Below are 238404 nucleotides of genomic sequence, written 5' to 3' on the forward strand. Positions count from 1 at the left end.
CCATATCTCATCCGAGTGATGTAATTTGTAACGATACGAGAAGTTTCAGCGTTCTGCCACGGATGCCGTCACTGGTCGCGAAATTTTTCGAGATCTAGAAATTATATCTTCTATTCTTTCTTATAAATATTCGATCCATCCAATATTGGTTACATAATCTTTTTCCAAGGATGTAGACACATATCTTAAAGCAAAGTTTTATATTACTCGAAAGTTCAATTTATTGTTAATTTTTAAATACAAGATCAGTTTCGACAGACTTTAGACTTTAGATTTAAAATACTGACATTAATTATTTCTTAGAACTTACAGTCTCTAAATAATCATAAACGAGAGAACCACTTATTTCCTTGCAAAGATACTCCCACGAATAATACTCTCACCAAATTATTCCTGTCTTTCTGCTTGTAAAATGAGGAAAGGGGTGATTTAAGGGTAACAACGATTAATATACTTTGTAAAAAAATTGATTCAATATACACTGTAAAATGAAGCACGGAGAATACATTTAACGATAGATAAATTACTGGCAATCCAAGGTTGCATCGTAGATTGCATCGAGATTGCATGGCGATCGCATCGTAGGTGGATGGCTCCACCGGTCCGAGGGGTGTTACGCAACAGTTCCACGTCACTTCGATCCTGTAAAATATTTGCAAAGTGTCAGTAACGCGACGGTATTCTCACGTGACATTTTTCAAGCAATTTCGGAGCTCGACAGGACCGCTCGCGCATCGAGCTCTCACCGACGAGACCAAAATTATCCCGGCTGGTTTCGGACGATCGCGAGAAATCGTTCGTTCGAAAATCTCCACGATAACTGCGTCATCGCGTCGGTCCGATCTGCTCGGATATTTCGAATGTGGCGCGTCGGCTTCGCGTTCGACCCCACTTTGTTGTTCCGCGCGTAGCTACGCAGCCGCGCGTTCGAACAGAGAGAACATATACGGGATCCCTTTCTTGAATCGCCAGTAATCGTGTCTAGCCTTGCCACGAACCAACGCGACCGGAGGTGTCTCCTATCCTCGTGTCGGTGTACTACACGACAACAAATTCTCGCGCTATTTCACCTGCTGTCCGCGGCTGAATTTTCCACGGAGGGCTCCCCCTCCCCCGAGAACGGCTTTTCCGGCAGTGTTCCAGAGGGGCGCGAGGCCGACCGAAAAAAAAGATAAATAACAATCGGAGGCGGCGACGATACCGCTCCGTTTCGTTAAATCAACGAAGAGAGACCGAGTCGGTGACCAGAGAAGGGTTCATGTGTTACGAGGACGCACGGCGAAATGAAGCTCACGCCGAAGTGTCTAGGGAACATCACCAAGATGCTGGACTTTTACTCGCAGTTCAACCCCTCGCCGCTTTCGATAAAACAGTTCATCGATTTCGGTGAGTGAGAGAGGGCTCGGCGACGAAAAGAGAGAGAGAGAGAGAGAGAGAAAGAGAGAGAGAGAGAGAGAGAGAGGGAGAGAGAGAAACGGAGAAGCGCAAGACGAGAGATAGACGGAGGCAGAGAGTCGGAGAGTGCGGCAGGTAGAGAACGCGAGTGCTGGCACATCGGCACGAGGCTCGTCTTCCGTTCCGACTCGTTTTTTTCGTTCGGTTTCCAGGAGAACTGTTCCGGCAGCTCGGTTTTCGAGGGCTAGACAGACAGAGACGGGGAATCGATCGAGCAAAGACCTCGAGGGACCAAGGTTCCGAGGGTAGCTCCGATAGCGATCGCAACGATTCTAAGGCCGTCGCACCGTCTCGGCTAGTTTTCAGATCGGAATCGATAACCTTGACAACTTCGCCGCAGCTCGCGTTCTCCGTTGACCGAATGATCCTCGAGCGGATCCTAAAATTTCGAGCCAACCGGTGGTCGCTCGCTCGCGAGATCGTCGCTCGACCGCGGCTTTTCAGCGGCGTTGTTGCGTCTTCTTCTCTCGCGCCGATCGGCGCTTATCTGGAAAAGTAATTAGCATACTCGTTCGGCGAACGCGACGCGACACGGCGAAAGCATTATCGGCGACTGTTGCACGCGCGAGTTGTCGCACGAGCGAACGCGGAGCGAACCGCCGCGCCGAGAAAGTTGACACGCATGGTTCGCAAACTTGCGCGGGCCTTGAGCGGTCCGGGACCGAACCGGGCGGAGTTTCACGCTCCGTTGAAACGCAAAAGGTCGACACGCTTGCCGATTCTATTCTATCGATCCCCGGACGTCGATGGAACTCTCCGAGGCCGACGCGACGCGTCGGCCGATAACAGATTTTCGACGCGTGTCACGATCTAGCGCGCAGGGATCTTCGCCGAGATTAAAGGGAATGGACCCCGCGGTGGTTCGATCGCGGTGGTCGAATTCGAACGATTCGTTCGTTTCGATGTCGATCGGGGCGCGATATCGCCGAATGAAATCGCGATTCGGTAATCGAGCGGGGCCGTAGTCTCTTTCCGACAAGAGAAATCCTGATCGATCGATCCGCTCGATTCGAAATCGAAGAATACGCCACCGGAAGAACTCTTCCAGCCGGAAGAAGTTCGAGCGTCCTCCGATTACCGCGAAGAAAATTTCACGTTTCGAGACGATCGCTCTTTTTAATAATTTAATAAATAATTCGGAAATACAGCTTCGCTAAATCCGTTATTACCGAACACACCCTGTACATGGACCTTGCCGTGGCATTTTCTTCACAGTTACGGTGATTAGAAGCGATTGTTAATAATTTCTAAGAAAAGAAAAGACAATTTATACAGTAAATTCTCTCGAATTTTCCTTCAGAAAAGAAAAACAACCGAAGCTTGCAAACAATTGAAAAGTTGAGACAATTTGGGAAGAGGAGAAGCGATTATTCGAGCCTCGCGCCTCGGTTTTATAATTGTTGACGATCGGCCGTTACAAAAGTGAGCCGAGAGGCTCGAGTAATCGCGCCTCGCCTTTTCGAATTATCCATTTTTGTTTACAAGCCGAAGGTAAATTGGGGAGAATTCACAGTACTAGGTCGAGCCATAAACATCGTCCGATGCGGCTGGGCGGAATGCATTGTTCCTATCTGCCCGCTATGAGTCACCGAGGCAAACGAGTTTTCGCTTTCGCTAAATAGACGACGGCTCGCGCGTCGAATAGAATAGAAAAAGAAAAAACACCGAAGAAGTAAATAAAGAAGCGAGCGAAATAAACGTCCGATAAAAAGAGCGGAAGTAATTTACGACCGGAGCTAATATCTCGTCGGATCGTGCGCGACGCAGCGATAATCCCGGTTAAAATTAGTATCGCCTCGTCGCGGCTCGATTTTTCGCGCTAGAAGTCTCGGCCGAAGAAGCGGTTCTCCTCGTGGATCGTTTTCGCGGCTTTATCGTCGTTCCGCGTACGTTCCGCGCGCGTTCCGTTTGTTTGTCCGGCGGATCGCGTCGAGAGAGCAAACTTGCTAATGAGTCTGAGCAAGCGGCGCGATAACATCCTGCTTCGCCTTTGATCGGTAGACTCGCCGCGGAATTAATTACCATGATTTGCCTATCGAGTTTCGTCGACCAGCCGAGTATTCCGTAACGATTACGAAACGAGTACAACGCCTCTCCGAACGAATCCCGGAGCGAATCCGCGATCTCTCGGTTCCGGCTGCGGTAAATTCCGCCGAATTCGTCCCTCGGCTTGGAAACGGAAATGGACAACTCGGGAAGAGACGCTCGTTTTCACAGTCGTCGACGATCGGCGGCCGTAAAAAGCGAGCCGCGATACATTCGATGATCGCGTCTCCTCTTCCCGAGTTCTCCGCTTTTGTTTTTTAGGAACAACGTGGAAGAATTTACCGCGTTCGGCCTCTCGCTTCGATCGAATTTGCAAGTCGCGTAAATTCGTCCGAAATTCCGGGAAACGTCGCGCTTCGACGTAACAGACTCGCGCGAGATTTCCGAGCAGCTTGTCCTCTTCCCGGGAGCCGGTGCAAGAGAGTGAGAGAGAGAGAGAGAGAGAGAGGAAGAGAAAGGGTAGGCGGAGAAGTCGGCGGAAGAGGAGGTCAAGGTCAGGCGAAGCAATTTGCCCCGGAACCGCGAAGCATCCCCTGATTTCGGCCACTGCCATCGGTCTCCGCCGATCGCCGCGCAAAATAGAACTGCGAACGCGATATTATTGCCACTGGAATGCTGCCATTTCCTCGCGAATCGCCGTCACCCGGCCGGCCCGAGTCGGCCCGCCCGAATCCTCGGAACTTGGACCCGAAACAAATTCGCAGTCGAAACCCGGCGACTGCGCGACTCTGCCGCGATTTCCGATCCGCGAGTTATGGTACTTCCGCGACGCTCGATCGACCTTCGTTCTCCGGCCGACACGGTCCCACGCGCGGCTAAAAGTAGCTCCGAGTAGAATCGAACGCGCGCGGACACGGTTCTCGCCGTCAGGTGACAGGCCGGATTTTTTTGCCGGCGGAACACGATCGCAGAAAAACGATCTACGACCCGCGAGTTCATGTTTACCGTTTTACGAACGAGCAGACCGCGACCTTCGCGTCGTCGGACCGTGCGCTCGTAACCGCGCGCTCGTCGAGGACTTTTCAAGAGCGTCGGCGTCTCGGTAGCAGCGTGGAAGAAGCCGTCTATCGTCGCACCTCCGTCCGCGTCTTTTCAGCGACACGTGGATCTATCCGTCCTCGAGGATTTAAAAACAGTCGGAGATAACTCTGTTTCGCTCGGTTGTTGGTCGAACTCGTCGAGATCCGACGCGCCGACGCTTTTTACAGGTTACAGTAATGTCTCTCTTACCGACGCTCGGATTGTGGAGAAAAGCGGACAATTTGGGAAGAGGAGATACGACTAATTTGAGTCTTGCGCCTTGTTTTTATAATTACCGATTCTCAACAATTATAAAAACGAGACGCAAGACTCGAATTGTCCATTTCTTCGCACAATCTGAGCGTCAGTTAGGGAGACGTTACTGTACTTCGAATCGTTGATAACAGCGATAAAAAATAGACGCGTTTGCAGACAACGTCGGAAAATTGAAAACCGGTTCGCACGAACTGTTCACCTAAATACCGCCGATTCGCCGAGTCTGTACTATATTAACGCTAAACCTACCGAGCATTAAAACCGACGAATATGTGTCGCTTTGTAAAGAATGATAAGACTGAATTTATTTAGGCTTTACACGATCTTTATTGCAACGAATACTTGAATCAAGAGATTTATTCGTTCGTTTCCTACGGAAGAGTCTTTATGATTTCAACGATTTTGAAACATAAAATGCGAGACTGGTCATATTGACCGTCCTAGCAGATTTAACACGTTAATATTAACTTTTAGCTCTACGTAGTAAAAAATGAGTTCTTGCCCGTATATATAAATCAAATTAAAATTAACATTAGAATGAAATTTAAAATTTAGAGCTATTAAACGAACTCTGTTCCATCGGATCGAGCCTCTCTCGTTCTCGGCCGATATACAGTAATGTCTCCCTTACTGACGCTCCGATTGTCCACTAAAATGCATAATTTGGGAAGAGGAGACTCGATTGTTCGAGCCTCGCGGCTCGTTTTTATAATTGTGAACAATTTATAACTATAAAAATAAACCGCAAGGCTCGAACAATCGTGTCTCCTCTTCCCAAATTGTCCATTTTTGTGCGCAATCTGGGCGCCAATTAGAGAGACATTTCTGTAGAGAGCGATTTTCTGGAAGTTTCCTCGCGGCAGATTCGGCGACAAAGGTCGACGGTGTTGGTGTTCCGACGAATTCGGCCCGTTTCACCGGTATCGAACGGGCTGGCCTCGCTGACGCGATGCCAAACAGCAAAGAGAGACTGCTTTTACCGCGTTTAACCCGATTGCGCGAGATGCGTTAAGCAGCGAGCGCACGCCCGCTTCGGGTCATCAGCCTCTGCCGACGGCGAACCGAGGTACGCGCTGCGTGGCAGATTCGGCGAGAACGCGGCTTTAGGCTTCGATGCGAATAGAACGATGAATCTAACAAGTTCTCGGCGACAAAGCGGCTCGGCTCTCTATCGAGCACGTTTCGCTCGAACGAGATTCTCCGAAGCTCTTTTGAAGCATCGCCAGCTCCGATAGGATTCCGATCTTCCGGCATTCTCTCGGCAGCGGATCGACGTCGAACCGCATCCGATTGATATGCACCGAGACGCGCAGGGACGCGCAGGGACGCGCAGGGAAGCGCAGTAACGAGGAAGGGGATCGGCATTGGCTCGGACACTGTGCGCGCCTGCACGTTCCGATTAGGGCTTTAAATCTATACAGCTGCTTCATCACGCTCCTAGCCACTCGTCGACGTCGACGTCGACGGTTCTAGAATGACGAGGCATCGCTCCGTGGCCGATGATCTTTGCCACGGTGAACTGGGTTGTCGCCTAACCGCCTCGGCCGCGCGCGCTCTTTTATGCCCGCGAGCGGCTCTCGGACCGACCGATAATTTAACCTCGCCAATTTCGCCATCCCGTTCGATCACCGGAAAGCGATCTCGTATTATCTCGAAATATCTCGAATCGTCCGGTTCGCTGGTCGCGGGGCCATCGACGAGAATTCGTCACTGGCTCGTCCGCGATAAGATTAACGCGTCCCCGCACCGGATCGAGTCGGTTTCGCCCGAAACTCTTCGACAAATACGCTGTTTACGACTCTTTTTTGGGACACGTGTGTCACGTGCGACGTGTTCACGGCCCACTTCACCGTGAAAATATTATGTACTTTCGCCGCCGATAATATTAAGCCCGGTCGTGAATAACATCCGTTCTTTTATCGGACGTTTGTTTCGTTTTTCTTTTCGCTTGTTTTCTCGCTTTCCTTTTTTTATTTCGTTCATTTCGAACCCTTGTAACTGTTTAGCGAATGCAAAAATTTTTATCGGATATTTATTTCGTTTTTGTTTTCACTTATTTTCTCGCTTTCATTTTGGGTTCATTTCGAACCCTTGCAAATCGGCGAATGCAAAAACTCGTTTGTCCCGGCGAGTCGGAAACAATGGATTCTTAGTTGGCTGCATCGGAAGTTATTTAGGACTCGTCCTAATAGATTCGGATGCGAAATAATTCTGCTAATTATTTCTCTAATTGTCGGACCGCGAACAGCCTCTAACGCGCCGCACCCACGCGCGAGCGGCACTGCGAGCACCGTAGGATTGTTCGATCGAGTTCTAGACTGTGCGAGAAACTGGTCCTGGAAGGCGGGTCGACTTTTTTGCGACGCCAACGAACCGAGTTCGAGCAGAGGGAAGATCCCTTCGTTCGGGGAACCGTCCTTCGTGGACTTCGTTTCGCGTCTACTTCGGATAGCACGCGCCCGTTAAAACGCGTTCAGTAAATTCTCCCAAATTTGTATTCAGACTGCGCATAAAAATGGACGATTTGGAAAGGGGAGATTTTTGGAGCCTAGCGGCTCGTTTTTATAGCGGTTGACAATCAAAATGCGAATTCCCAAATTTCTCTTCTCATTTTTCTTTTTTACAAGCCGAAGGAAAATTAGGGAGAATTTACTGTATTTATGTAACCGAAGATACGAAATACAGTAATGTCTCCCTTACTGACGCTCAGATTGCGCGCAAAAATGGACTATTTGGAAAGGGAAGAGACGATTATTTGAGCCAAGCAGCTTTTTATAGTTCTCAATAATTCGTAAATATAAATATGAACCGCAAGGCTCGAATAATCGTCTCTCTTCTCCCTAAATTGTCCATTTTTGTGCACAATCTGAGCGTCAGTAAGGGGGACATTACTGTATTTCGTATCTTCGGTTATATAAATACAGTAAATTCTCGCTAATTTTCCTTCGGCTTGTGAAAAAAAGTGAGAAAACGATTACTGTATTCAGAATATACACCGAGGTCTCGCGATTAGCAGCATAATCGTCGCGACTATTCGCGCGTTCGAGGTGGCGACGAATTATACGAGGAAACCGCGTAACGAAGTTTTTCATATCGACGCTGACGGTGTCGAAGGTGGAAGCACGGTTCTCCAAAACGAACTTAAAACACGCAACGAGCGCGTGAAAAGTATACAGCTTCGAAGAAATCTAATTCCGTTTGTTTGTCGTCGTCGTCGTCGTCGTCGTCGTCGTCGTCGTGACGAGACCCCTTCCCTCCCGCTGGAGACACGCCGTCGTTAATCAACGATAATTACGGCCTCGGACACGTTTCATGCGGCACGTTGCCGCTGACCATCCTTACGTAAACGCTGTACGCAAATTTCGTCCCGCGACGATCAATGAAAATTGTCCGGACGCGTTAAAAAACCAGTTTGCAACTGTTCGCGGAAACGATGTTCCGCGCGACGATGAGTCACTCGTCAAACTCTGGATCCGGGAGGACGGCGCGCGTCCACCATTGTTTACGACTTGTCTGGAAAACAGCTCTTGCTTAATTTATCGTACGGTCTGCAATTGCTTTGTTTTATCGGGCGCGACGCGTGCACAACCAGAACGCGAATCGTAACCGCAGGCTCGTAAACAACGAGCGGATATTTTAGCGGCTTCGAATCGTAGCGGCGTAAGGGATATTTTCGAAAATTTTAGCTTGCGTCGAATTGATTTCGATTTGGTAATGTTTTTATTCTAGAAATATTGCTACGATAATCTCGGAATTTATTCGAGTATTTTCCACGAGAGAGTCTCCAAAGTTTGCACAATTGCAGAATAAGAAAACGATCGTTTCGACCGCGGTTGGTTTTGATTTCGTTGAAATGTAATCTATGCGCGTCGAAATGTTAAAAAAGTGAAATAGACGATAAAGTTATTGATTTGTTCGGTAAACAATGCGCGTAAACGATAACACTTCTAACTTCTCGCAACGAGGAAAATGTGACTAACGGTTCTAATCAATTCATTTGTCGCGCGATACAATTCACACGGACGAACAATGCACGGATGAACCATCGAAGCCGGTCGTTTAACCGTAACCAAGCGACGAGACGAGACGATCCGTTGCTTAACGGATTAAAGAGCAGTGAAATGGCGTTTTATTCGGCAGGCTTCTCGAACGATCGCGAGCCTTCCACCGCCTCCCTGATCGCGATCATTGGGCGAAGCTAAGCAAAGCTGAAGCCGCGAATCGATCCCCGCGACTTGTCACCGTCGAAGGACGTAACTTTCTGACGTCCCGAATCGAAATGCGGCAACCTATGCGTCATCGTTTGTCCGTGATTCCGTTTCCTTCGAAGAAAATCCCATTACGGCCGCTCCGTTCGCGCGAAATCAATTCGGAGCCGCGAATTGCCGCCTCGCGAACGGGGCTGGAGAAAAGTAGATTTTCGAAATAGTAAATAGACCTTAGATATTTTTATCTTCTCATGTAATTTGGCATAAATGAGCCGTTTATTTTGAAAGTGGCGTAAGTCACTTTGTTTTTAAGTCGATATATGTATTTAAGGGTTTGCGTTTTAACACGTTTAAAAATATGGATGCAAACTTTCGAGAAGATTTACTTGTATTTGTTATCTCAGGATACTGATATTTTTCTCAGTATAAATAATTTCGTATAAACATTAAAAAATCACCACTTTTTATTACGGTAAAGTGACTTATGCCACTTTCAAAATAAACGGCTCAAATAAAAATGGGCAATTTAGGGAGAAGAGAGACGATTATTCGAGCCTCGCGGTTCATATTTATATTTACGAATTATTGAGAACTATAAAAACGAGTTGCAAGGCTCGAATAATCGTATCTCCTCTTCCCAAATTGTCCAGTTTTGGGGACAATCCGAGCGTCAATTAGAGAGACAACTGTAGCATGTCTGACGCAATAATACAGTAATAATTTTCCTAATGTTCCTTCAGTTTCTAAACAAAAATGGACAATTTGGGAAGAGGAAATATGCGCAATAACCTTGACAAAACCTCGCGGCTAATTTTAATAGACGCCGATCTACAGGCTGAAGGAAAAATCGGGCAGAATTTACGGCAGCGTTCCAAAAAAAAAAACTTTTATTTGTCAAATTCCGTGTTACTCGAGAAGATAAAAATATTGATGGTCCACTTGCTATTCCGAACATCCTATTTTTCCACAGCCCCACTCGCGAGTGTTCGTACGTCACAAGTTTACGATCCCGAAAGCCTCGCGTGTCTCCTGGTTCTCCGAACGCGTCCCATTTTCTTTGAACGCGCTGCGAGACGATCACTCCCCCGCGACCACGGGGCAATCAAAGCCGCTAATTGCGGCCATTCTTGCGCGACCGGGTCGCTCTTTATCCGCAATTTCCCGCGCCCTATAGCCGCGCAAACGACTCTCCGCGGCCCTCGGCGAAAGGGTGCTACCGTCGGGCGAACGCCTACGGAAGCCGATCGAATTCTTCTGGAATCGCGCGAAACGCGCTGGAGTTGATTGCGTCGAGGCAACGGGGCGCCGAATTGACTCGATTGCGAGACCGTTGATTGCGTTTCACGCGAATCATCCCGGCGACGGATCCTTGGAGCTCGGCCTACAGATAAGAAAACAGGATCAAGGTCTCCGCGATGCTCGCCGAGGAGCGTCGACGGTTCCGCCGCGCCGCAGCTAGAAACTTGGCATGCACAGCGTGCCGGAGCGAAACAATTATTTTAGCGGAGCCGGTGGGAAGACATTTGAGTCGATTACGCGGGAAAAACAGGGTCGGCCGAAGTCCAATGGCCGAGAGCTTCCTGTCGGCCGCGTTCGCGCGAGCCGCGTACACTCGCGTTTTCGCTCGTTATCGGGCACGGATCTTCGCTCGCTTTATCCTACAACCGTTTCAAAATATGCATAATCTCCGTTTCGCAACGCGCTCCTCTTCGCGCCGCGAAATATCCCGGCCCCGCGGTGCCGCCTGCCGAATGCCTTCTCCCGTTGTTTACGTTCGTTACGCCGCGCTGTTTTGCGCGTCGGACGCCAAATTCTCAATATCAGTCGAGCGCTCGAGAAACGTTGATAACGCGTACAGCGCGGCGGACAATCGTCGCTAAAATTCCCTCAAGGTCTAAGCGATTTAATCAATCAAACCGGAACTAGATACAGTGGCCCACAAAAGTGTTTTCGCACACCTTTTAATATAAGCGATAAGTATATTCAAAGCGAGCTAAATGTCTCGAATTTTTTTTAGGTGATAGACGGACTACCAGACGACGACCGAAATGATTTGTTCTTTAATTTTGCCATTACTTGCAATGAAAAGGGGAAATAAAAATCTCGAAAGGCATTTTTTACATTTTCGTTGTCAGATAAAAAAGTTACAAAACGAGGGACTTTAATTTTCCCTTTTCGTTGCAGGTAGCAGCAAAATTAAGGAAAAGCTTTCTAGTCATCGTCTAGTAGTAGACTAGTCCCTCTATCATCTAAAAAACAAAATCGAGTCATTCGGTTCAGTTTTGAAAAAATATTTGCATTTTAAAAGGTACACGAACGCTTTTGTGGGCCACTGTAGTTGAAACTTCTCAAAGCGGATGACGTTGGAACTCTTTCGCGTCCGAAACGTCCCGGTCGAGAGTTCGGTTTTCGCTCGAATATATTACAACGGTAATGAATTCTCAAAATTGGTCAAAGAGTTGGCGTCACCCGTGCGCGAGCGATACGCTCGAAGCGATAACGAAGCGGGTAACTGGGTTTGGGGACCGCCGAGGACCGATTCGAATGCAAATCTTTCGGCCGATACGGCAGGCGTGAGAACAATCGATAGCAGTTTCCGTGAATTCCACGGCTCGCCCACGAGTCTGTGCTAGCTGGGTTGTTTAAAGAGGATCTCGCGAAGCAGAAAGTGCCTGTGCTCTTCGATCGAGGTGAATCGTTCCCCGAGAGGAGACCTTGCACTCCGCTCGGCCTGTTTCCCGCGGATAAAGCCGGCCTGCAATTTCACGGCCATTTCTCATCGGCGACCGATCGCGCACTTGGCAATGAATCAGCTGCTCCCTGGATTACCCCCCGTCGGAGAAAACGCGGCCATCCCCGGCGGAATGGGGCGCGGAGATCGTTCGCGTGAAAATACCATTTTCCACATTATTCGCCGAGTCGACGAGTTCCAATTTACGACCCTATCAAATCCTCTCGTCCGTCGCGACTCGGTTCGATCGGAGCTTCCTACCAAGAAAATCATTTCCATTAGGCGAACGCGGGGGACGATGATTTTACAGCGATTGAAACAGGATGGCGGACGGTCGTTCGATTAACGGACCGTCGAATGGCCCTCCTACGTTTGCCCCCGAGATTGAAAATATAGCAAATGCTTCCTACTTTTCCCTTCAGCTTGCAAATCAAAATTAATAATTTGGGAACAGCAGATACGATTATTCGAGCCAAGCGGCTCATTTTTATAGTCGCCGATCGTCGACAATTATAAAAACAAGATACAGCAATGCCTCTCTAATTGACCCTCGGATTTTCCACAAAAATGGACAATTTGGGAAGAGGAGGTACGATTAATTTGAATCTTGCGCCTCGTTTTTATAATTACCGATTCTCAACAACCATAAAAACGAGGCGCAAGACTCGAGTAATCGTATCTCCTCTTCCAAAACTGTCCATTTTTGCGCGCAATCCGAGCGTCGATTAGGGAGACATTACTGTACAAAGTTCGAACAATCGTATCTCGTCTACCCAAATTGTCCATTTGTGCGCGAATCGGAGAGAATTTCCAATACTTTCATCGATCCTGGGAAACGTTTCCGAGATCATGGAAAATTACGGTTGCCATTTGTTCGCGGATCCCACGGCAGTGATAACTACCGGCGGTGACTTCGATCCAATTAAGCGATGGGATCAGCCTATTGTCCGACGGAAGTACGTTATCGTCGGTGACGCAACCATGGTCGAAACCCGTGGAAACTGTAGCTTAGGATAAACGGTGGAAACACGAGCTGCGAAGCTCGCCGGCACATTGGTCAAGGTGGCGTAAAGCTTGGTCGTTAAATATTAACGGCTCGATAACGGACGACTTAACGAGACATGGTAAAAGCAAACAGTAGTGTGTATGTAATTCGTTAATTAGACGAGACGAAGTCGTTCAATTATTTGCACCCGTGCGACAAACTTTATGCAAAATAAAAATTATTTATATATCGTTTCGAATCACTCCGTTTCTCTCGCGTCGCGGCATTTTATTCACAATAAAGAATGTAACTAGATAAATAATAAACTATAATACAACTCGATACAATTATATCTCAGATCTTTCAATTTGAAATGTTGCTCGTTCGACGGTCCGATCTCGACTCCTCGATTGTCCTTGGCAACCCCTATCTTCCATTATTTTTTAAGGGCAGTTTCACATTACAGCCACTTGATTTGGACAAGCCGCCGTAACAATATAAATCGTAGAACATACGAAATAGATAAAAATGTCATTCCTCTTCCAAGAATCGTAAATAAATACCGTCGAGTCCGCAGTAGATTAATGACGATCGCGTTCTCCGGCCGGAAGCTAACGACGACGGTCGCCATTATAAGTAGCGATTATAATCACGGACACGCGACGCGATGCATTTATTCCCGTTCTACGCGCTCGTTTCTCAACGACGGCGATCTCTCCCATGTGTCGCATCGTCGCTGCTCGTCCGCGATCGCGAGCTCGGCGCGCTTCCAACCAGCGATCGGTTTATGTTGACCGTTCGCGTTTACGCGGCGTCCAATGTCGATCGCGAGTGGATTGATAAAGTGGTATCTATCAATCTCTATTCAGGGCCGCGGCTGGCGGGGCAACGGGAAGCAAAGGTTGGAGGCTCCGTGACCCACTTTCGCGATCTCTCGGCGATCGAAGCGACCGACGATCCGGATTCCGTTGTTCGACAGGTCGTCGCGTGTGCGCGTGGGCGTACAGCGAAGCAACGTGCACGCGGCGCGTATCGAAACCACGAGGATGTTGACAAAAGCTGCTGGCTCCGGCAGGGATGTTGACCACCGCCTGACTCCGCGAGATAACGAAATCGCGCGTTCACGGAACTCGAGCTCGTTTTCCGACAACGTGTAATCGAATTGCGCAACGACCAGCCAGCCAGTTGTTTGTCCCGTTCGCTCGGCGCCTCCTCCCCGATACGCGTCCAAACAACGCCGACGCAATCCGGTTCTTAGGGCATTTAAATCGGCGCGCGATAAGATCGCGACGCGTTATCACGGCTTCTGTTAGCCGCGCCCCCGCGAGTCCCTTTGGCAAACAAACGCAGGCCGGACGGAGAGGGAACGGAGAAAGAAAACAACCGCGATACGCGTCCGTTGGACGCTGAAGAAAAATGCAATCCTACCGAAGCGATAGACCTCGATCCGCGCGGCTAATCCGAGATAGACGCGTCGCTGGAAGATAAACGGAGCGACGGAACGCGTCGGAGACGGAGGCGACGATGCAATTCGTCGCGCGGATTACAGTAATGTCTCCCTAATTGACGCTCGGATTGCGCACGAAGATGGACGATTCGGGAAGAGGAGACACGATTATTCGCGCCTCGTTTTTATAGTCGTTGAGATTCGGTGATTATAGAAGCGCGAGACTCGAATGAATCGTGTCTCCTCTTTCCAAATTGTCCATTTCTGTGGACAATCCGAGCGTCAATTAGAGAGACATTACTGTGCGTTTGTTTTATATAACCGTTCGCGCGGGGAAAAATACGGGCATTGATCAGAGGCGACGTTGACTGTTTCAGGTCTGAGTGCGTGCGAAAGGAAGTCTTTTATATTCTTAAGGAAGGAGCTGCCGGTTCGTCTGGCGAACATTATGAAGGAGATCCACTTGCTGCCGGAGAACTTACTGAAGATGCCTAGTGTGCGTATAGTTAATAATTTGTACGCCACTTCGTTCGAGGATATAATACACTTCGAGAAGGTTGAAGTCAACGAGACCACTTTAGACAAGTGAGTCTTCAACGTTAAAACAGTCTATCGAGCGATTCGCGTTAGATTCACTTGTTACGCAGCTCGCGCGAACCTATTTGCTTGAACTTTCCTCCGATCTCGCGAGTTCCGTACCGCGAAAAACGATAACGAAGAAAGCCCGTTTCTCCCGTAGATTCTGCCAATCCCTGGTGAAGATACGCAACAGGCACAAGGACATCGTCGAGACGATGGCGCAGGGCGTGCTGGAGCTGAAAGAGTCGCACGACGTCGACGCCCAGACCGGGAACAGTATACAGTATTTCTTGGACAGGTTCCTCATGTCGAGGATATCGATTCGAATGCTGATCAACCAGCACAGTGAGTCCAGCACCGGGTTGACCGATCGACGCGGCGACCCAATGAAACCGCGTGTCGAGGGGCCCACAGACTAAACGATCGTTCTCTGTCGTAGCTCTGCTGTTCGGCAGCGAGTTAAACGGGCACAGTAGGCACGTGGGATCCATAGACCCCTCGTGCGACGTTATGGACGTCGTGAAAGACGCCTACGAGAAAGCAAGACTATTGTGCGATCAATATTATCTGGCTAGCCCGGAACTGATAGTCAAACAACATAACGGCAAGTTTGAAAAATGTTGATTGTACTATAGTAATGTTGCTAGTAAGTAGCACGACATCAAACCATATTCTGTAGTAGGCGTAACGAAACGCGATTGCCACGGTGAACTATAGTAATTTGTCTCTCTAATTCGCGCTCGGACTGCGCTGAAAAATGGACAATTTAGAAAGAGAAGACTATTATTATTATTATTTGAGTGTTTTTACAGTTGTTGCCAATCGGTATCTATAAAAACGAGCCGCGAGGCTCGAACAATCGTGTCTCCTCTCCCCAAATTGTCCATTTTTGTGCGCAATCCGAGCGCGAATTAGGGAGAAATTAGCGTATATCTAGATTAAGTAGCGTACAGATTAAAAATCTTGACAAAACCGATCGAGCACGATCGCGATCGTCTTCGCTGAAAAAATCGTCTAATCTGTTCGTCGTTTCTCCCTTTCAGACTACGAACGGTGCAGCGAAATTAGGATAGTCTACGTGCCGAGCCATTTGTTCCACATGTTGTTCGAGCTGTTCAAGAACAGCATGCGCGCGGTGATGGAACACCGTGACACGGAATCAGAGTACCCGCCGATCGAAGTGATCGTCTCGCGAGGAAAGGAAGACATTTGCGTGAAGGTAAAAAGTTTCGTCGCGTTGAAAAAAAAGTCGCGAGTTGAGTGGTCGCCGGTGGACACCGTTCGCGCGATTCGACGACAGCTGGAACAGAGGTGTTATCGGTTATCGCCGTGAAATTCGAAGCCGGCGTTGTTTCGTCAGCGTCGTTATCGAACGAGCGCGCGAATGCAGAAGCGAGCACCGAGTCGAGCGTCGTCTACGGTTAGACGGTCGGCTGGCGCTCGTTGTCGGGATCGGCGCGATCGGGTTAAATTGAGAAGAAAAAAAAAAGAAAAAGAATCGAGAGAATTTACTGGAAACGTTGTTTCCGCAGATGTCCGATCGAGGTGGCGGCATTCCCAGGTCGCAAATGGACCACTTGTTCAAATACATGTACAGCACAGCCCCGAGGCCGAGCATCACCGACGTCCACACCGTTCCCCTGGCCGGCTACGGTTATGGTCTTCCAGTTTCGCGATTGTACGCCAGGTACTTCCACGGAGACCTGGTCCTCCAGAGCTGCGACGGCTACGGCACCGACGCTATCGTATACCTCAAGGTAAGCTCGAGTTCCCCGGTTGCGCAACAACGCGCGGCATTCCTCGACCGAGACCCTAATCTCTTCGACGCCGAGTCAGCGTCTTCACGGAGTATCCTTTTCCGCGCAGGCATTGTCCAACGAGGCGAACGAATTGCTGCCGATCTTCAACAAGACTTCGTCGAAATTCTATCGAACCCCGGTGTCCACCACCGATTGGAGCAGTCAGTGCGGGGGTGGAATGGCAACCAGGCAGCTGCGCATGAGCGACGTGCAGGGTCACAAGCTTCCGCGAGGGTTGGAGGCTAGGTACTGCTAACAGAAGCCTATTTACATGGACCAAAGTATAGGTGAGTGTATCTTTAAACGAGATCCGAGCCGGAGGGTCTTTTAAACTTTGCCGTGATTGTTGCAGACTTCTCACCGCCGAATCTAAAATGGTGGAAGGGGATTTGAGACTTCCGTAACGGGTTCGCATCCATCGCTGCATATCACGCCGAACGAAAATCAGGATTCGACTACGTTACGTTTTTTCCTCCTTCCGAACGGTGGTCGCGAACGCCGCGGAGCCTCCCTGCGACCGGTTGTTTAATTAATTAATTAATTAATTGACTCGCTCGGGAACCGATCGACTCGTTTCGCTCGACGTCCCGAGGAGGGTGTTCTCAGCGTTCGCGGCTCGACCGAGCCTTTTATTTTTTTATACGCGTTTCTGTGCACACGTTCGTTCGTTAGGTGAACGTTTCAATTGTATATTTGTGCGACCGCGAGGCATTTGGTTGCGTCCGACGGGACCCGTTGTTTGCCTGGGAAATGAGCGTCGCGCCGCATGCGATCTGTGATTTCGAGAACCGACGGAGACGGTTCTCGCCGTGTAACGAAAGAAAACCGAAAAACAAGATTCGCGATCTATCGAGATTTACCGGAACCAGGATCGAGTTAGGACCGTGGCCGAGAAGAAAATCCGATTAGAATCTCCGTTACCCGCCCAAAATGTATTTTGTATACCTGCCCCGAACGAACAGAGACCCATCGACGAACCTTTTTTAAGAAGATTTTTACTTTAGCGCGCATCGCGCCCCCACTTTTTTATTCCGTCACCGACAGACACACTTGCAAAGTTCTGCTAACGAATCGTTCGATAACGAAGCTGTACGCGTTCTCGAATTCTTTAGACTCTTAGCTGTCTACCATGATCGTCACGGAGACGAGAGCTGCACGTGTCATCTTCGCGACGGTTTGCGCGCACCTTGGACCCGAGATACGGAAATACAATATACGCAACGAGAGGAAGCGTTCGCGTGACCAACGTTCCGCTTCCGTATCCGCGATCGGTTGCGCCGAGAAAAACTCCCAGAGGTCTCGGCGATTGTTCCTAGATTCTATTTTTGCGTGGATTCTGGTATGAGACTCGCACGAGACAGGCCTTCGCGATGCAGTCGCGAATGCGCTCCGCGCGTTCCCGTGTATATAATAGCGCGATTTTAGAGCGGTAAGAGAGCTATGTGTATAGAGAATCGTTTTATAGCCGTAATTAAAAACGTTGTAGAAACGCTGACGCGAGTGGCACGAGTGAACGATTGTAACACATTGTTAATAAATATTATACTCGTACGACGTACAACACGTGTGTGTTTGTATCATCCCGAAATCTGAAACGAAACCAACAGACCGTGATTAAGAAGGCTGAATGAATCGCACACAATGGGGTTTGTAATGCATTGCTGTACTTTTATTACGTTTGGCCATACGTACCATAAGTGAATCTCTGGACACAAATGTTCTTTCTCTCTCTCTCTCCCTCTCTTTCTTTCGATTATCTCTTTCTCTCCCTCTCACTCTCTCCCGCTCTCGCTCTCTCTCTCTCTCTCTCTCTTATCGGTCACGCTTCGCTCGCTGAATAATAAAAAGTACGTCTTAGCAGTAACAATGAATTTTCGTTTATAAAATAATGCTACCCTATGTACAATGCCTGGCGTTCATCAGTGTGCTCAGGTGACTCAACGCAACGTTCTACCAACTAGCAGTGACAAGTAGAATTCAAATTGCCCGTCGATGTTCGGACGGTGATCGAGCCAGTACCGATCGATCGACGGACAATCCGCAAATCAGGTCGTGGCCGATTAGATAAATTAAAATCGTCGAAGTGGTAGCGGTGCACCGAATAATAAAAACAAAATTATATTCTCTCTCTCTCTCTTTCTCTCTCTCTCTCTCTCTCTCTCTTTCTTTCTCGTATTTTTTGGCTTTGGAAACACCGTCGAACGAGCCACGGATTAAAAACGAAAATTAAAACTTTTTCTTTTAAATCACAGAGATAAAATTGCTTTAAATGATAAAATAAAATAAAATAAGACGGATTAAGATAAAAAATAAAATAAAGAAAAATAGATCACCGTACGGAGCCGCGATTGTTGAAACGGATTCGTAACGTTCGCTGGTTGAGCCGTTCCCTCAGCCCATTTTTTTCTTCCGTCCCCCGAGTTTGGCACCCTTCGTTTTCATTTTCGACAACAAGGAAACACAATTTTTTTCCGGACCCCTACGTTCCGATAAAAGTCTTTATCACAATGAATAATAATTACAGTAATGTACTTAGTGCGCGTTTCTACGGTTTCGTGGTACGAGACGTCCCCCGACAGTAGGATTCCAAAAATACAATATCGTTCTCCTCTCGCAGTATCCGCGACTTCCCAAAAAGGTACGCCAGAATCGGTTGCACGAAAGCGTTGCTCCGTCCTCCCCCGTCGTGCGAATTATTAATCTGTTAACCGGCGGCGAACGATTACATGTGTGGCGTGTCTGAATTGCCGCCTGCCTCGCTGCCCGGAAATTCGTTCAATCAGATTCCATCATGAAACCGTTTTCATCGACGCCGTCCATGGGTTTTCCTGATTGAAGAGCCGGCTCGGTTAACAGGTTAAAATGTCGCGCTACGCGCGGAGAATTTAAAGCCATCGAAGCGGTCGTCGTTCGACGTTGAGACTGGAAAAATATCAGCTACGAAGAGTTTTTCACAGTACCTATTTAGTGTCTACGTGTGTACACGCGGTTTCTAATTGTTCGCGCGAGCCGAGGCTCGACAGGAAAGGTTTTTTTTTCGTTGACGGATTATATCCAGCGCCGAACGCGCGTCCGCGTGTTTTCTCGTTTATAAATAGGAAAAAGACGAAACTACGTTTGCGATCCGATCGAAAGCAACACGACTGATTCGCAAAATTTCTCTCGGCGCGGACACGCCGAGCGCTGCTCTAGGCTTCCCGTCTCTGGTCAATGGGATCTCGATCAGGCGAAAGACTATTGCTAAAATCCCTTCGAATCGTTAGCGAACGGTCCGCCTACGCTACAACGTATGTATATACAGCATGGCAGTGATTACACACTCTACGAATTCCCTGCCGTACAATACACGCGTCAGAAACGAAAATTGCTTCCTATTTGATTCGCTGGTTCCTCTTCGACCCCTTCGAAACGATCTTGAACTCCGTGGATCTGGCAGAATTGACCTCGATCGTCCGGCAAGCTGCACCCTTAGTCGGCCCAAACCGTGCGACTTGTCGTGCTCCGTCCAATGTTTCTCGTCGAAAGACAAATCCTCCTTGCAGATCACAAATCGCGCCATCGACGTGTTCGTTTTTGGTTCGAAGAGCGGTTCTCGGTCTCGTCGAGTCATCACCCGAACCCTGCCTGTTCGCTCGCTGGTTCCGAATTTAAGGGTCTGATAATATGGATTGTTTCGTTTCGGATTCGATTCGAGCTCCATCGAACCGAGATAGAGGTAACGGCGGAAAGTTGTTCGGTGAATTGCGTCGCGTTTACCGCGGGAATACACACGGTTCGGGTGATCCTCGATCGGTTCTTCCAGGTGGCTGCGCGCCACGGTTAAACTTCGTCTTGAACGCGCGTAGAAAAATAAAGGGAAACGAATTGTCGTTCGGTTTACGGTGACAATAATGAGCGATCCTCGTGAATCTGCGAAAGGTGTGTGTAATTCTTTACGGTTAGTAAATTACGCTCGGTTACATTCCTCGTACGACATTATTACAGTTATTAATTAATTACCATCTAGGAGATACTCGCTACTTCAAATAGATACTTTTTATAATAATTACTCTTTATAGTCTATCAAAATATTCATCACAGTGCTACGGACACAAAATTGTGTTCTGTTTATACGTGTAAATAATGATTTTTTTTTTCTCCGACTGCTTCTCTTCTTGTATCATCTGTGTTTTTTTTTCGTTTTTTTTTCTTTCTTTCTTTTTGTTAATCATCGAGGAGGAAAAGTCGCGCAATCCAGCCACTCGTTGATCGCAAACTACGTTTCACGCGAAAGAGTTCTTCGATCTTCCAGCTTTTCGTTTCTCTTTATCTTTTTTTTTTATTAATAAAATAAACGACGTCTTTGATCGTCTTTCGCTTTTTTTTCATCCGAAAATATCAACGAATCGATAAATGGCATCTTTTTTGTTTTAAATTACATTTTAAACGCTTGTTTTCTAGATCACATTTCTCTCTTCTTTCGTTTCTCTCTTCGTCATTTGTACAATAGCTTGAAAGGATGACATTCGATGTCAACGAGAGACCCGATTTTTGACGTTTTCTATGCTCGTGCCGCTTACTTAATCTTAACTCTTCTTCTCACCTCCGTCCCTTCCTTCCCTTCTTTCTTTCTTTCTTTTTTATTCTCCTTATCTTTCATCTCTGTCTTTAAACAAATGGGTGCTACACACACACACACGACGCGACGGTATCATTCCGTTAAAAAAGAATTCTTATTCGACTTTATACGTGACTTCTATTTACAACAATATATCGAGAAGATGGCCTTCCAAGGAGATCAAGCTTATGATCCAGGGTCCGTGGGCCCGGCAGCTGGCAACGTTTGAATTTTTGAAAGACAACAAAGATCCGACCGATTATTCGAATTCAAATTTAATTAACAAGTCGATGCGAAAACTACGCGCGGAAAATAGAAAAACAATCGAAAATAATTTTACATCGATCGTCGAACACCAAAACAGAATTAGAAGAAACGATCGCAAGCCGACGACGATATCTTTCGTGTTATAAATTAAATAATCGCTGAACGAACAAAAAGAAACAATGGAACCGCGAGTCTTACCTTCTCCGAAACGGTAAGCAGCGGCTCTTATACGAAACAATTACAAAATGTTCCCCTTAGCATGCCTCCCTCGCTGCTCAAACATTTCTCTTTCTCTCTCTCTCTCTCTCTTTCTCTCTCAAAAAAAACGTCGCCCATTTAGAAACATTTCTTTCCAAAAACACGTCCGACCCTCCAAATAATCACTATCCTTTCTTCGCATACAAAAAAAGTCTCTGTTCCCGCGAAGAAAGGTACGCAGTGTTTAAAAAAAAATCCATCTCCCAACTTTTACGAAACGCTCGCGTTTCGTACGATCCAATCCACAACCATCTCTGGACAAAGGCTCTGTCGTCCGACGCATTCTCTCCTCCCAGACGGCCTCTTATAGACCTCGGACTTATATGCAAGTACAAATCTAGAAAACCAAAGTCGAAGTAACATGTCGATTTCAAAGGATTGCACACTGTTGTATCTGCCGAGTGTATAAACACCGAGTGTTCTTGTAATAGAAACTGTGTTCTTTTTCGATTGATCGTGAAACTCAATGGGCTGTTGTAAATGCATAAAAGATTCCGAAGTCCTTTTATTATCAGAGATCGTTCGTGGCCCAGCCTTTCTCCAACCGATCGATGCACTTCTCTCACGATAAAACCCGTTCGAATTTAAACCTCTGCGTAAAGGGGGCTAGGCGAGCGGAGCGACTGGCAGCAACCCCATGGAAAGAGCCACATGGCTCAGCACCTTGGCGAAAATTTTGGATTGGTAGGGCCGTGGATATAGCTCCGGAGTTCCTTTGGTGGCTCTGACCCGAAGTCCGACGCCGTGTCGACGTCGGACTTTCGACAAATGATCATACGGATGTCCGTATGCAAGTAAATTCGGCCCGACTTGCCGGACATGAATCTGAAAAGGAAACGGTCCAATGTAGCGCCGCCGGTAACCAATTTTCTCGTCGTACAAACGTGTAAACGTACACAGAAAGCATGTCGGGAACGTTGGAGAAACTTAACGATACTAAGAGAAGGAGGGTTAGGTGTGAGTCGGCTACAGAAACGGACAGCGAACAAAGAGTATACACAGCGGTAGCACACAAAGAAGGAGGGAAACAAACGATCGCGGCTACCGAGAGCGAACATAGTTGTTAAGATTGTCGATCTTTGTTTCGAGCACAACGTGGTCTTTCCGGCTGCGAAGCTTCGCTCACAATAGCCGTGTCAGCTACTAGGAACACTGGTCGTGAAAGCTTCCAAACCTCTAATCGTCGAGCTAATGAAAATCTCGATGTTCGAAACGGTACGGTACAAAATTGAATGGTTCGTTGTGTACGCACCTAAGATGAACGAGGTAGCGTAGCGTTTTGTCCCGCAGTGTTCTCTGACGTAAAAAAGTATGAGATCGTGGCGGCATATCAGAAAGATCGTATAGTACTACGAACATCTTAACGACTGTACCCAAGGGATTCAGAAGCGTTACTTGAATAGTACCACTCCTTGGTACTTGGTAGCCCTTTTTCCCCAAATTAATATGTGCCTATGCAAAAATGTGTCTGTTCAGATCGTTGTTCGGGTCACATATTATCAAAAAAAAAAAAATATATATACACATAAAACTCGACGCAGCACACAATCGTCGTGAAGATCAATAGTAAATAGAAATAGAGGATAAAATACAATTTACAAAATCAAACAGGAGAAGAGAATAATGAGAATAGAGTGGCGATACGTACGAGATAGGGTGTAGAAACTTTATCATTGTCACCGAGTGTGTAAAAGAACACGGTGACCGGAAGCTTTCGATGTTTCGGGCAGAAGGAACCGCTCGCGCCCAGCTCCGCCGTGAAACCGTGAACCGTCGACACAGGTTCGAGTCTTCCGTTCAACGCCGACTCCTCGAAGCTGCCCAGAAGAGCATGACTCTGCGGCCTGCTGCGAGAAGTCGGCCGCCTCTTCGGTGTCTCCTCCCCTTCCCCAGCGTTCTCGGTCTCCCTGTCGGTCTCCTCCAAGGAGACCGCTCCCGGACTCGGCGGGGTGTTCAATTCGAAAAGTGCGCTGAAACGGGAAAACTTTGGCTCAGCCAACGTTGCTTCGCGACACGAGTTTCCAGTTGGCTGCGGGAAACCACGCGTACCTTCTTTTGGACGACACCGAGTTCAAACTACTGTCGTAATCGAAGCAACAGCTGCCTCTCCTGAGAGGTGCCGGGCTGGAAGTCAGCGGCAGGCCCGTCCTGCTGTGAAACACCATCGATGCCGCGTTCTCCAGAGACCTCCGGAATCTCTCTTGCTCGATGGCAGTGGGTACCACCCTGTCGAGGGTTTCGTCCTCCTCCAAGATCGCCGTATTGTCCTTCGCGCTGCTCCGTATCGATTTGGCGTCCTTGGCCAGCTTCGGGGCAGCCTTGTCGTCCTCCTCCCTCGGCTCGACAGCCGCCAAATCCTCCTGGTTTGTACTATACAGTCTGTTCTGCCACTTGAGCGTGTCCGGATCGTCGCGTCCGGCTCCGCTGTCCTCCTTGTAATTTGTACTATAGGTTCTTGAGTTTTGATGTGCGCCATTTGTACTAAGCTCTGAAGGATCGGTGCACGCCTCACTCTTCCTCTCCGACTGCTCGAGGTTCGCGAAGTCGATCCGCCTCTTCGCCTTGGTGTCCCTCGAGTTCTTTGGATCGTGCAAGCTCGGTTGCACGTTGTTGTACGAGAACGAGCGCTGAACCGTCGTCGGCTGCTCCGACTCCTGACAGCCGTTCTCCGTCATCGCCTTCTTCTCCTGTTCCTTCTTGAACAGCTGCCGGATCCTGTTGAACTTCTTGTTCAGCGCCACGTGCAACGACTTCTCGTCCTCCAGCGCGGCTATCCTCTCTGCGTCCAAGTTGCTTCGAACGACGTTCTCCGTCTCGGTTGCGGCCGCCGACGTCGCGGACCTCGGCTTGGTCCCGCTCGAAACCTCTGGCAGGCTTCTTCGTTCCTTACTCGTTCGTAAGATTGCTCCCAATAGTATGTCCGCCTTGTTCGAGACGTTCTGCAGACAGTCCGCCGGCTCGTTCGGCCGTTTCTCGGTGTTGGTGCACTTCAGGCTCTGCAGATCCTCGACGGAGCCGCCGTTCAGCTTCTCCCGCTTCTGCGAGGGGTTGTAAATATTCTTATTGCCATAGATCTCGCCGAAGTGGGTCTTCTCCAGAGCTTGCTGGTCGTTCTTTCGGCACAGCTTGTGGCTGCAGCCGTCGCAGCCCTTGCCGCGGTTCGCTATGTTGTTGGTCGAGCATTCGCCATTCTCCAAATTCGCGTACTTCCTGTCGGAGCTGTCCTCGCCCGACTTCTCCGATCTGTCCCTCCTCCTGAGCGTTTTCACGCTGGTCCTCTTGCGGCCCGAGGGTGTCCTGGCCCTCAGCACCGCCAGCACCTCGTCGAACTCCCGCTGACTCAGCTCGAGATTGCAGTTCTTGAACTTCACCTCGGTCCCCTGCTCCTGGCTCTTCAGGTTCGTCGACTTCACCTTGTTCTCCACGTAGCCGTTGCCCGGCGCGACGCCCAGCACCCTTCCCGGCACCTTGGCGAACCACTCCAAGAACCCTCCCTCCTCCTTGACCTTCTCCTTCTCCTCCGGGAACGTCAGCTTCGACATCAACTGACTCAGATCCTTCCCGGTCCTGGTCTTGTTGTTAGCGGCACCGTCCAAGCCGGACTCCGACACGTCCTGTCCGGCACAAACTGTCGCGGACAGCTTGTTCGAGGGCTTGGTGCAGCTCTGGTGCACCATGCAGACAGAGTTCAAGGACTCCTGTTTCAGCCGGTTATTCGTCGACGGGCCAGGATTTGACTCGTGAAAGGGACTCGGTTGCCTGAACGGATTGATCATGATACTCGTGTCCTTCGACACGGCCGGTTTGACGGTTCTCTCGGAGTCGTTGAAATAGCTGTCCTTGTTCCCACGCAGGCTCTGGAACGCGCATTTGCTGTTCGCGGTGCTGTTGTTCCAGGACTCGACGAACGACCACGGCAACGAGGAATTGAACGGAATCAGGTTCTCGAACAGCCCGTTCTTCTCCGCGGGCTTCGTCTCCACGTCCTTGGTCATCTTTTTGCCGCCAGCTTGCGCGTCCTTCTCCAAATTGCACTGCTTCTCCTTCAAGTTAGTCTGTTTCGCCGCCTCCGTTTCCTCGAGCGACCTCTTGTACCGCTTCTCCACGTTCCCGTCGCGTTCCTCGATGCTCAGCTGAGTCTTGAAGCAGCGCTCCAGGTTGTCGGCGTTCAGATTGTTCCGGTTCTTGAGCCCGTTCTCCTCCAGCTTGCAGCTCTGGCCTTGGACAGGCTTGCCGCGATTGTTCGAGATCTCGGCGGAACATTTCGGGTAGCTGGAGCTCTGACTGCACTTGGTCTCCTGCGTTATAGTCTCCTGCAGCGACGGCAACGGCATCGGCTGTACCGTCACCGTGTTCACGTCCGTCGGTCCGCAAGGCAGAGATCGACGTCGTTTCCTCTCGCCGTTTGGTCGCGGGATCGAAGGCGAGGGTGGCGAAGCGTCGTCCTCCTCGCAGCGGCAGTGGTGTTTCCCCAGCTTGTCGCAGGACGTCTGCATTCTGTCGTCCACTAGAACTGTCCAAACAAAATAAACGCATTTCGTGACAGTTCTTCGAGAAACTTCCTCGAACGAGCGTCCAGTTTCTCCGAAGAGCGTTAGCCGCGACGCTCGAGAAACCCCAAAGACGTTGCTTCGGAAAGGATACGCCCTGCGCCTGGACGCGCGAAGAACGGGACGGATTACGAAACGACGCAACGGATGAACACCGGATCTACGGATTTTCACGGACAAGTGTCGGGCATCATTGATTACCGGGTAGAACGAGGCCCTCGGAGTTCTGGGCAGCGTTGGGGACCGGGATCGCCTTGGTGGGCGTCAAAGCTCTCGCGACACCCTCTTCGTCTTTCTCTTTGATCGGATGCAACGGGCAGGTGAGAGTCGGTACCTCCTCCATCCTCGGCAGTGCCCACACGGTGACCTAAAATTCACACAAGAAATCCTCTTCAGCTTCATTAACTGCCGCGACGAGTACACTCGAACGGGACACCGTCGGGCGGCCGGTGTGACTCATCCGCTGGTTAAAAGTAGGCATTCGTTGGTGTCCTCGGCCACCAGAATAGAACCGTGGATGGTACTCCGAGTACGCGAACGGCAAAACCACCGTGCGGATTACACGGACGGTTCGAGGAACGTTGACCTCGGCTCTAAGCTCTCGGGCTCCGAACGTGCCGACGAGAAAGGCTCGCGCGTTCGTCGACGAAGATACCGACGACGCGCTCTGTTTTGCGGGAGCAGAGGCCCAAGATAAACCCGGCGACGGCGACGACGATCGCGGAGAGCGAGAAAGAGTCCCCGAGACTCGCGTTTCGACGAGCGAACGCGGGTCTGATATGGATGACGCATGGCGTCGACAGGGTCCACACCACCCTCCTTCGCCTACCTTTATCGAATTTCCATCGCCGCTGCCAGCCAGGGGGAAGGTATGCTCGACGGGAGTCTCGCGAAACTTTCTCAGATTATCCTCGTTGAATGGAACCACCCTCGTCGTGATGTAGCTCGGATCGGCGCCCTTGCTTCTGGACCACCAGGCCGCGACTTGACTGAAGTGAAGCCGGGAACGAACCGCTTGGTACAACCCGTAGAAGTTCATCGTCTCTGGACTCCTGTTGGTTTTTGTAGGAATGGGTTACAGACTTGCGCTATCGAGATGAGAACGGGAGAGAAAGAGAGAGAGAGAGAGAGAGAGAGAGAGAGAGAGAGACCGGTGGTCAGATTGCACTCACTTGCTGGGAACGACGCAGATACACCAGTACTCCAGCAGCATCTCCGACGCGTGTTGCCATGGTGAGATTGATAAGGACGGGACGGTACTGATCGGGTTCTTGTTCCTCGCTTTGGCCAGGCCGCACGGACAGTCGCTGCAAAGCATCACTTCGATGCACAAGTACGAGCCGATCGCTGTACGATCGGCGATCTCTCGCACCAGCACAAGGTATCGATCGCACTGTAGGAACGAAAGAAGACGAGGTTTAGGTCCTCGTTGTGGTCCGAAGCTGTCCGCTGCTCGAAGAACACCGTGGCCGGAATAGCTACCAAATAATTATCTTCCTCGCACACATGGTCGTTAGAAGCCGCCTGCATGGGCGCCGCACAGTGTGGGCCCTCTCTGTAACCACGTGGAGGGCCCTGAATCCTCCCTTCGGACACAAGGACTCCAAGGGCTCGGAACACGCTGAGAATGCCACCCCGACCGCCAACCCCATTCGGGCTGGGAATGCCTCCTATCACCGCGCCTAGGCAGTGCATGCCTGCAACACAGAGCAAATTAGGTCAGCACCGCGAACGATCGTGGAAGCGGATCGGAAGGATTTAGCGAAAAGATTTGTATCGGTCTCGGACACGATATGGGCCCATGGAGAGTGGTGCAAGGGTAAGGAGTTCTAGGCTCTGGGCAAAAGAAGCTGTCTGGTCGCGAAGCAGCGCGATCCACGAACCTGCGCCCGTTCTTCTTCTGTGGAAGCAGTGCCCGACGCACTGCAACAGGATCGCCGACATTTTCGAGACCCGGTCTCGAGGAAATGAGAACTGGAACGATTTGACCGGCGCTATCGTCGATCTCGAGCGCGCGACGAATCATGCTCGGCTACCGTTTCGCGAGCGATGTCTTTATCGGGAGAACGAACTTTGCTCTCCGGCTCGGCCCTTTTCAGGAGGAACGCGTCACCATTATCATCCTGCTCGAGCGTGCTCCACGATCGAAGATTCTTTCTTTCTTTCTTCTCGGCCGCCACGGCGAGCATCTCGAACCACGTAGCACAAAGAGGCGGCCCTCTCAAACTCCTCGAAACGGTCACGGATTTTCTTAGGTGTTACTCATTGCCGCACGGTTCCATGAGTCAGTCGCGGCGCGTCTATTAACTCACAGCCGTCGCGGGGCCGCACCGGTGCACTAACGTTCGAGAGGGCGACATGTCCCCTATACGCTGCTCGTAACGCGGCCCTCGGGATTCTAGAAGCACGAATATTTTCGAGGATCGTCGAGGAGACTCGTTCGAGCCGAAAATCGCGATCGTAGGGTATCGGATCGGGAGATTCGGCGGGACGGGTTACGCCGGGCACGGTGACCGCCGCCAGGTTTCAGGGGTTTTCCCGTGTCTTTTCATCTGACACCCGATCCGAGAATTCGTCGGCCGTCTTCCGCCGGTCATTATGTAAAGGTGAATACGCACAGGAGGGCGATGGGCATTATTTATAACTTTGCCCGCCGCCATACGCGGCGAAAGCGGCGAACCGGATTGGCTTCCTCGCCGCCTTTCCTCCGAGCGTTTCAGCGTTCGGTCCAACGAGCACAGAACTCTCCGGCGCGCTCCTCCGAACGGAAACTCCGAGAATTCCACGGGAAATGCGACGGCGCCTCTCGGTGTTTCGTGGAAAATTCGCCGGGTTTCGAGGACCGCGGCGTCGACTCTCGGCGCGACCGACCGACCGACCGGATCAAAGCAACCGGACGGAGTTCTAAAAGCGAACGCACGCTCACCCTGTCGGATCACACGATTTCTAGGACATCACTTCTATTCGCGGAGAATTCGCGAAAGCCGAAAACTGCTCGAGGTCGCGGGATCGCGAGCGCTTCGGGCGCGCGCGATCAGCGTCGCGTTTTCCAACGGAAAACGGAATTCGCGACGGTGCACGTGGGCTCTGTTAACGCGAGAGAGGGCGAAATTTAGGCGGCACTTGGACTCGAGTGGTTGGCGCGACGATTAGCCGAGATTTTTTGAAAAAGAGCGGGTCGCGAGCCGCACCGAGACCCGACTTGGAATTTGAATAAACCACGGAGAGCGCCGGTGGCGGCTACAGCCGGCACACGCACGTTGCTCTGTGTGCGTCGAGGGTCCGTATGCAGAAGGGAGAGCTTGTGGGGCTCCACGAGGGTGATCGTACTCGCGTGTCATGCGCAAAAACTTCAACCCTCCGCCAAGTCCTCCCAGAGAGACCGAGAGAGATAGAGAGAGGGAGAGTCGGATAAAGATGGATGGACGGAGAGGGACGGTGCAAGGATTAAGGGGAAATCTCTGGCTCGAACATCTCCGATTAAACAACCGTCAAGATGTTCGAGTTAATCCGCGGAGTTATTTCGAGATCGTCGGGTCTCGAGGCTCGGGATACTCCAGGGAACTTCCATCCTGATCCTGGGCTCGACGGAGGCAGTCGCGCCGGGTTGATTAGCAAGGATACTTTAAGACGATCCGCCGGCGACGGGACAAAAAGAGCATACCTTTATACCGCTTCTAATCGGGTCGTCCGATAGTCTGGAATACTCGATAATCCGCCGCGAGAATCTTGTTAGCGCCGGGGACTGTCTGAGTTTTCCTCGTATAATTAGTTGCTCTAAATCCAGTAAACAGCTGACCGGCTCGGACCGATTCCCGGCAGGCCGTGCCAGAAACGCGACGAAATTACCGCGCATCGCGTTCGTCGGTTCGGTCGCGACTCCGAACAGGTAGCAGGGCCGGTGAATTTTTCGGCGGCGGAATTTTCGGAAGGAACACGCTTTATTTCGGACGGGATCGTCGCCGGATTCGGAGGGCCGTCGGGAAGCCGACGAGGGAATCGACTCGGCGAGCTAAAGCCGGCGGCTGACGAAGGCTCGGGCATGTGGCGACGTCGCGGGAGGCTGAGGGAGGTCGAGGGAGGACGAGGAGAGAGGGCCGCCGATGCGCTTCCGATGCAGCTCGGTGCACGGTGTGAATGCGCCGGCTGGTCCAGCTGGGAAAACACCAGCCCGACGGCGCCTGTCTTATCCAGCCCGGAGTAAACAAGAATCATTCGGGTTCGTTGTCGCCGACCCGATGTTTCTGGCTGCGTGTAATTGCATCGGCCTTGAAGGCGGCCCCGATCGCTCCGCCGCCACGCCGTTCCGTCTCAACGGAAGAGACCGACTACATTCGGTCGCGAGGCTGAGAATTCCTCTAAGAACGATCCCTTTGTTTAACGATAAGACGGCAAAGTCGCGGAGACGAGGGTGGAGAGGAGGCTTTCGAAGAGACAATGGCCACGAGGAGAGCGCTCGTTGCGAGATCCGCGGCTCGCGCTGAATGTAAACTCGCGAGCCGCCGTCGTCGTCTCGGGCCGTGGAAGGCTCTGCGAGAGAGGCAGTCGGCCAACAAACAGATAGCCAGAATTAGTCACTAAACGACTATCAATTATCGCGATCCGCTTCTGCTCGGTCGTTTCATCGCTGCGCGAGCCGATGTCGCGGCGGCCGTGGCTCGATGCGATGTGGCAACTCGCGATCGGAAGACCGTCGAGTGGGAGATACGGTTCCAACGTTTCGACAAACTATCGCTGATATCGCTATCGATCGCTTCCGTCGACGAATCGGTACTGCCGACCGGTTGCGTTCTTTCAAAGGTTCCGTCGGAAATGTAGCGAGGCATGCTAAACGCGGTCTATATTTGTTGCATTAGCATAACGCCGACCACCGTTCGCGTCGTAAACGCGCATCGGCTCGGAGTCCGCTCGGCCAGTGGCGTAACATCGGTCGATTCCACCGCGACCAGAGAACTGATAAACGACGAGCACAACGATTGCCCCGCGGTTCGGAATATTATTTCCAGCGGATCGGATTCCGTCGCGGACGGAAGACGACGACGGTCCGAGCTGCTCGGACGTAACGCGAACGACGAGCATCCTGGCATATGCGACTTATCCGTACGCGGGGATGCAGCATGAATTTTACGGTCGGAACGCGCCTGTAAACGCATTAACAGAATTACACGGCTTCCGGGGGCTGCCGTTTCAGTCCCTCGGCTCGCGGCCGTATCAAGAAGTCGCGGCTTTTTTCTCGAATTATTTGCGCGTCTCCGCGGATTTTCAGTCACGGAGAGACGCGAAACTGCAGTCTTATCGGCATCGCGGCGACCTCTCGTCGCCGTTGAGATAACGCGGCAGATAGACCAAGATCCTGTCCTGGGTCAACTTTCAACGACTTGTAAATATTTCGGGAGCGATTACGCGATCGACCGGTCGAAAACAATAATCGTCGGCGCAGCTCGCGTCGCCGGCGAGCGCAAAGACCATCGAGCGAATTCACGATTACGCAAGGTAATTAATTCGCAACGATAAGGTGGAAACACGGCAACTGATTAGAGCGAACGTGTAACACGCGGTAACACGCGAAACAGCGCGGATTGAAAGCGACGCAACGGCGGACGAGCGAACGCGTCGCGTGCGATATTGGAAAAAGTAAGCGGTTCCTGTCGGGGCTGTCCCCGTTGTTCGTAAATCATTCGTTCGCGTCCGTCTCACGCCGGACCGTCGGATTTTAACCGGTCGCGGACTCGCGAGCACGGCCGAACGCTCTTTTCGCGGAAAAAATAATATTAACGTCGACGGTCCGGATTTATCGGCGCAAACGGAAACGGAAAGACGCCGCGCATGCCTGCCTTTTCTTCTCCTAATCGGTCGCGTTTACACGCTCGATGAAGGAAATCATTGATCAGGACGAGGCCGTCTTCTGTTGCCACCGGTCCGTTACCAATTAGCTCGTTAACGTGCCTATCTACGCTAGGCCGCGCCTCTGGATCCTCATCCATGCCAACAAACTAAATCATCTTTCCTCCGAGGCTGACGCGTGCACACGAATTGGAACGGTCCCACCGCTGAGGCCCCTTAGACCCGTTTCACACGAGGATACGCGCGTAAGAACAGAGTCACGCGAGCCTCGAATTTACGGACGCTGATCGTCTCTCTCTCTCCCTCTCTCTCCTTCTTTCACTAACGGAGAACGAGGAGCATTTGTCCTTGTTCGCAACTAGGAAAACGAGGAAAGACGATCAACGTCCGTTTTTTCGCGCGACTCTGGCTTTAGATGCAGTTAATCGGCTCTTGCTCCTCGGAAACCGGGTGCGTCGACTATTAAACCCTAGTCCGAACACGGCGGACCCTCTCCACTCTCCGGATAAGACGAGCGTTGAACTGATTCGAGACGAGTCGAGACACGAAACCTAGCAAAAGTAACTTCTCCCCGTAGTCCCAGCGGACTTGGGAGCAGGCCGTATCCTCGGCTCCCGTTCGCTGATCCAGCATCAACGGCGCACAGCCGGCTCAAGAGAGCAGCTCTATCGCGGCTAGAAAGTCGTTCTGTTTGCAACTTCTTCCGTGACCCGTGGTGCTCGCCGCAGTTCCGGCAAACAGACGACCGCGACGTTCGACCGCTGGTTGGTCAGTCCGCTCGAGGATAACAGAGATCCCCTTGACGACTCCTCCGCTTTTAGAGAGTTCCCTCCCGGGGCAGAATCGTTCGAGCACGCCGCGACGGAGGCACACGCGGGATATATTCCCATAACCTCCGCGAAGCGAGTTTTCTCGTCGGTGAAAGTGTTGCGACGTCCGTCGTCGATGATCCTGGGGCCCGGCGAAGCAATTTACGCTTTCGCGGCCGAGCTTTTTGCGCGATTTCGACCGGTCCCCCGCGGACACCGTGATCGGGGTCCGCCCGTTTTTATCTCGGCGCGATCGGAATAGCCGGCACGATTCCCGACGATCGGAGACGTTGGGACCTTCCCTTTGTCCCGTTATCGCGACACAGGCTCCAGAGACGAGAGACGTTTCTCCCCGTGGTTTGCGAATCAACATTTTACGACCGCGAGAGTTTCCCAGATCCCTATTCGGTATCGACCGGACCGAACCGAATACGCGGAGCGCGATCGGTCGCCGAGCTGAAAAGGGTAACGATCGCGGCCCGCTCGCGGAGCGATCCTATAAATCTTGCGCGTCACGCGTCCACGAAGCTCTCCTTCTCGGCGAGATCCGAACTCCCCCGAGACCGTGATTTTCTTATTTCCGTGCCGCGGAATCTACCGCATAGAAAATCAGAAGTGTCCGTTGACCGCGGCCGAGGAAAGACGGATAAGGACGGAGGAGAGCGGAGGGAGCCCGAGAACGAGGGAACGCAGAAGAAACGGAAGAGCTTATTCCGTCGGACTGGATTTTGAATACGCTCCGCCGCAGACGGCTTTATTTCTCTCTCTCTCTCTCTCTCTCTCTCTCTCTCTCTCTCTCTCTCATCGGGGGGAATCAAATGCGAGCGGAATTGTGCTAGACGGAAGTAGCCGGCCGCCGGCTCTAACTATTTAATAAGGGGCATGTCGGTCGCGGCCGCTTTCCTCCGAGTTCGCCGCCGCTTTCGTTATTCCTTCGCGAAAATTTTCCACCGAATATGTACGCTCGAATGCGTCCGATCGTTGAATTTTTCAGGCGGCCCGCGATGGCCCTCCGTCGCGACGCATCGTTATCATCCCGACGGAGCCCGTCGACGCGACGTAGTCGCCGTCCCTTCGTCCTTCGAGGAAAGGGTCGTTCCCACCGTCTGCGTCTAGAGTCTAGACACCGTCGAGCCGCCCACCCCTCCGATTTCGGGGGCAACGCGGAGTCGGGGTGACTCCTCTCCGAGCTTCGAGAACAACCGAACGGGAAACAAAGAGGCTGGAGATTACGCATGGAAGAGCGAGCGAGAGACTTAGTCGCCGATTAATCAGCCAGGCATTCGGAAAACAAAAGCTTCGCGGCACGAGTCACCCGCGAATACTTTTCCTTCTCGTTTTTATCGAGGCACCGATAAAATCCCGATCTTATCCGCGGATAAGATTGCGATTTTCCTCCGATCGAGCGATCAAACGAACGATACGAACGGTGAAAACTGTGAAAAAAAGAACGATGGAAGGATGCATCGTCTTTGTCGGTCGAGAAGCGAGGAGCTCTCGGTGCGTGCGGCAATCGCGTAACGAACAACAGAAACTATTGAATAATGGAGAGCTGTCGCAACCCCGGTTCCAGCATTTATCGTGCTCGGTCTTTAATTATTGCGTTACAGGAGGGAGCGATTAGGGGGAGCGAACTCTCGACAGCGACGTTAACCCGGAGGAGGAAGCGTAGCGCGGCGTTCCACCGATTCCCGGCGTCGTTTCTATTCGGAGGCGATTCGACAGCCCGAATCCCTAATTCGGCGATTGGCTTCGCCGTTTCGCAGCGATTACGCAAAACATCGAAAACGACCGCATCCTCTGTTCGACGCGCGATCACAGAAATAACGAGCCTCTTCTCGCGTTTCAACGTTTCGCGTTACCCCCTTTTGCCGACAAGACGATAAATCGCTCGCTCGGCTATTGTGCAACATCGGTTCTGCGACGTCGTCTTATCCGTTCGACGAATCGCGTGGCCGAAAAAACAATCGGCCGCGACCTTTGAGCGGTCGCGGCGCGAGTGAAAATCGCGTTTCTTTCTTATCGCGGCCGGGCCGCGCGGGGCTTCTCGTCGCGATCAAAAAGCCGTCCGAGTTAACGGCTGAAAAATCGCGAAAGGGAGCCGCGACGCCGTTGACAATGCGGTCTTTCTTCTGTCCACGCGTCCGCGAGCGAGATGTCGACGGGAATGCGACGGCGGCCTGCGAAAGAAAGGAAATTCCCGGGGACCGAAGAAATTACAGGCCGGGCTCGCGTGGTCCGCGAACAATTCCACGGCAGTCGAACGCGAAACGGATTGCTCGCCGCTTGTAATAGACGACGATTCGATTCGACGCGATTTCGTAATCGCGCCGACGCGCGGCATCGAAGCGCCGAGAGGTCTCCTTTCACGCATCCGCCGAAACAATGGACCGCGCGGCGCGGGGTCTTACCGTTGGCTCGTGACACGGCGGAAACTGTGTTTCGTTACGAAAACCGTGGCCCCCTTTTGCCGGGGAATAATGGACCGAGAAACGGACTCTTGTCAACGAGCAGCGAGCGTGTTCCCATTGATTGCGACCCGGGCCGAGCGCTGCGAACCCGGCCCCGAACGTCGTACTAACCGTTCAGGATACCTAGGACCCGCTGCACCGGCCGAGAACTGCACCTTGTTTCTTCTGCTCGCGTGCAACGGCTAAACGAGTCAACGAGTCAACGAGTGAACGGCTTCAGGAGTGCAGGAGTGCACGGGGGCCCGTGCTCCGGACGCGACACGAAAATAAATTCGCTCCGGTGGGAAGATCGAGTCGCCACGCCGATCCCGGAGCGTCTTCTGCCGCCGCTTCGTTTTATTCACGTGACCATTGCAATTATCGAAACTTTACTTCGTCCGACAGAACACGCACCTCCGTTTCCGTTCGCCGTTTTTGGTCGTTCTCGTTACCCGATCGCAAACCGAGCCGTCCGTTATCGCGGCGAATTTAATACCGCCCGATTTTCGGCCACGTTCGGCGCAACTTAATTGCACCAATCCGCTTCTTGTCGCTCGGCAAACAACGATCGCCCTTTCGTTCCGGCCCTCGCCGGGAGGCCGCCGAGAGGCGGATGCGGAGCCGGCCAATTAAAGGGCGGACAAAAATCGTTATTATCCTGTACGAAGAACGCCGGCCCGCTTCCTTTCGCCGGTCGATTATTCGAGCGTGGACGACGAGAGCCAGACGGTCGAGAGAATAATCGCCCGGAGAATTAATCCGGCTCGGTTTTCGCGATTTCGAAAAATCTGGCCGCCGGGCAGATAGCCGGACGAAACGATAATCGCTATCGATTAAGTAATAAGGGAATCGTTGCCACGCGATTACCGGATAAGACGCGCCCACGTCGAGATAATCGTTTGTTTTCGTTTCGCCAGAGCTGTGGGCTTTAAAAATCTATTATCATCGCGTCTTCTCGTTCCGAGTTCGTCTCCGGCCTTCGGGCTTCGTGCTCGGCGCGTGCGCGCGCGTCCATAATCACTGTTGACAAAAGCTTCTCCGGTAAATGTGTTCGCGGCGACGCCGCGCGGAAGGGAAAAAGTTTCACGTCGGACGATGTTTTCCCACCGACATCGAGAACGCGATCAAATAGTTAATGGCTCTCTTATTGTAAGTCTCATGGCCCACATCGCGCATACGGGCCCCGCTCCGCTCTTCGCCGCTCCGCTCCGCGCCGCGCCGCGCCGCGCCGTGTGGGCTTCGGGACCGAGACCGAGCCCCCGGTTATCAAGCGATCGAAAAACATCGAGCTCCGCCGACTGCGTGTCGTCCATTACGATATTATATTCCGCCTCCGCAGGGAAATTGCCGTTTGCGCAATTGCACGTGATTAAAGCGGACTCGAAGGAATCGGCGTCGAGGGTCGCATCGAGCGTGGCATCGGGAACGACTCGTCGAACGAATCGCTCGATCGCCGGAGGACAGGGGCGGGGGTTGCGAAATTCGTGCAATGGTTAGCCCCACCGAGGATTTTGTTCCAGGAACGGACGGATATACAGGCAAACCGTAACACCGTCGTCGAACATCGTCGGATCATTATACAATCTCCCCGTAGGATCGTTGCGCAACGCGACAATCTCATCCGCGAAATGTTCGCCGCTGAAAAATCGAGGGAGCCCGCGGTACACCGCGGCCAACAGCTAATGGCACAATAGTTTAGCATCCACCTTGCGAATGACTTTCTATTTCCAGAAGCGTTAGAGAGGCTCGCGTGTGCAGCTGTTGCACACACGAGTCATGTATATTAAACAGCCGCGAGTGAAATCTCGAGTGAACAAGCAAACCTCCTCCCGCTTTGATCGGAGTCGCTCGCGAACCCTGAACCGACCGACCGAGTCCGAGGCCCCGGTCGAAGTTGAGGTCCGAAGTCGAAGTTGAGGATCGATCGGCGGCGGCTGAAAACGGGATCACCGATGAAGAGAACCGAGCTTGCTGAAGAAATAATGAGTTCCCCGGGTCGGGCGACGGTCGAAGGGGAAAGCAGGTCCGCGTTACAGAATTTACGATGCTGGTATCGTGTTACGCTCGAGGCACCGTGATATCGGCGCTGCTCCGAGCGGAGCGGAGTCGAGCAGAGCGGTCAGGAAAGGAAAAACCGAGCGTCCGAACCAGAGGCGTCTAAACCAGCGATTCGAGTATCCACCGGCACGTATCTATTTCTATTTCCAGAAACACGGTGGACACCGGAGGCTCGCGCGGCTCGTGCCACTCGAATCGGAACATGCCTTCGACGAGCCTCGGAAAGGAGCACGAGGTTCTCCGCGTTGCTCGTCGAGGCGCGTCGCAATAAAACGACCACAGAGAATGAGAGAGAAGAAGAGAGGGGAAGAGAGAGAGGGACCGATGCGCAAAAATACAAGAGGCGATCGATCGCCGCGATTCCGGGTCGAACGCGATAAGATCAAGATAAAAAGCGTCGGCGAGATTCGTTGCTCGATCGCGATTGCGACGGATTTTCGATGCGTGTCGCAACGCTACCGGTGGTTTTCCACGCGACACCAGAGCACACCTTCTTCCTCCTGAAATCCAACGCGTGAAAAATCGGCTGACCAAACCGATGACGCAATCGAGCCAGTGAGAGTAGATACCGGGAGACCTCAAGCTTCCGCTCGTACCGGATTCCCGTTTACATAACGCGCGCGGCCAGTTGCAATCACCGTGGCGACCGTTTCGTTGCTTTTCCAGGTCCTGGGGCCCGCTGGCTTCCCTCTCCTTAGCAGGTCGAACGGCTACCGGTCGCTGATCGACGCGAGATCCCGGGGGCTTGCAGCAGAACTTTTGGAGAACCTCGACGGCACGGCTACTCCCCCCCCCCCCCCGATCTACTCGAAAGCGGGGGCACTGCGGGCTCGAGATTCGGCCCCCCTCGCGGTCCCAGATTTCCCAGGGCACGCGTGTACTCGAAGGTGCGCGACGGCGACTGGTAAAACCGAGCGGTGGCTTCGAATAAAAGAGTCGAGGTGAAAGAGCGGTCCTCCGGATATCGTGTCAAGGCTAATGTTCATCGATCGGGTAGTAGGTCCGCGTGGCCGCGTGTGCTTATCGACTGGCCAGAGGAGCCACATCGGGTCTCCGCATCCTTTTCCCTTGCCCGGGATAGGCCCGTGTTCCCGGCGCGACGACGAACCCGTCTTTAGGTGAAACAGCGTCGGGCCAGGGACAGCCGTTTCCACTGGTACCCGAGTGGAACGTGGGCCCGTCGTTTTGCAACCGTGCGTGCCTGCTGCCTGCCTGCCTGCCCGACTACCGTCCCTCGCTATCGCCCTCGCCGAAATCGAGCCGACGATCGCAAGAAAAATGCGTTCGGCTGGTACCCGGCAGCAGAACGGGTAGAGCCCGGACCGTGGAAATAAATTCGAACCGACCGACCGACCGACCGACCGACGGTGCTTCTCTTTTTCTGGCTGCCTGTCCAGGCGGGAAGAGTTATTGCGACGAACGGGCTGGTGCCCGATAAACTGACCGTCCACCGGGGATATTTATGTTCTTCGGGATCCTCGAGGATGGCCGCGCAGCCGTCCAGGCTGGCGTCGATCTCCGAGAAACGGTTGCCAGGATTCCGATCGGAATCGGGAGAGCCGAGAGTCGAAGCAGAGGAACCCGCCGGGGCCCGGCTAGGTACGCTCCTATCGGTGCTGGGGGCTCGTATCAGCGGCGAGGTCAGCTGAGCGTGGCGTCGAGCCCTCAGCTGGGAGCGAAAGATGGCGACGAACAGCTGATCGACTGTCGGCGCAAGGCGCAAGCGTGCAACCGTCGCGTCGCGTCGCGTCGCCTCGCGTCGGTTTAACAGCAGACGCCGAGCTGCAGCGAGGAGTGGAGCAGCGAGGCGAGCGCACGTGCGAAATATCGAAAGTCTATTTCCAGGTTGGAACGAAAATGGCTCGCGTATCTCGCGCCATATGGCTCCCTCGAATCGCGTTGCAACTCGCGAGGGAACAAAGCCAGCCGAATAACCCTTTGACCGGTCGATTATTTTCGGAAGAAGGTACAATACCCGGCGGCCTTTCTATTAAAAAACACTCGATCGGGAATGGGGGGAGAGAGCCGGGGCGGTCGAAGGAAAAAATTCGCGGCGCTCCGTTCCCGTTCTCGATAAATCGACTCGGCGAAAAATCGCGACGCGAGGCGAGGGTGCGACTTTTTTTTCTCGCGTCTTATCTACCCTCCTATCTGGCTTCGTTGGACAGCGTTATCGGTAATTAACGACCGCGGCGTTAAAAAAAATATGGTCGCGCGATCAGGGTCTTATCGATCGAGCGCGTCCTCCGGCCGGCTCGCGAAAACCTTGGCGAACGAGGTCACCGTTTCGAAGGGACTTTTATCTTATCGGCGACGGGTGAACTATCTCTAGGACTAGCTGCACTTTCACCTAGCAACCGGGGGCAGGCCGCGACGACGCAGAACATCGTCGGGTTTTTCGCCTCGTGCTCGCGCGTCCCGAACACCGCCGAGACCAGGGAGACCAAGGGAGACCAGGGAGACCGCGGAGACCGCGGAGCCCTTGAAACTGTCGCGCGAGGTTGCCCCGATCGAAGCTGCTGCTGCTGCTGCTGCTGCCTGCCACCTCCACCGACGCAGCTGCTGCGACGAACGCTTACCAAAAGCCGCTTTATAAGCTCGATATTCCAGCTGGTATCGTGCCAACGGCAATCGTCACGATATTGCGGCACGCTCGTGACGTTTCTGCCCTCGTGTCCTTTCACTCCGGCCAGATGCTCGAAGAAGAGAGCCGCGTCAACTTATCGGCGCCGAACGCGGCCGCTCGACGGAGACGACGCGGAAACACCGTCTAACACCCTCTCTAACACCTGCCAACACCGTCTCTCGGTTTCAGTCCTATTTCCGGGAGAGACGACTTGGACGAATTCGCGAGTCGAAGCAGGTACGACGACGAGAACGCGCGCGCACGGAGGACAGGCCTCTCTCGTCCGCCCACTCGGAATTTTCGTGGCAGGATTTGTTTCGACGTCGAGCCCGTGTTAGGACGGAGGTCCGTCCGAGGAAAAACTCCTCGACGATCGCTATTGTTTCGTTGACGCGGGACCTGCCAGGCCCCTTACCGCCCCCCGCGTCTTTCCTACCTGCGCCGCCGAGTTTCGAGGCTCGGGTCGTATTCGGGTCACTGCCAAACAGTTACTCCTACAATAACGAAACTTTTACGTATATTGAAAATAGCTGTCGCAGAGTGGCCCTACTGCGCGACCCGGCCTCCGCACCGCAGGTAGGCGAGGTGCGGATTAGGGCAAAGGGCCCGGCGAGTCCCGTGTCAACCAAATAGCAACCGGCGAAGAGAGCTCTTTACTCTCGGACGGACACCTCCAACCCTAACGCAAGCTTTTCGCAAAATCGAATCCCGTCGTGAAATTGCCCTTGCCGTCGGACACGGGGAGGATTAACCGCAGAGTTGCCGAGCGGTCATACGATCCCGACGAAACCCTACGCTGTTCACGAACGCGAAAAAAGGAACGGTGAAAATCGCGCGACCGTCAGCAACAATGTTGACCGAGCGGGGCGGAGCGGGCCCGACCGGACCCGACCGCGGCCGACAAGGCCAGCTATTGCACGTACGTATCCCGTTCGAAAATTTGTTGCACGGCCACGTGGTCGCCCCGGGGACCCGAATCACGGCGACGGTCGGTCGAGAAACGGGCCCGGCGAGAAATCCTTTCCCGAGACCGTGTCCTTTCACTCGACGCGCGGGCCAGGTGCAGCTGCCGCGTCGCGCCATGGGGCGCAACGATGCGAATTACGGGACCGCTTAAGTAGCCACTCGTCGGCCATTCGCGCGCGCGCGCGCACCGTCGATCTCGGAGTCAGAAACAAACGGCACCTTTCGTTGCCGAGACACCGGGTACAGTTCGAATGGGAGTCTAGGCGAAAACCAGTTCCGACTCTGCCCGGCTGAATGGGTGCCGCGGCGAATTTCGAACGCCACAAGTGGTCACCTATTTTCCTCGGCTCTTGAATTATTCAATGCGAACCCGGGAGAAAATGGCCGGCGGGAAGCTCGAACGTCGACGATTTAAAAGGTCCGAGCCGTCGAGACAAAGAGATCGAACGAGCCGCGATCGCGGCTCGTCGGCGACCGGGCTCGTTCGATGCTTCGTTCGCGGAGAGGATCGGCGCCTCCGGTTACGATACGACGAGAAAAAAGAATCGGTAATCGCAGTATGTAGCTCGCGAGACCCTGAGAGACTCTATGGACGTCGGCGACGATCGCCTTGAACTTGAGACTATTGCGTATGACGTTCCACGAGCGAGACACGTATCTCGTCGCGGCAGACGCGCGCGATTCGGTTGCAAATCGCGAGCCGCTCCGATCGAAAGTGGACTCGACGATTGGGGAGAGAATAGCGGACGACTCGGGTCGAGGTAACCTGCGAGGAGAGAACGGGCGGTCACGTGGCCGCCGATCTCCGCAGACCTATCGTCTGGCGGCACCGATCGGCAAGCTCTCGGCCAGCTCTCGACTTCCGCGCGGTGTCCTCGCGCGGAGCATGCGAATTGCGCGTAAAATCGGCCCGACCGATTGCATAATGTGCTCGGATGCAGCGGTGTGTACACGTGTCGGCGACGGTGCGGCCGATAGCGCGGCTCGAACGGCTGTGTCGCTAGCTCGCGAAACCGCGCCTTTCTTGCTCCACCGTTGCGGCACGCTCGAAAATCTGTCCGCGGTGTCGGAAGAGCGGAACGCGAGCCGTTTGTGCAACGGCCGGTTGTGTCGCGTGCAGGAAGATTGGCGATCGTCGCGGCGATAAATTAAGACACCGCCGTCAGGATCCGTGGAAAGTCCCCAAACGAGATCGAAGCCGCAAGGTCTCGGGGAGGAAAACGCGTCGAGGGCGAGGAATCTCCCGAAACGGCGCGGCGGCCACGCGGAAACGCGGAGTCGATTAAATCCGGATCGATCCGGCCCAAGGTCCGCCGTGTAATTAACGAGCAGCGTTAACTCGCTAGAAATACATCCGAGCCGCGCGTACCTTTGCGGTGCTATCCGCGATCGGACTGCCAAAAGAACGCTTCCAACGGCCCGGCCAGAAATAAACTCGCGCTTCCGGTAGGCTCGCGATGTTTCGCAGCGTCGGAACGGCGACGGGAGGCTGCGGGGAACGAGCCTGCGTCGAACAACAGAAACAGAAAGCCACCCCGGCGTCTTTCGCCTCTGGTTCTCGCCTAGCCTCGGCACTGGGCGGCACGACGGCCGTATCGACACGCGTGTCGCGACCCGGGGACCGGGACGACTCCCTCGCGAAAAATCGAGAGTCTGCTCTCGAGATTGACCCAACACGTTCCACTTTTCCGAAGCGCGGGCTCGAAACTGGGTCGGTCGGCTGGCCGAAGTAACAAGGGGTGCACGGTTTGCGGACGAACCTATCCCGGCTAGCCGTGCGACGCTCTCTCGACACGCGGACACGTTTCAGGTGCCACGACCCAAATCGACCTATCCGCTATCCGGTCGCGAAACTGCGACCCGCTTCTCTGCTTCCGACCCACGGAAAGCGGACGCTTCTTCTGGCTTTCTGCACAGCCGACGAACCTCCGAACCACGTTCGGAGCTTCCGACACGCAGAATTCGAGTAAAAACGGCCTTTGTTTCTTTTCCAGTTTTCCGGAGCGCGCGCGCGCGCGCGCGTGCAGCGGACAGGGAATTTCGGCGCGACGATCGAAATCGTTTCGGGCTATCGGAAGATCTCGCAAGGACGGAAACGGCTCTCGTACCTGTTCCGTGACTCTAACACACGCGGAGGCTGCGCGACTATCCAGTTTCACGATGATAATCAACGCTGTAAGAGTAGACTGCAATATCGAAACCCGAGACGGCCCCGAACGAGATACAGAGAGGCGTCCTTTTGGATTCTTCTCGCTACATCCGCTCCGCCGTTGGCACGGGCGCGCGCGCGCACCCATCCTCGTGCGTGCACTTTTCGGTTCGAATATCACCGGTGTCGGGCTGAATTTAAATGACTCGACAGGTATCATTAACCGATTTACGGCCGGCATTAAGCCCCGGTGTCGTCGACCAACCGCGGAGCAAGTTCCCCACGGAGTTCCATCGACCGAGGGGTCTCGTTAACAACTTTTTCGCTCGTCGATCGTGTAATCTTTCCTGGCTATCGGCGCTCGCGGGGGGAGGGACGCGACTTATCCGGCCGCGGACGCGCGTGCAAAGCGATTGATAATTCTGCGCGCCTCGCGGTCCAATTAAATTAAAGGGCTTTTAGCCGCCTCCTCCTCCTCCTCCTCGGCCGTTGGATTATCTAAGAGTCCCACCGAAGGCTGTCGCCGGAATCGTCGGACACGCGCGACAGCCGAGGAAGACCGAGGGGAACCGAGCGAGCCGCGCGTCTCGCGTGGCCTCGATCTTTCGAGGAGAAAATTTCTCATTTTCATTCGGCGATCCCACGTGGCGGCCAGCATCTGGACGATGAATAATTGCACCGTTCCGAGTCCGCTTACGCCACCTCGCGAATTAATGACAGGCCTGCGACGTCGCGCGACGCGGTGCAACGCGTTGCATCGCGCGACACACCTTCTCCACCGTCCACCTTCCACGTTGGCGAACGCGTCCCGACGAACCAAGGGAATGACGTCAATCCGCCGGAGGGTGAGAAAAAGGGCTCGCCGAGAGGATCTTATTGTTTCCGCACCGTGGCGACCACTTCACCTGCTTTCCTCGTGTACGAGTTATTACAGCGCGCGTTTACTGGCCGAGTCCTGCGCGAACCGACGACGCGAACACGTCGAATCGCGGGCCCCCGCCGCGGCGGTGTGTTCCGGAGCGCGAAACCGCGAAAATCCCCGATAATTAAAAAGCCGTCGTCCCTGTGCCGATCCAATTAGACCGGGACGAGCGAGAGGAGAGATCGATCGTCGACGACGTGCACCGGGTGACTGCGACGAGACCGCGGCTTCCTGGCACCGTTTCCGACGGAAAAGCATCTCTCTGTCCAGTGAACCCGATACGCCGCGGGTTTAGGCCACGCCGCGAAACGTCACGGAGAGCGTCTTGACGCGAGACAAAGCTTCTCTGGAGTGGCTGGCACGGGTACAGGTGGAGGGAATACAAGGAAAAAGGAAGAGAGAGAGAGAGAGAGAGAGAGAGCGAGAGAGAGATCCTCAAAGGGGTAATGAGGCCGGTGGGTGGCAAGCAGTGGGTGCAGATCTAGGTTACCTGCATATTATGCAACCAACACCACTGCGATCCCGCGGTTGCACGTGCAACTGCATACACAAGCGCGCGGATCATTAGCTGCGCCGCTGCGTTTCGACGGCTATTCGATTTCTAATTGATTTATCGGATATTTATTGCACGTCCAGACACCGGGACGCGCCAGAGACGCTGGATAAAGCTATGATTTTATAATGTGCCGCGAAAGTCCATGGGATACCGTTCGTTAATTACAGTCTGCCGACGAACGGAGACGCCTGTGGATGCGATTAACTTTCTCCTCGATTCGGCGGCTTCGGTGATATTCCACGGGACGTGGACGGGTCGTGGAATTTTTCCTTCGACGTCAACGACCCGACGCCGTCGATGCACGGGCGACGCCGACACGGCACACCGTTCTAACATTGTCCCGAGAAACATGCACGACTTTCAAGCAGCGTCGAATAACAAGCCGAGGTCGGCTTTTGTGTTCCGATCATTTATGGTACGACCGTGACGCGCGCGCGACCCCGCGCTATATCAAAACATCGGTGGGGGCGCCGTATCCGAAAACCGCGGACGTTGAACCCGGCTCTGTTTTGGATGCGCACCCGAGAAAATTCAAGGTGACGCACCCGGTTCTCGGCCGGTCGACCTACGAGCACATAATTCCTCGGTCGATTCTCGAAATAAATCGCGCGGCCGGTCAGTCGGGCCGAATCGAAACGATATTTCTCTAGCGGAAAACGATAAACGCGAAGAGGCCGTGCGCGCGCGGCTGCAAAGTTGCAACGATAAACGGTACATAAACGCCGAACGCCGAGCGTCGTCGAAATTCGTCGTACTCGTCGACGATCGAAGCATCGTCTGAACGAGTGCCATAATTCTTCTTGCACTTTCTAAGGTTGGCAAGCTCAAAACGATCCGCGACGGTGGGGCAACACCTTCGGGAAACGCGCGCCGCCAATTATACGCGTTCGCGTTTTATCAGAACTTTCTCGAACTATCGCGATTAAGCGATAATTAGCGAAACGAATCGCGGTGAAAGCCAACGAGTCCGATAGTTAACGGGACGCCGCGTTCTAATAATCGGTAGATAAGCGCGTTCGGCAAGGTCCGCGATCGCGCTTCCTCCGAACGTTTCTGCGAATTCCTTGGAACGGTCGAGCTACTCGGTTGGACGGAAAGCTGCAGTCTCGCGTCGCAATTTTTCGAGGAAGCGCATCGAAGGAGCGTGCATTAGCGCGGACGTCATTTGGCCGCCGGTCGCCGCACAGATGCGACCTAATAAACGCTCGCGGTGTTTCCCAATTGAATCGAACCACGAGCCAAGCCCGTTTCGCTCGAAATCGCGGCAGGAAGGAACACGGTTCTGCCTGCACGGCTGCATCTCTAGAGTCAACCTTGGCCAGCGCACTTCCTATAAATACCAAAGAGAGCCGCGATCAAACCGCGCCGCGTCCGTTTTCGTGCCGCGGCATGTGCGGTGTCGCCGTATGGCCGAGGTGCAATGCAGTTGTACGGGCTGCAATGTCCCCGAACAAGGCTGCGGTAAACGGTCTCGTCTCTCAGATAACACGTGCACCGCCTATCTTCTATCTCGCGTGTATCGAGCTTACATAAGGCGTCGCGGTATTATGCCTTGTCAACGACAGCGGTGCAGCGTGAAGCGATTAGTTGCGAAACTTTGCTCGGGCCACATTATTCCCTCCACGCGAGTTACATCGACGATTCCAGGCCCCTCTACGACCGCGAGGAGCTCCGTCGAGGCGACCGTTCTTCGTCCGAGGCCCGTCCGACGCGGACGTTCACCATTTTCACGGGACTTCTGAACGAAAAACCATGGGTGGTGTACCGTTGCAACGCTCGGGTACCCGTGGCCCGAGCGAACCCGAGGCGTCGCGCTCGAAACTCGTCACTGGTAACTCGTGCAGAAACGCGAAGGATGTGCTAGTTGCACTCGTGAAAGTGGAGCCATGCGAGGAAACCTCGCGATTAGGCCGGTGATTCATCGGCGTACCAGTTTTCAGATCGTAAGCGCGAGACGCGGGTCCGTGGGACACTGCCGTTAGTATATTGCTCGATTACCGCTCGCCGGAGCTAAACTGACCGCGCGAGCGTCGTCGCAAAGGTCCCCGGCTGAGGCGAGGTCGTCCTCCGATCGGCTAAAGTTCACGGGTTCAGCCTACGCCCGTCCCGGTCCCCGTCCCCGGCCACGTCCCGTCCCGACCCGTCCCGTTTCGTTCGAAAGAGCAAACTCTATGTATAATATGCAACGCCGTAGCTAATCAAGCCTAAATCCCCCGGAAGCCGGCGGAAGGTCGGCCGAGCCGCTTTTACAATTTATGTATACCGTATACTACACATTGTGTCGTGACTGTAACGCGACGGAACACACGGCAACACGGGCTTTCAGAGCGAGCAGAACAGCCGAGCAGCGCCGCGGTGCATGTACACTGTACACATCCTGCTCGTACGAACGGTTCTTCGGCGATGTGGGTCAGCTCGTTTACACGACCGGCTCCTCTCTTGGCTTATCTCGCGGCTAAGCTGCACGCGTTTCGACAACTTTTTTTTTCAGAGTCGCGAAGGGGCCCGGGGCTCCTTCGACGGACGCGCGCAGAGTTTCCCGATCGAGGAGTCGATCGGGGAAAAAGATCTTCCGCCGGTGGAAAAAGATCGACGAGGACTTTCTAATCGCGGCGCGACTAGTTCTCGCCGCTGAAATTCGTTTCGTAAAATCGGCGATACGGTTCTCAAAGACGTCCGGGACTCGGTTGCAAAAATTTCGAGCGGAACGCGCCGGTTGCTCGCGAGCCGCCGCCGCCGCCGCCGCTGCTCGCTTATGTAATTCGAAACGATCGTTTCCTGTGCAATCGGTTTCGAAACACGGAACACGGGACGCGATTGTCCTCGGTCTTGACGAACGCGCGCCGCGGACCTTGCAGCCGCGTCGACGCGTTGTCAGCCGACGTTTTATTATCCAGCGCCTTCTTTTCGGCCCCGCCGATTTTAGGTGCTCGCGGATTTCCTTGGAAATGGGAATCGAGCAGCGCGCGATCGGGTTCCGCGTTTTCACTGTTACCGCATTGCGTACCGCTAATAACGTCCGCGTTGTTTCGCGACGCGGCTCAAATGAGATTCAAAAAGATCGACGATAATTCCGCGACGTCTTTGCAGCGCGAGCTGCAATGCGCCTGATCTCGTTTACGTAACGCCGTTGAATCCTTGCCGAAGCGTTCGATCAACTTCGCCGAGCGTTATTCGCTTTATCATCGAGAAAGTTTCTCGCTCGGGTGTCACGCTTATCGGCGGACCGAAGCAACTTTCCGCGGCCTGTGCGATTCACCGAAATAAAAGCGGCGCAATCCGGGCCGACCGACAGCTTCCCGTAATCGCCGTGGATCGAGCGTTTGATTTCCCGTCGATCGCGATATTTCGTTGCATCGATACGATCGAACATCGAGGAATGACCGATCGCCTCGCTCGGACGATCGAGATATCTCGCACGATTTCGTCGCGTGTAGCGTTCACCTCGGTGACGTCGGAAACGTCGCGAGGAATCGTTTTTATCTACGGCCAGTGACGCAAGCGGTGACCTGCTGGAATCGCGAAAGCGATGCAGCTGATTGCCGTTAATTGCGGCAGAAGCCCGTTCGTCCGGACGAACGAAAAAACCGGGCAAGTTCTGCAGTTCTCGAAGCGCGTTCGTCGCGCGGGGACCGTGACAAAGAGAGAACCGCGAAAGGGATCGGTTCCGCGTAGGTGTGAATCGGTTGAGCGTTGCACAAGGTTGCGGCGCGACGCGTGCACTCGCGCGATGACGAGGCCGAAAACGATCGCGGCGCGGCCGAGGTACGCGGAACAACACCGGAAGAACGTGAAAACGCGAAGCCGTTTCCGCTTCTCGGTTCGAAATCGTTATCGGGCTGCGGACGCGTCGCTCGAACTAATGAGCTTGCACAGGCTCGCTGCTTCGTCCCCCAACGAATTGAAACAGATTAAAGAAACCGGGATTCGCGAGTGAATCGTCCGTCGATCGAGCTCGCAGGCTTCGCACGCGTTCGCGAGGGAGCTAAATTGATCGATTGGTTGTTTAGCGAGCGAGCGAGCACCGCCACGGTCTCGCGATATTTTCTTTCGTAATTGTCACGGTGCTCTCGACGCAGAAGCGTTGCGTGTGTCAGCACGTGTCTTTGGTCGTGCTCGTAGCACATATGACGCAACGAGCTCTCGCCGCCGCGCATAGCCGCTCGAAACCACCAAAACCCGAGAAGACGAGAGAGAAAGAGAGAGAGAGAGAGAGAGAGAGAGAGGGCAGCCTTCGTCTATCGATTCGTAAAAAAGTAACCCGTCGCGACGCGTGATAACCCTGGAGAGCACGTTCCACGTACAGGCCCTTGTCTTGCGCCGCACACTGGGCTGCTAACTCGCCCCCCGATGTTTCACGTGCGACACGGATGCGTCACGGAGGTTGACGCAACATTGCTCGAGAATTGGTAAGGAAACGCGAAGACGATCGTTGTGGCAGCAACACCGAGCCGGTTGTCCACGATAGCTGTGTGTGGGGAGAGTCCGTTGTTTACAGGCTGCCCTAAAACTTTTGGGACCACCGTAAACACCGGTTCGGACCTTGTGGGTACCTCTAATCCGCACGCAGCGCTAATCGCACGAGGAAGCGGTCGGACACGTCGGAGAACATTTTCCAACGAAAAGTAAGCTAAACTGGCCGCTCCGTAATCCGTAGACCGGGGTTATCTCTATGCGATCGTAGCATTTGCGAACGTTTACGCTAATGAAGATCAATGGCGTCTCTCTTTTCCCCACCGGAGCAGTCGTTCAATCGGCGAAACGAATTGCTCTCTTATCTCGGAGAAAATGGGAATTTGCGTACAGATCGGCAAAAGCGATAGCGTCGAAGCATTTGGACCGCGACCGAGGATGTAGGCTGCCGATTAATTAGTTTCTCTGAAATTCATTTGCTCGTTGGAAAATTCCGGGCAACGCCGAGCGTCGAACGAACCGGCATCGAGTAGAACGAAAAAAAAGTGTAGCAAAAGTGACAAAGCGACTCCGGTGTGCTAAGCAAAGAGGAGAAAGGGTGGGAAGAGGGTGATCGCAGCTGCAAAAAAAAAGTGATATCTATATGCGAGTCGTTCGCGTGCAGTCGAATGCGTCATAGGCTTGTCCCGGCGATTGTTTCTCTCGGCCCGTTACGACGAAACGAGGCGAGAATCGATTCGAGACCGGCGAAGGTAGATCGCTCGTTCGAATTTTCACGGAACCGCGGACTCGGGCGTGAAAAAAAAAGAACAGGCGACGCGGATAGCGTTGCTCGCTCGACGAGCCTTAGGCCTCGAGGAACACGATGATTTAACGGCGCAAAGTAATCGTTACGAAACTCGAAACATCTCGGACTAACGCGTTCGGTCTAACTCGTCCCCTTTCGCTGCAACGTGCAGGCTGCGCGGAAATCAACCCTTCGGTGGCGAACGCTTCTCCGAAATCGACTAGAAATTTCGCGTCGCGGAATATTTCGGCGCGCGACTCGGCGGGGAAATTCGAAATACGAGCAACGCCTGGGGTCGCTCGAAAATGGAATATTCGATGAAAACATTTTGGAACGCGGAGGCGCTGCGAGAGCGCGACGTTTAAATTCGCCGGGGCGAGAAGGGGCGATTATTTGGAATAACGCGACCCGTTGAATCGCAGAGTGGCCTTAAAGGGTTCTCTCGGTGAGATCCCCGAAAGAGAGAAACCGAGAGAGAGAGAGAGACACAGAAACTCTGGGATCGTGATATACGTACGTATACGCGTGGCGAGGGACAAGATATACGCATTAAACCGAGAGCGCCGTCTCTCTCGGTCGGTCCTTTTCTCGCGACAGAACACTGAATACACCTACGAGGCGATAGGCATATAGGTTTATACGGGCGCAGCGCTGGCCCACACACATGTCAGGCCAGGAAATCGCGCTCGATCATCTCTGCAGCGGTTAAGCGCTACCCTCCGAGGGTGGTGGAAGCGTTGAAAAAAAGCCCACGGTACGCAATATGGTACCGCGACGCAGGTGAATAACATGGTGTCCTACACCATTTGTGGGCACTCCGGGGCCCGGGGCCCCTGGCCCCTGGGCACACGCGAAACGGCGGTGTCGGTGAGACGAACACACGCCACAGGCGTTCGTCGGGCCCCTCTCTTTGGGTCCTGGCTTTAGGCTAGACCTTCGCCGTCGAAAAGACCCGGCGAAAGAACTTTCCGCTTCGGAAAAACGGTCCGCGGCTGGCAGGGCCGTAGCGATCGAGTGTCCGCGTAGCTAATTAACAATTTCTGAAGTGTACTTTCTACTCGCGATGCGAGATGGTTCCGAGTGCCCTCGCCCAAGGAAGGGCCAGCAGCCGAAAGAATATGGATCGCTGCGCTGCCGAATCTTTTTCTTCCGAATGTGCGCCTCGGATTGCCAGCTCGTCGTTTCGACGAGACCAACTGTGTATGTACATACGTACCGTCTTCCACGCACGGTACACTACGCCAGTCCATGGTACGAAACTACGAAACCATGGACGCTGCTTAACAGACGGAGAAAGGAAGAAAGGGAGACAGGGAGAAAGACGAAGAGGTGGAGAGGGCCGAGGAAGGGCCTCCTCGCTCTGGTCGCGATGCTCTTTTTATCGGACGCGCAGGAACAAGCTGTCAACCGATTAAACGGGACCGTGAAATCGTTGAAAGTACTCACCGATTTGTAGTATCAAGCGAGGTAGCACGATCCACCGAGCCTGGAGCCGTTCCCGTGGGTCAAATGATCCTGACCAGCCCCATGCTTTTCTCCAAACTATCGACGCACTCCTGTACTCGTTCCTGCCCTGTCACGATTCGTCTGGTAGCTCTTCCGCCGATCGTCCTTTCCGCGTCGAAAACCCGTCGAGAGAAGTTTGACGGGCACGAGACTGCGACAGCACAAGCACTCACGACCACCTCGAAGGTCTGTTGCCAACTGACCCAGCCAGTGACAGCTCTCTGCGGGCCAGCACTACTGCCAACCTTCGCCCGCGAAAGGAACCAACCGTTCTCCCCCACCACAATGTTGCACAAAGACCTTCGCGGAACCATCCGACACGCGTTCCGATCGAACCTCGGCCGATAAACGCAATTCTCTTGGTTCCGAACACCCGCGTCGTCGAGGTTATTCTTTCTCGATGGCGTGGCTTGGTTTTCCTTGGGAGATTCGTCGTTTGTTTAGCCGATAACGCGACCGTACCGTTTACTTTTGTCCGAATAGAACCGTGGAGGGGGGAAGAATCGCTTAAACGGATTGTCAACGGTTTTTAGTCGCGCATTGATGACATGTATGCTATTTAACGACCTCGGGGACTCGACGCGTTGGGAATTCGGTCGATTTAATCGTTCGGAATGCCTACGTTGGGCTGGAGAATCGACCGTCCACGATATCCACAAGATGGAAGGGAACGACGCGCAGGGACTTTTTTCCGGGAGGTTGGCCGCACTGTCGATCATATGGCAATCAGCTGTAATTCACGTTTCGTCAATGGACATATGTTTTGCGGCCGATTTCAGAAATCCGCACGCAGAGCGATCGATAAACGCATGTTATTTGCATATTGTTTATCGTATCTGCCGGGCCTATGTGTTACCACATTTCTTTTTATTATTATTGATAACGTTGCGCAATAACGTCGTCGATCGAATCGAAAGACCGCGGTCGGCGAGACGCGTTCGAAATCTTCGAGCGGAGTATTTTCGCGTCAAGGTTAATTGATGTAACGGATTTATTATTTGACGGTTAAATGAGAACAGGTCTTAAGCAATCGTAAAACGCGAATCTTGTAACGATTATATCGGTCGTCGCTTGGATGGATTGCGCCTCGCAAATTCGGATCTCCACAATATGCGTTTTGTTTCTCGTGTAGATTTTAAACATAATTTTATTGCTATCACATTGCTGGTCGCACGATCACGATACAAACGTAGGAAACGCGTCGACGAGGTCGTGTCCCCATGCGTTTCCTTTCGTCGATCCTCGCCGTCGAACGAAGAAATTCAAATGCCTATTAAATGCATGTTACTACTGTGATTTAATACATGATCGTTTTATTTACAAGTGGTTTTACCATTTCTCGTAGTAACGCCGTCGACAGATGTTGCAATTGACACGCTAATTAATATCAAAAATCATGTCTCGGTAAAAAAACACAGAGCGCACGAAAAATGCGATCTTCTCAGTCTTGGATAGATCATTTTTTGCCAGATTTCTTTATGCCACCCGTGACCAGGGGCCCTCTCTGACTAGCCTTTTTCGCGGCCTCCTGGAGGGCTTTCTGTTGTTCCTTTTGCTTTTGTTTGAAAGCAACGTCATCGTCGTCCAGCTGCTTCGGTTCCTTTTTGGGCGCCTTCAGAGGTTTTTTCTTGCCACCGTCCCGACCAGACATTCTAAAAGAATATCCTCCGATTTACGCGATATCTATGCACACAAGTATTGCACGTTCGCTGGAGAGGATCGGTGAAAAGGATATTCGAGGTTAATGGTTAAATGGTAAATTCCATCACCGTTCGACTGCGTGCCAACGATCCTTCGAAACATAACCTACAAATACTTTGTCAAAATTCAAAGTGACAATTTTCAAAATGTACAGTACTAATATGCACATAGCTTTGTTCGCACAAAGTTATCCATCGAATTGTCCGATGAAAACCACTACCAATCGATCTTCTAGTCGGGATATGTGAAATAAATGCGAGTTATACATGCGATACACATTTCACGTGGGTTATACTATTCCGGTCTTAATTAGTATGAGAAGAGTATCGATAGATTTTTATACCTTTCGGACGAATAATAAGTGTGGACGAAGTTGTCGGTCAGCTTTCGTGGTGCGGTACGTCAGAATCGAATGTTTTCGTACCAAATTAATGCCTCCACAGCGCAAGCGAACGATTCTGTGTTGTCCGACATGGGTTAGTCACGTGATTTTTCTGTCCCAGGATCTGAATTACCGATTCTGTAGAAAATTCCGTGCCGCGACAGCAGCCTCTGTCGGGAGCTGCTGTAACACTCGGGAAGATCGTGCTGCCAACTGCTGGAACTTTACAGGCCTAATAGTTCATACTGATGGCAGGTGCGACGGCGGCAAATTTCTAATGCGACGGTACATCGCATAATCTGAAATTACTGTGCAATTCGAATTCAATAAATATTTAATTCGAAATGAAATCCGATGGCGGACTGAATCCTCCAGTTTCCATTCGAGTCCTTAATTGTCCTAAAGTTTCTATGAAAATTCATCTTTGATACGGTTTAAAGTCGATTAATTTTACGCCGAGTTAAGAATTCAGGACTTATCGATATTTTCAGCTCTCACTGAAAAATATAACTTTGCGGTGTTCAACGAATCGTCGCCCATAAATAAATGATCGCACCGTAGTCTAGAAATACGGTAATGTCTCTCTAATTGACGCTCAGATTGTGTACAAAAATGGACAATTTGGGAAGAGGAGATACGATTATTCGTGCTTTGAAGCTTATTTTTATTGACAATCAATATACCATAAAAAACGAGCCACAAGGCTCGAACAATCGTATCTCCATTTCCAAAATCGTCGATTTTTGTGGACAATCCGAGCGTCAATTAGAGAGACATTACTGTATTGGAGCGTAATAGCCGATACAACTTCACTTCTCGCTGCTTTCGATCATGTATTGACACCGACAGTGACATGTTTGTCCCACGGTTTCCTTCGTTCTTTCGGAGATCGTCCGTATTTCGTAACGTTTTCAATATTTCAGTGACACATCACCCACGAGCATCCTTTTAACGCCCTCCGTCCACGCCACCCGCACTCGGGTATCCTCCGAATGAAGTCGTACAGTCGAATTCTATGATTTCCCACACCATACATCAAATCGTATCTAATGGTAAGTAATTAAGATAGGCCAGAGGTGTGTCTAGATCGGCGCACGTTAACGGGATCCGTTTTGGTCGGCGATCGTTGGCCGGTAGCAGCGACAAGTTCCAGCACGGTGGACAAGGCGTTCGGCTAGATAACGGCGACGTTGCTTTTATCACACGCGACTATCCGCTCGGGACCGATAAGGAAATACGCGCGAGGTGCGACCGAATTCCGAAATAGTACCGCGCCCCACATATCCACGTCGGCGGCGGATCCTTCGAGATTATCAGCGCCGAATCGAACTCGTATAATTAGCGATAGCGGGTCGAAGCGATTCGTCTGGTCTGCCTCTTCACGCGAACCAAGATGCGCTCGCATAAGTGGGTCATAGCTTGCGAAACGGGAGCGGTTAGGCCAACCCACGCGATCGCTTTTTCCTTCTTTGCCTGCATTCAGCGCTCGAGAAGTTCCGCAGGGGTGCCTGGTACGCTCCTCCAGCCCTCTCCAACCCTCTCCAGCCCCCCACCGCCCCATCCGGCCGTTTTTACCCTTCTTGGAAACCGGTTGCATAATGGCTAATATCGTGACATTTGAGATTTTCAATGGATAGGATGCGTTTAGACGCTGCACCGCCGCGCCTATCGATCGAAACTTCGAAACGATTTTTTTTCTCGATCTCGACGACACCTGACGCGCGAGAGCCAAGGGTGAACGATTCGGCGCGCGTTCCATAGTCGAAGGGTTTCTTTGTCCTCGTGCCGAGCGAACGATTCAAGGATCTTGTAATGCGACGTTAATTGCGCGCTCTTAGGGACGCGGTTATGCGATCTTATCCGAGCGGGCCGAATAGTTGGGGAGCTTTAAAACGCTTTCAAGGCGCACGCCTGCGGAATTCTAGATTCTGTGCACATACCCAGTGTCTGTCCTCGATGACGTTCAGTCGGTGTTCTGCTTCCGTCTCGTCGGTTCCTCGTAGTTCCCAGGGTGGCACGAGTTTTTCCGGGCTCGGGGATGTTGTCTCCGATCATGCGAGGTCGCGGGAACCCCCTCGTCGGTCCGTTCCCATTCGAGACACGGTAATTGTTCGCTAAAGACGGTGGCCGCGATAGGAGGATGGTGAAGAGGGACGTTCTAGAACTCAACAGGTACAGGAGGAAATTCTGCCGCCATGCGTTCGAATCGACGCGGTCGTAGGAACTGTAGATTAGCGTTTTCCCTTCGTCGAGCTCGTTTCACCGTGTCCCTTCAATTCGACAAGCTGATCCAGGGTAAACTGCCGTCGACCTCTTCGGGCCCATTCTTCCTCCGGCGAAGCGCGTTGCGATGAAGCTGGACTAGAGATCGACCGTGTGACTCAGCGCGGCGAGACTCGACTAAATACCTGCAAGTGCACTACATGAATGCGAACGATGAGGCTGCCTCGAATCTGGAGCCGGTCAGCCCGGAAAAAGCGGAGAAAAATGACACGGAGACCGTAGAGGAGAACGTCGCGCAGCCGGAAACGAACACGAACAATGCTTCCGGCGACGCGAAGGAACCCAAAGAAGAAGGTAGCAGTTGGTATCCCCCATCTTTTCTGCGCTCTCATTTTCACCCTTTGCTCGCAGAATCCGTTCAAGCCCTCGTGGAACTGCCACCGACGCTCCACGAGCGCTTCATGCGCATCAAGGAGATGGTAAAGGACGCCATAACAGCTCACCACACGTTCATGATCTACGGAAGGGCTCGCGTGGTCCGGGAATGTCTGCTGAAGAGGGGCTGGTGCGAGAAATTCTTCCGGAAGAATCCGACCGGTACGGATCGTTGTTGTCCGATCTCCCGTTAAATCTTGACTCCTCGCAGCGACTCCTGTTTTCAGCCGAACATTTCACCGTGAACTCGAGTCCCGTGGTGCTGCTGGCCGGCATCGGCGACTTGAAGGACCAGCAGAGCGAACGGCAGCTGATCTCGAGGATGCTCAGCAACCATACCGTCGACTTCCTGTGGAACACGGGGTCCGAGTGGCCCGGATGGCCGTCCCAGGACAACAAGACCACCATCTTCAACAGATACTGCCGGGCCGGATTCACCTCGAAGGTATCTGAACGGTGTTCTAGCTCGATTCCCGGCGGTCCTTTGATATTAGCTTGCCAAGCGAGAATAATACATGCTTCCTAAGAGACTCGATCGCCTTAGGTGGGCTTGTGCTCGAACGTCAGACAGATGCACTGGTATTACGAGGCCGGGGTGGCGAACACCCTCTTCCCTCGCTGCTACAACCTGTGCCAAGGTGATCAGATGCACGCGTTCGTCGAAGACTTTCGGTGAGCAAACTCCTGGCTTTTCCGTTTCGCGTACGGCCGGTCTTCTTCGCTCGATCGAACGAGATAAATCCGGAGCCCTGGTTTTTCCGACGAGACGAAAGAGACGACACTGGGTTTTTTTTATAGGTTCACGGCCTGCCTGAGCCTGCTGAAGTGGCTGGTAGACAAGATCAACGCGGAAGGCGAGAACGCGGTGCGATCGCCGACGGGCACGGTGCCATTAAAGGCCCTGGAGTTCGCGATCAAGCGGTGCAGCGATTACATCAGCGCCCAGTCCCACGAGGACATCGATCAGGAGACGGAGAGGGTGTGGGCGCATCAGTGGGACCAGTTTATCAGCTGGTACTATCTGATCGTCCACGGCCAGTCGTTGTTCATTCGGAACAGCGTGCCTTTCCAAGTAAGCGGTCTAGGCAGCCCCGGCAGCCCTAGCCGATCGCCGGGGATTCCATTAACTTGAAACGATCCGAACAGAAATTCTTCCTGGCGGCGAAGCACATCCTGAAGAAGATGAGGAAGTACTGTCCCCAGATGGACATGGACGGCATGATGAACGTGTGGATCATGAAGCCTGGGAACAAGAGTCGGGGCCGCGGCATCGTGCTGCTCAACAAACTGGAGGACGTGATGGCGAAGATGAATCCGTCGAACAAAACGGACACCCGTTACGTCGTGCAGAAGTACATCGGTAATTGGTGTTTTAACGCTAAACCTACCGCAGCGGTCCGAATGACCGATTGCGTATTTTCCGTTCGAAAATTGTTGAATTTATGGAGACTTCCTCGCTGGAATCGATCGAATAACGTTCCTCAATTAGAGCAGACATTGCGATAAAAATGGCGCAGAGTCTAGGTTAAATTCAGCGCTGTCGTTCTCACGAAGCAACGCGCGTCAGTCATTTTTAGTGCTCGGTGGGTTTAGTGTCGAACCTGCCGATCGATAGATTCCGATCGAATCGTGTTAATAGGTCTCCGTTCGACTCTGTTCTCGTAGAACGGCCGTTGCTCATTCACAGCACGAAGTTCGACATCAGGCAGTGGTTCATCGTCACCTGCGCCCAGCCCCTGACTCTCTGGATATACAAGTAAATCGCAAGTTCTCGGTTGCGGAGAGGCGAGCGAGGGCCGCCGGTTTCTGTTCCGCGTAACGATCCCGTGCCTCGTAAACTCCCGGTGCCGTTTAATTGCCGCTGAACTCGCATTCGTCATAATTATCGCGAATCTATATCGACGGTCGGGCGGCTCGCCGGGCGGGACATAGACGCCCGAGTTTTATCCTATATTTAGAGCAGCCCCTGCGAAATCCGGGGTGGCCAGGGCCACCCGCAGTCAATTACCGGTTAGAAGCTCGCCCCGCTACCAAATTGATCCTTTCTAACCCAGTTCGCGTAAATGCTCGGCCCGACAAAGACGGACTACGCGGTGCGTCCGACCGTGTCCCGATAGGACGCGTTCATGACCCGGGATCACGGCCGACCTAGGATCCGCGATGTCTCGTTGCAGGGAGAGCTATCTGCGGTTCTGCTCGCAGAAATTCTGCCTGACGAACTTCCACGAATCGATCCACCTGTGCAATCACGCGATCCAGTGCAAGTACACGAATTGCGGCGACAGGGATCCTGCGTTGCCCTCGGACAACATGTGGGACGCGACCACCTTCAAGGACTTCCTCAAGTACGATCCAATTCCGAATATTCCGTGTTCCCGATCCGCGTTACAGCGATCGAATGAAACTTCCGCAGGTCCCAGGGTCACGACAAGGCGTGGGACGAGACCATATACCCGGGGATGAAGCAGGGTCTGGTGGGATCTCTGCTGGCCAGCCAGGAAGCCATGGATCGCCGGAAGAACAGCTTCGAGCTTTACGGCGCGGACTTCATGGTCATGGAGGACTTTTCCGTCTGGCTGATCGAGATCAACAGCCACCCGGACATGAGCTACTCGAGCAAAGTGACCACTCGCCTCTGCAGACAGGTCTTGGAGGACACCGTGAAAGGTGCTCGAGTTATTCCGCCCTCTGCGCCCGGATTGCAAAATCCATAATGCAAGGTCTCTCAGGGTGAAACTTTGATTCCGCAGTGGTGATCGATTTCCGGGAGGATAAGAACGCGGACACGGGGGAGTTCGAGCTGGCTTACAGGCAGAGGATGCCCAGCTGTCAGCCGTATCTGGGCGCGGCGTTGTCCCTTCAAGGGACTCGAATCACGTCTTTCGAGAAGAAGTCGAATTGCTTCGGCCAGGACTCCAAAGTCAGCCTTTCGTCCAAGACGCCGATGGTAGGTATTCCAATCTGTAGACAATCTAGAGACAAATCTGACCGAACAACGCGCGCGATCGCAGACGTGTCTGACGAAGAAGAAGTCGACGGTGAACACGCAGATCGGACCAGTGATCGTCGATCTGATCGAGGAGCTGGAGATCCAGCTGGACCAGGAGTTCTACGCCTACTACAAGGTGGACTCGCCCAAATTCAGGCAAGCACTGCCAGCGACTGCGGCACCGAAATCCCCGAAGACCGCCATGCTGGTCGATAAGCAGGAGTCGACCGTGAAAAGCGCACCCACGGGTGGCAGACCCAACGTTAAATCCAAGTCGTTGGGGGCGGTTCAGGTAAACGTCGAAGAAGGCTGAAAATGCCCGAGCATTTTCACGGTCATCGTTCTCCACAGAACTTGAAGATACCCGAGAAGACCATCGGCAGTCAGAGGGCGCCATCTCGGACGCCGAGAAAGTCGAGGGCGTTTACCGGTGCGACGACCTACAAAATGGACGGGTCACCCGTCAGGCAGTCCTTGATCTCGAAGATCATGGCCTTTCAGAAACAGTCGACGAAGCTGGCCCCGAAGAGCGACAAGCCGAGCAAAACGACTCAGGAAAAGGTTGTACCTCTTCCGCGATTTTCGGTAGCTCCGTTTCAGCGACGCTTCTCTTGCGACTGTTTAGATCATCAAGTCGGCTGTGCGGGACGCTATCAAAAAGTACAAAAGAAGCGGCACCCTGGCTCCGAGCCCGTCGGATGTGCCGGCACTGCCTTCTCTACTGCCGTCGAGCAGAACGAGCGAAGTGACCACGGGGAAGAGCAAGAGCCGCAGCGTCGTCCCGAGGAAGAGCGTTCATCAGAGGAAGAACATGGTGCTGACCGACATCACCGACATGTACGCGGTCGGCATGAGGCTGACAAAATAATGTTAACAAGCTCGTTGTGATCTGCACTCGTTATCCGTTGCTCCCGACCACTGTTGATCCGTTCTAGAAGTCTATATTTCGATCGTACCGCTAAACATAGTCAATAAACAAACTTGTATCATCGATCCCTGTATTTTCCTGTCAATGCGAACACCCTGTACGGTCCGCCGAAACAACGTCCTGTCGACTTCCGCACATGGACCAGGCGGATTCGAGCCGTTCCAAAAATTCACCGTCAAATGGCAACCTCCCGCGAAAACGCAAAATCCTCCGAGTAACGGTCAGGCAAATGGAGGCCGCGGTGCTCCAGAAATCCCTCCCCCTTTCATGCTAGATTGCGAGAAGATTAAAAACTACACGTTCCTGCTGACCCTGCTGATCACGTGGAATGGAGTGCGTACGCCCTTCTTCAAACTATTCAGGCTCTGCGTACGCCGTCTCTTCGACAGACGCAGGTACGACACCTGATCGCGCTGCCATCGGCGGGGACAACTTCCAGTGCACCTTCTTTCGGCAGCCTGAGCGTCAGGTACGTAATCGCCTGTAGGTTATAAGTTTCAGCCGCAAATTTCATTCGAGAAATGGCACCTGGCAGCGCTCGATCGCGCCCTCGCTGTCGTCGGACACTTGCACGGACTCTGAGAACGAGTTGGATGTACCGGACACCTCTGGACAATGGTCGCACGGGTTTCCTAAGTGTTTCGAAGACCAGAACGAACCCGTGACGATCGTAGACAGTCGTAAATCGAACGATGCGCCCAGGGTGCGATTTTGTGCACCGGTTTGCATCGATCCTGCGCCGAGGAAACGATGGATCCAGGAAGAAACCGGAAGCGTGCCCGCGAAGCTGCCGAGGATAATGAAACGGGACAAGTGTTCGAGGAAGTATTGTCCGCGGAGCGAGAAACATTGCCGAGGAACGAACGCGGATCCTGTTGCTGCGCGTGCTTTGCAGTGTCCCGAGCTCGCGCATATTCTTCCAGGTAACACGCGGGAAGCAACAATCTTATTTGTAATAAGAAAAAAAATGTTCTCTTCCGTTTCAGAGAAATTCCCCCATCCCGCGGGCGACGCGACGAGGAACAGCGAAGGTACGATCGGGGATAGGATCGATAGGAACAGGCGTTTGTTGAAGTCCATCGAGGAAGTGATCAGCACGTTGACGGAGACGAGAATGAACACGGAGTCTAAGCCGTGCATCGAGCCGAGTAACAAACCGGCGAAGACGAATCTCGTGGACGAGATATTGGACAGAGGGCGAAGCAAACATCTCGCAGACATCTCGAACGAGACGGAGACGGTGCCGGTGCAGAGGCCGTTCTTTAAAAATCCTAGGCTGGAGAGAGAGCTGGACGAGTCGATGCGGAAAGCGGTGACGAAATACAGGACCTGCTGGAAATGGAGGGAACAAGGTTTCCTCGACGAGGACAGGCGCATGACCTAGCTTCGTTATCGTGAACGCTTTGTACCGTGAACATATAACAGTATCGAAGCACGATACATCGATTCCCGGAACATTTGCATCGACGGTGTTACTTTTCGAGGAGAACTACATACGGAAAATTTGCACGCGAAGACAGACCGAAATGAATAAAACATGATCAAACACGCGAATCCGTCGCCGACCGCTAATAAAATGCACTATGTTACACCGAGACGGCTCTATCAATTTTTTCGAAAATAGAGAACGCGCTGAAGCGATCGATCCTAACCATGGAATCCTGCTCGTCCACGAGAAAATTGCAGGACTCGAGAACGAAGACCGCGAAATACAGAGCCGGAACTGCACGAGAACAATTAGCACGCGAAAATGGCAGATCATGTTAACTTCCGATCATTGCACGATTAAAGAACACTGTCAAGGTTGGCAGGTACGAGAGAAACGATTTGTTCGTCCGAACGCGTGTCTCTATAGTTTGCGTTTTCCGTCAGATATATCCGAGTTCCATAAAAGAAACCGAAGAGAAGTCGCAGCTGCTTCTGCGTGTATCCGATTCGAACATGGACCCTCCAGCTATTTCGGCAACCGAACCGGTCAGAACCGCGAACGCCGAGATCCTCTGCAATCGCGAGGATCTGAGCGATCTCCTCGACGAAAGGGACAAAGAGGAAGAAAACGAGCACGGCAGGATCGTGTTGAAGGACTATTTGAAGCTGCTGACCACCGACCAAGCGAAGATCAGCTTCATTCTGACGATGCTGACGAAGGCGGTGAACGAGCACAAGATCTTCGTGATCTTCGGCTCGTTCCCAGCCCTGAGGAAGCCTCTGGGCAAACGCGGCTGGATCGAGAAGAGATACATCCGCAAAATGATCTCGATGACGCCGGAAATGTCTGCAGGTTCCCAGAAATGATCGAATCGTTACCGAAACCACTAAATCCTGTTCGTTTTCAGCCGGCTTGGAGACAATTGAGAAATTGCTACGCTGTCCCGCGGATCTGATGTGGTATACGAACAAAAAGGTTACCACGAAAATGGACGACAAAACCATAGTCAATAAATTCTCCGGCTGCTATTTTACGTCGAAGGTTGCTTATGCTGGTTACCTTTTTATTCTCGATGCGGCGCCGTCTCTGATCGTCCTCCTTTCAGGTGGACATGTGCAACAACTTGGAGAACGTTTGCTGGTACTACGAGGTTGGCGTGTCGACTATCCAGTTCCCACGATGCTACAACGTGTACCAAGTCCGTTTAAATCGCTCATCGGACTATCCTGGGCTAGAACGTCCACGAGATTATGATACCATCGCATTTGCACAGGCCGCACAGATCGAGGAGTTCGTGCGGGACTTTCGGATCACCGCTTGCATGGGGATCCTCAAGTGGTTTCTGTTTTTAGCCAGCGTGGCCGGATCGAACGCCACTTGGTCAGCGACCGGCACCGTGCCCATGTCCGCCATATTGTTCGCACTGGAGCGTTGCAGGGAATACATAAGGTTGTTGTTCTTCCTCCTCGTATCTTTATTCTTCTTTTATTGCTCGTTCAATGAATTACAGCGTGTGCGCGCACGAGGACATCGACGAGCACAAGGATGCGAGCGTGTCGCCGGCCGATTGGAGCCAGTTCCTGACTTGGTACGAACGCTTCTTGCACAAACGCGAGATCCTGGAGAAAAGCGACGGGCTCGACATCGAGGTATGCGAACGGCGATCGTGTTCGGCTCCCGGCCCGTTTATCGCGTCGCGCATGAAACGCGTTTTATGGCAGAACCTCGTGTCGTACACGGCGAACACTCTGAAGGACATGATACAGTGCCGGCCACAGAGTCGGATCGACGGGATGAGGAACGTGTGGATCTTGAAGCCGGGCGACAAGAGCTTGGGCAGGGGCATAGTGTTGAAGAATTCGCTGGCCGACATCCTGAACAAGGTGAACCACGCCGCGAAGGAGTACATGCAGTACGTCGTGCAGAAGTACATAGGTGAAACATAGGTTTTGCAAACATCGTCGTGGGCGCGCACGGTTTTCGACAATTTCGCTCGAGTGGCATTTTATTTTTAGAACGGCCTCTGCTCGTCCACAAAACGAAAGTCGACGTCAGACAATGGTTTCTGATCACGAGCACGCAACCGTTGGTCGTCTGGATGTACAAGTATCGATTCTCTTTTGGCTTGTTCCTTTTCCCGGCCCTTTGTCCGGATTTCGTCCTCGTCCTTCTCTTCATCGAAATCGTTCCCTCCGAAGGGACATCCTGCTGCGGTTCGCATCGAAGGACTTCACGCTCGAAAACTTCCACGAGTCGATTCACCTGTGCAACACCACGGTGCAGCTGAAGTACAGGAAAACGGTGAAGCCGAACGCGCGGATACCCGGCGAGCTCCACTGGAATCTTCAGAGGTTCAAGGAATACTTAAAGTGTGCCGTTTAATTCGATTCCGTCGGCGAGACGCTCTCTCGATCCGGTCTCGTTATTTGTATCGCGTGCTTCCCTTTTTCAGAGCGACGGATCGCGAGTTCGCCTGGGAGAAGCTGATCAAGCCGGGCATAAAGCAGAATTTAATAGGGGCACTTCTGGCATCTCAAGAAAACATGGTGAATCGCCGGAACAGCTTCCAATTATACGGCGCCGATTTCCTGATAATGGACGACCTGTCGGTCTGGTTAATCGAGATCAATACGAACCCGAGGCTGCATCCGCCGAGCAGCTCCGTTACCGGGAAACTTTACCCGGAAGTGATCGAGGACACGATGAAAGGTAACCGACGGGCCGGTGTTCCCTATTTCCATTGGGATTGGGCGAGGACCGGAATTAGCGGGGCGAGGAGATGACGCGTGTTTAAAGTGGTTGTAGACGGTCGCAAGAACAGGAAGGCTCCCTGCGGGAAATTCGAATGCATTTACAAGCAGCGCAGTCCATTTCACGGTAATGTTTTCGGGCAAGCGATGAGTCTGGGAATTCGTGGGAAAGCTCTGCTGCCCTCGCAGTCTTCGCCGCGGAAATCATGAATAATAATACCCTACGGGCTCGCGGCGAATCTCCGCCCCGTCTACGCGTGTCCGCAGTGCCAAATAACTTCTACACGATGGATTTAATAAAAACGTGTTTATTTTACAAGTAACAATGGTTGCGGGTAGTATACAATCCTATATGAACAGATGGTTTGTTTGTGTGTAGTATCAATACACATCTATGTATATAGGTACACGATTGCGTACAAGAGACATTCTTGCTCGTGGCTCCATTCATACGTTCGAGCACGTACAAAATGATCCATTCAAAGTGTCCGTTCTCATCTTACGATCACCAACGTAAAACTACGTACTCTTTAATTTTGATTAGAAAAAGAACACTCGCTTCTTCGTCCCGGAGGATCTCTGAAGACGCGCACTGTCCGTTCAACGTGTATCGTTTCTTTAAAGCACAACTTACTAAAAAACACACTTGTCATTTCTTTCTTTCTTTCTTTCTCTCTCTCTCTCTCTCTCTCGCTCTCACTCTCCTGCTATTTATATTGCTTCGAAATCAGGTCCGCGCGGCGGTTACGTGTGTTTTACAGACTCACGATAATCGTAGAAAATTCGTCCATGCGTTCGTAATTCGTTACAAAATCTATGTTGGTCGTGTGGATAATATCGACCGTCCCGAGGAGAAAGTAAACCGGCCGCCGCGTCTCGTCGAACACTCGACACGCGGGCGGGCTTAATACGATAGTCGTGTTTCGCGTATCGTAAGTGTCTAACTGTAAATAAAATCGTTATTCGTCTGGTTCGGTGTTGATGTAATTTACAGTGAACCCGGCGTATATATTGCATGTGTAGAAACTGCAACCTTGGTAGGCTGTTCGCCACGCTTCTATCGGACAGAACGAGCAGAACCGGCGGCTCGTGTTAGTGGCGTGCGTTAGGTCCGAATGGGGCTCTGGGGAGGTTTGGGGGGGGGGGGGGGGAAATAAAAGATAGAAGAAACGAAAATGTACAAGATGCGATTAGGGATAGTTACGCAAGTAACGCGCTACTCCTCTATACAATTCTGCGTTCTCTCCGCGCGAAACTCGTCTGTCGCGATATCGGCGTGGCGTCGAGAAAACTGTGAATGATCCCATCTGTATCGGGGTTCGAAATCCGGCGTGCATAAAAATCGATTACTCGGTCCCGACCCGGCGATCGGGAACGAATAAGCGAATTCACGAACACCGCCGGGTTTCGACGAGCATCGCAAATACATTCGGGTGAGCTTTGGATCTTGTCGCTGCAGAATTATCTGTACGTATCATTGTACGGAGGTTGAGGCAGCTTACGATGAACTGTTCATACGGAATCGAAACGATTCCAGAGAAACCGACAAGATGTATAAATATCACATGTAAAACTGCACGAAATGAGGACAGAGACTCACGTAACTGGCTTTAGCGTAAAGGATAATTTAGGCCTCGAGTTGTTCTTCCCGAGAATTTTCTTTTGCTCCTCTTTCACACGTTTCTCTTGCTCTTTCCTCATTCTTTGCCTCTCCTCTTCCATTAAACGTTGCTGTTCGACCATGGCCAATCTTTCCTCAGCCTGCGACAGAGACATGTTAACGATCGTCTGCCGTTTGGTCACCGTTTTAAGTGACAAGTTCACAATCTTCGACCTACCAATTTCTTCTGGGCTTCTTCGATTTTTCTGTTGTTCTCCTCCACGATCCTCTCTAGTTCCTCGCGCTTCTTCCGCTCTTCCTCCTACAACGACAATGGGCTCTATTTACACGAAGCAATGATGGTGTCGCTCACCAGCTGTTGTTACACCGTTCATATTCAAAATCATAGTGCCGCTACGTCAACAGCCTAGTGTTATAAATCCTAAGAACCTTTCTTTCTCTCTCGCTCTCTTTCTCTCGCTCTCGCTTTCTTTCTCTCTCTCTTTTTCTTTGCACTTGAATTACAAGGATAAAAAAGTATTTCAGGATAACGTGTGAAATTTTGAGGTCGGGTCTTTTGCAATATTATATATCATGAATCAAGGATGGCTTGTCGAGAGAACGTAAACGGAGGACGCGTGTGCGAGACCAGCTCCTCCGTTCGGATCGAACCGAGCCCCTCGCAGCTCTTCCCAGCGAATGCTGTTTATTCTCTGATTTCCCCCAGACGACTTAGGATGCCACTTAAAAAAGTGAAAAAACGTGAATTATGATTTCTGAATTCAATCTCCACAGTGCATGCAAACACGACGGTAATCGTAAAATTCTACAACGTCGCGACGCGTCGAGGAAACTTCTTCTTATCGCAAAGTGCACGAACAAATTCTAACTTTGTACACAAGAAACAAACAGAGAAAAGACAAAAAAAAGGAACATCTCTAAAGAGACTGGAACGAACCGAATCGTTTCGTAGCGAGAAACCGGATTTTCTAGTCTCCTTTCGATAAAGATCGACGCGCTGTCGACACTTCAAAACTAATAGAATGAAACGTATTTAGACCAAAAAAAAAAAAAAAGAAAGAAAATAGTTACGAACGAGTGGTGCCATCCGTTCCGACCTGTCGACGGAATGCGTTGTGTCCCAGGTACTAATACGTAATTAGCAAATCTAAAATAATCCCTAGTATGGTTCTCGCCAAATACATAGCGTTTATAAACAAAGAATGATAATAATAATATTGGTATAAAATGAATTATGAATATATAAATTGGATAATACCTGAATGAAGCTCACGCCAGCACGTAGGGGATGCCTTCTTCATCGATAATCACTCAGCAGTGAGTAAAATACCGGCATCTTCTGTTGGTAGTCAGTAAGGAAGGTGACCTATATATTTGCTAGGTCGTGCTTTGTTGCTATGGGATTTTCTAATTCGGCCCTTTAAGGTCTACGTCTCCCTTTCACTAATTTTTTTTATATATATATGTATACATTTATGTGCACGTGTACGCATAAGTCTCTTCCAAACTTGTTCACATTGGTTAGCTCAAACTGAACGCGCGAAGCAAGAAGGATCACGAAACAAAGCTATGTATATATACATATATATATATATAGATAGATAGAAAACGATCAACTTGTAATCAGGGTCGCTGTCCATTTGACCGGAACACGTGCTGATTTCCCGAGGGTGAGAATAAATATATGTAATTGTGCTCGTACACAAAAGACATGGCAGAAGAACACTCCTATAGTCGCATTTCAAGGAGAACGCTGTATATAATATGTATTAGAAAAAAAAACACAAAGATTGAATTCGAATAAACAACGCTTATCGGATATTTCGATTCGAGTAGGTGCCAATTAGATCAAATAACAGGACCCCTTCTTATTATGTAGTACGAATTTTCCGTCCCAGCTATCGAGGTAAAAAGCGAGTTACAAAACAGCAAAACAGAACAAAACGATCGTGTGTGTATGTATGCGTGTATATATATATATTAGAAACATAAAGTCTATTAAAAAGTTGATAGTGTCTACGTTATTGTTTGAGAGTGATCGCGTGACAAACAAAATCAAGATTACCGCGTGAAAAAGTTTTTATTCTGACCGGTAGCAAAAGCTATTCAGGGAAAAAGTAGCACTGTCCTATAGTTTCGTAGAAAAATAACTTTATTTCAAGCTTACGTTGGTTATTGGTATTCTTTAATGTGTATCTATACTATGGTATATCTTTCTCGATAAATTACAAAGTTCGGGATCGCTAACTTTAATTGGCTGGATGTGTTTTATCTTTTCTTCTCTACTCCTCGAAAGACTGTACGATGCGATTTATGTGGACATATTCACATCGCGCGGGTATAAACTAGACTGATAAGTAATTAGGTCTGCTGGATTGGCAGGGCACCGCGATTGCAAAAATCGGCGAGCAAAAACGCGCCGGAGGTATCACCGCGTTCGAACGCGATTTTTCCAATTCCAGGTGCGACTGGCAATTGAGAAAAATATTGTGTGATGAAAGGTATTAATGTTGTACAAATATATAAATATATACATGGTACAAATACAATATTCCGTTGATAAATAACCGATACATGCGCCTATAATAGCAAAATTCTTCTCATACGAGAAAGTGTTGTATAATCTTCCCAACAACGCGACCTCAGTGGATGCCGGGAAGTCGAAGCAATGTGGCTTTTCAAAAACGATACTTCTCTCTCAACAATTTACAACCACAATGCTTCAAGCCCAAACGCTGTGATCGCGAGATGGAGAATTAACGTTGCGCTACGCGAGTTAGTTAATAATTTATCACATTGCGATTCAACTAACAGCCTTTAGACAATCGTTTAGAATGCCTAATTTCAATTCCACGATCGTTAATCATTGGTAGATAGGATTGTAAAGTGTCCTAAATAGGATAGTCGTAGAAAATATTTGAACTAATGTGCACCTTACCGGAAAAGCTGCTAGATTTATCGTAAAATTCACGAAATTTTCAATTCTCTACGCGTTAGATTGCGCTCTAGCCATTCGAATGGATTCAAACGACGAAATAATGCGCGAATAAAGCACCAAACATGTTTTCTGCTGATCGTAACAGCGCTTGGGCTAACACTGGCCAATGTTTCTCTGGATTGGTCTTACCTCTCTCCGTTTCTCCTCCTCACGAAGTTTCGCTTGTCTCCATTCCATTTCCTCCATCATTTGACGCTCCATCGCCCTTTTAGCTTCTTCTACCCTCCTTTGTACTTCCGCTTCTATTTCCTCCTTTCGCTTTTCTAGCTCTTCCTCCACCCTCTTCTGTACTAACTCTTCGATTCGTTTGGCAGCCTCCTCCTCAACCATTTTTTGCTCCACTTCACGTTGCCTTCTGCAACCACAGAAGCATTTTGTTGTTCTAACGCTACAGAGGTAGCAAACGTTTGACAAACAAGTTACCCAGCATGCTTCTCTCGCAAAGTATATATTAACTCAACAAAATCTATCTTTAAGTCTGGAATCGCTTTGCCATAGTTCAATTATATTAAAAGATCTTGGAAGCATTATTTTTTAATGCTCGAGATATATTTATGTATATATGTATATATATACATAATCGAATTCAATTGAACCACCACCATGTAATAATTTTTACGTCTTACCCAACAGCACTCGTAGTGAAGATTTTGTTCGATAATTCTTTCTTTTTCCTGACAACATAATTAGAAATAAAAAACGTATACCAATGCAAAGAAATTATATAAATTAATATTTATAGAGTTACACGCTTAAAGAAAGAAACTTATAGCGGAAAGTGATATTGAGACAAATCAAACATAATGCAAGTTATACGCCGCTACAGTCATTGTACATGCCGAACACCTAATAAAAGAGACACCGAGTGGTATGTAAAGACTTGTATACTTCAATTAAGTATGATAACTTTGATTGATATGTAAATCAGAGAAACAGCAAGTTGTACCAATTACCTTTGTCGCTCCATTTCTGCTAGTCTCTCTACCTCGTCCATTTTTCTATCTCTGTCTCTGTATGAACGTTTTTTATGACTGACAATATGTACATCGTCCGAGGCATCGGAACCTGAACTGGAAGATGCAGAATGGGACCGTTTTCTGGACAAACAAACAAACAAACACGCTTGAATTGCATCCGCATGTATTATGGGAGATGCCGACAGTGACACGTCGCGTCGAGAAGTAGCGACGAGCGTGCAACATACAATAATAGGAAATGAGAAACTTGCGACGCACTAAGAGATATATAAGAAGGTAATCCACGTAACTTCCAACAACATATATGAAAGCGCAAAGGAGCTCTCCCACCGAGCGTGTGAGGCAAAATGGCGGAGTACTTGATAAATTGAAGTAATTTGTAATCGCATATGGGAATGACAGGAAAGTAGAAGTGTCATACCTTGATTTCGAACTGCGTTCCTTCGGTTTCTCGGAGTATTTGTTATTCGAGTGTTTTTCTCGAGATTTGGAGCGTTTCCTCGAGTGTTTGCTCTTGTGACGCCTCCTGCTCGGCGATTTCGTTCTGGATCTGGAACGGCCCATTTCTACTAGATCTATTGTTCTTTTCGAGGACTCGCACGTGAAACGGAGACTCTATACGAAACTTGACAGGTAACCGCACTTAAAAATAACCGAACACCACGCGAACACAAATATAAAGAACAATCCACGTCCTACGCGCACACTGCACCACTGACTTGTGCCGTAGTCGCGGCGGCCATCTTTAAATTTGCACTACTCAAGATGGCGGGCGGCAGCGAAGAGGACCAGACATCGCTCCCCGTTTGCATGAAAATTTTAAAGATAACACGGATTCATTTTGGTAAGAACCGCACTATTCTTATTCCCGAAGCTCCGCTGATTCCTTAGGTATAAGTCACTCCTATTACGAATCGATATTACGAAATATTTTTGTATCTCGTGTACGGCCGTTGAAATATCATCGAATCGTAGCTTCTACGGCTATCCAGCCAATCACAGTTGCGTGGAAATAACTTGGAAACTAAATCAATGCAGTATGCTATTTATTGCAGTATGTTATTTATTCGTAAGGAACGTACGTTGTAATATTAAGACATCGAGTATAACAATCGCTGCGTCGTCGAAACGAGACGCCGTCTAGGGAAGGCTCGATGGGAGCCGATCTCAAACGATTCTACCGTTACGAACGATATCGGCGTTTAGTTAGAGTTGAAACAAGCGTAACGAAATGAAATTCATTGTCGCCCGACGCATCTTTGTGGTTCTTCTCCGATGAAGATCGGAGCACCATGGATATCGAAAGCAGGTTAGCTGCTAACCGTTAGCTAGTAAAAGATTCAAACGCGGAGAAACAGCGGGAAGAATGTGCGTATATTGGTGGCGCGCATGTTCCCCGAGGCCGCGGCACCCGTTCACAGCTGTGTCGGTTGCGCGCGCAGCTGATTCGGCTCGGTCCGCGACATCAGAAATCAAGATGGCGCTCCTCTGTTTGCGGATGATTCTGCGACGTATATAAATACGTGAAAAAAACAGTGGGAGAGAATCGGTTCCGCGGTGGATCGTGTGGTTCGTGGGGATCGGTGGACGCGTGTCGGCCGGTGACAGTTGATTGGAAACGGGACGGGATTGCCGTGGTTCCCGATAACGCCGGTCACGGAGAGTCGGCCGCAGGTCTATTTCGAACGTCGGCGAAAAGGTGCTCTCTCGGTGCCCACCTGAGGAATGCCAGATTATCTTTGTCGCGTCGACGGCACGGTCGACAGGGGGACACGTTAATCGCGGTACGTCGAGTCAAGCTATCGTTCGAGCCATCGCCGTCGGACCCGAAGGTGTTTGCAACGGTGATCCCCCGCGAACGGTGCACGCGCTACGTTTCTCCCGTGACGTATGTGTGTCGCGGAGGGCTGCGAGACAGGTCGGTCGCGAGTGTCCTCGTCGTCGAGCTCGTGTTCGTGCCCGTGGCCGTGCTCGTGTCCGTGCCCGCGCTCGATCTCGATCGCGTTCGCGTTCGCGTTATCGTCGGGGTGTTCGTGGCTAGTGTACCGTGACGCGAGTGGCGTTTGCCGCGGTTTCGATGCGCCTTCGTTCTCTCTGGGATATCTGGACAGGCGAGATCAGCTGCTGTTGCTGCTGCTGCTGTCGTTACCGCTGCTGGAACAACTAGTCCGGCAGCGACGGGGGACGATACTCTTCGGCAGGAGCGGTGGGGCAAGGAGGTGCCGGAAGCAGCCGCGAGCCCGGGACCATAACCAAGAAGATGGCTTACAACGAGGTGACTATTCAGTTTTTCTTTTTTTCGCGAGCACGAGCTGCCCTGCCATTCCCCGCGTCTATGCCTCTTTACCGTTCCGTGTTCCTATCTCTCGCACGGTCGTTCGATCCCATGGGCTGACCTCGCGACCCCCAAACGCCAATTCTAACCTAACCTCTCGTTCCTGCGCACAGCTGGCATGTTATCAACTCTCCCTACCCCTCGCTCTCTGCCCCTTCCGCGGCCCGTTCACCTCCTTTCCGCATCTCTTCATTCTCATCCTTTCGTTTCCACGTTTACCATCGTGCAGCTCGTCCTGTTTTTTTTATCGCCGTTTTTATCGTTTATTGTATAATACTGGCGCAAGTGCTCTCCTTTAACCTCTGCTGTTTCTTCGACTCAATTTTTTGTTGTTGTTGCTAAAGTTTCGGATGCGTCGATGTTCCTTAGCTAGCAATTAAGCACTGGTATTACAGAATAAATTAGTGCGTTCGGTATGTCTTCCGCGAAAACACCTTCGCTCGCAACGATATAACCCCCAGAATTATAGTAATTTTGTTCCAGCGTTAATTGTTCGAGCGTTGCCTAAGGTCACGATTGGCGTAGAAATTATCGCAACACCTAATTGCACGTCTTTGTATCTATTTTGTCCACAGGTTCCTGTTCGTTACCAGCGCGACACATTTCTGACGCAATCATTTTGCGTTTCAGGCAAAGAAAACCAAATTAACTTCACCTGTTTAGTCGCCCAAGGTCGGCGCTCGTGTTTACGGCATTCAGACAGTTGAGATATCTCCTCGTGTTTCAATGTATTCTCGGAGTAATGCATTTTTTCGTGTACACACGCGCGCACAGGACTGGCGCGACGAAGGGAACGGCGGGTCAATATTTTCTCTGGATTGATTTCACAATGGAATTCCATTTATACGTGCCCAGGGACATGCGGCTCGCATAACTGGGTCGCTCGTACAATAGGAGTCCACCTCTAAATCTCTCCGGCACCGCCGATTTTTCGTTCAAATAACCGGAATTCACGTGCAGATAACAGTCGGCAAACATTTGCGGCCGAATTTCAGTTAATCGAGCGCTAACTTAAATGGAGTTCCGCTGTACCTATTTTCGTTTGATTTACTGTGACCTATCTTCGGAGACATCGTCGAAGATCACTGGTATCGTTACTCAACGGACCAGAGACGCAACGAAACCGGAACGAACGACGCGCGCGTATCTCTCGTTCGCATCGGGACACAGGAGATAATGTTACAAACGATCGTCTTCCAATCTTCCCTCTATTTTCACACGACGCAGGGTAGAGGGGCGGAGGGAAAGGATACGTACATTCTCGGCTTTACCTATCGCCGGCGATTCCGTAAAAACCTGTGCAATCTGTGCAAACACAGCGATCCATCCATCGCCGGTCAATCGTCTCTCTGTTCTGTTCGATCACCTGGCTCGACTCCGTGATTCCGTGGTAGAAATAGAAAACGGTGTCCGCGGCTATCGGGGTTAGTTCGTAGTCGACGGGGGTGGATAGAGAGATATCCCGCTGCTTGAAATATGAAATGGCATTCGAGTTTCGCAATAAAAACGGAGCACCTTGAGCGCAAGGTGCTTCCAGGGAACCTCGTTCGAATTCCAGCATCGCGAACGCAGACACGTGTCCGGGTTTATGCTTTCCTCATGGTTCCACGGACATTTATATCGCGTTAGCTCTCGGGATTCGTGACCGCGCGGGTGCAGCTTCGCTATCGGCGATTCCTCGTCGCTCCTGCAGCCGCTCCACGCGACGATATTGCGTAACCGTATCCCATAAAGAGCCGCGAGGTATCGTGTTACCGCAAAGCGAACCGAGCGAGACGGCAGAGGTAGCGAAAAATAGAGAGAGAGAGAGAGAGAGAGAGAGAGAGAGAGAGAGAGATGGAACAAAAAACTAACGAGACCGCTTCAATGGACCCGATTCCGGAGTAACACGATACACACCTTGGCCGCTCGTTCATTTAGTTCGTGATCGCAGAAAAAGCTCGTAGCTCGAAGAAAAGGAGCGTTAGCGTTTCAGGCGGAGAAGCGCATCGACGTGTCGGCACCGCCGGTATCGGTATCGGTATCGGTATCGGTATCGCACGCGTTCCGTCGCATTGTTCCGGCCCTCGAGATTATCCGACGAGCTTATCGCGACCGCGGTGACGCACGTTGCACACGTCCGCTACCTTTTATCTCGTTCGCGTCTATTTCTGCCCGTTGACTTCTCCCCGGAGCAAAAAGAGCACTGGCCGGTAATTAATACGCCGCGATCCGATCGGATTTCGTTCGATACGGCGCGGCGCGCGGTGGATATCGTGTGATGCGACACGGGAAAATGTATCCTGTAATCGTACGCGTGGCCCGCGATTTTTCTGATCGCGACGCACCGAGTCCATTGAGGTGTGCTTTTCAAGGAGTCGATAGAGAGACCGGTCGGCTTCCTCGTTCCTCCGTATTTAGTATTTATAGTGTTTGAACCAGGAAAAGATATACACGCCGCGTCGCTCGATGCAGTCGTGCGCGTCCCCCTCCACCCATCGCACTCCGAGAATCGAAATGTCGTCAGCCATTATGGCCGAGTCTCCTCCGTCGGGGAACACGGGGGGCATAGCGGCATAGTGGATCGTTAACGAGGCATTCATAAATTAAGCCTTTCTCGTGACTGGATCGTGGGAATCGGTTGTTTTGCGACACAAGGATTCTTCATTCTTCGTCGCGCACACGTGCGCTACGTGTCCGCCCCGCGGCGTCGTTTTCCTCGGAAAACCTAGAAACGAATCCGGGTTTCGTTTGCGACGCGTTCTCTCCGTCGTCGACGCTCTTCGAGGCGGCAGCGGTACCGTAAACCGTTAAAGCGTTCGCGGTCAGGTTCAAACGAAACGCGAAACGATGGATGCACGATGCACGATGCACGATGCACCTGCGCTCGGGAGGAGCTCGAAAAAGGAGTAAAAGCGGCAGCCTTTAGGAACAATGGCACCTGCTACACCCGGTCATATCGATCGAGAACGGAATGTATACGCGAGCGTCCCGGACGGGATTCCGGCGTCGTGCTCTCCCTTCGCCGGCACCCACTCGTGTGTCGGCGATCGTACGGCTTCTTTCGCCCGCGTCGGACCTTGTTCTCTTCTTTACGACTTCCCCGATTCGGCCCTCGTCCTCCGTTCGGCGTCCACGCCGGCCGGTTCGTTCGGTTTTCGCGGTCCTCGAAAACTTTTCGAGCTCTCCGCGCTTCGATGCGGCACGGGGGGCAGTCGTCTCGCGCCGCGCATTTTTCCGCGTCGGGTCGCCCGTTTTCCTCCTCCTTCCTCGAACTTTCCGCGCCGCGAAAGTGAAACTTTTCCGAGCTAAACGACAACGTCGTCCGTGCTCTCGCGGCTCCCGGATTATGAAATTTGGCAGCGATACGGCCGAAAAAGTTTCGCCGGATGGCTCGTTTCGTGCAACGACCCCGCGCGGTCTCGAAATTATGAAAACTGGAAAACCCGTTGCCCCGGGAACGATATAGAGTGCTCCTACGCGGCGCCGCGAGGCCCTCCGCGCGTTATCGGCGTCGTTATTCTTATCGGCGCTCGGAAAGCTTAGGCTCGCGCCTCGAGTAGCGGAGACGCGCATAAACAAACGTACGGAACAACCGCGTACGTATACGGTTATCGCCGCCGGTTGTTACCCGCGAGGTTTATCGACGCGAGAACTTCGGGAGGTGCTCGCGATACAAGCCTTCTCGTCGGTACCTGTGCACGGCTGGTTCTTCGAGCGCTATACACCACTCTCTATGCTCTACGTATATATGCTATACTCTCTACCGTTATTACGCGTAGGTGGCCGGAACGACGAAGTTTCGAGCGGTTTTTCGTTTCGTTGCCTTTCATAGGCGATCGGCTGCGTGGGTCGAAAGTGGGTGACATTTAACCCCTCGCTGATCTAGACTCTGGATCCGCGTGGATATCAGAGACGCGCATTTATTTATTTATTTTTTTATTTATTTATTTACTCTTCTGCGGAAGTAACTCATTAATATGCGAGGAATTTATAAATTCGACGCTTATAAAGATGCCGCTCGGTAGCTAGCTATATAATATATATTATAGCATATAATATTTATTTATTAGTTATTAATATAATAATAGTTTAATTAATTAGTACTAATATTAATATTAGTTATTAATATTGTATTAATATTTATTATTAGCAGCTATTAGCATATAATAGCCGCTAGCTAGGAAAGCCACCGTTGAAAGTATTTCATTACATCGTGCTCGAGTGAAATAGTCGAGGACCCACAGAAGAATCCAAAGTGGCAATTGATCTTCTGGATTCAAGAGGAAACAGTTTTATTCCAGTTAAGACGAGAGCGTGGTTGCGACGCTACAGATTCAGTCTTTGTCCTAGTTTGTAAAACGCGTATTGGGAGGAACCCGTGCCGCGCTGCTTCCATTAGACGTTTACATTTTATTCGGTCGGAAGACCGAATCGCGTACGTACATTCGAGACGCGAGCTTACAATTGTGCGGCAAAGAAGTCGGATCCGTTCGGATGTTGGTAAAATTTCGTCGCCGATGGGTCATAAATCGGACGAAACTTTTGGAAATCAGAATCGAAGCGGCTCGAAAGACAGCTCGGAGTAGATTTGCCGAGTTTATCGGCGAGGGATCTTTATTATATCGGAGCGGTTGCGAGACACAGCCATGGGAACCACTGTGTTTACCTTTGATCCGGTTTATATCGTTTAATTAACGCTGATTAGCGGGTGTCAAGGATAGGCAAAAGAGGGCTGTTCGTCACGCGAATACCCGCGGAAATTCATTTCTATAATGGAGATATCTGCGTCGACGAGATAGCCGTCGTCGGTATCGCTTACGTGGCACAATAGACATTGTTTGATCGTGGCCTCGATGCGGCTGCGCTTATCCGTTTCTCGCGACTCGCGCGAGCCATAGTGCAGCAAGCCGGCGCGTACAAAGTGGACGGGGACAAACGCGTATTAGATGCACCGGCATCGGCATCGGCATCGGCACACGAGCCCGAGAGTGCATTAGGATTTCGGTCGAAACCGTGGGCGACGAAGCGAGCGTCCGGGCGACCAAATAGGCAGAGGAGGGAATTGAACTATGGAAATTGACAATGCCGGGTGCATCCGTGATTAAAGCCGAGGCTCGTACGCGCGTACAATGCGCCATTGTGCCGACTTTCCAGGTGTAATCTCTCCGCTTCCTGGTAAATTAAAATCCCGGCGTCGCTCCTTTCCGCGGCGAACGGGTCGACGATCCGTCCCGCCTTCGAGGAAAATAACAACGCGTCGATCGCGATCCAACAACGATCGAGGGATTCGCGTGCACCGGCGATGTACCGATGCGTTTCTGTTCCGGGCTCGTGTCCACGCTGCCGACGGAAAACGCAACGGCACGTCATAAAACTGAAATTTATCGCGATCCGAGCGTGGCTCGGTCGGCCGGTCTCGCGAATCTAAATCGTTCTCGTGACCGTTGCCGTAAAGGGAGACCTACCCTCGGGTCGGCCACGGTTTACACGGGTTCGAGAGTCGCCTCTGTGCTCGTGCTCGTGCTCGAACTCGTGCTTGGCCGGCGTCCATTTTATTTTCGATAAAATATGCGCCGCGCGGAAGAAAAGACCGCCCTTTCGGCTACGCACTCGAGGACGCCGCGCCGTGAAAAATTGGCACCGACGCCAAACCGAAGCTGGCCGTAATCGCTGAATAATGGCAGTCCCATTATTCTACCTGCGCGATAAAGCCTGCTAGCCTTTGACCCGCGCGACACGGCTGTCTTCTCCCTCGTCGAAGCCCTAAAACCGTTCACGTGTGTGGAAACACGGCTCGTGTCACCCGTCGACGACGGTGAAACACCCGACTAATTAGGCCGAGTTACAATCGGATATCGAGTGGCACGCCGATCGTATCTAATCGACGACGCATGATTTTTATCGAGACGGATTCGATAATGTCCTCCCCGTCGCCGCGATTTTCTCCGGGTTTCGGGCGTTAACCGCGTTGCGTCCAGCGTTCGCCGATAACTTCGGGATCGCGGCGAAGGTATCGCGTTCTTTCCGCTGTCGTATATTTCCGCGAAACTTTCGGATTGGAACAGGCCGCGCGGGAATTAATCGTGGCACTGCGTTCGGCGGGTTTCGTTCGACCGTAAACCTCGGCAGCGTGTTGCCCTCTCGTAAAGCGAGTAATAGCCCCGTGCTCTGCCATCCTTCGTGTGCGCGCGTGTACACTGCTGCTCAAAAGTACGAGCCCGGGAGCCCGGATTAACGAGGGAGAGAGAGGAGAATCTCCGTTGTTGAAGATAAATTCGTGTCCGCGAGGCAAGCAGCGACGTAGATTCCTCCCGCTTTAATTCGCCGCGCGGGTTTCTTCTTGTCTTCGCAAAGCAATACGCATCGTTCGCCCTCGTCCAGCAATTTTGATCGGGACTGTACTCGCAGTCTGCAACCCTGTGCGCGTCCATTTACACGCGTGCACCCTCTCGACTTGCGCCGCTGCACCTATGCATGTACTCCGCTCCGGGTTCCCTGTGTTCTTGAACGGCGCGCAGGTGATAAGGTCGAGTCGCGTTCAACAGCGTTACACGGGCAGCTTCTGCGATTCCTGGTTAATTTCTTCGGGGGCGCGGACACCCCGAAGATGTTCGATCGAAGGCTTTCGAAGAATAAATCCGCAAGGGGAAAGTCGCGGCGCGCGAGGCACGATTAATTTCCCCGAAGCCCGGACCTCGATTAGACCGTACTTCGGGCACACCCGGTACGCGAACGCGCTCGAGCATTCTACGTAGCCGAGATTGGAGGGAACGGCAAGGGTGGCGGCATGTATTTCGGTACACAAACTATCGGCCGACGCGGCGCTAATCTCGAGCCGATGAAACTTCATTAGGAGGACGGATTAATTGGGTAAAGACGCCAGGAAGCGAACGTCTTCGCGGTTGAGCCACCGGTAAGAAGTTTTAGTCGATTAACGTGGCTCAGACTCGAACGGATAGAGATATTAGCGCCTCCCCGGGTCGTTCATCCGCGCGCAATCCCGGAATCCCCGGCATCCCGGCGCGCTCGGCTCAGGCTAAACGGCTAAACGATTGTCCGGCAAATTGTTTTAATGACGCGTGGTCGGGCACGAGACCGCGATTCTGCTAGTTCACGCCGCTTTCTCGGGAAGGGAGCCGTGACAGGTCAGGAGAACGTGTTTCTCGGTTTCAGAGGCAGGAAACGCTACTCCGCGTGTCACGGGGATCCAGTTTTCCTGTCTCCGTGGAACTGGTTCCTTTTTTACGGGCCAGAAACTCGAGTCGAACCCCCTACCACGTTCCCTTACCGCGGCTCGTGGAAAATTTACCGCTGCCACCGGTTTTTAATAATCGTAATCGCCCGTTGACCGGTCGCAGCCTTTCGGTTAATGAACATCGGCGAACTCGTTGACCGAGAACACGAGTTTGCCCGCGTTTCGATCGAGTTTCCAGCAACCTCCTCTCGTCGTTTCACCGAATTTTGGTCATTCGAAGGCAAACGGCGTCGGACCGAAGGCTAAGGAAATTTGATTTTTACAGGACGCTTGGCAACAATTAACGACAATAGCGACAAATTAAACGATCGTCCACACAAATGGACAATTTGGGAAGAGGAGACACGATTGTTCGAGCCTCGTGGCTCGTTTCCATAGTTGTTGACAATCGGTAACTATAAGGGTTAACTGTAAGCTCGAATATAATCGTACCCCCTTTTCTCGAATTGTCCAATATCGTTTCCAAGCTGGGCGTCAATTAGAGAGACATTACTGTGTTTGCAGGCGTAACATCGCAAATCTCAAAACGAGTTTACCTAAACCACTGTGGTTCGCATTATGTTAATATCGGCTTTTAGTTCTGCATTGTAAAAAATGGGTTTTTTCTCCGTGCATATAGATAAATTAAGTTAAATTTTCTGCACGGGTGACAAGTTTCGCGTCGCTCGCGTCAACAGCATCGACGCGGGGTCCGTTCACCTGTCCGAGCCTTATCAATTTCGCTCGCCAGCCGTTTCGGCACCGTCGCCGCAGATAACGGGCCAGTTACGTAAGAGAGAGCAAGGGGCGACAAGAATCGCCGTGCCCGGATTCCGGCGAAAAGAAAAGGAAAAAAGCGGCCGCTTGCACAACTGGTTTTCGTCTACGGTGAAAGGAAATTCCGATTCCGCGGTGATGCGTTGCGTGCGTCTCTCCGCGAAGAATCAGGATGGAGCTCTCCGTCTAATCCGGAAAAAAACTCGATTCTATTTGCGGCGACGCCTTCGGATTCCTTGCACATCTATCCGCGGCCATTCGAACCCAGGTGAACGCGACGAAATCAGAGGGCGCGTACGGTCGCGGCTCCGGGAAGTTGATTTTCAGAGACCTTCGCCCTCGTCTCGCGCGTCGAATGGTTATCATTAGGGGTGGCCGGGGGTGCTCGACATTTCGGGTTCCGCTCGGCTCGGGTATTTTTCTCGGGTTCGGGTCCCGAAAGTTTGCGATACCCGATATCGAAGTGGGGTCGGATGGTGCTAATGGTTTTACGGTTCCCAACTCGACGTTATCGCCAACCTGACTCACTACCCGACTCAGGTCAGGTACCCGGAATTTTCGGGAACCCGCGCTCACTCTTAATTATCATTCCGCAGGCTGAGATTCGCGCGGGGCGAACCGAATAAATCCGGTCGCGAGTACAATGTAGAGCCGCGCGGTGAGTCAACGTTTGTTCGAAATATGGCCGACTAAAATTACACCGGTGCTGTCTTGCTCGAGCTCGCTTCGTTAGAGGTCTCTCTCGTCTCTCTCTCTCTCTCACTCTCTCTTTCCGTTAATAGCCTGCTCGTGTGATTTGTTTCGGAGGCATCGAGCCGGTCGTCGCATAAGATGGAAGAATATGGAAAGCCACTCGAAAGTCATCCTCGATCAACAGATCAAAAATTCAGGGAGCACCGACGATCGACAGACCGCTCGAATCCTCGTCGTTTCGAAGATCCCGTTTGCTTTCTGGTCGTAACTCCTCGACGCCGGGATCCACCGTTGCCTCGACACTCGAAAGCGGTTGTAACGACCGGAGCGGATAGTCGAGAACCGTGTGCTCTCCTCGTGCTTGCCAGGAGGAAGAAGCGGTGGCCGCCGCGTCTTGACAAAAGTTTGCGACGAAAGATCGACGCGGAGCGTGGGAGTAGAAAACCGGCGAGGCATCGAAAGACCGACAAAGAGCCGATTGAAGTTCTCGAGATGTTTACGTTGACTTCGCCATTTGATATTCGTTCTTCTTCCTGCTCGTCGCGATAGGAAGAGAAGAAGAAGAAGAGAGGAGACTGCCGGTTGAAACGTCGGCCCTGTTTGCGTTCGGTTCGTCGCCGGCGGTGCAGACGGTCGTTGACTGCTGCCAGTCGGCGAGCAAATTTTTCTGCATCGTTCGGCCGCGCGCTGCACAATCGGTGCATTCAGCCTACCTCGGTCTACGTGGTCGAAGGTGTCGCGCTGACCCGTCGTTCCTGAATGCGACCGCGAGGAGAGGTGTTTGACCTGAATTGGCATTTTGGCGGTAACACGCCTTTCAGCGTCGCATCTTTTGTACGAAAGACACAGGCTATCGATCGGAAGGTGGGGGAGGGGAGGGCTCCGTGCACTTCCCGGGGAACAAAGGATAACGCGATCCGGAGTCGAGGACACTCGAGACCGGATGCAACTCTGGAAGAATTCGTTTAAAAGCAATTACTACTCGATGCCTAGCATGGCTATCATCGGAATCGTCTCGATCCCCGATCGACGCAGCGCCGGAGGGGAGATCAAAGGGAAAAACGGGAAGATTTATTAACGGTGGCGTTTTACTTTTCGCGAGGCGACACCCCTTTCGCGCGACGACGAGGATCGCGGGTCTCGTTGCCGGCTAACAGAGGAGTTAATGGAACCTGGTTTCGATGAATTTAGCGCTTGTGTCGCTGGTTAAGCCCGTAACTCTATCGACCCTTCCCTTCCCGAGGGAGAGGAAATCGACGAAACTGTGGGATCCCGGGGGGTTGGGTGCAGTTTATCGAGTTCGAGGGTCGCAAGGCCGGCCAGGGCCGGGCCCCGAGGCTACGAAGACGAAGACGCTAGGACCTGTGCGAGGAGAACAAGAATCGCCGGGATCGTGAGAAACACGCGGTCGAAAGGAAATGAGGTATTCCGAGCAGTGGGCTGCGTTCCTGCCGCCGAGTCGAGGGAAGAAGGGAAGAAGGGAAGAAGGGAAGAAGGCGGGCAGGAAGGAAACGAAGGAAGCGTGGAAGGAACCAGAGGCCGAGAGAACACGGAGGAGATGCGGCCTCCGGGATAATGGAATTCCTTGCTTGCTCCCCTCACCCACTTCTCAGTGTCGGGGTAGGTCCTGCTCCCTCGTCGAGGATCTCGGGAATAAAGCGGAGGTTGCGGCCATCTCCCGATCAGACCCCCTCCCCCCTCCCTCCGATCCTCTGGAAACCATCAGAATGCGTCCATAATTTATCGAGCCTTCGAGCCTTCGAGCTGCGTCTTCGGGAAAATTTATTCCGACTAATTCTGTTTCGCAAGCTCGCTCGAGTGCACTCCAGAACGTTTATTATACCGCTATCGATAATTGCGTCTCTACGAGTGCCGCCGCGCGGTTTCTCCGTCAATTTCGCTCCGGAGGTGCGTCGATCCTCGGGATCGATCCTCGCCTTTCACCCGCCACGACCCGGCGATTCCGCTAGCTAGCTTGTAATACATTCGAAACAGCCGATGCCCATAATTCGAACGCGGTTCTTCCGATTACGACGAATCGACGAGTCGCTGCGGCCGCCCTCGTCAAAGGGTCGAGCGACGCGTGCGGCTGACGGATATTCCATGACGGCTAACTATGACGATCGAACGACGCGGATGACGGCCGCGGGCACACCGGCCCGTCCGGAATCGCCAATTAAAACGCAGTCAGCTCCGGACATCGACCGGCACTGTCAGCAATTATACTCGGCAACAAAATTTCTGCCCGCGATCGATCCCGCCGTCGGTCGTCGAACGGAATTTAATTGTCGCGACCGAGGACATCCGTCGCTGGACATCCACGCGGCGTCGGCCTCGGCACCACGAACTCTTCCACCAATTTCGACCACTTCATTATTCCTCGGGAACCCCATCGAGACGGCGGCCCCTCGATTATCCTCTTTTCTTTCCGCGTGCGTTTTCTCGGTTCGTTGATCTCTATTCCCGATCGATCCGCGGAGAACTACTTTCCCGTGCGAGAACGAGCCCGGAAACGCGGCGATCCGATGACCGCGTCAAAGCCACAGTCATCGGGCCGTCATTATCGTTATCAATCCAGCCATCGAACGTTTATCTGCCGCGTTAGCCTGGTCTCGTAATTAACCCGGCCGGGACTACGATCTCGCTACCGGTTTCTTATCCTCCTTCCCTTTACGGTTTCGAAGCCAGCGACCGGATTATCATAATCGCGGCGACGCTTCTAGGCGAATTCCTCGGCTCTCCGTTCGACCGTTTCGTCCGTCGATGCTCGTAGATCGTTGCCCGATCGACGCGGTATATTTAACTTCGTCTCGTTTCGTTTATTTCGCGTGAACGGGTCAGATACCTCCTTCATTTTATTACAGAAATTCAATGTCATAATAGTAATAATAATAGTAATAATAATAATAGAATAATAATGAAAATGATACAAAACAAGCAGCAGGTAAACATCTTAGAGAGAGACTTACGATATCTCGTCTCTTAACACCGGTGGTTTCCGACAATATAATACAGTTGATTTATGTGTTAAGTGTTGGTATAATTATAAGTGGTTAGTAAAATTGTGTGTAAAATGTAATAGGAAAAACGAGAGACACAGCGACGAGGGATAAAAGCTCGTCAATTGGTTTTCCCCGGTTAACAGCATGAATATCGCGCACATAGTTGTTCGATGCCCATTTTCGGCCGTCCTTCTACACGGTCCCGAGGATCGTAATTCCATAAAGTTTGCGTCCAAGTTTTTGTTTCTCCGCAAGCCGCGGCAATTTCGCGCGCGAGAGCCGGTGGCAAAGCAGCCAGAACAAAACGACGGTCGCTCCAGTGATTTTTTTACGGGAAAATTCGCTCGCGCGGCTGAAACACGCTCCACTTTTGCCCCGGCAGAGAAAAAAAACAGGAGACAGAGAGAGAGAGAGAGAGAGAGAGAGAGAAAGAGAGAGATGAGAGACGGTTGGAAAGCAGGCTGCGGCAACGAGAGCTCGTCGTCGACGACTTGTTTCAAAGAATTCGTGAGCCCGTGTGTAGGCGCCTTAAAACATTTTGTTCCGCATTGCTTTCTAACGCGTTCCACTTTCCTGGAGATTCTTCGGTGGAATCTGAATGTTGTAACACCTCGTCGAGGCCGGTCGAAATATTTCGCTGCGAACCGCCGAACTGCACCGGTTCACTGCGGTGCGGTGCAGTGAAACGCGGAACAAACTCGGCCCATTTTCGAACCGTCTCGCACAGTTTCCGACGTCTGTCGCGACCCAAAAATGTCTTGCCATCCGGAAATTGTGGGTTTCTCAGGTCAATTGAAGTGACTTTTTCATTAGCGAAAATGCAATTCGCGGCTTTGTTTACGAGTTATTAAGGAAAAACGGCGATATTTTTAGCACAAGTAATCATAACATTTACGAAAAATCGATATACACTCGCACCCCAAACTATCCGGAAATCCATCCTACTAGTCTCAGTAACTGGTCCCCCTAAGTCGATAGCAAAATTTTGGACCAGTTACTGAGACTAGTGGAATTCATTTTCCGGATTTTTGGGATCTGTCCAGAAATCCATCCTACTAGTCTCAGTAACTGGTCCACCTAAGTCGATAGCAAAATTTTGGACCAGTTACTGAGACTAGTAGGATGGATTTCCGGATAGTTTGGGGTTGATTGTATATCGATTTTTTGTGAATGTTATGATTACTTGTGCTAAAATTTATTCCGACTAATTTTGTAACTCGTAAACAAAGCCGCGGATTGCATTTTCACTCAGGAAAAAGTTACTTCAAATCATCTCAGGAACCCTCTATTTCCGGATTACGAGACATTTTTGGAACACACTGTATACAAAGATCGGATTGATCCTGCTGTATTGGGAGGCGATTACGCGTAGCTTTCGAGGACGAGCGGTCGTAGGACGACCGTGACCGGCTTCGGCTTCGGCTTCGGCATCGCCTGAGTTAATAGCGAGGCACGCGAGCCGCGCGATGGACTCGCAGCCCTGAAATCATTCTTCGAATCGCGGGTTCCTTTTCCGCGTGCCGTCCGAGATACCCGTGATTTCTGGAGGAATCCGGAGGATCCGGCGCGAGGCCGTCCGCGTTAAACGCGCCAGTTATTCCGTGGTTAGGTGTCCGGGCCGGAATCCACGAGCGCGAGGAAACCTCGCGAACATCTCCGCGCGGAGGATGCCGCCGCTTCCACGTCTCGGGGACTTTGCGTTTTATTAGCGTTCTGACGTAGACGTTCCAGCGGTTCGAAGCTCGTTCGCGGGAGAGCGAGCGAGAGAGAGAAATCCATTACCCTGCGGGGAGAGAGCTTTCCGCGGGCGGCGCTTGTAAATCGAGCGGCGGCTTCCATCGACGGCCGCGCGCGTTGCTCTTTGCTGTGCCCGGTAATCCGGACGGGAACGTTGATCGACAAGGACGTCGGAATAAAACCGTCGAACCGTTTCGGCCGTCGGCGAAACGGGGAACGGGAAGGCTACGATTTATGCGAGGCATTTCTGGCCCGGGAAGATCGGCGAATCCACGGCAGCGACGCGCTAACGCGTTCGGAAAATAACGCGGCCGCGTCGAGGAACATGCATGGAAGTTCGCAGTCGGATCCGCGCCGCGTGTCGCGTGCCGCGATCGCCGAGAGCCCGCGGCCAACTCGGGGGATTAAAAGTTTCCGGGAAAATCGTGTTCGCATTGTCCGTTCCGTTCGCGTCGTCCGTGGAAAACGCGGCGCGGCGTGCCGTTAATTGTTCCGCTCCCGCGGAAAATTGTTGTTCGTTGCGTCGCCTGGATCGCCTGCTCGCGACAGAACGGGACGGAACAAAGTCGGGAAAGACAATCACGCGGGATGCGCGCGCGCAACGCTCGCTCTCTAAACGCGGCAGCAATAAGTCACGCTATTGCGTCTGAATTGGTTTTCCAGCTGTATCCACATATTCCGTCGGCCGGCTCGGCGGTCGTCCGCGACGCTAAGTCGCAGTGCATGCGTTTACGTAAGACTCTCCTTGTGCACGTGCGCCGCGACAAAGTGCATTTCATGAATTGGATTAGGCTACGAGGACGTCGGCGTACACCTGACCCTAAGCCGGATCGGCCGTGGGCCCGTTGATTGCCGGCTCTCGTCTCTCTATCCGACCCGCGGCCGATACCAACCCCCGACAGAGTTGACCGGATTAATTTGTCAAGACGTTCCGTCGAGGAACGGCGAGATGGGGAGGGGATGGGGGGCTTGGTTAGCTCGTATCGCCGGTGCTCGAATTATTTCTGCATCGGATATTCCACGCGCGTCTTCGCCGGGCCGCGTGTACACGCCGGCGGACGCATTATAATCGAAGTCGGCTAATTGAGGTGGCTGTCCTCTAAGTTCTAATTATCCTATCGTTATTCTTAACGACATAACAGAATCTCCGGCGTAACCCCGGGCTAATGAGCTAATTGATATAGCGTTATAGTCCCAACGACGGTACGTTAAACTCTCGGCACTCTCCGGTTCTCGCTGCGGCTGCGGCTGCGGCGTCGGCCGCCGCCGTTGCGTGAATTGCCGCGAGGAATCGATTTCCGCGTGGGAGGAGCGGCAGGACGCAGAAGCGAAATCTTGTCGGATGTCTGGAAACTATTTGATTTCTGGGTGGATAGGCTCCCGCGTCGGTAGACGGGAGAAAAAAAATAGAGACGAGGAGGCGAGGAGAGAGGGTGGTTTCGTCGTCGAGAGCGGATGGGAATTGAGAAGGGTTGAAACAGGTGGTTGAACAAACGTGGCAGCGTCGGCGGTTTTGCTCGCGTTTTTCTGATATCTTGTTTAATTAGATGCCGGCTCTGTCACCCTTTCTCTCTACCCCCTTCTCTTTTTTCCTCCTTCTCCGTCCGTTTCTCTGCTTTCTATTTCTCGGGGTTTCGGGCCCGCCTCGAAGTCACCCCTCACCTTTGTCCGAGGACTCGTTACGCCTCGTTTAACCCTCCGAGCGAGGACTCTTTTATTAATTTCACCTGGGAAAAGGAACGGCCGTGGCGTCCTTCGCGCGCTGCTTGCCTCGAGGAGAGCATCTCACCTGGGGGAGATAAAATATTCCGTCGCGGCGCTCGTATAAATTTCAAAACGATGCGAGACAGTTTTTCCGGCGTGTCCTGTGGCGTCGAGACACGACGGGACGAGACGAGACGAGACGCTTCGAACGGCTCACGGGATATACGAGGAGCGGAGGTCCTTGCCCCAGGACACGCGCCCCGCAGACGGTCGATGGCAAAGGGTAACAACCGAAGAAATACGAACGTATTCCGCCGCGAAGGGTGTCTCCCACCCGGGACACGGCCCCTGGCCGATCGAAACCCGGCTATTTTTCGGCTCGCGGCTGCAATTAGCGGGATTTCGTAGAGTCGCCGCGCTTCGACGGTTCGCCGGAAGGAAGAAGGGGCCTTACGCTCGCCGCGAGGCAGAAGCGTTCGCGTTCGATTAAGAGCTAAATTAATCCAACAGCTCTCTGGCATCGGGAATAGCTCGCAGCGGGCGGGCACGTCGCGGACGAATCGCGATCCGAAATCGATGCCGGAAGCTCCGAAAATACCCGGCTCGGCGTAAATATGTTATGATCGGCAGCGGAGGCCGTCACTCTCCGATGCTCGCGTTCCGCGGCGAGAGAAAATCCGTCTCGAAACGACGGCTTCCAGTTCCCGGACTGGAATTAAGGATTAACGAGTTCGGTCCCGTGCTCGATTTCGCTGAATCTCTCGAACGCGAGATACGTCCCTCGTCCCTCGTCCCCGCGAACGGAGAAGAATTCCGTTGGCCGCGTTTTCAACGTCGCGTTCGCGTTCGCGGCGGGTTGCGCGCGTCGAGAGCGATGCTAATTAACGATCGAATCGCCACGCGAAAATACGACGAGGCTCTTCTAATTAAGGGCGGCGAGATTCCGCCGATAGGCCTGAATACTCCGGTCCCCGGCCTCGTCTCGATGAAGCGGCGACTTTGAGCGATCAGATAAAGCGATAGCGCGGAGAATTAGAGGGTGGACGCCTTTAATTAAGACGATCCCTAGTCAAATAGTTTCGGAAGACGGATCGATCGGGGGAAGAGAATCAAGGGCAAGCTGGTCGGGGACCGTTCCGAGGGGTGGCGCGGCTCCACCTTCCCGGGGATTGTTATTTAAATTCGCTAGACGACGGCCGTGTTGGCCGGCTCCCTCGAAAAAACCCCGTGGAACGGTCGTCGGCCATGGGGAGATTCTAATTGGCAACAAGTGAAATTGCACACCGTAATATCGAATAAACCGACCCCGTGGGCCGGGCTTGTTCTCGCAATCAAAGGGAGCCTGTTCGATTCCTCGTTCAATTACGTTTCTCTGCGAGTTAACTTGTCCTTCAAAGGGGGTGGGATATTAAATTTGTTCCGGGCGACGGTTCCCTTCCGGCGGGGCGGGCTCATCGCACACCTTTCCTGCACACCTCGCTTGCTCGCTCGCTCGCTCGTTCGCCCCTCTCGTCTCGCTCGCCTCCTTTTTACGGCCTTGTTCGTTTACTGCAGCCGAGGCCCGCGAAGGTGTCTCCTTATCCGGGGGCGTAATTTATCTCGGCGATAAAAGTCCTCGGGGCTATTGATCCCGGAATGACGGGTAGACGCTTTTACAAGGCGTGGAAAAGAGAGAGCGAAAGAGAGAGAGAGAGAGAGAGAGAGAGAGAGGTGAAGATGCATCGTCTCGTAGGTGCCTGTGCGCTCGGCCGTCGGCAGCCGGCTGAGTGCACCGGCCAGTTATAGTTCCGCCGAGTCCCGCTAATGAAAGATTATGCATTTTCATCGTGACGCCGTAAACGCATTACGGAGCTGCCGCGCGTGCATCCGCGCCGCTCCCGGTCCTCGTCGCGGATAAACGCGACGCGAAAGAGATCCAACCGCTCGATAAATAATTTATCAATGGGATTACGACACCGCGTTCCGCGTTTCACACCGCGCGATGCAAAAAAAAAAAGAAAGGAAGAAAAACGACTTCCGTTCGTGCGCGATGAATGGACGCCGATTCCGATATGGAAATACGCGCGGCTGCTTATCGTCGCGTGCCCGATTCGATTTCTTTGCTTTCGCTGGGACACCAGAAAATGGCCACCGGTTCACGCGTATCGGCTCGATCGGACACCGGGCTAACCGGAAATTGGATTAGCAATCTCGATATCGTGACCGACGTTCCCGTGCCGGAATATTCGCCCAGAAAAGGAATCGGTCGGCCACCGAAATTGTCCGATAATCCAGTTTCTACGAATATCATCGAGTCATCCCGGCGTTCCCCCGTCTGGAATCTCGCCGAGGTTCCGCAAATTGATGAATATTTAGCAGCGGACGTCTTCGTCGTCGAGTCCTCGGCTCCTCGATTTACCAGGATCCTCGGATTACTCGGGGCAGCCGTGGAACGGGGCAATTTTTCCGGGCACGCCGTAGAATCTGCTCGTCGGAGACGGCCGTCTTTCTCGTCGTCGCGTCGCGGCCCGATAACGCGTCTCTTAATCGACGGTGCTGGCGAACGGCTATCGGTCGTCGTTTCTGTTTACCCGGATAATAAGCCTGGCGCGATTCGATGCTGCACCACCGACGAGGAATCGGCCTGACTGACTCGAAAGGCAGCTCTCGGAGCGCGGCCGAGTACCAGCTGGCAGCTGGTTTCGCAACGGTATCGCAGCCGAGTCGACAAAGGAAAGCGTCGACGTGTATCGTCTTGTGAAACACGGCCCGTGAACGCCGGCAAGAAAATACATTAAGCACCGTGACACGCGAGAGGAGGGTCCATATCACGGTCGTTTGGCTAGACGCGCGCGTGAATTATGCTATAGTTTCTGTGCGCCGGTCGCGTATTATTTATTCCCTTATTTATCCAACGGAGCGGCGCTCGGGAACGGAATAATCGGATGAAACGCAACAGCGTTTTTTTTTTCAAGTAAATCAAATGGGAGGACCGACGCGGATCGACAGAGCATTCGAAGCGATTCCAGTCTCGCGTCAATTCCTTCGTGAAACCTGTCGCTTTAGCATGCGCGGAGAAAAATTCGTTTGTTTATTCCTCGACGAGAGCGACCCACTGATATACGGGGAATTAATAAATTTGACCGTGACAAATGCAGCTCGCCAGTCGCGCTCGCTCGCGAAACAGCGGTGGACGCGAAAAGGTCCAAAGTGGCGTAAAAAGAATATTCGACATGCGCGAGTTATTGGGTCCGAATCCGCCGTTCTCGTTTCACCCGGTAGGAAGAGACACGGGTATCTAATACGTCGAGCAGCGGGGGAGCGTAGGAGTTTATTAAAACCGGGAGATCGGGCCAATTGATCGTTCCATTTATTATTTTACATGAGGACACCGTTATCGGCGATCGATCTCCCGGATTCGATAGGAAACAGTCGGCGAACGCGGAAGCTATTTCAATTCGCGACGCAGCTTGGACCGCGAACCCGGCAAATCCCGCGACGGATCCGGGAGCCGGAAGTCTTTTAATTGGACTAATCGATATTTCATCGCGGCCATTGAGCAAAGTCAAGCTCCAATTAGCGCTGTCACGCGGCTCGAACAATGCGAGGGCCGGCCGCCGGCGTGCGGCGTGCAACGCGACGTGTGCAAACGCCGCGCAAACGTGTCCGCCGGGCAAAGCAAATTGTATCGCTAAGTTATTCCGTGCAACAGGGTGGTCGAAGTTTCGCTCCGCGCGCGTTTCTTTCAGCATTTTTTTCCGGCGCCGGGTGCCCGCTCGTTAGCCCGGCCACGGGCCGCCGTAACGCGCTCGCTTTCCGCGTTTTCGGCCGCATCTGTCGCGCGATTAATATTTTAATCAAGCAGCGGGGAGAACCGCTCCGGGAAAAGTATGGCCGGTGTTTATGCGCGCTGCAAATTGCGCTCGTTCGGTCGCCCATTAAAATTCATGGACGCCTCGGGGACGTGTATCACGCCGAGAATTTGTTTTTCTTCGTCGGAACGGTCGTCGAAGCGCGCCGCGTGACCGGCGAACGCTCCGAAAGCGCGCCGCTGCGGCGACTTTTAATCAAAATTGCGGATCTCTCGCGGCCACCGTGGAAAAATCGGTGACTCCTCGACCTCCCCGACCGATCCGAAACCCTTTCTCCCGTTCCCGCTCGTTTCCCAGCGGTGTTCCGGTTCTAATTGTCCGGTGACCTTCCCCCGTAAGCGTCTCCGCGTAGTTCACAGCTAAACTGGAAAGGTTTCGCGGCACGGTTGCCTAAACCGGCCAGCGTAGCCGCCCCTGGAACGAGACAAGGCGATCGAACACGTACGATCTGACTCACGCGACGCGCATTGCCACCGATGATCTTATCGGGATCCAGCTCTCGCGTCCCCGGACAAATGCTTGCCGTTTTTATTAAAGCGTTCGATAAAGCGGAATCGCAATCAACATTCCGGAGCGGTGATGCGTCGGACGCTCGGACGCGCTCGAGCGAGGACACTCGTAAAATTGAGGGATGCGGGAGGATCCTCGAGCGCCCGCCACCCACGGCTCCGCGAAAATCCTCGCCCGGCGTCGTTACGACTCCGCGTTGTAAAGCGTTACTCCAACGAGCAACGCTCGCTCGCTCGCTCGCTCGCTCCTTCGCCGTGCTCTCTCGACTCTGTTCGGCCAACGGAGGAGTCGTTACACGGCGTTTCCACTGATTCACCGTGGTCCGAGCCGAAACGGGGAAACGCCTCGAGAGTCTAGTCTCGGCGGCGACTTGCCCAGACGCCGCAACTTGGCACGGAGCTACCCGCGGAGGCGATTTACTCGTCGGGATCAACCGTGGGCATCTTATTGGAGAGATGGTCGGAGATCGCGCGGCGCGGCGCGGCGATTCCGAGACGGTTCGACCAGCGGGCCCGCGGGGAACGAAGGGAGAGAGCAGAGCCAGCCCTTTATCTTTCGAGGCGTTTCCCCCGGTCCCTTTGCTCGCCGTCGAACGGGAGGGTCTCGAGTCTGTCCGCGAGAAAGCGGTGGGAATCCTCTCGGATTCGCGGCGGAAAAGGTGAAATCGAATGACGGGATCCTCTGAAGCCTTCGGCCCGCACGTGGTCGGTAAAACAAATAGCGGGCGCCGGCAGTTTTTAATGGGCTCCCGCCAGGGGTGGTAATCTCCGCGCTGTATTCGAGCCACGAGCCTCGTTTGCGGCGAACGTTAATTAACGTTAATTAATTTTACATACTTAAAAGCGTGGCGGATCCACGACCTCCACCCTCCGCCCTCCGCCACCGGGAGACATCCGGATGAAGACCTGTGTACACACCGGCCCACTATTTTTCAATTGGCTTCTCCTGTGGACGTTCGTCGGAACCGCTCCGCCGAACCCTCCGTCGTAATTAAACGAGCCTCGACGACGGTGCCGCGTCGCTTTGACGAGGGCTGTCTTAACCCGTTAACCGAGCGCTCGACGACCGACCCCTTCTCGCCATCGGAAAGCACTTTCGCGGCGCGGCCGAACCGAGTCGCAGGTTCCTCGAAAAGTTAATCCCGGAGACCCTCGACCGTGTCCGTCCGCGGAACGCGATCCGGTCCGGGAGCGTGAAGCGCGAATAATCGGCTCGCAGTTCCCCGGAGGGAAAGAACCGACCGGTTTCGGGCGTCGCATTAAAAGTCGCCCGTTAAATCGACTTATCGAGCTTCTTAGCCCCGCGCGATCTCCGGGTGGTGGAAGACGCCGAGGAGAGCCGAACTTTCCTTCCGGATCCCCGATGAAAATTCATCGCGTCGACGGGACGGCCGGCTCTCGCTTCCGATCCGGACGCGGGTTCCGATCTCTATTCCGATCGCCGAGACCCGTCGCTGAAAACCGATCGACTATTCCGCCCACGGGAACGGTGGCTCCTCGGTTACTCATCTTTCGTAGGAGCGGAATCCCTCGGATCGTGACACACGCGGGACGACGGGTCCGCGGGACAAACACGGCAACGCGATAATTTAGGATCACGAGGTTCTCGGAAGCGGCGACGGGGAACGAAGAAGAGACGGGACGAAAGACGAACGACGAGGATCGAGCAAAATGGACGGCGGAGTGACGTCACTCTCTGGCCGCGTGTTGCTCGTCGAGTGCATAAAGGCGTCGCTCCGGCTTCCTGTCCGGTCGAACTAGGTGCGCGGGATAAGACCGTTTATCAGTGGCACATGGAATTTTATCGCGCGTCGACGAATTGCGTCACGCGGACGGAAATCTGGACGCCTCGTTACCGCGAGAACGACGCGCCGTTCTGTGACACTGTTAACGCAATGGGTTGCGCTGCGTTGCGTTGCATCGCGTTTCGTTGCATTGCCCGTGACTCACACGCCGGCTGCCACGGTATCGCGTATAGAGTATGAAATATAGGTTCGCGGGAAGCGGAGACTGGAATTAGATTCGTTTACTGGCAGCGGCGTTCACCGAGACGATCGATGTCGCGACTCCGCGAGGCTCCCTATCCGTCTCGCGCGACGGAAACGCTCGAACTCGTCGGCCACGTTGTCCCTAGTTCGCGGGATTCGCTTCTGTTGCATTTGCGGTAATCTCTCTCGCATTGTCCCTCAGCTTGGAAACGAAAATGGACAACTTGGGAAGAGGAGACACGATTATTATTCGGGCCTCGCGTTTTTTCGAGTCGCCGATCGTCTACAACTGATTGTCCATTTTTTGCGTGGTCGAGGGACAATTTCAGAGAATTTAACAGACAATTTCAGAAAATCCGGGGACCGTCTAGTCGTTAGATGCAGGCCGATGCGCGTGACTCATCCATTATCCAGGCGGGACGGTTCGCGTTTCCGTTTCGGTATCGTTTCGTTTCTTTTCCGCGTATCCTCTCGCACACACCGCGAAATGGAAAACGGGTTACGAGAACGGTGCGCGCGCGGCGGGTAAAAATTAATGTTTCGTGCCGGTCGGTAAATCTTGGCGCGCGGCGAACCCCTCTCGTAAGCGCTTTGTTACACGTTCCGCCGAGTATCGCGAGACCCTGGGCGCATCCCGGTAATCGATATGTTTACCAGCTGGTCTTTCTTGGATTCCGCATATCCGAGTCGTCGGAACGCCGAACGCAGATACCGCCCTTCCTCTCCTCCCCCGAAGCCTTCCAATAATTGCTACCCTTTTCTGTTGCAGGTAAGAGGCCAGGATAATTAAGGAGGCCGGCCCATCGATCGATCGACGGCCGAGCAGGTCGCGTAAGTGATCTGAAATTGGTTCACGGTATCAATCTCGTCTCGCTGCGAGATTACATTCTCGTCCGCGTCATTAGGTTACGGCGCGGAATCGAGGATGACGCGACCTTTGCCACCTCCTGGCCGAAGACCGCGGCTAGCTGGAGAACCGAGGACGGTTCTCTACCCCGCAGGGCAGCACCGTGTCACCGGGAACGAACCGTTTTCACGTGGCGAGGTCGCGGACGATTTTCCAGGGGAGCGTTAACAAAGTCCGAGGGCGGGTGCTTAACTCGTCGCACCGGTCGGCGGGCGGACGCGAAACAATATCCCCTGTTTTAATCAAAGAAGCCTGGCGGAACTCCAACGAAATTTCGTCGCAGTCGCGGCACGTCCGCCTCGTAACTAGAGGGCCTTGATCGCGAGGAGCAGGGCGCAGCCAATAAAGGGCTGCCGGTATTTATACGAGGCCCGGGACAAATTATCGGTCATACGTGGAGACGGTCTTTGCTCGCGGGCCGGCGTGTTTCCGCCGGACCCGACCGTGTTCGCGGATTTATGGGTTTCCTCGGGGTCCGGCGAGCGGCCGAAATTACACGACACGCGAGATTCTATGTCGGCGTTGCACGGAGGCGATCGATCTTCCGCTCGTTCGTCGCGCCAACGTCGAGAAGTTGCTCGCCTCCTCCGGGCACACCGCGACCATCCTTCGGCTCGCCGGAGCTCTCGCGCTCCCGCTCCCGCTCCCGCTCCCGCACCCGCTCCCGCTCGGGAGAACCGGTTTCCCTGGTCCGGGCTCTCTCGTGCACCGAACTCGTCTCGTTCGCAGAATGAACCATCGCGTCGCCATCATCCCCGCCGCTCCGGCCCCGTCCTCGCCCTCGTCCTCGAAATCCGGCAGACTTTATTTCTCGTCTATGCTCGACTCCTCGACCGCGACCGCGACCGCGAGTCGCCGCCCCTGCATTCGCATTTCTCCCGAATCGAAGACCCGTCCCCCGGCCGAAGCTCGAAGGAGAGGTGAATATTCATGTTTTCGGGGCGGCCGCGAGCATTGTGTCCTCGGGATTTACGGCAGTCTCGATCGGCTCGTTAATCCCGAGGACTCGAACCTCGCCGAGTCTTCGACCGAGTCGGAGACGCTTCCCTTCGAATCGGAATTTTATCGAGCCCCTCCTGCCCGAAGGTTCGGCCTCTCGACCGTCGTCGTCGACGTCGTCGTCGTTGCAAGTTAACGAATCGCACCCCCGATACTATTGATCAACTTTTTATCGCATCAACGCGCGCCCCTCGACGGCCTCCATCGCGGGACTCTCGTTTTCTTAAGGAAATAGCGTCGGCAATCGAATTCGTCCGGACCTCCCCTCGTCCCTTCCGCACCGGGCAAACTCTAATTTATCTCGCTGGCGGCTCGCGACACAATGGCCAGCAAAAAAAAGTTTCGTCGTTGAATGATCGAAACCGGCGCTTGCTGTTTTCGCGCTGTCAACAGGAAAGTTTCGATCGCGGGAGGTAACGATCGCGACCGACCGCTGTCCCGGCGTTGTCTGCGAACAGGGTTGCTGTCAGGGTGTCGCCCTTAATTTTATTCGGAGCCCGGTAAGTCGAGGAATATTGCCGGGCGTTCGGATAGATTTTTCGGGCCGGCGGATTGCCGCGATATTTAAAATTCAAATCGTACGATTTTTCCGTCCGTTCGCTCGGACGGGGATCGAAAAGTACCCGGAGATTTGTCTGCCGAGTTCCGTTTCCTCCGTTTCGGTTAATAAGGCCAGAGTTAAAGTTTCCCCGCGGCGAACGCAATATTCCAGCTCCCTTTGTCCGTTCCCACGAATTTGATCCAATCCTCGGGGTCCTGATATCCGCGGAGCAACCCGGGCTCTCTTCTAGCCGCCGAGCCGTTCGATTTATCCGAGCCGAGGGTCCCCAAGATTACGCGGATGCTGAGCCCTAATTTTCCTTTTTTATTCGGTCGCGACGACCTTCGCGCGCGCCCCGCGTCGGTTCATCGGCCTCTCGCCTCGCCTCCTCGTCCCCTCGCAGCCCTCCTCGCCGATCCCCTTTGGCCCTTCTCGCACCTCCTCGAGGTTCGTTCTTCCGTACAAAAATATGGCGAAACTTTCCCTTCGAAAGTTTTAATATCCGTTATCATGCAATATTCATTTCCCCGGTTATTCTTATTTATATTCATGATCGCGACGAGTTGTCGCGGCTCGCCCGCGAAGCCCGCCGAGTAATTAAGCCCTCGTTTCTCCCCGAGTTTGAATATAATTTCATTTTCGATTACCTTCTTAGCGCCCGGTCCGCGCGTACCGCGGCGAAAACGGCCCGAAAATCCCATTATTCCGGGCGATCGCGATACATGATTCATCTGGTCGCTCTCCACCGTTCCGTAGATTAAATATTAATCCGTTCCGCGAATCCGTCCGGCCCGGCGATTCCCGCGTTTTCCGGTTCTCCCGCGTTTCCAATTATAGTTCGAAAGAGGAACGAACCGGAACGCCGGAGACAATGCTCCTGCCGTCTCGAAATCGGTGGCAATCTCGAAATCCCGATTTATCCGCGTCATCGCGACCTTCGTGACAGAGTGCATCGTCCTCTCCCGGCCCTCCCCCGAAACCATTCCCGAATCCATCCCGTTCTGTTTGTCCAGCGAGCAGGGCGCACCCGTGTGCCGGTTTTCCATTTTCTCGCTCCGGCGACGGACTAAATTTTTCAGCGGTTTAATCGTCGTCGAGAGTTCGCCAACGAAATTCGATTCTCGCCGGTAAAAACGACGGGATCGACGAAGACGTTCTCTCTCCGCGGGGGTCGGCAACAACCCCCGAAACTCCAATTTATCTTCTTTGTGCCGGCCGACCTTCGGATCGGGGTGCATCGGCCCCAAACACCCGACCATTCTTCGCGCTCGTCATATTCCTAAACTCTTCCACCCCTTCGAGCATCGACGGATAGAGAGAGGGAAGTAGGGAGTAAAAGAGACGGAGAGAGAGAGAGAGAGAGAGAGAGAAATAGAGGGAGTAAGAGAGTGAGAGAGAGGGAGTAAGAGACGAGGGGGTGAGTTTTTGCCAGGCAGGCGAAGTAATTCCACCAGCAGACACCCCCTCCAGTTTGTCGGGCGCGTGGCGATACACGCAACCCCTCTCCCCGTGGTTTCCCAGCCCGAATGGTGGGGCAGGGTTCGTCAGGGGGTTGCGACGTCGCTGCGGGGGAGAGAGAGAACCACTGGCCGACCGGCTAGCTGGATGGTTCGCCGGCTGGTTGGTTGGTTGGTTGGCTGGCTGGCTGGCAAGGGGTTGCGTCGTGGCGCCGCCGTTGTGCCGCCGTTGTCGGTCTCCAACGCGAATACCGTTTCCCGTAAGGGAGCTTTCAGTCGACGCGCGACTGTCCCCGAAGACGCGTACGCGTGCACGTGCACCCTCCGGTGAGAGAGAGAGACTACCCTCGTCCACCTGCTTAGGTGCTCGCTCACCTGTGCCTGTCGGGGGTCGACCAGCCGGCGCGTAGCCGGCGCTTGGCCAGCGACCGGATTCGTCCTCTCACAGGTAACCTTCTCTTCTCTACTCTACTCTTCTTCTTCTTGTCTTCTTCTTCTTCTCTTCTCTGCCTCATCTCTACCCGAAGGGTTGTCGAACCAACAACCGTGCAAGGACACAAGTGGATGGACAATTTAAGAAGCTAGCTCTCGCGAATATTCCGTCTCGCTCGCGTCAGGACGAAAGAACGCCGGCTCGTTTTATTGTTCCCGGCTCACCCTCGCCCTATCACGCGACGATTCTCGCCGGCGCTCCAGCCAAATCTGGAGGCCGGAGCGGCATAAAGATAGTGGCGGCGTTGAGTCATCGACGCGCGGTGCGCTCCAGGAATTTTCCGATTCCTTCGGTCGAGGACCTTCGAAAGCGGGAGTCCCTTCGACAGCGGACGCGTTTATATATAATATCGACCCGGGGTGCCTTTTCCGCGGGCGGCATCGCGCGTCTTAATTGCGGTCGATAGAACTCTTTCTTCGCTCGGTCTTTTATCGTCTGGCCGTCCAACGCCGGAAAGTTAGCGCTCGGTTTGTTGTCCCGGCTCGGCATGCGGAGAGAAAGAGCTCTCGCGATTGCCGTTAGCCGGCGGACACGCGACGGCCGCGAATCAAAATTCCCAGCCGATCGTTAGAGGATATCGAGTTTGTTCGTGGACGGGGAAGCAGCTCGCGGGGCACGAAACGCCGCGGAACCGTTCCGTGTCCCGTAAGAGACACGTCGGTCTACCTGCCGGCGATGCCAATTTCCAACTTGTTGACGAGCGTCGCGTGACGATCTCGCCGGTTTCTCTCTCTCTCTCTCTCTCTCTCTCTCTCTCTCTTTCTCGCGAGGCGATTCGCTTGGACGAGTCCTCCCGATCTGGCCGCGTCCCGTCGGGGCGCCATTGTGGAAGAACCGGTCACGAGACGGCTCTTTTTCTCTCTTGCTCCCTTTCTCCCTCGCGGGCCCCAAAGAATCGTCGATGACGTCTTGCTTCTCCTTCGTTCCACCTTTTACGGAGACCCTGCTCTCCGACACTCTCGGCCGCAGGGATCTCCCTGATAGAAAAATTTAAACGTCCGACGAAATAATAACGAGAGAGGAATCTGATAAACGACCCCGTCGGTCGCGCCCAGGCTTTCCCTTATCGCATCGGTTCGGGATACGTCTGAAATTTATTTCCTCGCGCGCCGCAGACGTTTCATCTGGCGGGGGACCGTTGCGGACCGGGTTTTCACTCGGCTCGGGGCGCGCGATAAAACGCGCGTTCGAATTCGTACGTGACGGCGAGTCCCGATAAAGTGGCTTACCATGATCCGTTCGGTGTCTGGCGGTCCCCGAGGGACGGCTACCCACCGGCGAAGATTTACGGTGTCCATGGGGAAGAAGTTCGGAGACGGCGGTGGCCGAGAGACGTTGCAGCGAAGCGCGCCACCCCCGCCCGCCTCCCCCGGGGCTTGCTTTTTCCTCTTTGGGGACGGAGGAGAACGCGCGGAAACAAAAGAACGATCGCCGGAGGCTAAGAAAACGGGGACTCGGCAGAGAAGACGGGCTGTTTGCCTTTCCTCGGAGCTTACGACGTCTAACTGCCGCTTCCGGGGTAACGAGCCGGCGGTGGCGGCCGAAAAAATCCGCGGCCGTCCGTGTTTTCCGAGGCGTCCTCGCCGGAGGAAGACATATCTCTTGCGTTCCCCCGCGGTTTTCGAATAGCAGCCGAGCCGAGGCGAACTCGGGCCCGTCCGCCCGGGATTTATCGGCCGAATCCGGAAGCCCGCGGCTAACGAAAGGGACACAATGTCTTCGAGCGGGCCGCAACCCGTGCTCGGAATACTCGCACGCGTTTAATACACCGCCGGTTATTTTACGGGATCGTAAAGTGGCCGGCAATAAAAGCGTCGCGCGTACGAGACTGCCATAACTCAGCCACCGTCTAGAAACTCGGCCCCCGGGTCCCCGCCCAATGTTAATAAGTTACGAAAGCCCGCAACAGGAAGCTGGTCGATCGCTCCGGCGCTCGGATCGAGCGCCCTATCGAGCCTCGAGCGGAATCGATTCGTCTGGTAAGGTACCCGGAGCGTTTCTTTTCCGCGATTGAGAAATTATTGCGATTGTGCAAGCCGAGGAGATTGTTCCTGTTTCAACCTGATGCAACACTTGTTGAGCACCGAGCCTCGCCGCGGCGTTCCGCAGCGTTTCCTCTCTCCGGCATGATGGGACTTTCGTGTTCGAGCTAACGCGAGATGTTAACCGATCGCGCGCGCGCTCGTCGCGCGGCGATCATCGATCGAGAGAGAGAGACCGATCGTTGGGAGGCTTTAAATCATCCGAAGACGCGGAGGATCGGTGCCGTAATTTCCTCCGATGATTCATAACGTCGTCCGCTGTGCCCGGTAATTCATGCGAGGGTGTTATCTGATTTTTCTTCGAGAGACGCGTGCGTGCGCGCCCGGACCACCCCCGGCTCGCCATTTTTCGTGCGTGGAAGGTCTCTCTCGGCCATTAGGAGCACGCGAGCTCTAATCGCGGTCGCTTGGAAACCGACCTGTCGTCTCGCCAAGACATTTCGCCTCGCAGAAAATTCAACGAGACCGGCGCTCGACTGATCGATACAATCGTCGCTCGAATCTCCGAGATTGCGGAGGCATTGACACTTTCTAGCTCGGCGTTCCGGCGTTCAGAGCTTTGCCAAAAGGAATACCACGGAATATTAACACTTTGCGCTCGAGCGTTGACTCTGAGGCGCTGCTAAAAAATTGCTACACTGTTTTTCAAAATAATTGTAATAGTATCAGACTCGTTTTTATCTAAAAGACTCTTGAAATTGCAAGCTTTGTACTTGCCAATAGGTTTTCGTATGCATAAATCGCAATAAATCGTATAAAATCGAAACACTATAGATCAGAAAAAATTGGTTTAAAATATAATTAAAATAGCTTCGAGTGCAAAGGGTTGAAGATTCGAAATGCGAAACGAAGGGTTGCAGTATTTCATTGAGAAAACGTGTACCGAATAACGAGGCGTATAGGCAGTTGTTTGGATCGAGTAACGAACAAGTGAATATTAACTTAACACTAGCGCTACCAAATCAATCAAATTGACTACAGTAATGTCTCCCTTACTGACGCTCAAATGATCCACAAAAATGGACAATTTGGGAAGAGGAGATACGATTATCCGAGCCTCGCAGCTCGTTTTTTATAGTTGTTGACAATTCGTGACTATAAAAGTGAACCGCAAGGCTCGAACAATCGTATCTCCTCTTCCTAAATTGTCCATATTTTTGTGGACAATCTGAGCGTCAATTAGAGAGACATTACTGTATTCCGTAAACGTTGAAATTAACCGCGACGTGATCGCGTCCGAATCTCCGCTTCCGAAGCAGACGCGACATTTGGAAATCGATTTCCAAAAAGCAAAAGCATTATTTTCTGATACACCGCTGTATAAACGCGTCGGACGCGTATAGAAAATCCCAGCTGGTTGGCACAGCTTGGCGAAAAAGTAGCCCGGCACCCCGTTGTTCGGGATTTTTCTGCATCGCAGGGAAATGCTTTCACGAAGTTACGCGGAGGGGAAAAAAATACGTTCGCAGCGAGCCGTTTCGCTCGTAAAAGTTGTTCTCACGGGCGGAACGGTGCGTCTGGTGCGTCTGGTGCGATGCACCGTGATCGATCGTCCGACGTGTTTGCGCGCTCGTATTTTTAGACGGCGCGGCGCGCGGCGCGGCGGACTGGCAGGTGAGATATCCCGGAGACTCTCTTTCTCTCTCCATCGGCAGATATCCGAATTTCACGTTGAACACCTGACAGAGCCGCGGGTCCGCCGAGACGTTCCCAGGAGCACGCCTATTAGCTATTCCCGGCAACTTCGCCGGTTTTCCATTCGAAATTATCGGGAAGCGAGTTAGCGTCGAACGCCGCACCGCGCCGTGCCGCGCCGCGGATATTTATTTCCGATTTGCTGTCGGAATCGCGCGGAGGATATTTTCTCTGTGAAATTATCCGTGACTCGGCCGGGGGCCGGTCCTCGTATTTCTGGAGCGTTTAAAAAGGAAGGCGGGGGACCCGCGTCGATTTTTCAGAGCCCCGGGAGGGCGGATGGGGCGCGCGGTGTTTGCGCACAGGGAAGATCAAAGCCTCTCTAAAAATATTGCTCGCATCTATTTGAACTAGCGACTCGCGCGACTCGAACGCGCGTCTTCAAAATAAACAGGTAGCACTCTCGCGGCGTTCCCGGGCCCGTCGAAACGTCGAAAAGTCCCGCGCCGACGCGACTCTTCGGCTCCCAACAAGCTTCCCCGCCGATCGAACGATCTCGATTCCGGCGAATTTTCCGCTTGACCGGGATTCGAACGTCCGCTCGGCTAAAGAGCGGCGTTTTCCGAAGCGGGAAAACGTGCACCGCGCGCCGCCGAGGAAAAAAGGTGGCGCCTCTCGTGCCGCAGATGCGACTGCATTGTGGAACGTGTCCGGCTCTGCGGATCGCAGATAGGATTCATGAAAACTGCACCATAGAAATCGTCCGCGGGCGAGCGGAGGCTCGCGCGGCCGCCGCCGGGAAACCCATTGTTTGCCAGAGACGGATTCATTTAGACTCGTCGTCGCTCGCCTCGATCGAGGCAGCCGACACGAGGGAATTCGACGGATCAGTCGCGTTCCCCGACGCGTCTCGCGACGCTCGAGGTTGTCCCGGAGCTTTTCAAGCGAGCTTTCCGAGAAGAAAAAACCTTTGCCCGTCGTGCCGCGACACAGCGGATACGTCGGAGCTTCCGCGCGGATCAGGGAAACTACACAGCACGTTAAGGCCGAATTAACTCGGATGAAGCCCGCAAGCGGTTAATATCGGGGCTTTCGAAATTCGTCACGCGCGACCAAGGGGCGCGTGGGTCTCCTAGGTCAACCACGAGCAACCCTCGGCTCGCCGCAATTGTAATTAGCACAATTAGCCGCCCCGTGCTCGATGTTTCGGGGTTTAAAAAATCTCGCCTGAGGAAGAAGTAGATTCTTGAAACGGTAAATGGACTATAAATGTTCGTGTCTTCTCTCGTGCAATATAGAGTGGCGAAGCAACTTATTCTCGAAATACGGTAATGTCTCTCCAATTGTCCACGAAAATGGACAATTTGGGAAGAGGGGCCTTGCGACTTGTTTTTATAGTTACCGATTGTCAACGATTATGAAAACATGGTGCAAAGCCGGAATAATCGTATCTCCTGTTCCCACATTGTCCATTTTTCTGCGCAATCTAAGCGCCAGTTAGGGAGACATTACTGTGGTAATTACGTATAAATATTACACACAGTTAAATATATTCGAACGTGCTATTTCCATGTTTGACCGGTATTTCGAGGAAAGTTTATTCTCCGAGTTCGGTATTACGCGAGAAAATACAAACTGTTACAAAAATCTGGCCCGTAAAAAATACGTTGCCTTTCCGGCCGTATGAATTCTTGCTCGTAAGCCGGTTAGTTCGGGCGTTTAGATGTCGTTTGTAAAAGAAACAGGATTTGTTTTGGACAGCACGTGACGGCGGTCGCACGTTCGCGCATCTCGGCCGAGCGATTATCGATTCGAGAAGCTCTTTGGACCGTGCCGCGTCGTTCGCACGCGTGTTTGTACCATCGTTAAGAGTCTCTGTGCCCGGAGATGAAACGCGGATTTCGCGGGAATCAATTGGGCGCGCTCGTTCCTGGTTTAGCCGACGAGGCGAGGCGAGGCGAGGCGAAGAGCGGCGCGGCGGCCGTGGGTGTCCGGCATTATCGCGGCCGATAAATCATTAAGAGAACGCCGATTCGGTCAAGGGATTAACGAAACCAACACGATTCGCTGGCCGCCGGTTAATCTCGGACGTTCCATTAGGCCGTGTTCACAGTGGCGCGTTTCGGAACACAATGCGCTTGCTGCCGGTCCTGTAATCCGACCGCATAAAGACTGCCACCGTGTAATGCAAGGGAATCCGGCCACGGCTCGCAACCCTGCCCGCCAAACGACAGCCTGGATTGTTTTTAGCACCGATCACGCTCGACGAGAACCAACCGTTGCTCCGTTAATTCGGTCCGATTAAAGCCGCGTTCTCCTATTCTCCCGCCTTGATTACGTTTCGCTCCGTGCTCCTCTCTGGCTTCCTCGGCAACCGTTCTGGAATTTCGACGGCCAGGATTACATTTGTCCGTGCAGGAAAATGGACGAACCAGACCATGTTCCGGTCGATCGAATCGGTCGTTCGCAAATACGAAACTTGTCCGAGCGTTGTTTCGTCGGTCGGAAACCGGCCAGACGGCGGCGGCGACGGTTGTTCGACTGCTGGAAAATCTTGCCGGTTTTTTTCGAAACGGCGCGTAGGCCGCGCCGGGATTTCCGGTCGAGATATTCATTATTAACACGAGGGGAATTAGCATTAACGCGCAGTTGCGCTCGGAACTGCATCGCGGCCGGAATAATTTGCGCGGACGCGGCGGCGGCAGTCGCTGTCGAAAATTATCGACGGGAACGCGGGAGCGTGGAAAGCGGACCGAGCAAACAGCCGTGCCGGCGAATAGAACGCTGCTGGAAAATCGGCCGGCGAAATAAAACGGGCCGATTGGCCATCGGGAACGGCCATCGGCGGCGTCATCGTTTCCGAGCCGCTTCGTCGGCCGTCGCCGTTAATCGAATTCGTCGGGAGAGCAGGTATCAAGTGTGCATAACACTCGTCGTGGCGCGCTCTCGTTCCCGTGGCCCCGTGGAAACTCGGAAATTGTCTATTTGTACGCGATTTTCCGGGCCACTTTGATGGGAAATTGCGCGAAATCGAGGGTGCTGCGGGAACGAACGCTCGGGAACCTCGATCAAACGATACACGCTCTCCCGATCCGATCCGTCAGACACTCGTCGGCTGTGTAATTCCTCTTCGACTTACAATTTATCTCGTCTCGCGCACACCGAGACCGGATTCGACGATTCCTCGCCTCCGACGACCGACAAATGACATAATGCTCGAACGTTTCCGGAGCGAACGCCGAGGTACGCCGTCACACCTAGGACATCCTGTTTATTACCTATCCTGTCTATAGATGGGAGGATTACTAGAATATTACATCTCGCGGCTACGAATCACCGAGACTCGTCTCCGAATTTCATCGAAATTTCATCGAATTTCTTGCGAGAAAATATAGTATCGCGCAGACGTTGACGCGGACGGACCTGTTATACAATTTCAGCCTAACCTACGCCGTCTTAAAATAGACACTTTCAGCTTTCATTTAAGCTAAGTTGCATCAAAATAGCTTTACGAGAACGTATTTTAAAATCCATCCGAATTTTTCCTTTTAAATCTCTTCAGCCCCATGATGTCGCAGGTCGATTCCATTGAATTTTTCAAAACGATCTCGCCATTTTATTGCAATATAATATACCCTGTCTTAAAGTAGACACTTCCAACTTTCGTTTAAGCCAAGCTCCATGGAAATAGTCCCACGAGAACGTGTCTCAAAATTTATCTGAACTAACGCTTCGAATTCGTGTAATTTCCCTTGTCTTTTACTAGGTGTCGAGAGGTCCACGAGCAGACTCATTGCACAACCTCGATTTAATATCATTTGTACCGAATTATTACACAAAAATTATAATAAATAATAAATTATAAAATCAGAGGGAGCCACATTTTTCCGCGAAAGCGCGTCGCGGGCGAAGAAAAGTTGACTCGGGAAAACAGTATCGGTAGCCGTGGTACGCGCGGTTGCCTAATTATATTTCACGCGTGCTCGTCGCAGTGCTGGCCTCGCAGAGAGCTCGTCCATCCCCATTTGGTCTCGTTCGTTACGCGGTCGGTCTTGTTACGGAGGTTTATTGGCGGGGCCATTCGGCGTGCACGGGGCTGCACAGGGATGCGCAGAGTGCGTTCGCCCGTGGACGTAATCGCGAGCTCGCGTGCTCGCGTGCTGTCTGTCGAATCACGGTCATCGTCTGTCACGTGCGCCAGCGCGTTGCACAGGAAATGCACCGGTGCGAGCCGATCTACATACACGCATAGAGGCGCGCAGGGTGTCCACGGTTATTGTGGACACCGATCACCGGTCACCGGCGACGAGCAGCGGACCCTCGATTACCGGGGCATTCGGCTTTCAATCGAGCAGATCGCTGAACGGTAGAGGACCGTTCTCGTTCGCGAACGCGAACGCGATCGCGATTGCAGCATCTCGCTCGTGAAAGTTTGCAGTCGCTCGACCGTAGAATAGATAGACCGTTCTGGCCAAGGCGACCGGGTCGCGTGCAACTCCCGCGGGAACGCCGCCTTTGTACAAATAAATTAGCCGGAGCTAATTCTATCGGCTCGAAACGAGTCGTGAGGGAGCATTTATCTAATAATAATAATAATAATATATTTATTCGTGTAAACGAGTAGAAAGGCCTTTGCCATAGAAAAGGTAATAGAACGAAAGAGATTTCACGTAGCAAATCAAAATGTATACTACAAATATGTATCTATCTATATGTATAATGTATACTATCAAAATATAATATCTATCTGTAAATCTAATATGTATACTATCAAGATGTATAATACAAAGCGAGTAAGAACGTCTTCTGAAAAAGTATAGCGAGCGTGTAGGCGCACAGTAGACACAATAGGCGAGAGATTTTGTCAGACATAAAAATAGCTACCACCGTAGGAACAGGAGTGTACTGATAACGAAAAAAAAATCACGCGAAGAAAAATGAATAGGAAAGCTGTGTGTGGAAGGCTGCCCGAAGGATGTATACGAGCCGTGAAAATAATTAAGAAAGCTTTTAACCGGCGACACCGCGCCACCAGAGTTTCCACCGATGAGACATCAGTCACCGCCGTAAAACGCTTTATAATTGACCTCGTTATGCAATCGATCGAGCATCGGCATCACCGATGGAACGCCGCGAGTCTGTGTATAGAGCGACAGCGACGGGATTACGATGGGCCGCGTAACACGCTTAATTAAATGCGGCTAACGAGCCACCGATAGGGATTATCAAAACTGCGACAGAGCCGGACGCATCGCGGTCCGGTGCACCTTATCTGGACGGACGGGGATCGATGCTCTCGGCCGACTGGCCACGGCTCTTCGAGCGGCCGTTTCACGAGAAAAAAGAAACGCGGCGTTCTGTCCGACGATGAATCGCGCGCACGCGAATCATCGACGAGCTCTCTTTCCCCTCCGGGCGCATTCGACGCGACGCGAAGCGATGCAGCGCGATGCATCGGCTGCTCGGACAAAGCTGGACACCGTGTATGCAGCGATGGCTGCGCAGATACACGCGGCTCGTCCCCGTCCGTATCGGAGCGTGCACATGTCGGCGCGTACACACGGACGAGGACCGGCTGGCTTATGTAAATGGACACGTAACACTGGATGCGCGTTCCGAGAGCAGGTGGAATATGACCCCCGGTGTGCATCAGGAGAATGCGACGTCGACGAGGACTTGGAGTTTTTGTTCCACGTTGTCGGCGGAACTTCTGCCGTCCCGAACGCGCCCCCCCCCCCGCCTCGCGCCTCGCCGTACCTCGCCGCCCTTTTCTTCTCGAGACGACCGCGTTTTTTCTCGCCCGCCCTCCCCGAGGCGAGCGAACAAATTTTTTAAATGGACCGTCCACGGCCTCGCGAAATTCCCTCGTCGAGGATCAACCATTGTTCTATCCTCTCGCGCACCCTTTCTCTCCTCTCGCTGTCCTCCGTTTACTCCAATTTTTCTGGACTCGCCGGCGCGATATCGGTCCGGCCGGATTAATTTATTCGCCGGCGCTCCTCTTTTTTTAGCAACTTGTTGGCCCGGACTTCCTCCGCAAGAATCGCCGGAATTCCTCGGCAGGGTGCGCGGATCGCGGCAAGATTAAATTCAATTGCCCGACAGAAGATTCTCTAACGACGGTTCGTCGCTGAGAGTTGATCGTTCGCTCGTTTGGGAACTACAGTAATGTCTCTCGAACCGACGCTCAGATTGTACACGAAAATGGACAATTTGGGAAGAGGAGATACGATTATTCGAACCTTGCGGTTCATATTTATAGTCACTTATTGACATATTATAGTCACGAATTGTCAACGATTATAAAAACGAGCTGTAAGGCTCGAATAATCGTATCTCCTCTTCCCAAATTCTCCATTTTTGTGCACAATCTGAGCGTCAGTTACGGAGACATTACTGTAATCCTAGCGTCAGTTAGGGAGACATTACTGTAATATTAGCGTCAGTTAGGGAGACATTACTGTATTAGGTTATTTCAACGCGCACTCGACTCGATATTTTGTCGACGAAGAGCTGCACTTCTTCGAGCAGCAGTTACCTAGAAAGATGACAAAATGATGCAGGGAAGCTCTGGTCGATACATACCGAGCCGTATTTATGGTTCGCAAGTGTTTTCGCTCGGCGGCGCGCTATTTTCCTAGGGCAAACGTACTCCCCAGACAATTGGAACAGGCACGAGTTTCGAAGCGAGGAAAGTTACGCGGCCACCGTCGAAGGAATAGCTTCAGGGATCCGGCGACGGGGACACCCCGAGTCCGACGAGTTTCGATTCCACGCACTGCACCCGTCGTCATTAGCATCGCAGGAGTTTTATCGATGTTCGGATTCAGCCGGGCATGCGAAATTCCTGCAGGGGATCGGACTCCCGGCGTCGTCGTCTCGTCGGCCGTCTCGCGTCTCTTTTAACGAGTCGATATTCGATTCACCGCGCTCGCTTCCGTTCCCTTTCCTCTGTTACGCTGCCAGAGAATAGTTCCGAGATAATCTGTGTACACGGTAGTGTGATTCTCCGAATCACACTGTGATTCTCGTCTCGAGGTGACGGACTCCAAGGCCGAGGCTCCTTTTTCGCCCCGAACGCAATCTCACCCGCATAATTCGAGCCGGCGGCGCTCGAGGAACCCTCGAGGAACCCTCGGGGAACCCCCCCGGACCCCCTGGGAACCGCCTCTAGTGTTTCGTCGGTGGCACCGCGCGCAGTGCAAAGAGAACGAGCGAAAGGGAACGCCGGGAGGCGAGCGCTCGAGGGAAAATCGTGGAAAAATCGGACGATCGCCTCCCGATCGTTCGGAGAACTGTTGAATATTGAGGACACTTTGGGACGGTGATTTGGCATGCACAAAAGCGCATGCAATCTCGCCCGTGAACGAAATGCATCGCGGAACGAACGCAATCTGCGACGTCCCGATCCAATAACACCTACGCCTCCTTCTTCCGCGGAGGTAGGAAACAAATCCCGGATACTCTTACGCAGTATTCCCATTCGTCTTCGGCTCGTATCATAAAAAGAAAAGAGCCAACGAAGGGAAAGGAGATCCCCGAACCAATATTTCCGTTCCCTTGATCTCGATAGAAACGAAAACGCGCGACGGTCCCAGCGCGCGCGGTTCCGCGCCGGGACTTCTCCGCTTCCAATATTCTCGCGCGCGGATCCGCGATTTTCGTCTATTCGTGCCTCCTGTTCCCCCGCGCGTGTCCTCTACACGTGTCTACAGTAATGTCTCCCTTACCGACGCTCAGATTGTCCACTAAAATGGATAATTTGGGAAGAGGAGATAAGATTAACTTTTTTATGCCACAATTCGATGGCAATTCGCAGGCCACGTGACACGATTCGAAGGCAATTGACGACGAAGGCCACATGACGACGAAATTGATCTCCGAGAATACGTGCTATCGAAAAGGGAATTTTGGAATGAAATGTCAGGTGAATCATGTGACCTATTCTTCCGAAATGGACAATTTAGGAAGAGGAGATAGGATTATTCGAGCCTTCGGCTCGTTTTTATAATTGTGGACAATTTATAACTACAAAACTAAACCGCATGGCTCGAATTATCGTATCTCCTCTTCCCAAATTGTTCATTTTTGTGCGAAATCTGGACGTCGATTAGAGAGACATTACTGTACTACGCGTGTCTGTGCACGAGGGACACGATAACTAGCGCGCGCACCGACGAAACAATGTCGGCGACGCTATTGGAGCTTCGTCCCTGTGAAATCCGCAGACCGTATACCGTCCTCGAAACAGCCAATAGATACGTCCGATGGATCGGCAGACGCGCGTACAAATAACCAACGCCGCCGCTATTGTTCCCGGAAAAACTTTGCGAATCCGCGATATCGGCTCGCCGCTCCGCTCCGCTCTTAGATCGGACGTTTAATGTATTGTAGAAATGCCTAACGCGCCAAGATACGGCTATTGACGCGCACCCGCGTTTCGCCAGCCAGCCGACATTCCCATTCATCGACGGCACAATGATCCCCGTAATCCGCCTGGCGAAGGCGAAAATCCATTCGCATTCGAGAACGGTTCCCCCTCGAATTCCGCGCCGCTCCGGACCGTTTTGCGTGCGATGGAAAGCACGCTCCGAAAACTGGGCGGAATACGCCGGGATGCGGCGCGAGAACCAACGAGAAGAGGAAAATCCGGTGTGTGTGTGCCTACCGGCGGAAAAACTTTTCGATCGATCCCGGCACTAGCCTCTCGATTATTCGCCGATTGCACGCGCGGGATATCGGTGACGAGTGGAAACGAACGTCTTCGTGGAACGAACGGGGGCACCGTAATTTCTCCCTAATTCGCGCTCGGATCGAGCACAAAAATGAGCAATTTGGGAAGAGGAGATACGATTTTTATAGTTGTCGACAATCGGTGATCGGGTTGAATTTGTTCAATTAGGTATTCGCATTTGACTAGGGCCAGATTGTGACACAATAATAGTAACTTTATTTATCAACGGGATAGACCCTTTGTTACAATGAGAGTGGAAGAGTAATGATATGATCGCGCAGGGACAGATGAGATGCAGGAACAAAAAGAAAGAAATAAAGAATGAAACAAGGAAAAGCCAAACTTAAATATAATCAATCGAGACTTTTGTTTCTGCGAGCCGATATCGTGGCATCGCGATCGCAGCATATTCCAAGATAGGACGAACAAGAGAATTGCAAAGATAATAAGATTGCATCGAATTCTCCGCTGTTTCCGAAGATGCTGAAAGTAATCACGAATTTTCGCAAGTTCAGGGGAACCACCGCACCGTAGTCGCGCTGTTTCGGCCGTTCTCCTCGATCTTCGAAAAGTTTCGGTTGTCCGCTTTACGAACCGGAAGTTCTATCCGAAATTTCGTTTCGGTAGAACGGAGAAAGGTTCGTTTATCAAGGAGAGGTAGACTGCGGCGATCGAACATTAGGAGGGAAGCACGGTCCGGACGATCGGTGGCCGAACGGATCGATCGACCGAGCGGGATTAGACGTTCCGCTGACGATAGAGAACTCGGAGGAACTCGAGGAAGGAAATCGGGGCGGCCGATTGTTCTTGGCGGTTATTTAGAGGATGCCGCGGAGCCCGGGCTTCACCGGGCAACTCGTTTCTGGCAGGAGGGCGACGCGAGCCGAACCCTCGGAACCTCGAACCTGTTCTCGGTCTCGTAAAGAGCTCGTAAAACGAGCGGCGGCTCCGCTCGAACACGCAGTTTTCGATGGTTTCTGGTTTCTCGCGTGGTTCGTTTGGGACGTCGACGGCGATCTCGTTAGAGCCGGCTCTCGCCGTTCTCGCATACGATAAAGCATTATCGCCGTCTGGTACGCGCGACACCGTTAGGCTTTTATGGCCTTATATTTCGGGAGTCGACGGTGCCGACGATAACGAGGCGGCGTCGCGTAGCCGCGGGATGATGGACTATCATCGCCGAGGCCGGGACGGTGTCCGCGCGGAACCGCCGACTTCCATTTCCGCGTGATAAACGGCGCACCGGGCGTACTCGTTCTCGCGCGTACTTTTTCCCCCGAGCTCGCCGGCTTCCGTTTCCCGGGATTTATTGGTAATTGGAAAAGTTAGTATCACTGATCGTGACGCACGCAGGATGCACGGACCATTCGTGATCGACTTCCACTCGGCCGCGTTTCCCATCGCGAGTTCCACCGAGGAGGCCGGCTCGCCCTCCGCAGAACCACCCTCTGTCTTATAGATCGCGCCGGTGTTTAAACGCGACCACCCTCCCCGGACGGTCGAGCTCCGAGAACTTTTCAATTATCGAGATTTCCGCTCCCGGATCAACGTATTTATTTCCTCGACGTAATCTATCGCGCGGATAGACGGCAGCCGCTCTTTCGGATCGAATTCGAGCCGCCGCGATAAATATTCCACGCCTCGGGCACAATTCTGCTCGCTTTTCCCACCCGTTTCGGAGGGTAAAAAGCCCGCGGACCCGGGCGCAGCTGGGTGTTCGGGGAATTCGTCAAAATGATCGCTCGTTTATGAAAAAGCTCCCGGGGAGCCCGGGAGACCTTCCCGGCCGGTCGAAGGTGAAGAAAGTGGAGGCGGAAACTCGCGGTGAACTTTACACGGTCGTGTCGACGAACTCTCCGCCCGGACAGAAATCGCTCCATCTCGGCGTCTCTCCCGCCGGCCGTTTACTGTTAATTGGAATAGTTATTGCAAGTCGGCGAGACGATTGCCGATTGGTCGGCGGACGTCCGCGTGGCAGCGGGTTGTTCCGCAGCGAAACGGTGGTCCGGCGATGCAGCAATCCGTGGTCAAAATTATTTCAGCGTTGTTGCAAGGTTTAAGAGATTTTTAAGGACTCATTTGGATACCGGCTAGAATTATTATCCGGTCAAAACTGTGTATTAATATTTGAAAAATCGAGGACGATCGCCATTTCTTGTGGAAAGAAAACTTTTTCCTGCAAAACTTTTGCCTTCTAATTTCCAGAAAGGCGAATGCCGACCAACTTTCGTTGGAACTGCTCGAATGTGCTAATGTTATAAATTTTAAAGCTTTGGAGGGTTATAAGTGCATTAAAAAACAGTCTTCCGAGCTATAAAATTCGCGAAATTGACTTCTGGCTTTGAATCGCTGTTCCGGCAGACCATGGCGCGACGATCGTCTGGCGGCGACCTAACGCGGTTAGCCCCGAGGTAATAATTGCGGCCAGAACATTGCCTTGTAATCGAATTGGGTCGCTTCCGATACCGGTCCCTGCGCGACGGTCCCTCTCTCGGGCTCCAATTATCGCGGGCCTGCGTCGCGTTACCTGTTAAGACGACTCCGGGCCGCGTCTCGCGCACGATCCACGTCGCTCGCGGATGATCCTCGTCGGAAACGGATCTTCGGACCGTTATCCCCCTGCTCCGCGTGAAATCCGAAGCATAGAGAGCCCGGTAATAAATGGGCGGCCGACGGCAGGTGTTTGCATCGGCGGTAATCGAGCGGAGCGCTTAACGATAATGTCCTGTCAGGGGTTTAATACGATCCCGAAGGTCCGCCGGCCCGTTTTTTTCACCGGAAGAACTTGCGAGCGTCCCTCCGCTGGATCCTCCGCCTCTATCGCCTGATCCATCTTCCAGGTGCCACGAGGCCGATAATAAGATCCTCTCTCGCGTCGTCCGCCAACTCGTTCGCGCGAGCGTTCGCTTCGTTCTTGCTGCTCGTACGTTCTTGGTTCGGCCGAGCTACCGACGAGTCCTGCGATCTAAACCGCGATCCGTTTCACGGTGGGCGTGTCCTTTGGACCGGCTCGAGCAGAGGCGTGGCTTCTTCGCTCCCGATTTCGGAGCAGTGGCCCGATATTTCGCGTCGGGCCTCGGGAACATCGACTCGCGAGGGGCCGGGCGCGAGCTGAAGTTTGGGAACGCCGCGAGTCGCAAGGTTCCGTGGCGTTCGCCGGCATCGATCTACGACAGCTCGAACGAGACAACGGCGAAAGGGAAACGGGGAAAGAGAGAAAGAGAGGGCGGGCCTGGCAGGGAAGGAGCGGCGCAGTTCGCTGCACCTGACTATTTATAACGAATCAATACGAGCCGTCAGCCGTCGCGTTTCTTCACGTGCTCGAGGACCGCACGTGCAAAACGACGCCGCCGCCGCCTATTTCGCGCGGAAATCGTAAAAAGAGGATCGGGGGAGCGGGCCGATCGCCGGAGCACGAAGTCGCCATCGACCCTCGGGCTCCACGATTCTCCGGGTGCTTCGAAAGAACGTGTGGCGAGTCGCGAGCGATTCCAGGCGAGTAGTCGATCGAACGATCGCGCGTTCGACGCGACGGTATATAGGTGGCTGCTACACGACCGATCCTCGACGAATCTCGCGCGATAATCGCTTCTGTTCGTGCCGGCAATAACTTAACGGCGTTAATTGGACGAAGCCTGGATTTGTCGCGCGTTCGATTAACGAGCTGGGCGTGCGCGCGCCGCGATTTATCGTCGGCGACGAGATGGGCCCGCGAGAAATATCGCCTTTTCGCGGAGATTTAATTTCCCATCGAGCCGCGTTCGTGACGAGCCCGATTAAAATCGCCGGCGAATCACTCCCGCTGCATTCGCCCGTGGTTTCGAGGAGTTACGGAGCCTCGGCCGACGATCGGAGAGGCTACGTTGCTCGGTCACGGGCGAGCCGATCGCCAACGATGATTTAGGAACGACTCGCGACGCTAGGGGTGTAGCCGCGTGCCTACCACCGAGTCGAGAAACAGAATTGTCCATCCACTTGTCCCTCGGGACGAATCCGACCCGCTCACGGTCTCGCTCTGACCTTTTAGTTGGTCCGAATTATGCACCGTGGCGACGAATGATATTGCGGATCGCTGGAGGAACGATAAATCGTTTAGCGAGCGACCGGCCGGCGAGACGAGCGAAAATGTTCGTCGCTATGGTGCTGCACAAGCACAACAAGCACAACAATGGCAACCACTCGAACCACCATTCGACCAACAACAACTCCAACCGCACAGCGAACAACCTGAACAACAACAATCATCTGAACAATAACGTGAACAATCTGAACCAGGCGTTCAACGCGAGAGCGGTAAGTCTAGAGACTAGGCACTAGACACCCTTTCGATGCTTCCCCGTGATACAGTGATGTCTCCATTACCGACGCTCAGGTTGTCCAAAAATGGACAATTTTGGAAGAGAAGACACGATTGTTCGAGCCGTGTTGCTCGCTTTTTATGGTTATCGATTGTCAACAACTATAAAAACGAGTCGCAAGGTTCGAACAATCGTATCTCCTCTTCCCAATCCTCGTCCATTTTTGTACACAACCCGAGCGTCAATTAGAGAGACAATACTGTACCTCGTCTTCCCAAGTTGTTCGTTTTCGTTTCCAAGCTGTGGGACAACTCGGGAGAATTTACTGTACACGGAATGGAGACGATCGACCGTGTTCGGCGCCGATCGGTCCATTTTCGCGGTAGGTGTTCGATCATTAGAAACGGCGGCCGAGTTTTTATTTGCAGCCGTTTAACGAATAAATCCGGTGCGTACACCTGTTGCTCGCGGCCGAAACGGAACCCGTTCGATTAATCGAAGTGACGGTAATCTTGCTGAACGGTTCCAATTAAGCGGCCGCGGCCGCGGAAACGCGTCGCAAACCGGTAATACTTGAAATCGCGTTGGAAAACCGTTACACAACGTTGACGAATGGAAACGCGAAATTCGCTCGTCGTGCGATCGCGACTAACAAATTCCGCGCCGCTTTCGTCGCGGCGTTTTACTTCGCGGAGCGACGTAAAACCGCGCGAGAACGTATCTCTCTCGGGCGCGTTCCGCGCGATTTCCCCGGATCTTTTCGTCCCACTAATTTTCGAAACGGCGGTTCTTTTCGGCGAACGGAGACGCCGGCGCGGGGTCCGTGCGAGGTCGCGAGCCCCGCTGGAAAGTGTGCGGCGCCATCCTTTTGGCACGATTCGCCGAGGATTTTTATCGGTCCGGGGGCTGCTCGTTTTCGTCGCCGCACGCCGAGAAGACAAATTTTTCCAGCTCGAAGGAGAATCGCATCCGCGTCGGCCGCGTAAAAGGGAGTTATCTTCGCCGGCGCAGAAATCCCATGAAAACGCGACGATTCCGCTGACGCGGCCCGACCCTCCTCCCCGTCGCCCCCTATCCGTCTAAAGGATGCCGCGTCTCCTCGGAATTTATATCCCGCCCCTGCACTTTCCGTCGCTTCTCGCCCAACTCCTTTAATTTCCGTCGTAATTCACTTTTATTTCGCGTCTCGACTCTCTGCTCGATATCGCCGAGACTCCTTTCTTTTTTCTCTCTTTTTTTTCTCCATCGAAACGACCGTCCCGCGACGCGGATCAACTCGGGTCAGACCGATTTCATTTCGGCCCGGGGTTCGTTACACCCGCTCCCCTTTGTTCCAATTTCAATTTCCCGTGTCGGCCGGCGAGTATTCGGGTTAGACACGCCGCCGGATGGACGGGAGTCGCGAGTGATCCGTGTTTGAAGTCGAAATGGGTCAGCGGAGGCCGGTGCAACGATAGATGCGCTTCGCTGCACCGTTCTCCCGGGTATTATAACGCGGTCCGCGTCTGTCCGTGGTCGATCGCCGGGAAAAACCCGACGGGATCGTCCGAAGAAAATAATTATTATTCGCGAAACAATGGCTACACGACGTGTCTCGTCGTCCCGCCCGTCCCGTCCCATCTCGCGTTGGCGCGCCGAATAAAGTCGGACGCGGTGGCCGAGACTAATATCGAGTTATCGCGAGAACTGCATTTTCCTCGGGATCCAATTTCGCTTCAATTTCTGCCGCAGGATTGACTAGGCCGGCTATCGATATTCGTTCAGCGGCGCCCGGTACGCTGCTCGCTGTTCGCGATCGGCTTCTCTTTTTATCCCGAAACTTGCTCGATTGTTTTTCACTCGTCCACTATTGCTCTTCTCATATTTCTGTTGTTTGCTGTTGTCGTCGTCGTCGTTGTCGTTGTTGTTGTTGTCGCTGTTCTCGTTTCTTTTTTTTCATCGGAATATAGACCGTTTGCCCTTTTCAAGTAATTTCCCTGTGGCGCGATTTGCATCCTGTTTCGTTGCCGGGCGGTCGGTTTATTTTTCGCGGACGAAGGGGTTGGAGGACTACGAATAAGTTAATTGCATCTATCGGGCTCGAGCCAGCCCGCCCTCCCTCGCCGTCTCGGCATCGCTGCCGCGGCCCCCTCGCATCCTCGATCCGCGCTCCAAGAGGTTTCCATGCAAATGAACCCGGCGAGATTAAGCCCTTTGTGTTATTCGGTCCTGATAACGAACGTGTTAAAGGACCCGCCCCGAAACGCTATAAATTAACAACTAGATTAAACTGTCCATCGCGTCGAAGTCGCTCCGTGTCTCGCCGAGCCGAGCCGCGTCGAGCTGGGCCGGGCCGGGCCGGGCCGAGCCGCGCGCGGCTTTGCATTCGAAAGGGCCTAGCCCCCGGTGTTGTTCAAACACCGCTTCGAACGGTCACGATTCCCTATAATTTATTGTTTCTCCGGGCTCTTTAACCGAGCCACGCCGCGCCTAATTGCAATTTACAGCGGCGCGGACGCGCTTCCGTCCCCGAGGAAAAAGGAACTCGCGGACGGGATAACAACAATTAGATTTTATTGCAGACGCAGCGCGCTCTACCGGATCCGAGATGAAATATTGGAGCACTCGGGAGAAACTTCTACGTCGAGTCTCTGTTTATCTCGCGCTCGCAACGATCAAAGTTTATAGTAATTTTTTTCATTGTTCACTCGTCTTTTCTTTTTCGCCGCGCTCGCTCGACACACTGCCACTGCACCGTCTCGCTACCAATTTCCATATTTTTCCGCTGTTCGTCACGATTCTATGACGTCGACCGAGCGCGTTCCAACCGCGATTTATTCTTCTACACGCTCGCGTACGAGCGATCTCGACGCGTTGCAAACTGCGCGAGATCGCGCGGAATACGAACGTGCTCTTTAACGAAGCGGCCGGATTAAAGCCGCCGATCGACCGTGTTTCGCGGGTCGGACGTGTTAAAGGACTGCTCGCGAACGCTATAAATCGGCCAGTGGATTAAGCCGTTCGTCATCCGGCGGGACGCGTGCCCGTATCATTGCCAGCACCGAATCCCTCGATCGCGATCGAGATAGATCCCCGCGGTTAAATCCGGCCGAATGATTTACTCGCCGCGTCGCCGTGGTCGCCGGCTCGCGCGACGAAATTGCAAGAGATCGCGCCCGTTCTCGCGTGCCGGCTGATAAATTTCGGCATGGCCGGGGGCGAGAGGCGACTGTTTGTTGCGTCGGTCGTCGAGTGCCTCGGAGAAGGTGCGAAACCGAGAAGGGTGCGAACGTTAAGCGTACCCGGCGAAGGGTGAAAGTGTCGCCGGGAACAAAGGCGGTTAAATAGATCGGGGAGAAGTGGATTAACGCTCCTTTTTGTTAAAAGACACCCAGCCGGCGTATCGAGCCGACCCTTTCCCGTTCTTCGGGACCCCGTTCGCCAATCAGAATTCAGCTGGCTCCGTCTCACGATTTCGAAGCGTCTCGAAATCGATCCTCCGCGTTTATTTGCCCCAACAAACTCGTCCGACGCGCGTTCCTTCGAGATTCCACCGTCTACAGGGTGTCCCGGGAACACGGAATTTTTGTGGAATTTACATCGATCGTATTAGAACTATCTATCGATCGAACTATGTACAGTAATGTCTCTCTTATCGACGCTGAGATTGCGGAGAAAAATGGACAATTCCGTGCCAATGGGCGGAACTGGGATATTTTTAGCAAGAGTAATCATAACATTTACAAAACATCGATCTACACTGGCACCCCAATCTATCAGGAAATCCATCCTACTAGTCTCAGTAACTGGTCCAAAATTTTGCGATCGGCCTAGGTGGACCAGTTACTGAGACTAGTGGAATTCATTTTCGGGACAGATCGGAAAAATCCAGAAAATCAATTCCACTAGTCTCAGTAACTGGTCCACCTAGGTCCACAGCAAAATTTTGGACCAGTTACCGAGACTAGTGGAATTCATTTTCCAGATTTTTGTGATCTGTCCGGAAATTAATCCCACTAGTCTCAGTAACTGGTCCACCTCAAAAATCGTCCATTTTTGTGGACAATCCGAGCGTCGATTATTTATCTGTTAATTTCAAATTAAATTTCATTTCGTTAATTATCCCCCGATATAACGACCCGAGGAGAAGACGATCGCCCGCGAACATTCCATCGAAGAACAATAAATACTCCGCAATTGCCGCATTCCTCGATTGTCCGTCCTATTCCGGAATACGCGTCTCTAATCTGGTCCCCTCGCCGGACTTATCCATCCAATCAGATTGAAACTGTTCAGCATCGATTTGCACGCTTCGCTGTTCTGCTACGTACAGGATATATCCTATGCCACTGTTTGATCGCAATTACATACCGCTTCGAACTAAGCTTAATCCATTACCGCTCGAGAGGAGACGCGCACGATAGACGATATTATTATTTTTGCTCGCGAGGTACTTCATGGCTTCATTGCCTGTCCGGAATTGCTGGCATTAAGTTGCTCGCCAGCGTCTATTACACTTTACGGCGGACAGAATTATATAAATCGCGTCTTCGTCTAAGTGAATCCTTATTGTGAAGCGTTTGATAGTTTCTTCCCGTTTAATCGTTACGAACAGCAATTGCCCCGTGCTCTATCTACCTGCGAATCACTCCGCAACGCTTATTCCGAAGGATTTTCCCGTTTATTAACGCTAGATTTACGGGCCACTAACAGCAGCTGTTTCATATCGGTTTATAAAAGCAACGATAACTCGTTTATTCTGATTTCGTGCGAGCGTTATTGCAATATTTGCCGCAAGTAGCACGATACGTACGTCGACGAAACAAATAACTCGTAAGCGTATCTTTGCGATCTCATTAACCGTTAATTAACAAAAAAAAAATTAGTCGAACCCGTCGTTCGAACGGGTCCCGTAAACCCGATGCACAAATAAATTCGATTCGATTAAATAGATATTCGCGTTTCATTAGCTTCAAATTGCCGTGGCGGATCGCGGCGGCCAATAAACCTCGATTCGGCGACTCTTTCGCAATATTTCAAATCGCGAGACGCGTCGACCGGGTCGCGACGTCTCGGGGAAAAGGGTCCGCCGGACACGGACAAAGGGACGCCGATAAGGCCGATGCTCGCGCGAAATTGCGAGCTTTCTCAAGAAACCGACCAATAAATTTCTATTCTGGCCGCGCGCGATCGCGGGCGCAGCCCGTTCCATTCGCGGCGAGCGTTCGTTTCCTCGCCGTCGGGCGTTATTCACCGCGAAACACGGACGTACCACGCGAACCGCAACGCTGCTCCGCGGAGCAGAGCTTTCGGAAGCCGAACTTCGTTCCCCCCCGCTCCCGCGATATTAAATTCCGATGCGGAATTCTCGGCGGTCTGCCGCCGCTCCGGGGTGATTTTCGATCACGAAAATCGTTTCGCGCGGATTTTGAAGTTTACCCGGGGAAAATTAATTTTCCCGAGCTTTTTCGACCGCGGCCCGCATATTTCCGGGTTTTCTTCGGCCCGAAGCCGATCGTCGCGGTCGCCGAACAACCTGTCGCCGAAACGCATCGGCGTTTAATTAACGGTGTCCACTCGAGACGAGCGTTGTCGCCCGAAAGCTCGTCCTCCCCCGTTGCCGTCGCGCCGCGATGGACGCGGCTTGCTGCCCCGTGGTCGAGGCATCGGGGTCGGCCACGTTGCCAGGGTTATGCTCGAACAATCGATGGACATAGCCGCCGGTAATCAGGCCGATTACACCGGCCCCGGCCGTTTAATTCCCGGCAATTGTCGTCGACGCCCGAGAAATTGGACGGCCGTTTCGCTTTCGCGAATGGAAAATCGAAATACTACGTGTTACTTTTTAGTGCTTTTCAATTCGTGTACTGTATGTGCCCATTAGAGTACGCAATTCACATTGTTGCCAAGTCATAGTCAGCTATGTTTGCACATATTTGCATAATTTAATTTAACTTCGTTTATCTAATTTGAAGCTTCATTTTTGGATGATCAGAAATGTTAGGGATATTTAACTAGGGAGGACAGTGCAGATTTACGCTTTCTAGTAAATACGGACTTCGCACAACGTTATTAACTATTTTGAAAATCATAGAAATATCTTTTAATAGAGTATAAATTTCTACAAATTTCGTTCTCTATCGCAACTGGACGGATGTCTATCCATCATTGTACATTAATGGGTGTTTGCCCGTATAAGGAATAAATAAATAAATAAATAAAAATCGCGGATTGGGAGCTGACAGTACCGCGAGTTGAGGGCGCCGCGGGCGGAAGACATCGCGAAATCGCCGGCGCGGAATCGATCGCTATTTCCGGTGTCCCGAAAGCGATTATCGATGCACCGGGGAGAATATTTGATCGTCGATTTCGGAGCGGATTTTGACGCCGCGCCGCTGTTTACCGAATTCTTGGCCCGGCGTACCCGCGGCGATTCGCTCGCACGGCCGTTGACTGCTAGGAAATGGAGGAATTTGCAAACAGCGTGGAATCGATTCCTCGTCCACGATATTCTCGTCGGCCGGAACGGTTTTCCGAGGCCGGCCGCGTGTTGTATTCGACGCTCCGCGCCGTTTTTCTTTCTGTTTGCCGTCGGAACAGACGGAGAGAGAAAGAGAGAAAAAGAGAGAGGGCACGCGCACAATTTTCGCTTATAATCGATTCCGCGGACGGCCCGCTCGCCCCGGGGACAAAGGCCGAGCAATTTTTACCCGGCCGAAGTCTCGTCCGGCGGCAGAGCCGGCCGAAGCTTTTTATTAAACGCCAGCCGCGGCTCGATCGATGAACGTGAAGCCCCGTTCACACCGGCGATCTTCGCGACCGGCCGGAGGAGACTTCGGGAAATCGGTGCGAATTGGACAGCCTGGTAAACGGCTGCTAATTCGACTCTCGCGAAACGAACGCGGGTCGCTCGAAGGAAAAAATTACGCTCTGAAATCTGTTTACGCTTGATTTTCGCCTGGGTCGCAAACCGACCCAGCTTCGGTGTCCGCAAGGTCCGTCCTCCGAGGGACAAATCCCGACTCGCGGTCGTCGACACGCGCCTCTCGAAAAACCTACGCGTACCGGGCGGCTCGTAAACGCTCGAGGAACGAATTTAATTACGCCGTATAAGGTGGCGCTCGGTTAGGTGCGAGCGAGTCGGCGACGAAACGAGGATGGAGAGGGTACGATGTAACGGGATAAGTGGCAGTGTCAGCCGTTGTGCAATAGTGTAATCGGCTGCACGGGAAAGGTCGGTAGAACCGCGCGAGAACGATCGTTGCTCCGTGAAATCGTTGCGGACGAGCCGCGGAAATTTTGATGTTCCTCGCGCGGTCGTCGCTTCGCGAGCGAAGCCGAGCCGGACATTTTACAGTAATGTCTCTCCAATTGACGCTCGGATTGTCCACAGAAATGGACAATTTTGGAAGAGGAGATGCGATTATTCGAGGCTTGTAGCTCACTTTTATGCTTACCGAATGTCAGTGACTGTGAAAAAAACGAGACGCGAGGCTCGAATAATCGTATCTCCTCTTCCGAAATTGTCCATTTTTCTGCAGAATCTGAGCGTCAGTAAGGGAGACATTGCTGTAGTCCGGTAGCAGCGAGGCCGACCGATCGAGGGAATCGCTCGTGGGTTTCTTCTTTTCCTGGTCGGCGGGCAAACGCCGCGCGAGCCTCGCAAAAAAAAGATCGATCGCTCGGAACTATTGACATCGCGGCGACCAGCCGGCGTCCACCGCTTCATAAAACTCCGCTCCCGCTCGTGATTTCCATCGGTTCCCGGATTGGCCGCGCGATCCCGATATAACGGGAGATTCGAAAGTAACTTTCGATGTTCGACTCGCGAAATTACCCGGCCAAGCGGGTCTCGCGGCCGCGCTCCGTGCTCGCCGAGCGGATGCCGGGCGCGTTCGGAGCGTGTCCGGAGCGTATTCCGAGCACGCGCTCCCTCGGTTGTCTTATCGCGCGCGGGGATTTTATATCACGCACTTGGGACCCGGCCCGAGAACTCGGCGCAAGAAAACGACCTAGGAGGACGTAAAACGCGCGTGATCGTCTTCCGAATTTCGACGGGGAGAACCGTCGACGACGGCCCCCCGTTTCAATCGGCGCCGGTCGGGCCGAGTCGCCGAGAGGATCGGCCCCGAATAGGACAGTGGGACCGGTTACTGTGGGCTGGTCAAGTCGAGTGTTACATTTTTATCGCGCGCTGTTATCGAGGCTCGGTATTTAAGCAGGGAGCACGGCAACTGATTTTTGTAGATCGTAAGCACACGGTAACTGGCTCAAGATCTTTCTTCTTTCTTTCTCTCAATAATTCAAAGGAGATTCGATACTTGCGTCATGGGGAAATTTCTGTCGACAAAAGCGATCTTGAAATTTCTTGAAATTTGCCTTCGAGTCTCTAAGAAACTTAAATCGCTGAAATCGCGTTCAATAGCGAAAGCTGCCTCGGGCTGTTAACAGGGCACGGAATTAGGCTGCTCCGCCGTAGGCACCGCGAAACCGGGAGAAGCACCGGAAAAACGTATCTGGCGATTCTGGTGGCCAGCCAGTCGTCGGCCGTGGGTCGTGGGTCGGTGCGTCCAATAATTAGCCCGCTTCGCATCGCCGGTAGTTACACTGTTAAACACTTACCCGTGGCCGGCATTAATGCATCCCACGTGCATTTCCCCCGCGGCTACCAACAGGAAGCCCTCCCGGATCCCAATAGGAGCGGGGGTCCGGATCGTCTAATGGTAACGACGTAACGACCTTGCCGGCGCGGTATCTTCCGGTTACGAGCTTCCCGATGCCAGGCCGCGCGACCCGGTCCGCTCGTAAAACCCGAACTTCGGCCGCGAAAAGCGCGGCCAGGACCCGGGCTTTTACGACTCGATCGTCCCGCGGAAGCTCGCGCGTTTAAGGCTAATCGTCTCGGGATCGTAGGCTATCCTCGGGCCGAGCCGAAACCCGGGTCCTCGTTAAACGCGATCCGCGCCGGACCGATGGATAACGCCGAAATATAAATCGACCCTTGTTGGAAGATAATCTCTCGTGCGTGACGTCCACGGTAATTCAGCGTTGTTCGGATTACGGTTTCCTAGTATTATTATTATTATTGTTTTAACGCGTTCGGCCCCCACGATCGACCGCTGAAACTTCCGGAAAGTCAAAGCAATTTAACCCTTTCGTGGGCACGATACAAATTGTCGAGAAAATTAGAACATTCGTTTAACATAATTTTGTCGTATAGCGATGCAGCTGTTATTCGGATTCTTATTTTCAATTTTTCGTTTCTCAAAATTGGGGGCGGTGGGACCTGCATACAGATGGCAGCACGTTTCAACGGAATATTCGAGCCTGGTGTCCATAAGCGCACTGAAAGTGGATGGGAAGCTTAGTTTCCAGCACGTTCTAAGCGCGTTTTTACTACAAATAACAATTGCCAACGTCGACAAAAACACATAGCATCTTCAGTGTAATCATAAAAACATTGGGCTCCGCAGCAGAGCCTTCGTATTTACGGAACAAATGACGGATGTCTCCAGCCAACGGAGCGCTAAGGGTTAAAACGAAAATGAATTTTCGAAATCGGTGAAAAATTAGCGCGTCGAGGAAACGAACTCTGTATTAACGTTACATAATCCGTTGGACAATTGAAATCGTTTACAATCCATTGAACGTAAACAATGTCTCTAACGAGGGAGAGGTGGTGTCTCTATTTGCGAACAGCTCGGTGGAAATGCGCGGCCACGGGGCCACCCTGTATAGGCTCGACGTGGACACAGTCGATGACCCGTGCTCCGCGATGCGAGACCCGCATCGACAGGTCGGTAATTGCGCGGCCCGTCTGGCCTGTCTTCCACCGAAAACGGCTACTTTCGGTCCCGATATTGTGCCTTCCTTCGTTTCGCCCGCCGCGCCGGGAACCCGTTACGCGGCGCGCCGATTCCCGCGGCGAAGATTCCGCGAACGCGACGCAAAGGTAATTGGATTTTTTGACGAGCACCCGGCAGCCCGCCGGCCACAGATTTAATAATTGCGGGACCGGGGGAGAGAACGAGCGATCCCGTACGAAAGTCGCGTATCGCGAGCTCCTCGTCGCGGTCGTTTCTCTCGAGCCTCGAGAATTTCCATGCTCCGGGAGAAGGGCCATTCACAGTGTCTCCCTAATTGACGCTCGGATTGTGCACGAAGATGGACAATTTGGGAAGAGGAGATACGATTGTACGAGCCTTGCAATTCGTTTTCATGGTTACGAATTGTCAAGAACTATGAAAAAGGAGTTGCGAGGCTCGAATAATCGTTTCTCCTCAACTGCAATCGCGCAATCTCAGCGTCAATTAGAGAGACATTACTGTACAGTAATGTCTCTCTAATCGACGCTGAGTTTCTCCCTTATTCGAGTCTTCCGTAAGCGATCGAGTTCTCCGAGGGATAAAACAGTAAAGCGCTATCAATCCGCTCGCGACTCGTTCCCGGCTCGTCGATGAGTACAAATGGGCCTTAATTCCTCGGAACGCGCGCCGTCTTCGGTTATCCGTCTTCGGCCGTCGCGATGCTAAGAACGAGGCGACGTTGCTCGTCGTCATAAGTCCTCGTCCCGTTACCCACTTTCCTCGTGGCGAGCCCCGATCACAGGGAATCACCCGTAATTCTCTCGCGCCGAGTAATCTGCCGCTTTCCACGTTTCGTCCACCTCCAGGGTTTCCCTCTTAGGGTCTCGGAGCACTCAAGAAAAATCGAATATTCCGTGAACCCTTGTCCCTTCGCGCGGCGTCCCTGCCAGCCGTCCATTCTCTCGCGAGTATACGAGGAGAGGAGGCTCGTAATGCCGAAATTGGCAACGGTCCTAAAAACTCGGCCGGAGGACTCGGCGTCGATTGGTATTCCGCAGCCGGAGCGAGTGTCATCAAGTATTTACTAACGATCGCCGGCACCCTCCTCGTGCATTATTTCCACGGCGGGAGGAATCGAAGACGTTCGGGATGATTAGCTCGTCGCCTGCGAGCGGTCGCGATTCGTTTCTTCTCGCGTCGCGGTCGCCTCCGGGTGAAACGATCGCGAGACCTCGCGGTCGGATCGTTGCATCAACGATGAACATTTCGATCTAATTTCCATTTATTTAACGCTCGGACGGCGGGCGTCCTCGCTGTTCGAACGTTAATTGCCGGTGATAAGATTTTGTCCGATGTGTGTCGTTAATGAACGGTAAAAATATTTACTTCTGTTACCACTGGTAATAGCAAAATTTTTCAAAAACCATTTCAGTCATCGTCTAGTAGACTGGTCCCTCTACCACCTAAAAAAAAGCTCGAGTCATTTAGTTCAATTTTAAAAGGTGTATCGGCACTTTCGTGGGACACCGTGTAATTACGAATAGCATAGAGAACGAGATCCTTGCGGCGACGATAACGCGACGCCGCAAAAAGACGACTCGCGATTGCCGATTTCAGCGCGTCAAGCGGTCGCAGTTCATTGTTCAGAGTAAACAGCAGATACTAGATACGCGCTGATATTTGCCGGCCGAGATTCGCCGTGCAAATCGTAGCGGATGTTTGACGACTGCCGTGGCTGTGCAGCATTTGCCGACGCAGCCGAACGCTCCTTGGGAGAACGGTGATTGTCGCGTCGAATAAATCTCTATCCAGTCGCGAAAACCGTGTCCTCTTCGGATCGCGGCCGAAGACCGCGGCGTCCTCGCTGGCCGGCGAAAAGGTTGCCGATCGAACAAGCGAATCGCAAGAAGCAGCGTGGCGCATGCCCGTGGTTGCAAGCGTTTCTCCGGCCAAGATGGATGCATCTCGGGAACTTCCGACGGCCGAAAGATTTCCCGGCGAGGACGCGAGACGCGAGACGCGTCGCGACGCGATGCGGCGAAACTTGGCCGGAGAGCACCGCGCGCGGACGTGGAATCTCCTGGCTCGGAACTTCCGAACTTCCGGCGAAATTTCATTTATCTTCGGAGCGTGCGCGGCATCGGGCACCCCTCGGCTTACCACAGGCCCGGTCGCCTTCGACCCGATTGCACGCACTATCTCCTCGTCAAATGTCAGAGAGCGACATTGGAAAGGAAACGGTCGCGATTCCTGCGCCACAATCGATACGTATCTTTATCGCGGGCTCGCGGGGGAGAGAAACGCTCGGACGAGATTCGTATCATTAGCGAACGCGATTCCAGGCATTTTATAGAGCTCGATCGGAAGGACAGCCGGCGATGCTCGATCGTTGGAATTCATTATCGCCGCGTGACCGTTCACGGGGCCGTTTCGCTCTCTTCGCGGTCCGAAGTTCGTTTTCTCGCGCGACGGTGTCACGGTCGATCGAAACACGGGAAATTGGATTGTCCGAAATCGATCGGAATGTTAATCGCGATCCGCGGCACAATTTCATTTCGTTTTGATTTATTCGTATAGAATAAAGAAGAAAATATGACTCGCATGATTTCGCGCGACCGGTGGTCATTTAATATTTCTCGTACAATCGATTCGCCGGTTATATCGGTGACCGTGTCTTTCCTCGGACACGTCGCAAAATTTCGTCGTCGGTGAACCGTAAGGTCTCTCGCGACCATCCGAGACACAATTGGGGCAAATCCGCAACGCGGCCGACCCCATGAACGTATTTCTGACACTCGATAAGGCGACTATATTGATCGCGCGACGATTATGTCACCCTTGTCCTGGCACGGTCTCCGTGTTGCCTCGTTCCGCTCCATCATCCGCGAAAGAATTCTTTCCTCTTTGCAACGAGAGTGCTCGAAGTATTTTCGACAGCTGCATCGCACGGACAAGATGCTTCTTCGCGACCGACTGGACTCGCTCTCTGTCGTCGGCTCGATTTATTTCTCTCTCTTTTCCTTTCCCTCTTGTGGGGCTTGCCGCGCCATTTAAATGCGCTAAATTCATATAATATAATATAATATAATATTTAAATGCACCGCTTAATCGGTAGTACCGGCGCGCTGCATAATCGAGATCGCGACCGAGACAAATTAATCGAGACGCTCTACCACGTGGACGCTTATTTATTTATTGAATATGTACGGGAATATGCGCATTCGTTGTCAAAATAAAAAAAAAAGGAAAAGTACGGAAAGTTTAGAACGACCTGACGCAGAGTAAAAAGCAGAAAGGATGAAGGACAAGGTAACCGTAATTCCTTAAATTAGTATGATAAATCGCTTCGAACTATAATAAAATCGCAAAATTAAATTGTCCATAGATACGGTCGCGCCAATATATCATACCATATTTATGGACACGCGCGTAACTGTAAACGCGACGACGCGACGCGACGGCTGTATTCAGCATTCGATTGCCCGTGTTAGTCGGCGAGCCCCCCGCGATACCTTGCCTTTCACTCGGCCGTACTTCGCGCCATTGTGCAGCCACGGTTGTGCAACGATATTTTAGCTCTCGTTGCATTGCAAAACGAACGCGAGTATAATCGGCGGCGGCTCGGCGGTAGCATTGTCTCCTTTCCCGTGACATTCCGCGACGATGCTCGGCCGACGACCAATACCTTCGCCGGTTCTATCCGTCGACGGCCGAATCCCGAACGCCGCGAGGATTACGTTAATCGGATTTTTCTGTAGACTCAACTTTCACGGCGGACGATTCGACGTATTCGCGTCGCGTATCGCACCGTCGGGGTTTCACGATCATCGCGATTCCGAGGAAGATCCCCGTGTCGCGATCCACCGAATCCGATTCGAATCGCGATAGAATCGGTGTCGTTTTCGTTGCGGGGAGCCCGGGGGGGATATGTGGAACGACGAGACAAAACAGTGACCAATCTGAGGCGAGATCATTTGGCGCGAGACGGCCGAGCCAATGAGCGGAACTGGGCTTCGTCCGCTGGTTGACATAGTCTGTGGATACTCTATGATGAAACGTATACCACTGGTGGCCTTTGCTTTAGAGATAGAGACACCACAAAGGAACCAGAAACATAGTTGCATAGCACACCACAAACAAGTTGCATAGCAGATGCATAGGAGGCAGACTTAAGAATAATAATGAAAAACTATAATAAACTGTTAATTTTAGCGATATTTTTAGCACAAGTAATCATAACATTTACAAAAAATCAACCTACACTGGCATCCCAATCTATCAGGAAATCCATCCTACTAGTCTCAGTAACTGGTCCAAAATTTTGCTGTCGACCTAGGGGGGACCAGTTACTGAGACTAGTAGGATGGATTTCCGGACAGATCCAAAAATCTCGAAAATGAATTCCACTAGTCTCAGTAACTGGTCCAAAATTTTACTATCCACCTAGGGGGACCAGTTACTGAGACTAGTAGGATGGATTTCCGGACAAATCCCAAAAATCCGGAAAATGAATTCCACTAGTCTCAGTAACTGGTCCCCCTAAGTCGATAGCAAAATTTTGGACCAGTTACTGAGACTAGTGGAATTCGTTTTCCGGATTTTTGGGAGCCGAAATGCAGGTCTTAACTTAATCTCCACACGACACTAAAGTATTAGTTTTTTACTCAGTAACTGGTCCACCTATGCCGATAGCAAAAGTTTGGACGAGTCACTGAGACTAGTGGGGAAGAATCGAGGAAACGGTGTTCCGATACCCGGACACGTTGTTCCACAGCTGCGACGCTGTTAACGGCCGCGATTAACGAACCGTTTAACCGTGACCGAACACCTCCGCGATGGAAAGTCCGCGCGCGCGGATTCGCCGCGCTCGTAAAATCGGCCGGGACTTTTATCCGTCGCTCGGCCGGATATTAAATCGCGCCCGGTCGCACGCGTCGCTATTAAAATTCGCGTTGCGCCCGCGGTACCATTAAAATTTAATAGTCTACGCGCGCGGCCGACGTCCAATCCTTTTTATCCCCACCGTGCCGTGCCCGGTCGTCGCTTTTTCGATGAATTTCTCCGAGAAACCCGCTCCCTCGCCCCCCATCCTCGAGCTGCCAACGCTGCCGAGGCTCGTCAGACCGTGTCGGGCCCCGAGACTGCGAACCGCCTATAGACAATCGGAGGATTTACGTTTCCGACGCGTTTTATTAATGGACTCGCCACTCCGCGGCGGATCGAGTCTTCTTTCGGAGAGCGATGATCGATCGCCTGCTTCCAGAGACGATATCGATCGAGTCTCGGACGATTCGCGCTTCGGAATTGTCCTGCGGAGGCCTCAGGGCCCAGACTCTAGGCGCGCAACGTTTGTGGGACGTCCGGTCCGAGGGACAAGCGTGATTTCTAGACTGCGGATTTTAATGCAGATTTTAATTAAACTGCTGACAAAACAACGAGCAGTTCCTGTAATTGTTAAAGAAGGAAGGCGCTCTCTGCCTGACTGCTGGTTGTTGCAATTCGCAAATACAGTTTTCATTTTGCACAAAGATCCGCGATCCAGCGATTTCATTTTATTTCGTTTCATTTATTTATTCGCAGGAAAATCCCTTTGGCGCAAGAGTTAAATAAATTGTACAGAGTTAAATAAAGAAATATTCCTAGACATTTAAGAATATTCCTGAAATTAATACGACGAATCTCTACGGACTGTGATAAGAACGTTGCGCTATTACATCAAGTAATACGTACGTAAGTCTTGAATTCTGTTTGAAACAGTGTAGCGAATGATTTCATCGTTCGACGTCAGAATTTCCTTTCGATCGATTGGGCCGCGCGACGTTCGAGTTTATCGGGGACATTACGGCGACGTACGAGTCGCGTTTAAATGTCGCGGATCTCCGTCGCTCGATCCTGGCTCGTTTCTACATATAGATCGCGGGGCCCCCGCGGCTAGGATCGCGTGAGCAAAAGTCAAATAAGAGTCGGCGTTCGCGTAGAATCCAATTCATGGCGGGACAAGCTTGTTTGTTATTCCCTGGCCGTGTCTCTCTTTCTCTTCCTCTGCTCGGCCAGCCTCGCCTCTCTCTCTTTCTCTCTCTCTTCGTTTCTCTCTCTCTCTTCGTTTCTCTCTCTCCCCGTCTCTCTTTGGCAACGTTATCGATTTCACGGCGCCGCTCGCGACTCGGCTACGGCCGATAGCTGACTTGGATAGGTTCGATTACGAGGTATCGATTGCAACATACTTTACAGCTTCCCTGGGAGAAGTTTCGAAAAAGTGTTTTCACTCGACGCGATCCAGCGGCGTTTACGGATCGGTGGAGAAGAATTTAACCCTTTGCACTCGAAGCTATTTTTATTCCATATGACAAAATGCATTTTACGTATATGAAATTGACTCGAGAGATTAACAAGCTACAGAAATACTACGAGAAATATCAATGGTACAATAAATATTCGATTGAAACTAATACGACGTCCGTATTCAATATATGCAATTGAATCTGACTAAATTCTATAGATCCAAAGCGAAAAGTCGAAAAGCATTCGGGTAGAAATTTCCAGGATGGCAGAACGGTCGACAAAAGTTGTTCGAACTTTCCAACAAAGATTGCTTGCACTCGGTAAACGAAATGGTTCCGGACAGAATAGCGCAACGAATCTAAACGAACGTCGGATCAACCAGCGACACGAATCGCGCGCTGAAAGCCCCGCTGGAAGACCGGAGGCACTCGGAAACCTTACGATCGGACCGGGCCGGCTCTCTCTCTCCCTCTCCCTCTCTCTCTCTCTCTCTCTCTCTCTCTCTCTCTCTCTCTGCCTCTAATTCGTCGAGCTTGGAATGTTACAAAATATGGTAATGCAACGAACTGTTATACAACGCGGCTGTAACCGCGATTCCGACGACGACGACGGCGACGTGCGACGATTTAAACCGCTAAAGCGAATCGACAGGTTTCAATTTCTTCGCCGGCTAACGGGGCATTAGAAGAAACAGGAGTATCGGAATAAAACGTGTCCAACAACGGCGCGCGTCCCTGAACGTTGCTCAACCGTGATCTTCGAACAATGGCGCATCGGATGATGCGCCTTCCTGTTATAACGCTCGCTTCCGCTTGATCCGTATACAGTATACGCTTATACAGTGTGCGCCACACGGAAACTGTTCGCGGCTTCGTATATCCATTCGGCTCCGGCGGTGTTCGCTTTTCAGAGAACTACATACATTTAAAGTTCTGTCCTCGGCGATGGTTCTTCCTCGCCGTGTCCCCAGTGTACAGTAATGTCTCCCTAACTGACGCTCAGATTGTGCAGAAAAATGGACAGTTTCGGAAGAGGAGATACGATCGTTCGAGCCTTGCAGCTCGTTTTTATAGTCGATAACCATAAAAAACGAGCCGCAAGGCTATCGAACAATCGTATCTCCACTACCAGAATTGTCCATTTCTGTGGACAATTGGAGCGTCAATTAGGGAGACATTACTGTACGTTGACAGAAGATTCGCAAGATTACCATCGGATTTACTGGACCAACGCTTGATTTAAAAGCAGCTGTTTTATATCAGTTTACAAAATAAATATATAAAATAAGACACTTATTCTAATTTTGACAGGGGGTTGTTGCAACGAAGCATGCAATATGTCGAGTAAATAACCGATGAACGTGTCCTTACGTTTATCGAATAATCGTAAATTAACGAATCAATGATCCGACGTTTTGACGGATTCCGTAAACCCGGTGTTTTAAACCTGCCCTATAAAAGGGCTTATGAAGCTCGTTAACGCGTTAATCGGCGAGCCTGTTTCGTATTCCTTTCGGTTTAGCCCGGCGACATAAAGTTCCGGGAAACTTGCGAACACCGTGTTTCAATTACGCTCGTTAAAATTGTGGCAAGGTATCTCTCCGCTTCGGCAAAAATCCTCGGCTTCTGGCCCGGAATCTGGTCGGGCTCGGCGCGGAGAAGTTCGCGACCCACTTATCGCGATTACCGACGATTCTGCATACCGGTAAGCGATTTCCTGGCCGATTTGCATAGGAATCCGCTTGTCGCGTCTCTTTTTGTCCGCCGTGGCTGATTAACGCGCGGCTCGCAAAAAATAAAAGAAAGACGGTGTCGTTCCTCGCGGTCGGCGTAATCGGTGTGTCGCCTCCGTTGGAAAATATTTAGCACACGGAAAATAAAGCGCGGCACGGCTTGGCTCCGTTCGGCGGTGCTCGCCGGTGCTCGGCGCGTCGTGCCGTGAAATTGCATCACTCGAGTTTTGTGATCCAGTTACCCGCGGCTCCGAGCACAATCGGGCGTCGTCGCCCGCAACCTCTCGTCGCGGCTCGATGTTTTTTTTTTTTAATCCAGAACCGAACCCCGATCGCTGTCCTTTCAGCCCGATCCGATCCGATCCGATTCGATCCGACGAATCGATCCGATGTTCTCGCGCGGATGCGAAACAATCGACAAAATTTGCGAGCTGTTAATCAGTTGGCTGTGCCGCCGGCTCCTTTTCAGAGTCGAGCGACGACGAGTATACTCGTCGAACACAGAGCAAGCGTCGCTGTTAAAACATTGGATCAAAGAGACGGTTTTATTCGATAAAATTGACAATTTTATTGCTAATATTTACGTATTCACTCAACATCAACATATAGTGCATACACAATAAACGAAAAACGCAGGAGAAACGATGCATAATGGCATTCTGCTCGTCGAGCACCAGTATCGTGAATTATTCATGCAATTATTCATATCTTTTATTTGATCGTTTCATTCTGACCTGGCTTCAAAGTATTCTTAACGTCTTGAAATTTGAGAATGCGATATTGTTTTCATTACAATTGCAATTTAAATAGAGCCAATGGCTACCACTTTTTACAGCGTTCGCCGCGAGAAGAAGTGCAGCGAGTCTCCCTAACTGAGGCTCAGATTGCGTACAAAAATGGACAATTTGGGAAGAGAAGATACGATTATTCGAGCCTTGCAGCACGTTTTTATAGTTGTTGACAATTCGTGACTATAAAAATGAACCGCAAAGATCGAATAATCGTATCTCCTCTTACCAAATTGTCCACTTTTCTGGACAATCCGAGCGTCAATTAGAGAAACATTGGCGTATCGCGGTGCCGCGCGATACGCGCGTCGCGATACAAAAGCAGCCTCTCGCGTGAAACGGGTCTCGGCCGTTCGAAACCCGCCGAACGTATCGTTACGGGTTCCGCTTTTCTTTTCGGTCTCCCTTGGCGAACAAATCGATATTTCCCGTGGGAGAGAAAGCAGCAGCTTTCCAGCGATCGAGACTCCGATTTCGTGGCACGAAAGCCGATCGACGCGACGGGCCGCTATTCGCATGGAACCGAAACCGCGTGCACGATCGATTTACGTTCACGCTCGGTAAAGCGTGCTCTCCCGAAGCGGACCGCTCCGCGCCGCGCCGAGCCGCCTGTAATTTCGTAATCATTGTCATCGTCGTGGCTGGCGATCCGTGAGCCTCGCCGGCCGATCGCAACCTTTTCAAGGCCCCGAACCGGAGGCCCAGCCTCTCGCCGTATCGCGTGTCCCATTATTGTCCCGATCAAGGTTAATGCGCTTATGAATATTCACGCGGCCGGGCAGAACGCGCGACATCGCCCTATCGGAACGCGCCGGGCCGGCTCTTTGCGTCACGAACGACCAAACGTTCGTACCTTAATTTACACCTGGCCCACATCGCCGCGCAACAGTTCCTAGTTTCCGTGGCGAGCCTCGTAATTCTCGAAAGTTTCATCGTTCCCGGCGCCGCGTTCCCCGAAGAATTCTTAAGAGGCTTCGCTATCGGCTCGGAGCTCGCGACGACGTCGAGAGCTGGTCTCTCCACTCCCATAACATAGAATATATCGCCAACCCTCATCGGTGCTCCCGAAACGTAATTTCTCTCTCGATAACAGGATTCGAACCCCGGGTTTCCCGACAGCCTTCGAACCCTTGCCGAGAGCTCGACGGCGGCCTGCGAGAAAGGGAATCGCGAACTTTTCCTCGAGCAGCCGGGAAAATTGATATCGACCGCCGCGATCTTCCGCCGATCCGAGTTTAGCCGCTCTGGTCCTTGAACTTTGAGCCGCGTGGCGCGACTCAGCCGCCGAGGGCCGCGGCGCTAAACTTATCGGCTGTCCGCGCGCGGATTGGCGAGGCGAGCGACGGAAAGCGGAGACCCGGCGGAAAATCAGCGAGTCCGGCGAGAGCGATAGGTCTGGCCGTTCGAAGAGGAAGAAGAAGGCGACGGTCGAAGTCACACCCTGAGCGGACCGTGTCTATCTATCGGGTGTCCGTGAGGCCCGAGTCCGGCCGTTCCCCGGCTCGTTCCCCTTCTCTAGCGTTCGATGTCCTACAGCTCGCCGTTCGCCGTTCGCCGCTCGCCGCTCTCAGCTCGCAGCGGCTCTCCCGCGCCTTTCTTCGCGCTGCTGCACCGCGTGTCAGTTCGAAAGCGGCCGCGGACAATAACTGACAACCGACCGGCCAGTCAGCTAGCCAGCCGCGCTCGCTCGCGTTCCTCGGCTCTCCGAAGCTTCCTCGAGCGACCATGTTCGTCGAGAGTGCCCGCGGATGATCGTCGTCGCGCGAGTGTCTGTGCGAGATGGATGAAACGTGAAAGTTCAGACGAGTGCCAAAGGGTCTGCTTCGAGACCGAGTGCGGTGCGTTTTTCGGCAGTGATTCGTCGAGGCCTTCGTCGAGGTACTCTCCGTCGGCGGCAGCGCGTCGCGTCGCCGCGGCCGCATTAGGTGCGCGGAGATTAATCGGTGAGCGAGGGGTGCCCGATCGATCGCGCGGCGATCGACGCCCGCTCTCGGAAATCTGGTGGCGTCGGGCAACGAAGAACGAGCCGTCGATCGCGGCGCCCGCTGAAAAACGAGGCGAGGAGTATCCGGCGCGATAAACGCCCGCTCGAACATATGTTATCGCCGCGCGCGCGCGCGATTATCCCGCGCCCGCGCCGCGGCCGATATCCGCGACCATTTATTCCGCGTCGATCCGCTCTCGGCTATCTATTATCCGTCGTGGATTTCGACGCGACGCCTTCGCTCGCGCCTCCGGCCGCCCCGAAACCGTCCCCTTCTTTAAACCGTTTAAAGAACCCTGTTCTCCGCGCTCTCTCGCAACGTGTGACATTTAAATGTCAGAGCCGCACGACGCTCGCCGTACCCGAACAGAGCAGATCGCCGCCGTTCCACTCCGTTTCCTTCGAGTTCGGCTGCTGTATCCTTGCGAGCACCTTCGCCGTACGTTTAGTCATCCGGATTCCGGTCCGCGTCTCCGAGAACACCGAATCCTCGGATTTTGACTCATCGACTCCTCCCTCGAGTTACGATTCAGACGGGATTTCCTAGGAGCGTCGGACGCGTTCATAAGTACCGATGCAACGGAGAAGAACGCTTCCGTTCTCTTAGCAACGATTTCCAAATGTTGCGCTCACGTTCGAGGTATGCGTCCGACGATCGTCTGCTTCCGAAACTGTCCGGACGCAAGCGCAGCGTTGTTCGTTCCAACGTGGTTCCTTCGTGCTTTACGTACAAAAATGTGCAATCGATTATTGCCGATAAGAAGCTAAGACAAAGTTGACTCGTTCTTCGCTCGATCTAAAAAAAGCTGCCTACGCGTCTCCTCGTCGCTCGGTAAACGCGTCCTCTTTCCTTTTGCAAAATGTCTCGGTCATCTTCTCCTCGCAACAGCGGCGAAAGTGCAAGTAAATTTCGATGCATTCCGAAAAACTTATTTCGCCTTCTCCGTGCACACCGTTCTATCCGATCGACGGCGATACACTGGAAATAATGAACGCGTCTGACGCAAATCGTGCGCGACGCTGATAGAAAATATTAGCCGCGCGTCGACGTTCCGTCCGATCGCAAGCGTCTAATCCTTTCCCAACCGTTCGCGTCCGACGCTCGTAGGAAGTCGTACCAGCATCGGGAAGAAAAGGTCCGTTTCGCAACGCATCGGAATCCGCGAGTTCTCCGTGCTCGTAGCCGCGGAGCAACTACTTCCAAGGAACGTATGAGGGTTAAACGTCTCGTGCAGGACGCACTCGCCGAGATAAGTAAGGTAGTGTGCTTTCTGGCACGGTAGGTTAATTCTCGCACAGTGGCCGGGAATATTCAGAGCATAAAACGGCCCGGCGACTGGTGCTGTGTTTCCTCGACGCGTCTAGGCGAGATGCGGAGTCGAACGAACGAACGAACGACGAAGGAGGGCGGTGGGGACTGCTCGAAATAATTATTTCTCGGCCGGACGGGGGACCGGGTTCGGAGGATTGTGAAAAGAGAGCGAACCAGCCGGGGAAATGCTCGCGTGGAAAGCAGCCGCGTTCTCTCGTAGCTACGATCGGAGGACGAAATGATCGGAGAGACAGCGCCGCCTTTCGGTCGAAAGTCCTAAAAAACGTGAGAAGATGCCCGCGGAGTTTCGTGGTCCCGCGAGCCTGTGAATTTCCATAGGAAACGAGGGAGGAAGCGTATTCCAGCGGCGCGACTAAAGAGAGAGAGAGAGAGAGACGCGAGGGCAAATGTTCGTGGAAATGAGTGAAAGTGGTCGTTACTTAACTGTTCGCCGGGCCGCCGAATGAAAAGCGCTCCGTCGCCGCGCACGCCTGTAATTAACCGAGGAAATATTCAAGGATCGCGTTTCCTCTCCGGCCCGATTCTCCGCGGGCTTTAATCGCGCTTTAATCTCCGCGAGGAGGCTCTCCCGTTTAGCAATGCAAAAGCAGCCCCGTGTCCCGATGCGCGGGCAAGAAAAGCCCGTGGGAGAGCGATAGGAAGGGCGGCGGGGACCGAGCGAGTCCATGGACCCGCAGTCATTGACGTCCGTTTGAAGTTCCAAAGAAAAATGCCGGGGAACACTGGCGAGCCGCGGGAAAGCAATAAAGCGGACGCTTTAAAGCGCCACCGGCCGGTGGACGTTAAACTTTCCACGTGAAATACGACCTTCTCTTTTAGGAGGCTTTTACGCCGCGCGTTTTTGCAATTAACCGTAAGAGGAGCCGGCCCTCCCCCCGGCCGGCGCCCCGCCCCCGCGGCCAATTACGATCGAAACAGTGTGGAAAGTTGCTGCTTCTTATTGCGGCCGCCTTTCCTCGTTCTTCTTTGTCCGAGTTCGACCCAGCAAGTGCCCTTTTAACCCTTTGCCGCCGAACAGTCTCGTTTCGATAAGCGTTCGTTTCATTATCGCTTCTCGACCCTCCCTACCCCCTTCGCCCCCCTGTCTCGCGTCGCGCGAACCCTTTTTCTTACCGAAGAAGCAATTTCTCGGCGAAGCAGAACGTGCCAGCCAGAGTCGGACGAGTTTAACCCACGGCCGGACTGCCAATTGCTGCCAGTTATCCCGTCTCGGTACATATTGCGTGTTTCCAAATTTATTTATTTATTGGATATATAGTGAAAGTTATCCATTGATTAAAAAAGTTACGATAGAAAAGGTTTAGAATGACTCGCGATACAGAGTTCAAATACGAAAAGATAATATAACCGCAGGTCTCAAATTCCACAAATCGATGCGATACGAAATTAGTAGACGGAGGTAAATTTGCGTCGACGAGCGTTGCTGACTCGACGAGCTCGTAGAGGATCGCATGAATTTTCAAGTAATCGCATGAACTCGTATTAACGGTGCGACGATGACTCGTTTAAAGTTGCGCGAGGCTTTCCCTCGGAGAACCGCGAGAGCCGAATGAATTTTTGAAATCGATCAGCCGCAGCAAAGTGGCCATCGCCTTCCCCGCGTTCCTCCGCGGCTACTAAAACGTTGCTATCGCGAACAGGTTGTCTTTCGAAAGCGGACGCGATCCGGGCGCGCAGGTTTTCGCGAAATGTCACCCTCGTAACCGTCCGGCGGACGGTCGGCCGGACACACGTAGCCGTAGCGAAAAAACGAACGGGTTTCCGAGGGATCGTAGTCGACCGGCGGAGAAACGAGTTTGGCTCGGTTCGCGATCGTTTTATCGCGCGTATCCGCCGCGCCGGTTATCCGCTCGACTCTGCTCGACGCCGCAGTTCGCCGCGGCTGTTCGCGCTCACTTTCACTGGAGCGCCGCGTCGCGCCGAGCCGGGCCGAGCCGAGCCGTGTCGCGTCGCGCGGAAGGAGAAAAGGGATCGACCCGGCCGAGTAGAGTAGCGTTATATAAATTAGGCGTTCCGCGAGCATGGCTGCGGTCTGCTCGCATCCTCCTTTCAGAGGGCCCGCCGCGTCTCTGCCGCGTCCGCTCGAGCCTTTAGAAAGCTTCCGCGCGGCTTACAGCTCCGAGAGATTGCTTCGAGCTCTCCCGGTGCAATATTTCCCGAGCACGGTGCCGGCACCCTTTGCCGAGCGAGCCTAACTCCGTGGCAGCGGACAGATAGCGGCGAGATAGCGGCTCTGTCGCCCCCGATTCCCATCTCCCGCGACGGAATGAAAAGTAATTCCCGTCTCGGCGGGGAATCGGCTCGAATGGTAATCAGACTGTGCCCGGATAAATCAGGAAACGATATCATTCGCGAGCCAAGCCGAGCCGTCTGGCTGTCGGAGCAGCGGGCTCGAGCGAAAGTCACTGACCGATATTCTTTTTATCGCCTCGCGTACGTTCGTGCGCCAATCCTCTCCGCTCCTCGTCGCGCCGCGCTCGCCGCGCCTCGCCGCGTTTGCATTTCCTGCCATTAGAACGTTACACGGCGCACGAAATCCAGCTCGCAGCGTAGAAAAGCCCGCGGACCGTTCCACACAGCCGAGGGAACTCTGCTTCGCCGACGATAACGAGCCGATCGATCCTCGGAAACGCCTTATTAACGGGGCCCCGCTCCGGGAATTAGCAATCACCGACGCGATCGTCGCGCGGCCGACGATCTCGGATCGAGCGAGATAATCCGCGCGATTCGCTCGGCCTTTTATCTCATTCCGGTCGATCGATCCGAAAGAGCCGAGAACTCGCGAGCCGTCGATCCCCGCGAAGATCGAACGCCGTTGCTCGCCGCGGCGGCGGCGGAGAAAGCGGTGCTCTCCCATTGAATATCCTCCCCCCTTTCCCCCGGTTGCGCGTTCGACCGATTCGATCGATCGCTGTTAGGTGCAGCAGGTGGCTACCGGTTGGAAAACGCGGATTCTAATCGCGGCGAGTGCCGAGCCGAGCCGAGCGGAGTGTGCTCTCCTGCCTCCGATGCCGCGCGGATCCCGTTACACCGCGCGCCGCGTTCCCCCGTTCAAAAGTTACACAAGAAGTTATCGCGTCGTAATATGGGAAGTTCGGAGCGCGTGCCAGCTGCGTCGGGTCGCGCGCCAGTCCCGAAACGAAACGAAACGAATGGAAGCGGAACGACGGAACGAAACGAGAAAAATGTTGCTCGATTTCGCGGAGGCCGAAACGCCTCGAATTCCGGCCGCTCGTCGTTCGGCGCAGCCGGCGCGCGGCTCGTAATGAAAGTCGCTAATTTTTTCCAACGATTTTCCCCTCCCCGGCCCGCGGACAGCTTGCATACAATACTCGCGGCACCGTTCGAAAGAATGCCCGAGTTTCGCCCGAGCCTCCATTCCGTCCGCTTCGTTTCGTTTCGTTTCTCTCGCTCTCCGTTAGAAAGGTATTTCTCTCTCTCTCTCTCTCTCTCTCTCTCTCTCTCTCTCTCTCTCTCTCTGGCCGGGTTGGTGCGCGACAGCCGCAGCCGGCTCTCGGTACGTGTGCGGCAACGATTAAGGGGATTACGCCGCGGCCGCGCACCGACGGAGATACGAGCACCTCTCTCTCGCTTTGCACGAATTTTTCCGTTATTTTTGCATTTTTCCCGGCGTTTCCACCGACCGTTCTGTCCCGCCGCGACAGCTCTTTTCTTCTCGGAGAGAGGCGAGCCGCGGGGGCGCGCGCTTCTAACTCCGAGCGGCCCTCCATTGTACCGCAAAACGCGTTCGCCTAATGTCTCCACTCGGGAAATCCAGCGATTCCCGTTTCTCGGCTAAAACCGAGTGCTCTCGGCACGGTAACCGCCACCGACGGTTGCTAGGTGAACGAGGGTACAGCCGAGCACGATGATCCGACGTGCCCGTGCTGACCAAACCGGGTTTTGTTTAGACCGTGCATTTTTTTCCGATTTTTTTAGCGGTCTTTAACCCTTCCGACCGTGCTCACCTATTACGAAAAGTCTGGAAATACGCGCATTGGTAACTAATTATTCTATCTAGGCATTGCTGGAATAAAAATACGGATGCGGTGCCGCGACCGCTTCATTAAGAAATCAGCATTTTTATTAGCATCCGGATTTTTCGATGAATTGATCTTGCCACAGAATATTCTGAAAAACTTTACAGTATTTGTTGTATTGCATTGGGCAGAAGACTCACGCATGTGTTCATCATTTTCTATCGATCCTACTTCACCCCGTAATTACCCTCGTGCTGGGAGTAAAGGATTTGCAAATCGGCCGAGAGGGTTTAAACGAAAGTCTAAACTTTCGTGGCGCAAAGAAAAGCCAACTCGGTCAGGACGGCCAACATTTGACCACATTTTCTCCCGTGTCGTTGATTGGCCGAACGTTTCGCGATTCCCGCGCCTCGTTTCTTCCGAGACGCTTCGCGCGTCCGGTCGTTAACGGCCGAATCTACTTAGCCGCGAGTCGCTCGACGTTTCCGTTTGAAGTTTTTGCTGGCCCCTCGTGGATCAACGCGAGTCCATCGTCCCACACCGGCGAATTCGGGGCACGGTTTCACCGTTGCGGGACGGCTGCGAAAAGATCGCGGACCGCTTTCCTTTTCTCGCGGAGCGACGGACCCGTCGTCGACGGGGCCTTTTCCTACGAACCCGAGAGAGCCCCGCCACGAGGGATTCCTTTCCCGATTCGATGCGCGCGCCGTAAATAGTCAGCGAGCGCAGGGCTACGGCCGATCCCACGGCGCGTTGTGTCCTAATAAAGCCACGCTTTCGTATCCGCCTACGCGTCACGATTAACAATTAATGCCCGGCCGACGAATGCCAACGCGGCGCGGAGAGGAGAGAGAGAGAGAGGAAAGCGCGTGCATCGTCGGAGGCGCACGTGCAGCCCGTCGAGGCCCAATTATTCCGAGTAACGGACGACCTAGGAACGTGCGACGCGCTCGTTCGCGAAAGAAATCGGCGACAATGCCGTCCTCCTGCCCCCCTCTTCCTCGTCTCCTTCCGCGAAACGTCCTTCCCGAAGGCACCGGGCAAGTTCTTCGCGAGTTCCTCGAACTCCTCGGACGATTAATCCGAAGCCCCCCGGATCCGAGCTCGGGCGAAACCGAATTTCGAGACGCTTGAAATCGAGAGTTCTTCCGCACGTCGCCGAACTCGGCGAAACAATGCAAAAGTAATTAGAGCAGCGCGGATTATCGTCGAGCGTCGACAACCGGTCCCCTCGAGGGTTGTTTCGCGCGGAGTTGAAAGTCGGTTCCGGTCGAACGACTCGCAGACGACGGCGCGACGAGGCGCCGAGCGGCGCGGAGCAGAGGGCATTCGTTGAAACTTTCAATTTATCGGTTCGCGCCTCGCCTCGGAGACTGTTTTGCTTGCTTCGTTCCGCGGTTCCAGCTTCTTAAACGGCAAAACTTTCCTCTCGTCGCCGCGCCGCACCGCGCCGCGCCGGAAACTTTGCCTCGCGCTTTGTCCCGCCGTCTGGAATTAATAACGTTTCGAATACTTTACGTAACTCCCGAGAGCCTCGAGTAATTAAGAGTTGTAGGTCCACCGTGAGCTTGTCCGACCGTGGTGGTCGTTTCCACTGCCGCGGGTTGTACCGAGTAGAAAGTCCGGTGCTAATCTTCTGGCAAAAGGAACGCGGGGAGACGGTGGGGCATTTCGTAAACGCGATCCCCGCAAAAACCGGCTGAAAAAAGGAACGGGATTTAGAACAAATTGCTTGAGAATCGGCGATCGTGGAAAAGCGCAGCAACCGCGACCGCCTCTCTCTCTCTCTCTCTCTCTCTCTCGTTCTCTGTTTCTCTCGCTTTCTTCCTCTCCTCTCGATCGAGGATTATCTGGAGGGCCGAGTTAATCGCCTCGGCTCGGTGATTTAGAGCCGTGGCGGATCGTCGATGGTGCAGCGAACTCGATCTTCTACGCACGCTTCCGCCGGAAGCTGCCACCCTGGAAATTATTCGAGCGTGACCGATCGGTTGCGTGATCACGATCGACCGTCGGCGGCCCCGCTCTCCGGTCCCCCGATCCGATGCCCCTCGATCGAACCTCCCCGTGTATCCTCGGCTCCCCGTATTTCGAGGATTTTTCGTCCTTTTTATCCTCCGCTTCGCCGAACAATTTTCAATCTGCCGATCGGGCCAGTCTCTTTGCCAGCCGCGGGACCATTACTCGGACAATCTACGAGGCAGATCGGCGGCCGGCGACGTTGATAGATCGAGAACGCTGTCGACTCATTACGCTGAATATTCATCAGGGCGAAACCTCTTTGCCCAATGAATTTAAATCGCCCGGGCGCAGGAAAAGAGAGGACCGACGGTTTTGCGAGTTCCTCGAAATGATCCGCGGTAGATCGGAATACCGATCTTGACCCGTTCGATGAAAGAAGCTTCCGTGCTTTTAGTCGACTCTCTCTCTCTCTCTTTCTCTCTCTCTCTCTCTCTCTCTCTCTCTCTCTCTCTCTCTCTCAGCATCTCTCGTGGCATGGCCAGTATGCCGCGTCCGCTCGCTGATCGATATTCCGTTCACGTGCCAGCACAAACAGAAATCCAATCCGATCGCGCCTGCATCGAATCTTGCCCTCGGCTGACCCAGATTATCATCTCCGTCGGCGTTCCTATTTTTATTTCGGCGGGCCGCGGCGGTGCTTGGCACTGAACTTGCACCGTTTTAATTAAACGCCGGCCACTTTGCGGCCGCCGCGTTCGATCGGCCGGCAGGAAATCCCTCGGCTAGCGCGGCGATCGGCGCCGAAATTACAGTCGCGGCCTCGTTTTCCATCATCGTGGCCACGGAAATCTCGAAACCGGTAGCCCGAAGCCGCGTCGTCGACGTAAAATCCCCGCGTAACTTTCCACGATTTTACGATCGATGTGATCCGTGAGTTTACAGCGCCATCGCGCGCCGTTTCGGCTCGAGGCTGCCTCTCTCTCTCTCTTTCTCTCGAGCGGACGCGATCCCGCGAGAGCGAGAGTCTCCCCTTTCTTTCTTTTGTCTCGACTCCCCTCTCGGTTACTCGCGGGCGGCAAAGGGGACAATGGTTCCGCGAGCGGTCCGGTGGTTCCACGGCGTCGGGAACCGGGGAGAGGCGAGAAAGAGCGATTCGATGGGACGGCGGCCGGCTTTCCGAGTGGATAGCCTCAATTTTCCTCTTTCTCGGCCGCCCGAAAGGCGAGACCGGTGTTCCGCAACGGCTCGAGAGGCCCTCCGGTTTCAGGGAACGATTCAAAGTCGCGGCGACGGTTGTTGCGCTGGTCGGCCTCGAAACGCCGCGGTCGGCTCTCCTCGATTTCCGTGTCGCGACGAAACCTTGAATCGCGAGACATTGTTCCGAGGCGGAGCATCGGAGATGGCCGATCGCCGCGCGAGAGACGAATAATCCTCCGCGTAGAAAACGCGAGCACGGCGCGCCGCGCGGCGCGACGTTTCGCTACGGTAAAAATAGGCGCGCCGATATCGACGACAATCCGGGTCAGCCGGGAACGAGATCGATCGCGTAAGGACAGGCTCTCGTAGAAATTGGACGCACGGGCACCCGATAGCTCGCAGAGGTCGGTTCGCCGAGGCTGGCTGGCCGGGCCACCGCGGAAACCGCGAGCGTTTCGATGGAAATCGCGCGGCAGCTTCTGCGAATTGTGCGGCCCGCGACGGCCGGGACACCCACGCGCTCGTTAATCTTTCGCCCGCCGTCAGGTTGTCCGGGGATATGCCGCGGAACGAATTTTATTAGCGCCGCGAACGGCGGCGTTGATCTCTTCATCTTCGACGGGCGCGGCTCCTCGAGGCTCTGCGACTACTAATTCGGTGCTCGACGCCACGCCGCTTTCCGCTTTAAACAACGTACAAAAATCCGCGACAACGCCGAGTTCCGAACTACGATAATGTCTTTCTAACTGACGCTCGGATTGTGCAGAAAAATGGACCATTTGGGAAGAGTAGATTCGGTTATTCAAATCTTGAAGCTCGTTTTTATAGTCGTTGACAATTCGTAGCTATAAAAATGAGTCGCGAGGCTCGAATAATCGTATCTTCTCTTCTTAAATTGTCCATTTTTGTGGATAATTTCTGCGTCAATTAGAGAGACATTACTGTATCTTCTAAAATCTGGAGCGCGACATACGCTTCGAAACTTTAGAAATTGGTTCGGAACTGCGTGGCCGCGTCGCGCGCGGGGTGCCAAGTTTTCATGGGAGTCGATCGTAGGGACACCTCGCACCCCGTGGACGAGCGGAGAGGCTAATTTGTGGGCGAAAGTCGAATCGTGCCAGCGGAAGCGAGAAAACCGCGATGCAGAGAGGGGCAGCGGGGGGCTGAACTCGAAGAGGTGAGCTGCGAGAAGAAGCGACCAGTGCTCGCGGAACGAAATCATCCCCAAATGCTCGCCGGGGGCGGGGAAGAGGCGCATCACAGGGCATCGCAGCGGAACGTTGACCCAGCGAGGATCGGCGCCTTGCCCGGATTTCACGGGGACGCGTGAATCGCGCGAATCGCGCGCCGGCAAAAATGCGAAACGGCGGTCAGCCGCAGCAGACGGCGGTAATGGCACCGCCGCACCTAAACGGCTCCGCGCAATTCGTTTCCGGCGGTTACGTCGGCTACGTGCCACGCCAGCCCTGGGGGCAATTTCAAGGGGCGCAGCATCCCAGGAACACGGCCAGGCCTCTGTCGCATCCGCCGCCGCCGCCGCCGCCCTCCAGAAGGGAGAGCCAAAGACCACCTCCTCCCTCCGGGAACGGTTCTACCAACCCTAAGAGCACGTCCCTTCCGCATACCAGGCCCGGGACAAACAGGAGCACCACCCCCTCGGTGAGTTTCCCGCTATCCCTGACACCTACCCTCTTTCGATCGACGCTCCGACTTTCTCGCCGGCCATAATCTCCCTAAGGACTTTAGGGCCTAGTGCCCCGGCCTCCGCTAGGAAACCCCCGGAAGCTCTCGAAAATCCGCCGGTCGTTTCGAAAGCGGGAGCACGACGCACAGTGCCGGACAAATCTGTTCGAGCACCCTTTAAAATGCGGTATCTTTCTTGAAATTGAACGACTGAGATCTTTTTTTAGATTACGGAGAGGCTGGCCTACCGGACAATGGGTAAAATGCTCTTTTTTAGACCTTGATATTAGTTGGAACGACATAGAAGTAAGAAGCTCGTGTTTTCCAACGTTTTTATCCGAGCCTGTGACAAAGATTTAAGAAATGCATTTTCTAAAGAATTAAAGATCGCGAAGATCGCAGTTTTGTCCTGGTTTTTGATACTTGAGGGTTAAAAAGAAAAAGAAGAACGTATTTAGTTACCGTCTAGAATACTAGTCGCGCCATCGTCTAAAAAGAATTCAAGTCGCTCTAGTTTGAAAAAAGTTCTCGCCTTTTGAACGACGCCCGAACACGTTCGCCCGGTACCGCAGGTTTCGGGAAAGCCCTCGAGGTCGGGTTCCGTTCGGGTTCATCCCGAGAAGGTTATCGATCACCCGAGATTTATAGGACTCTGATTGGGAGGTTGGGAGGAGAGGCTCGCTTTCAAGTGGAGTCCCTCGGGCAGCCTCCAGCCGCGGTCGAATCTTTCCGCGTCGAGTGGACCACGGCGGTGGTCTCTAAGAGAGCGCGCGATTAAAGGTTAATCCATCATCCTCGGGGCTCCGGGTCGGACTAGTTTCGGCTGGCGAGGGTCAATTGGTCCAGCGCGAGAAAAAGCGACCGAGGACGAGCAAAAGCGGGCGGTGGAGGCGATGGAGAAGGAGAAAGAGAAAGAGAAAGGCGAGGGAACAGAATCGTCTTATGCGTCGCGGGTATCTAGGAAAGCGCGTCGTGGAATACCATATGAGGCTTAAAGTCGCCCGTGAAGGAATGCCACCGAATCTACACGGTGTCCCGCGCGTACTCGTCGCTGCTTCTCACGTCGGTCTCGCTCGCGCCGCTTTGAAAATCTAAACGAGTCCCCGTTCGGCTGTGCCCCGCATTCCTTGGCCGTATTATCTTCGAGCGAGCAACTTAGAAGGTTACTTCGTAAATCGATAATCTAAAAAAATTCTTGCGCACTGGGTCGTCGCCGGAGTTGGCACTTAGTAGGCCATTCAGCTTCGTAATTGAATTTGCCTCGACTCGGTGAACCGAAGTTGTACGAAGCGACGACAACGACGACGACGACTACGAGAACGACGATTCCAGGGACTCTCGAAGATTGATGGACGCAGAATTTCGGGAAGGGCGAAGAGCCGATCTGGTTGACGTTCTCGTGGCGAGAATACAAAGATGGGGAGGGAGAGAGTTATCGGGCACCGTTTCGGTACCGCGTCAGCTCTCCTGGCAAGCAGAAGCAGCAGTTCTCCGGTGCTGTTTAAGCAGACTGCGCCTCGAAGCCTTGAGATTGACATCGACTCGCGCGCACGCGGTGAGAATGCGATAGGGCCCCGGCTCTCCTCGGGCTCTCCGACGGCGGGGAGACCAGTTTTCACCGAGAGGAGCTTCGCTCAACCCCAACCTCGGAGTCCCGTAGGCAACCGGAGACGCGCCGAGATGCTAGAAAGTGGTCTCGGTGTCGCGTTTCGAGCAATTCGATCGAACGCCTCGGAGAGCCGGCCCCCCGACCGGCCCCCGACCGGCCTGCCACCGAGAAATAGAAGGGAAAGACGGCAGTTTGCGGTCGCGCAGCAAACGATACCTCTCCGTTTTCCCGGATCGAAAGGGCGGCTCCCGCGAATCGGCGGATTCGGTTCGCGAATCGCGAGACCGGCCCGAGCAAGATCATCCGTCGGTCCCGAAGCCCGGCGGAGGGCCTCGGTCGCGAGCCGATCGATTGAAGCCGCGACCGGTGGACGGCAATTATGCCGGGCAAGCATCTTTTTCAAGCGTTCCGCCGCGCGTAATTGGAAAGCTAGCTTCGACAAAGAGAGAGGACGACGACGACGACAAAAGAACGTCTTATAGAGATTATCCCGGTGCAGCAAGGAAATACCGGTGTAACAGGATTCTCGAGGACCGTAACATCTCTCGAGGAGACGGTGCGCCTCTCTGTGTGCACGTTCTCGTGCGCGCGCGCTCGATCGCTCGCGAGTGCGCTTTTTTTCCTATCCTCTTTCGTACAAGATCGAGCGAGGCCAGTGCAAGGTCGACCCTCGACGTTGCTGGTTCGCTTGCCGCGTGCCCAAAAAGATTATTTTTTCGAGGGCGACGAGAGCACGGCGGCGCGAAGGGTCCTCGGAGAAATTCCGATACTCCAACGGTTCAAAATAAACGGTCTCGAGCCACGTCTTTCCTGACCGTTGCTAATATTATAATAATAATGATAGTAATATTTATTTGTGATCAATGGAAACAAGCCTTTGTGCTAAAACGGTTCGACGCTGTGTCGCAGAAATAGCAAAATAAAAGGAGTGGGCGAAGAAAAAAGAAAAGAGAGACGATACAGCGAATGATAAGATACAATAGAAGATACAAAAGAAGATAAAGCAAGCGATCGAGAGGGCTTATCGAGAGGAGGAAGGTCGAATCGCGATGATAACAGAGATTTTAAAAGAGGTGGACGAACGGCGAAAAGAGTCTAGTATGCGGCGACGCTGGTTGGAAATTAAGAGAAGCCGCGCGAGGAAACGTGTACGGCATGACACGTGGACAAATTGAGGTTCGTTTTATTAAAAGTGCACCGAGTGGAGGGACTGTCGGGATCATGTTGCAAAAGTGTTGTGGCATCGGCAACATTCTGCGCAGATTTAAGGTTATCAGCGTATGACAGAAATTCAGAGTGAGAAAAAACCTCCCGATATATAATTTACAGTAAATTCTCTCGAATCGTCTCTCGGCTTGGACACGAAAATGGACAATTTGAGAATAGGAGATCAGATTATTCGAGTACAGTAATGTCTCCCATACTGACGCTCGGATTGTCCACTAAAATGGACGATTTGGGAAGAGGAGACACGATTATTCGAGCCTTGCGCCTCATTTTTATAGTTGTTAAGAATCGGTAATTATAAAAACGAGGCGCGAGACTCAAATTAATCGTATCTCCTCTTTCCAATTTGTCCATTTCTGTGCACAATCTAAGCGTCAATAAGGGAGACATTACTGCATTGCGATTCGTTTTTATAGTTGCCGGCATTTCGGTGAATTTACTGTAGTATAAATAAGAGCGGACCGATAACAGTAAATTCTCCCTAATTTTCCTTCAGCTTGTGAACAAAAGTGCACAATTTTAGAAGCACGGATACGATTATTCGAGCCTTTCACCTCGTTCTTTTATTCTCCCAAATTGTCCGTCTTTGTTCACAAGACGGAGAAAGATCGGGGAGAAGTTACCGTATAAGCCATCCGGAAACGGCGAGAAAAATGGAGAGCGATCTCCGGCGGCCGGTCGACGATCGATCGTTCCGCGGAAAATCCTGTACGGTGGGATCGTCTTGAAAACCCTCGGGCCAATTCCTGCTGCTCCGTGGAACCGAAGCTGCGGGGTTTACGAGGCACTCTTCTTCTTTCCCCGAGGTGCGGTTTCAATCTTCGAGGCGCAGCCGTTGCCGCATTCTGCACGCGATTGACCATAATCTATCGTTCGCCGGCATACGTAAGCGAGAAGAGCAAGCGAGTTTCCCGCGAATGGTATCGGTCCGTGGGCCCCGTGCGTTGCATCGGCAAACGCCGCGACGCCGGCGAACATGTGTTCCGTTAGCCAAGACGGCGGCCGGTGATCCAGCGTTACGACGACCGACGATCGTCGACGCGCGGCTCCGAACGCCCTCCCGGTCTTTTCCTCGGATATTAACGCTTTCTGGATAACTGTTCGTCGACGCGGTCCGACACGTACGAATAGAAACGAGGCGCGAAGGAACGATCGATCGAACAAGTTCCTTCGGCTCGTTCCGCGCCGCGACCGCAGACCGCGTGCAACGGTCACTACGCGTGCACTCGTGAAATTTGTGCCCCGTCTCCCGAGCACCCGAGTCGCGTTCGACTCTATTCTTCCGCGGGAATTGCATCGAACGCTGCACGATTGCACGCCATCGCGTAATTATCGGTTCGGACAGTCGCAGCGACCGCGTTTCGCGCGATGCGCTTCCGCGAGAAAAGATTGCAATAGAACAAATTTGTTAAAATCGTAGGAATCTCTAAAGAACAATGTTCAAGAATATGGTTATGGTCATTCTCGCATACGCGTGCTCCGATATTTTCTTGGATCGTTCGCGCTGTTGTCTCAAGAAGGGGTGGCGATCGAGCGGCGTTTCGCAATTAGCCTTAGCGGATTTTACGCGTTCGCGACGAAAAGAATTAGACCAAATACGGAAACGGTGACGAAACTTGAAGATTCGAAAATACTTTTGCATCATTTTCGTCCCCTTAAAACGATTAAGAAACGAAGAAAAGTCTACGCAGCTTCTGTGGGCTGCAATTAGCGCGAGCAATTTTTATTTCGCATAGAAATCCGCGGTCCGTTCATTCCAGATACGCGTACCTCGTCGAGTTCCGATATCGATATCTACGCGTTCGTTCACCGAGAAGGCTAGGAGAACAGGGCGATCCAAACACGGCGAGGAGAGGCGTCGTCGGACTCGTACTCGGCCGAGATCGCTCTACGCTGTTTTCTAAAAGCGGAATCCCGACGGAGCCGGGATGTCCGGTATCCTGCCGGGATAAAATTAAGCGCCGCGTCATCCTCGAAAGGATCCGAGATCGCGGGACGGATCGGCGCGCGGCACTTTCTTCGGCCGCCCGTCCTTCGGAAGCTAATAAATGCAGTTATGCCCGGCCCCCAGAAATGCAGTTCTCCTTGGCTCCTTTCTAACTGATGACACGTGACGTCAGACACCGGCCGGCGCATGAAAGCGTACGATCGATCGATCCGATCGATCGCACGCCCGCGTTCTCTCGATTCCTTGATTAGGCCCGACGCGATCCGCTCGCGGCAGCCTCGCCGCCATTGCATAACCGCGCATCGGCGACCCGCCGTTTCTCACGGTTTTATCGGCCAAGCGAAAGCCGTACTCGGAAAATTTCTCTCTGTACAATAATGTCTCTCTAATTGACGCTCAGATTGTCCACAAAAATGGACAATCTGGGAAGAGCAGATACGAAAATTCGGGCCTCGCGTTTCATCTTTTATAGTTGCCGATTGTTAAGGTTTTTATTAAAAGGTTGCTATTAAAGGTTATTTATTAAAGGTTATTATTAAAGGTTATTATTAAATATTCAAGGTAATTATTAAAAACGAGATGCAGGGCTCAGATAATCGTATCTCCTCTTACGATTAATTTGAGTCTTGCGCCTCGTTTTTATAATTACCGATTCTCAACAACTATAACAACGAGGCGCAAGGCTCGAATAATCGTGTCTCCTCTTCCCAAATCTGAGCGTCAGTAAGGGAGACATTACTGTATTTAGAAGATCCGATCGGAACCGAACGAGGAAAGCTCGGGTGAATTTGAACGGGCCGCCGTCACGGAGTTATCGCGACGACCCCGCACGCTCGACGATAAAAAACAATCGGCGAACACCGGGGCGCGAGCGGGAGAGGGTGTCACGGGTCGCCGGACTCTTCGGAAAGGAGTGCGCTAAAACTGCGGGGAATAAAATCGATAGCCTGTAAATTCATCGAGGCGTTGAGACGCTCTCGAACGGCGTCGGCAGGCGTCGTCGGTGGGCGCGCGAGGAAATTTGCAAAGCAGATTTCCCGCATTTTCGTCGACCGGCTGTCGCGGCGTCTCCCTTCGCTCGCTCCGCCTCGCCTCTCTCCCTATTGCTTTCAACCGCGCGTACCTTTGTTCGCAATCTGGCCGGCCACCGATACCGGCCTCCTATCCGCGTTATTTTCCTCGCGGGACTCGCAAACACCGTCGGATCCTAAAATAGAGAGAAAAGTCGGTCTGTTTATCGACGTTTTCATCTCCCGGTGGGATGCTTCGGCGTTCCCGGTTTTCCCGAGGAAACGACGCTCCCCCGATCGAACGGCGTTGTCTTTGCCGGGGGAGTCCGATAATTTTCCACGGGAAGATTCCGGGCAAAGATTTCCGCTACCCAGAGCGCCACGGAAACGCGCGATTTCTCTTCTGGTTTTACGAAGGAATTAGTTGGAGAGCCGGCCGTTCGTCAGGGTTTCCCGGAGCGGAGAACGGGATCCCCCGAGGAATTTTTTTTTTAGTTAAATACCCTGTTCGAGCGCATCGAAGGGGCTGCTCGGCCTAGTTGGCTGCTTCGAGTTCGAGGAAACCAGAGATCGCCGGGACTTGACTTTCCGATCGCGTTTCCCGCGGAGGAATCAATTGGACCGAGAACACCGTCGGCAAATGCAAGCGGATCGCCCCGCCGAGGGTCGAAAGGGTGCAGCGCGCGGTCCCCGGGGCTGGGAAAAATCGATTTTTGAAACGGTAGATAGACTGGAAAGATTTTTCTCTTCGCATGCGATGCAGAATTTGGCGAATAAATTTCTCTTGAAATAGCAATTATGTATGGATATTACGTAACTATTTCCATATCTGATTAGGTAAAACAGCAAATTCTCCCTAATTTTCCTGCAGCGTGTAAACAAAAGTGGATAATTTGGGAAGAGGAGACACGATTATTCGAGCCTTGCACCTCGTTTCTAATAATTACCTTGGATATTTAATAATAACCTTTAATAACAACCTTTTATTTAATAATAACCTTTAATAATAACCTTTTATTTAATAATAACCTTTAATAACGACCTTTTAATAAGAACCTTAACAATCGGCAACTATAAAAAATGAGACGCGAGGCCAGAACTTTCGAATCTCCTCTTGCAAAATCGTCTTCCATTTTTGTGTACGATCCGAGCGTCGATTAGTGAGAATTTACCGTATTTCTAAAGAAAAGGATTGTCCACCAAATTCCGTATTACACAAGAAGAGATGAGAATATTTTTGTTTTACTATTTACTGTTTCAAACGATCGATCGTGCCCCAACCCTGGCGATCTCGGGCCGCTCTTGGATCGGACTTCGAGCGGCGATGAAAAAATTGGGACGAACAGCCTCCGAGCGGCCTGGATCCCCTTCCATTTCTTTCGAACGTAAACCGCTGTCGTTACGGCGATTAGAGCCGGCCGTTACTCGCGTTTCCGGGTGCCAAGAGCGAAGAGATGAAAAACCGAGGAATCGCGTCGGCGAGAGAACGGAATTGGCTGGCGCTTGCAACGGACAGAAGGCGCGGAGTAGAAGGATGAGGAGGGGGAGGATGAGGAGGAGAAGGTCTAGGAAATGGGTGGCATGGGTGGAGGACGAGGAGGAGGGTGCGGGGGCTGTCGTGTGATGTTGGTGCAGCGGAGTCGAGAGGCGGCAGGAACATCTTAGCCCCTTTTCCCGTCTGCTCGTCGGGCGTACTGCATGAAACTCACGACACAAATTATAATTAGCGGGTGTCAGCGGCACAGAAAGCGGGAGAGAGAGGGTCGGGGCACGTAGGTAGTTAAAGCGCCGACAAGGGGTGCTGGAGAACGCCGCTCCTCTCCGTTCCGCGCCGCGCCAGCTGCCGCCTCCGCAACCGTTTCTTCGTCATTTTCACCCGATTCTCGGGCCGATCTCGTCGCCCGATAGCCGCGTAATCAAAGGACAAACAGCGGGACCAGGACTCTCCCTCGGGATTAATCAAAAGGAACCGCTCCGTCCCTCAAGCATTTCGAATCCCGCGAATTCGTCGACGTGCCACGGACCCGACCCGACCCGACACGACCCGACGCGACGTCGACGCTCGCCCGTCGGCTAATGGAGACTCGCGGCGGCAAGAAGCGTGATTAAAAGTTCCTATCGCCTCTCTGTTTCGTTCGAGAGACGCTCCGGGATCCTCCCCTTACCCCCTCGCAGATATTAACGAAGTTCCGCCCCTCCCTCCTCTGGCTTCGTTTATCCGGGTTTTATCGCGTTACTCGCTCGAGAGAAAACTTCCGGGGAGAAGAACGGAATTAGGTGCGGGCGTTTAGATGCCTCGGCCCCCTCGGCGCGCGCGCGCGCCCCCGCGAACCTCTTCTTCTTGCCGGAAACTTGCTCGTCGCCTTGTAAGAACCGAGTTTGTTGCACGCTCACGACAGAATATTCCATCAGGAATCTCTGGCTTTGCGCGAGTCCACGCTTCGTTGGTCCGAGAGCAGCTGCGTAGCAATTTGTTTATTTATTTATCTATCTATTTATGGGTAAAGGAAACCGATTGGTTAAGGTGTATCGTGCGTAAGGAAGATCCGAGCAAGCAAGAATTATTATAATTTATAATTATTTTATAATATGTTTTACGATATTATTATCGAAGTGACAGGAACAGCGGTTGATTTCTTTCTATTTTCTAGCGTCGAGAGACTTCTGGGGAGTAAAATGCAATTGTGAGAGAATTTGTATTCTATCTGTGTCATAACTCTATCGATTCTGTATGTCACCGCATGCGATAGCAGAATCCCTTAATCCCTCGTTACTAGACTGCGGATCTTTGTGCAAGATAAAAATCTTCATCAATTCTACTAAACAAGAGTTAAACAAAATTCTATTCGTCCTTTCAATATTTCTAATGTCTTCACCGTTTGGTATTCGAGTCACCCATTTTCGCCAGAGATGCATAAAATTGATACATCCTAAACTTACACTATCTATTACCAATGCCTCTTTAAATCTCAATATCTCAATCTCTTTACAATCCTGCTTGCACCAATGAGTTGTCCCGTTCAAATAAAACAAGTTGATAAATAAATAACCAGCGATCCAAGCGTGAAGTCAACGATCGATCGTCGAAGACTCGAAGAAGTTAATCGGCGGAGCCTATTAACCCTTTGCACTCGAATCCATTTAAACTGAAAAAATAAAATAACTTTTCTGGCTCATAGTACTTTCATTTTACATGACAAAGTGCATCGTATGCGCATGAAATTGAATCATGCGATTCGTGCAACGGTCACGCTAAGAACAATTTCATAAATTTGGACTTTCACGATATCAAAATGATTTTGGAACGTGATACAAGATTTTTAACGGTGCCACGGGGTCACCACTCGAGCGCAAAGGGTTAACAGCGTCGTCTTTGCAATCAGCGGTTATATCGCGGGCGCTGGGAAGCCGAATACACGATTCGAGAGGTTCTCGGAAGTTAATGAAGTTTGTCGGTCGCACGGCCAGTGAATAATACCGGCGCGTGGTCGGACAATTAGCGGGGAAGTCTGTGCTCTGTCGGCCGTGGGGCCGTTGTCGGCTGGGTGGGCCTGGGCGGTCGCGGCGGGTCACAGGAGGACAGGACAGGGCAGGGCACGGTGCACGCCGGCAAATGTGATTCTGTTATACGGTGCTCGCCGAGAGAGTAACCAGAATGCTGATGGACAAGTTGCTCGGTCGAAAACCGAATTATCCGTCGGCCTCGCGTCGAAAGGCTCGCAGCGCGGGGCAGCGCGCGCGCTCCGCGTTACGCTCTGCATGGCTGCCGACCCAGTTATGCTCGCGCGCGGCCGATGTTATATAATTGACAGAGCGATACCGCCATCGAGCAATTAATGCCTTCCAGCGCCGGTCCCATTGTGTGAAATCACTACCGGGCACGGCCGCCGATAAAACTAGGCCGGCGAAAACGTTCGTTTTCGCTCCGAGCCGCGACCGAAGCTGGAGCCGGACCCGGCTGCCACGGGGATAAACAAATTCAGACGTTTACGCGCGACCGGGAATAAATAATGGGCCAATAAACGTTAACGGGACTCGAATATTTTCGCGAGGAACACCGGGGAGAAGGGGAGACACGCCGACGGGATTCCATCGGGCCGAGGCTGGCTCGGTACACCCGGTAGACGAGCGTGTTAATTAGGATCCGAGTCTCTCTTTCTCTCTCTCACTCTCAGCCTCTCTCTCTCTCTCTTTCTCTCATTCCGCGGTTCCACGGCGACGACGAAGACGTGTCTGAAAGCCGCGGACGTGTCCAAACAAGCGCATATATCTTCGCGCACACCGCTGCCAACTTCCTTACGCTGCCTTCGGGCTTTCGCAACGTGACAGGTCTATTTTAGCGACGGGTCCCCGCTCGTTTTCCAACTCGGATCCAAATATTCAGGCTCGGCCGCGAATCGTCTGAATTTCCGCTAATTAGAGCACCGAGCTTTATAATAATAATAATAATAACAACAATGTCATTTATCGAGAGGAGGAACCTTTTGTTACAGTAGCAGTCGCGCAGGGATGAGTATACTAATAACGATACTTAAAACTAAGGAAAAAAGCCGAGGTCTGAAGCGTCTAAAATGTCTAAATTGCGTCTAAATTCCTCCATAAAAATTGTAATCTTGTAAGACAGAGTTTATTCAAATTTTTCACAATTTTTGCGATAGCGCGACACGTGATACGATATATGATAGCTTGGTTAAAGAAGAGACGCGCGAGCACCCCTCGGTTCCCGGGCACGGCGGGGACACACCCTGCTGAAAGGGGGTGCTTTCGGGGGTGCTCGCGACTGCTCCGAATTAAGGCCTAAGGTGCGAGCGTTTCTCGCGCGCTGGGCCAGACGCCTGCCGGTGTTCTAGGGTCAAATCAGCAGTGTCAACAGCGGCAATAATAGAACGAGCAAACAAAATCTACGGCGCCACGGGATTACAATGTGTAACCGGATCCCAGATGCGGGGGTGTCGGGCAGGCGTTCGCCTGGAAATCAGACGCATTTCGACGGTTCCGCGGCTCCGCCGAGTTCTCGCAGCCGAGGGGAACGATCTTCGAATATCTTATCGGGTGGAAAAAGCTCGGCGATCCCGACGATATCGTGTTCGATCGACGAACAACCGACGATCCTGAAAAATGCTGGGAACGCGATCGATAACGGGCCCGATAATGCACGGATTAAGCCTTTCTCGCGATCGTCCAGCACATTCTTTGTTATTTTATCAATCGGCTCTGCGCGTTCATTTTTTTATTCTAACTCGTAATCTTAGTCAGCTAATTCTTCGAAAATATCACTTTGTTTTCCTTGCGTAACAAAGGATTTTCCCGTTGAAATCACCGAATAGATAAATAAAGAAGGAAGGAGAGAAAGAAATCAAATTCTGTTGAAACGTTTCAAGTTCGACGTAAACTTTCAAGATCGAAGAATCTATTTATCTCTCTATTTTTCCTTTATTCTGCAACATTTCATCTTCGAATAAAGAATAGAATCATCGTATCTGTCATCGTTTCTGTGAAAAGCTCTTCGACTTCGACGGAACTTGGTCAACGAGCGCGCGCGTTACAAGCTGGACGGAATAAACGCGACGAAGGGGAACGGAGGGAGATTGAATATTTCACGTGCTAGAGCCGGGCACGGAGCGAAACTATTTTCTGGCAGCGGTTTGACCGGCGCGCGAGGCGAAAGTCGGGGGAAAAAAGGCGGGTCGCGTCGGGTTCGGCGCCGTTTTCACAAAGCGTTGCGCGACCGTCGACCCGTGAAACAAGACGTAATAATAAAGTCGAGCCCGATGAAAACTCGCGGAGGGAGAGAGAGAGAAAAAGAGAGAGAGAGAGAGAGAGAGAGAGAGAGACCAGTGACCTTTAACTTCGCCGGAGAAAGTGACGGCAGAAGGAGATCGGGACACCGTGCCCGGCCAGACGGCAGGAGAACGTGCCACGGGGCACGAGCCACGGTATTTTTAATCGCGTCCTTGCTCGGACCGGCGATCGATTTTTCGCCGGTGTATCGGTAAAACCGCGATAAATCTCCCCCAGTTCCGTAAATAGACGCGCTCTCCTCGTGCCGGAACCTGCACGCCGGCTTCGACGTTTGTCTGTCTATTACCGGCCGATTCCACTTGTCTTAATAATAACGCGTCGATACCGCTTTTTCTATCGCGAGCAAACTTAATCGCAGTGCCACCGTTTCCAAGGAAATAATCTCTAACCCTCCGACGGTCGAAAGTTTTGTAGACGAAGAAACTTTTGCCTTTGATTCGATCTACCATCGCATCGATCGTGCATCTTTCATTGTACGGATCAACGAGCGAAAGAAGCCCGCTTTCGCTCATTGGTTCGGTCACCTCGCGAAATTTTGCTATGGACCTAGGGTGGACCAGTTACTGAGACTAGTGGGATGGATTTCCAGACATATCTCAAAAATCCGAAAAATGAATTCCACTAGTCTCAGTAACTGGTCCAAAATTTTGCTATCGACTTAGGGGGACCAGTTACTGAGACTAGTAGGATGGATTTCCGGACAGATCACAAAAATCCCGAAAATGAATTCTACTAGTCTCCGTAACTGGTCCAAAATTTTGCTATCGACCTAAGTGGACCAGTTACTGAGACTAGTGGGATGGATTTCCAGACATATCTCAAAAATCTGAAAAATGAATTCCACTAGTCTCAGTAACTGGACCCCCCTAGGTCGATAGCAAAATTTTGGACCAGTTACTGAGACTAGTAGGATGGATTTCCGGATAGTTTGGGTTGTCAATGTATATCGATTTTCTGTAAATGTTATGATTACTTGTGCTAAAAATATCGCTAAAATTAACAGTTTATTATAGTTTTTTATTATTATTCTTAAGTCTGTCTCCTACGTATCTGCTATGCAACTGCAACTTAATGTTGTGGTGTCTCTACACGCCGAAAGCGACGCTCGGATCTGGATCGTGCTTCTGCGTATGTCGAGGTTAAGCCTGAACATAGTCTACGCAATCCGGTGAATCGCATCGTGCTGCAGTTTCACGCACGAGATTGCAACGTCGGTTTTCTTGACGACTCGGGAAATGCGCGAAATCATCGGAAAAATTGGCGTCGACACCGGGAAACGTGGAAGTGGACCGACACGATTTTCTAACGGGCTCGTTAGACGATCGTCGAGAAGTCCACGTGGGCGCTGGCGCGCCGTTACAGCGCTCGTATTTCCATAAAAATTCAATCGACGGTCGTGGGGAGGGTCGGTGTCGCCTTGAGAAAGATGGTCGAGGGCGAGTGGGGAGCCGCGACGAGCTTCAAAATTCGAAAGTAGTTCAACGAGACGCGTGCGTTAGCGCCATGTGCCGTTCGACCTCGTTCGCCGCGAGAGTAATTCGTCGCGCGAACAGGGAGCTGAAATTAAAGTTTAAATGGCACTTGAGGGGCCGAGCGGGGGGTGCCAGCACCTTGTCCCGTCGATGCCAGGCGAAGCGTCGAGACGGATCGCGTTGCGGTGCGTTGGTCATTTTCATTTTTTTCGGAGGCACGAAATCGAATTTTTTCGAGTACAACATTTGCGGCTTGGAGCACTGTAACGCCACGATGTCGCGATACAAGCAAACACGGAGAAGGAAAAAAGAACTTTCTACTCTTCGATTCTAGCCGGATCCTTGGGCGCTTAAAGGCCGAGGGAACCAAAGCGATCGATCACAGTTCATCGATATAAATTGTTTTCTCTAAATTTCCCACATACAACGAAACGATCGGCGTGCGTCGCGAAAATCGCGTGCTCGCCGCGCTGTGAAATGAATGGAAATGATCGAGAGCACGCGGCCCGTATTTACCTAGGAAAATAAGTCCCGGCTTCTCGGTCTACTAACGTCCGCGAGGCGAGCATTAACGAGCGGGATCGCGACACCTTTCTAATTGCTCCGCGAGAAGAAGAAAAAAGCCATCTCTCCGTTCTCCGGCCTCTCGCGGATAAATATCGAAATCCGGAAAACGCGACGCGCTTTCGCACGTCGCCGAATGGAAAATTCCCGTCGAGCAGCGACGACCGCGGCGCAGCGGCCGCGTTAATTGCGATGTTTAATCCGGCGGCGGGCGAAGATCATTTTCCTTGAAATCCCGCGCGTTCCTCCGACGCTCGGCGGTCGCTCCACACGCTGCGTGCGTAGAATTTTCCGGAGCGCGGGAAACGGGGCGCACTCGAGCGACAACGCGCGCCGTTGTTCCTCTGTTTCGAAAAGCCGTTAAGCCTAGCCGGGGATATATTTTCCGCGCTTTAATTTCGCTGTCGAGCCAGGCTCCGGCTCGCCAGCCGCTCCGCGGCGTGTACGTCGACGGCTGGATCCTGAATATTCATCCGCGGCCGGGCCCGAAACCTCCGGTTTTCCGGGTCGCGTGAATTCATCGTCGGCCCGGCGACTCTAATAAGAGTTGCGCCGCTCCATTTGAATCGGCGAGCCGCAACGCGGAGATGCGAATGGGATTCGAGCGAGAATTCGAATGTCCGAGAATGGAAGTTGATTCGATCTCTGATTCATCAACGGGGAAAGCCCTTTGGCATAAGCGAGAGAACAATGTAAAGGATGATAGAAACAGAGATTTTCTATTCGATACATTCTTCTATTTTGTACATCAACCCCTTGGCATATTTCGACGAGTCCGACTCGTCATAAAAATTGCTAGGAATAATTTATTCTGTCCTGTAAAATTGGAATAAAATTCTAATCTCCTGTCATCGATATTTAAGCATTCGAGTCAATTTAGGCACGCAATAAGCATCAATTCTCTTTCTCTTCTAAGAAATTATTGCGATCGAAAAATTTCTAATGGGGTGTCAGGGGGTCAATGACATCGCCGAAGTCTTCTTATATCGTAAGTTCTCCTCGCGTGCGGACGATGGTCCCGATTATGGTCGCCATAATTTTGTATCGTACAATAAAGGATTCGTCCCGTCCACTGTTATCAACTTTTTCGATTCCGATCCAACCGATTTAGGCAGAGATTGACCAAGCAGGAGCTAAAATAACCCTCGACTATTCCCGTAAAATCCGTCCTCCAAGTGCACCTTGTACCTCGAAGATATATAATTGCTCTCGGTCAACTTCCCGCTGACCGATCAAAAACTTTGCCAGCGGCGACAGCGGCAGCTGCCAGATTTCGCCAGCAAAGACACGTGTACCGTTTCTCGTTACATGTTCCCCGGCGAGCGTAGACGAGGTCCGTCGGGGAATATGCGTCTTCTACTTCGCCGAGAGAGCCCGGCTCCGGCTTTCTCGGCTGTCCGCGAAGTTTGCCAAAAGCCGGGTGTACCCGCGCGGGCCGAGCCGTCGCGAGAATTTGTTAAAACTACCGAAATCGCGAACTCGGCCCGCCGTTAAAGTCCGCGGAAACTTTCGCTGTTGCGGCGACCGCGAGAGTCGCCAGAAACCCGTGTCGGCTTCGCAAATCTCGATGAAAGCCTGGCAGGGCTGGTCTCTCTCTTTCTCTCTTTTTTGCTCTCTCTCTCTCTCTCTCTTTTACTCTCTTTCTCTCTTTTGCTCTGTCTCTCTTGCTCTCTCTCACTCTTTTGCTCCGTCTCTATTGCTCTCTCTCTCTCTCTCTCTCTCTTCTGCTCTGTCTCTCTGACTTCCTCTCTCTTTTGCTCTGCCTCTCTTGCTCTCTCTCTCTTTTGCTCTGTCTCTCTTGCTCTCTCTCTCTCTCTCTTTTGCTCTGTCTCTACTGCTCTCTCTCTCACTCTCTATCTATCTATGTCTTGCTCTCTCTCTCTCTCTCTTTCTCGCGCCATCGACTTCGTCGCCAACATCGACGTCGCTCGCCATCGCTCGCCGTTAACTTCGTCGACGGCGACACGACTAAACGAGACAACTTTGTTCCCTGTTACAGAAGGTGGACCCCGAGCTGATATTCACGAAACAAGAACGGATCGGGAAGGGTAGCTTCGGCGAGGTGTTCAAGGGGATCGACAACAGGACCCAGCAAGTGGTTGCCATCAAGATCATCGATCTAGAGGAGGCGGAAGATGAGATCGAAGACATACAGCAGGAGATCATGGTGCTGTCGCAGTGCGACAGCCCCTACGTCACCAAGTATTACGGGTCCTACCTCAAGGTAATTGTTTGTCCGATCAAATGTAACCCTTTGCCTAACACTCCAATACGGTTCGGATTTAAATGTCTGCTGCCGGTCCAAATTCTCGAAAACGCTCTTATTGTATTTATTTATTTATTTTATTTATTCATATATTGTACGAGCCCTATTGTACAATATAAATAGATAAAACAATAACAATTGATACATTGCACTGTTGTTAGCACTTAATTGTTGCAAAAGCAATTCCGGCTTTTTGTAAGCTAATTTGAAAAACCGAGGTTGTGCTTTTGCAACAACCTGATCGATTATTTCGTGCAAAGATCGATCAGGAAAATCGGATGAAAAGATCATTTTAACGGCAACTCTTACAGCTTCTTTCCTCCGATCATTTTTTCCTCGGTAGAAAGAATTCCTCTGGGACTGGGTGAATTGAAATATTCATTCGCGAACACGCGTCGATCGCGTCCAAGCGGTGGTCCTTCAAATGGACGCGGCAAAGGGTTAATCTTCGAGTTCGCTTCACGGTCGAGCTTTCGGAATGCTTCGCGTCTCGTCTGGGAAGCCGATCCGCAGAAAATTCAAAGAATGCCGAGCGCGCGGCGCTTCGGCTCTATTTGCAAATCGTTGGACAGATCGCCTCGCGTTTTTCTGGCCGTGACTAATTGCAAGCCCGGCCGTAAAGCCCGGCGCCGACTCCCCGCGCTATTAGAAACGGTGAACACGTCCGGGTCGCTTGTCGAATAACTCAGTCGCGGCTCCTCCGACCGCGTGTTTTACGATCGAAACGAAAACCACAGGTTGTGCGCGCGAGCGCTCCGACGAAATCGCCGTGCCTCGGTTTCGCGCGTGTGTCGAGCGGAAAAAAACCGCAGCAGGAGTATCGCGTGTTACTGCGCCGGCCGTAAAGAGAGAGAGAGAGAGAGAGAGAGAGAGAGAGAGAGAGAGAGAGAGAGAAGAGAACCGACGGAAAACAGAGTGCCACGCCTTTCTGTCGCTTCTCTGTCGCGTTTCTGCCGCCTTTCTGTCGCCGCGCCGTTCCGAGCCGATGCTCCCCCACAATATTTTCGAAGGTGAAACGAACGAACGGGCCCCGTGTTTGGTCCACTGTTAGCCGCGCTCCGGCAATACGCCCCATCATTTTTCATACGCGAAGAATGGGAAGGGCTTGACGGTCGGTTAACCGTCGCTTCCGGCTCGACGGTGTCGCGCGCTCGCTTCCGCTTCCTGCGATCGGCCGCCGCCGCCGCGCCGTGTCCGCTCCGAACTATTCTAGGAATAAAATCCCGTCCCAGCGGTGCGCGACAAAATTCAGCCTTCCGCGGACTCGACGTTTCCGAGGTAAATCCAACGGCGTTGAAACTAAATCTGCGGCGGCTGCAAGGAACGACGCCGCGTGTCGCATGATTTTATGCAGTTTTTTACGATTACGATTACGGATGGGAAATGAAACAGTAAAGATGTTAGAAGAGGCACCGTTAAAATTTATTATATAAACTTGTTATATATGTAAAAAATTGTTGAAAGTGTAACCGTTCTGCGAGTCGCAAAACTCAACTTCGTACGCATAAAATACATTTTGTCGTATAAAATGAAAATACTATAAATCAGAAAGATTGTTATAGATCTACGGTTGAAACAGCTTCGAGTGCAAAGGGTTGACTTTCGTTGACACGTTAAGACGTACTTTATTCTCAACAGCGAAGTTAATTATGCCGGAGAACGAATGAACCGCGCGCAGCGATTGATCATGGCCGCGCTCGAGCCCGGCACCGTTACCGCAGAGACAAGACAAGTCTCGAGAATTGAAAACGGAGGCCAGCGCTGAATCCTGCGCATTCTTTCGGCTCGCGATTTTTCAAAGGACTCCGCCGCGAGCAATTAACGCGCGAACTTTCGCGGTAAAATAGCCGGGACTCGTTAACGCGTTCCGCGCGCGTGTCGCGGCCGGCGTCGGCGAAGTTCGCGCATAAATCTCTCGGGGAGGAAGCTCGAATCGGGACGGACTCGCGGGCTACCATCGAACAGGTTTCGCGACGCAGCCTCTCCCTCCCCGCGCGAAAGAAACCGTCTCGCGCCGTTTCGTCCGCTCGAACCTGCCGCGGCCGCTTTACGAGCTCGCAAATAGCCGCGGCCGGCGAACAATGCAACAAGAGAAGCTGGAGCGACGCGCGTCGCGTCTCGCCGGTCGTCGAAAGCGCGTCGAGATCACGCAGAATGCGGCTCGTCACGGTTCACCGGGCGAGCCGCGCGGCGAGCGGAGAGCGGCGCGGACGCTCGGCCGCGAGCGGAGAGCGACTTTTCACCGCCTCCGATCCCGTTTTTCACGCGATATTCCCGTCGGCGGCGGCGCGCGACGTTTTTCCACGTTTTTGCACCGCGTTCGCCACGCAACGGCCCTCGCTCTTTTGTCGCCGGTGTAAATCGGTGTCGTCGACGGCTGCCGGAGAAAGACGCCGCCGGGGAACGGTCGTTTCCGGGGCTCGTTGTCGTCGGGTTCCTGGACGGAACGGAATCCCGCGTTCGGGATCGAACGCGGACCGCCGACAGCCGGATGGGTAACCAACGATCGCTAATGACCGTTTCGCGCGGTCATTAAGGAAAGTTCTCGGAGGGGCATAATACCGGGGCGCCATGCCGCGCCGACGGACCGCTTCATTTCATAGGTAATCATCTCAATTTTCCGGTTGCCGAGCCCGGAAACGAAGGGAGGCTCGCGCGCACTCGCTGTAATCCGTTTCCTCGTTCCCCGGCCCCCTCCCGGACCCGGCCTCCCCCAGGAGAGAATCGGCCGGCTTGTTTCTACCCCTGTCTCGCAATTAACGCTTCCCCCCCGGGCACCGCGGATAACGATCGCAGCCATCCGCCGTGTTCCGTCGCGAGCTGCAAACGGATTCCGCCCGTTATCTTATCCCGATCGCCAGACATTGTTACGCCGCCGCGACTGCCGGATCTTCGGATTTCCAAATTCCGCGCGGGTCCTCCTTCGAGGTACCGGCGTCGTCGATAACGAGGCTGCGTGGTCCAGGATTGGTAGCCTCTGGCAGCGAACCTTTCGCTCTCCGTCTTCTTCCCTTTGGTCGGTGCTCGTTCTCTTTGTTTCGTTTCACACTGCTTAAGTAAGAAGCCGGTCCTAATGAGACCTGTCTCGCAATTTTGATTTTGAAATCGTTGAAATTATTGAAATTATCTCTTTCCATAGGAAATGGTCGAATCAGTTTCTCAATCTAAGTAATTTCTCCCGGAATTGCCAAATTTCGGGTTGCTGTGAATTTCCCTGTGCTAGTCCTACGCCAAGGGAAAAGTCCTACGCAACAATGTAGTTTGTTGCTACGTCGATGCTAAGAGTCCACGGAGTCGGTCAAGCGTGCGATGCGGCACGCGACGCGAGTTCTCCGAAGACAATATAAAATGGTCTGTCGGGTGTGAGTCAGGTAGGAAAAACCGCGGAGCTACAAGATATATGTATATGTCTCCCTAATTGACGCTCGGTATTCTCGGATCTGCCGGTTACACCTCCGACTTTCGAACATTTCTAGAAGAAATGACTGTACCCGTGATAAAAGTCGTGAAAAGTCTAAAGAAATTCGGTCTTATCGTTCTTACGGTGCAACGCACCGTTCGTCGTTTTTAACGCTCGGCGGATTTCGCGTTAACGTCGACGCGTTAACAACTTTCGTCCCGTTCTTTTGAAGCCGCTGCAACGCAATCTCACTTTGTCCCTTATCCTTCGTCGTCGTCCTCGTCGTCGTCTTCCGAGCCGCGCGTTCATTTCGATTCGATCTTGTTAGGCCAGCAAGAAACTTCTGCTCGGCGGCCGAGCAACGCAATCTCGCCGCGCTCCTTATCTGTCGTCGTTTCCCGAGTTCGGTGCATATTGTTTGCGCTACCAAAGAGGAATGCTGTTGCACCATTCGGCCGGTTTATCCGCGAGCGAAGGATTTCCAGCGAGCGGAACGGTTTAACTGGAATAATCCCCGGGCCGCTCGGTCAGCAAGGTATCTCTCGACAAGATTACGAGCGTTGCGTCACGCGCGAGCCGCCGCGCGTCTCTTGGCTATCGATTCGTTTCTTTTTTCTTTCTCTCCCCGACGATCGCGCAGGCAATAGCGTCGTTAAACCGATCCGTGGCCCTCGTGGCCCGTGCGTTGCGTACGATTATATCCCACGGCACGCGGCCATTGTGCCGCCATTAATCACACAGCCGCGCGCCTCGAGCACAAAAGGATCCTCTGTCCTCCGCAATCTCATTCTCCTCTCGATACCTATTCTACCTCGACGCCGCGGAAAGGGACGCGCTAGACGCCGAACAAAAGCACTTCCGGAGATTTCCTCACGCCCGCCCACGAGATCTCGTTTCCCAGCGTCCTCGTTTCTGATGCCCGCGCCTACTCTCGCCTTCTTCCCCGAACGCGCGACGAGCTCGTCCAGTCGTCGACGCGTTCCACGATTTTCCGTCGCGCTAAAAACGCGAATCGATGCGGACCCAGGTTTCGTACACGTAATCGTACGCCATCTGAGCAGTAATACACGGGCGTCGAGCGGCTCGTCAACCTCGACTGCGCCTTTTCGATTTGTCAAGTCAGCGCCGGCCTTCGGAGTCTCGTTCTTCTCGCCGAGATTTAGCGCGATTCATCCTTTTTACGGGGCACGGTAATGTCTCCCTAATCGACGCTCAGATTGTTCACGAAAATGGACAATTTCGGAAGAGGAGCCTCACGGCTTGTTTTTATAGTTACCGATTGTCAGCGATTATAAAGACATGGTGCAAAGCCGCAATAATCGTATCTCCGTTCCCACATTGTCCATTTCTCTGCGCAATCTGAACGTCAGTAAGGGAGACATTACCGTACTTCAACTCCTTGGAATGGAAAGTCTCGCGTTCGTTAATTCAAGCTTGGTTTTTCCTTCTTCCTCTTCCTTTTTGTCCTCGCGTGACCGCTGTCATAACATCGTTACTCCCTTTCTCCCTAGTCGCAACAAAGGGTTCGCAAATAAAGCCATTATTATTATTAACGACAGCGAATGTAGCGAATGTAGCGGCATCGTTAACGCTCGCCGCGATTTCCAAATCTTCCGATGCAACGTTCACGGCTACAGGCTCTCTCCGACTGAATCACCGTACGTATTGCACTCTGCGATCCGAAGGGTATTCAGCGATACTGAAAAAAAAGCAGCCAGCGCGCCGCATTCCTGCGGCTCGAAGTCGGCGATGCCGTTCGCGCAATACGCGAGACCAATCGGCTGCGGAGATAATGGAGGCCCTGTAAAAAAAACTTCGACGAGGCTATCGGATGCCTACGCGGACGTCTACGCGCCTGATGTCATCTCCTAACGGGCGTACCCGGCCGCGTCTCCTCTCCGCTCCTCTTCTCGCCTCATCCCTTCTGTTCGAAGCGGAGCCATCCTGCCTCCGGGAACTGTTATTAAGTCGATCAGCTTGGTCAACAACAGTTATCGGCCTATTGAGACACTCCTTCGGCGGCCTCTCGGCTACCGTCGGCTCTCCTCTCTCATTCTCTTTCCCTCTCTCTCTTTCTCTCTTTCCGATCCCTCGAACGAATCCGCTGACTGGCGAGTCTGCGGACGCGTTCGATTAAGAAACCGTCGGCCGCGCTGAAATTAAACATTTTTATCGGCAAATATTTGCGCCGCGAAAGCTTCTCGATTAGATCCTCCGCCGGCAAAGGGTTCGTTCACCCCCTCGATTTATCGGCGCGCAGGGCGAGCCTCGGTCTCGCGACTATCTCGTGGATTGTCGGCGAAGCGACGGGGGGTTCCCCGACAGAGACCGATGCGTCGCGCGGTGCTGTTATCCGCGAGGAATTTCCGTCTCGTCGAATTTCGCAGCAGCGGCCGAGAATGGCGGCGGCCCGTAGTTTTCTCGGGCGACGGGGTCGAGACGTAGGTAGGTCGAGGCGAGGCGAACACTCCTTAACGTTTCTCAATCCGGACGCCTCGCGGACGACGAGGGGCGCTTTCCCGTGAATTCGCTTCTCGCTGCCCTCGCGTCGTTCTTCCCGCCCCGCGGACCCTCTCCCCGGAGACGGATTATTATTGTTCCCGGCGGAGCCGTGTGTCGGACTGCGCTCTGTGAATGCCGTTCAACGTCGCGTCCCCGTCTTTCCCGTGCGTCATTATTTAATGCCTCGCCCTCCGTTCTCTCTGCGAACGTATTTATTAGGTCGAGTCACAAATAACCTCCCTTTTTTATCAGACATTTATCTTGTTTCTTTTTTATTCGTTTCTTTCGTTCTCTCTTTCGTCGTTCTCGATTTCAATTACCCACTTTTGCCACAAATGCATAAAATCCGCGGTCTGGTCATCGGCGACCTCGACAACCCTAAATTACAGAGTTCGTAAAGACAAATCTCGAAATCCTGTCTTTCGGTTAAATATTACCGATCTCCGGATCATCGTGCGCTGGAACGATCCGCGGCCGTGCAAGTCGACGGACTTCTCTCCTCGCTCCGAATTCGTTTCGTCGCCGGAGAAAATTGACTTTTTCTACCTCGAGCCGGCGAGATGCAGCCCCGCGATTCGCGGCGCATTATCGGAACTGCATCTCCGGGCAGATCCTGCAGCCACCACCGTCGTCGACTCTCATCCCCATTATGTTCGCCTCATTGTTTCCAGCGAACAAAAGACGATTCTCCGCGGCCGCGAGCGGTGCGCGGCGCTCAGACCGTAGTCCGCCGGGAGAAGCATCGCGGCCTTTATGAACGGGTAAATCTAATTGGACGCTTATTACGCGACCCGCTGCTGGGCCTCCGATGCTAAACGGCCGCATCGCGCCGTGCCGCGTTGCGCCGAGCCGCAGCGGCCTCTCCGTGGAATTACGATTCCGCGTCGTCCTCGCCGTCTCGGCGATCGATCGCGACAAAGGACGCGTGCCTGTGTCACTTGCGGAGGAATTGATCGGCCGAAGGCTGGACTCGGTTCCTCCAACAGTTACTCATCGTTCTGTTACGCCGTGACGGAGGAGAGGATATGGAGTTCACTCGAGATAAGGATCCGCTTCTTCTCGGTAACAGTGCGGTTACTCGGCTTTACACTTAGACCGTTGCGATGCAACGCGATGCGATTCTTTGCGACCACGCTGTGCTATACTATGCGATGCGATTCGATGCAATGCGATGCGATTCGACGCGACCATTGCGATGCGATGCGATGCGATGCGATGCGATTCGACTTAGATAAGATCTCAGCAGCTCTTTTTAATGGAGAAAACCTCATCGTGCTATATCTGAGCTGTGCGTGAAATCCTATGGACATCGTATCAGCCCATTGAACTTATAATTCAGATTGCTGATTTATATGAAAAAAAATAACCTTGGAGTTTTATTAGAATAGTTCGCCAAACAGAACAAGAATACGTTTCACTAGATTTACGCGTCTCAACAACGCGATTACGGCTTCGTAACCGAGGCGCGAGCTCAGGGTCAAGGCTCCTTTCATGCTCCCCTGAAAACTAAACTCGGACCTTGTCGTCGCGTTGGCCATAAGCCGCGTAATACCGTGACCGATAGACTAAACATCGAACAAAGGGAGAAAACAGGACCGACTCGGCTCGTTTTGCTCGGAACGTGTCTCGAAGGGTGGCGGAGCGGCGTAACAGGTCGATTCCGACGAAGATCGCGGATAGGTGAGATCGTCGCGGGCACCGTTGGGATACAACAGTTATTTCGACCTGTGCAGGCGACCGGGGCAAGCGCCGATAGCTGATAGCCAAGTGCCGAGAGCGTTCCGGTAGACCCGACACAGGCGTGCCGGTGCAGGCGTACCCGACAGGTTTACCTGAACGTTGGTGAACGCGCTTGGCCGGCTTCGCGGCTGCACCGTAAACGGTGATTTTTCAACGGGCGTGCACCAGGACGAAAAAATCGCTGATGCATTCCTCGCGGACCGTCTCCGGTGCCGAGGCGTATGTGGGTTAAGCGGATAACCGACGGCGATACAGTTTTCCTTGAAAGCCACCGTGGCGAAATTAATAACCGAGCCGCGCCACCGTTTCGCTACCGCGGGCGAAAAGGAGGGCCCCGAGGAGCGTTTACGTAACGCGACGCGATTCGACGCGACCATTGCGATGCAACGCGATGCGAGGCTTTGCGAGCACGCTAAGCGATGCGATTCGATGCAATGCGATGCGATGCGACGCGACCACTGCGATGCGACGCGATGCGATTCATCGCGACGCGATTCGATGCAATGCGATGCGACCATTGCGATGCAACGCGATGCAATTCGACGCGACCATTGCGATACAACGCGATGCGATGAGGCGCGATTCGACGCGACCATTGCGATGCAACGCGATGCAATTCTTTGCGACCACGCTATGCTATGCTATGCTATGCGATGCGATTCGATGCGATGCGATTCATCGCGACCGAACCGCTATTATTAGTCGGCCAATTTCCTAATGGCTGCGGGCTAAGAATAGATTCGCGGCTCTCGACGACGCCCAAACAACGATGAAATTCTTTCGGCATGTTCGCCGCTGCTCGCCGGGGCTCGGAGCTTCTTCCTCGTTCCGCGGCAATTACCTGTAATTGACGACCCGCGGAAATTGTCCGCTTTCACTTTCATCCTGCTCCACGGCGACCGGTGTCGTCAGACCCCGCGATTAATTCGACGTTCCCCGTTGCTGCGCGCCCCTCCGTTCCACTGCTCCTCCGCGCCGTAAAAACTTCCCCCTATCGCAATGAACGGTTAACGCGCTCTCTCGAGATGCATGCGACATCATGGAAATCGCCGCGATAACGATTCGCAAGCTGGCAGCAACGCCTCCCTAATCGCTTAACGGCGGAGTGGTCGCGGCTCGCGAATCGCGCGCGAGCCGATTCCAAGAAGTTACGGGCGCGTCGCGTCCGACGCGCGGATCCTTCGGAAGGCTTGTTTTATCGGCATTCAATTCCGCGTTTTGCCCCGCGGCCCGAGAAACGGCCTATCGGGGCGTCGGATTTCGCAGCGGCGCGGATTAATTCCGTCGCGTCGTTCATCACTGTCACCGGCGCGTCGGCCGTTTCGCGAAACAGAGGGACAAAAGGCGACGCGCGACAGAGACGCAAAATCGGTCATTAATCACTCATTCGTTCGCCGGCGCGCGGTCTTTTTGCTCCCCGCCGGGCGACGACGGTCCGCGCTTCGTCGTCGTCGTCGTCGTCGTCGTCGTCGCGCGACATACCGGACTCCTCTTTTTCCGCTCGCCGACGCGACAGACTGGAAATCGTATAATATTTGCTCGAGGATGTTCCGCGTCGCGTTCAACCGTTCCCGTGCCTCCACCCCTCCCCCCCTCCGTCCCTGATAAAAAAGGAAAGGCTCGACGACCGTGGCGCGCGTTCCCTCGCAAATCCATCGGCCTGGTAGAACGATTTATCTCGTCGCGTTCCACTCCACCTGTTTGCAACGCTTTGTTCTTCTCTCCTCCCTTGTTCCGTCGACGATTCTTGCGCTCTCGCGCCCCGCGTTTCGGTGTCCTCCGCGACGTTGAAACGGGAACAGCTCGGTTATCCTCGCCGCGAAATCTCCGCCGGATTTATCGCTGGAAATCGGCCGGTCGACTGATTAAGAGTCCGCCGTCGCCGCGACGGAGCCCCGACGACGGACTCGGTTAAGTTAATCCATTAGCGGCGTAGCCGAGAGGGTTTCCCGATTGCCGGAAAAGTTGCCGGGCAGCCGATACGACTTGTTAGAGAAGTTCCACGCCGTGTCTTGTTGTCTGTCGCGGGGCCGAGGGATGGCCGGGGTGGTATCGAGGAAAGCCCGGCAAAAGGGCGACCGACGGCAAGCCGATGGACCGTTTCCATTAAGAGCGCCGTCGGAGTCGCCGTTTCGCTCGTCTCTGAATCGGATTTCTCTGGCAGGAACGCGTTTCTCCGCGGGCGTTAAAGAGTTTTCCTGGAACGTCGTTGCTTTGTTATTTTATTATTGTTATTATCGTTCGTTTACGGGAAGGGAACACACGAATGGATCACGGACGACTGTGGAAGACGTTTTGTGTCTGACGCGCAACGGGAGCTTTTAGTTCGGTGTTGTAAAAAATGGGTTTTTAGCCGTATATACAATTCAATTACATTGAATCAAATTCAATTAAATTGCATTAAATTGAATTATATTGAATTAAATTGCATAAAATTGCATTAAATTGAATGAAATTAAATGAAATGAAATTATGAGCGTGCCTCTGTTAGATTAGAACGTGGCTCCTGAGTCACGAATCCTCCTCGACTTCGAGGAAAAAATGCAGTCGAGGCGAACAAGTTCGGCAGAATATTGCAAGGAATGCAGGAACGTCGACGCTAAAAGTTTCATAGCTCGCCGAGTCACCTACTAACGGGTTATCGTCCCCGTACGGAATAATTGGGCTCGTAACATTTGTTTATTGGTGCCGGATTGCTCGTTTGGAGACGTTGGCGTTTCCCGTGCTCCTCGGGAGCCCCGGTTGAATGCGACGTTCCAGACGTGACACGCTCGCGACGCGGCTGTTTTTTAACGCGACGCGACATTCATTAAACTGAAAAGGATTCTTTTTTCTCCCCCCTCTCTTTCTCTCTCACTCTGTGTCTCCCTATCTTCGTTCATTTAGGGGCCACCTCTGCTCGCTCGCACGTTCGCTCTTTCGCTCTTTCGCCGGCGAGATAAAAGAATCGGGAGAACAAGTCGGCTCCGCGCGGCGAAAGCAACGAACGGAAACGCCATCGGCTGCGATAGGATTAACGTCGTATTTTGTTTTAATCACTCGCGACGGGGTTATCGGGCCCGTGGCCGCAGTCTCGCTCGTGTCCGTCGCAACGGAACGAGGAGAATTTTCCTAGCCGAATCGCGCGACACGCGGTGCAACCGGGCCAGGAATGCCCGACGGGGTGGTTCTTCGCGGTTGCCATTCTCGAGCGTCGCCGAACCGTTTCGTTTTATTTGGAAAGTAGTATCCGCTTATTAGAACCGCGAGTAATTATTCCCGGCGCGTCTATTTGTCTTCCTTAATTAAAACCGCCTCGCGGCGCTCCGCAGCCCCGAAGAAAAGCCCTCGTTCTCCTCGGACTCCGAAAGAAAAAGTCAGCGGGAAGCATTCAAGAGGCCCGCGTTTCGCAGGGTTTCCGGTTGCACCGTGCCACCGGCGACGTTCCTGCGAAATTTCTCGGTCCTGGATATCACCGAAAACTCGACATTATCGTGATCGAAGTGGAAATGGGAGATTTCTCGGCTCATTCGAAGTAACTTTTTCCTCAGCGAAAATGCAATCCGCGTCTTCGTTCACGAGTTATCAACGAAAAACCGTGACCAATGAGAGACGAGCTCGGCTGGCGCGTGGTGGCCGAGCGAACGAGTGGGGGAAGTCCAGTTCCGCCCATCGGCTCCGCCGCCACGCGCCAGCCAAGCTCGCCTCCCATTGGCCACTGTTTTTCGTTGATAACTCGTTAACGATGCCTCGGAGAACTTTTTTGTAAAGGAAAAAGTTGCTTCGAACGAGCACGGGAACCTCCCAGTTCCGGATTGCGAAACACTTTTGGGACACGCTGTATAGTCTGCGCGCGCGAACTTCTCGACGTATCCCGGGGGAACGCGGGTATATCGGGACCGGTTACCGCGACGACCGAGAGGGATGCCGGAGCACTTTGGTAATTTTTCCGGCGGCCGTGGAGGCGATGCGGCAGCGTTCCGCGGGACGAGACGCGTATTTTCCCGGCTCGGCGGCATCCGGGCGAGATTCCACCTTGTAAAAAGGAAGGAACAAGAGCGACAACGACGGACTGAGCGAAATCCAAGAAGAGCGTCGTAATGCTTTTCTCTCTCTCCCTCTCTCTCTCTCTCTCTCTCTTCGCGGCTCGTGTTTACTGCGACCGAGACCCGTTCCCGGCTCTCGAAGAGAGGGAAGAAGCGTCTGCCGGATAGGGGAATGATTTAGCAACCCCTTGGTTTCAGTCTGCAGAAGTGGCCTGGTTGAAAACCGGGTTGAACGAACCCTCCGCGAGCACCGCCTGGCCACCTACGTCGACGAGCCACGGATCTACATGAGAATAAACGCCGCGCCGCGCCGCGTCGCGCCTTCTGACCGTACCACGATGATAAATGGTGCCATTTTATGGCCGACCATACACGCTCGACCCCGCGCCATGAATACCGAACGCGCTAGACAACCGGGACACCCCGTGCTAGCCACGTGAAAATTATACCCCATAAACTGCCGGTACCCGTCAGCCTCGCGTCCATACTGACGGCTGATACATGATCGAGAGGTGATCCAGCCACCTCCGAGACGTTCGCTCCACCCTCCCTCCCTTTCTCCCTCGCTCGCTCGCTAGCTAGCTCGCATCTCCGACAGATTTACCACCTAAACTCCGCTTTCCTCCGAACCGCACGCCCCGTTTCTTCTATCTAAAATGTCTCTGTCTAATTTACACAGCGTTCGCGACTTTTGCGTCAACGCGAAACCATAAAGTCGCTTTTCCTTTTCCTTCCTGAAAAGGGAGGCTCTCCGCGGTCGTTTCAACTGTTTAACCAGTTGGCTGTGTTTGACGAGTGTTCTCGTCGTGGAGAGGCGACAGCGTTTTGTGTCACGACGAGTGTACTCGTCGCGCGTAAAAAGTAGCGACCATTGGCTATTTAAATTGTAATTTTGGGGAACGCGAAGACATATTCTGAAATTTCGAGATGTTTGGAATACTTTGAGATCAGGCTAGGATAAAATAAACAAATAAAAGATATGAATAATAGGGGTTGAATAGTAGCAGTTAATAATTACGACTGCCACGAAATTAGAATTTGGATGGAACGTTCGTAGCTCCGGGTCCAAACGGACCCGGCGCCCGCCTTCCGAGGGTTGATTCGCTTCCTTGAAAGCCGTGACATTATTATATATTATATATATTATTATATATTATTATATATTATTATATATTATTATTAATATTCCTCTATAATATTTCTTTCGCCTCGTTTAGAACCTCTGCTATCGCTCGTCATTTGTTTTTTAAAGCATCTTTTTAATCATCTTGGTCCTGCTATATTTAGTACCGAATCCAAGTCTATCGATTCTTCTAAATTTTTATTCCTCCTTCTCCTACGCAACAAAGGGTTTTCCCGTCGAAATCACCGCTCGATGAATAAATTCTTCGGAACAACAACAAGTTCCAATGTCAAAAAATTCTAAAGAAAATATCGCGAAAAGATGACTCGAAATTAGTCGACCACATATTGTTTTCTCACCGGCCAAAGGGACGATCGGCGCCGTTCCAGTCGTCGTCCTCGCGCTCGTCCTCTCGACGTTCCCCTTCGCAAGCCGGTGACCAAAGAGCGCGAATCTTGGGCGCATCCTTGTGCGAGCCAGTGATCGCCGGGCCGGGCGATTATCGGTTAAACGGCGAGCACGGAGCGTTATCGGCGGTGCGTAAGGCCGGCAGCGCGGCGAGTTGGACATCGATGTCGGATATAATTATCGGCGAAGGTGCGGTTCTACGTTGGCGCGGCCGTTACGGTAACAAAGATTGATGGTTGCCGGCGAGGTCGCGTCGTTTGCGGACAGCAAACGTAATTTGCGGAAAGCTGCCGATACGCGGCGGAATTCTCGGAAAATAACCGGGGCTGGGTCAAGCCCGCCGCGGGGTCGTCGACCGCCTTTGTCCGCAAGGTCCCCGACACGCGTTCGACTCGCCGGCGGGATTGTCTATTTTCGCTAATTAACCGCCGGAAAGGTTCGTTTTCATTAGCCGTCTCGCGGCGGCCGGGGGCGAGCGTCCGGCCGCTTCGCGATCGCCGGGAAAAAGTCGGAGGGAAGATTATGTAGCCGGCGCAATTTCGCGGCGAAGTTGCCAGACAAAGCGTTTTCCGGACGCCGCGTATATATATACGTATACGTATAAACGGGAATCTTTCTCGTTCTGTTTGCAGGGCACGAAACTATGGATTATTATGGAGTACTTGGGTGGCGGCTCGGCCCTGGACTTGATGAAGGCCGGCAGCTTCGAGGAAATGCATATCGCGGTGATATTGCGCGAGGTCCTCAAAGGGCTGGATTATCTTCACAGCGAGCGGAAGCTTCATCGCGATATTAAAGGTGAGTCTCTGCCGGGCGATTATTCCGGCGCGTGTAGAGAAATCGTCGGCGAGAGACGGGAGATCTCGATCTCCCCGATCGCGAGCCCTCGTCGAGGCGTCGGATCCAAGACGAATTACCGTCGTTCCTTGTCTCGCCCCTCTCCCCTCGAAAGCAGCTCCACGAAACTCCCGCGAACGTCCGTCCGCAGCTCCCGACTCGTTAGCTTTTCCAGCAAAAGATTCGCGACGCTGATTGTTTGCTCTCGTTTTCAAGCGGCGAACGTTCTGCTGAGCGAGATGGGCGACGTGAAACTGGCCGACTTCGGTGTGGCCGGACAGTTGACCAACACGACCAGCAAACGAAACACTTTCGTCGGGACGCCGTTCTGGATGGCGCCGGAAGTGATCAAACAGTCCGCCTACGATTCGAAGGTAATTACGCTGTCCCAATAAGACCGTCGTCGCGTCCCCTCCCGTCGCATCGTTTCCAGGGGCTCTCTTTTAGCCCTGCAATTCCAAGACCCGCCGTTTGCCGCGATCGAGTCACGTAATCCGGGCTGATTTCGTTTGGAAACTTTGCTTCTCTGGAACCACGGATCTTCGACGGGTAGATTCGATCTTGCCGGCTGCGCCGCCTCGGTCCACATCGATCGGGACTCTTCGGGGCCCGGATCGAACTGTGTACAGTAATGTCTCCCTAACTGACGCTAAGATTGTGCACGAAAATGGACAATTTAGGGAGAGGAGATTATTCGAGCCTTGCAGCTCGTTTTTATAGTTACGAATTGTCAACAATTATATGAACGAGCTGCAGGGCTCGAATAATCGTATCTCCTCTTCTCAAATTGTCCATTTTAGTGGAGCGTCGGTAAGGGAGACATTACTGTGTGTAGTTCCGATTACCGTCGCGGTTCACACCGGCAATTTTTACCGGGAAATTTTCGCTCGTCCCGTGAAATCGATTTCTAGGCCTTTCCACGGCCTACTCCGGAGCCGCTCAGAATTCTCGCGAATCGGTCACGCTGTCGTTAGCGTCCCATTAGCGTGCCACCGTCGGTAAAACGTGGACCGGATCGTTCCGCAGGCTGACATTTGGTCGCTGGGCATCACGGCGATCGAATTGGCCAAGGGAGAGCCGCCGAACAGCGAGCTGCATCCCATGAGGGTGCTCTTCCTCATACCGAAGAACAATCCCCCGCAGCTAACCGGAAATTACACGAAGCAGTTCAAGGAGTTCGTCGAGGCCTGCCTGAACAAGGACCCCGAGAACGTGAGTCGATCCCCATCCAACTGCAATAATGTCTCTCTAACTGACGCTCGGATTTTGCTTCGAGTCGGTCGAGCGTCCTCGAGCACTTGTACGCTATCGGTGCACCGTTTGTGTCGTTGCCGTTGTTTCGCGGCTCGGAGGACGAGCTCCGGTTTCTTCGTAGTACCCGATGTCGCGCGCGAGATCATCCTCCCTATGTTTTTGCGCCGAGTGTAATAATCATTCTTCCGGCCGGTCGGTGCAGAGGCCAACGGCGAAGGAGCTGCTCAAGTTCCAGTTCATCAGGAAGGCGAAGAAGAACTCGTACCTGATCGACCTGATAGACCGGTACAAAAAGTGGAAGTCGCAGCGCAGCGAGGAATCCGAGACGGAGAGCGAAAATTCGGACTCGTGAGTATACAAATCCCTCCACGACAGCTGACATACACGTGCCTCCAAGAATGTCAGTGTTGCGGTTTATTGCTTGTTGTAAAATGTTCATTCGTGCTGAACAGTCTTAACATAGTTTGTAATAATAATAATAACAATAATAATAATAACAATAATAATAATAATAATAATAATAATAATAATAATAATAATAATAATAATAATAATAAATAGTAATATAATATAGCAATATAATAATAATAATAATAATAATAATAAATAGTAATATAATATAGCAATATAATAATAATAATAATAATAATAATAAATAGTAATATAATATAGCAATATAATAATATAAATAGTAATAAAAATAGTAATATAATATGGTAATATAATATGAAGTATTTAACCTAAGGAGACGACATATGTACAGTGATACTGATTAGCATTCGGACACCTTTTAAAACGCGACAACTTTTTTAGAACTAGTCTGAACGTCTAAAAAAATTCAAATCGTTCAGTTTAATTCTAAAACAGTTATTGCGTTTTGAAAGAAGTCCGAATATTAGAGTCACCGTACATAAAAGTCCGCGAAATAAGAACTGCACAGTTTCTCTGCTGCTCGAACAAAACTAAAAAAAACAAACAAACACTTGACCGTTACAAACTCGTAGCTTCGCAACCGTCCTTCGACCGCTGCACTGCCGAAGATCCGAAATCAAAACAAACGCTCCACTCGACTCACACTCGCACGAGCATACACATCGTTGACCTTCAACGATTGGGACACATGCTTATTTAGTTCATGGAATCATCTCGCCGACAGTAATAATAACATAAATATAATTTTCTTTCGCAAAAATCGACGTTGCTTTCATTACAACGTAAACTATATCGATGCACTTGTTGCAGTTTAACATAACTAACTTCGGAAACAATTTTTTTAAATTATAAGTTAAATTAAGTCTTTTAAATTACATTTTGATTATAATTTTTTAATTATTATATATATATATATATATATATATATATATATATATATATATATATCTCAGGTCGGATTTTCACGTTCATCTAACTTCCCGCAAGTGTCCTAATACAATTTTGGAGGGGTGTGTACATCGAGTAGAAAGGATTCGAAGGATCATTTGTTTCCAGGGAGGAATCGAAGCAGGACAGCGACATGGACGAGCCCTGGATAATGACGGTGAAGGGACCCCACGGGATGAAGGGCCCCGTGGTGCCCATGCTGCCACTGGACGAGCAGCCAGCCTCGTTGACCCTAACACACACGACCAACCATAATCAGCAGACGAAGCCGCAGGCGAACGGAGCGTCGAGGTCTCCGCCGAAGGATTCGACGTTGAACCATTACAGAAGCGAGACGACGGACTCTGTCCGCGACGGGCAGGCCAAGCACACGCCGGTAAGCTGGTAGTCCCGCGAAACCGCGATTATGCTCGGCCAGCGGCTTCGGTAGCTTAAGGCCTTTGGTGCTCGGCCGGTTGCTCGGTTTCTCGGTCGCTCGGCCGTCAGCCGCGCACCGCCCATTTATTGCTGCAAGTGCTGTGCAGCGAGATCGCACAGTCTCCCGGCGCTTAGACTCGGAGATAATAAGCAAATAAGCATGCGACGGGGACTACGGCTTCGTCTTTGCCCCGCGGGCTTATCGAACCGCATCGCAAAGCCGTAAGCCGCGCGCCGCAAGGGTAAGGAAGCGATGCAGCTGTACCGTCGGGAGACTTAGCCCGCTTTGCGGCAAAGGCCGACGAGTCGAAGCATTTCGGTGTCGCATCTCTGAGGTGTTCGTTGCGTTTTTCCAGTCGCGGCCGCACGAGGCAGCGCCACCCCCGCCGGTGGACACGCGAGAGAAGCGGGACGACCGGGACTACAGGGACTTCGACAGGAACTCCTTGACGAGAGAGCTGAAGAAGCCTCGCGAGGCCAGGGACAGCAGAGACAGCAGGGACAGCAGGGGCGAGGCGAGGGACAGAGGAGACAGAGGAGACAGAGGGGAGAGAGAAAGACGGGAAAAGGACGTGAATTCGAAGGAGTGGATGAGGCTGGACTACAGGCCGCCGGAGAACAAGCAGAGGCCCAGAAGCTCGCAGGAGCTGAAGCATCCGCGAAGCGCTGTCCTCTCCGGTGTCGTTTTACCCCTCCTTTCCGAGGTAAATATCCTTCCGCATCGAGAACGCTGCGGGAACTATTCGAGATAAGCGAACGACCGGTGGATGCGCGAAAGGTTAGACCCTGAAGACGCCTCGAGGTCTAATCTGTTCAGCCGCCGTCGGCGTTCCGTTGCCGAGTCGGAGTCCGCGGGGAGGCGGCGCGCCGATAACGTTGAATTATAAGATGGTTGTCGACCTTTGTTCCTCCTTATTTGTCCCAGCTTCAACGGAAGCATCAATATTCGACAAGAGACAATAACGGCGAGGGCGGAAGCAGCATTAGCAAGAACGGAGGCGCGATAGAGGAACTGCGCACCGCGTTCGAGACGGCGGAGCGGAATTCGCCGGGGATGACCGAGGCTCTCGTCAGCGAGCTCCTCAAGTCCTTACTTCCTGCCAACCACTCGGAGGGTCGTCTGTCCATGCTGATGGAGAAGGTCAGTCTCAGGTAACGATCCGCTCCTCTTTTCTTTGGTCTCTCGCGACGAAAGGGTCTCCTTTCGATCCGCCTGTCGGGAGAACTTGGGATTTTTACTCCGCAACGGCGCGCTGTGCTTTTCCTCCAGCCGCGACACACCGGAATTTCGTAGAAAGTCTCGCGGAATTCGAAAGAGGCCAGCATGCCGTTGCGGTGTCGAATAAAAATCGCGTTCTCGTCGACAGTTTTAATCCTCGACGTGTTTCATCGCAGTGCGACCGTTGTGCTTGTTTCCAGGGATACGTAGGGGCGCGAGAGGGCGAGGGTTCGCAAGAGAATGTGGTCCGAGAACATCTTGACGTTGTAACGACTCGTTAATTCTCGTTTATCAGATTTATTATTCCGTTACGAGTCGGTACGTTGTCGACGAGTGCCGGGTCCGAACGTGAGGCAGGAAGCTAGAAGAAGAACGTCGCTGCAACGGCCCGGACAGTGTTTTTTCTTTTTCTCTTCGGTCTGCGACGAGCAGAAGCCACGACGGAGCTTGTCCGTTTCGCTTTCAACGTCACCCCCGACACGAGCCACGAGCAGATGCGAGCAGACACGAGACGTTCCAGCGACGCTTCGCGACGCGATTTAGTCCGATATATATTTTGATTTCTATTTCATCGACGATTCCGTTCGAGAACAACAGATGCGAAAATGTGGGCGAACGAATGACAGCGAGCGAGCGAGCGAGAGAGGGAGAGAGAGAGAGAGAGAGAGAGAGAGAGAGAGCAAGTTCTATCTAGATCTATCCGCTAGAGTAACAAGTTGTACCATCCAATCGCCGCCGCGCAAGGCGACAGTTACCGTTTTAACTCCTGAAGATATTAGCCCCCCAGTATCCCACCCAGAAAGAACAAAAAAACGATCGTTAACGAACCGTTAGTATATTTCGGGGAGAAAAGAAATACCGGAATAAACATAAAAGAATTAAAAAATGCGCAAGACGTAGGTGATAGTCGAGAAATATTTTTGCAAATCATGCAGCCACACCCGTTCGGAATTCTTTGTACGTTCTTCGTGTTTCGGTATCGACGCGAGCCTCGAGAGCAAACTGGAAAAGATGCGTGGTGCGTGTGATCTTGACGGATAGAGAAGAACAAAAAGAGAAAAAGGGTACTTCGTTGACGGGATCTTCTTGCCTCATTGTAGATACATCCGGAACATGCACTATCCACACATCATTTTACCAGAGATCGTTAGAGACTTATCGTAGACGTGTTCCAAATCGCATCGGTATACCAGACCAGTAGAGACGTTATTTATTTAAAAAAGGAAAAGAAAAGAAAAAACGATTCGAAACGGAGGAACGAGAGGGCGGGAAGAAGAAGAGAAAGAAGAAGAAGAAGAGAGCGTGCTCGGCAGCCGGGCGAAGAGATAAACCGTTGTCCCGTCGACGCGAGCAACGACAACCGTTCACCGTTGCTTGCCGCGTTTAGTGCACGTTTCGGATTCAGCAGGGGGGGAGGGGCGGGGGGTGTCGAAGGAAGAAGGATGCCTCCAACTGGCCGGAGGCTTTGTACATATGTATGTAGCACGATAAGATAGTCTTATTGTTCTGATGATCGACGTCTCTGCCACTCGGTTGCGCAGCTCCGCAATACGATCTCGTTGTAACCGCGTTTCTAGCACTATTTTGCCGATCGCGTGACCAAGCTGACCATGCTGACCAGCTGATCGGCCGATCAGCTGGGGAGACGATAGTCCGTCGGCTCTCTCGAACGAGGTGTCAAAGGATATACAGTATTTTATTAGCCACTATAGTCGGCACGAAATCGCTCGACGGCTCAGGATCGTCGCTGTCCTCCCTCTTCGAGGATCACTCCCCCGCTATCTCTTTTCTCGCTCGAGCTCTCGCGATCGTCGACATCGGGGGGGGCGACAGAATCTTGCATCGACCCGTTGTCTCCGGTCGAAAGGTTAATTTTCCATCGATCGCGCGCGCGCGCGCGCGTCCGCCCATTCCCGGTGAAAAGGCAGCGGCCGACTCCGCGCGTGGGAGAAGAGGAGGCGTGAAAATCGCGGTCGACGGGGACAGAAGTGATCTTGAGCCGCGCGACTCGGTTTGCCTTGCCTGAAAAAGACCTCGGACGCGACTCTCGAGCCGATTCCAGTTTCGAGGGAACTAGCAGCGATATACTTGTCGAATAGTCGGAGCGAACGGTGGCGCGAACCACGGAGAGAGAGAAAGAGAGAGAGAGAGAAAACAGCTTACTTTTCCTCGAGCTAGAGAGTTCTTCCACTAGATCGCCCGGGTAGAGTTCTTAGTCGAGCCGTTCCACGATCGAGCCTGAGCTGTGATAACTTCCGCGGGACGTCGGCACTTAATCCACGTTGTTTGTAAACTAATGTATTTTATAAAGTATATTATATATATAGAAAGAAAGAGAGAGAGAGAGCGGGAGAGAGACAGAGAGAAAGTAAGGAAGGAAGAAAGAGAGAAAGAAAGAAAGAAAGAAAGAACGAAGGAAGAGAGATTTTCCTCGAGACGAGAGCGACGAGGCAGTCATCGCGTGTACATACAGGGTGCTCGCGAACGAAACGAACGGGAGTTTCTATAGCGGACACACGATTCTTCTTCATTTTCTGTTCTTTTTTTAGCGAACGGGTTCGCGGGCCACCCTGCCACGGAAGATTCCCGCAGCGAAAGGTGGAACGCGAGAGATTGTTAGATTGCGCGCGAGAGAGACAGAGAGAACGGAAAAGTGTGTCTGAGAGAGAGGAAGAGCGAGAGAGAAGAGAGAGACATGCAGAGAGAGAGAGAGAGAGAGAGAGAGAGCGTTCAGCGAGGGTGGAATTAGCGTAAACAATTGTAACGAGACATAGTATTAATTGCCAGGAAAAATGAAAATTCGTGCAAACGAAGAAGCGAGAGGGTGAGAGAAAGTGAGTAAAAGAGAGAGAGAGAGAAAGAAAGAGGTGTCAGAGAGACCTAACTATCGTAAGGCCGCGAGTACATGTTACGTAGTTGCGTTTATTCCAGTCAGGCGGCGAACGAGAGAGAAGGAGAGCCGGGAGCTACCGATCGTCGTCCACGAAGAGCCAGACAATTGTTGGAAAACGCGAAACACCTTCGAGATCTCCCGCTCTACCACTCCCCTTTCGTTCTCTCTCTTCTCCGACTCGTTTTCTCCCATCGCCCGTGAACATTACTCTTTCTTCTGTTTTCTTATCTTTTTCTCCTCCCCTTCCTTCGCTTCCCCTCGAACCGAGAGAAAGAGAGGGACGCCCCCGAGCAAGCAGGAGGATTTTCAAAGCCACTTCTCTTTTCTTTTTCCCTGTATCTTTTCTGTTTGATTCATTTTTTCTTTTTTTTTTAGTTGAATTACCCCCTCCCCTAGTTATTCCTACAACTACACTTCTATTACTGTTAATATTATGGATTTATCGTCTTATCGTTGTTTCACCGTTGGGTTAGGATTTCTTTTCGATGACTTTTAACGACGGTCGCTACCCCCAGTCATCCTCATAAAGCTGCCATAAAACGCTTACCGGCTACGCTCTAATAAAGACACTCTGAAAACAAGGTCTCAACGAATTATCTTCCCGCATCTCTTCTTCCGATCCTTTTTGCAACGAACGACCATCGCTCTCGCTAACACCCCTGCCAAAACCCCGTTCCTTCGAGGGCCGAACCACCCGATCGACGCGTCCGCTGCCATCGCGCGATCGCCGCGAACGAAACAGAGAACTTCTGGGGCTACTTTTTTCGCGGATACTCGTGGGCAGCGGAGGAGATCAGGGTAGCAGCGTTGTTCAGCGATCGTTTGACTGTCGGCGGTGCATCGAAGGCTCCGCGTGGAGAGCCGGACGTCGAACGTGTGGCTGTGTAAGCGGTGTGTTTTTAATTTAAGGGGGGATCCCCCTGGCGTAGCGGTCGATCCCTCGCGTCCCGATCCATCGATCGCCGATCGGAGGAGGAAGCCACGGCCCGCGGACGTTCATGTTCTTCGAAAGTATCCGTCGTGTTCCCCCGCGATTCGATAGCAATAAATTAGTCAATTTCATCGTAACTGCCACTGTAACGCGACCCTCCCTTTCTTCTGGCATTCGACGGGGAGTATCGAGCGGCTCCTCGAACTTTCCGCGGGTGTCCAAGGTCGTTCACGTTCAATTATTCGCGCCTCCGCACAGCCGTACGCGGAATCGCTGCGAACGGACCGCGGATTTTATGCGCTGATAACGCGCGCGCGCGCGCGCTGTCTCGCCTGACCACGGCGAACAGAAATTCCCCGGCGAATTCTCCGATCTCGAAGAGTCGAAGAAAACCCGCGCGTCCTGCTTTCGGTTTTTTTTCTCTTTCGTTTCATCCATCGACGCGTTCAGGACGGTCTTCGAAGCTTCTCTTCTTCGCGAAACGTTCGAACGGGTGGTCGCGACTTAGCTGCGATTTCGAACGTTCGTTCCGAGGATTGCGTCGTTTCACGACGACGACGACGAAGACGACGACGAAGACGAGAAACGACCGACGGAAACCGTTTCGCCGACGAATGTTCGCAAAACCGCGCCACGTTCGAGCCGAATTAACGTGACCTACCGTAACCAGCACTCTTCTTTGTATTATATTCTTAGCTACTACCCATAAACTTATTCAGCGTTATAACATCGTGGTAAACAATAAATAATAACGACAACTATCGACGTAGAATATAAATATAAATATATATATATATACATATACATATATTTTTTGTATTTTACTTCTACCTTGGCTGCATTGGACTGTATTATATTGATTGTATGTGGCATGCCGAGGGCGTGTACAAATACGAAATAAAGACCACAAAATAAATCACGATCGACACGGTAACTCAGTGCCGGCTATCTCGGCCGGCTTTAGATCTAATCTATCTCGTTCGCGCGACTCTCGCGAGAGCATCGATTTTCTATTTCTGGTCCCCCCATGCCGCGACCATGTATGGTTCGCGCGCCGCTGAATCATTGGTGTCGGTTCTCGAACGGAACACAATGCAAAGTCGAGCGAGCGCGTGTCTTCCCGCGGCACATAAATGGAAGAGAAGCTTTCGTCAGCGACACGCGGGCTTCTCGCGTGGGGCAGCGGTCTTCGCGAGCCTCGCCAACCTGTCACACCTTCGCCGAGCGGGGCCCAACGTGCCGCGCAACATGCTAGTTTTGCTCCCTCGCCCCGGAACCCGAATCGTCGAGACGGAATAGACGCGACCGGTCCGCGGAAGGAGGCAGCCCTCTCGCGCCGAGCCCGAGGGTTGCGTCACCAGGAAATTGAGCAACCGAGTAATAAGTTGCCGGAGTCGCGAAGGTCTGCCGGTCGATTTCCATACAATCGACTCGAAGAATCTGCGGGTCGAGGAAAGACGGGGCCCGTCTGCGAGGGGGCCCGCCTCGAGATTCGCAGGTAGCACGGAGAGCCTCTTGCCCGAAGCTTTATTTTTCTGATATCCCGATACGGAAACGTTCTGTTATCTAAAAATTCCGTTCGAGTTCTCTGCTCTCGAGTTCTCTGAACGATACAGCGATATCTAAATAGTATCAGAACATTGTAAAAATAAATGTCCGTACGAGAGAGTCTCCGCCGTGGTTCGAAGCGTCGTACAGAGTTCCCGCGCGTTGTAATTCGAACGAGCTTGCGAGCCGCGTTATCGGGGGTGCCCGGTCGATAACTAGCCCCTGGAAGAGGCCCGCGTGTATTGCCAAAACGCGAGGATGCAGCGTCGAAGAGCGCAGGTCCGCTCGCGGGCGGGCAAGGTGAGAGAGGGCGAGAGAGGCCGCGAGGGGCGCCGCGGCGCGCCGCGTCGCTTCGGGTCGTGGCATAGCGAATTCCTCGTCGCATCTCGATGCAGTAGTCGTCGGCGTCCCGCGGGTGGTCGCGATCGAACAGAGAGAGCCAGGGGCGGGAGAGCTGGCGAGCTGGAGAGAGCGAAGGGTACGAAAGGCGACCCTGTGTCTCTTTCCGTCTCCTTCTGCCTCCGTCCGTCTCTGTCGGTCTCGCTGTCGGTCGCTTTCCGTCTCGCCGTGCCCTCCCGCAGGTGTCACGAAAAATAGAGGCAAGGGTGGAGAGGGTGTCGAGGTTCGCGGGAACGCGAGTTGCCGATTCGTGTGCGCGAGGAGCTGGTCGCTCGAGCAGCGGGCTTCCGACGGCGAGAGCTTCGTGGCCGGAGGGCGACGACGACGCCCACAATCGAAGGTACGAATCGACGGGAGAGACAGGGAGAGAGCGAGAGATAGAGGAGCACGGACGGTGTCGGGTAAAGGGTCCTCGGGAATCCTGGCACGGCTCCAACGGCGGCACTCTTCGCTCCCGACGACTACTGCTGACCACTGGCGACGCTCGTCCGATGTCAGGACAGCAGGCCGCGAAGTGTGTCGTTGCTATTTTCAAGTAGTACGTATCAAACACGCTGCCCGGGCGGCCTCGCGGGCTTACGGTAGCGCTTGCAAGCTTCACGCCGCACCGCCCGTTTCACGCTACGCCGAGCTCTAGAGAGCTTCTCGAGCACGCGCGACCCATCGCACACAGCCACGCCGCTCGCCCACGATTCATCCTCCGATTCGGCCGCGGATTCGCATTCCGCTCGAAACGTTCGCCACGGCCGCGTAGATATTCCGCTCGCGCGAATCTCGCCGCGACCGGCTGCTTCGGCCCGCTGCTTCCGGCGCGCACGTGCTCCGCGCGACGGTTTCTCGCGCTCCGTTCGCGGACGGATTCATCCGCTCGACGCCTCCTTCGACCCGCGTCGCGAGCAGCATCGACCTCCGGTTGTTCGATCGTTCGTCCCTTCGATCCACGATCGAAGCAACGAGTCGATCCACGGACGCGATCCGTCCCGGTCGACGGGCGAATCGTTGGATCACGGATCGTCGGCTGCGAAGCTGTAATCGCGAGAAACCGGAGGCTGGGACGGCAAATCCGTGTATTAGGGACACGCGAAAGCGTGGCCGATAGCTTCCGGAGAGCCCGTAGAGCTTCGCAAGCTTGTTAATTCGCAGCCACGACCGGTTTCAAGACGGAAACCAGAGTTCGTCGACTTCGCGGAACGTTTCCGAGGATCGCGTCCTCGCTGCCTCGTAATCCGCTCGGAACGATGCGCGATCACGCACGCGGAGAAATCGACTATGCAGGACGGTTCCTCTTTCGTTGAACCGACGCGGGAAATTGGATCGGATGGTCCTCGCCTCTGCGATCGCGGCCGAGGGAAAGGAAAGCACGGGTCCGCTGGAAAAACCGCGGATCGAACGATCCGCGGGGACGATGTTTAGTCCGATCGCGAGGGCCGGTAAACCGTGACAGTATCCGATGCACGGTCGGCTATAGACAGGTCCAGGCTCTAATTACTGATTTTTTCTCTCCGCTCCAAAAAGCCACCGATGTGTGATACTGGCTTTTGTGCACCGGCGACGCGACGCGACGCGACGGGGGCTTCTGGCTTCTGTGTGCGCGCGTAAAGCGCGACCGACAGATACAACCGGGGATCGTATCCGCGACCACCTCAAAGCCGACAGTGAATCGCCGCGGGCCGCGGAGCGCGGACGACGCCGCGCGAACACGCTCTCGATTTTAATCTCGAGCCCGCTCGCGAAAACGCCGCGGAAATCTGCTCGCCGGCGCTCGTTTTCACCCCGTCCTTGCTCGTTCGCGCCACCGACCGTGCCGACTATCGATTCGTCACCTCGCCCCTGGAAACGCTCAACCTTCTCGTTAATAATTCACCCGCGACACCGCAACCTTAACCCGTTGACCGGTCGTCGGCGGTAACCGGCTGATCGCTCGTGCTCGCGGTAGAACGCGTCTCGACGCGAGCTTAATCGCGACGCGTCCTCTTCGGTCAACGGGTCGACGCTGTTCCCGTATCGTCGATCCGACGAATCTTCCTCGAATCCTCGCCGAATCGTAGCTTGTTTCCCCGTATTAGCCGAGCGAAACGATCTTCCCGGTGTGCGTTGTTCTCGCGCGTTCTTCTATCCGCTTGATTCCTGCCGGGACCGGCACCGTTACGAATTCTCAATGAAATTAAACGCGGTAACACCAATTAAGTGAGTTATTAACCCTTACGCTACGCCGCGAAGCGCGAATCAACGATGCCGTTTCCGCGATCGGCGTTATCGCGACTGCGGAGCAGCGATTCCCTCGCGGTAACGCGGACAGATGCTCCGTCTCCCCCCCCCCTCTCCCCCTCCCACATTCTTAACGACCCAACAGACAAATTAGCGCGGCAGCTGCGATTCAAAGATTGCCCGAAGGAGGGAACGCACGTACGACCGAGCTAGGTGGGCCGTGTCGTTGCCATCTTGTCGGACATTGTAACGGATAGCTCGTTCGGTGCAGGAAAACCCGAGCTCGCGAGTGAATCCGTTGCATCGGGAATTATTCCGCACTTTCTTTTCTAATTAGAAGATGCGTCTCGGAACACGGACGGCGCTCGGTTGCAATTATGGAGATCCGTGCGGGCGCGCTCGCTCGGGGATCGGCGCAAGCTCGCGCGCTCGTTGGAATTAATTAGCGACTTAATTGCCGGGAGTAGCCCGCGTGCCGGCTCGGAAGCTTTCGAGCGTGTCCGCATCGGTGGAAACACGCGCCGCGGGCTCCGACAGTGACAATTCGAGCGAGCGAAGCCCCGAATACGATGCGATCCCCGGGGGGACGATCTCGAAGCGAAGAACCGACGCCGGCCTCTCGAACGGAACAGGCGAACTCGTTTCTTTACGCTCTTCTACCCGCGAAATACGATTCCCCGGCGTTCGGAAAGGTATCCCTGAAAGCGCGCCGTCGTAAATCCAACGCCGCGTAAAGCGATCCTCCGCGGAGAGGAAATTAACACGCGAGGAGCAACGAGTTTCCGCGACAAGTACGCGTTTCACGGTGAAACTCGAGGACTGCGTGTAAATCTGTTTGTTGGCGTCTTGTTGTCGAGCCCGGTCCCGAGGATAGTCGACGGAGGATCTCGCCGGCACCGAGATATCCGGCTCCGGCGATCGGTGAACGATAATATTTTATAATAAAAATCATAACACTCGTTCGATCAACGAATATTGGTTACGCTTGTCGTGCGAACAACATATTACAAGAAATAAAAAGAAGCGAAACGATCAAAAGACAGATGACACGAAAAGAAAGATAAACTTACCGATCGAAGGGGTAGTCGCGAGGGGGTGCACGGGCGGCAGGGAAGGTCAAGCACGTGGCAGCAGTGGTTGGAAATTAGGAGGAGACAATCGAGGCGGTAGATACTTTCGACCAAGACGGAGAAGCAATTGTCACGGTAACCGTGCTGTGCTTGTCGGCGACGTCGCTTCACGGCTGGCCGACCATCCCCCTAATCCCCTTACCAAGGGTTGCAGCTTGCCACTGCAATCCTATAAATTCCGGCGGCGAAGCGACGCTACAGTCCCAGGGGCCTACCGAGTAGCATAGTTCCGCAACGATCGCATCGCATCGCATCGTATCGCGGCGCAGCGAACCGGTGATACGTTGATCGTGATCAGATTTTCGAGGAGATTTCCTCGTGACCGGTGGTCGTCGCGGAAGTTGACGCGCGTCGTCGTTCATCCCGGTTCTAATCGAGCGTTGCGCAATCGACGGGCGAGCAACGGCGAGCGTCGCGCGTCGCGCTGCGACAGAGAAAAACGATTGTTAATGCGGCTCGTTATTTAGGAAATTGGGGCAGCCGGTTCGCGGCTTGACGCGATTCAGGCCGGAGTGAAGTCGCGAGTGAAACCGCACGAACGAGCACACGAACCGTAGAAACCGCTCGCGCGTCGAAGAAGAGAGAGAAAAGCCCGGGGGACGGGCAGACGACTCCGAACAGGTTCCCCGGGACCGCTGTCCACGGTGGTGTGTGCACGGCCGAACGTTTTCCCGTCGAGACGGTGCGTCGCGATCGGATTTTTCAATCGAGACAGACGTCCGACGGCGTTTCGACGGCCTTTTCCCCCTGCCCGAGAGACGCTCGGCCGTCGATCGCGCGCGTGCAGTGATCGATCGCGCTCCGGCGAGGTCCGGCGATATACGTCTGTGCAACGTCAGGCAAGATCCTGCCAGCGGATGAGCGTGATTCCCGTGGAATGAATGGACGTGACCGGCCTCCGCGAGAGAACCGAGACGCTAATAGCCGGGAGCACGTGCCTCCTGAATCGAAGAGGACTCGCTATAACCCGGTATGTCAGCGCGTGCCAAACGATCCGAGGTGTCGACCGTTATGACGCGCCACGCCGGCGAGAGGACTTCGCCGAGAAACGGCTCGGGAGGATTCCGTGACTATTTTAAGACCGTCCGAGACGATCGCGACTTCTGAGAGAAAAAGAGCGGACCCGCCGGACACGTCGGCGACGATCGCCGATACAGGAGGAACGCGCGAGAGGCTCGGAGGAGAGGAGGCGGCGGTGTCGCGACCGACCGCGACGAGCCGAGATTCCTTTTTACTATTTTTATAATCGACGGGCGCAGTCGCGCGTGAATAGGGACTAGAGAAAGATGGACGGAAGGCCGAAGATCGAGGTGGTTCGCGTGCCTTCGAACGATCGCGGCAACTTCCGGTCCGTGGACGGTGTGCGCGGCAGCTACAGCCACATCCGCGTGGGCACGTACTGCCCGGAACCGGAAGTCAAGCTGGTGGTTTGCGACAGCAAGCCGCCGATCGAACAGCAGTCTCGGAAGTTCAAAAGGTAAGGCTCTCTCTCTCTCTCTCTTTCTTCGACTTGTTCCGAAGTACGATCCGTGCTCGCCGAACCGAACCGATCGTTCTCCTTCTTTTTCAGGAGCCTGGGACCGGTCTCGAAACTTCTGAGACGTCGCCATCACGCCACGTATCTCGCCACCAAATCCTGCGATAACATTTACACGGTGAACAGAAGCAGCAGCAACTCCTTGGACTGGAGAGTTAGTCAGACCGTGAACGAGCAAAGTGAGAATTCCGTTCCCTACTTTAGCCTCGGCTGGGTAGAGGCGAAGCGCGATCGATTTTGACCGCTACGCTGTTCCAGTCTCGCGTGAAAAATTATGCGACTGACGCAAGGCACGTTTTTCAGGCTTCCAATCCCGGCAAAGCGGCAGCCTGGATTGGCGGGTCGGCCGATCCGTCAACAAACTCCATTGGCGGGACACCACCAGAAGCGCGGAGCAGCTTTCCAGAAGCGGACCCATCTGCTCGGACCATCTCCAAACTCCCAGCACCAAGTATATCCACCAAGAGATTTCTCGATCCGGCGCGAATCTTAATCGAAGATCGACCCCGCGACTCGTTCCTTTTTAGATCGAAACTGATCTCGCTGCTGCGACGACTTTCTCCTCGCCTTTCCCGACCTGGCAGCAAGAACTCCCTGCAAGCGTCGCCGACGATCTGCCCATGGGTGCAGGTCGAGTACTCCACGGAGTCGATCAACGAAGGGCTGCCGGAGGACTCGCAGGAGGGCGACGCGAGCTTCCAGAGGGAACTGCAGCTGAACGAGCTGAGGAAACGCATGGCCGGGATACCTACCGCCTCTCAGGTGATTAACACAGCTGTCCGAAGATTAATTGTACAGATTATGACGTATCGCGTTTCGTGCAATTGGAAGCAATCGATTCCCCGGACGTTTGAGTCATCTGGAACGAAGACGAATCGAAGGCGTGCCCGCTAATGGCTTCCGCCTCGGTCGGTCCGGGCCGAAGCCGCCACGATAATTGTAGTTTTATTGCCGTCGAGTAATCAACGAGCAACCCGCGATACTTCTGTTGTTGTACTCTATCCGAGTGTTTTGCGTGTCAGGTTACCACGAAAGTCGTTAAACATGACGAAGCGAGCGAGGATGAGGGATCGTCCCGTCCCAGGATAGAAGTGCAGCATCTGGAAACCGAATCGAATAACTCCACCAAATCGTAAGCCTGCCATTTTGTTTCTCCCACTTTGCGTTCGTACCTATTTCTTCTCTAGACTCGGAGAGCTTCCCTTTGCACCGTAAAAAAAAAAACGTAGACACTTCCGATATCCACGCATGCACCCGGATTGTCCCTCCGCCTCCTCGGATTGCACCCAGCTAACGTACTCCTAAGGGATAGCCATGTACGACACCCAATAAACGACTGAGAATGTTTTGTGCACTGTGGTTTTCTTAAAGTAGCACGAGTATATAATCCCTCTCTCGATCGTTTCCCCTAGGACAGTTCTGATTTAGAAATGGGATCGTATCGGGGTAACATTGAAATGCGATCACAGTTTCGAACTCTAGCGTTTAATAACTTAATTCCATCTTTGATTCCGATTAGACAATAATAGAGCTAGAGAAATATGTTGGTGTCCGGCGATAAATACTGACAATTTTTATTAATACGAATACTATGATACATTTACCGTGGGAACGTAGCTTGGTCGCGATTCATTGTACAATACCCAACTAGCCGGTCGAATTATTCGTAATATGTACAGATCAGATTGTAGAAGTAACCCGGACAGTAATGGTTCACGTATTTGTGGACGCGACAGATGCCATGGTTTTTGTACACCAGGCACAGGTGGTTGTTCTTAATAGGTACGTGGATCAGCGCTCCGTCCTGTTCTCTCGGGTTCACGTAGTCTATCGTGTCCTCTGGGGGCACTTGATTCGTATGGAATTGAATTATCGCGTCCAGAGCGGACGAGTTCAAATCGTCTATCTCGTCCTCGCGTTCGCTGTATTCGGGACTGTAGTCCAGACGATCCGACAAGTAGTCCCCGATATCCGACACGTCCGATTCGTCGCTGTCTATTAACCTGGCCAATCTCTGCGACGGAAGATTCTCCAATTTCGGCGGTGAATACCGCAGAAACAAGTTCTTCTTTTTCGGTCGAGAGGACTTACCCTTCCGGATCGCCTTGAGCAAGTCTTCCTCGTTGATATCCTCGTCTTCCCTATTGCTCCCCGGACTAGTATGACGCGACCCTTCTTGACTGTCCTTGCTTTTACTGCTCTTGCTGCTTTTGCTGCTCCTCGGAGTGTCCAGCGGATCGTCCGGTCGTTCGTAGTTCTGATTCACGCTTCCGCTGCTCGATTTTTTGTCATTACCCGAGACAGCCGACTCGGTTGGGGACCCGGTCTTATCCCATATCAGCGTGTAACAGCCCTTGGACCATCTCTGCAACTCGATCGTCATCTTCGGCTTCATAGCTTCTCTCTCCGATACGAGATCCAGGTCCGTGTAGTCCTTCAGCAATTTGAACATGGAAATCGACTTGAACATGTTGTAGAACTGTTTCAGAAGCTCGGGTAAGCTCTCTTCGTCCGCTATTTCGTAGTTTCGGGTGTCCGCTGGTCCAACCTTCTCCCACACGACCGCATCCGACATCAAGTCCGTCACTAGCTTCTCGTAGACATCGTCTTTCAAAAAGTTGGACAAAAATGTATACGACTCCTGTTCGATGTCGTGTTGAATCTCCTTAACGATACCGGAGAATAAGTAACAAGTTGTTATCCAATCGTCAAGTACGATTTCGGTGTCCTCTGGTTCTATGTAATTTGGTTCGATCTCTACTCTTTGAGGCCTGACAAGACCTGCGGCAGTCTCTTTCAAATTACCATGAAACCAGCCATTGATGCTCCAACGTGACTTGTCCGGAGAAGTTACTTCGGCTACTTGATGGTAGGAGATATCTACAACTTCGAAGAAAACAAGAGAATTGTATTCCGGTACAAGAGATTTTACAACGTTTCTGGGTAATCCATTTTCATCGGTGTCGAATAAATCCAGAGCTCCTCCGTCCTCCACGGTCCAATCCTTGGAAAGGTACAGTATGAAAGCGATTCTTCTGTCACCCATGTTGTCGTCGTGGCACAACAAGTAGTCTGTATCGGAATAGCACGAGCTGGACATAGATATTTTTTTGTTGAGCTGTATCTTGGTGTTCTGTTCCAACCATGATGCCAAATCTGTTTGAAAGGTTTCGAACAAGAACTTTATATTTTTGGTATCCACGCTGGCCAAATCGCTGGTCTGCTCGAACTGGTACAAATCTATACTGTTTCTTCTACTCTTCACGTCTAGCAATTCATTTTTTATCTCTTCCATGTAGTCTTCGCTGCAGAGAAAATTAGAAATTTTGCATATCCTAAAGGGTTTAGATATTACTTCCAGATCGTCTTTCTTAACGTCGCTGAAATTGTGCCAGTGCTCGCAAAAGAGTTTCTGAAACTCGGAAGTGTAGACATGATTCGAGATAATGGAATGTTTAAGTTTCTTTATTTCTGGTTCTTCCTCAGCCATAACTTTCCGTGGTCCTTGTATCGACAATCGAGTATTGCAGCTCGTGTTCCTTATGCTATCAGTCTTTTCGCGATCTAGCTACCATGCATACATTAATAGTACATGTCCCTGTTTAATCGACTTATTAAAAGTAGCTTCTACAAATTGACAGGATGCTAAAAACTAGATTACATTTTCCTTCTATCTAAATACATAGATATGCGTCGTTGCACGTGTCTCTTTATGAAAACATCGTCTGTAGATTAAAAATCGTATTCACGAAATAAAAAGAAAAGCAACATACGAGAGATTAGTGTCGCTCAAAATATCATCCTGTAAGGTTATCTCTTTTCGGAACGATTTACACGTGCGCTCGGTGATTGGCAATTTCTTCTCTGCGTTCTTTTCCATTCAGTAGAAAAGCGGGTCTTGTTCTTTTCGCATTGTGTCGTTCCATAAACAGAGATATCGTTGGTTCCCCGGATACGATCAGGCTGCGCTTGTTTCTCTATCTTCGTACACGCGGCCCACGTGGTCAGTCCGAGCCGCACGTGTTCTGAAAGCAGTCGGTCGAAAAATCCGATTAATACGATCACGATGGATTTCGCGATCGTTTTTCCACTGGAAAAATGAACGAGCTTGCTCGCGAATAAGAAATGTCACTCGCACGACAACTACGTACCAGAGGAATTGCACGTGCGTCCAAATTTAGAGAACTAGGTCCGTGGTTCCATGTCACCTCGTAGTTGCAGTCTGCCCAGGGACAGCTACTACCGCTGGCGAAAACGTCGATTCGATCGAAGCCAGGGACGTCGCGAATTATTCGCGAACCCCGTTCGCCGCGTTGCTAGCGCTATCAACCGCACGGAATTACGCAACACGTTTTCCCGTCTTACGAAAATATCTTTCCGTTCAATTCAATCTTCGACCAACTCTACTTCCGAACAAAATAATTATCCGAAATATATCTTGCACCACTTAGATTTGCGATCGGATAATTTTTCGGTACAATTTTTCCTAGTAATCTGTGGTTCCTAGAACTTGATTAATTTTATGACAAACCGTACAAAGAGACGAGACAAAGGGAAAACAGAAACTATCGCTCGACGAATATCTTCTGTTTTCATAAAAAAAATGTAACGAAATTTTTTCATCGAATTTGCTGTGTTTCATAATATTCTTCGGGTATCGCGATTTTTTACTTGAATTCTGTGATTGTCAGTTGCAAAAAATGTATTTATCATAGAAATCCACGATCTAGTTATAAAATTTCACCCTATTTCAATTTGAAACAAAAATTTTGTAAAGGATAACAGAAAAGCGTTTCTATACGATAAACATCTCTATAGATGGCTATTTAACGATCTACGATATACGAAGTTGCATATATATTCGATGAAACACGGCAAAGGATAGAAACATGAAAATTACGTAAGGATCGGTGCATGCGTCGAGGTTGGCAGTTTTGGCGCGTTTGAATTGTCCCGCGGTTGGCGGCGCTCTCGATTCGGCGATCGACCGCGGCGCGGCGTTCGAATAGCTCGTGTCAAGATGGCGGCAGCAGTAGTTCACGTTTGACGGGTGCCGTTGGTTGCATGGAAATTCGGGGCACACCCTGACCGTTAAAATTGCCGAGAGTGTGAGATCGTCGCGTCGAATGCTCGATCCTCGTGAAATCCTGGAGTGAAGAACCGATCGCGGATCCTGGAACCGGGCAGCGAGCAACAACAGCCGCGCATACGTGAGTAACCGAATCAAACACGCTGCTGCTGCTCGACAACCCACACGGCAACGGCGTGTCACAAGTTCTCCCGATCCTTTATTTCACGGGTTCCTTTTCGGATTCCGGCTACCTGTCAGTGTTCGCCACCTTTTCCCTTGACGGGGCTGCAGAGGCGCGCGCGCGCGCCTGCCTTCCGATTTATCGCGCGACGAGTTGTTACGTCGGATCCCAACGGTTCCTACAGGCGACTTTAATCGCTCGCGGTTTTCATCGTACACGTATCGATCAGTCGCACGACAAATCCCGTCGTAATCCATCAGGATTCTGGACGCGACGGCAGAAAAAGGTATTCGTACACCGCCGACTTTTGCTTTCACCTGTTCACGCTATTTTCTATGCGTCAGAATCGTGTCAGGCTGTCTCTCGGATCTCTTGTAAATAGATTGGCCGATGTAAATAGTCCTTAGCCTTGTTTCTCGCCGAAGACTGCATCCTTGATCGAGGACGTCGGGAAGTGAGAATAAAAGTCACTAGAGAGAGGTCGTTTCAGGGGGTAGCTTCGTCGCTGCCGAGGTCCTTTTCGTTAATTTCGAATGAAATATAGATCGCGAAAGCATTTCGGTTTCGGTTTATTGCCTAAAATTGAACAGGATGTGATCCCTGCATCAGGACCGATCGTGCCGAAAACGTTTGATCAATGGTCTTCGGTTGGATTTTTTAAGGGGTTACTTTGCAAGGCGCGACCACCGCGTTCGACCGACTGTGCAGTTTCATTTATGTACAAAGTCTGACAAATCGTTACGTGTACAGGAAAAACTGCGTTAAATCGCAACGTTTCCGGCCCATAAAAATCATGCGTCGCCTGCACGTCTGACACTCGAATATACATATGTATATTCGCATTTTCTTGCTCGCCTTAATCGCTCACATTCCATCGTTTCCTCGGGCGTTATTAGTTCGTAAGAAACTAGGCTGCGGAACGTTGTTCGTAGCCCTTAAAAATTGTTCTTTGTCGCGTGATCGATAGAAAGACCGAGGAGTGGGGGTGACGTAACTATAAACAAAGAAAATCTGCAGTCTACCGTTCGATCCTTTCGGGTCCGTTGGAAAATGTGGACGTAAAATGTGTCGTACACGCATCGCGATATATGTACTTGTAATTAGATAGACTTTATCGTCGTCCTTATTATTATTGCGGCGCAGGGGTGGGGTCCCGCGATCAAATTCGACGAGGTGAACACGGTCGGCGAGGACACCTCGGGTAGCCCCTCAGTCATCTTTTGTTTGTGTCGGGAGCACGTTGTGCCCGATAGGTGCCCCGAGTACAGTGTCGATCGACGAAATCCTTCGTTTTCCCGTCGATCCTCGAGGACTCCTTCGACGTCGGCGCGTCCCGTTTCCTCGGGATTCCTCGTCGAGCCATAGTCGGCCTTGAACCGGACTCTTGCTGGCCTACTGCCGACGATTATGGCGTGAAGGAGCTTTCGAATTTTCAAATCTCTTCCTCTCTCTCTCTCTTTCTGGCTCTCGCGATCGTCCCTGGAGAACGCAGGTGAGTCTGCTGGAATACATTAGCATCCTCTGTACCTTTTTATCGAAACGTTTCTGCGGATGCACGCCACGGTTTCCATCACGCAGGACCCATTTTGTGTTTCTCGATACTACGTGCCCTAATACCAGGATAATCTCCTACGTGACAACGTTTCCAAACAACGTCTCGAGCGTGGATACAGTAATGTCTCCCTAACTGACGCTCGGATTGTGCAGAAAAATGGACTATTTGGGACGATTATCCGAGCCTTGCGGCTCGTTTTTATAATCATTGACAATTCGTAACTGTAAAAACGAACCGCAAGGGTCGAATAATCGATTAGTGAATAAGTCAATTAGAGAGACATTAGCGTATGTCGTCGGAGTTGGTGGATGGTCCCGGTAATAATTTTTGTGCAAGTTCTCGTCGTAGCGTGCTCGTTATTTTGTACATGTACATACGGTGAACGTTGGCGGTGGGTATTTGAAGGAATTAACAAAAGAAAAGCGACTTAAGCTGGTACGATTTGTCTGTGCTTTATCGTGCTTCGTGCATTTTACATGCGTCCCGAACGTAAAATATCAATAATGTCACATTTGAAAGTAAAATTCCCCACGTTTTACGCGATTCCTACTACGCGGGTATCGTCGACACTCGTTTCCGACCATAAGTGGCTATCGATTGCCAAAGGGAGCAACGTCTCTCCCACGTCGTAGCGTGTTTTTCTTCGGCGACTTCGTCGCGTTTCCGTGTTCAGTAACGATCGACGACTATGTATCTCTAAATACGAAAGAAAAACGTAGCGAGACCGCGTCATTTCAAGCTTCGGAGGAGCTTCGAAACGAAACGAAAGCTCGCGTGCCTACGTGACGATCGTCGCGTGCACCGCCAGGAAATTCTCCTTAAACGGAAAACACACGAGTTGCCTTGAATCGCGCTCCATTAAAAATGCACGCGATATTAAGCTCGAGAAGGTCTTGAAACCCGCGTAGCTTCCAGCTGGAAGGGAGCTTTCGAAACGACGGGAATTTCCGACGCGCGCGGCCCTTAATTAATTAAACCGTCCTCGCGGTTCCTCTTTCAAACTTGGAGATTCTACCTGACGTTGAACGAAACGACACAGGCGCGTACACGATTTTCGAGAATGACCCGATCGATTTCGAATCGATTGGAAAGGGTAGCGAGGAATGTCCGCGGTTCCGCGTAGGTCCGATTCGCCTTCGACGACGAACGACGTAGGTCATTCCCCCTTTTTTCTTCTTCGACGACGGAATACCATCGACGAGATGCCAAGTGGCTCGTTTAACGATTACGCCACTCGAACCACTAACAATAACCGGCGTCGGTCGTGGCATTAAGGTGTCCTATACCAAAGCTTAAACCGGGGGCAATCTGTCCATTAATGTTGCCGTGCAAACGGATCCTTTTACACCGTTCTTCGCTCGCTCGACACCTCGGTCGGCCTTCTCGGAACGGACCTTTTATCCTGGCTCGAGAAGGCCCCGACGACTTCTCCTATCGCGGTGTCGCGGGTCTCCTCGGGGATCCATTTGTAGATCTATTCCGGGCCACGTGAAACGTTTGGGCCGCGCGGCGCGGTTTGTTTTGATCGAACGGAACCCGGATCGGGATCGTTCGGCGAGCAGAGCGACGTGCCCGACTCGCGGCGAGACACCTGGTAGAAACCGTGGCTCTCTCGGACCGTTACGCCGTTTCCTCGACGCGGAAAGAAGCGATCTATTCCTCTTATCCGTGTCGCTGAATTTTGCACGCGCGCAGGATCTTCCCACAAAACTGGATCACCGAATACAAAACCGGCGGGATTCAATTATAATATCGCGTGACCGGTACAATTATTCCCGCGCGAAACCTGTTACATAGCATCGCGGTCGTATACGGCGTTAACGTTCCAGTTATCGACCTTACGAGATCGTTTTTACTCCGATCGGTCGGATTAATTCGATTCGCCGGACACGTTCCGACCGGGCCGCAAGAAACCGCCGTGTCACGCGGCCGGAACGATTTCGTAATGGCATTTAATCGCCGGTTTTGATCGCGATCGTGGCGAACGCCGATCGGATCCGGCGCGTAATCGCGCGCGGAAAGTTTTTCGAAAGGACTGCGCCGCGCCGCGGGGATTGGTAAAAATTTTGCACGCGCCGCGGAGCATCCGGGACGGCACCGCGGATCGTCGGAGAGCCGTTCGCTCGGATCGCCGGGGAACGACAATACTAATTTCGTAAGGACGTGGAACGGCGACACGCTCGAATACTTCGTCGTCGACCGGCGCAAAATATGCCGACCGTGTTTTTCTTCTTTCCTGCTGCACGCAAGGACAGAGCCTCGCTATCCGCGCGAACTCGTTTTTTAACGGGTTCAGCCGACTAGTATTGGAAATGGGTGTAGAATGAAACGCACGCTGCCGCGTATATGTACTTTCTGCTTGAAAGATGCCTTTATTTCGCGGCGAGCATCTAGGCACGCTTTTTAACCCGACGAATCTTCAGCTACCGACTGACTTTGGGAACCCCGGAAAGAAAACAGCGATCCCCGCCGCGTATCTTTCTGCACTGTTATGGTCGGGCCCGTAATCCCAGCCTTGAGATCGTCACGTTCGATGCTTTCTTATCTTTATTCGACTCGCTATCTCCGTTCGATGTAACCGACGCCTTTGTTTTGTTATTGGAAAAATGGTCGTTTATCCGTATATGTAATTACATTAAATTGAATCGAATTGAATTGAATTAAATATTTTTTAATCGAGAGCCAATACCGAGAACATCGATTTGCTCTCGCTCCCGGACCATAAGTTCGTGCAGTTACGTATCGATAATCCAATAAGCAGAATCCGCGCGCAAGCGATCCGCTTAAAAAGCAAACGGCTCGCCGCTATCGGGCCCACTTGAGCAGACCGTGATTTTTCGCGGGAGCATTTGCTTGACGAAGTTGCGGTATAATTGCACCGGAATCCGCGTACGGCATGGTTAGTAGAGTGCGACGCGATCGAAGCGAGTCGGTCGGCATTGTCAAACGAATTTCATGGGTGGTCCGAGAAAAGACCATCTTGGCCCAATTGTCTCGCCGATAGCCGAGGCGCGCGCGCGCTCGTCCTTGCTTTTACTTCCTACGGAGGCACTCTACTTTTCATCGTGATTATCGGTCGCTTGGACTCGCTCGGAGACGCTCGGACTCGCTGCGAAAGCAAATCTCCCCGGAAAAAGTAGAACGTCGAACTCCCGCCGGCTTGTTTTCATGTTCTCGCAATGATGCAAGCCGATCGATCCCCGCCGATTAACATTCGACGTACGTGCGGCGAGAATCGATTCCACGATCGGACGAGCTTGGATCGCCGTCCTCGTTCCACTCGCCTGCTCGATCGAGCGTCGCGTGCAACCGGCGAAAGAATGCAGTCGCCCGCGAGGAAACGGATACGTTTCCCACAATTCTCCGCGACTATTTCGAGAACGAGTCCCGGCGACACCGGGAATGAAAAATTGAATCTTGCGGTGTCAGGCGCGGCGAACCCGCCGACTTTCGTGTCCTCCTCCTCCTCCTGTACTCGTTGCCCACCTGAGTTAAATGTTCGAACACGCGGAATATTTCCGAGTAATGGAGTCACTCGAGCAGTAGGTCACATCGCGCGGCTGCTTTGAATTCGATTTTCCCTTGTCGCGCCGCGCCGCGACGTCCAGCTCGACGCGACTACTCGGCATTCTTCCGCGGCGAACTTTCCAACGTCGAGCGTTTCTTCGAGAGCCTCGCGTTAAAAAATTCGCTTCGCGAATTCCTCGGTTCCCCTGCAATCCATCCGGGCGCGTTTAAATGCTCGAACAAATATCCGAGAGTCACGCTTGTCGTGACGCAACCGTAGGATTGTATCTTAATGTCGATCAACGACCGAAACGACACGCAACTCTCAATTCCACGTTACATATATCGGCACCGCTCGCGAGGTAGCGTCTTTATCGTTCGAGACGATAACCGAATCGATGCGCCGATAAGAGTGCGATATAACAAAACTCTCTCGCAGCTGCGGCATTCTCTCGATCCGCTCGTTCCGTTCGCGACGTGTGCTCGCTGCGTAATTCCGTGGCCATGCGACTCCATCTCGGCGGCTTCGCGATCGTACACGACCGGTTCAAACGATTCGAACAGCTGTGGCTTTCGTGACGGCGCAGTCTCGTTCGCTTTGGCTTCTCTTTCCAGCAAGCGCGTCTTCCTTCGGTCCTTTCGCTACGAAACGTTGCGGTGACCGCGCGGAATCCGCTTCTCTGGAATCCCGGTCGTTCTTATCTCGTCCGCGGCAACGTATCTCCATATCTAGAGGATCGAGGGTGCAATTATAATTTGCGCGAGTCCCACGGAGGACAAGGGGACAAAGGTGTCCCGCGAAGAGCGCCTCGATGGCACGCGACATCGCGAGACCGCCTCAGGAAGCGGCCAATTACTCTCGCGAGCGCAACCGGAAGTCCTCACGGTCCCTGCAGCGAAGATGCATTGGGAAACTGCAACGGTGTCCCAGCGGCGCGAGGCCGCGAGAAACGTTTGTTCCATCTATCGCGACCCGTTCCGCGCTCCGAGTCTCCCGACCTCGATCACCGAGAACACCTTTCCGCTTTTTGCCGTGTTTTTTCAAAGATCTCGGATGTTCTTTCTCCAACGTCCTCTTCGCGCGGAATAGAAACTACGAGACAACGGCCTCCACCCCGAGCAGCGTATACAGGGTATCCAATAATTATGTTAGCACCGGGAAAAGGGAGATTCCCGAGATCATTTGAAGTAACTTTTTCCTCAGCGAAAATGCAATCCGTGGCTTCGTTTGCGAGTTATTTGCGAAAAACGGTGACCAATGAGGGGCGAGAGATCAGCTGGCGCGAGGCAGCCGTGCCAATGGGCGGAACTGGGCTTCGACCGCTGGTTGGCATAGTCTGTAGATACTCTATGATGAAGCGTATACCACTGGTGGCCTTTGCTTTAGAGACTTAGATATAGAGACACCGCAAAGAAACCAGAAACATTAAGTTGCATAGCAGATGCATAGGAGACAGACTTAAGAATAATAATAAAAAACTATAATGAACTGTTAATTTTAGCGATATTTTTAGCACAAGTAATCATAACACTTACAAAAAATCAATCTACACTGGCATCCCAATCTATCAGGAAATCCATCCTACTAGTCTCAGTAACTGGTCCAAAATTTTGCTATCGACCTAGGGGGACCAGTTACTGAGACTAGTAGGATGGATTTCCAGACAGATCCCAAAAATCCCGAAAATGAATTCTACTAGTCTCAGTAACTGGTCCGAAATTTTGCTATCGACCTAGGGGGACCAGTTACTGAGACTAGTAGGATGGATTTCCGGACAGATCCAAAAATCTCGAAAATCAATTCCACTAGTCTCAGTAACTGGTCCCTCTAGGTCGATAGCAAAATTTTGAACCAGTTACTGAGACTAGTAGAATTCATTTTTCGGATTTTTGTCATCTCTTCAGAAATCAATTCCACTAGTCTCAGTAACTGGTCCACCTAGGCCCATAGCAAAATTTCGCGAGGCGACCGAGCCAATGAGCGAAAGCGGGCTTCCTTCGCTCCTTGAAGTGTCCGCCTCGCGCCAGCCGATCTCGCTTCTGATTGGTCAGCGTTTTTCGTCGATAACTCGTAAACGAAGCCACGGATTGCATTTCCGCTAAGGAAAAAGTTACTCGAAATGACCTCGAGATCACCCCTTTCCGGGTGTCGACGCAATTACGGGACACCCTGTAGAAACACGCTCGGCCAGAACGCGCGCCTATTCTTCTTTTGTCGAGACCGGGGTCCGTTTTGTGAGAAACGTCGCGCCTACCGGTTCTGGAGCCCGGGCGATCGATAAAAGGGGACCGAGAACCACGGATCGTTTGCTGGCCAACCCAGAAACGGATCGACGATTTTCTGCCTGAGATTTCTCAGCTGGCTAACTTCGCCGGTTGCTTACCTGTTGGCCGGTGACGTCAATCGAACGAAACGGATATACATACACGTGCGCGAACGTCCAGAGTCGAAGCGTGGTAGCCATTTTCGATCCGTATTGCGCGTCTCCTGGCTGCATCGCGAATCGATCGCTTCGACGGCAAACACCGAGGTGAAACTCTGTTATCGCTTCGCGTCTCGAGGGTTCGAGAACAGGATCGGAGGGATCCGAATGGAGTTTAATCGAGCCGGAGGGCTCCATTAACGGTAGCCAGTTCGGCGCCCGAAGGCGGCTCTTGTTCTCCTTTCGCGGCGCAACTATTCGATTAAAAGAACATCGGGGATTATCGACGTGGCCGTGGGGCTCGCCCCATGGATTCGACGATGAGAGAAACGGCAGGATCGCGTGAACGCGTTCCATTTGTGCGATATTTGTTCGTCGTCGGAGGAGAAGGATGCCGTCGCCGACGGCGCGCCGGTGCGCTACTTAACGACGGGATAACGGCGAGCCGATTAAGCGGACGAGATAGCGGGATAACCCCGTTCGCGTTTATCTGTTGCCGGGTTATTGGCCGAACAGGGGAGGAGAGGAAGAACCCCTCTCTACGACGAGAGCCCTCGATTTCGTGCGGCGATCGGTATCCGAGCACGAGCAACTCGAGTGCGCGAACGCCGCGTCGTCGCATCGGCTATTGCAACGGCCACGCGATCGCTCTCGTCGACACCTGCTTCATCGCGAGTCAATTAAGAGCGAGATGCGGTCGATTTTACGAGCACCGAGGATCCTTCCTGTGTTTTTAACTTCCGTCCGATCGGCTCCCATCGGACAGCTCGAGTGGGATGCGTCGAGGGTCGACGCGCCCCATCGAACGGATCAGGCACCATAGAATTGAAAATACCCTCCCGCGCCAGGATTCCTGGATCTGCCCGCGGTCCGGACACCCCATAGAGACCACGGGACCCCTCGATACGCGGGATCAATCGCGATTCAACACGGGACGTCGCCGTAACAGGATCGCCGGGTGGTTATTGTCGAGCGAAACGGGGGACGCGGGGAGAGTCCCCCGGGGCACGACACCGTGCGATTTCGTGGCCGCTCGCCGGATTAATATCTGGAACGTAACAGGTTCTTTTATGGTGACCCCTTCGCTCCCGCCTCGTCGTATAATTTATCGCATTCGCGTGGGCGTGCCATACGGTCGCGACTCGCGACGCACCGGCAACCTGCGTTCCGAGTCGCTTTCCCTTTTTCGGAAATCCGGTTCCCCGCTTTCCTCCCCCGTTTCGGGGACCCGGCCGGGGAACCTGAGGACAAAAGCAACCGCGGAAAGCTCTCCGAGCTAGCTCTCCGGCCGAAAAATTCGCGAGCAACTGCACCCAGCGTCGCGAAACCACCCCCTCGTCTCAATTGCAATTTTCTTATCGCGCCACAGCGAGACACTGCCATAAGTTGCAGCGCTATACGAGAGTCCCTGCAATTTATCCTATCTTGTTAGAGCGAAACCGTGTTAAAGGATGCCGTGTTCTAAGAGAGAGATAACCTGTACTTGTTTCTCTTTATTAACTTTTATTGAATTTTCAATCGCGAACTTCCGACCGCGATGAATCCAAATCCTGTCGACCAGGATTTATCGAGCCGATCATTGATCGTAGTTTCGCGTATTCCTCGTGCCGCGATTCGATTTTCGCGTCGTTCTCCCCGCGCGGATCTTTTTCCGCAGCTGCGTCGCAGCTGGCATTATTGAGTCGCGCACCTCGCGCGAGTATCGGGTTCGTCGCGTCGCAACGGATCAGTACCGAGCTAATGAACGTTGGTTAAGCGTGCCTCGGGGAGCGGCGATTCAGGCAACGTCGGTCGTAATTTATGAACGGAGATTGTTCTATTCTGGACCGGTCGCGGAGCTTGTAATTGCGTTCGCCAGCCTTGCCAGCTTTTGTTCCGCCGTCTCTCGGGCACAACCACCTGTGCGAACCGTGCGGCCGATAGGACCGTCGATCCTCGAACCGTCTCCTCGCGTTCCCGCTGAATTTTAAACAGCCTGGCCTAGATAATCCATCGCTCGTGGCCGTTTCTCAAGGCGACAGCGATCGCTCGCAGTCCATGCGGACGGTAAATATTGGAACAATGCGTTTGCCGCGGCACGGAACGTTTGATTCCGCCGTCGCGCGACAACGGCGAGCAAAAGCAACGCGGTCTCGCAGTCTCTCATTCATAACGAGCGATCCTCGCCGAGCGTCGCGTAGGTAAATATACGCGTATATCTGCTCGCACGCAACTTGAAAATGGCACCGGCGATCGTGTCACCGTTGTTCCTCGCATCGATGACTCACGGTGACGCATAGCGAACGCTCATTCATTTTTCCATAAGTCGCGGACAAGGAATGCGCGCGATCCTTCTCCAGCGACTTCCATTCTGTCCTCCGACTGGCTAGCTACTTTTTCAATCGTTTCTCTAGGCTTCGATTACGAGACCGAAGCGCCGAAAACGTGTTCCTTTCGGCGCGAGTTTTCGGCGGCCGTTGTCCGCTCGTTGTCTCGATTCTGGGTCGCGAGCGCAAGCAAGCCCACGCTCAATTTATGCACGTTCCTATCAGAGGCTGGAAGCCGGCTCCAATTGACTCTAATTTTTCGAGTATGCCCATTAAAACGAATCCCGGAGAGTCTGGCCGCGAGTCCGGCCGAAGAATCGTCGGGGCCGACGATTAAATTGCAAACGCGACGCCGATTAAAACGTCCGTTTCCCGCCTTCGCCGAAAGCGGCTCGCTCTCGGTCGTCGCAGAAAGTGAAAATAACGTTCGCGCGGGCCCCGCATACTATCCGACGCGATTTCCAAATCTGACTGTCTCTCCGAGAGAGTCGACCCTTCCGGCCGAATAAACGCGGATTTATCTCTTCCCACCGCCCACGCCCACCGCAGGAATTTATGCGCCGCCATTGGAAATCAAAGTCCGCCGATGGCGAATTTATTCGCCGTTTCAGCGAATCGGAAGGCGGCGGTTCGAATCCCAGCCGGGTTTTAGCACCGATAAAAATCCGCGTAAACGTAATCCGGGGAAGGGAAAACGAGAACTTTTTGGCGTTTTTATTTCGCGACGGAGAGACGGAGTGTCTAGACGCAGAGTCGAAAATGGTGCTTCTTCCGAACTGTTATACGTTTTCAGGATCTTACTATTGACTTTTTTATCTGCCAATAAGATCTCTCGAGTTTACGCCAGGGTTGGGCGATTCTTTCGAAGCGATCGATTCCGAATGGCAACGTCAGAGATGGATTCGCCGGAAGATCGAAACGCGAAACATCGATTCTTTGGAAATTGATTCAAAGAGAACTCTCGTTTGCGAGTGAATAAATAAATAAACGAGCGAGAAATAGCTAGCAGCGGTTAACGGAACCAGAAAACGAAAATTGGCAAGGTCTGTGCATTTTATCGCCGCGGATGAGCGTGGTCTCCGGGCAGATAACGCGTTCCCCGCAGCCTGTTAAGCGCTATTTATAGGCAATTTTCAATTCCCGCGACAAGCCATTGTCACGGTCTCCTGCGCGGGCAGCTCGTAGGAAGAGGTATCCGTCGGTGGAAGCCGAACGAGCGGAAACTCCGTGGCCGAGGTGAAAGTCCGCTAATGAATTCGCCGGAATCAAGGAGAACCCCAACGCCGCCGCGTCGCGCCGCGCCGCACCGCGCCGCGTTCGGGCCGTTTCCGCGTTTTGTGCCCTGGAAAGCCGCTCGCCCGCAGCGGAAGCGTTCAATTCCTCGTTCGCGAGGAATACCAGTCGCGGGTACTCTCGTGATTGATCCGTCAGTGTCGGCCGCGTCTGCTTCTTCTGCCCGGGGATGCCTTATCAAGGCGTCCGCTCGGAATTGTTATTCCCGACGCGCCTCGAAACAATGCTTGCGATTTCCGCGCGTGTGCTGCTTCATTAGAATCATTTAGGCGGCGTTGCCGGACGCTCCCGAGCGTCGGGATCGCCGCGAACTCGACTGGCCAAGGGCTTCTTGAAAATGCATCGAGTGCTCGCCCTTCCTCCTCTGTTCGTCGTGATCCAGGGATGACCGAGGCGATCGCAGTCGCGAGACTTTCCCTCTCGTTCCGCAGCGATCGCGGCGCCGCGGTTCGATGACGGAAAACGGTATACGGGCGCCTCGGACTTTCTCGGCGGGTCGACCGCGGGGATCGATTAATCCCGGCACGGACGAAAACAGGGGAAAAAAGCGGTTCTGAAAGCGGTCTACGGGGACCGGCCCCGTCGGTTCTCCTAATTTAGCTGACACAATTTTTCCCGGCCGGTCGTCGCGACGCCGCGCGTTTCCCTTTTCGTCGTTGCCGTCGCCGCCGCCATCGTCGTCGTCGTCGTCGTCGTCGTCGTCGTCGTTGTCGACGACGCGACACAGGGAGAGTGAGAGAGAGAGAGACGCGCGGGCTTGAGAGCGTATGGTTCAAATGTCAGGCTGCTTTATTTTCGTTTATATATAGAAACGAGAGAGTTCAGCCGGTGTCACTTACCCCTGGCGGCTACCGCGGCACTCTCGGCCCTCCGATCATTTCTCCAAAAAAGAAGGACCGCGTGGCGTCTCTCGACGAAAGCTCCGTCGCGCTTTCTTTCGATCGGATCCGCGAGAAAACTGTGCGGCCGACGGCATTCGTTTCTCACCGAGAGATTTAACGCTGACGGAAATGTTGCCGCGACGAGACTGCGATCCTCCTATACGATTTAATTTCGAACGAAAGTATGCATGTATGTATGTATGTATGTATACTAGGATTCTGGATCACGCTCGAACGATCCACGACGCGAGGGGAGCGCAGGCCGGGCTCGGCGAACGTGCAACCGGAAGATTGTCTTAATGCCGGTATTTAAACCGTGTCGCGGTGGCAGTGGCTCTCTATTTTAGGCCCGTCTCCCCTCGATTTACCGTTCATTTCGTAACTCAATATACTTTGCGACCTCTCTCGACCACTGCCGCTAGGGTAGAGTTACCTAGGGCCCGAGTGTCCTCTTCCGAGAGTCGCGTACTAGACGACCTCCTCCGCCGTTCCTCTCGCGAACGGAGTCGAGAATCTCTCGCCGATTAACCCTTTACACTCGAGCGGCGACTCTGGGGCGACGCTAAAAATTGCTACACTATTTTCAAAAGAATTTCCACGTTATTCAATTTGTCTCTTAATTCAATGAATTGTCAAATAATAGAAAATAGTCTCGAGTGCAAAGGGTTAACCCTCGAACGACGCACCATTCTCACGACTGTGCCATTCGCGATGTTTCCAACGATTCTGTGCTTTGTTCGACAAGTTTTCGAGAACGTGTTTTCCAAGATACAGCAAATTCTCCCTAATTTTATCTCAGCTTGAAGGATCTGCCACAATAATGGATAATTTGGGAAGAGGAGATGCGATTGTTCGAGCCTCGCGGCTCGCTTTTCCAGTCGCCCGATTGCCGACAACTATAAAAACGAGCCGCAATTAATTAGGGCGAATCAAGCCGCGGATCAATTAGGGAGAATTTCGAGTATTCTACGTGGACCTCTATTAGTCTTTCCGTTGTTCCCAGTGTCACAGCCATCTGTCTCATTTAATTGCCGAGAATTGTCTGATAGAAGGTGGCCATTTAAACGCACCGGGTCGCAGGAGACCCGCAGGCCGAGGAATCAACGGCGATTGAAATGACGCGGCGAATATCTCGCACGGCGCGCGATTCGTAATGGATCCGTCGCGGTGATTTGTTGCGTACATTCGGATTCAATCGCGGAGGATCGATCGGGGAGTGCTTTGTTCGCGGCCGGAGAAGAGGAATACTCTTCCGGCAGGTGGCACGACAATTAACGGCACTACCGACACCCGTGACTTCGCGGTTTCTCTCGGAATCTCCTCTCCGTTCCCGAAGACCTCGGTTTTCGTTCTCCGAGCTTGGCTCCGCGCGATTCGGTTCCGCGATCTTGGTCCGTTTCTCGGCCTTTACGGGTTTCCAACGGTTGCCTCGATTTCAAAGTCCGCCTGCTCACGGCGGGGAAAATAGTCGCGATCGGAAACGGGTTCTCGCGGTCGGGTGTCCACCTTGTTGAATGAAAAGAAGGATGGAGTAGGAGGGTAACGATAGAGCCCGACTTGCCGGAGAGCAAGGAACTCGGAAGACGGCTTGGCATGCCTGATAAGTTGGTATCTCCTTCGACGGGCACGCGATCCGCACGGTAATTCGCCTACAGGCTTTCCCATTTACAGGAGGACACGTCCGCGATACCGCGACACCTCGATACGCCGCGAACCGTTCGCGATCGAATGCGACACGAGTTTAGGCCTGGTCTCGAGTCGCCGACTTCGCGGAACGATCCGCGGAACGACCGATAGCTTATCGTGTCCGCCAGCCGGGTCATTAGACGAGATAAAGCCAGGAGTTGCGCGCCGTGGCTCGCGCGTTTCCTTGGAACAGCCGGTACGACCGACACAATGGCCACTGTTATTTTCTCAGCCGTAGTACTCCGTTTATTCACCGGGATTTCTGAATGAACCGCGGCGTCGAACGCGAGCCGGATGTCGGCGCGCGTCCCAACGCTCTTCAACCTCCGGCGGCTTCCAGAAAAACCTGAGGAGATGCCTGGCTGGCTCCTCGCCGTAAGTTTTTCCAAAGCCGCGAACGGATTTCCATCGCGACAGCCCGCTCGAGGATGATTATAGCCTGGCCCCGTCATCCGGGAACAGGCTGCAGCCGGGCTGCTGCGCCTCAAAAGAGCACTTTGAACATTGCCCCGTGCAATTTCCCGCGTCCGTCCAGCTGCGCCCTTAGAACCGGGGGGCTCTCTTCTCTTCTCGTCGCGCGACCGCGCCATATTGCATTCGAATTCATAGCCGCGCGCTTTCTGCATTCCCAGACGGCGGCTCTTGTTCCACGCTGGTCATGCGTGCGCCATGCTGGCTTTATTTATGTCGTTCGGGGAGTTTTTCGGTCAACGGGATGCATTCGTTTCGGGCGAAACGCGCTCGCCAAGAATTTTTACGAGTTCCACGGTGTTCCCTCGGCGACGACCGAGCCAGGGGCCAGCAGCGATTTTCGGGGAGGATCCTGGATTGTAGGGATGGGATCGAGTTCAATATATTAATCCACGAATTCGAATCTGTTTAAATAACCAAGCTTCGTTTTAAGGGTTTCGATTGTTAGGAAAATAATGTCTCAACGATTATACTTCGCTCTAAACCAGGGGCGGCCGAAGCGTAATGGTCGACCGCGTAATTATTCCTAGTTGGCCTTATGTTATCTTATGTTATCTGTGTTTATTTCAAATTTAGACATATTTCTGGCTTTTATATTACTATTTTTCACACATACGATGTTGGTAGATCGCCGCCTATAATTTAAAAGAAACAGGTCGCCCGTGGTGATCAAAAGATTGGCCACCCCTCTTCTAAACCTACCTAAATGACCTACGAATGCAGGTCATTTCGACTGGTTTCGCATTTCTTTATTTTGAAATAATCGACATTTACAGGAAGCGATTGAACTTGCAATGTACAGTAATGTCTCTGTAATTAACGCTCAGATTGCCCACAAAAATGGACAATTTTGGAAGAGGAGATACGATTGTTCGAGCCTTGTGGCTCGTTTTTTATGGTTATCGATTGTCAACTGTAAAAATGAGCTGCAAGGCTCGAATAATCGTATCTCCGCTTCCCAAATTGTCCATTTTTCTGCACAATCTGAGCGTCAGTTAGGGAGACATTAGTGTACTCGATTCCATCTCTAATGAATAGGCGATCACGGATAATCCTATACAACCTCGGCCGTCGTTCTCCCCTCGTACACCCCCTGTCGTTGGTTCGTTCTCGCTCTATTTCCGTGCGCGAGGAAACGGCTGGCAGTGATTTACGGGCTCGGTAATTGAAACCGACAAGGTTCCACACCGTGTCACGGACGAGGAGAAAGGGTTCCTCGCGGAAGAGGATCCCCAGTTTACGGAGCCGGTTTGGGGAATGTCGAGCTGGCGTTAACGACACCCTGTCAACCACGCGTCTCCGGAACTGGGACTTCCACGAGCAAATATTTAACGTCTCGGGCCCTCGAGCACCCGCGCGGCGCGGCTCCGACTCGCGTCGTAACACGGGTGTGGTCGGCGAGCTAAGCGTTTTCGCCTCGCCATTATCCTTCGAGACGCTTTGTTCCCGCACTTTGCCCTCCGCAGATTTTTCCAAAGTACTCGCGCGACAGCTCGTTCGGCTGTCTGAAAGGGTTGCTCGGGTCGCGGGCCAGCTTCGCGCGGCGCTATTACGCGGCCCATAAAAGCGGCCGCGCGAAGCAGCGACCGAAAAGAGCACGCGCCGCGGTTGTTAACCCTTTGGTCTCCTCCGGCGCTACTTTGCCGCTCTTACGAACGTGAAATCGAAAATACAAGCCTCTCTTTCGACAGCCCGGCTGCCGTGGAAGACACGCGCGTGCCGGACACGTGTTCCAACCGGCAACCCCGATATTTTTCCGGCCCTCTTCCGCCGCTAATGCCGCCGATTGCCAACACGCGCGCGAGACACCCTCTCTTTTCTCTCTTTTCTTCCCTTTTTCTCTGGCCCGCTGTTCGCCGGCTCGCCGCCATCGGACGTTTCATTGTCCGAGCAGCAGCATTGTTGGTCCCGTGAAAGGACATCGTTTCGAAGATTACGGGGGTTGGATTTGTCTGCGACGCTTCCGCGGCGTTCCCGTCGAGTAAATATTTCTTTCCCCCGGAGATTCGAGCTCCGAAAGGTCTTTAGACTGCAATTCGACGAGACGCAGATTCGAAAAAATACACAAACCTCCGGGGAAACTCCCCATTGGCGCGAGGAACGAGTGGTGCGCGCCCTCTCGGGCCAAGGAGGAGAGGAAGCGAGCGACTCGTGCGCTTTCGTGTGGTTTTTTGAGTGCTCCCAAAATATCCTGCTGCTCTCGGCAGAGCACGGGGAGAGATAAAGAGGGAGGACGTAGAAAGAGGGAGAGAGAGAGAGAGAGAGAGAGAGAGAGAGCCGGCCGCGGCGTGGACGAGATAGACAGAAAGAGAGAGACGAGATGGGAATGCCAGTCTTCGGTAACTAGTCATCCTAGCAACGTGGCTTCGCGAGTTCTTGCCGGTGACAAAGGTCGCCGAGAGAGGAACGAGAGGAGAGTCTTTGTGCGATCGGGCCCGATCGGCGCCGAGACACGCGTGCCACGCGCGGTTCGCGCTCGATCTTCTTCGCGAAGAATCCGCGAGGGTCGAAGTGGTGCTCGGAAAGTTCTTCTTCTCTCGAGAGAGAAAAGTTGATCCGTCCTCGGATCACGGCGAGAAACCGTGGCGGTGGCCGATAAATGGGCGATCCAAGGATCGAGCGGGGATAGCGACTGGAATAATATCGGTAGGGAAAGCCGGCGTCATCCCGGTGATATTAAGAAAAGCGGTCGGGAGGATGCCTCTGAAGATCGAGAGCGGCACCTACACGGTGAATCCGGTGGCGAAAAAGAACGTCTCGAAGTTCTTGCTTTGGAAACACTGGCGTAGGAGGTACGGCTGACTTTCTTCCAGTTTCAGTGTGCACGTGTCGTCGCGATCGGTTCGAGATCTCCTGCCGGCCGGAAATTAATGCACCGTGAAACCTTCTTTTTTTTTCTTCGCGAAGAACCGCCGCGGAGAACAGATCCTCGCGAATGCAACGGCCCGTTTCGTTCCATCACGAACGGTTTCACTGGGCCCGCGAGATATCGCCTTTCTCGCGACGGTTTCCAGCGCGCACCGGCTTAACCATCGTTAAGGACCCGCCGGTTAACGACGTTCAATTGGCATTCGGTCGAACGCGACGGTAACGCGTGTCCGACCACAATGCGCACCGCGATCCGCGGACATTGCACGCTGGACATTCGATACGCACGAGAGACACACGCAACGATGCACGCAACGACGCGACCGGATCGCGCGTCGTTGCACACGTTCGTTCGACATTTTCCAGAGGCCCCACGCCGTCATTCATTCCCACGCGTGTGCGTTCGCGCGACGATCGACGCCGCGATCACGATCGCGATCAGGATCTGGATCACGATCGAGCATGATACATACTCCGATCACCTTGCACTCTCTTCTCATACCACCGCTTGGTTGCACGCATCGCCCCTCTTCATCCGCGAAATCTGCGAACCTGCACTAGGCTGCACCTTGCACCGCGAGAGCAAACATGTAGAGCCTCGACGCGTCTCGGGACGCGTACGAGTCCCCGGGAATGCGAGGATAATGCGTTCGGAACGTGTGATTTGCCGTGTACGATACCGAGTGTGTAACTAACAGTCTAATCGGAACGACGCCAACCCCTCCCGGAGCCTTCGATCGGAGCAGCCGTCACCGTAGATCCGGTAACATCCGTAGATCTCTCCGTAGATCCCGAAATCCTTTGCCGCGGTCGATCGCGTGCCGCTTCGATCGAACGCTCTCTCCTCGAGGGGTAGCGCGATTGAATAATCACTGTAACAAAAGCATGGTCCTCCGAGTGCTCGAATGATCCGAAAAGTTTTATCAATTTATTTATGTATTTATTGGATATTGGGAAGTTGCCCATTAGTTATAAAATTACTAAGACAACAGCAGCTTTTTAAATGAATACGACGCGTAATCCGAGTACCCGGAGACCTCTACTAACAGCATCGTTTGTGAAAATTGTAAATTGTCCGACTGTGATGTGCGATCAATTAACGCTTATCGGGCGGGAACAGGATCGATCGATCGGTCGATCGGCCCGACGACAATGCCGATTCCTCTCCGCGCACGAGCATCGCCTCTCACGCCCCCGTAATGCATGCGATTATTCTTGAAAGGGGAAAAGAGACGGAGAGAGAGTGAGCTGCACTGGACCGATGCACCGGCTTGCACGCTGCCTTGTGATTGCGCGCGGCCGACTCGAACCTCGCGCGAATCTCTCCCACGATCGGCTCCGCGAACAATAATTTGGAGGCGTGTGCGACCAGCGAACGCGACAATTCGGAACGGACACGCGATTATTCCTCGAATCGTCGTAGAATCGGGGAACGGTTCGATTTCCGGCGCTGGTCGGCGGTCCAACAATGTTCGCTTCTCGAGAACAGAGAACGTGGAAGCTCGCGGCTTGTGTACATACACCAACGGACAGCGAATTTATTACGTCCGTCTGATCCGCGCTCTCCGTCCGATCGTAAAATTAGATCCCCGGAGGATGGATCGGTCCACGGTTGCTCGCTCTCTCGGTTCGTAGAGCCCGCAACGGACCACGCGCTTTTGTTCCGCGAATCGCGACGAAACAAGTGTTCGCTCGCGCGGGTTCGCGGCTCCCTCGGGGATCGTCGATTCCTTCGGTCGACTTCCCGCCGCGTTTTCTCCCGGACAAGTTAACGACGTCGCCGTGATAGATGTCAAAAGTCGCGCGGCGGTCGTTTCACCGGCGATTAAAAAGCAACGCGTGAAAGCGGAGAACGCGGGTACGCGCGGCGCCAGCTTCCAATTAACGTCCGCGAGGAAATCGATCCATCGTTTCCGTCAGCTGATCGTAACAGGGAACGAAACCGTCGGCGCCCGATTCGCACCGCTTTCCCGTGGCTCGCGTTCACCGGTTCGCTCGATCATTTGTCTCGATCATCGGGGCGAACGATCGAAGCGGCGGTGCTTCCCTCGTTCGCTGGATCTCGAGAGCCTCGACGATGGAGATGTTCGATTCGCCTTCGAGAGTATCGAAACCGAAGAACCGACTCTGCTGAAGTCGATGCGAGAAGGATCGACGCGGAAAACGATCGATCTTTCTCAACCCCTCGCGCCAAGATTTCCTTCGCAGCTACGCTCGCGTCGGACAGTATGTCAACGCCATTCGATAGCGGAATAACTTCTTCGAAATTTCTGCAAACGACTTGAACTTTGCTGAAGATTAAACGACGAATTTGGACCTTGCATTTTGGATTTGCGGATGATTCGTCCGTAGCGCGAATTCGCCGAACCAAAGCGATCGATTTGCTAAAGGATAGAACTAAAATCGAGCATCTCTATTCGACGATCGCCGGTAGACGCGTCGGATCCTGTGCTATTACAGGCGCATTCTAATCGAATCGGCTGTAAAAAAAACGTCCGTTCGTCGACCGATCCGCGCGGTCTAACGACGAGAATACGCGACGTGCCTCGAGGATGATGAATTTCGCGCGAGGTCCGCGCCGCGTCCGTTGTTCCCGTCAGTCGAAACCAGACGGGAGGGATGGACGGGGAGAGGGTGGCGGTTAAAAGAGAGAAACGCGGAACAAAAGAAACGCAACTCAACAGTGTGCACGAGGACCGCGGGGAGGAGGATCGTCGGCGAGCCAGCGGGCAAACACGCGGTGGCGGCGAGGTAGCGGGCTTGGAGGACGTCGGCGACTCCTGCGCCGCGACGCTGACGCCGTCGGTCCCAGGCGCCGGCGGCATCAGGTCGAATCGCCGCACCAGGCCGCTCTCCCTCGCGGTGCAACCTCTAAATTACCGTCGCCTCGATCCGGATCCGAAAATCACCGTCGGCATCGTGACCAGCCTGCATCCTAACATGACTAGCCAGGAGAGCATCGGCAGCTGCAGCCTGGACGTCGACCAGTCCGCGTCCGACCGATCAGGTTGGCTATCCCTCGATGTCTAGCGTTTTACAGGAGGCTGGGACCGACCGGAGACACCCGGCCGATCACGGACGCGAGCCTGCGGAAGCTGCTTTATAACCGTTTTGCAGGGTGTCTAGCGCGGATCCTGCGGACCTCGGCGCGCTCTCGTACGATATGGAGTTGTTCGCCAACGTTCCGCGTCGAGACGACTCTCTCGGGAACTGTCGGACGCGAGCGAAATTAAATTGTATTTGATCGAGCCGTAAGTTCGCTCCGTTTGCTTTTTCTCTTCTTTTTGCATTTTTTTTTTTAAATAGGAGGACGGATAATTTTGGGCATCGCGCCGATTGGACGTCTAGAACGCGCTCGATCTTCGAGACAAAAATGTTCTACACGAAATGTCCTACACTCGAATGCGTCGCAGAAAGTATAAACGTATTCGCGGCGCACGAACTTACGACTCGGAGACAATGATCGGCGAGAACGTTGGATAATAATCGGCGGAGACATGGACAATGATTTGCGAATCCCGTATCGTATCGAAAGCGCGACACGCTTCATGGTGATGTCCCCTGTTAGACTAGATGTTCTGATTAGAGAGCTTAGGCTTGTCGGAGGTGGCGACCGATGCGGTGGATGAGCTGAAAGGAGCATCGGGAATCGGTGTTTCGAGAGCAATCGTTTGATATTTCTGTGGTCGACGCCGGAGATGACCTTGCACTTGACCCGGCGGCGGAGGCCTCGTTCGCCGAGCCGTCGATCTTGGACCAATCCAAGGTCCCCCTTGGATTCCGGCACCGTCCTGCGGGCCGTTCCTTTTTCCTCGGCGTGTCTCGATCGGATTTAGATCGCGAGCGGGCGCAGAGAGCGAGTGCAACGAGTGCAGGGCAGGGCAGGGCAGCGCACGGGTGCTTCTTTTCTATCGGCGGTGCCAAGAACACGAGGAGACTCGTTTGTCTCTTTCGCGACTCGCCCCGGCGCGACATCGCGCGTTGCCAGCCTCTCTCGTCGTCGTTCCAGGGTTATTCCTGTGTCGCGTTTCGAACGGGCACGTATATCGACCCTCGCGGCGCCGACTTTTCTCTCTCTTCGAGAACGCTTTCGATTTCCATCGCGTCCGGGACTCGCCGTCGATCCCCGATCTTTCGATATCTGCTCCGCGGAGTTTCGCCGTTGGCGGGGACCACGTTTTTTCGGTTCGGGAATCCGGGTCACCGGGCCAGGGGAGTGCGACGACGGCTAGTTCGCGAGTTCACGAGTTCACCGGTCGAGGAGTGCGCGGTGCGCGGACGCCGCGAACACCGCAGTCCCCGGTTATCGAGCATTCTACGCGGATTCGAGCGTACGGTTCGCCAAGAGTCGTCGACGTTTAGCGAGGGTAGGATAGGCGGCCGCGATCCCGGAGTCACGACCAACCGAGCAACTTTTCCTGCGCAGAGAACACCATAGACTCCGTGTCGAAGAAGACGCTGCACAGCCTGAATCTCTCTTGCAACGGCGACTCGGTCCCGTCGACCGACAACCTAGCGAACGGCAGCAGCGAGACCCTGCAGAAGTCCCACCTGACGCCCAATGAGAAGTTGAACGTCAGCAATGGTCATCGCAGCAGCCCCGAGCCGGAACAGCTGACAGTGAAGAAACCGAGCTACTTGGGCCTGGCCTGCAGCATCAGCGGCTACTCGGGGATCAATCGGTACGACAGCAAGCTGAGGGACGGATTTCGATCGAGGGACAGCAGTCCTGGGACCAGGCTGATCACGAGGGACACCAGCCCGGCGGGTTTCAGGTAAACAAATTATTATTGTCGTTATCCGTTCGAGTCCCAAGCAGCGCGATCGCGCCGTTCAGATCGTGTGTCGCGATCAAGCTTTAGCGACGCGCGTACATCGCACAGCTGCTTTTCTTCGTTTTTTTTCTTTTTGTTTTGTTCGTCAATTTTAATGAGCGCTATCGCGCCGCTTGGTTCTCTTCGCAATTAATTAAGACAAGCGCTATCACGCTGTTCGGCATTTTTCGACCATGTTTTCTGAATAACCCCTGGAACTCAAACGGTTATTATTATTATTATTATTATTAAAAACCTTGTACCGAGTCTGTTCGACCGTCGAGATCGTCCAGTTTCGAGTCGAAATGACGGGGCTGCGAAACGTGTTTCAGATCGAACGAGAATCTCACCGTGCCAGGCCACCCCTATCCTCCCAAGAGCCAATCGATCTCCCCCCTAGCGATGGACAGGCAGAACGGTTTCTCAAACGGTCTGAAGGAGGAGTGCAAGGTGGAGGCGTACAGGGAATCCAGGAGCTCCATAAGCATCTGCCAAGGCTACTCGGAGGTCGACAAGGGCGTGCTGCACTCGACCTTCGGTGACCTGAGCCCGATCCGATCGGCCACCCCCGCGAAACGCAGTCCGGGCGTCTCGCAGATAATGTCCTGCAGCCAGCAGAACAAGTCGTTTACCTCGCACTTCTCTGGATCCTCTCCAAAGGCACCACCCGCCGGCAACCGTAAGTAGCTCGCAACATATGCCCGCTTTCTTGCGAGACACGAATCGATACACCGTTCAAAGCATCGCCGCGATCTCGATTACAGTGTCGAGCACCTCGTTCGCCGACTCGAGTATACTGAACGGCTCTACGGCGGACGTGGACAACCAGGTGCTGAACACTTCGTCGAGCAGCGAGAAGTCGTTCATCCAGCAGCGGGTGGAGCGGTTGTACGGGCCCGGAGCGCTCGCCCAGGGCTTCTTCTTCAAGCGCAGCACCAGCAGGCTCAGCGTCAGCGAGACCAGCTTCGGCAAGTCGAGCAACAACAACGACCTCTCGACGGACAACGCGAACACCGAGGAGTCCCTGAAGAACTTGCCGGTGCTGAGACACCTTCGGCCGGAGTTCCGCGCTCAGCTGCCGGTGGTCAGCCCCAGGAGACCCACGGATGGCTCGGAGCAGATTCTGAAACCGTTGCAGAGGTGATTCGCCCGTTAATGAGCTAATTGGATACCCAATTCCCAGACGCGCGACTCTAATACCTTCGATCGCAGGGTAACGCCGGTGTCCAGGAAAGCGGAGCAGAAACCAAAAACACCCGTGCCGGCGAACCTAGACGGCAGCATCGTCGAAACCAAGCCCCAGAAGCTGAGTTCCAGCGTGGCCAGCATCCCGGATCAACAGCCAGCTGCTCCGAAAGTAGTGTTGCCCGTTCTGGAGCCGAGCGCCAGCTCGACGAACGTGGCGAAGCAAGCACAAGAGGCCGAGAAGAAGGCGGAAGAGAAGGACGGACACTATTTCATAAAGGTATTGTATCCGGAGAAGCCGGAACCAAGCGCGGGGATCGATTATAGCTGATGGTCTTGGAAATGGTTTTTAGTTGCTGAAACAAGAGACGGACAGGCTTCTCTCGCTCGCTGCGTCGGCGGAAGCGGAGCTTGTCAGCGGCGATACTGTTGCACTTCCGGAAGAGGCAGCCGGTAAGCTGCGCTCAGCTGCTGGCAAGGCCAGGCTGCTCGCGTCGCAAAAGATGCAACAGTTCGAGGGACTCTGCCAGAAGAACATTGTGAGTGCTTTGGGCGTCGATTAAAAATAGCCGATCGTCGTTTTATCGACCCCGGGCTCGTTTAATAGGCTTCCTATGTACGTATATCGAACCGGAACTACGTTGTCGTTGCAGAATCAGGTGCCCGGGGAGGAGTTCCCGACGACGAACGAGGACCTGGCCGGTTTTTGGGACATGGTGATGCTGCAGGTGGTCCAAGTAAACGATCTTTTCGATCATATCGAGAAACTACGAAATTCCCAATGGCAAGAGGTACGTTTAGTTTCTGTTAACCCTCCCCCACCGTCCCAGATCGATGTCCCACCGAAACATTCCGAGGCAGGGACTCCTCCAAGAAGGACTCCTCGCGTGCCAAAGCCTATCAAGCACCCCAGTCCGCTCCCATCCTACGTCGCGCCCAATAAACGCGTTCGATTCGACGACGCGCCGGAAAAATGTCCAATCGAGATGCAGCCGTGCGACGATGCATTCGGAATCTTAACCGACCTTTGTAACTTCAATTCTGTCGAGACTATCGACTTCGAAGATCGCGGCACGGATTACAGAGACTGTCGGTCGCATTGCTCTGAAAATGATTTCGAACTTCCCGATAGGGACTCGCTAAAACCGCGCGCCCCGTACATCGTTAATTACGTGAACGTGCCGCAACCGAACCTGCAACAATTTCCATTCGGTGAACCGCGTCGCGGATCCTACAGTTTACTTTCTCCCGAAGATTTCCTCGAGCCAAGTATTCGCGAGCCGTTCTCGGTGAACGATCCCTTGCAGTTCAAAGTGCTGTTTCGAAAGGACGCGGACGATCTGTCGAACCAGATCAAGTTGTTGGATCCGAAACCTCGGGAAATAGACAGTAGTCTCACGGAGGTGACCGTAAAGAACGAGAAGCACCTGAACACTTACTTCTACGACGAAGACTTGCTGGTTCAGGACGTGAGACCGATCTCTCGACCGAAGTCGAAGTCTTCGAGTCCTGTGGGAAGAAGCTCGAATCGCGAAACGACAGCGAGCAATTGCAAAAGGCCAAGATCGCGGCCTCCTTCGAACAAGTCCGTCAAAAACCCGTTGAAACCCTGCGCCGTCGATCGGTACAAGCCTCGAAGCTCACGACCTGCTTCTCCTGTAAAGCAAGCCGACAAGAAGGCTCCTCTTCCGACAAAAACTATCGATCGATCCGGCAAAGCTCGATCCCTGACGCCGCCGGCCACGCAAACCGGAGCCAATAAAAACGTCGGGAAGCTGACTCGCAGCGCTACTTTTTCGCTGAACAATAGAGAATCGACGAAACCGAGTGAAACGGTAGCTGCAAACGCGAAAGAGCCGTCCGTGAAACACGTAAATGCGAAGAAGAAACCGTCTTCTCCGATGCGAAAGAAGCTCCAAAAGCCTTCGCCTACTAAAACGAGGTCTCAGACTGTTGAAGCAAAGACCGGTCACGATAAGGAAACATCGAAGATAAAAGAGAAAGGTGGTCGTACGTGTAACTTCACTGTCGCGAAGGAAGCATGCTCGGATGTCGATGCTCTGAAGAGCGAGGTCAAATCTCGGGTACAAAATAAGTCGGAAGAACGTCGCAGCTTCGATAGGATGAAGAAAAGAAACGAAGCGAAGGATCCTCCGAAGAAGATCGAAGCGCAAGCACCGGATCCGCCGAATAAAGTTGAGCAGAGGTCGAAGGGTGCTTCGAGGGATCTGAAACGGGCAGCTAAGGATCCGCCGAAAATGGCGGGTCCCGAGGCTTCTCACAGCATAATTTGGAAACTCAGCGACTCGAAACCCTTCGTGCCTCTGAACTACGAGACCCTGCATCAACTGAGGCAAGTTTACACCGGTCGAAATCGCGTGAACTCGTTGTGGACGCTGAACAAATCGGATAAGCAGAAACGAATGAGGGTTTACGACAAAAGGAGGAAAATGTTGGTCAAAGGCCTCGAGCAGAAGAATCTCGTTTCTCGTGGAACGAGGACCTCTCTTTCGGAAGTAAGCGTCCCGAGGCAGGATCTGTGCCTGAATTTCTGCGACAACTTGATCAAAGAGATGGCCAGATCCGCGAGAGATCTCTCCGCGCAGACCTCGTTCGCTCTTGTCGCGATCGACGCGAACAAATCGTCCCTCGTTCCGTGCAGCGTCGCGAACGACGTTCCCGGTTGGCCGAACAAGAATCCGGAGATAGAGACGATCCTGTCGGCGCTGGTGTGCTTCGAGCCGAGGAGGCCAGCGATCCTGGCTCCGGAGAAGAGCTGCTCGAGCCTGGACAGTCGTCTCAGCGTCACGAGGTTCAGCTACGGTTTGATCGCGGAGAGACTCGACTCCTCGAAATTGAACGCGAGCGTGATCCTGGACATTTCGCACCACGTGTGCTCGGACTTCACGGTTCTCCGCGCTCGTCAGACCCGCGGGGACATCGGATCCTTCGATCTGAACGATTGTCTTCCTCCGAAAAGAAGACTCCAGATATCTCGGTGCTTGGAGGATCTGATTTCCATGCGACCCCTTCTATACGATCTCAAGGTCTCGTCGAGCCCCTTCGGCACCCCATTCTCTGTCAGATTGAAACGAACCGTGACGTTTCTGAAGTCGAATCGCACCCTGTGCAGGTTGTCCTTGTATTTGTACGTGTACGGCCTCCTGAGTCTTTTCTTTGTTCTCTTGAGAATCGCCTCGTTCTACGACCCCCTCCTGGACCCGAGGCTCCTGTACAATCATTGATCCTCGACTCATGTACCTTGCCATCGTGAAATAAACGTGATCTTGGGTGTCCCATTCCTTCTCGTTCTCTCGAATTTCGTCGTGGAAGATCCTGGAGGCTCCCCGAACCCGAACAGCTACCGAAACTTCGATTTTTCCTACGCCGAGAGGATGAACGATCGGCTTCTTCCCGCTCTCCGCTCCCGCTTCCTTGGTCTTCTAGGAACCCGTGGCCCGATTCCGAGGTATTTAACCGTGACGATTTTGTAGACCGTGCCGGAGAAGAAGTCGGCGAACGTCGGCGCGCAGAACGGTAACGCGACGAAGCGTCGCGCGGCGCCGATCCACAAGCCGAAGGCGACTGCCAACAGCGAGGCGAACAAGAAGGCGCGAGAGGCGAGGGAACAGGCTCGCAGACAGCTGATCGAGGAGCGGAGGCGTGCGATGCGCTCGAACGCGCAGAATTCCGAGAATACCGTCAAGATCTTTGCACCGGACACGTAACGATAGAAAGACAGAGCGAAGCAGCCTGTTTGGATACCTCTCGGCCGATCGGCAGCGGCCGCGGAGAGCCGGATCAAAAACGACAAAAAAAGAAAAGAAAAGAAAAAGAAAAAAACGCGCCAATTACTATGCATTTTCGCGTTCCCTCGGATCGAAACGACGCGCGATTCTTCCGAGATCTCGGCGAGAGTCGCGCGTCGCGGCGAACAAAATACCGATAATCGCTTCGACTACAACCAAACGCGCTTAGTATACGTTGACAGGGTCGATAATATTCGATGGAGATTCATTTCACAAACGATCTTCGACGATTCGTATTTTTTTATTACATACAAACACACGTACACACACACACCTTCGTTCCCTCCGCGGTCCCGCTCGATTTACACGCTGTGATGTTTCGTGCTAATCTTCTTGTTACGTTTTATATACGATTTACGCTGTCGTTCGACTATGTACGATAGATGTCTAGCGTTTGGTTCGCGAAACGGGACGCCTGTGTTCCCGACGAAGATTGATCGTGAATACGAAAACGATAGCGGAACAGGGAAAACGGCACGGAGATTGCCCTCTTGTCAATAGAATTTTTGTACAAGTAAGAGGAGAAGGGGAACGCCGCTCGGACACAGCGCTAAGCAGAATTCTATCCCAGAGCAAGTTATATTTGTACGGTAAATCGCGTTGAGAGAGAGAGAGAGAGAGAGAGAGAGAGAGAGAGAGAAAGAACGATCGACGATCGCCGTTGCGACGCAGCCTACGCAGCATGCCTAAATCGATCGCGAGGCGTCGACGACCGGTCGCGACCGCGACGGAAATATTCCTATTACTTTAATCGCCTAATGTTACTCGTGTTTGAACCCCGACGCGGATCGAGCAGCCGAGCAGATGATTCTCGCGGAAGCGAATAGACGGAGAAACGAAGCTTTCGAGTGCTCTAATCGTGTGACCAAGTCGACATTCCCGTAGAAAAACGGTCTCGAAGTTTTAGATACGCCCCCGACGCCGTAGCGAGCGTCAGCACTCACAGTCCTCCCCCCCGTTAAGTTTAAGGAATAGCTAAACAAGTGTCAACAGGTGTAAATTAGAGCCGCGCAACCAAATAGCACGCGATCAGCCGGAGAGTGCGAGAGAGAAAGGAGAGAAAGAGAGAGAGAGAGAGAGAGAAAGAAAGAATGTGCTCCCGTGCGCGTTTCAAAGAGCAAAGAGTCCTCGTGGCGTCGTGTTCCGGCGGCCCGCGTTATTTATTGACTGTTGATTCCCTCGGTGCCTTGATTAATTTATACGCGTGTACATAAATCGACTGACACACAACAGCCGGCCATTCGGCGCGGCGAGAGCGAAACGGACGAACGCTCTCGTCTCGGGCCGATTCATCGATCCGGGATTCAGGATCGCTTTGTTCTCGTTCCAAGCGTTCCACCTCGGCGAAGACCGAGAGCTCACGGTGTTCTCTCGTCGACGGGCGAGACGGGAACGTCGGATCCCTTGCACAATTATTTATTTGTCCGACGAGTCGACCAGTTCGTCGCGATTCTACACGGATTCGACGCGCGTTTCAGGAGACCGCAGCGTCCCGCGACGATGGGAACACGTTGACGACGGGCACGCGCGCCGCTTCTCGCCGAAATTTTTGTAACAGCGACACCCTTCGTTCCTTCGTTTCCATAACGCGGTTGTACATAAGCGTGGTAGAGCAACGCGAACGAGAGATCATCCGCGGAGATCGTTGTGCAGCACCGCGACCCGCGATTCGATCATTCGACTCGTTTCGTTGCCCGCTCGTCCCGAGTTGTCCGTTTGTATTTTACTTGTATATTCCGTGTTCAGGGCCCGCCACGGCTTCTTGATCCACTCGTATGATAATTTCTACTCGGAAACAGTGACCACCCCCGCCGCTGCTTCTTTTATTCGTAAAGGCCGCGCGGCGCCGCCGCCGAACTTCTCAACAGATCGATCCAAAGGTGTACGAGGATTTAATCGCCATGACCACACGATCACTATTCCTATCGCCGCGTTGCGTCCCGGGATAACGCAGTTACTTTTCATCGAGAACGCGTCTACGATTCGCCGCCGAGAAGTTCGCGAGAAACGTCGTCGCGACGATCCGAATGGACGATTCGAACGACAACGATTGCGTTATTCGGGGCCGCAGCCGTTCCCCCCTCGATTCCCCGCGGATCTCGCGATTCGACGGAATCGTTCGTTCTTCGAAGAGGCGCAGAGAAAGATCGCTGCTGCCGATAGAAGAGAACGGGTGGGAATCGAAGATTTTTTTACTTATCGTTCGGGAACGATTCGACGCCAATCTACCGCGTCGATCGTCGAACGCGTTCCCATCCCTTTTTTTACGCGGTTAAACAGTTACGATTATTTATTTATTAGATACTAGTAAGATGTCCATACACTTGTTCTCAATGAATTAATAAAAAAAAAAAAAAAAAAAAGAAAACGGAAAGGCGACCAGCCTCGGAGGAGAGGAAGGAGCGTGGGAGGAAGACGAGGAGAAACCCTTTTTCCCGTGTCGTAACCTTTATTAATTACGAGCGTGTCCGTTTCGTAAAAAGAGAAATTAGAAAAGTGACTGGGCTGCGGAGATTCCGCAGCGCACGGCGGAGAGTCGCTCTCGCGATAAGTACTCGATCGGGGATCGACGACCTCGCCGCGAGGGTCGTCGCGAAGATCGCCGCTCGTCGCCGGTTTCGAACTTGGTCCCGTGAACTTTCCCCGTTCCCCTCGCGACATCGACGAGAAAGAGGAGCCGGGGAACAGCTCCGTTTCACGCGAGACAGATCAGGGTCTTGCCCTCGTTCAGCTTGTCCTGGACCTTGTCGCTGGCCGTGGACTTCTCCGCCTGGCCGCTGATCACCGCGCAGACGAAGGTGAGTGCCACCCCTGTCAGGGCGCTGTAGAACGCCCAGCCTGCAAGCATTCCTGAGTCAATCATCGCGCAACTAACTAGCCTATCCGTCGCGTCCTTCGTGCCGGCCGATTTTTTCATAGGGACACTAGGAGCCTCGCAGCCTCACCGAGCTTGCAATCCGCGAGATAGAAAGCGTCCGCCTCGAGTCCGCAAATCCGCTGCACCCTCTCCGCTCCCCAGCCAGCTGGATACAGTATCATCCCTAATATGTACGATATTCCTGCCGAGAAGAGAGAAAGGGATGGACGACGAGTTTTTTTACCGAACGGAATTAGGAAACGGCGAGCGATAGAAAGAGGATAAAACACCTGCGATCACTTGAGCAACCCCGGCCAAGTTGAAGATGCTCTTTCGGCCGATGCTCTGTATGCAGCATCCGATCAGCGCGGCGAACACCGTGATCGCCATGATCGCCAGTCCGAGCAACAGGAAGAAGTAAGACGCTTTCCAGCAGCCCGGGAACACGCTGGAGTCCGTGGCGAACCCGTCCACGTTGAAGTTCCCGCAGTGCGTCCTGCCGTGGAGCCTGATGCAGCGATTGTAGACGCCGACCGTCGGGACGTACACCTCCGATCCGTTTCCTGGCGACCGGACACAAGATCCAGAGATACCGTCACCCCGTCTAACACAGTTTCTCCATTTCAGAGACACGTCGAAAATGCTTACTCGCGTTTTTAACCACCTGCGGCATCCCGATCAGCCATTTCGGAGTGATGAGGCCCGAGAACACCGCCATCAACGCCGTCAGGGACAGCAGCGTCCACAGCAGACTTCGACCAGTGACTATCACGTAGGACATGCTGGCGACCTGTACGGATCTATGCCATCCTTTGATCTCCCCGAGTCTCCTGAAACAACCGACCGGGACATTGTAAACTCTTTTTAACTGCCGACTCCGTTGGTTCGTTCGCGTGCTAGCCGGCCAAAACCGGGCGAGAATAAACGCGGCTCACATATATTTCGGAGAAAGCCGCGCGAAGCCCGGTCCCTTCCAGCGAACCGGCATTAAAAGCGAAGTCGTAACGTAAAAGCGCGCCTGCCGCTCGCGTTACCGGTTTCGTTTTTCCCTCCCGATTTCATAGGAATCGTAAACGCCGGCCAACAAAGCGCCCTTTTCTTCCGGTTGCCTGTAACCGCGCGGCCAGCGGCCGAAAGGGACGCGTTCGCGACCTCTGGAACACGGGTGGCCAAACCTTTGATCGCTACGGGCGACCCGTTCCTTTTTCTTTTCAAATTATAGGCGGCGATCTGTCAACGTCGTACGTGTTAAGCGATCATAAGGAAAGTAGTGATTTAAAGCCAGAAATAAGTTCAAAATGAACATAATAACAAACATGCGGGCGACTAGGAATAGTTATGCGGTCAACGCTTTGGCCACCCCTGCTCTAGAAGGAACGAACGAACGTTCCTGTTCGATTGGAAGCAGCCGTTCCGCTGTTTACACGTTTTCGATCCGAATCCTCTTTCGAATCGGGCCTCTTGCCTCGATCAGCCCGACAGCGGTTTACTCTGGCTCCGTGAACCGCTTCGACTCGCGAGACCCACCGCGCGCGTTTATGCGAGCGACGTTTCTTCGAAGATGCTATCGGCGGTCCAATCAATTTCTCGTTGTCGCAATTATCGCGGGCTTTGAAGAAGGAACCCTTCGGATCAAAGACGTGACTCATGCTTCTAATTAGGTCCATTCCCGTCGACCCTTGGCTGGCTCGACGCGTGCAGCGACCCAGGCCCGGCAGATCGATCGGAACCGCGTGCCCCTCCCTCAAAACTGACCTATTTTCGCTTCTAAGTTTAGATCGACTAGGTTTGGGACCCGTGGACGATGGCCCTTCTCTCCTCCCCCTCTCCCTTTCTCTTTCCCTCACCGACTCTCTTACTCTCTCTGTTTTTCACTTCCTTTCTCTCTCTCTCTCTCTCTTACACCCTATACACGTATGTGTTCGCTAGATCTTTTATCCTCTCTAAGCCCGCAAACTTAATCGCTTCCATTCGCTCGCGCCAGACCACCGAGCCCGCTTTGATGTCGCCGCGGCCCGACGCGAACGCGACGAGACGTGGCGAATCGTTGGACCACTATATCTCGCGGTCCTCGCTCCTAAAAAGTCGGCCCGATTCGATCGGGTCTTCTATTTATGGCCGCGTTGAGCGCAGGAATTTTTCAGGGGATTTTTATGCAAATACTGGAACAGGACTGTCATCGGACTGTCTCTCGTTTCACTTAATCGATCTCGTTCCTTCGCGCCTGCCTGTTGGATGCTTTGACGTCGCCGCCGCGTGACCAGATTGTTGGATCACAAATTCCGAACACTTAATGGAAATTTTATTGTTTGCGTCAGGCGATTTATGTTTGTTAATGCTCGGACGGCTAGGTTCGAGTCCATTTGGACCCGGAATATATTTACTCTTATTTGACTGTCTAGTTTCTCTGGCAATTCGTTGAAATCGTCAACGGATTCGTTAAGCTTTATAGAAAATCTGACGCGTCTGGATAATTGTGTCTAGATATTATATTTTTGTCAAAATGGTCCCCTGTTCGAGGGTTGAACTAACAAAATATGGGGTCAGAATTTTCTCCGCAACCTTGATTTTTGGGACACGATTCCCTACGAAGAGATTCGCGATTCTCAATAGAGCAGGTCTCGTCTCGAACCCTCGGAAATGATTCTCGTAGGGCGAATTCTTGCATTCTTGCATCTCGCTTTTCCGCAAGGTCGTCGACAGCGTTCAGTGGAATAGGCTTCGCGCGATCCCATAGTCAGGCCGAGTAGATCGAGCCACCGAGCGCGTATCGATTGACAAAGCGGTCGCGTCCGCACGGCGGACACGCCGAATAATGATGGCGACGCCCTCGAGGAGCGAGAGTTTAATTAAATTCGTTCCACGCTGTACATCTGCCGGTCTTATTTTTATCGCTTTTTGCGCGCGACCTCCGCGAGCGACCACTTGTTGTCGCTCGGTTTGCTTGGGACCGTCGCGCGATCATCGGTGTTCGCGTTCGCGTTCGAACGCGTCGCCGCCGGAAGCGCGAATTCGCGACGATCTTTAGGGCGTCGTCGCCCCGGAAGACCGTTTCGATCGGACTGGAAACATCTGTCGCCTCGCCGGAGGCTCGTTTTATCGCCAGTGCTGCCGCGAACGATCGACTCGATCCGACGAGGCATTAATAAACCGCGTTTCCACTGTTCTTTCGAAGGAGGCCGGAGGACCGAGCAGATAAGACCGGTCAAAGCTCGCGCGTAGGCCGACCGCCGTCCGGCGGGCAGCTCGCTTTCTTTTTTTCGCGTTTCTTTCGGTCGAATCGGTGCGCTCATTGTTGCGGCCCGGCTGCCACGCCTTGCCCGTGTGCTCCGGGGCCCATTGTCTCGGTCCCCTCGCTGAATTAATTCCCAAAGTTTGATTTAACCAGCGGATCGGGGACGGATTTCCGATTCCACCGACTCGTCGTCGGTCGTCTCTTTGAGCAACGCCACGAGGGCCTAGCTTCTGCGGAGCTCGGACGACGTTTGGGAGACGTTTCCAGGCGGTCCTCGAGCCTCTTCCTCGAGTTCCTCGCGGAATGCGATATCTCTCCTCCGCGTCGCTCTCGGTGGCTTCTCGTTCGCGAAGCTCGCGCGCGCGGGAAGCCCCGACCATTAGTCATCCAGCAATGGGTCCTCTGTCCGGCAGCTCGTTATCAGAAGGGCGTAAGTCGTCGGCCAGTGCGAACTCCACGCTCGTAAATTCAAATCACACGTTTCCGGCCACGGCGCAGCGGCGAGCGACGCCGGTCAACGGCGGGCACCGCTTCTTCGCGAGCCACCATTATTTTCCCGAGGAGGGAGACCAGCCTGCTCCAGGATCCGACCGAGCCATCCTATCCTCCTGCGAAACCCTTCCGCTCCAGATGGAACCGATCCTCCCAGTTGCGTTAGCTTCTCCGGCTATTTCTGGCATTCCCACCCGCAACCGCGGCTCTGCTTCATCCTCGATAGCCGGCGAGAGGTAACACGATAGCGGCCACTTTCTCGCGGCAGACCTATTAAACGACGGTAGTCGGAATTCGCGGGCTCTTGCTCGTGACCGAAATAATCGGCGTTCGATTTCAGAAACTCGAGATACCTACTCGTTGCATAATCCCGCGGCGGCCATGCAATGCGGGCCATCTGCGAGCCAGCTGTCGGACAGGTGCTCCCTCCGGTTTCTTCGCCGTCCTCTTGTTTTGCGCCACCTCCGGGGATCCCTCTGGATCCCTCTCTCTCTGGACTCATCGCAGGGTTAAATCCCAGGCTCGTCTCGATTCTCCTCCGTCGATTGTTATCCGACGATAATTTATCGCGAGCTCGGGCGCGCGATCATTCCGACGAAACATTTTTTGGGAAACGATTACGCGGTCGACGGCGGTGGAACGCCGCTCGCGATTCGTTTCGCCGACAAAGTATCGTTTCCACTCGCGCCAGCAACTTTTTATCGTCCGGGATCATCGGGCGTTAAAATCGCCTTTATTCGCCGGCTGATTTACAGTTTCGGAGAACGATCCGCGTTCCGGGAACGGCCACGCCTATCCGCCATGAATCTCTTTCGATGGGGCTGTGCCCGCTCCGCGCTGGACGCGTTCCCTATAAAAAACCTCTCTGGTGTTCCTCGAATCGGGGCCCACCGATCCGAAAAAGCGCGATCCTCCTTGTTAATTCCGATCGGTGCGAAATGCTCTTTTATGTTACGGAGAACTAAATTTATTTGTAAGGTGCGTTGCTCTCGACGTTTCGATACTTATCTGATTCTACAATCTACATTGTTAACGATCCTTTAATTCAGAGTGTCCTAAAAATATCTCGCGTTCTGCAAATGAGGCGTTCCTGAGGTGATTCGAAGCAACTTTTTCCTCGGAGAAAATGTGATCCGCGGCTTCGTTTACGCGTTATTAACGAAAAACAGTGACCAATGAGAGGCGAGATCAGCTGGCGCGAGATGACAGAGCCAATGAGCGGAACTGGGCTTCGTCCGCTGGTTGACATAGTCTGTGGATACTCTATGATGAAGCGTATACTACTGGTGGCCTTTGCTATAGAGACTTAGAAGAGATAGAGACACCACAAAGAAACCAGAAACATTAAGTTGCATAGCGGATGCATAGGAGAGAGACTTAAGAACAATAATAAAAAAACTATAATAAACTGTTAATTTTAGCGATATTTTTAGCACAAGTAATCATAACATTTACAAAAAATCGATATACACTGGCACCCCAAACTATCTGGAAATCCATCCTACTAGTCTCAGTAACTGGTCCAAAATTTTGCTATCGACCTAGGGGGACCAGTTACTGAGACTAGTAGAATTCATTTTCGGGATTTTTGTCATCTATCCGGAAATCCATCCTACTAGTCTCAGTAACTGGTCCCCCTAGGTCCATAGTAAAATTTTGGACCAGTTACTGAGACTAGTGGAATTAATTTTCGGGATTTTTGAAATCTGTCCGGAAATCAATTAACAATCTTTTATATCTAAGCTTTGATAATGTAAACATTATTTTGGCACGTGATGTAACAATTTTAGTGGTGCGTCAGAGTCACCACTCGAGTGCAAAGGGTTAAAAGTGCGGCAAAGCGGAGCCGAGGCGATGTCAAGGCGATGGCCCACGGGGCGATCGGATGCCGGAAACCCATCGCGACAAGTTCCCGGATGCGCGAACCTTTTAGCGACGGAATAAAGGGTTCGAGAGGTTAACGATCGACGCGTGTATCGGCGCGATCAACAGGAAGCGGCACGCTCCTGCGGATTCGCTTCCGAGCCAGGCGGAATCCTATTGAACGACGGGCCGCGATAACAGTTGGACGTTCGGTCGCTTATCCAGTGGAACGACCCGACCGCCGAGATAATTAAGGTACCACGAGCAAAAGACGAGACCGGCTTAACGGTGATTCCCGGCGCATCCAGCTAGGCCCGGCAATTAAGATAATCGCTGATCGCCGCGCGCTCCGGCTATGCGTCTCCTCGTCTCCCGGCCCTTCGTCCGACGCGATGCGGCCGCGATCACGGCGCACGGTCGAACGGAACGCCTATTTTCTTGGACATCGTCGGCCAGTCGTCGCAATTTTGTACCATAAAATTCACGCGATCGTTATTCAACGCGAAGCAACTGGGAAACAAAAAGACCGGAATTTTTGCGACGCTCCGATTCGCGCGCGTTTCGATTAAACCTAATGTAAAGTTTATTCGAAAATGTTCCGTCGTCTGAGGAAAAAATAGATACTTCGTTCCATCGTGCGACGACTGCGGAGATCGACGCTCGGAATTCTCGTACAACTTCATAGTACTTTCCGGGTTTCCGTCTGCCTCTCGCGTTGCTCCAGCAGTTGTAACGCGCGTTTCGCCTCTGTTCCGTTCTAGCAGAGCCCTTTGGGCCTCGACGGTCGATCCTAAACCGTTCCCGCAGCGACGGTCGCGGTTATTCACCCTGTCAACCTCGATTCAGTGAACGCGGGCCGGCGTCAGTTTTTCGGTCGGCGTGATTCCAGAAATCAAGAGCGAACGCCGCGGCGACGGTTTTCATTCGCCTCGTCTCTGTCACGCGCGCCCGTTCCTCCTGCTAGTCCCGGCTGGTCCCGGCTGGTCCCGAGACCAGCATAGCCAGTCGCTGTGTCATCGAGCCTCGATACATCATAAATATAAATTGGTTTCTGGGCACGCGTGTTGGTAGAAACGAGGGTACGTGTTCACGACGCAGCGGCGCGCACACGCGCGTCCGCGAAAGTCGTTGGCATAACGCGCGCCCGCGGCTGCGTCTCGGAATCTTAATGCCGCCTCTGTGCCCGTAGGAAAATGACAAATGAATTATACGACGAATTTCGCGATCGTTCCTCGTCGCGCGTCCCGTCTCGCGTCGTCTCGCCGCGCGACACGACCGGCTCGAAATTTCTTCCGCGCGAACGCCGCGATTCGACGACGCCTCGCGAGCATCCGGAGCCGACGAGAGGCGCGTTCGCCGTCCAATCACCGTCTCGGAACGATCTCGCGAAATCACGGTATCGTAATTTCTTCGACGCGATCGAAATACAGTAATAAATTCTGCCAAATTGTCCGTCCGTTCTCGACGATCGGCGACTATAAAAACGAGAGCCGCGAGGCTCGAATGATCGTATCTCCTCTTCCCGAATCATCGATTTCTGTTTCCAAGGGAACCGTTGTGGGGACAATTTGGGAGAATTTGCCGTATCCGCTGCGACGGTTCTCGTCGCCGGAATAGTACGTTCCAGCGTCGGTCGTCCGCGAGTGGGCACCGTTTCCTGAAAATCCCGATAAGCTCCGGTCTGACACGCGAGTGTCACGAACCCCGCTTGATAAATTCGGAGTATCGCGAAAACGCGTCACACGATTTCGCGAGAATATCGCTGGCGCGTTCGAGCAGCCGAGCGGCGGAACTGCCGCGGACCCCGGCGCGAATCTCCGGCTATCCTCGTCTTTCTCGATTCCACGGAAACGCATTAACCGCTATTACAAATCCATTCGAGATCGCCGAGATTGCGACGGGGCCAGCTGTTTCTCGGTACGCGGCGCAGCCGGTCCTCGGATTAGAATGCACCGTGCACGCAAAGCGGACGTCGCCGTATCTGCGGTCTCTATTCAAGAGCCGGAGTTTACCGCGAGGACTCTCGATTTCTCAATTTCCCGTCCCGCGGCTCGCCCGCGCGAATAAATCACGGGAGGTTGAAACGCACCGGCGGGACTCGATGGCTGCGTTAACGTCGCTCGGAAGGCACCTCGGACACCTCGAATATCAATTAACCTTTGACCGGTCGCCCCCCGCTTTCAGAGAAAAGCCGGCGTAACGAGCGGATCGCGTTATTCCAAACGTTTGACGCTGTTTAGGTATGCGGGGAACGGGCCGCGTTCACCCCGCTTCGAGGAAACCGCGTCGAAGAGCGGAGACCGCGCTCGTTTTATCAGGAATTCGAGTCGCGCGTCCCGCGTCGTTCAACGCTCCCCGCCGACAACGACGACGACGACGACGACGGGTCTCAATTAAAATGCGCGGCGACGAATCACCGGCGGCCGACACACGGGAATCTACGATTAGATTGTGTCAGCGATACCATTAGGCGAGCGACTCGAATAATCTCCGGGGAGCGTCGATTACCGGCGATTAATCGCGAATAGGTCGCGGAATTCGCCGCCGTTTCGATCGCGCGAGACAAAATCACATTCCGTGTTCTAATCCGCGGCGCGGCGCGGCGCGGCGAGACCCGTCGAGCAAGTCAATTGGAAGCGCGATCGATATTAATGGCCTCCGGTGTCGCGGAAATTCTTCGAAGCGTGACCCAATTGGCGATCCAATGCGCCGACCAGGAAGGACGCGTCGCGGTGCCCGCCGCAAAAACTCGTGGTACCCTTTTGTTCGAGGATCTCCGCATGCCGCAAGTCGGCCGCATTCCTTCGTCAGGCACCGGAAAAAACAAGCCGAATCTCCCCCGTCGAAAAAAGGACGAGCCGAATTTACGGGCGAGGGCGAGTCGCCCGCCGGCTCCGGGCAAACTCGATTCTGCCGCGATCTGCGACTCCGTTGCAACTCCGCCGCGACTTTGCTGCGACCGATTCCGCGTCGCGACGACGAGAAGAATCCAAAGAGCTCGCGGATGGTACTAATCATCGAATCCACGAATCGTCGCATCCGTCGCAGCGATGCGAATCGCGACGGGAATACGGAGGGAAGCTTGAACGCGAAGTACAGTAATGTCTCCCTAATTGACGCTTGTGATGTCTCCCTAATTGTCCACAAAAATGGACAATTTTGGAAGAGGAGCCTCGCGAATTCGATCCTTGCAACTCGTTTTCGTAGTCACCGCGTTTCAACGGTTATAAAAACTTTGCTGCAAGGCTCGAATAATCGTATCTCCTCTCCCCAAATTGTCCACTTTTGTGGACAATCCGAGCGTCAGTTAGGGAGGCATTACTGTATGCCGGACGCATAGGTCCGAGGCATTGTGCGACGCGTCGCGTCGCGGTCTAGCCATTAAAGTTTCCCAATAAGGCGGCTTTTACGCACGCACGTGAACGTGAATCGTGGCCGGGGCGCGCCGAGGAGGCGGACAGAATCGAGGCTCCTTCTCGCGTGGGAAGCGATAGTATTTCGATATCAGCCGCGCGCCGTGGACACGCGTGTCGCCGCGTTCTCGGACACACGTACAAGGCTCGCCTCCGGCCCCCGGCTATCCCGAACCGGCTTCTGTGTGTACACACCGAGAGAATCGCGAGGAGTCATCCAGCGCAGCACGCTGCTGCACAAGCATCGAGAAAGATACTACCGATTTCGACGTGCGCGAGCGCGCGCCGATTGCGTTTCGCGCGCCTGCTAATCGCGCCGAGAGATATTCTGCTGCGCGACATCGTCGTCGCATTTTTATCAGGCCGCTCCCGCGGATCGCCGCCGCAGCCGCCTCCGCGCGATTTTCCTTCCCCGCTCGAACCGCGATCGCAACAAGAAGCTTCGAAGTTTCGAGGCGACTACGGTTTTCTAACGCGCGCCGATCGCGTTCCGCGCCGAGAGATATTCTGCCGCGCGACATCCTCGTCGCATTTTTATCTGGACGCGGCCGCTCCCGCGGATCGCCGGCCTCCGCGCGATTTTCCTTCTCCGCTCGAACCGCGATCGCGGCAAGAATCTTCGAAGCTTCGTCGCGTCGAGGCGACTTCGGTTTTCTAACGCGCGCCGATACTTCCTCGGCCCGGGAACGCCGTCGCTGGCCACCCCGCGCCGAGACTCGAATTCCGAGGAATACAAATTGACGTTAATCGTCCGCGGAACAGGTTCCTTTAATTCCCCGTTCGAGGGAGAATTCTTTTCGCGAGGGAATATACACGGCCCGACAATGCCGCGACGGCCAGTTCGAGAGATATTCCGAGAGATCCAGGACCGCTTCGGAGGCCACGGCTGCGTTTCCTCCGGGACCAGTCCCCGAACCAGTCTCTTCGGACTCGTCTTGTCCGAGTCGCAGATTGAACGGTTTTACCACTGCCAATGAATTACTACCTTCGTCGGCCGTGAGAACGTGTCCCCGCGCGGCCGCGGCGTTATTCCAGCGTTACTCCGTCCGCAGGAATACATACCGGGGACCGTCCGGCCCGTCGCGTAATAACTGTCGTAGTTGTTCGCGCCGCGGCGTCAACGGACGAGACAGGGTCCTCTCCTTTGGCCGCAGGAATCTCTCGTGGCTCGCGATCGTAACCAGATCCCAAGAGTTTCGAGGTTTACGGCCGCTGGAACGCGCTCGCGCTCGCGCGCGCCTATTAAACCGGAAACGATCGGGAACGCGCGTCGAAGTTGCCCGCCGAAAACCTCGTCGACGCTGTCGACGCGTTCGTGCTCCAAATACGATTTACGTCGGAGACGGAGCTAGAATAACGTCGCGACAGCTTCGCGCACCCTGGGTGGCAACGTCGATTTTTTTCCCGGTTCCATGCAAACCTTTGATCCTTTGCACTCGAGCGGCGACCCTGAGGCACAGCTAAAATTGTTATATCACGTTCTAAGATCATTTTTATATCGTCGCAGCTTAAATTTGAAACATTATTAAGTCGGAAAAATTATTTTAGATTTACAGTTAAAATGGCTTCGATGGCAAAGGGTTAATCGCATAATTCGATCACCGAAGCATGGCCAAAGCGTCGACCCACGGTCGACTGACCGCCTGCCTGATATTATCTATGTTTATTTTAAATTCAAGCTTATTTTTGGCTTAAAATTAACACTCTAATTAACACATACGATGTTGACAGACCGCCGTCTATAATTTAAAGAAACAGATCGCTCGTAGCGACGAAAAGTTTGGCCACCCCTGGTATTGACTAATTATGTAAACGAAGAGCTTGCGACCGGTTTATCAATAAATGACGAATAAATAATAATCGCGCTTCCGCTCTCCCGATTCACCAAACTCGAAATACTAGATTCGTCGTGGTTGTGCTATGAATGAAACGTTCGACGCCGCGTCGCCGAAACGCGTTCGTCAGCTTGCTCTCCAGTTTCACCGGCGCAGACATCGCGCCGAAGCGCGCATCGACTGCATTTCGAAAGAACATCGCGCCTCATTTGTGCGTGTTCGTATTTCCAACCTGTCCCGACCGTATCGTTCGCCGAAATTTCGAATTCGAACGCGCAGTCGTTCGTTTTCGCAGACGCAGAAAAACCCTTCCGCGGGGGGGGGGGCGGCTAATTAATCGCAGCCCCGTCGCTTTTATTAAGCCGTAATTCGCCTCAATTTAGCGACCGGACGGATAGAACGCGTGCGTGCATCATCTCGTGCCGGAGTTTCTCCGTTTTGGAAGCGCGATCGAGGAACGATTTCGTCGAATCGTGACGAAACGGCGCGGCGCGGCGACCGCGCTCGGTTCCCGCCGTTCGATCCCAGGCCCGAACGAAAGAAATCGAGAAAGGAAACCACCCCGCGATGCATAATTCATGGTGGTGGGTCCGGCTTTATGGCACACCCTGGCCTCGCGATGTAAACAGTCGTAAATTAATGCGATTGGCCGGGCCGGGCCGGGCCGAGACGGTCTCACGCGCGCCGGAAAGAGAGCAGCGCGAAACGTGGCCCACGATCTCCTCGCTCCGCTTCCTCGATCCGTAAAACTCGCACGGTTCCTCGGCGATCTTCCGATAAAATGTTCGAAAATCAAGATCCAAAATTTCCGCGTATTTTAAGCGTCGGCCGCAGATGGGAGCAGCAAGTGCGTTGCACCGGCGCGGCTCGCCGCGGCGACCCGTCAACCGCGGTGACATTAAGAAACCACGCGTGCCATTTGCGGGCCATTTGCGAGCCACCAGCGGGCCACTGACAATGCCCCTTTGCATTGCAAAACACCCTCGACTCTATTGTTCACACGTTTCTCGCTCGGGCCACGGGTCCCGACCGCGCGAGCCGAGAAGATCCCCGAGGCGGCGCGGCCGGGAAAAACTCTTAAAAAATAGTGTCACCCACCTCCGATCGACTCCTACGGCAGCGTCGACGCCCGGTGCGCGTGTAACCCAGCTCGGAAGCAATCGTATCTCACTGAGGAACGTCCGTCGAGTAACGTTCACGAAGCTGTCGGACGTGTTCGCGCGCGCTGTCAAAGATTCGCGGCGGAGACCGCTCGTTCTCTCTCTCCTCTCTGGGCACGGAACCGCGCGGGCAAAGCGTCGAGCTCGACTGAGCTCGGAGCCGCTTCGAATCGCCGCTATATCGCAGCTCGAACACCGAACCGGCAGACCTGCTGGCGGCGCGTCGCCCGATTTCACGGCGTTCCGGTCACGTTTCGATCTCGATTCGATCTCGTTTCGGCAAACGGCGAGATACGACGATGCGCGGACAACGAAGCTCTCGGTAAGCAATTTGTCCTAAATTTGACACGAATCCGACCGTACGTTATCGTGTCAAATACCGAGTTATCCGCTGTTTGCATTGGATTTGGCACCAACGCCTTGTCCATGCCAAATGCGGGCCAAATCCAGGCCAAAAATGGACAATTTGGGAAGAGGAGATACGGTTATTCGAGCCCTGCGGTTAGTTTTTATAGTCACGAATTGGCAACAATTATAAGAACGAGCTGCAGGGCTCGGACAATCGTATCTCCTCTTCCCAAATTGTCCATTTTTGTGGTCAATTAGAGAGACATTACTGTACCGTCGAATCGTGACATGTGGCCTCCGAATTGCCTTCGAATCGTGGCAAAAAATTAGAAATAAATTGTAAAAACGGGAAAACCGTATTTCCGTATTACGCCAGGGATTTGGCCTTGGCGAAATGCATATCGAATGCGAACTGGAAGCAGTGTTTTTGTACCAGATTGACATAAATTTGCTCTCAAAGTACATTACCAAGCGTTTTACACGTATTTGGTCGAAGCGGACTCGGCTGACTGGGCTGTTTCCAGTTCGGAATCGAGATGGGGGACATCGTTGGTGCTTACACGCGATTACAAAGCATTTCGGTAATCACCCTATGCGAGAGAGCCCCGCGACCGACGAATTTAATCCCACGAGATCCTGACGCATCGCAATATGTAGTCGTATCGCGGCCATTCGGACCGCCAGAAATCGTTCGATACCTTCCCCGAAACTGTTGCCCTTGTTTCGTCGCTCTAGGATTCCCTCGGTGTCCTGTTACAACCACCCCCATAGCGGCTGGCTCATGGGAACGTGCTCGAAAGGTCTGCGGGGTTCGTAGGCGCCGGGGCTCTTGTGAATTTATTGCCCGCGTCGTGTCCCCTTTCGCCGAGTGTCATTAAGCGTGCAGACGCGATACGATGGTGAGAAATGCACCGAGAGCTGCAT

The 238404-nt window shown here is 52.9% G+C and overlaps 10 protein-coding genes across 27 annotated transcripts; 5 read left to right on the forward strand and 5 right to left on the reverse strand.

Annotated features, from left to right (window-relative positions):
* The first annotated feature begins 959 nt into the window (after nt 1-959).
* Nucleotides 960-18107, forward strand: Pdk (pyruvate dehydrogenase kinase). Of its 3 annotated transcripts, none has more exons than XM_033467540.2 (8): nt 960-1386; nt 14546-14753; nt 14908-15092; nt 15187-15351; nt 15791-15966; nt 16280-16504; nt 16614-16833; nt 16899-18107. In XM_033467540.2, exons 1-7 carry the CDS (start codon nt 1284-1286, stop codon nt 16800-16802), a joined length of 1251 nt encoding a protein of 416 aa, XP_033323431.1. In that variant the 5' UTR covers nt 960-1283; the 3' UTR covers nt 16803-16833; nt 16899-18107. The 3 variants fall into 3 exon arrangements, with proteins under 3 accessions (XP_033323431.1, XP_076377193.1, XP_033323432.1); XM_033467541.2 differs by lacking the exon at nt 960-1386 and adding an exon at nt 12425-14269; XM_076521078.1 differs by lacking the exon at nt 15187-15351.
* An 86-nt stretch (nt 18108-18193) lies between these two features.
* atos (atos homolog atossa) lies at nt 18194-51498 on the reverse strand. Of its 3 annotated transcripts, none has more exons than XM_076521065.1 (9): nt 51245-51498; nt 27701-27915; nt 27391-27611; nt 27048-27270; nt 26420-26585; nt 23718-26181; nt 23317-23638; nt 22921-23120; nt 18194-22493 (listed from the first exon to the last, which is right to left on the reverse strand). In XM_076521065.1, the coding sequence occupies exons 2-9, from the start codon at nt 27911-27913 to the stop codon at nt 22325-22327; spliced, it is 3978 nt and encodes a 1325-aa protein (XP_076377180.1). In that variant the 5' UTR covers nt 27914-27915; nt 51245-51498; the 3' UTR covers nt 18194-22324. The 3 variants fall into 3 exon arrangements, with proteins under 3 accessions (XP_076377180.1, XP_076377179.1, XP_076377181.1); XM_076521064.1 differs by lacking the exon at nt 51245-51498 and adding an exon at nt 28102-29130; XM_076521066.1 differs by lacking the exons at nt 22921-23120; nt 51245-51498 and adding an exon at nt 28102-29142.
* On the forward strand, nt 48180-60027 carry LOC117218850 (tubulin glycylase 3A-like). 4 transcript variants are annotated; one of them, XM_076521070.1, is made up of 15 exons: nt 48180-49007; nt 49097-49223; nt 53509-55964; nt 56022-56207; nt 56273-56490; nt 56590-56717; nt 56844-57117; nt 57192-57405; nt 57711-57801; nt 58220-58390; nt 58459-58712; nt 58796-58992; nt 59057-59326; nt 59386-59595; nt 59660-60027. In XM_076521070.1, the coding sequence occupies exons 3-15, from the start codon at nt 55811-55813 to the stop codon at nt 59900-59902; spliced, it is 2610 nt and encodes an 869-aa protein (XP_076377185.1). In that variant the 5' UTR covers nt 48180-49007; nt 49097-49223; nt 53509-55810; the 3' UTR covers nt 59903-60027. The 4 variants fall into 4 exon arrangements, with proteins under 4 accessions (XP_076377185.1, XP_076377186.1, XP_076377184.1 ...); XM_076521071.1 differs by having other exon boundaries at nt 48180-49223; nt 55673-55964; XM_076521069.1 differs by lacking the exons at nt 48180-49007; nt 49097-49223 and having other exon boundaries at nt 53903-55559; nt 55673-55964.
* LOC117218849 (translation machinery-associated protein 7 homolog) lies at nt 52583-53505 on the reverse strand. The gene is made up of 2 exons (XM_033467545.2): nt 53349-53505; nt 52583-52956 (listed from the first exon to the last, which is right to left on the reverse strand). The coding sequence occupies exon 2, from the start codon at nt 52953-52955 to the stop codon at nt 52761-52763; it is 195 nt and encodes a 64-aa protein (XP_033323436.1). The 5' UTR covers nt 52956; nt 53349-53505; the 3' UTR covers nt 52583-52760.
* A 1317-nt stretch (nt 60028-61344) lies between the features above and the next one.
* On the forward strand, nt 61345-65300 carry LOC143259368 (tubulin glycylase 3A-like). 2 transcript variants are annotated; one of them, XM_076521075.1, is made up of 11 exons: nt 61345-61773; nt 61835-62243; nt 62299-62432; nt 62497-62589; nt 62665-62840; nt 62902-63040; nt 63113-63326; nt 63407-63497; nt 63590-63760; nt 63844-64100; nt 64188-65300. In XM_076521075.1, exons 1-11 carry the CDS (start codon nt 61546-61548, stop codon nt 64349-64351), a joined length of 2076 nt encoding a protein of 691 aa, XP_076377190.1. In that variant the 5' UTR covers nt 61345-61545; the 3' UTR covers nt 64352-65300. The 2 variants fall into 2 exon arrangements, with proteins under 2 accessions (XP_076377190.1, XP_076377191.1); XM_076521076.1 differs by having other exon boundaries at nt 63590-63742.
* On the reverse strand, nt 64434-70502 carry Arglu1 (Arginine and glutamate rich 1). 3 transcript variants are annotated; one of them, XM_033467509.2, is made up of 6 exons: nt 70159-70499; nt 69714-69857; nt 69387-69434; nt 68890-69115; nt 65980-66063; nt 64434-65902 (listed from the first exon to the last, which is right to left on the reverse strand). In XM_033467509.2, the coding sequence occupies exons 1-6, from the start codon at nt 70299-70301 to the stop codon at nt 65738-65740; spliced, it is 810 nt and encodes a 269-aa protein (XP_033323400.1). In that variant the 5' UTR covers nt 70302-70499; the 3' UTR covers nt 64434-65737. The 3 variants fall into 3 exon arrangements, with proteins under 3 accessions (XP_033323400.1, XP_033323401.1, XP_076377195.1); XM_033467510.2 differs by lacking the exon at nt 69387-69434; XM_076521080.1 differs by lacking the exons at nt 64434-65902; nt 65980-66063 and adding an exon at nt 67897-68230 and having other exon boundaries at nt 70159-70502.
* Nucleotides 70503-70808: 306 nt separating this feature from the next.
* Nucleotides 70809-183055, forward strand: GckIII (Germinal centre kinase III). 6 transcript variants are annotated; one of them, XM_076521073.1, is made up of 11 exons: nt 97686-97901; nt 114385-114650; nt 161010-161234; nt 175107-175272; nt 175528-175685; nt 176338-176523; nt 176768-176913; nt 178054-178321; nt 178719-179066; nt 179288-179503; nt 179782-183055. In XM_076521073.1, exons 2-11 carry the CDS (start codon nt 114414-114416, stop codon nt 179860-179862), a joined length of 2031 nt encoding a protein of 676 aa, XP_076377188.1. In that variant the 5' UTR covers nt 97686-97901; nt 114385-114413; the 3' UTR covers nt 179863-183055. The 6 variants fall into 6 exon arrangements, with proteins under 6 accessions (XP_033323398.1, XP_076377188.1, XP_076377187.1 ...); XM_033467503.2 differs by lacking the exons at nt 97686-97901; nt 114385-114650 and adding exons at nt 134865-135185; nt 144752-145354; XM_033467504.2 differs by lacking the exons at nt 97686-97901; nt 114385-114650 and adding exons at nt 134866-135185; nt 144752-145354 and having other exon boundaries at nt 179288-179514.
* Nucleotides 183056-185554: 2499 nt separating this feature from the next.
* On the forward strand, nt 185555-222795 carry LOC117218833 (uncharacterized). 3 transcript variants are annotated; one of them, XM_076521067.1, is made up of 14 exons: nt 185555-185890; nt 189158-190167; nt 190261-190406; nt 190531-190678; nt 190755-190989; nt 191250-191359; nt 215154-215476; nt 216896-217244; nt 217616-217962; nt 218048-218423; nt 218496-218748; nt 218822-219007; nt 219122-219259; nt 221963-222795. In XM_076521067.1, exons 2-14 carry the CDS (start codon nt 189977-189979, stop codon nt 222194-222196), a joined length of 3036 nt encoding a protein of 1011 aa, XP_076377182.1. In that variant the 5' UTR covers nt 185555-185890; nt 189158-189976; the 3' UTR covers nt 222197-222795. The 3 variants fall into 3 exon arrangements, with proteins under 3 accessions (XP_076377182.1, XP_076377183.1, XP_033323404.2); XM_076521068.1 differs by having other exon boundaries at nt 185567-185692; XM_033467513.2 differs by lacking the exon at nt 185555-185890 and having other exon boundaries at nt 185918-190167.
* Nucleotides 191697-194676, reverse strand: sud1 (Prolyl 3-hydroxylase sud1). Its single transcript, XM_033467508.2, has 2 exons — nt 194379-194676; nt 191697-194252 (listed from the first exon to the last, which is right to left on the reverse strand). The coding sequence occupies exon 2, from the start codon at nt 193715-193717 to the stop codon at nt 191888-191890; it is 1830 nt and encodes a 609-aa protein (XP_033323399.2). The 5' UTR covers nt 193718-194252; nt 194379-194676; the 3' UTR covers nt 191697-191887.
* Nucleotides 222796-224706: 1911 nt separating the features above from the next.
* Nucleotides 224707-237312, reverse strand: LOC117218832 (LHFPL tetraspan subfamily member 2a protein). Its single transcript, XM_033467511.2, has 5 exons — nt 237071-237312; nt 225783-225964; nt 225425-225697; nt 225223-225336; nt 224707-225115 (listed from the first exon to the last, which is right to left on the reverse strand). The coding sequence occupies exons 2-5, from the start codon at nt 225913-225915 to the stop codon at nt 224973-224975; spliced, it is 663 nt and encodes a 220-aa protein (XP_033323402.1). The 5' UTR covers nt 225916-225964; nt 237071-237312; the 3' UTR covers nt 224707-224972.
* Nucleotides 237313-238404: the final 1092 nt, after the last annotated feature.

This window comes from Megalopta genalis, chromosome 4, assembly GCF_051020955.1.
Source record: "Megalopta genalis isolate 19385.01 chromosome 4, iyMegGena1_principal, whole genome shotgun sequence".
Taxonomy (NCBI): Eukaryota; Metazoa; Arthropoda; class Insecta; order Hymenoptera; family Halictidae; genus Megalopta; species Megalopta genalis.

Bases quoted from the DNA above. Each gene is read 5' to 3' on its own strand.
- Pdk (XM_033467540.2), top strand. From the start codon at position 1,284: ATGAAGCTCACGCCGAAGTGTCTAGGGAACATCACCAAGATGCTGGAC. The intron at 14,754-14,907 runs GTGAGTCTTCAA...TTTCTCCCGTAG, and splicing joins AACGAGACCACTTTAGACAA to ATTCTGCCAATCCCTGGTGA. The intron at 15,352-15,790 runs GCAAGTTTGAAA...TCTCCCTTTCAG, and splicing joins GATAGTCAAACAACATAACG to ACTACGAACGGTGCAGCGAA.
- atos (XM_076521064.1), bottom strand. From the start codon at position 28,162: ATGTCGGCGATCCTGTTGCAGTGCGTCGGGCACTGCTTCCACAGAAGA. The intron at 26,586-27,047 runs GTAGGCGAAGGA...TGTGAATTTTAG, and splicing joins GCGATGGAAATTCGATAAAG to GTCACCGTGTGGGCACTGCC. The intron at 23,121-23,316 runs GTACGTATCGCC...ATTTTTGCATAG, and splicing joins AAGTTTCTACACCCTATCTC to GCACATATTAATTTGGGGAA.
- LOC117218849 (XM_033467545.2), bottom strand. From the start codon at position 52,955: ATGTCTGGTCGGGACGGTGGCAAGAAAAAACCTCTGAAGGCGCCCAAA.
- LOC117218850 (XM_076521071.1), top strand. From the start codon at position 55,811: ATGAATGCGAACGATGAGGCTGCCTCGAATCTGGAGCCGGTCAGCCCG. The intron at 57,118-57,191 runs GTAAGCGGTCTA...CGATCCGAACAG, and splicing joins GGAACAGCGTGCCTTTCCAA to AAATTCTTCCTGGCGGCGAA. The intron at 58,713-58,795 runs GTGCTCGAGTTA...TTGATTCCGCAG, and splicing joins CTTGGAGGACACCGTGAAAG to TGGTGATCGATTTCCGGGAG.
- LOC143259368 (XM_076521075.1), top strand. From the start codon at position 61,546: ATGTTACACCGAGACGGCTCTATCAATTTTTTCGAAAATAGAGAACGC. The intron at 62,433-62,496 runs GTTGCTTATGCT...TCCTCCTTTCAG, and splicing joins GCTGCTATTTTACGTCGAAG to GTGGACATGTGCAACAACTT. The intron at 63,327-63,406 runs GTGAAACATAGG...TTTTATTTTTAG, and splicing joins CGTCGTGCAGAAGTACATAG to AACGGCCTCTGCTCGTCCAC.
- Arglu1 (XM_033467509.2), bottom strand. From the start codon at position 70,301: ATGGGCCGTTCCAGATCCAGAACGAAATCGCCGAGCAGGAGGCGTCAC. The intron at 66,064-68,889 runs GTAAGACCAATC...TTGTCGTTGTAG, and splicing joins AGGAGGAGAAACGGAGAGAG to GAGGAAGAGCGGAAGAAGCG. The intron at 65,903-65,979 runs GTAGGTCGAAGA...TCTCTGTCGCAG, and splicing joins AAGAAGCCCAGAAGAAATTG to GCTGAGGAAAGATTGGCCAT.
- GckIII (XM_033467503.2), top strand. From the start codon at position 145,052: ATGCGAAACGGCGGTCAGCCGCAGCAGACGGCGGTAATGGCACCGCCG. The intron at 145,355-161,009 runs GTGAGTTTCCCG...TCCCTGTTACAG, and splicing joins ACAGGAGCACCACCCCCTCG to AAGGTGGACCCCGAGCTGAT. The intron at 179,067-179,287 runs GTAAATATCCTT...TATTTGTCCCAG, and splicing joins TTTTACCCCTCCTTTCCGAG to CTTCAACGGAAGCATCAATA.
- LOC117218833 (XM_076521067.1), top strand. From the start codon at position 189,977: ATGGACGGAAGGCCGAAGATCGAGGTGGTTCGCGTGCCTTCGAACGAT. The intron at 217,245-217,615 runs GTAAACAAATTA...AACGTGTTTCAG, and splicing joins ACCAGCCCGGCGGGTTTCAG to ATCGAACGAGAATCTCACCG. The intron at 219,008-219,121 runs GTGAGTGCTTTG...TTGTCGTTGCAG, and splicing joins GACTCTGCCAGAAGAACATT to AATCAGGTGCCCGGGGAGGA.
- sud1 (XM_033467508.2), bottom strand. From the start codon at position 193,717: ATGGCTGAGGAAGAACCAGAAATAAAGAAACTTAAACATTCCATTATC.
- LOC117218832 (XM_033467511.2), bottom strand. From the start codon at position 225,915: ATGTCCTACGTGATAGTCACTGGTCGAAGTCTGCTGTGGACGCTGCTG. The intron at 225,698-225,782 runs GTAAGCATTTTC...TCCGGTCGCCAG, and splicing joins GCAGGTGGTTAAAAACGCGA to GAAACGGATCGGAGGTGTAC. The intron at 225,116-225,222 runs GTGAGGCTGCGA...GAATGCTTGCAG, and splicing joins TCTCGCGGATTGCAAGCTCG to GCTGGGCGTTCTACAGCGCC.